This window comes from Aythya marila (genome assembly GCF_965140915.1).
Source record: "Aythya marila genome assembly, chromosome: 1".
Classification (NCBI taxonomy): domain Eukaryota; kingdom Metazoa; phylum Chordata; class Aves; order Anseriformes; family Anatidae; genus Aythya; species Aythya marila.
The window spans coordinates 128,648,763-128,937,120 of NC_139042.1; the positions used below are offsets into that span (position 1 = coordinate 128,648,763).

Below are 288,358 nucleotides of genomic sequence, written 5' to 3' on the forward strand. Positions count from 1 at the left end.
TTTTAGCTAATGCAACAGTTGAAGTTCTGGCATCTGGAATAAGGAGAGATGAGCTTTATCCTTAAGCTGGTCTGTAGAAGTGCCGTGGTAAATAGGTTAAAAGCTGTCTTTTAGCCCCATTTACAGATGCTGAGGTTTTGCATATTGTACACAACATGTCCTTAGCACACAATTTCTTTGCATTCAACTTAAGGAGAAAAATGTGTATGGATTGCAGAAATATTTGGTTGCTTGAGCCATAATCATTATTGTGTACCAAGAACTCTGACTGTAAAGTACCATATGCATTACAGGTATACAGCATGTAATTAAGGTCTGAAGTGGGGAATGAAAGTACAAAGTCTCTGAAGTCAGTTCTAACAGCTTTGGGACATGTTCTTTAAGTCGAAGCAACTGTTTCCGTTACCACGCCATTTTCTTTTATTGATGAAGATAACTTTCTATGGTGAAGATGAAAGAACAATGTAATCTCAAATCTCTCTTCTATAAACCATACCAATACTGCTCAATTGTGCTAGTAAATTTTATTGTTTGTTATGCTGATACAATTAGTTAGTCAGAATTCTACTAAATAAAACCATCTACAGAGAGGAAATGAGGCTTTCACTGTAAAGTTCTTTCATCATAAAGCTCAAGATTAAACCACTGGGCTCCTTCAAAATATTCACTCTGTACACTTCCGCAAATTGCATTCACACTGAGAGGCAGAAGGGATGTAATGTTGCACCACTGTGCCATTGGCACACCGGAGTGGGATCGTGACCGTTGTTGTTAGAGTGGCTGTACAGCAGCTGCACACATCTTCCCATTTCCCCATCTGAACAGAGTATCTTGTACTGCTTCTACACTTGCCCTAGACAGAAAAAGAGATACTAAGTTTGAATAGTGCCAGAAACACAGTGAAATCAAAATCTAGGTCTTCAAAACATCCATGGAATTCTTTGCCTGGAGTTCAGTGTTCTGCTGCAAAACATGAACTCAGAAACAGGTATCTTATTTCAGAGTGTGGGGTGCTAATCAAAGACTAATGTCTCGTGAACATAAGCATAGAAAAGAAGAGGTGAAGGAACTGGTCACACACAAAAAAATTAAAAAAAAATCTGTGCTTTAAAATACAATAGATGATATCCAGCATTATTGTGTTGGCTTCTGAGCACACAGAAAAATGGTAGTAAGAAACACTCTTATCACCTCAGCCATATGGGATGTGCATTCAGAAAGTGCGTTAGTCCAACTGCTGCAATCCCTTCAAATTTTCATTTTTTTCTGAGATGCATTTCTTGTTGCTCTGCATGCTAAACATGTACACTGTTGTCCGCCCGATTGATATTTCCGTTGTTCTTCCTGTCTGATCACTTTCTGAATTTAGAACTAGCTGTCCATTACTTTGACGTACGCTTTCATGATATAAAAACAAAGGACCTCACATCAAACTCTGTCAGAGTCATTTGTTTTTGTGTTTTTTTTCATTTTTATTTATGATATTAATACCAAATATATATATATATATATATATATCATTATCAGGAAGGAGTTTAGAAAAAAACATACTCAGTGCCAACCACAGCAGAATCATTTAGTTTACTCAACATATGGCCAGACTCACAAAATAAAATCTGTACTCATGCAGGAGAAACTTCAGTACATATGACTTGATGGCAAAGAACCTGACTACCACTGATTTTTGTGGACAGGACAAGAGGTTAAGCATATATCTTCTTTTTCTTTTAATCAAGGATAAGTATTGTTGTTCTTAAAGCTTCCATTCATATTAAGTCTTGTGTAGTAAATGGAGGCCCTGCATCAGTTACCGATAAGAAAAGCCTGGGCATGTGTACTTCTAATAACCCGTCCCCATTCTTTTTTTTTTTCACAGTAGTCACGATAAACTGGAAGATTCATTTTGCTTACAGCATCAGATAAATATAATACTCAAGTAGCTGGGTGCAACCTAACTTCTTTGTTTCCATCCATGTACATCATTGTTAGGACTGCATACAAGGGTTGCATACAGTCCTTGTATGAAGCATGGTTATCTCAGATTGAGCAGTTGTCTTGCTATGACCCAGTGAGGGAAGAGAATTTCCTTGTTGGTTCCCAGTCTCAGGGAGATGGAAAGATCCAGAAGGGATGCTATGTTCCTGTGTCAAATGAAAGTTGCTATACAAGTTGTAAGGAGTGCTGGGCAGGAAAATTCCATACCATTAAGCTTTTAATCCAATTATGGAAATGAATAAGATGTGCAGAACACAACAGCTTAATGTTCTGGCCAACAGAGGAGTTATAGAGCTTACAGAGCACAAAAGTCAAATCACAGCACTTGAATTTAAATGTCTGTTTAAAGCATCATGCATCTAAATACCTATTTACACTCATAAGCCAGCTTCAGAGCCTACAGAAGGATATATGTACCTAATTTTAGACTCAGATCTGAAAATCAGCTTTGGTTATACTAAGATGAAAATTCTCTTCTGTGTAGAAAGTCCTAATTAAACTATTTCAGAGACGTTCATTTCTGATGGAAGCAAAGGAGTATGAACTAAGCCTTTGCACCTTAGATTATGTGCCTTTTTGCATAGTTGCTTGAATACAGAAAATCCATCATCACCAAATTACTTTAGAAAGTAAGTGTCAATTAGATTTACACAGTTTGAGTGACTCAGTGAGGACAGAAACTGATGCTCTGTTTACTGAAGTGTAGCCATGGTGGAGCCAAAAGGTCCCCTTGTGAAAGAGAGAAAAAGGGCAAGGGAAGAAGTTGGGGTGGGTGTGTGGGAGTGCTTTTATTTTTTACCTCACAATGAGAAATAGGCACTTCCTTTTCAGCCACACATCCATTGATGTTCCGAAATTGCAGTCTGGTACTTACTGGTCGACATTCCACTTCCAAACCTACAAAAGAAAAAGAAAAAGAAAAAGAAAAAGAAAAAGAAAAAGAAAAAGAAAAAGAAAAAGAAAAAGAAAAAGAAAAAGAAAAAGAAAAAGAAAAAGAAAAAGAAAAAGAAAAAGAAGGGAAGTAGGAGGAGAGGAGAGGAGAGGAGAGGAGAGGAGAGGAGAGGAGAGGAGAGGAGAGGAGAGGAGAGGAGAGGAGAGGAGAGGAGAGGAGAGGAGAGGAGAGGAGAGGAGAGGAGAGGAGAGGAGAGGAGAGGAGAGGAGAGGAGAGGAGAGGAGAGGAGAGGAGAGGAGAGGAGAGGAGAGGAGCATTTGACAATGCTGGTAATTGCTTCTGTGTGAATGAATTGCTCTACATGGATAAAGCAGCTTCCTAAAATTCCACTGGAGAACAGCTTTTCGCTCATAGAATAATAAAAGTTGGAAAAGACTTCAGTCCAACTATCCACAGCCACCAATATTACCCACTAAACCATGTCCCTAAGCACCAGGTCCAACCTTTTCTTAAACACCCCCAGGACGGTGACTCCATCACTTGCCTCAGCAACATGTTCCAATGCCTGACTACTCTTCCTGAGAAGAAATGTTTTCTGATTTCCAACCTGAACGTCCCCTGGAGCAATTTGAGACCATTCCCTCTTATCACTCATTATCTGCGAGAAGAGGACAATCCCCATATTTCAGTTGACTGCTTTGTTTTAATGCTTCTTTGCAATCTAATGTCTGCCTTTTACTCCTTTTTGAAAGATTCTGCAATGCTACATTGGACAAGCCAAATCCAGAGGAAAACAATGAGGACACATGTAGGAACCCCAGTAACCTAATCAAAGAAACAGAGTATCTTGACCTGGCTACTCCTCAGACTGTCACAAGAGACAGATCTCATTCCATCAGAATGATGCCGTTCAAGATGAGTCAACGGGAGCAGCTCTCCAGATCACCTTATAGACTGAGGTGGATCACTGCCTACAGATGCGTAGGACTCATTATGGGATGTGAGGGAAGTACAGCTTGGGGTTTTATAAGACTCACTAGGGGATTTTTTTAGGGATGATAAAGGCATAAAGGTTGAGTGGTTGCATGTTAAACAGCTGCTTGTCCATATTTTTGTCTGACCTTGCCCTGCCCAACTTGGTCTCTGTAGTCTCTCCTGTCTTCTTATTAAACTCCATATCTAATTATGTCCTGGGTGATAGACTCTCTATTCTGTGTACATGTCTGTGTATGCAAGATATCCATATATATATATATATATGGATTTTATACATATATAAATCTGTATATTAAGTGCCAGCAACAGCACTTGGACCACGGGTCATGGGGCCCATGAGGATGGGACAACACAACAGTTAGAGAAATACTATTGCAAAAAATCTAAGTTTGGGTCAATGAAAATTTTGCCACTGTCCTCAGCAAGCCAGGAATTATTCTTATACTTATTTTCCAGTACTTTTTGATGTTTTGCTAGTAAGTTCCCCGTGTGATATTTTTGTTTGTTTGTTTTGTCTCTCCTGTCTAATGAGAAATTCACACAAGAAGCTGTAGGTCTGAATTTGTTATGTGTGGAGCAGCATACATAGCTTTCAATAATTTTTCTATGTGAATGTCATCTCCAAATTACCTGCGTGCCTTGCTAAAGCTTCACATTTTATACACACACACACATATACGTATAGACTACAAAAAAAAAAAAAAGCTTGAAAAGTGTTTCTGACTCCAGGGCTCTTGGAGCTGCCAATTCTCTTTTAATGATTTCATAACTTTATTTGATAAAACTTCTTCACATAGGAGGAATATGCAGTTTTGTCCGCAGAACTGAAAATCCCAAAGAAAATAATTGTTAGTCTCAACAACAGCTTTGCTGCCTTTTTGATCCTGACTTATTGACTTGCTCTCAAGTTACTTTACTTGTATCATTTACTTTTGTGTAGATTTTCTCCTTTGCAAAGTCATCTGCTTATAGATTAACAGGACGTATCCAGTTGAGATCAACTGAGAACAGACATAAGAAGCAGAGATGCAACTCATTTCTGAAGGGGGAAAATACGGAATATCCTTTAAAATTAATTAAGTCCTTTGCTAGTGCCACACCAAAAAACAAACAAACAAACAAACAAACAAACAAAAATGGAGAAAATAAGCCTGTTCAGTTACGTGCTCCTACTCAAAAGTATTTAAAGCCTGTAACAATGCATTTAGACACACTAATGAACTGCAATTGCCAAGGTATACTAAGAGAAACTGTTTTCTTAAACAACTTTTGCTCAAAGCCATGTAAGGACTCTACAGAGCCAAAGTCACCAGCCTAAACTGTGCTTTGAACTTGAGAGAAGAAATTAATTGCCGAATTGCTTATGGTACTAAGGTGTCTGCAAGACAAGCTCTTTCAAGACCTGGGAAGCTGATGTAGCCTACATCTAAGCATCTGTATCCATAAGAAAATGATTATTTTCTCATCTGAGCTTTAAGATTAAATAAATTACTCTGGTTTTGCAGTAGCTTTGCCAGATCTTGGCATTCCCTACAGAGTATGTAACAAACTGCATATTGGTACTGATTGTCCTGGTTGAATTCCAGGTCTGAGAAAGATGTAATTAATGGGGAGAAGTGAAGAATGTTTAGTGTCTAGAAGTGTCAGATTGATCCAAAACCACATGTTAATCACTGTTCTTTCTTTCATACACAAATCAACTGATAACTCACAATTAGTTGACTGCATGCAATATGTTGGCTTTTGCGTTGGATTCCTTTTTTTTTTTTTTTGTGAAGAAATCTGAATAGACAAGTGACCAGGAAAAGGACTGCACTATAACATGAGACTTCAGTTTTGAGCTATATCCAAGCAAATGTCAATGGGAATGAGGATTTGAAGGGCCATGCAATATGGACTCAGTTAGTAGTCCATTTATCCCCACATCTTTTAAATATTAAGATGTTTTTGAGAGTAGGTAATTTTCAGTATTCCTTCCTCAAAGACTAAATGTAGATTAATCCTCTCTTAACTAAATTACCTGTTTGAGTGGTTTGATGACAGTCTATCTCAATCGCTTTCTGACTTGCATTTCTAAAGCCAGAACTCACTGATTAGGTAGACAAGCAATGGCTACAAACTCTCTAAGAGTTAATTTCTTTCATCAGGGGTATTATTACATCAGCAACTGTGGCAGTGTGGTGATGGGCTGCTATACTGGGCATCTTTTATTTATTAGCACATGCATAGAGTAAAACAAGACATAGTGGAGGACAGGCAAGATGTTGATATTCTGACATTTTCTTTTGAAAATATCAATTTATTTTTTTTTTAAACAAGCTACAGGTTTAGTGTTTTGTTTGTTGTTCTGTATGCTTTCGTTTTTGTTTTTTTTTTTTTTTTTTTTTACTTAATAAGGAAAACCTGAGACATTGTCTGTTCAAAAAAGCTTCAGAGATTTGTTTTAGAAATGAGAGCCTATCCTTCCTCATGTAAGGAAACACCTTCTACACTCACAGACCAACTGACATTCAGATTATCTACACAGTGATGCATGAAATTAAGAGTTGCAGGACTTGCGCCTAAACTGCATAATTTAAGATGCAGGCAAGCTGTTCAACAGGCATGAACCATTGATAAGCATCTGCCCCACCAATTATTTTTGTTGTTGTTGTTATTACAATATCAAGAAACATTTATAATTACATTATTTTAACCATCTCTTTTTGCTAAATACATTTTAAATCCATTGTATATTCATGAAGTGGTTGCCTCACATATTTAGTATCAGGTTATGTGACTTGTCAACCTGCGTGTGATACTGTTCCCATTCTTTTCAGATGAACGATTAAATATAATATTCATAATTCAACATCTGCAAAACAGTATATACTAAAATGCATAGAGTATCTATTTCTTTCAAAGTGTTTGTGAAGACTGACAAAACACATGTTCTAGTGGAAAAAACATGATAGCAGTACCCATATCAGAGGGGGTGACTTGTCCAATGGTTTATTTTGACTACATTGCTTATCCCTGTTTTATCAAAGTACATATAATATTAAACTTTGCTCCTTGTCCACCAGCTTACACTTCCTTCAATTGCCAAACAAGTCTTTTTGCTTATTTACTTACATGTGTCACAGCAGGTATTGCCAAGTTTTGCAATTCTCCCCTAAAACAATAAAAAATACTTCTATTTTGGCACAAGCAATAAACACTTGGTCTGCTGAAAGCCTAAAAAAAGACGTTTGAAACACTGTATTTAGGTAAGAAAACTGCATTTCTATACTGTATACAAGTATAAGTCTACATTAGTAATCATAATTTCATTTTAATCCATTTTAAGTTGTTGAACTTGTAATTACATTTGTTGAAAACTAATTCAAAATATTTGATGATTTTAACAAGTTCAACACTTTAAAATACTGCTTTTACCACAGTTTATAATATCAGCTTTTTAAAGTAAACATGTTGAATACAATCAATTTGGTAATGAATACAAACCAGTTTTGGGGAAACAAAGTGATAAAACCCATTCATATTGAAAAATTCATAGTGAAAGGGAAAATGGAGAATTATAATATTTATGCTCTGTGTGATAACATTGTTTTAAACACCTGAATTTACACGCAAAATATAGGAGGATTTTTATGGTTAAACAAACAAACAAACAAACCCCACTAAACTTTTGCTGTGTAACTAGACCCAAAAAAAGAGCTAATTTTATATCTGAATTAAATTTTGGAATTTCTGAAAAAAATTTGTTTTGGAAGGGATTAAAAAAAATGCACTTTGGGAAATTTTGAATTGTAAGTAAGTTATTCTCCATTGTTTTACAATAGGGGCCTTCACAATGTGATAATAATCCTAAGGTTGTAATATAATCCAACATTATTATAACTTTTGTTTGTATAAAAACCTGTGTTCTGCAGTGATTTCACAAAGTAATAATAAAAAATAATTAAAAATAATAATACATTAGAAAAAAAATAGATAATGGAAGCTTTATTCTTCCTGTACTTAACACATCAAGACCTCCTCCATTTGCTTGAGGTGTGTGTTGATAGAGGCTTGCTCATGAGCTTTGTTAAATGTTTCCTATGTCCTGCCATACATCCTGTCGTGAAAATGGGACCAGGTGGATATAGTAGCTGTGTGATGCTTGATAAGCATCCAGGGCACCATGTGATACATCCCTTCCTGGAGTCCATAGCCTGCCCTCTGTTCCTCAAAGACAGGTGGACAAGTTTAGTAGGGCTTTTAATATGACATTATACTAAACCACTGCAAACGTGGAAGCTTGAGCTCTTCCCAGAATACAGGTAAAACTTCCTTTTTCTAATCTTGTAAGAGGGTAGCGAAAAAAATGCCTTAGTATTTCATACACATCACCATAGAAAAAAGGGGCCAATTTGACTGTTTTCTCAATATGCATAATTATTCATGCAGTTTTTCTCTGAATACTGAACTGAAAACACTGTGAGAACCATTTTCTTGGTTTTGCTGCTTCACGTGGAATAGAATTACTGCAATCTCAGCATCTCTCCTGCAGCATAGCCCCACATTAAACCAGCATATATTTTAAAATAATAATAATAAAAAAACAAAAAAAAAAAAAAAAAAAAAACAGTTTTCTGAATTTCAAAGAAAATTCAAATTCAGTTTATCCAAGGTGCTGGGAAAGGGCTGGAGTTTTCCATCCCTAATACATATACACATAAGGTACCTACATACTGAAGCATAAACATGACAGTCTACTAGGAAGCCTAGGGGCCATTTCATTACTTACACCTTCAGCCAAACATCTTCTGGAATCAAATGGAGGACAGCCAGTGATTCTCCTTTCCCAGATAAATTCCCCTTTCTCATTTATTTTACAGGAGTGATTATCACAGCCATCCTGAAGTGATGCATTTGGCTGTAAAGATTTAAGGGATGTTAGATTTACACAAAAGCACAGGTCAGTAAGTTTTCAGGATACTGTACAACCTGACTATTCCTTTATTGAATTAATTGAATAATTAATATAACATGGGGGGTGAAGTTTACAAAACATGGAAATCTTCAGTAAACAGAATTGCTCAACAGAAATCTTCTGAAAATAATTGTTTACTTTTATAACAGTACTGATTACAGTTCAGCAATGATTGCCAAAACCTGACCTTTTTCAGTTCTTACCAGGGAAGAAATTTCCTTTATCCACTTTCATTTAAAATTAGGTTTTGAATTTCCTGTAAGTAGCTGTTTGAGTTCCTATTCCAGTTAAACTTCTTGAATAATACTCATGCTTTCAGATATATCTAGATTGTCATTCTAGAATTTTGTGCTATGGTGTGAAGTCTCCTTTTTTCCTTTTACAAGCAACAAAAAAACGAACTTTCTTGAGAAAACATTCTGGGATATAAAAGATAAGGCATTAGTAATACCATGCTGCCTAACCAAAAAAGAGAAAAAAAAAATGCACTTTTCTTGGAGCCATCATAAGTCTGGGTTACATTTATATTAAATAAAATATTTAAATATTTTATAAGCTAATAAATAATTAACAATTGATAAATATTTATAAGTATTTAAAATAGTTCATTATAAATTAATAAACTTAAAATAAGATTAAACTATAAAAGAACTAGTTCTTAAAATTTACCTGAAGGTATTGAAGCCTTCCATCTCTCAGTCTGATGCTACATGAAGTTGGCACACATTTTCCACAGCAAGAGCCAGGGATTTCCTGCCTTCTGTAATTCTAGAATGTAAAGAATTTCACATGGAAAATTTTCTGGGTTGGTTTTGTCTTAAGCATGCTTATTTCTAGAAGGCTGTTCTGAGGGGACAGAAATTCAGTGAACAAAGTGATAGCCAGCAAAATATTGTGAGTTGTTTTGCTTTGTTTGTTTTTTGACAGTAGGCCTGGTTCAATCAAATTAATTAGGTACTTTTGTTTTATAAAAACTGGCATTAATCCTTATAATAAATAGGAAGATAAGTTTATTTCCAAATACGAAGCCTCCTCTGTCCAATAAATTCAATATTCTTTGACTATAAATGTTGCAAGACGGGGTCCACTAAACAAGGATTAAGAAGAGAAAAAAATGTTATTTAAATTTTTAGAGTGGCATACAGTTCTTTTGTGGTGGGTAGGAACTTCTCCATAAAATTGAAGACTGTACAGTGCAACTTGGAAAGTGGTTTTAGAAGCTTAAACTAAGAGAAGAACATTAAGCAGGGAGAGGGAAAGGGGAGAATGAAGCTGAGATGGAAAGTCTGAACTACGGATAGAAAGAGAAAATGGTCTGACAAAACACAACAACATCAGAGAGTGTATAAAATCATACAACGAAAAAGGGGAGAAGGAAAGAAGAAAGAAAGAATGGAGACTGACAAATGGTCAAAGGAAGGAAAAATGGTGACAGGGAAAGGAATATGAGAGAACAAGCAGCAATAGATGGAGAAGAAGAAAGGTACAGAATGGATAACAGGAAAAAAAAAAAAAAAAAGAAAAAAAAAAAAAAAAAACACAGAAACTGAGTTTACACTTGAAGTGTCCCACGATGTCCTTCCAGCTGCTACACATAACTAACAGCTGCTTATGATGAGCTGAACATATTAAATACAACAAACACTTTTTGTTTGAGTGAAGGTGTGCATGCTACCGCTATGGTTTTTTTAGAAAAAGAATTTGGGGAGGGTATGGGTTTACTATTAAATCATTGGAAGAGAGCCTAGTTCATTGTTATTTAGGTGAACTTCCTCTATTAGCCAAAATGTAAGCACCTAAAGCAGGTCATAAAATGACAGAAAACACATTGACCTTGATGAACAGAGAATGCTGCAATTGGCTGCTCTTCAACAGCCAGTGCATTTACTTTCATAGCTTCAGCATCCAGTAGAAAGCAGGTGCTCCTGAGAGAGTACATACCCTACTCCATGATTTTGTCCATTATGAAAGAATTTCTTTTAATCTGGGTATACCACAAAATCAGTGATTGAGACAGGAAAGATCCAAGTGTGTGTGAATCCTGCTGGCCTCAAGGGGATAAGATTTTACATATCTTATTTGATTTGTTTTTAACTCAAACTCCAGAGTTTCATTACAATGACTATTAAGGGATACATACACCTAGACCTGTAACCTCTCTTGAGTATCTGTGCTTAGTAAGCGCTTAATTTCATTGTGTTTAATAAGCCCATCTAGAAACAGATCTTTCTTCAGTTGTTGATTTGTTTTTTGTTTAGTCTGTACATTTGAGTCAAGTGAGGAGAAGGGGCCATTTGGGAATTTTGTGGGTGGTAGAAGAAGCAAGAGTGAAATGTTTCCCCATTTGTTTTTACAGTGTATTTAATTGATTCCTCTACCTTTAATATCCACAGCTGGCTTCCTGCACTGGAAAGCAAGAATTACTGTTTGTGCATGTTTGCATGGAAGCATATGTATGCACACAAATTTTTGGCCATTGATTCATTCTAGTGTATCTGAGTGCTTTTTTCATTGATCTGCAAGGTTATATTTTGTGAAAGTGAGAAAGATGTTCAGCACCATGCTTAGCCATTTATTTTCCTCTCAGGAATATGTGTCTAAAATCCTACCTTATAGGACAGTGATATTAGTGTCCATAACAACACCCAACTATTCCGATTCACCCTTTTGTCACAGGGTGCATCTATGCTAGCAAAGAAATTGGATCAAGACCTTTTTTCCCACCCCACAGACAAGTGGAACACATGTGCATGTCTAAATTGCCTTCTCCCCATAAAACAGACTGGCTTTTTCTATAGTTTCTTTATAGTCGGCTGAATATGAGCCAGAAGTGTGCTCAGGTGGCCAAGAAGGCCAACGGCATCCTGGCTTGTATCAGAAACAGTGTGACCAGCAGGGATAGGGTGGTGATCATCCCCCTGTACTCAGCTCTGGTGAGGCCGCACCTTGAGTACTGTGTTCAGTTTTGGGCCCCTCGCTACAAGAAGGACATTGAGGTGCTTGAGCGAGTCCAGAGAAGGGAGACGAAGCTGGTGAGGGGCCTGGAGAACAAGTCTTACGAGGAGCGGCTGAGGGAGCTGGGATTGTTCAGCCTGGAGAAAAGGAGGTTCAGGGGCGACCTTATTGCTCTCTACAGGTACCTCAAAGGAGGCTGTAGTGAGGTGGGGGTTGGTCTGTTCTCCCACGTGCCTGGTGACAGGACAAGGGGGAATGGGCTTAAGTTGCGCCAGGGGAGTTTTAGGTTGGATCTTAGGAAGAACTTCTTTACCGAAAGGGTTGTTAGACATTGGAACAGGCTGCCCAGGGAAGTGGTGGAGTCACCATCCCTGGAAGTCTTTAAAAGACGTTTAGATGTAGAGCTTAGGGATATGGTTTAGTGGGGACTGTTAGTGTTAGGTCAGAGGTTGGACTCGATGATCTTGAGGTCTCTTCCAACCTAGAAATTCTGTGATTCTGTGTGATTCTGTTGGAAACAGTCCTTCGATTATGCTAACCACTGACCTGTGGTTACCTAGGCATTGTTTGTAAGACATGCAAGCTGGGCCACTGCTAAAAATTCATCAGCATAAGTGGTTGCAGGCCATAACTTGAGCTTTCAGCCTTGCTCTGTTTGGTTTATTAGTGAATATGAAACCACAGAAACTTGACTTACTACATTGTCCTTTCAGTTCTACTTAGGGATTGAAAACCAGACTTCCCCAAAACTCTGCCTCCCTCTTTTGCAAGGACCCTGTCAATCTATTTTTCTCCCGGATATCAGCCAGGAATCCAATATGATCATGTTAGAGATGTGGCTCTTTGATGCAATGGCCACTGCTAGCAGAGCCCCTGCATTTGCTTGAGCACATTGGCATCCATTTATTATCCAGGTGAAGGCAGAAGAAGAACGTGCATTTTCAGTTTTTCAGTGAAAACTACTTGCTTGTCTACATTCTTTGGACAGGGGAAAACTAAGGCAGCCTCTGCAATTTGTTCAGCTCTCCCTCTTCTTTAGGTACTGGTGCTAAAACAAAAAATATGTGATTCAGCAAACTAGTTTGGCACTCCAGTCACACTGTTAGTCAGTGGAGTAAAAATGGGAGATATTTGCCCCTGGCTTTTCTAGACAAGATTATTCCTTGCACATGATGGAAGCAGCAGCAAAGACTTCAAAAAGACCAGTGGAACTGATGGGGACAATTACCTCAAATCACTTAAGGCATGGCTGGGGACCAGAAAGAAATATTACTGGGCTCAGCTGTTAGAAAATTTGGAAATAGTCATAGGAAAGCCCTGAAGCAGGGAAATCTGGCTCAGCTGCCAGTCCCAGGATGGACAGATAATATTGTAGTGGAAAGGATAGTTCCTGTTACTAATGATTTGCTAAAACTCATTTTGCCCCAAAGGTAAGTAGTCAGAAATGTACAAAAAAAATGTACCTCTGGACCTGAGTACTATGAAAACTTGCCTTTTTCTACACTGTGGATTCAGATCACATTTGATATTTTTGATCTAATTCATGGTAAGAAAAACAAAAGTCCATGATTTCTCAGAAAAAAAAAAAAATGAAGAAAGGCAACAGGTCCCAAAGTTGTACACTACATAAACTGGTATATACAATGAAGAACATGACCTTATCATCAAACACTGTTAATTAGAGCATCCAGACCACTTGTACTTACTGTTGGGCATGGTTCACAACTGAATTTTGTACACGTCAGGCTGTATCTCCGAGAAGGCATTGATTGCAGGGAGCAGAGACACGTTGTACATTGATCCACCATCAGGCGTTTCCATGGCTGAAACATTGGAAACAGTTTGTAGCCATCAGTGACTGTCTCCTGAGCAAAACTCAGACAAATGAGCAATTTCATCTAGGTTAAGTGTCTTTCATCAAATCTTGTGCTTTAATTCTTTGCAAGAGAAAACAGAAAAATGATGTGCATCCACTTTCCAGAGATCCAAATTTTGCATCCACAATCCCTCAACAAGCAACCCAACAGAAGGCTATTTTTCAAGTAAATAATTTAGAATTCCTTAATCTGCAAAATGGCATGGGTGTTTCTTACTTTCCTGTTTACAAAGCTAGCAAACAAGCAAAGAGTCCTTGAAAGTGGCAAGGAATGTTTTGTCACAAGATTTTGTCATGTGTTAGGTGGTTCCCACCAAGTTCATTTTTCCCAAATGTAGTGAATTGGTTTACTGACAAGATTTTTTTTTGTTGTTGTGATTTTTTTTTTTTTTTCTTGAGTGATCACAACCAACAGTTCATGGACAAAAATTACTTGTTATTGTTCTTACAAAACCACTGCTTAGAATCTATGGAGGCCTAAAAGCTTAAAATCAACAAAGATGGGAGGAAAAAGAAAAAAAAAAAAAAAAAGAGAGAGAGAGAGAGAGAAAAGGAAAAAGAAAAAAAAAAAAAAAAAACACAAAGTAACTGAATGGTAACTATGAAGTTCATAGTTACAAGAAAAGCAGTAGCTGAGCTGGCCCCCCAGCAATTTGTTTCCTTGAATCCACCACCTTTTCAAAGCAAGCAAAAATGGCATTTAAAACACAGTGGAAAATGCCACGATATTAGACGGGAAAGAACAGGATGTGAAGTTAACAGTAGGATTCCTAGTACTTAGAGGAATTCTAAATCCAAATTCTTTCTGCCTCACAAGTATACAGCCTTTCATTTGAACCAGTACGGTTGTATAGAGTGCATTTAACATTTTAATAAATAATAAATAATAATAAAAAACAGACACTGAATAGCATAAAATAATAAAAGCTTCAAGTAGTGCTTTGAATCCTAGTCAAAGGACTATCATTGCTGACTTCACTGAGAAAAGGAATTTCCTATGCTTACACTATGCATATCCTCAAATTCCTTTTTTCTTCCACACAAGTAAACATTCAAAATCAAGAAGCAGGCCAGAGTAACTGTGTAAAAGTATGAGTTTATGGGTAGTTCTGAGCCAATACTCCCACATATACACTGAAGAACAAATGTTCTTAATAAAAAATAACATTCTTAGATTGGACTCCAGCATAACAGATGCATTCAGAGCATAGTGGCTTTCAATAAAGCACCAAAAACAGAAATCGCTCTCTTCTTAGTTTATGGAGGTCTAGAAAAAAGATTCTCCACAAATAATATGACAGAGGTTGTAATAACAATGGGAAGGTCCTGATCTTTTAACAATTCAGCTCAAGACCTCAATACAGGGCTCTTCACCATTTTCAGTTTAAACTTTTATAGTGAATATTATGACATTAATCTGGAGAGTTAAAAGTGCTTGATGTACGGCATGAAGCCACACTTGTAACATTTTCCTATAGGTGAGGAATAGATAACAAATGTGATATGAAACATTAAACTCTTAGCATTGGAAAAAGTTCAGATATCAATATAATAGTTCTAGTACAGACTACATGGCCTCAGAAGGCCAACCAATCCACTAGTATTGTTCTAATGGTTGGTAAGTCTAAACACACACAAGTGCACACACATACACAAAAGCCTTGCAAATCAAGGAGATGTCCTCATCCTGGTGACATATTTCAAAATATATTCGAATTTGTTCTTCTTACTATCTTAAACATTTAACTCAGGCTCTCTAGAAGTAAATACTTATCACAGAATGCTTAGTAACACTAGACTTTCACATCATGAAGAAAGACTCAATAAAGCCACAACTGATATTACAGTTGATATCCTCTTTGTATCTTCTCCTAAGTTCTAAAATTTTGATTTTATAGAAAAAGGTAGCTGAAGTCAAGCTTATCACTGCTGTGGGAAGAAATGTAGGGCATGCTAGAAACATGTTGAAACAAAATCCTTACACACAAGTAAGTTCCTTGAACTTTTGGGGGAAGGTCTTTGATCCAAGGTTTACATCACAGCTTAGTTTTATTATATTTATTTAGTGTATTTAGTGATCAGCATGCAAATGGACTTTAACAAAGGATTTCTGTGAACAAACAGTTTAGCATGACAGAACTGAGTGAAATAGTTTTGATACAACTTTTTCCCTTTATATAATACACCTATCTTGTGTTTTCTTGGCTTACATAGTATAAAATGCCAACATCTGCTAACCCTGTGTTAGTCAGTGCAATCAAAATAACCTGCATAAAGCCAAAATCTACTCAGATCTCCTTCAAGACTGACACTCAGTAAAAGCCTGGGAAAACAGATGAGTGATGCAGATAATCCTTTTGGTAAATACAGCCACCTGCTTGGAAGTCTGCAGTTAATGCTCACAGCATTGTTAGGACAGTGGAGTGAATGCAATACACCAAATTAGTGGACTATAATATTGGTAACCAGATACAAGACAAAAATGTAAAGGGATTAAGGACACAGTCAGTTAACAGAACTGCAGTAAAAGACTCAAAACTTGGAACTATTCAATGAATGAGTTAATAAATAAAAGTTTTCCCTTGATATAAAACAAACTTGAAACCTAATCTTAAAGGACATAGAATAAGGTTTTGAAATCCAGGAAGTATAAACTTCTGTGGACACCACATCTTCTTTCCTCGCCAGAACTCTGCAACAGTCACTGAAGTAGAGAAAAACGTAAGACAAAGCTGTAGCAACTACAGCTGCTCAAAAAAAATTAGGCATACAGCTAATTAGCTTTAAAAAAATAATTAAAATAAACTATTTTAAGTTAAATGAAACTATTCATTAAGACAAGTTCTAATTTAAGATCCACTAAATATTTTTATCATTTTTTCCATCAAACTTTCCATTTTGTTTAGAAAGTTTCCAAGGTTTATATCTCCTCTCAAATTTCACATTTTCCATCCTGAGAAAATATTTTAGTAACTGTGTTGTTGAATGCTAACAGCCTGATACGGTGCAAAAGGAAAAGCACAGAAGTAATGCAACAGCTGGTGCCTACCTATGCCCTCAAAATCTTTCACAGACTGTGTTTGATAAAATGGCCAATTGTCAAGAAGACAAACAACACATTTTAAAAGCCGTAATAAAAGAAAAAGAAATTTATAGAGATCCAGATAGCAAACAAAAATTAATCAAATTGTAGTTTGGTGACACCTGAAACACTTCATAAGTTCAGGCCAATTTGGGAAAAATTATTAAAAAGGAATTTTTTTATTATTTGACAAACTAAATATTTTATTTTTTGATCTTCAAAATAGAAATACTCCTGGTTTTGCATTCAGCATAACATTTTTTTTCAAACATTGTTTATGTTTTACTTAAAGCATTTTAAAATATTCTAAAATACTTGACAATTGAGCAGACTTTCTCTGACAGGTCAGGTAAGCATTTTGTTGGAAGAGAAAAAAATTAGTAATTCACAAAATAAGAGCATGCAGCTGAAAATAAACCTTTTTGCAACACAGAATAATATATGTTTAACTCCTGTATGACAGAAGGTGGCAGGAGTTGGCAATTATACTACATGAAATTGTCTACAAGTATGGCTTTTATAAAATGACACAACTAGCTTTGACAACATATTATAGAGAGACAAATAGAGGAATCAAAGAGAAAGGAGATTATTTCAGATTTAAGCACTTTAAAACACTTCTCCCAATGTTTTGACAGAAAGGCAAAATTACTCCTTGGATTTAGTTCTACAGGGATATAATCCCTATACAGAATGATGGATGTTTGATGACAGGGCTTTAACTCTAATAAACCGATGAACTTTTGCCTATCAAATATGGAAAAAAAACGGAAGAAATAGATGGAGAGAGTTTCTGCTGTACCTCAAGAGCACAAAGAGATATGGGTAAACTTACTTCTTCAATAAAAGAAAAAAAATGCATTGTCAACACAAGAATACATAGGTTAAAAGTTAGGTTAAATGAATAAAGAGGACCTGTTTCCTTGGGGGATGTTGAGAATACTTAGAGTTCTTTGACACCAGAGGTGCTGCCAGAACATGGATTTAGGGAAACAATGGACAATTGACTGAGCTCTCCAAAGATAAATTCAGCATAAATGAGATCAGATGCTTAACTCCAGTCATTTCCACTGTCATGGACTGGGTTAAACATGTCTTAATCTATCCACTAAATATGCAATTGAGAAAAAACTTCCTCTGAGGGCATATCAGCAGGGATCTTGAAAGGGGACAGAGGTCAAAGAGTGAGGAAGCTCAGCTTTCCTGTTCCTGCTAATAGCCAAGAAGGGAGACCCCTTCTTCCACACAGGTGGAGCAAGAATTTCCATCCTTTTTTAATCCGCCTTATCCTCTAGGTAGAATATGGGAAGTTTTCCCTTCCCCAAGGTGGGCAAGGATCATCTCTGAGATTATCTCTTGCAGATAGTTTCCAGTGTGTTTGGTAGCCTGCAAGACATTACACAGTGCAGATTACCACAGTTATCTAAGCACTTTTTCCTCAAGCATCCTTCACTTTTTCCTTCAGTCATCCAAGATAAAGAAATATTACTGTCCCATTTTGAGGAGATCATAGAATCATAGAATCATAGAATGGTTTGGGTTGGAAGGGACCTTAAAGATCATCAAATTCCAACCCCACTGCCATGGGCAGGGACACCTCCCACCAGACCAGATTGCTCAAAAGCTCCATGCAGCCTGGTCCTGAACAACTCCATGCTCGTTGATGCTCATTGTCATACAGGAAAACCTGTGAAATGGTCATGAACTGGACCTAATAGCACAGAGCCCTTTGCCACTCTTTTTGATGCAACGTGTGGGGATTCTCGCTGAACAAAGCTACCCTGTACACTTATGTATGTTCTGATAAGTCTGTGTTTTTCAAAAGCTCATTCAAATATCTAAATATTTTACCAACATAGCAAATAAAAGCATCAAGTCTTACCCCAATAACAGTGCCATTCAAAGGACAGCCATTCACAGGTACTGAAAGAGAGGATAATATTCCATTTATCATTATGAATATCATATCATTATGTCGACTTAATAAACCACAAGTATGCATTTTTGACTCATTAGAGTTCCATCTGAGGACATTTAGATCCAGTTTCAGTGTAAGTAGGTGCAAACTAGCCCTCTTATATTTTCAAAGATAACAATTTGTCAATTATCCTCATATGCACCTCCAAACATTCCTTAATGAGTTGTTGTTTTCTTTATGAAGTACATGGTAAAATGTAGATTTTACCGTCTATTTCAAGCCACTTGCCCTCAGAGGATGCACTCATAGGCTTTCTGCAAGTTATAGCACCTATTTCTCCTCCTCCTCCCACTGCAATTCCTCACCCTGTGGTTGCTTATATACCTGTCAATTAAATACGAATGGGAGTCTTCCCAGACTGAGTCCAAACAGCCAAATATTTTGATTTGTATTTTTGATCCAGGACTGTGCTAATAAATGGACCCAGCCACAACACTCAGAAATGTCTAAAAGACAGCATGGCTGCATGGAAACTTCCTGTTCATAGCGGGTATTGATGATAACATCGGACTTTTCTAAGATAAAAGCACATCAAGACCTTGTTTAGCAGCTTAACAATGCAGGCTAGTGCTGTAATTTGCTGGTAGAGACATACCCTGTTATGTCTCCCTGAAACAATGCAAAGTAGTGACAATAATAATTAGTTCAAAAGGACACTGTCAACATCATTTGGAAAGTGAAAGTAATAGCAGCAGGAGCTACTATAGTCAATGCCTAAATTATACAGAGTATTTTAAAAGTGGTATTTTACTTGCATAGTATACACTTCTGAAACTGCTATTGAGAAATAGATCAACACTGAGATTAACTCTTCAGTGACTCCATTGGTCACCCACTAAGCCTTACCACATCTGCAAGAAGGACAGCAGTCTATTATTTGGTCACAGCGTAATTCAGTCCCCTCTGGACAGTCAGGCACATCCATCTGAGAGCAAGACAGATTTTTTTGCTGCACAAAAACCTCATCATTCACTCGGACACACTCATTGATAATGCAGTCATTGAAGGGGGATCTCCACTCTGTGCCAACCTGACAGGAAATGGTAAAAGGATTGAATTCAGACAACAGTATTTATGCCACCAGAGAAAAAGAAGAGCACCCCCAGACAATGTACTGACTTGCAAAAAGTACATTTACTTCTACAGAAACAGTCTGACACTCAACAGTTCTTCACAAACCCTTACTGTGACAATCAGTTTACAGAGTAGACTGCTGCTTGGTTTGCAGTGCATAAAAGTTACAGGAATATCCCTAAGATGAAAATGAAAGGGGCAGGTGAAATAACATGTGAAGAAGGAAATGCAAGCTTAACTAGATTTAAGTTTACATTTGTTCCCAGTAGTTGGCTGTACTGCACTGCACTGCAGCAGAGCTGGCCCTCTTTCTGCTGGGTCTTGCTGCAAATCATCTGTACTAGGCCCACAGGAGGCTTTGGCAATTAGCTCTTGAGAAGAAAAGACTTGCAAATGTAAGAGACCAGATCTTGTTGATGTCTCACACTGGCTGTTATCACGCATGGTTCAGACAAGGTGGGAACTTCAAATGGTACTTTGGAAAGAGACATCACCACAGGTGAGAAAGACACTGACACATTTCAGTGCCAGGAGGAGCTAGTCACTAATTTAAAGCAGGATGCCTCCACTTGTAATGGACTTTGAATATGCTTCAAGAACAGTGGAAGTGAGAATCAGACCCCTCCAAAGGGGTCAAACATCTTTCCTTAGAAAGTTAATGAAATATTTTCTCTTGTTTGTTAGTTCTTTGTTAATGACAGAGGAGCTGAAAGAGGACACAGCAAGAAAGAGACAGCGGAGTATAAGGATCTATTACTCCATCAGGACAACAGAAATCAGTGAGACATTGAAATAGACCTTCAGAAGGCTTGATTTATGAATCAGAATAATACTGTTCCACATTAAGAAATGTCCTTGTTGAAACCAGGGAAGAAGCAGGCTGCAAAATATAGCTTACTTTTTAAAACAGACAGCATCAGACTATCTTTCTAAAAAAAGCAATTAAGAAGTTATCAAATACGTGAAAGTGAGATATAGATGTAAGCACAGACACACTGTAATAACACTTACAGAAGAAAAGATGGGGAGGTCTATTATTTTAAATCTATTTAACTTATTGTTTCTGCCTTTCTTTGCTAAATCTAAACTTCTGCATAGGATTAAGCAATTTAATGCTTATGGGGCAGGCAAAGGCTTGCCAAGGCCAGTTGGATTAGGGACAGAACAAACTGAATAGCCTGAAGGAATTTAAAATGTAGGCAAAGAAAGAAAACAATATCAACCTAGTATTCCAGTGGCAGCACACTTTGAATGGCATGCATTTACTTCCCATTGTGCTCTTTGGAAGAGACATAAAGGAACCCAAAGGGAAGAGACACACTGCTGAAAATAAACTGTTATTTTGAGCTGACAACAAGTGTGGCCTAGACCACTGCAGCTTGATCTGATATGCAGCCTACATCTTTAGCAAACAGAGAGCAATTCATGTTTCTATGCTCATTCGGTTCCAGATATTTCACTGTGTATCAAATAGGATAGCCTATCTGGACCATGGAATTCAAGATATCAAATATTCAATCTTCCCACCACCCATAGAGTAATATAAATTAATTAGGATAATTTAAACAATTTGCCTACAGCAAGAGAAGTATAACTTCCCATTAACATTCTTTTGAGCTATGAATCGTGAAATTACTAATTTTACATACAAAGATTCCTTAGAGCCTGAAATGAGAGAGGAGGGTTTGCTCATTAACAGAATGAAGCAGATAAGTCACAGAACCAAAATCCATTCTTTCACAGTACTGCTTGCCTTATAATAGAAATAAATCTCAGGTTCTTTTTCTCCTTCTGTGGAACACAAAATAGTTCCAGGACATTTCTGCTAGAAAAGGAAGTGTCCACTACACTGTCACCTCACCTCGTGTAAACGAGGAACTGCATCACCCCGAGACCAGAACAGCTGTTCCTCACAGGCAGTCTTCTGGCATCTCCCACAGCACTCCCCATCTTGGACGATATATTTATATCCCTGTGGGAAAGAAAAGAAAAGAAAAGAAAAGAAAAGAAAAGAAAAGAAAAGAAAAGAAAAGAAAAGAAAAGAAAAGAAAAGAAAAGAAAAGAAAAGAAAAGAAAAGAAAAGAAAAGAAAAGAAAAGAAAAGAAAAGAAAAGAAAAGAAAAGAAAAGAAAAGAATTGATTGAGGAAGAGAAGACAAATGAGAAGGTTAATGCAAAAAGAAAACACTGGGATAAATGCTTAATGTCAGCAACTTTTTATGGAAAGAGTATTTTGAAAACATAACTGTAAGGCCACACACTGCAATTACAAACAAGTGGTCTACTCAGTTCATCATCCTGTTTAATGGTTAACATTACCTGTCAGAAAAAAAAAAATAACAATAATTTAATTAAAAAGCACACAACATTAGGAGTAAAAATCCAAAGATTTGCCACAAAACAGAAAACAATAATGACATAAACAAGCAGAAATGAAAAAGGAAAAGGTAAAAGAAAAATGCTTTTGGAGGACACCAGAGTATTTCAACAACATTAAATGCAGCAATAATTTACAAATGTTAGTTTACTGTGTGCAAGCAGTTTCTTTTACATATTAGCAAACTGTAAAAAGCAAGCTGCCAACACTGTGGCCCTACAGATGAGTGCAAAAAGAAAAAGAAGTAAACCCGCTTCTAAGGGTGACCGTCTCAATTGCCACACTATTTGGAGTTTCCCCCTCAAACTGCATTCATAGCATTTGCATATGGTTTTCTCTCAGAAAAAAAAAAATCTCTTTGAGAATCACTATGTGAAAACATCTGTTTTTACATAGGATTGATACCTAACTGTAAAAAAAATTTATATTTAAAACACTTTTTAAAAAAATATAATACTATTATACAAAAGAAAATAGAAGGTAAAAATTGCTTTGGTGGCATCTTGGATGTTAATTGACACCCAAAACTCTTTTTCCCATCCCTGAGACTTCAGTGTTAGGACTCAGTCTAAGTACACTCAGACATCTGATTGAGCTTGTGCTGAAGCAGAGGCAAGGGATTGGTCAGACACATAGCCTGGGGACTAGCTTTGACTGACTATTTCATCCTTTCATATCCTGAAGCAACTAGCCAAACATTCAAACACTGGAGTACCTAAGTGAAAGAAAGCAAGGAACTTTATTATGAATAGAAAAAAACACATGCTGTATTTAACAGTCTGCAAGGGGAAAAATATAACTCTGATTTCAATACAGAGTTAAAGGGAAGTTTTCTGTCAGAGAAAATACTGTTCACGTGAAAAATGCCAATGACAATAAGCATAATATCTGTTTTGATCTACATCTTCAAACTAAAATAGCTTAAGTATTCCCAATCAACCCTTCATGAACTGTCCTTGATTTGCAACATGGGGCACTTAAGCAAGCCTCTATAATCAGCAGACTTTCACATGAAAGAAAATTTTGTATAGGGCCATACAATGTAATACCAGAGTTTGACCTATCTTTGAAGATAAAGTTGTGCTGCATGATATATTTTGTTTGATATGAAATTTTACCTACTACATGTGCATGTGAAGTATCTGAAATATGGCATACAACATTTTGTTTGTGTGGCAAACTCAGAGAAGTAAAAATCCATGTGTTGTTTATGCTCAGAATAAACTCAGCATCCTGACTAAGCAAAACCCAACTGTGGGATTCAAATTTCATGACACCTGTGTGAAAAAAACAGAGCCCTCTAAAGAGTAAACAAAACAAGGTGCCATGCAGCAGACTCTAGGTGTGATCCATACCACAATGGCAACAACAAAGATGTGGGTTTTTCACAGTCCAACCTATCTAAGTGGCCCTTTTGGCATTCAGTGTACTCAAGATCTGAGTGCTCTGACTCCTCAGGTGAAGAAACAAAGGAGGTCACAGCTTTCAACCTCAGCATCTGCACAGGCATCTCCTAAGGCAGCCCCTGAACCACCACAGCATACAAACCCGTGTCAGAAGGCAAACCTGCAAACTGCAGCAATCCATGAGCTCCACAAAGAGCAGAGCAGCCACCTGTACACAAGGAGGAAAATGGACAGCGATTCCCTGCTGTCATACATCCTCCACAGCTTTAGAAATATTTTCCTATTAAAAAACCCTAACTTTTGCATTTAAACCATGAAAATTTGGGCACACAGGAGTAAAAATAGCTTTATTTTATGACTTGAAGTTTTAATATTTACTGTTAGATCTAAGAAAAGGAAAAAAAATCGTGTATTTTGAGGTGTTTGTTTTTATTGTTGTTTTTAATTAGATGACCCAAGTACAAAGACTACATGCTACCAGCATCATACCAGAGCATTTTCCATCTCTTCCTTTATTATCATTCATTTTCTAGCATATAGACACTGTAGAGATGCTCTGGTTTGTTCAAGAATCCGTTTTCTGCCATTAGCCAATATTCTGCTCATCCTCTGAGTTTTCTGGATCTGCTGCTTAACTTCACCTTCACATCTTGACTTTCCTTTATTTATTTATTTATTTTTTTAAACACAGAGTTCAAACTTCAAACAGGGTGTTAATACTCAGAAGAAGTCCTCAGTAAGTGTCTGGCCATCTGTCACAGTGACATGGAACTCCCTGTCTACAGGACTAAAAAATCCATGTGCCTTGGCAGGTAAGGGAACAAGGCAACACCAGCCACCCTTTGCATTTGAGCAAGTATCCTTAGTAGACTTGCCAGTGATAATAAGCAGCTGCTACAGAGAACCTGACAAGTGTTCAGCTCTGCCACCAGATCTGGCTGTTTTATCACATAAATGCAGAGATAAAATGGCTCTACCACATGGAAGATGAAATTACACAGATTAAGACATTATTCTACATGGTAGGTGGAATTACGCCTGCTGTTGATTTGGGGGTTGGCTTTGTGACAAATAGAAGAGGAACACAGATTAATTCTGCAGCAATTGGAGAATGCACATTTTGGTCTCATCTATCATGCAGGACTATTGGAGCAATCTGCACAGGCTATGACTTGGTGCATTTGTGCACTCCCCTGTTTCATTCCAATGTTGCTTAGGATGCATAGCTCCTCTTTTCATGGTTGCTAAGGTTTTGGCCAGAAAACTCTATCAGCTGCCTTCTGGCCAACAACATAGGAAAGAAATAATGGAAAGTATTACTCAACACCCAGTATTTTTAAAAAGGCTCCAAAATTTGCCTTTTATATATTGATATGATAGTCCCTAGAGAGCATTAGAGAAACCAAAGAGAATGAAAAGAACGAGGGACTGAGAAAAAAATAATAGGATAGATAAAAATGAATTTGGAATGCTAAAAGTAAAATCTTCAGTTGTGATAGATCAGCATAATTCTAGAGATTTCCCTGGAGCTAAGCTCATTTACACCAAGTGAGGACTTAATTCTCTATCTAGAAGTCTCTAGAATATTGAGGTATCATTTCCTTAATAAAGTAAGCTTGAAAATCCAAACAGGATGTTTGAAATTACTTCTCACCAAGACTTTCACGATTTTTAAATAGGATCTTGCATATCTAATCCTCAAACAATAGTCTTTGTTTAAAATTAATTTATTTGACCTCCTTAATATGCACTACTAAGCCATTTACTCCCATGCTTTACATGTAGAAGTCATATTCTGCTACTTCAAAGGAGAATATCAGTTTGAAATATTGGAGATTAAAGCTGTGGATTTCAGAGTCAGCATCAATTACAACTGTAATTTGCTATGCCTTTCCACATAGAGTACAAGTGTTCTTTACTTTAATTTTACACATTCATTAAAAGTCTTGAATATCTGCACTAATTAATTTACACACACTTAGCCAAATGGTTTTGTCTTAAACACTTATCCCAGAAAATTATGCCTCATTCTTCTCATAACCATGCAATGCTTTAAATTATCCAATACTTTAAATTGCACTCTTTTATAGCACTTATGTACCTAACTTCAAGAACATTTATAGAAATTAAGAAAGCATTTGCTCCTTTCACTTTGGTACACTAGGGATTTTAAGGTGTTTTGAAAGCTGTTATCCATTTAATCACCATGATTTTCTGAAGAGATAGATTTTAATGTACTCAGAGAAGTCGTTACTGAAGAAGCTTCAGAAGGGTAGGAAGGCACAGACACCACTCCTCCTTGTGGCAGACGCAATAATTACAATTATCTGCTTGCTTTCAAAATTTCGGTAAGATACAAGAAAACAGAAGTGAGAGGACTGTGACATGTAATGAGGAAAATCCACAACTGGTTTGCAAATGAGAAGTCTGTATTTGCTATTAATTTAAATATCTTCAAATAATTTGGGGATTGGTTCATTTTAATAAAACATCCATTCTTTTTCTATAGTGTTTTTGTTCTAAAATAACAGATCAGATTTGCATTGATTTTGTCAAGCACAGGAGAACAGTACCACCATCAGGGTGAAGGAGCTAGTTTAAGTGTTTAATTGTTGGGGATTTTGTTTGGTTTTGTTTGTTTCTCTTGTTTTGTTTTGTTTTATTTTGGAGTGGACATTTTTTGTATTTTGTGTATTTGTTTTTGTTGTTGTATCACTAAGTAGAAAACTGTAAACTGTTTTCACAGAATTCAGATGACATGGACAAAAATGATACTTCACAACTTTAAAACCTGGCAACCAAATTAGTAACAGTAAGAGTAGGGAGTTTAAACACCATCTTAGTAATAATCTACAATTAAACTGTCTTTAACACCACAATGTTCAGTGTCATCTAATCTGAATTGGACAATAAGCATTAGGGCCAATTCAAATTGGATTACAGAAATTCTGTTCTTGATACATAAATTTGCTGAATCAGTAACAAACTAAGGAAAAATAAAATCTGATCTCTACAGGTTGTCCAACAGCTACTGTTTTGGTACTGCAACTTTGATAGCCATTAAAGGAACAGAAGAAACGACGGAGTTCCAAAAAGAATAATTTCCTCTAAGCTTTTTTCTTTGTTTCCTTGTTTTTTTAAGTAAAAGCTTTTTGAGACTGCAGTGCTTAAGACTTATTTGTAAAGAAACTGTAGCTTTGTATTAATGATATTTTATTAGAATAACAGATTACTGATAAAATTGTGGCTATAAGCCAAAATAAAGCCAGATATTTTAGATCTAATATTTCATAATCATTTCCATACTCAAAATTAGTCTATTTTATGAACTGAACAGACATAAAAAGGATTCTCTTGCAAAAGCTGTAAACTACCCTCATGGTCAAAACCTTGAGGTTTTTCTGACCAAACACCACTCTTACACGAAGAGCAGTAGTTTGGATTTTTTTTTTTTTTGGGGGGGGGGTTGTTTTGTTTCCTTCTTTTTTTTTTTCTTATGGGTTGATTTTCTGCTCTGATCCTACACAATTGTATACTGTTCAAGTCACAGCACAGGGAAACATTAAAAAAAAACATTTATATTTAGTTCACACCTTCTTTTGTACACATATATATATATTCTGTCCAGCTTTGTTCTCATAAGGAGACTGAAAATTAAATTATATTTTAAAATACAATGATATCAAGGCAAAAATTTTTTGTAAGCCAAGGGACAATTAGCTTAATAGACTTGAGAAAAGAGAATTGCTTTTCATACATCAGCTTGCATAACTGAAATGTTCATAGTCAAATTTGCAATAAATGATTAACTGTTTTAAAATAAGTTTAATTCAAGTTTAAATTTAAAATAAATCAGTCAATACAGAGTTTCTACAGCATTGCTAACTCATCCATGAGGTGCTGCACATACATATTCTATGCACACCGACGGTCTTTGACTCCCAGACACATTGTCAATGTCTTTCTGAAAGCAAAAAGAATGCCTCTAACATTTCATAGGTATATTTGCAAATTTTTCTAATGAAGACTCGGAATGAACAGCGTATGACATATTTGTTTGGAAATTCACTGTATTTCTGAGGAAACAGAGCATGGTTTCTCCTGGAGCTGAAAAAAAATCAAGTGACTCTTGTCTCACAGTAAGCACTGGAAGATATTACAGAAGCATCCCAGCCAGCATAGTGAATCAAACACAGAAGCAGACTACATGGCCCTTTTTTAAAAGGTTTTGCAGCTACTACTGTAGCATGCTCTTCCCTTCACTTCCCACTGAGAAATCCCAGATGTGTCATTACAGAATGACACTGTTGAGTCACAGACCAACATGCAGACATATTGGCCACTGGACCACTGAAAGCACTGATGTTACAACACACACCTGGAACACATGTTGCTTGGCCTACTCATCAAATTTTCCTGTGCTAATACAATATAGAGCCCAATCTAAACATTTAAAAAGCAGCTAAGCAGCTTGAATATTTGCATACTAGCTCATCTTTGCCTCTGCACTGAGGGAAAAAGAAAAATAAGAAAGAGACCCTTCTTGGCTTCACTTCACAGATCATTGGAGAGACAACCTATGGGAAAAACCCGGGGTCAGTAAAAGATTTACAGAGAATATTCTGAATCTGAACTCACAGACTGTAAACACTGGAACACAGAGCAGGGAGGAACTTCATCAAGTCAGATATGCCTTTTCCTGAATTGAATTGGCTAGTACCATCAAAAACAGTAACAATTAATCTATATATACACTGAAAGTTTTAGAAAGAGACAAAATGTATTTGTGGTGGTCTCTAACATTTGCAGAATAACTTCTTTTCTAAAATAAAGTCAGTAATACTTAGGCCTTCTAGACTCTGTTCTCAAGATAATTCATTGCTACAACACATATTTTCTATTTTTCTCTAGTTTCTCTAAACATGCAGGTTTAAAAAGAATCATTTTATTTCCCTATCAAGACTCTGCTGGCTAATGCAGATGCTCATTGTGTGAGTAATGTTACTCACCCGAGAGCAGAAAGTGGTACATATTTTGTCACGACATTCCATCATCTGAAGTCCTGTAATGTCATCTCTTGTACTAGTGCAAGAACATTCTCTGCAACCATCTTCCCAGGTCTTCCCAATGGGGTAGACAATGTTGTTGTGCACACACACCTATGGAATACAACAATTTATACATGAAAGAATACTATGCTGCTCTAAGGACACGCTGCTGGCTTCAGAAGGCTGATTCTTAAGACATGAAACCCACCATAATTTTTATTAATGTTTCGAAGCCAGTAGAAACACAAGATCTTAAATTTGTGGCCACTCTTTTGAGGAAAGGAAAGTAAGCACAGCCGAAGCTGCTGTTTTATAAAGAATGAATTGGAGACTTTTATTTGTATTCAGTGGAATTACCCAGGCTCTGACTCAGTTTCACCGTAAGTATAATGCGATACAACATTTAGAGAAGATAAACAGAGAGTCTTGTAGAAGGAGCCACACACACAAAACTTCTGCCAATTGTATCTGCTAATCTGAAAGATACCACTTTGGACTACAAGCATTCACTCCTGTATCCTTAGGCCACCACATCTACCACAAAAGCAGTGCCATCTTTTATATTGCACTCTCTATTAGTAAATTTTACAACACGTTATTAAAGACATGAATGTCTGTTAATTTTATAGATGTAGAAATGATCATGGATCATGGAGAAATAAAATGACTTATGCAAGGTCATGAACTACTCAGGAGTAGAAAATAAAGCCTAGATCTCCTGAGCTGCAAAACAGAGTAACCCTATATTAAGCTGCTAGGTAAGGTTGCTTTAGTGAACAGGTTATACTGCCACGCAACTTTTCCTTAAGCAACCTTACCTTGAAAGTTAACATAATATAATGACTTAATAAAAAGTTGGCAAAATAGGAAAAATTCATCCTTGTGAAGCTTTAACAGAGTTAGGTACTAATGTGGAAAAAAAAAATAAAAATGGCCTTGTAGTTTATGCAAGATACAACACCTCATCAGGTAGACATAAATGTAATCAAGGCACACAAGGAGTATAGGTATAAGGTGTCCCAAAAATGTCAATAAAGTTAATATAGGACTGAAAGTATGCAATTCTAAAATACAGTAACTGTACTCATCCAAAAGCACATACATGTTATCAATAAATAAATAAATAAATAAATCAGAATGACCTCTGAAATTCCAAATGTCTGAATAGCCTCGAAGTTACAAAAGGTTACATATAGATATAATCATCTGAGTATCTCAAAGTCACAAAAATATGTGTTGGTAACATCAGAATAAAATGACTGTAATGAAACAAGCACAGTATGTTGCAAGGGTGCAATTTTCTCACAGACATGTAAATTAAAAATGTATCGTTTTCAGGTAGTCTGTTTGGTCTTTTGTTTATATCTATCTACACTCTTACTGTGATGTTGTCCCCCCGTATGCAAAAGATAATCTTATCTGTTCATCCTGCTTACCGTTCCCGGAACACAGGTAGTAGATATGCAGCCGCAGTCATTGGTGAGAGATCTGGATAAATATCCAGGAGGGCAGCTCACTGTTGAGTTAGTACAGCTGCAGGTACACTCATATTTATCACAGCACTCTGTCTTCTTAACAGTCAGCTCCCGATGTGGTGGACAGAAAGGTCTTTGAACTAGGCTGCATGCTTCTCTGTTACAAGCTAGCAGAAAAAGGTTAAGCACAGAGCATTTCAGAGCACTGCAAATGAACAGGACAGTTCTCTGTCAGCAAGGCTCTAATTGCTACTGCAAACTGTAATACATCTGCTTCATAAACTGAGAAGTAATGCAGATATAAAAGACCCAGATTGTACTGCAGGTTCAGAAGTTCCTATCCTGACAAACACATATTTGTATCTTCTCTCATATACAGAAAGATTTATAAAATAAACATAAGGGTCAGTGCACACATATCCAAGAGTACAGTGTTTGTCTTTTCCTTAATTCTACAGTGTACTCAGAAAGGGCCAACAATAACTTTCTTTCAAGTCTGTGAAATCATTTATGTCTACTAGCTCCCAAAGAAAATCTTTCAGAGGGAAAATGTAGTGCATAAAGGATGTTGTCCATGTTGTTCAAATGCAGTGCTCCAGTATCACCCAGGGCTAAATATAGATATACATATCTTACCACATGTATAATTTGGTCTGCATTCTCCAGGGTTGGTCAGTGCAAGCTGCAAGCCAAACTCACAGACAGGGACAGGAGGCAAATCACAGGAAACCAGATCACAGACTAAGAAGAGAAATTGAGGGAGTGGTCAAGACCATGCCTGACTAGTTAGCCTTCTAGAAAAGACATACACATGCAGGTACATCCCCATTTCATTTATTCCCTACACTCAATTGCTATCTTAAAATACAAAGTAAGTTAGATTTCAGCAGGTCAATGTTTGTTTTCAAAAATAGCTAAGGGAACAATTCAAGTTTAGGTTATGAATATTCTAGTTCTGATTTTGTACCTAATGTGCAAACACAGATCACACAAAAATAGGTAATTGGGAAAAAAAATACAGTTTTAGTGTGTCACTTTGGAAAAAAATAAAATACAATAAAATAAAATAAAAACAATTCTCTATTCCCTTCTTCATCTCTTAAAAAGGGGCAAAGTCAAGTTTGAGTTTCTTCTTTTTTTCTTTTTTTTTTTTTTTCCACAGAGATGATAACTCAGTCATTCAGTGAGTTATAAAATTTAAATATATATGTATGTGTTAAATAAAGATGCAGATTTTATACCTTTGAAACATCTGATAAAACCACATACCAAGAAGATTCCAACAGTTTATGAGAACCTACCACACTCATATTCAGGGCAGCACTGGCTGGGGTCCCTGCGCAGACGAGGAACTTCACAGGGACCACACTGAACAGCTGGAGAGAGAAGAAAACGTTCACAAAATAAGCTTGGATAAGAACTAAAATGCTAGGTAAAAAAAAAAAAAAAATCAATTCAAGTCTAGTCATACTCAGATCTAGACCAACTTACATTTGGTAGTAGTGCAAGGTCGGAGAGTGCAGTTTACTCTCCTATTGTCTAGACATGTGCAGATCTTGCAGGGCTCATTGGAGGGAATCCATGTTTCCATGTGCTGTGTGGAAAGAAAAAAAAATGTTAGAAAGAAATCTAATAATCTAATATCCTGATCACTGTTGTATTGGTGGTAGGAGTGGGTGAGAAAAATTACTGTGAAAAACAAGAAGACTACAAGAAAGATTAGTTGGCTGCTCTGTTAACTGTAAGAATCCAAGGAGATGCATAATTATGAAATGACTGTAGTGTACCAATTTAACAAAACATGTAAAGTATGCATGAATGCGATGAGGAATTACTATTGTTTTATGCACAAGAAATGCTCAGATGTTATAAATGCAATCACAAGCTATTGTGAGAGTAACAGTGGACTACATACCATGATGGATGTTCAGTGATAATAAGGGAACCAATGATATTTTAGGAAATACATAGAAGTGGCTTCCTTCCAAAATTAGTGGTACTTAAACACAGAGAAATAAACAATGAATATTTTTGATCAAAAATATGTTGGGTCTCACCATTTGATTTCCCAGTGGTTTGCTGGCTGGAAAAACTATAGAAAGCCCAAATCTGAAACAATCACTCCTGTACTGATTACCAAGAGGTAATAAGCATACTCAGAAATTGCCAGTAAAGTACATCATTATTCAACCACTGGTCTCTCTCATTAGAGAGAGGAAAAATCATTGATTTTAAAGATGTAGTTACCTAAAAAGTGCTATATACATTTAACATCCATTTGAATAGGTAGATAAGAGTGAAAAAATGCACTATGGAACAATAAAGTTAATTTGCACAGTCAGTCCAGGTTCTGGGTGAGAACACGTAAAGTAGGTTAGGACACTGCTAAGGGAAAATGTGTCAACCAGAAATCTCTGAAATGCATTTTATAAAAGCTTGCTGAGACCCTCAGTAATAAAGAAAGGAAACATATTGCCACCTGCACCTAGAGATATCTATGTACTTTAAGACATTACAGGAATCTGAAAGGACAATAAAAATGATATTTTACTTTCAAAGGTTAACACCATGGCAAGGATAAAACAGGAGGCATGCCAGAACAAGCCAACCAGAGATTTTACAAAGCTTAGAAACCATATCGCATAAGGTTGGTTAATCTGCAAGAAATCTATTTTAGTCAAGGAAAGCTTTCATTGATGTATTTCTAGTAAAGAACATTATCTCAGGGCTTGAGAAAGCCACTCAGAATCCTCTGCGAGAGCTTTCAATGGACTCAGGGTTAGGAAGTCCTGAGAAGGAAGCTGATAGGGAATGCTTACATTTGCAGGCAGTGATGTGAAAAGCATTTAGACATTTCAGAACACAAAGCAAGAATCACAACTTTTTACTCTTACTCTAACATTTACCAGCCTCGATTTTCTGACAGGTTTTCCTCAGCGTAAATAAGTCTCTTTCTAATATCAGATGACACGACAAAAGATAGAACAGTGTCAGTAGAGCTCTGTATAAGTATCAGTATTGACAATCCAATAAGCCCAAGCACTATCTTGGGTAGAATGGAACAGAGGAAAGAGCACCAGAGGGAAACACAGAGTTTAAGGAAATCATAACCCACTACAAATTGCGCTGCCTGATATATTGCTCACATGGCTAATCCTGCAGTGGAAGATAAACAAAACAGCTGTGTGAGCTGATCCTGCCCTGCCTGCCACTTCCCCATCCACACAGCAGCTGCATCTAAGCCTTGCTATTGGGGTACTAGACTAGAGGTTCTCAGAGTTAAGATCCCACTAAGGGGTGTGTGACAACTCGCATGAATTTCAGAACTTCTGCAAAAAGAAGCAGATATCACTGCAAACATTATTCTCAAGATGTACCCTGAGCTTTTCTTCATGACAGCTTGAAGCAATTATTTAAATGGAAAATGAATTACAATGCCCAAGGATTCAGGGATTAAAGGATACAGACCCTACACTTTAACCTACACTTTAATTCTAATAACCATTTTATATAAAATCATGATATAATAACAAGAGTTCTCAGGCTTTCTGGTAGTTGTGCACAGCTGATCTGTGTTTAGGATCGAAATTACATACATTGCATACTATTTTTTTTCTGTCAAGAGAAATAATATGATTTTTTTTTTTTTAATTCCTCTTATTACACAAAATTACCTTTTTATTTATTTATTTATTTATTTATTTATTTTTGACCGGCTTGATAAGCACTACAGAAAACCAACAATACTGTATTTAAAACAAAGATCCACAACAGAACACACAAAAACGAAGGCTACATGCATGGAGATACTGTAACCTTAAAACAAAAGCTAATACAAAATACAAGCCAAATGTGCTGAGTCGACCTCGCCTGAGCTATGCTGTGGCAGCACCAGCAGGTGGCGGGCGCAGTGAAAGTAAGCTGACTCGTGGTTCCTGCACTGGAACAGGAGTGCTCTTAGCACTTGCTTCATCTATCACCAAAAAAAAAAAAAAAAAAAAAAAAAAAACAACCCTTGATCTTATGCTAATCAATGCAAACTGTATTTAAGAAAGGTGTTTGGTCTCATGGCTCCACACCAACCACTGAAAATATTTTGGTTTGCTTTTCAAAGGTAATACTATACATTTTAAGCAAGTGTTCCAGATTAATGATTAAATTGTCATTACTGGTAAAAGCTTGCTGAATGGAAATGTTTATCTTGGTAAATGTTGACTTACACCATCCCTCCTCTTTTCCCCCTATCCCTCCCTCCACACAAATTTGTCATGCATTTCCGGGTGTGTATAGTCCCAGCTGTGAATTTTATATCCATCCCAGCCAATTTCACACTAGGTTCACACTAGGGGAGCTACATGGGGCCAACAGCCGGCTGATTATGAGGAACTGAGCTAAAAAAATAAAGCATCTAAAGGGAAAAGTAGTTAGACATACAGGACAGACTTACTTGCAAAAGTACAAACCCCAACCACTTACAAAGGTAACCTGCTAAATATATAGTTACCTGATGGTGCATGCCATCTTCACTGATGCATTGTGTGCAGACCTCTTCACCAACACAGCTGTCATTAAAAATCACCTGTCCAGCTGGACAGAAGCAGCCCTCTGTGGGATAATCCTTGCAGACACTGAGTTTGGTACTATTCTCACAGTGCTTTATGCAGGCTTTGTGACAGTGATCATATATCAAATATGTGGGACATTTCATTGCTGGGGAAGACAGAAAAAAAACTCTTTAGATGGAGATTTGAAATGGAGAGTGATGTTTCCACTCATAAATTCTCCAGAATTCTGCTGAGTTTTTTGAAAGCCATCATCTGATGAACATATTTTGTCCTCTGAAGCCATTTACATCTTTGAAAAAATATCTTTAAGAATAGCAAAATATGCAGTAGAAACTGATTGTCATTAAATGACTGTCCATGGAAATAATTGTCAAGCTACATTTTCAGGTCCCATGAATCAGCATAGAACAACTTACTCTAATAATGGTTTAAATGAGCTGAACATCACTGGATAATAGACAGAATCTGGAACCATCTTTACATGTCTTAAAGAAGCACTGATAACAGTACAAAGTTAGGACTACAGCATTGAATAAAGAGATTTTGACAACTCAAGGGGTAGTAGTGTTCCCAGGCAACTAAAGAAAACTAATAAACAGAATATGTTGTTACTCCAACACTGAATCTGTTGGATACCTGCACCATATTAATTGAATTGCCCTAAGTCAAAAAAAGTTGCACTTCCCCTAATCCAACTCATAAAATTTTTTGCTGATGAATTCACAACACTGAGGGTATTGTCTCTAAAAGCAATCATAAAACTAAGGCTATAGCTATTTAAGAAACCTATGGACACTGTTTCAGTACCGTGTACTCCCTTAGGTCTACTTTACTTTTCTCTGCAGCTTCAACTAGGAAAAGTGTTTCTTATTTCCCAGTTTGTTACTGCTGTGAGGTTTATAAAGCCTTTTTGTCAGTCCCCTAACAAAAAACACTGACAGAAAATTACTGAATGAAGAGATGAGTTCCCAAAAAGCAAACATTCATCAGATGAACTGTCTACACACACACACCTCTTAGCCAAAGGAAACAGAAAATAAAGGCTTTTAAACTTAACCCTTTTCTGTTTCAATAAATTCTAAATGCAATTATTTCTGGTTTGTTTGAGTCTATTGTGGTTGTACGTGTGGACACATATTATAGTCCAGCATGCACAGAGAATCTTGAAAAGCCACAAGAACTTGACAGAGTCCAATCCCCTTACGAAATGCTCTGTCTGGATTCTGAAAATACAAAAGGTCTACCCATGAAAAACAGGAAAAATTGCCTGCTTAAAAATCTGTACTAGTAGCTACCTAGACTATTTTCAGCTTTCCAGAAAAACTCATTCACCAAAAAAAATCTGCAAATAAGCCCGTAAGGACTGGTGCTTATTTTCTGTGATGGTCTCCATTCAGTTCTAAGAAATATGTATGAAAATACATCCACAGCAACTGTTAAGGTAGCGTTTCATCTACATTTTTATTCTAGAGTCAGCACAATGGCTTTCACCATGTTTATCTACCAATAGCCTTAAAGAAAATCTTGTAAACCTTCTCTGCACAAAATTAGATTAATTTATTTCAGAGTTTAATACTGATGCTCATTAGAACCTGGACAGCTCCTAAGTAGAATTTACGCATCTGTTGTACTGTATGGTAAATTCCTTACGACAGAATTCGGGTGTTCTCCAATCTACGCAGATCCCATTTTCCCTGCATAAGTGAGCATAAGAAGCTATCATCTCGCAGGCTTCATCCTCATAGCAGCTGTTCTCTTCACAGGACTCATAAAACACGTTGGGGGGGGTTATCTTGTGGCACTCTGCAAACTGATCGGAGAGCAGGAGGTGGCAATGTCTTGCAGCATGCTCAGAGCATCGATCTTCTCTCCGGACTTCACAGATCTTCCCTGGCTCTTTCAATGTCCAGTCCTGAATAAATACGCCACTGTCAGAAGTGACAGAGCCATTACGTAATGTGAAGTCATTGGCATGGTTCTGGTCACACACCCCTAGGAGGGTGAGTAAAATGAAAAGAAACAGTCTGAATACAGTCAGAAATAGAAAAAAAATAGAGAAAACATGCACAAGACAGAGATGGTTGGAGCTGCTCAGAGAACTCCATGGGGAGGATGAGTTGACATTTTTTATAGCAGTTACCAAAATAGGTATAAAGACCCTGAGTTTTGTTTCCTTGTTACAGGAGACACATATTATGCCATAGATGTCTAACCTATTATAAAAGGTGCCATAAAATTAACTCTCCTAAGCAGAGGTATCCCCCACAAACCCTTCATCTTCAGTCCAAGCATAGTATATGCCTCTCACATAAATGCACAAATATATGCAAGAACCTAAGGTTAAAGCCTCATTTAACAGAAAAAAAAATCTCCTTGAACAGATAACGTGAAATAAGTAAAACATGACAGATGCATAGCCTTGTTCTTTTTAAGATATTTTTGGGAATCAGTGAGCTGTTACACTGATAGGCATAGTAGGAAAACAACAAAGATTATCAGTGTGCAACACAGGATCTGCTCAAAGAGTTTACAAGGTTCAGGATCACACAAATTCCAACATAGTTCAAGCCCAAGTAGGAAGCTGTTAAAAAGACTAGTTTTCAAACTCACCACAAAGCCCTTGTGTTCCTGAAGAAAACCTCTTTGGATTAAGTTTAAGAATAAATTCATTGTTTCTTGGAGTAAATGTGAGATTATGGCCAAGATGGGAGAACTTGATTTCATGCATTATTGCTCCATAGACAGTGACTTCAAACAAATTGCTAGAATAGGGAATATGAACGCTTCTACCATCAACAGCCACCTGTTTTCACAAAGGCAAGATCATCACATCAGTTGTGACAAGCAGTTAAAAATCAATCCATTCTTACAGCTTAAACACATTTTGACTGAACCTGAATATAAGAATTAATTTTGCAAACTGTAACTTTTTATTGGTTCTTTTTATTGGTGTATTAGTTAAACAGCTTCTTCAGCATTTTTCCATACGAGGATATTCATACCACATCGTGTGTATACAGACCAGTAGACTAATTCCATGAAGCTAAAATGCTACCTCCAGACCCTGAGTATCATTAAACATCAGTGAAAGTCAAGGTTATCCACCCTGACTGGTCACCAGTGGTTTTGTCCATCCTATTTTACTGCATGAGTTACAAGAGATCACTGTTGTAGGCTAGCTGACTCCCTTAGGAATAGACTGCAAATTTGTCATTCACAATTTGGATACTTCTCTGTCTATAAAATATGCAAAAACATCTCTAAGATGGTGTTTCTTCTGAGGCTGGAGTCCACTATCACAAAAGTTAAGGAACTGATTCCCTAACTCTTCAGGTGGCCACAGTCTTGCATAGGTATGTGAAGAGTAGAGACTGCTCTCCCACATGCTAAATGATAACATTGTGTAAAGAACCTCTGCCAACAAACAAGAATCAGAGTGCAGTAGGTCCTGTCTGTAATCCCCGCCTTTCTGGCAGAAGTGTCTGGGAGACATTGCCACGTCCTTGACATTGTCAACCCAGCACAATCGGGAGAACCAGAAGAGAAACATGGCTGGGTTATTATTTGAATGTAGAACACATCATGAGATTTAAATGAGGTATTTTCTTAGATTACTAAGAATAGGCTGCAAGGGGAGTAGAAACCGGTTAAAAGAAACAAATCTGTCCTCCTAACCTAAAATTCTACAGCATAAGCAGAGAATGCACAGATCACTTTCTTGTGTTTAGCTTACTGTCATGTCACTGAAGAGCTGAACAGATACACCATGATGTTTCACTTCAACAGAGTCCATACAGTTCATTTTTAGTGTTGCTCTGCATGGTCCTTCATGGAGAAGAACTTCAACATCATGTTGCATATCTTGAAACAAGCTGTAGGAGCAATTGCCAGTCAGTTTAAAATTCAGCCCATCAAATGTGACAATATGCCGAGTTGAACTTCCCATACAGACACCTGCAAATCAATGAAAAAAAAAAAAAAAAAAGCCTTGTAAGCATTTGCTTTCCTTCAAATTAGACTATTTCTTCACAATCATTATGGGCACATGCAGTTAATTAATCGAGAAAGTGAAGAAGTTATTGAGTTGAAAATGCTGTAGTAAATCATTGACAAGAAACTTTCATTAACACAATCACAAAATCACTTAATTACTTTTAAAAGTTACATTTTTTAAAGTATCTTTGTCTGGAGCAATTAGTACTACAAAATACTTGGATAAACTTTAGGAAAATTGCTTACTGTGAAGCTCCCTCACATTGAACATGATCTATTAATAAATTTAATATGAAAAATAAAATCAAGGAAGCTGTATACCTTCTCTATTTGTAGAAAGGCTGTAACATACTTATCTTTAAATCTCACAGTATTTTTATTGTGACATTGCTTTTTATTCTGTGCCATATTACTTTGTTTCAAACAGTACTATTTCATTCTTATTTAAAATTTCAAAAGTGAATTCAAAGGGATTTTTTTTCAGATTTTTTATTCAGAAAAAGAGAAGAGAAAAAAATGTATGCAGGCTCAAGTAATAGCCAACTGACAGTTCAATATTCTTGTCATTACATTATAAACACTTCCATTTCTTTCTTCATGAACTGGAAAACAAATACCACAAGTACCTAAACAGAACCTGAACAAAAGGATTATTCAGATTCATACATTTTCAAATCTTTTGCTTAAAGACAATAAGGGCAATAAAAGAAGTGTCAGCTAAAAATGCAGGAAGAAAATTCTCATTAATAGCTCAGCAAGTTGGCTTCCACTGAGAGATAAGGATAATTTGTTTCCTGTTCCTTGACCTTCAAACTGCATTTCCCAGCTGAACCAGCTTGTAAAGTTTCTTGTGTAAACAACAGTGAAACAAGTAAACAAGTTAGCAATAAAACAAAGTTTTTCAACCCTTTTTTTTATTCATGGACATCTAAAAAGATTCAAAGGATAATGGGAATCTTTTTACATTTCTCATAGGTATTCTGTAACACAAAATGTATGAATGCATTCCATTTAAATATTGTCCATAAATACCCAAGAGCCATGAATCAGACAGCAAATCATATTGCTATAATATTTTTAACTAGTTCAGCAAACAAGCAGCTTTATGGCACAACTCCTGATCCTGATCCTCTGAACTCAGTTACATGACATAATAAAAACACTTCTTCAAGTACTTCCTGTTTGGAAAAGTATTTGCCAGTATTTCAGGGCTCAGATACATATACAGTAGATAGACATTTTTGCAAGAAACAATACATTTTCTTCCTAAATTTATGAAAATAATTCAATGAGATAAGAAGGGAAAAGTGAAAAACAAAAAATAAAATAAAACAAAACAAAACAAAAAAAGAGAAAAAGAATAGTGATTAAAAGAATGTGTCATATCAACTTTTTATGCTATTGTTTCTTCAGGTATAGAGTCTTTAAATCACTTTTGTTTATAAATGAAGAAAATTTTAGTTATAATTTTCAGTAGGGCTTTGATTTCAGTTTTGGACAAGCAGTGTTTCAAGATACTTTACAAGGAACCTGATGAGATGCATCTGACAGTCCTAAGAGAACTGTTGGATGAAGTTGCTAAGCAAGTACATCTGGGAAATCATGGCATTCCAGTGAAGTCTACAGTGACTAGAAAAGGAGAAGCATAATTCCCACTTTTAAAAAGGGGGAAAAGGAAGACTTGGGGAACTACAGGCCAGTCAGTCTTGCCTCAGTCTTGCTCCAGCAAGATCATGGAGCAGATCCTCCTGGAAACTGTGCTAAGGCACACAGAAAACAAAGAGGTGATTGGTGACGGTCAACATGCCTTCACTAAGGGCAGATTAGGCCTGACAAATCCAGTGGCCTTTTATGGTGGGGTTAAGGCATTGGTAGATAAGGGAAGAGCAACTGACATCATCTACTTGGACTTGTGCAAAACATTTGATGTTGTCCCACACAACATCCTTGTCTCTAAATTATAGATGGATTGGATAGATGGGCCAATCGGTGGATAAGGAATTGACTGGATGGTCACACTCAACTGACAACACAGAGTTGTGGTCAATGGCTCAACGTCCAGGTGGAGACCAGTGGCAAGTGGTATTTCTCAGGGATCAGTATTAGGACCGGTGTTATTTAACATCTTCGTTGTTGACATGGACAGTGGGACTGAGTACATCCTCAGCAAGTTTGCTGATGATGCCAAGCTGTGTTGTGTGGCTGACACACTGTAGGGAAAGGATGCCATCCAGAGGGACTTTGACAGGCTCGAGATGTGGGCTGGTGCAAACATCATGCAGTTCAAGAAGACCAAGTGCCAGGTCCTGCACCTGGGTTAGGGAAATCCCAAGCACAAATACAGGCTGGGTGGTGAATTGAGCAGTCCTGAGAAGGACTTGGAGGTGTGATGAAAAACTCAATGTGAGTTGGTAATGTACAACTGCAGCCCAGAAAGCCAATCATATCCAAGGCTGCATCAAAAGAAGTATAGACAGCAGGTCAAGGGAGGTGATTCTCTCCCTCTATTCTGCTCCCATGAGACCCCATCTGGAGTATCATGTTCAGCTCTGGGGTCCCAGCATAAGAAAGACCTATTACAGTGTGTCCAGAGGAGGGCGACAAAGATGATCAAGGGGCTGCAGCACCTCTTCTGTGAAGACAGCCTGAGAAAGTTGGGGTTATTTAGCCTGGAGAAGAGAAAGCTCCAGGGAGACTTTATAGCAGCTTTCCAGTACTTTAAAGGGGGCCTACAAGAAAGATGGGGAAAGATTCTTTATCTGGGAATGTAAAAATAGGACAAGGGATAATTTTTCAAAACGAAAAGAAGGTAGATTTAGATTAGACATTGGGAAGAAATTCTTTCCTATGAGGGAGCTGAGGCACTGGAACAGCTTGTCCAGAAAACTGCATGAAGTTTAACAAGGCCAAGTGCCAGGTCCTGCACCTGGGACGCAATAACCCCAAGCAGAACTACAGGCTGGGACATGAGTGGTTGGAGAGCTGCCAGGCAGAGAAGGACCTGGGAGTGATGGTTGATAGTCGGCTGAATGTGAGCCAGCAGTGTGCTCAGGTGGCCAAGAAGGCCAACGGCATCCTGGCTTGTATCAGAAACAGTGTGACCAGCAGGGCTAGGGAGGTGATTGTCCCCCTGTACTCGGCTCTGGTGAGGCCGCACCTCAAGTACTGTGTTCAGTTTTGGGCCCCTCGCTACAAGAAGGACATCGAGGTGCTTGAGCGGGTGCAGAGAAGGGCGACAAAGCTGGTGAGGGGCCTGGAGAACAAGTCCTATGAGGAGCGGCTGAGGGAGCTGGGCTTGTTCAGCCTGGAGAAAAGGAGGCTCGGGGGTGACCTTATCGCTCTCTACAGGTACCTCAAAAGAGGCTGTAGTGAGGTGGGGGTTGGTCTGTTCTCCCATGTGCCTGGTGACAGGACAAGGGGGAATGGGCTAAAGTTGCGCCAGGGGAGTTTTAGGTTGGATCTTAGGAAGAACTTCTTTACTGAAAGGGTTGTTGGACACTGGAACAGGCTGCCCAGGGAAGTGGTGGAGTCACCATCCCTGGAAGTCTTTAAAAGACGTTTAGACGTAGAGCTTAGGGATATGGTTTAGTGGGGATTGTTAGCATTAGGTAGAGGTTGGGCTCGATGATCTTGAGGTCTCTTCCAACCTAGAAATTCTGTGATTCTGTGAAAAGCTGTAGATACCCCATCCCTGGAAGTGTTTGAGGCTAGGCTGGATGGGGTTTTGGGCAACCTGGCCTAGTGGAAGGTGTCCCTGTGCACGGCAGGGGTGGTGGAACTAGATGGTCTTTGTTATATATGGAGTAGTAATTCGTGTCGAGAAAATGGTTGATATTAATAAACAAGGGGGAGATTTAGGAATGTGGCCATGGGGGTTGGAAAGCCCCATGCTTGAGATAACATTAGACTCTTAACGATGAGGCCATCAGGAATATAAAAGAGTCTAGTGGGAACAAAGAAGAGAGACTCCATGCAAGAGACTCCATGCAGTCTGGGGTTTCTTGTTCTCCAGATGGTTCTCTTGTTCTCCAGACCTTAAGGCATGGATGTTTCTGGGTGTATGCTGTTGTTGTTACATTCAAAGTTGTTTGACCAATTAAAAGTTGTTTTGAAAAGAACTGCTGCGGAGAGAAGGGTATAAGAGGGGAAACTGCCCTCAAGAGAAGAAAAAAAAAAAAAAAAAAAAAAAAAAAAAGGCAAAACGATGAAGTTACATCAATAAAGAAGCAGGAAAAAGAAGTGAAAAGGAACAGGCTGGAACAGGCAGAATGGAGACCAGGACGGGAACAGGCACTTTGATTGCCTCATGAAGATAGGTTCAGCCAGACTCAGCAAACCACTCAGAGAAGCTCCTACAGAAAGTCGCTGGAAACAGGCGCACTGGAGCTGGAGAGAAGCTCAAGCTGAGAGAAGTGGATCTGTGCACACAACTGCCTCTCGCTGGTAAGCAGTTGCGCATTATCGGGAATCATATGCCCTTAGGAACAAAGACTGTCCTGGTAACCTTACAGCTTATTCTCCTTATTAACAATTGGACAGTTTATGAGCCTGAAATATGGGACCAAACTGAGGTCAAGGTGTGGGACTCTGCAACTAAAAATGACAAGGTTGCAGTGGGATTGCTCGGCACCTGGTGAGCAGTCTCTGAGGCCTTAAAGAGCCCTGTGGGGCCACAATCACAAACGTGTGGTTTGCCAGACAGTGAGGGAGCTGTGGGCTCCTTTACTGATCCGACTGTTAACGCCATGGGCCCTTCTGCTGCTACAGCCATCGAACGCTTTTGCTGTTACGCCCCCTGTTGACCTGAACGTGCCTTTTGACCCAGGCCTCATTGGCTTTGAAAAGGAGATGGATATGTTTTATTTCAATCCGGGAAGAACGGGATACATAAGGCCTGAAGACCGAGTTTCTTGACAACTTAAAGCAAGACGTATTGTTCAAAAGGAATGGAAAATGGAGACTGTTAAGTCATGGAACTTAAAGGATTGTTTGTTACCTTTTCTGATTGTACAAATGTATAGGCAGACTTGGGTTTAGTATGTAAAAGCAATGTTCTGTACATTTAGAATGTTTGATGTTCGTGTGTGGGTGTTGGTGGAGTGTAGACTCCCCGCACACCCAGAGCTGTTTACTTGCCTTTTATACCTTTTATAAGTATAAATATTACTAAATTCAGATTGAGTTGAGACTTCAGTTATAACACCTTCAGTATGAGAGATGAAGTTAGGCCCTCAGTAAGAGAGAGATGAAGTTATATCATCAATAAAGAAGTAGCAGTTACTGATCCTAAAAGAACCCTGGTGTCTACGTGGTCGTTATGCCACATTCAGTGTGAGGTTTTGTGTCAGCAGGAGAGTTTTCTGTTGTTGTGTCTTCAGTATATGTGCTCGACTGATGTCAGGCCAAACCCTAAAGCCTAGGGATGGACCAAGAATACATAATTTGCTTATGGTTTGCTCAGAAAAATTTCTGCTTTCCCCCATGCATACTCATTTCTGGTACGAACAGCTTCGGAAATTGATTGTAAGATTCTCAAATAAAGCACTGTAGCTATCCTTATCTAAAAATGAATTTATAATGGCCCTGAACTTGCTAATACTACTACATGTTCCAGGCATCAGTGAGACCCTCATGCATGTAGCTCTCTAAATGATGTACACTGTCAGTTCCTCCCACTTCGGGCATCTTTGATTTATGCAATGGCTTAGCATCTCTTTATTGAATTCAGCATTACCTTTCTGATAAATACTTCAAGGGAGGGGGATGGGGTACATACATGCAAAGATAGATACTCACATGGACACATCCATCGGCAGCCACAAGTTTCTTCAACCTTAACAGCAGGAAGATTGCTGTGACATACAGGTTTTGGCATTCTCTCACAGTTAATTTGGTGGCTCTCCAGAACGGTGTAATCACCTGGAAAGCATGTCACGGTGTGGCACTGATCTGGTAATGTCCATTTGTCACCAGGCTGGATAAAGAGACATGAATATAAAGTAACTGAAGAGAACATCATTAGGGGTCTGAGGTGGGTTGAAGGGAGAAAAATGTAAAACTTGGCTTCTACCATACTCCATTCCATAACCTCCAGCTAGCATGTGAATTGACACTGACAACAGTGCTACTCAAATTAGCTTTGAATAACTAAATAATATAATGTAGTGTATTAAGAACTTCATGAGCATGAGAAAGTTAAATGTAGCACCATTGCAAGAAATAGACACTGAAATTCCAAGCAAAAGATAATAGTCTAGAATAGGAGACATTTGGTTACAATAGAATGAAGTATCTGGTACTCCATCTATTGTTAGCTTAGCCATCCTACAGCATGCATGGATAACATAGTCAATAAAGAATTCCCCTTGGCGTTTCTTTAAATGTCAAAGCCTTTAGTTTTCATAAGCTGTAAAATTATTTTAGAAAGAGCTCTGAGCACAGATGGTCATGGCACAGCAGGAATTAACAATATTCAGTCCAAGCTAGAAAGGCGTGCAATACTGTAGCTATTTTATCCACAGCTTCAAAACTTTATAACAATTCATCCCTGCCAACAGGGAAATTGTTCATTTACCTGATTAATGTTATAGGATATACACAGTATTACTGTAAAATTAAAAATAATATGTAAAATACATCCTCATCTTTAGAAGACTATTCTTTAGGATAAACAAAATTTTAAGGCAGTGGGATTGCATACTGCTAAATGACAAAGAAATAGATGTGGTCACAAATCTGGAATAGCTCAAGATTCATATCTGTAAAAAGCTGAGCTCTCTGGCCCCAATCCCACAGTCCTCTAAAACCCATAAATAGGCTCAATGAATTTCAAAACAGAGTGTTCATCCCTGTGGTCTGCACTCCCAAGAGGATTCCCAAGTGTGGGAAACAGCCCTTTCCAGACCTGTCTATATCTACAGAGGTGAGTTCAGAAGCCATAGTAAGACCAATGAGGCAGTGCTTCTTTGCATTGGATAACATTTTTTGATATTCACAAGCAGAAATATGAGGCAAAGAAAATATTATTGTTATTGGGTTAGATTATGTCCCACCCTCTCCTCTTTAGCTTATCTCTCACTCCCATGAAAAAGAACAAAGTGATAAAATATCTAGATAGATAACAGCATAATTCACATAATTCATAGCCTATTCTTCACTATTGTGCAGACCTAGAATAGTGATGTAAAAGTCATGCTTTGTAGCTCTGAGCTATGTGATACCATCAGGTCTAGAAGAGAACTGACAGATTTGCAGCCATAAAAATGTACATATTAAATATGACAATTTGCTGTGTATGCTTTGTATGTTTCAGGATTTCAGAAGGGAACTTGTCCTGAACGTGACTTAATACTTTTTTTATGTATATACTTTTCAGGCTTGTGAGCCGAGAGGAAAGTAATGTGAGGAGCTTTAAGTAGGGAAAAAATACTTAGATATGAAAAAATTGAATGTTTTTTAATTATAGTAGTCTCGCCTACAACTCATTGAAAGTGGAGCACCTGGAAGGGTACATACACAGCTGTGCAAGTCTGGCAAAAGACTCTCTGGCTTCCATACATATTTAATTGTTTTTATTTCACTCCTCTATAGGACATCTATTGGAAAATATCTAAGAGCTCAACAAGTAAAGCAAAGCACACCACACTAAACAGAAAATATCAATTGAAGGATCCAAACTAAGCCAAGAATTACAGTGCAGAGGAAAACTGAGGACTATGAAGAGAAAGAAATCCTAAATCCCAACTGATATGAAATTGTAGGAGTGAAAGTAGGATAGAAAGCAAAAGCAAAGATTTCTGAATAGTGAAGGACAACCATGCCACAACAGATGGGCCTGCCAGCACACCAGAGGAAAACTCAGACTTCCGCTCTAAGGGAGCTCTGAATCTACAGACCTAGACTTGAGCTCTCTTTCTATTACTGTGGATGCACAGGAAAGAGACATATGCCTAGACTGGATTCATCAGCTGGTAGCTTTTAATTTACTCTGGGTTTTGGTTTATTGGTTGTTGTTCTCTAAATCAAGTGATGAACAATACTAGAAAAGTTTGGTTATGGCAACCGCTAGTTTAGGAATGTGATTTCTACTGCCATACGCACAGCGGAAATGCAGAAGATAGCTATGCAGATTACTTCACCATGAAGTCCTAACACTCTAAGACAAGTATTTACACTTCTGTTATCACCTGTATGCCTGTTTAAAAGCATCAAAGCAAGACTACCAATGAGAATTAACTATATTAAAAAACCTCAATCTGTCATATTCATTCTCATGTTCTGTCATGTGGCAAGTTCAAACGATATTAAAATAGTGGCTCTTTACACAGTCTGTATTTAGAGCTATTTGAGCTCCTCAGCACAGGACACCACAAGTGCTGAAACTTAACTGGATTCAAACAGTGACTGAACAAATTAATGAAAGAGAAATCTTTTGAGCACTACTAAACACAAAAATGCACCACTTGCAGTTCAGGGTGTTCCTGAGTCAAAAATTGTTCAAGGCTAGGAAAGTTCTGGGAAGTATCATAAATACTTAACCTGCATTCCTCCCTGATTTCTAGTTTTGGTCACATAATACAGAGAGTTGGATGGATTTTTGCCCTGACCTAGCACATTTGATCTTCTGTCTTTGTGCTACTGACAGTGACCTTAATCATGAAATTTCTTTCAACAGTTATTTCCAGGGTAGAAGGTAATAAGAGAAATATGTAATGAATCATATCACTCATGATATTAGATTAGATTTAGGCTGAGATTTTTGATTCTGAGAACTTTGGTTTCCATTGAAAACCGCAAGAGGTCAGTTCCCACAATCTGAATGTGCTTGATGGATATCCCACTTGGGGAGCTGAGTCTCTTGCAGCAACTCTAAGTAATGTCTGAAGAATTGTGGATCCAGTGTTGGTGCCTGTGTTTTCTGCATTGGGAAAGAATTCATGATAGCGAAGATGAAGAATTCAATTCTTCATCCCAGTGGTTTTGTAGACTACTCTGGAAGAGGTAACAAGCCTACAATGGCACATAGCTACCCCTGAGTCAGAAGAGGAATTCAGACTGTGGTACTGAACATCAGAGAGAAAACAATTCTACTGTGTCCTGCAGGCACCATGTGATGATCAACTGCCTGCTCCAGAAGGTCCTGGCTACCATGCTGGCAGTGTCTTCTAAAACCCAGTTTTCTGGCTTACAGAATATGTAACATAAAGTCCCCCAAAAGGCTACCATTATAAAGTATGAATCTTTTTTTATATGGACTAGCCTGGCTTCTTTTCTTGCAAAAGCATTTTAACCATTACAGAAACGGTGATATAAGTTTATCACCAAAAAAAAAAAAAGGAAACCTGGCATGTTTGAAATTCAAGTTCAGGCTTCCCAGGACTTATACACATATACGTGTCTGCTGCTAGGAGCACAAAGGTCTGGGTACCTGTGGTTCAAATGAAAAAATAAAAGGAATTTTTTGTCTCTCCTCTCCTCTCCTCTCCTCTCCTCTCCTCTCCTCTCCTCTCCTCTCCTCTCCTCTCCTCTCCTCTCCTCTCCTCTCCTCTCCTCTCCTCTCCTCTCCTCTCTTTTCCCTTCCCTTCCCTTCCCTTCCCTTCCCTTCCCTTCCCTTCCCTTCCCTTCCCTTCCCTTCCCTTCCCTTCCCTTCCCTTCCCTTCCCTTCCCTTCCCTTCCCTTCCCTTCCCTTCCCTTCCCTTCCCTTCCCTTCCCTTCCCTTCCCTTCCCTTCCCTTCCCTTCCCTTCTTGATTAAATGAGTTGTTTTTTTTTTTGTTTGTTTTCTTTTTTCCTTAATTACGTGTCAAACCTTATGACAAACATCACAGCCACAATATCATACTTAGTGTCTAATCCAGCTGAAGCTTAACCATTCTGTTGTCTGACTAGCTGACTGAGGTCAACATTAAAAAGCAAATCTGATATAAATATATATATTCCCTGTGTCTAGACAATTCATAAGTATTTCCTTATTAGCCACATCCTTCCTTACACTCATGTCTTCACAAGGGAAAAATCAAAGTAAAAGGAGGGTGTCTGGGTAGTAATGTTGCCTTCTCCTAAACACATGCCTTTATTATGCCTACACAGCCTTCAATCACGTTCTACACACTGCAAGATCAGGTGTTGTTGGAGGAACTCTCTCGGGATGTAAAGTAATCCCATCACTTCAAACACCACAATTTTCCTCCTCAAAAGTCTTGAAAAGAATTACTTAATATTGCCCCACACTTCTTGTTTGAAGGTATGTATGCAAGTATTCGTGGTCCTGCATAAACATTGTAACTTGTAAACTGTTTGGAAGAACAGGCAATACACTTACTTTCTTTTTGTTTCCATCCTCATCTATACATTCTCTGACAGGGTCTGAAAGAGAAACAGGTATATTTTAACCATCTCACCCCCTTATCTAGGCTTTTATGTGGTGGTCACCAAAATACAGATTGTTTACTTAAAAATGTGAATTAGACCATAATAAGAATTCATTTGATCAACTGTGACTGTCCCTACCTGAAGAACACAATCATTGGCCCATAGGGTACTAGAGTAAGTCAAAGAATGCATAAACTTTGTTACTGCTATCATTACCTGACTTCTGCAGTGACACTGGACCCCAAAATACCCTGTGAACAGAAGGTATTGAACCAGTTAGGCTCCAATTCCATAGTACTCCTTGTATTGACATACATTGCTGTCCAGATGGTACTTAAAAGATCATGGATTTAGCTCTGAGCTGGTTCTAGCCTTACTTCTTGTGTTGAATCAAGAATATTTCTTCTAATTAACAGGTGATGAGAATTTCCGCACACACACCTTTACTAAATGCAGAAAGATAAATACAAGGGGTAACCCCACAGTAAGGTTTGTCAGTAATTGGTGTAAATATGAGAAAACCTGCACTAAGAATATTCAAATTCAGTGTCATTACATTTACACATTCTTATAATGGGCAATTTGTTATATAATGATTTAGATGGTCACAAGGTGTTCACTGAATTGCAGTTTCCATGCTTATGTGCTTTTACAATACAACTGAAGTTACGTGGTAGATAATTTCATATATGTAGTATAGTATAGCAATGAGCATGCATCTAGGAAATTAAAACACTGACTAGTAAAACTCTTTATACAGTACTACATTATGCTATCATATATACACTATATGCTCTGTCTTTTCCAGGATAAGTAATGTATTTTGAAAGCACTTAGGAAATCTTTTAAACCTTTATAATAGTATTATTCTTGGTACACTTGCATACATAAAACAAGACTCCCTCCATACAAGAAATTCAACTATATTAGTCTGGAGGGGAAAATAATACTTAACAGAATGTAAGAAACTTAAATAAATTTTTGTAAAGATATAAAGAGGAAAGAAAAAAAGAAGAGAGAGAGAAAAATAGGGGGAAAAAGGAAAAAGAAAGGAAAAAAGGAAAAAGAAAAGAGAAAAGAACAAAAAAAAAAAAAGAAAAAAATGAAAAAAAAAAAAAAAAGGAAGATCATTTCCCATTTTATAACAAAGGTTTTACCACCAACAAAAGGGAGAGCCAAATTTTTCAGATATGGTTGTCTCATAAAAGACATCTACTATTCAACTTTTTCATCACACACTTTGTCCTGTTGGAAAAGCTGAAATTGTTTTTTATAATAATATAAAACATCTAGTACCAATAGGTTAAAGCACAGATTGCAACAGTTACTGGTTTCAAATTCCTGCTCCCCATCCTATATCTTGGTTCAATGTAATTTAGGACAAGAAAATCACATTTTACAGTGTGAGGAGAGGAAATGCTTCTTTAAAAGCTTAGTTTAAAAGAAAAGAAAGAAAATGGCAGCTGTTTAAATCTAGAAAATGGCAGCTGCTTGATGCTCTGGAGAGGTTTTAATGCCAGAAGTTATCCCAGTGGAGACTGATCGGATATCTCTAAGCTGGACTGTGCACACTTTGCAACTTCCTCATGCTTAGTGGTACTTGGCTCTGAAAAAAATGTCCACTAATTTTAATAGAGACTTAACTAAGTACTTGTAAAGCTAGTAAACGTGCAATGTCTAACACAGTAAGACAGTGGTTTGTGAAGAGGACACGTAATTCCTATTGTAATAAAAATAACAAAAACAACAGGAGTAATAAATTCCTATACATACACAGACCAAGGAGGCAAAACAAGTAAAATATGTCCAGAGTTGAAGTGATCTTTTTTAACTGGTGGGCACTGATCTCTACAAATAAACTAATGTTTGTTTAAAACATTTTACGTCTTCCCCACCTCCCACAAAGCATTAATTTTTTCTCAGAAACAGTTTAGAGTTAAGTCTTTCTTATTCTTTATTTTCTTACACTTAATATAAATCATTTGCAGACACACATATACCAATGCTTAAGTCTGTGCAGAAAAATATGTAATTTGAAATGTTTAATCACAACTAGCTTTTAACATTTTGAAGCATGCCCCCACTCATTCATGACAAGTTGAGCTTTTCTGATGTCCCTCATGTAACGTCCAGCCCTGATTACTAAGATGGTATCTTGAAAGTTCAAGCCTAGGCACTTTAAAAGGCTCGCAAAAAGCTGATTAATCAGAATAAAATTTGGCTACATGCTAAAAGTGCTCAGATTCAGTTTTCCACCTAAGTGATGGAGGTGCTCTAAGTTAACATTTTTGATGATTGTCAGTGAAATAGTAACAAAGGAGAATTAGTCTGACTTCTAAGCCTAAAATAAATTATTGGATTCTTGTCTGAAATTAAGTGAAAGTTACGTTAATCAACACAGGAATAAACATCACAGCACGTTGCCGCTCGTTTTGCTGCTTTTTGCATTTTGATTTTTGTTTTTGCTCAAATTATGTGGCCACAACTATAGTGAACTTACCCAAGCACACTTTATTGATAAATTCACTATTCAGTGTGATCATAGTGGATAAGTCTTCAAAATTCTGGAGCCTCATGATTCTATTAACAGCTGATGGCCCAGTCAAAATCCTGAGTTGCTCTTCATCATATCTGTTCCCAACTCCAATAGGAAACAAGGACACTCCTAGGAAAAGAGAATAAATGGTCTTAAATGGGTAAGGCACAAGAGAAGATTGTTGCTGTTTTTTGCATTTCATTTGCTTCTTTAAAAAAAAAAAAAAAAAAAAAAAAAGAAAATTTTCTTTCAACAGTCAATTTTTTTACATATTACTTGCATCACATAGGTTAAAGGCAATTTGGGGAAGAAATGGTGATGTTCTAATCATAATGTCAGCTAAAATGAACTCTATTCACCCCAAACATTAATAATAAGATTATGTAAGGTCAACAAAATGCAGCTGCAGATTTAATGACAACATCTTCACTTTTTTTTCAAATGTAAAATAATCTCAGTGTGTCTTTTTCTTTCTTCAGTATCACAGCAACCGGATTATTTTCAAGCTGTTTTTTGTTGGTTTTGTTTTTTTTGTTTGTTTGTTTGTTTGTGTTTTTTTTTTTAATAGTTGTTATTTAGGCTTTGTCTTATTCAAGAGCTCCCAAAGCAATCAGCAAAGGAAGTCACTGTTCCTCAGGAACACACCTGAGGAAGCTGAGGTACAGAGGCAACAGCCAAAAAAAAATTTGAAAGAAAACATGCAGCACATATCAATACCAAAACCAAATTCCTGTAGAAGTCAATACAGAACCTGACCAAATCCTCCCTTTATTTATGAATATTCCAAGATACACTGTACTGCAACAGTGTTGAATTTATAACATTAAATCACATATCTGTCATCCTTGTCTATCCACAGGCACCAGGAAAATGAAGTACCACTAATTTAGAAATTGTATGGAAGCTGTTTGGCTTAAATTGGAGATTAATCCTGATTTTACCAGTAATTCAAAGGCATCTTCATTCTGAAGGTTTTCTTCAGGCCTGTTTCTTACCAGAACACTACAGACAGTAAGATTGTATCAAGGAACTTAAATCAACATACCAGTGCCTGAATTTTTTACCCTCTGTTCTAGTGCATTACTTAAGAACCAACAACTCTGCTTAAAAATAGTGACAGTGAAATGAGATTTACTGTTCATTCTTGCAGCAAGCGCAGCAGTCTCCACGGTGTCTTCTGATTTCCCTGACACGATGACTATTGCTATCTTCGATGCACCTGGTCTCCCTCCATGGGATTCTGACATTGTGTTCTGAACTACAAAGTCAATGGCTTTGCCTAAGAAGAAAAGATAAATTAAAGATATGATGAGGGAGGGGGGGGGAGGAGGAGGGGGTTAGTGATAGGACAAGGTATCACTGTTTTAAACTAAAAGAGGGTAGATTTAGGTTCAGTGTAAGGAATAAGTTCTTTCCTATGAGGAGGCGAGGCAGTGAAACAGGTTGCCCAAAGAAGTTGTGGATGTTCCAGCCATGGAAGTGTTCAAGACCATGCTGGATGGGGCTTTGAGCAATCTGGTCTAGTGGAAGGTGTCCCAGTTCATGGCAGAAAGGTTGTACTAGATGATCTTTAAAGTTCCCTTCAGCCCAAACCATTAGAGTTTTCATAGAATCATACAAAGGGCTATAAAATTAAACCTTATGTTGTTTTAGTAGGTTATATAGCACTGGAAAATTACAGGATTTCTTTTCAAAGGACTTTTAGTGTCTGCTTTACTGCTATCACATGAAAAATCTCAGCTATTAAGAACCTACCAGTATCACTAATACCTCCCAACATAGAAGAACCTTCCTTTGCTTTTCAATCTCTGATGTATTAGGAATTTTATTTAGTACCTTTCCTTAGCTTAAGAGGATAAAGTTACGCTTCTTGCTTTAGTAATTATGTTTTCCAGGAGTATTACCATTGCATTACTTAAAAAGAAAGATCACTAATCTTGAAAATGTACTTATTTCCCAGTAGCAGAACAACAGTGACATCCAGTGGTTATATGATCTGAACTACTACAGCTTCATGCCACATTACTGGTACAGTCAAGTTGTTCAGCTCCAAGAGATCTAGCCCTTCCCAAATGTCATCAATTTTTGCTGTGGGTATGAAAAGTCTACCTATTACCAGCAAATTATCTGAAATCTAGACTTGTCAGGCTAACCAATAATATTACCGTGCAACCCATATTAAAAACAAACAAACAAAACAAAACACATACCGTGGAAATCAACCTCAGCAAAAATCACAAATTGGCTTAAATGGGTACCTATTTTCCTTTCATTTAACATCTGTGAACACTCAGACAAATTTTTGTTCAAAATCATGATCTCACCAAGAGACCACTTTGTATTTAGATATGTATATGTGCAAATATTTATACTGGGAATGATCATATGCACCCTTCTTAAAAGCTCCTTTGGATTTGGAAATTATCAGGTCAGGAAGTAGAAATTATACTGTGTGACAGATGTGACATTCAGAGCAAACACTGAATGGTGAATAATAAATATGTGAAAGACTAATTCCACTAAGTAGTCTGCAAAGAACTGCTGAGCAGAAATGTGTTTGCCTAAGGAATTTGCTGACCAATTTTGAGTAATAGACGCATTTGTAAAATGTTTGAAGTTGGATCATAGTAAATAACCATCAATCCACCAGAATAGCTTTGCACACCTAAACACTTTGGACTTCATCTTGTCACCTACCCTTTTAATTTGCAGAAGCAAAGATCCTTTTCCTAAACTAATGTAAGCAAGGACAGCCTCTATGAAGCCCACTTGCGCATTTACAATTGATAACATGAGATCCCCAAATGGATATTCTATTATGCTTTAACTTATGAAATTAGGCTTTCAGGAGGATTTTAAGCCTTGGAAGAATCTAGCCTAGAACAGGTATCTAGAAAAAAACTAAATGTCTCCTTTGTCACAGTACTGTTTTGGAGGTGGTATTACCTTCTCAAATACTGTTGCCTTCCCCATCCTTTCCTGTTGCCTCCAATAGCCTACAGTCTGTGACTTGACAGCCTCATATTTCCTTCCAACCCTATCCAGACACCCCTATTAGTTCATTATCATGATTTCCTCCCTGCAGGCTAAGCCTCATTTTCATGTCTCATCTCTCCACACATGTAGATGCTCATAACTAGAAAGAAGAGCTGGGAGCCACCAGGAACTGCTATCCACATACCGCAGGAATATGATTCAAATTAAGGTTCTTGTCCGATAAAAGTCCATCTTTCTAGAGCATTTACCTCCATTAGCAATCTCCTGTCTAGGAAGGGTAACCTATTATTTCAAGCAATAGTTTTCAAGTAGAGAGGTGTATGGTGGTTTAATAAAAATGCTTTTTGGAAACGTGCATTATCAATTACCATTAAAAAAAAAAAAAAAAAAAAAAAAAAAAAAAACATCTAAGTTTAATTTCAGTCTTCCAACTGTGTAGATTCATTTTGTTTCTGTCATTTTGTTTTTATTTACGCCATAATTCCAATATTATATTTTATATAAGAAATTAAAACTTCAGAGTTTCCATTCAGTAAAAACTTCCTATGTGAAAATTTTGAACGTTTTTCTACTTGCAACAAAATATTTTGAAATATCGTCATTAATTGGATGGTGTTGATTTCGTTCTACAAGCTACTATTCCTGACCAGAAAAAAATAACTAGTCCCAGATACTAACTTATATAAAATAAAGCTGTCTCATAATCATTGCTACAAATGCTTTGCTTTCTGGTAGTTGCTGAATAGGTCTGTAAATGCTGACGCTAGATGCAGCATGGCATGTTAGTTATAAATAACTACAGGATACTACAAAATACAGAAAATAATAATATGAGTATATTCCAATCCCTGAGATTCCTCCAGTATGGTCCTTGTGCCAGAAGATTAACTCATTTCCCTTTTGTCCTATGAGAAATTGCTAAGAAAGTATTTCAGCTTCTAACTTTCAAGTACTTTAGGTTAGACCTCTGCAAAGTAAGAATTACAAATGATTTTTTCATTCATTTGTGAAAAGTACTACGAATTTCTTTTCTTTTCTTTTCTTTTCTTTTCTTTTCTTTTCTTTTCTTTTCTTTTCTTTTCTTTTCTTTTCTTTTCTTTTCTTTTCTTTTCTTTTCTTTTTATATATTTTTTTTATTGCCACTTTGACTTTTGTGTCATTTGTGTGGTCACCAGCTGCACCAGTTCTATTTTTCTTTCTCCCGTTAACTTTGAAAGTTTGAAGTCAGTCATACATACCTGTAAACTGGAAAAAAATATATTTTTTTTATAATTTGTAATAAAAAATCAAGTTCCATTGTAATATAACCAGGGACTATTTCAAAGTCCCCCCAAAAACAATTACTCAATTTAATGCATGGAAAAATTATTTTAGTTTTTTGTCTAAAAACCTCTTTGGATTTCTCCTCTTATTTTGGAGCCAGCTGTAGAGAAGAGAGCCAGGTTCCTGAAGATGTGATCAAGTGAAAACATTGAGAGATTCAGAAAGTTGCCATCCCAAGCAAGAAGATGCCACTTCTCAGCTCTTTGTTTCTACTTCTAGTAACAGTAAAATGGTAGAGGCTATTATAAAGAATATTGACTACTAGTATATCGGCCTGGTCCACTGATAGCGTTTGAACATTTTATTACTACTAGACTGCAACATAGCCGTAATCTGGCATTTTCATATCGATAAAGGAAATGCTTAAAGTGTTTACACCAAAACAAATATCACAAACCACAAGGCTATATTAGGATTGGAAAGAGAGATTGCAGCACCTTGGACATAACTGAGCTAGCTTTAAAAGGATCAGGTCTGAGCCACAGAGGCTTCAGCCTCTATGAGACCATCATGGTTCCTGTACACCCCTTTAGTGGCTAACATCATTGCTGCTGCTGCTGGCACCATGACTGTTTGCACTGGTGTCAGTATGCACACTTCAAATGCATCTGTCTGAAAACCGCCGGCAGAAGGAAGAATCTGCTCCTCCAGCTGCACCAGCTAGGCATTGTTTCTGGTTCCCTGTAGTCCTGCCCACCTGGCCAGGCAGCTGGCTACCTCGGGGAGCTCACCATGTCTGAAAAACAACAGTTCTAATGAAGTGCATAATTTTCAGCCATTTTAATCAGTTGCTTAAATCTGCTTAGTTTTACAGGACTACACCATCAGCTATTTATTTCAGTAATGGACCCTAGAGAAAATCCAATTAAAACAGAAAATATTTTAAATCATGCTCCATTAAAAATCAAATCAAATCAAATCAAATTTATTTTTTTCTTTAAAGAGTATCTGACAGTGTCCAAAACTTTGTTAGCATTAACAAGGGGTATTTTGTAAGTATCATTATTAGACATATAATAACTCTGTTACCAAAGGCAGGGGACATGAACACATTACACGTATTGTAATTCTGACAGGCATAATGGCCAAGATTAATTTCACACATGCATTCACACCCACACTCCTCAGATATGATCATCTAAACATTTATCTAAATAACTGAAAAAGAAATTGTAGCTTGCAGGTGCACTGAGCCGCCAGCAGCCTTTCAGGTCAGTCACGAGGACCTGGTTGTTAATCATTTGGCACACCCAGGAAAGAACTGAAATCAAGGCAAAACACAAAAACACAAAGCAAAAACAAAACAACAACAACAAAAGTTGATCTATATTGGCTACTCTAGAAAGAATAGGTCAGTCCTTCTAAAGGCTAGCACCACAGCATAGCACCTTCTTCCCTTCTTTCAGTGCTGATACATTCCTAACTATACTATAACAAAAGTCATGGATGGAATACCAATAAAGTGAAAACAATGGAAGACATCCTACAAAGACAGAAAACAAACAAACAAACAAACAAAAAACAGAGAAGGGATTCCATCACTTAGTTGTACTTTTCTGAATAAGTTTGATTTTTGTTTTATTTTATTTTATTTTACTTTTAGAAATCATCAGATGCAGTCAAGGCAGATGTATTCTGAAATAGTAATTCACAATGGGTCATGTCCAGGTTCTTGCAAGGACTAAAAGCTGATTAAATGGACATAAACAAGTTTTAAGGACAAAAGAAAATCTGTTGAGTAGGGTTGCAGGTATTTACTGGGATTCTAGAGTATTACATTAGATTCTCCCTTACTGAATAATTTCATTAATGATTTGGATAAAGGAAGAATAACGTGCAAAAAGGCATACTAATCTGAATCACAGATATTAAATTTCTAGCATTTATGAACATTTTGGACGGAATGAGAGAGTACAAAGTGCCCTAAAAATGTTGGAAATATATCCAAGAAATAATAAACAAGGTTGCTCCCAGCATAAGCCAATTGAGAAGAAAATAAATGAACACTGAGACGTTTAATGGTTCAGTGGGTACTTCAGGGTTAGCAGAAACTGCTTAAAGCAACTTAAAGCAATTATTTTCTTTTTTTTTTTGGTCTGAAATGAGGAATAAAATGTGAAGCCCTTCTGAAGGTCTGTGGAGTTGTGACAGGCAGGAGATTCCAGCTATGCAGAGGTTCCTGATGGGAATATATGAATCCATGTCCTAAGTGGCCTTAATGGTTTTGCTAACACTTTTGCAACATCTCAAAAAGAAAAAGTACTACAAGAAGTCTTAACCACCCACAAGCACTGAAAGCTTCTGGAGAAAGAAGCAAAAAAAGAAACGGCTTCTCAGCACTTGAAGAGTGCTGAGAAGTGCACTATGAAGCCTGTGGATAGTCCAGATGCCTCTCGTTAACCAAAGATCTTTTTAAATCAGGAACAACCCCCCATGACAACAAACCTGAAACTGGACTTTGTATCTTAATTTAGGGTTTTGACATGATGGATTTTTATTTTTTTTTTACTTATTTTTGCAGAAAATAGCAGATCATTTTAATTTTGAAACACAATAGCTATTGCAACCTGATCCCAAAGACAGATGCTTTAATTGGTCCGTTCTTATCACGTTGATATTCTAGCATTAATGTGTGCCTGTTAACAGAACGGCTGGACTCTATTCACAGATTCATTCAGCAGTCCCCCAGTACTGAACTAAGCAGGTTACTAGTTCCCAAAACCTCTCCTCTGTTTTTCTGAGTCTTCAGATCACAAATACTGCACTTCTCTCACCTTCAAGGGGTTCTGATGGCCCCAGACTCCACCAGCAACAAATTTAATTCACAAACGTTGTAAGAAAGGAACTAATATACAAGCAAGAGAGCAAAAAACATGTCAGGAGTGTGAATTAGAACACCTCAGAGAAGCTCTAGTAGGTGACCAAAGCTGGCTTCAGAAAACAGCTGGCACTACCAAATCAGAAAAAGTAGTGGGGCAACAAACAAGCAAGACCTTTCAAGCAAGATCTTTCAATGGATGAGAGCCCTTAGATTAGAGCAGCTGCTGCCAAAGCCTCTTATGGGTAACAGGGGACCAGGCTGTGAACATTCTGTATTGACTGAATCATCAGAGCAGAGGGCTGAGTCAAGAACAGTGCTATGGTGGGCTTTTACTTGCTGAAAAACGGGCTTTTTTTGAAAGGAAACATTTATACTGTCTTAATCAAGCATCAATGCTGAATGCTGCCATACAAACATGTTAATAGCTATGAAAGTCAGTAAAAACATTCAAGGTTTTTTTCCCAAATGTGAAAAAAAGAATAAGAAAAAAGACATATCTATCCCTAACAATGCTTTTAATACAGTTGACACATATAAATTACGCTTTCTCCAAATTTTGAGGCTGAGGCAGGCAGCCTTAAAAACATCAGTCTAAAATGAGCTATGTTTAGAAAGCAACCAAAATCATGGTTTTATAAAGTTTTAAGTGATACTTACCAGTTCCTATAACTCTTCTAAATACCCATGAATGCTGAAGAGAAGTTTTCTTATTTTCAGTTGTTTCTCAGGTGAAATTACACACTATTTCATTATGTCCTAATATCCACAGAACTTCTTTTTAATAGTTAATTTGAACCCAAATGTACACAGTGTTATCTTACTCCATAAGCATGGAAAAGCTGCTCTTTTTTGTTTTGATACCCTTAAATACTCTGTAGTTTTACACTATTTCTTACTAATAAAATCTCTCATGGAGTTTCCATGTTGTTAAAGAAAGCATAAAAAGAGAAAGCTCTCTGCAGTTAAACTTTTACAGCAATGGCAACAACTCACCTGAAACTTCTGTTCACACATAGTGAGGTCAGCATTTAAAGAGGTACATTTACCCCCACAGGGTATACTCGCTGCTATAATGGTGACAGTCCCATTATGAAAATAACTCCATACAGAACAGGGACAGACACTGTTATTTTAATCCAGCTATACCCTCCACATGAGCAGCTTTGGTCCCTATAAGTATGTCTGTGGCACACTTCAGGTTCTGGTGCTGTGCATCTCTAACTTGTCTCCACCTACCAGCTTTTGAAGCAGGAGTAATGATTTCCAAGCACATATTACATGTTAAGTATTACACATATATCAGGTCTTTCACACTGTGCATGTGAGAGCAAGCAAGCACCCTAGGAGAAAAGCCCTGTTAGTGCCACGGTTTTAAGGAGAGGAAGAGTCAGTCACACACCCCAAGTCCACAGTTATTTTCTGCATTCTTTGACTGAAACGGGATGATCTGGATCAGTAAATATTGCATAAGGATTACACAGAATCATGTTTCTACCATAGGGAAAACAGTGCAGATGAGAAGAAACAATTCAGGTTTGATGGCAACGATATTTTTTGAAAGGTAAATCTGGTCAAGTCCTCTATAAGCTAGAAAAGTTGCCTGGGAAACTGCAACATCCTAACTGAGCTATCTAAACTTTTTAAGCAGCCTCTGTGTTTGCAAAGGCCTGAGCACAGACAGAATGAAATGAACAACAATGCATTTCCCATGGATGTCGAATCTCCTACTCAGTCAGCCGAATTCACACACATTACAAGGTGCAGGACAGGACCACAGTGACTTATTTTCATTACTTCACTGGGAGGAACTACTTCTACTCTATTCCATTTTAGTTCATTATACCACATCCCTCATCATGGTCTCTGAGCACTTTCCAATGAGACATAAACAAATCACTAACGAGTATGTCATGTGGCTGCCTCTCCCCTTTCATTTCCCAAAGGCCATGTTTTCTCTGTTTATCCTGCAGGTCAGTGTGGCTTACTATACACATTACCATAGAAGACTTCGTGAAAACTTATCTATTTGTATGTAATAGTTTATCCCACAATGAGTCTATAGAAGTCTCATCAGCCATCTGGTATTTTTATTTCTCCAGGCTGAGAAAGCAATCATGGCTAATCCTCCTGCGAACTATGGAAGTCAGGTTTTATTTCCCACTTTTCTGTACCAATAACTCTTTACAGTCCAAAGTAGGCCAAAGACCCTAAAAATCTGTATATTCCTCAGCTCTTATAGGACCCTAATGCTAGGCTGCTGCCAGAGCAAATGTAGTTCTAGTCCAAAAGAACAAAATTCTCAGGGTGTCTAGTGAAAGATCAGATATGCTGTAGGAAAATCATTGCTTGCTGGGCCCTACAACCAATACACGTGTGTACTGAATTTCCACAGACCCAGTGGGAAATCTGTTACGTTTTAGTACATGAATATTAAAGTGGACGTGTTTTCAGGATGCAGTTTTCTGGAGCAGAAAATGATGTTTCACAAATAACTTCAGGTAGGGTGCCAACTTAGGTGATCATTGCTCCCTGGCACCATCCCCAGCCTTGTGCCAGCCTAAGTCTTTGTGGGCCCAGCATGGCAAACTGATGAGGGGACTAACCTATACAAAACACAACTACTGTTTGAGAAAAAGATCCTTTACACTGGCTCAGCACGAAGTAACAAACAGCTGGCGAGGGCAGCTATCAAAGTGAGTATAAGCAGCTCTGCTGCTAAATGTCTAATCAGTAATTGATGCTGAAATATTAATGATCAAAGTATTTTTGTTTACGTTCTGCTTTCTTGAAAAGTAATAAATTAATATCACTTCAGGGAAAGAAAAAAGAAACCGGCCTTCCTTTTTCCAAAATGCACTAAGATAAACCCTGATATGAGATACATAAGTTATATTTTAATAACGAAAATTAAACATTTACTAAGAAACTTACATATTGTAAAGACATAAGTGAACTAAAAATCCAACAGCCCTGGTGCAGAGCATGAAGAGAAATTGGTGATTGGGGCCAGATTATACTTAGCATGTGTTTTTTTTTTCCCCCCTCTTGTTTAAACATAAATATCCACATAATCACTCACCCAGTCTGGTAGGACCTTGTTCCCTTTGTTGAATTGAGCGCACCATCTCTACAAGATTTACAGTCTCTTGAGGCATGTTCCATGAAATTTCTAGATTATTTTCCCTGGCATACTGGAGAACTGACACATGAATTGAAGTATTGCCTGAAGTGAAAAGCAGAAAACAAACACTTTAAGCAGTGCATATGAATGTCTTAAGATTAAATCTAAAGGATACATTATGGTTGTGTTTTACATTAAACACAACTAGGCATGGATTTTTCCATTATAGTGTGAAAGCTGCATATTCAATCAGAAGATCAAAACTGAACTATTCTTAGGGGAAAAACTATGCACATATTTCTGGAAACAGTCGCTTTTCTGTTGAGAATCAGCATGTAGTATTTTGTCTCAGATTAATTTGACCATGGTCGGAGAATTTCACTACTGATCACCAAATGTTTTTCTTTTTTCCATGTTAAAACTGTCTAAACATCACTTTTTACATGCACATTGTTTGGCAAGTGTGGTAGTTTTATCCCCCAACCTTCCTGATGGCCCAGACTCACAGAAGACTATATTTCATTCAAATTTCTCTGTCATGTATTACTTGAGTGACATGCATCAGACTATGTGACATAGTTCTCCCAGGGAGCATGGCCTGCAAAGGGGAGTTAAGAGAAATTCCTAGTTTTGCCATTTTCTAACATCCTTATTCTGTTTATACATTATGTAGAAAGTATGAATAACACTACTAACAGAGAGTTGATATAAATAATCAGTGGCCAACTGTTGTAGAATTGAACAGGGCAATACATTGTTTATAATGATTGCCATAGTCTTAGAAGGACTTCTACTGCATATTGAAGGTACTTACAACACGTACATAATACATTACTATTTTTTATCAATGGCTCATAAAACATTTATGAATTAAGTTAATATTTATTGTGATTTCATGTACCAAATGTTGCAGCCCTACACAAATCCAGATATTGTTGATAGTTGGCCTTGATGATCTTGAAGGTCTTTTCCAACCTGGATGATTCTATGGTTCTACCTACTGCACTCAACAATTTGTCCATGGTCTTCTCAAAGATTTTAAAACTAAGGCTGTAGTGAGAACTCACTTCATATTTCCATTATTTCTGTTGTGTTGTTAATGATGTAACATTTACTATTACAGGCTAAAGCTAAGATAAGCAAAACAGGCTAAATTAAATTGTCTATTGTTTTATTGCTTATTTTCTTTGTTTACTTGGCTTGCTTCTCTGTATCTTCCTTGTATACAATTTTCAGAAAAAAAAAAAAAAAAAAAAAGTGTCTTCCAAGTATGATCTCTAACCAATATAAGTTATTCTAGACATACAGAAGTGCTATACTTTTCCTCTGTGTGCTCTCTAATTAGTATAACTGCTGGTAATCTTTTGAAAATATAGATATGATACAAACATGTCAACACACAGTGGCAAACACTAGCAGCTGACACACCATGAAAACCACAAAATGGTTTAATGCTGGATTGAATGCTGATTGGAGCAAGGGCACACAATTCCTAATTCACTGCTTGTGCTTCGTGATACTTTCATGTATACCAGGATATGTAGCATTCTGGAGGATGGCTGCACTGATAATATCTCGGCTAAATGACCAGACTAGTGGTATACTTCCCATCAGTACATAATCTGCATGATCTTTGAGTCGAGCACTCCCAAAAAGCACCTGTCATCCAACATGGGTGAGGAACTAAATCTTAAAAAGACATATAGTGTGCCTTAGGTTAGCCCCAAACAGCTGATCAAAAATAGAAATGCTCATTCCAAAGACAAAAACCTTGCAGTCTGACCAAACCTGAAGCAAAAGCCCTCTGAATTATTCATTTTTACTTGAACCAGAACCAAACCTGAATCATTATTTTCAAGACTTTTGGAACTAATTCAGAAATAAAACAAATAAACATATACTTCTGCTTTTCTGCCATTGAACAGTTCAGCTAAATCTGCACCCCTTGACAGAGACCTCTTCACCTATTTGGTGTACTCACTTCTTGTGTACATTACAATAAAAAGAGAAGTTCTCATCACAGATGCTGTTCTAGCTATTTTGCATCACACTACTCAGTGAACTACATATCAAACCTTTAGTTGCCTGAACCAGAGGAAAACTGAACTTCATCCGAACCAAAAGTTTTACAAGCTGAATTTCCTCAATATAAATGTTTTGTTTTGTTTTGTTTTGTTTTGAGGGATTAGAATGGTGAAAAGAAATTGAGAGTTTTTGTTTTGTCATGTATAAGCAAAATAATGCAGAAAGTCTTTGTGTGTATGAGTTAAAACAGATACATACTGATATCGGCACTTTCAATAAATGCCTGTACAAAGTTTTTCATTTCCTCAAATTCTGATGCTCCAATATTGGAACTTCCATCCAGAAGAAACATGATATCCATTGGTTTGTTGCACAACTCTGGGGGGGGGAAAGGAAGGAATAAATACATAAATAAATAGATAAATAAATAAATAAATATATAAAATGTGTTTGTAGGTGTTTGTGGGGTTTTATTAGTAATCAAATGATAACCAAAATGTCATCTACTAATCTATCAGTAGAAGCAGAAATGGCAGATACCTGCATTTTGGGTAAACAAAGCAGGATAGCAACCATTTGAAACAGTAAGCAATGCCTGCTTAATGAAGGCCTTGAGATTTATATTTCAATTCTTGCTTTTCTGCTAATGTTATTTTACTCTTAGGGGACTAAAAAGTAAAAATAAGCCAAACACAAAATGAAGAATTTACCTCAGATAAAAGGAACTTGCTTACTTTCTTGAGGCAAGCAGATGAGAATACTTACTTCTGTCACTCTTCATACTATCTGAAAGCTACTGTATATTACTGAAAAATACAGCTTAAGTCTTCTAAGCCTATAGAGGACTGACTGCAAGTCAGTGAACTGTACTAATGAACTGGGGCAGCATCCTCTCACTCTGAAGGATAAATGGTCCTTCCTTGGCATTTGGACAAAATACTAAATGAGAGACGAGAATGTTCATAGACATGGAGTGGGAACAAAGAAGATAGGAGAGAGGGAACAGAAAATTACACAAAAAAAGACCTCCAACTTCACCTGGAATTTCTGTCCAACGTTTATGAGAGCAGCATGACTGCAGCACTAATTCAGGTGCTTCTTCAATAAGTGTGCTATAACTATGCAAGATTATTGGACTATTAGGCTGACTAATCTTTCTGAGCTCTTGGACATTTGCATTGGGTGTTATGCCTATGGGAATAACATTTATACTTCTGGGATGTCGTGTGATAACATCAGTGGAAGGATTGGCTGACACCATATATACCAAGTGAGGTACATCCTGCCTGCCCCCATTTACTGTTGTAAATGTGTGTTTGGAAATATAATCAAGGGCATGCCCAGTGTTGGTAGCCTTCCCTCCTTGGTAGGGTATGCTTCTCACTTTCTCAATAATACTTTCCTTTGACTGTATTTCCCTAAAGGAATACTCCAGAGTGACAGTGTCTGAATACTGCATGACAGTAACATGAATATTTTCTTTCCCTATGTTCATTCCTGTGATCACCCTCTCAAGGAACTTCTTGATGATATTGAAATTTTCCTCCCCTACATTATCCGATCCTTCAACAACAAAAGCAATGTCCAGACTTTTTGGGGTGGGCTTTTCTGAAAGGGGTGGCGGTGCTGTGAGCATCCAAGGGGGATATCTGATGTTAGACATTGTTGGAGTGGACATAGCTTCTAACAGAGGATTTTCTTCAGGTCCAAGATCACATAGATAATCAATAAGGAGATCTCTGTTATCTGTTAGCTCCAACACATTGTTCATTAAGAAGGATCTACTATGTAACTGCTTTTCAATGAACCTGATTTGTTCCTCATTAACATATGGTCCAATCCCCACAGGTATTACAGTGATTTTTTTATTCTTCAAAGCTGGGATAATGGTGCGGACTTTTCCTGGAGACTTGCTTGCTATAAATAGTACAGCAATTTTGGCAGCATTGGTCCTTTCTGCTTTTCCAAACACGTGAAACACAATATATTTAAGGGCTTCTGCAGCAGACGCTACTTCATCACCTGTATATTTTATGTTTTGGACAATTTTTCTCATCTGGGACTGTTTTTTGACATCTTTAAGGCCAAGATAGATTGTGGTGCCAACCCTATAATATACCAGAACTGATACTCGGATTTTCTTTTGGGAGATGTGGAGTTTCTTCATCATGCCAGTTATGAAAGTCTTCAGTTGTTCAAAGTCCTCTTCTAACAGTTTATTGGAGCCATCCACTAGAAAGGCCAAGTCCATCATCTTGCTGCATGAGTATTCACTGGGTGGTAGTTCAATGTCCTCCTCTGGAGCAGGTGTTGTTGGTGTTAGGATTTCTTCCACTGGTTCACAGGATACACAGGATAAGTTCTTCCCTTGACACAGACTACAAAAATCACGAAGTTTAACAGTAAATAAATCAATGCTTATAATAACACATTACCCACATCTAACAAAAGGAAATCCACTGGCTATGTATCTCAGAAAAGGAAAAAAAATAGTGATGGGGGGAGGGGAGGGACGCCTTCCATTTCTCTATAAGGAATTGTACAAAATTTTAGCACTCACTCAGAGAAGGAATTGTTTGTGCATGTCTGTTTAGATGCAGGAAGCATATGAAAACATATGGTATGTTTGTCAGAGGATACTCTTCTTATTACAGCTTTTGGTAGAATATTTAAAATCTGTGTCTAGGAATTGTCTAGAAACCCACTGAGCTTGAGCAATATGGCTACCTACAGGCCACTGGTGGACTTAACTGGCAGACATGGTTTGCTTCACAAGGAAGAAAAACCGTGAGGCAAATTGGAGGTAGGTAATACAAAGTAAAATCCTAGAGTAGGCAAGAGAATTTTGACTCCGATAGGACCTAGCAAACTCTGTAAGAAGGCATTGTTTACCTAGGTTTTAACCTTACTAAAAACAATAAGCATCCTTTTTTTTTCCTATCTCTAAAGTGCACTAGTTTCCTTTTATTTTCCCTAATTTAATTTTGCTTTGAATGCAGCTTTGGCACATATCATCCTATATGGGTTTGGTTTTTATTGTTTTGTTTGTTTGTTTGTTTTTAAATGTCTCTTTTGTTATCTTTCCTCTTTTTTTTTTGTTTGTGTTTTTCTTTTAATGTCTCTTTTATGTTCCTCTTACTTACTATGTCCTGTTTTTGTGTCCCTACACACAAAAAGAATTATGTATTTTACTTATAGCTGTTTTCTCTTTTTCTTTCTATTTTTCTTCCCTCGCCATTTCTACTCACCTCTGTTAGTACATTTTCTCTTCCTCTTTCCATCTCAGTTCCTAGTTTCCTCTCCCCCTCTACCTTCTCCCCCCATCTCTGCCTTTTCCACTGTTCATACTTCCTTAATACCATGAGATTTTTCACCTCTGTCACTCTTCACCTTTTAGGAACTTATTTATAATTCCTTTATTTCTATCTTTAGCAAGGCTTTAACACTTCTTCCCTGCTAACTCTTGGTTGTATCATTCTCTTACTTTAGTTATCTGAGCAAAGATCATCACTGTACTCATGGACAGGGTAGTACAGATGCAGTCAATACACTTTCCTTGTACTACTGGACAGCCAAAGAAACAGTATAGGGAACATCTATGAAGGAGCAAGGACCAAAAAGTGCTCATTTTTACTGCCAGAGAAAACCATGGATGTACAAAATAAGCAAGTCAATACTAGAAGAAGGTACCATTTTCCAGGAAAATAAGTCACTTTACATGTGACATCTTAGTTTAAATTCTCCCAGGGCTATTTTCTTTCTGAGTTTATTTTAGTGTCTTTTTAATTGAAGAACGCACAGATACTTTTGGCATTAATGCACAGCAATGGAAGATTTATTATTTTAATCCTAATATGAACAAGACTCTTCTAGCTTCCAATTTTCTTTGGATATTTGCTATAAAATTCATTTTTGTGCAATATTTTCTATTGTTTGTACAGATGGTGTAGGCATCTAAATTAGGTGACAGCTATGCAAAAGGATGTTTCCCTAGTGAGGTAAGTTTTCGTAATGTTCTGAAATCTTTGTGACCGGTGGCCAATGTATCAACATTTAAGATAAATTATTATTAAGTATTACAAAAATTAGGGAACAGAGGTTCACGTTTGAAGACTCTTTCTTGACATTTTGATGCAATTCAAGGCTTTTCATATATAGTTATATATATAAATATATTTTATAAAATACATAATATATATACATATGTAATTTGATCAGTCTAATAGTCTAATGCCCTGAGTTTATAACACAGATGTATGCTAGCTCCAGCAAGACACCAGGAATTCAAAGTTCATACCCATTCAGAGTTTCTGTGAGATTCAAAGTGTTTGGAGCGAAGGTGTTCCCTTTTCCCCCAGGGCTCGGTGCTGGGGCCGGTCCTCTTTAATATCTTCATCGATGATCTGGACGATGATCTGGGCATTGAGTGCACCCTCGGTAAGTTCGCAGATGACACCAAGTTAGGTGCGTGTGTCGATCTGCTCGAGGGTAGGAAAGCTCTGCAGGAGGATCTGGATAGGCTGCACCGATGGGCTGAGGTCAACTGCATGAAGTTTAACAAGGCCAAGTGCCGGGTCCTGTACCTGGGGTGCAATACCCCAAGCAGAGCTACAGGCTGGGAGAGGAATGGTTGGAGAGCTGCCAGACAGAGAAGGACCTGGGAGTGATGGTGGATAGTTGGCTGAATATGAGCCAGAAGTGTGCTCAGGTGGCCAAGAAGGCCAACGGCATCCTGGCTTGTATCAGGAACAGTGTGACCAGCAGGGCTAGGGAAGTGATCGTCCCCCTGTACTCAGCTCTGGTGAGGCCGCACCTCAAGTACTGTGTTCAGTTTTGGGCCCCTCGCTACAAGAAGGACATCGAGGTGCTTGAGCGGGTGCAGAGAAGGGCGACAAAGCTGGTGAGGGGCCTGGAGAACAAGTCCTACGAGGAGCGGCTGAGGGAGCTGGGCTTGTTCAGCCTGGAGAAGAGGAGGCTCAGGGGCGACCTTATTGCTCTTTACAGATACCTTAAAGGAGGCTGTAGTGAGGTGGGGGTTGGCCTGTTCTCCCACATGCCTGGTGACAGGATGAGGGGGAATGGGCTAAAGTTGCACCAGGGGAGTTTTAGGTTGGATGTTAGGAAGAATTTCTTTACCGAAAGGGTTGTGAGGCATTGGAACAGGCTGCCCAGGGAAGTGGTGGAGTCACCATCCCTGGAAGTCTTTAAAAGATGTTTAGATGTAGAGCTTAGGGATATGGTTTAGTGGGGACTGCTAGCGTTAGGTCAGAGGTTGGACTCGATGATCTTGAGGTCTCTTCCAACCTAGAAATTCTGTGATTCTGTGATTCTGTGTTAGTCTAGGCTAATAGCTACTGCAGTTTTACAACTCGGTCTCTATTAAATATGGTCAAATTACATGATGGAAAACTCTTTTGTATTGACAGCATTATGAGTGACTAGTGAAAGTATCCATCAAGGGACTAGACCTCTGGAGAATGCCAAGCTTACAGGTAATACAAACCTTTGTGTAATATGCCACTGGGCAGTATACAGAATGAAAATCCGTCTCTGCCACTTTGCAACGGAAGACCCTAATCCCACATTATGGTGCATCCTTCTATTAATTTCATCATAGTTGGAAAAGCATTCATGCAGGATCAAGACACAAGATATCATCTTAAAATCTTGGGGAGATTATTTTTCCAATTATACTACAAACTTTCAACTGCTCATAATCTCAGAAAATTCTAGACTGAGTGCGCATTCAGATTTTGCACTATATATAGGATTTTTTTAGTACCAGCAAGAGGAAAGAGTTTTGATACCTTTACTGATGTTGGATCACACCTTTCACAGAAAGAAGACTGAAATGACTGAAGTTAATGGGGCCTTCTACACATGGGAAGAGGCATTTTTGAAAGGAATATTTGGATTTCACTTGCTTAAATTCAAATGACATCCAATAATCCCAACTATTAACAAAGAACCTCAGCTTCAGATTATATAAGGGGCATTGACATAAAAGAGGGTTTCCAAGCCTCATCTTCAGTAGTATATTTACAGTTAAGTCTTAACTTATTCATGGGGATTCACTCCATCTCTCTCCCATCATCCTACCCAATGGACATGCTATTTCACTGCATAAATCTTTCTGTCATACCAAGATTTACAGTGCTGTGGATCTTCTCTGTTCAAAACTATGCTCCTTCCATGTGGAATCTTGACATCTCCAACTGTACACACAGGACAGTCTTCTGGAGTGACACAATCCAGAGAGAGTTCATCGAGTATTTTCCCTGTTTTGAAATAGCACGGTAGTATAAAAATGCCAATATAAATTAATTGCAAACATAATTATTGCATTTAACCTGCTTAAATAAAAATAAAAAATAAAAATAAATATAAATATATAAAAAAAATATATATAAAAATAAAACAAGGTTTGTGAATTGGGTTTAAGAGTTCTAAATACTCTGCTTGTGTTAAGGTCACTCCAAGTTTGACACAGATAAATATGTCATTTCTTCATAACCACTTTTAGTGAGATACTGTAAATACACGTACTTAATGTATAACCTACAACAACCAGGACCATGCAGAAGGTGAACGTATCTTCAGAATGAAGTAATAAAGATACAAGGAGAAAATAGCTGTTTCCTTTTTATCTGTATATTATTGATTTTGCCCCATATTGCCTGCCTCCTAGCTCTGATCATACTGGAGTACAATTTAAACACCTAGTACTGAAAGCTCAAATATTATATTTAATACTTACATAAATTTATATCCAAGAAGGCTCTCCCCTCACTGTTCTGTAAATGTGTAAAAGAGAGATACCAAAGCCCAGACTAACTATTTCTGGTCTTAAAATACCTACTTTCTTTGCCTTCATGTCTTCTCACTCTGACCTTACAAGCTGTTTATTCATCTCAGTTGTCACTCTCCATTTGGATCTTGCTTGTCTTTCACACTTTCTCTTTCTGTCCATCTTTTCCTCTCCCCCAGGTATTTTTTCTAAGAGAGTTGATGGGAACATTTAGGCCAAAAGCTCATGCTCAGAGGAGGATAGCTGCTTGGCAGTCTCAAGGGCACTAGAGACCTGAAGGCAGTGAGAAGGTCAGTTCAGGTCAATGGGTTTCCCACACCACAGTAGGGTTGGGAAAAAAAGCTCTCTAAAGAAGAGCTTTTTTTGAGTGTTCAGCACAAATTCATACCCTACAAAGTCAACAGCCCCTGACTCTGCTCCTGTCTCCCTTTCTTATTACCCTGTTCTCATTCTCTCATTCTTGCTGGCAGCATTCTAATCTCCTCTTCAAGGCACCATTTTTTAGTATCCTTTACACACTGTGCTCATCTCACAAACTCAAATCAGGATACCTAACCACCTTCCAACTTGCACAGTTAAGAAAACACACTGAAAATGCATCAGTAAGACTTGATGAGTTAACTGCAGTTTCTAAATCTTATGCAATTTCCAGCCTTAGCAATCTGTGAATATTTGGACTGTAATATTTCTTGTCATGCAACAGCAACATTCAGTGTGGAGGAAAAAAAAAAAAATAATAACTGAACAATACCAAAAAGTAACAGGAGCAGAGCAGAAAAAGGTAAATAAATGACAAAATCAAAAGATGGACTTACCTGCAGGACAGTGCACATGGCATCCTTCTACACACTGTAGAGGGCACTTCAAAGGCTGTGGGTGCTGGCATGTTATAAGACAAGCGGGTCCACAGCTATTATATCGCCATTCACATTGATAATCTAATTCTTGTTTATTCAGGTGCTCACAGCTTTGTGCTATATAGTGAAAAAAATGTAGGCAGAAGATCAAACCAGACTATAGTCACTATGCCTCTCAAAACAAAGACAACAAACTGAGTACAAGGTGGGCCATATATGCATAGCAAAAGAAAAATGTACATCTTAAAATAACTTTTCTTTTTTCTCTACTACGTCCATGGCAGGCCACGTCTTCAAACTTCTTTTTTTATATATAATGAAATACTTGCTCTAGATGAGAGAGATTTGTTTTTGATAAAAACAATTGCAAAGAATTGACACTAATAAAAAAAAAATAATAATAATTTTAAAAAAAAGTTCAGAAAAGAATATTTCCCTGGATTTGGAAGGACAATGTCACTATGAGCTTCTAGCCCAGTTTAATTAAAGAGAACTTCTCTGGACATCAGCAGGAGCAGAGCTGGATAAGAACAGTCTAGCTGAGCCAATGGTTTATTGATTAAGATCTTGAACCTTTTCAGTTTATTTCCCAGACAAAATCATTCCCAATTCCTCTCCATCTACCCTGTACTTACGGCACAGATCTGCTGATCTCCAGTGAACAATAACACCTTTTTGTGCACAGATATGTGCATAGGCTGCTATAGCATCACAGAAGCAAGCACAATCCCCGGTAGATTCACAAGCACAAGTGTCATACATACAAATATCTATGTAGGGTTCAGGATTCACCTGAAAAAAGGATAAATTCAGGGTACAGTACACTCACTGATTCCCTTCATCCCCTTATTCTATACATATTTAATCTTCAGGTGGTTTGCCTGTTCCATTTGCCAAGAGTTGAGATGCCACAAAAAACAGCGGAAATCCTTCTGCTGACACCAGCAAGAACTCAAATCAGGCCACATTCTCAAAGTTATTATAGACATTGCAGTTTATTGTCCCCTAATACTCCAGATATGTAGCAACTTTATACATTTGGGGCCCTGTTACCAAATCCTCTTGTGCATTTGGGGTAGACTGCAGTATGAATGGCATTATATTAGCTCAGGGGTTTTTTTCCCTCACCCTGCCCTGCCTCCTTCCCCCATCCTCCAAAACAAAAACAAAAACTCAACCCCTGTGCTTGACTTCATGTGTCAGTCTGGGGTTTAGAGTAAAACTTCCCTCAAGCAGAAGTTTTTCTATAGCTTTCCACTAGGGGGATTCCTGCATTTTCCCACAAAGCGTCAGCTACAGGACAGGGTCACAGATGAGAACGCCAATTAGTCAGTCCCCTTCATGTCCTGTATGCTGTCAGCACAACTGTACTTTCTGCTCAGCTATAATCACTGACAGCACAGCTCATGAAGAATTGAAGGAAATGAAACACAAGAAACAATACTTACAAGCTTTTTGCATTCTTCAAAGAGACTCCCAGACAAAATGCTGCATGATGTTTCTACCATCACCTGCTTCAATACGTTGCCATTACACAATGGAAACACCAAGGCTTGTTCCTGGTTGTGCTTAATATTGTAAGAGACAATCACACACTGCATCAGTCTTGACTTCAGGATCTTAGGGACTCTTCAAACTGAAGTAAGAGACTCACTAGCACTAGACATTTTTCATAGAATCATAGAATCATTTAGGTTGGAAATGACATCATAAGATCTAGTCCAACCAACCTTTCCTGACAAAGTAAATTATTTCTTTGAATAAAGTTTCAGTGTGCTACATGGCAAGAACAAATTCTGCAGCAGAAGAACACAAAGTAGGGCAGGTCATCTCCCTCATTGTCTGCAGGTTTGTATACTGTAGTTTTAACACAAAAATTTTCATAATGTTAATCTCACTGTACCAAACATGCATCCCAAAAAACAGTTGTTCAGAGCTCTCCAGAAGGCCTGTGAGCTTCACAGATAAAGTCAGTCTTCAGCAGATAATAGTCAAGGCCACTGCTAAATAAAAAAGCCTCACTAGTCTCCCCCTCTTCATTTTAATTTAGCTAAGAACAAGGAGCACAAGTATCAACATGGTATTTATCACAGAGATATCCTGTAGGCTGTATCTTGTGCCAGATGAACTGAAATGTGGAGCTGCTCCCTCTCAGTCTTACCCAGAAGTCTCAGTCCCCATTATTACAACTTCTCCCGTGCTCCAGTCCAGTCATATTGAAAATGAATACATAAATAATTAAATAAACAAACAAACAAACAAACAAACAGGCATTCAGGAAGATAATTCTGTGGCTAAGTAACACAAAAGATTTCATGTGATCAAAAATAAATATTTTTATGACAACATAAACATTTTAAGGAAAGATTAAAGACGTATATATATTTGCAAAAGAGGAAGTACACTAGTTATGTTTAGCATAATTAGTGCCCTGTGAAATCACCTTATCTCCAGAATGAGGACTTAGGTAACACTCAGAATTCAAAAGCTGTGATAACATGGCAATAAGGTCTTACGCTCACTCCTGTATCTTGCCTTTTCTGCTCATTCCTCTCTAATCTGAATGTAATAACTGACTGCTATCTGAAAACATTAAGAACCATAAAGAAATAAATCAATCTGTGCATTGAGCTGTTCAAAAATGAATGGACTAAGACCTGGGGACTTGGGATACAGAGTTTCGATGGAGAAATATGAAATCTTTATCTGAACTCCTCCTGTCTGAAAATTACAGCTGTTTTTTTAGATTAAGCTCTAAAATGAGATTTCCAGTTATACCTGGATTTCTAGCATCTGGGTTGGCAAACTCTATGAATAGCCTCTACTACACAGATTGGCTGTTTTAACATTTGGCTGCCCAGAGGCATTAAATTGATCTTTTATCAGACTTCAAGAAAGAAAATTATTTGGCAAAAATATAGGAGAAGGAGTTCATTTCTATTTATTTTTATCTTTTCAAAGCTCTTTACCCACACAAAAGTGATACTGTAACCAGTATTAATTAGTTTTCACTGTTTATTCATAATCACCTTTTTGACATCAGCACAGTATGTATTAACTTTCCAAGAGTTCCCAAAGTCAACTGGATCTACTTCAACATGTTCATTGCTGCTGGTCAAATCATTGTTTTGGATTCCATCAAAATTTCCACACAGACCACACACTTGATCCTTGCAGGGAAAGAACACAAAATACATAAATCATACATCTGTAGGCTGTCTCAGAACTTTGTTAAGTCTTTTTAGCCTACTACTATAATGGCACAAGGCTTAAAAACTGAATTGTTCCTGGCCCTGCCAAGTTCACTAAAATACACATAGTCTGTCACAGAGAATGTTTAGCTCTTACTCCCATTCTGCTTAGCTGAAAGTAGGACCAGTCTGTTTCCAGGGTCTCCAGAATGCAAGAAGACAACTCTAACTAGTGGCACCTGTTGGCTCTATTTGGAGTGGCTCCAGGAAATTAACCTATAATACCATCTCATTCCTCAAGATGACCATCATGTCTATAAATCTGGCTCCTTATGTTCCTATTGTACATGGAAGAAATTACCTCAGTCCCTCAAAGCAAAGTTATTCTAAGGCACCATAGCATTCCTCTTTTCTATCATAGCTCATCTCCAAAGACCCGGAATTTTGCCATTACAGTTGAACCATAGACGAAAGTAAGCGACCCTTACATATTACAAAAAATCCCTTCATTTTCAAGTAAGCACTCCGTGGAAATCTATCTGCATGTCTGCATAAAATACAATAAAATAAAATAAATAAAATAAAATACTATCCCTCATGGAGAGTCTCACTAAAGTGCATTCTTTAGTGAGAGTAAGAATTAAAGCGAAAAACACTTACTTTGAAATTGGCTTTTAAGATAACTGAGACTCCCATGGCAAGATCCCAGGTCACACTGATGCTGTTGCCCAGTAAAATGACATAATAACGGCCAGATTTCATGACTTCTAAATCATTACTGTCCTTAGGAGGTACCTTGATGTTCACCTGAACAAGAAAAACACTCTGTTATCAAGTCTCTCTAATTCCTTTTACATGTGCGCCACTTTCCCAGTGGGACATGCACTCATAGATTAGTGGCTATTTTCAGACATGCTGTTCACCAGAGAACAGACAGATCCTAGACATCAAACAGATGATCCTGAGTGCTTGAAAAACTGCAAACAAAGTATAGGTACAGGACTGATTACAGACCTGTCTCTACTCTGAAAAGCTGCAGTGGATAAACTATTGTCTTAAAAGCAGCACTGCTGAATAGCAAATAGTACAGTATTTCAGTACACAAAAAAAAAAAAAAAAAAAAGTACAAAAAGTACAGTATTTCAACCTCATCACATTTCTACAACATTGAATGAGGTAATGTCTTATGACTCCTGAAATAAAACATACATTCACCATAAACACTGACACACAAAAAACAAGACTGATAAACTGAAGCAGGGTTGATAAGAGTACTGGGTGTACCAGTAAATACACAGTAATAGCTCGCTGAATAATTATATATTTTTTCATTTATTTATTAAAAGGAAACTAACAATTCTGTGTCCCTGAGGCAGATAGTGGCAAAAAGGCTTGCTTGGTAAAAGTGTAATGTAAACTGAGAGAAACATGTGCATGGGTGGTCTCTGAAGGGCCAAAGCCTGAATCTGAAGTCAGGAAGTTTTTTTGTGATTTTTTTTTTTTTTCCCAACCACCTACAGCAATAGGAAAAATCCTAAGAGGATCATTTTGGTCATTTATTTTCTTTTGTATTTTTCCATCACTTTCACTTCCCCTGTGTGCCTCTCCTCTCTCTTTCCATCTGACTGCCAATTCACAGCCTCCAGCTACTGAGAACTTGAGAAATTCATTTAAAATATTTTCTTTCACATTGTAATCCCCTTTCAATGGGAACCTTAATAGGATTATTAACCACGTTTCAGGAGAAAGTTCTGGAATGGCTGTTACTTTAAACACTACTAATGCATTAACTGCTAACTGTTGGCTTGTGGAAGAGGTAGACAAAACCTTTAGTCAGTATAAACAGTGATAAAGGGATGGGAGAAACTATTCATCTGCTCCCTAGTTTGAGGGAAAAATACCTCCTTATCCCACTACTCATTCTTGCTTAATTCAATAAAAATGCTGCAATGTAATTCAATTCTCTTCAGCTCTGCAGTGTGATCAAAAGCCTTTATCCCCAGAGAAAACAGCTTACATTCTTCAAGGATCTCCCAAAAAGGGCTTTCAATGTCTGTAGGGAAAAATATGCTAAAAGATAGACTATTCTAGGAACTGGAAGCATTTTCACCTTCCTCTATGGCTGTACATACTTATTCTATGGATATACTATCTAGACACATTTGGTCATGTGTCGTCTAAGTTTCTGTAGTATTCTCTATCTTTTCAAACACAGGAAAAAAAAAGAAAAAAAAAAAAAAAACCAGCAGCAAAAAAAGCAACAACAAAGGAGGACAAAGCTGAGCTGGCAGGTTAACCTAAATTACAGAATTTCTATGTTTAAGGAGGCTGTTTGACCAACTATGAACTTGTAAACTTTCGACCTTGCAAAGTAGCAAATATATTTGTTTCAGAAGAGCAAAAATTATTATTTATTTATTTTTAATGAGGCATGACTGTAATATATAGATACTTCAGTTAAGCCCTATTTAGCTTAAAACTAGAAACTGCTCTCAAAACATTAACAACTTAAAGCAATGTCATTTGGAAATATTTTGCCCCCCTCCACAAGTAAGTAAAATAAAATAAAATAAAATAAAATAAAATAAAATAAAATAAAATAAAATAAAATAAAATAAAATAAAATAAAATAAAATAAAATAAAAAGACTCAATTCTCTTGCTTGCTTCTAAGGACTGGCATAGAAAAAGAATATAGATAGTCATCCCTGTATAAGCATTTGCCAGTCTTCAGAAAGTTTTTCTTAATCCCTTCTCTGGTTGCTGCTGTTTCTAAGACAACCTTCCCTATTACACAGAATCCTGCACTCAATAGAAAGACAACTGAAAGTTCAGTAGACTGTCTTGTGGTCTTGTGATACAGACCTGGCTCCTGCAAGGACATTCTCAGAAAACAAACACCCTCTGATGCTCTCACTAGGACTTACCAGCTGCCTAATTTCCATCTCCTGTCTTTTCTGCCCCTTATTTAGGTGTCCAAGTAGAATCATACCTCTTCTGAAAAATGTCTCCTAAAGGAGCTCTCATACTACACCTGGTTTTGTGGGCCGATCCCTGCACTAGTATTCACCCTCATTCAGGTAGGAGACTTAAATCAGTAGAAACAAAGAGTTGCTTGTACAACCAAAACGTCCTGCGTTCATTCCTCCAGCAATCAAAAGCCTACATGGATCATCTGCTGTTAAGGTACACTGTACAGACACTATTAATAATGGTCATGCTTTACAAGTTCCTGTCAAGTATCAGTGGCAAGCAGCACTTTGCAGGCAAATTGCAGACTATGCAAAATCTGGTTCAGCTTTGATTGTTAACCCAAACAAGGCAAATGTAGAACAGTTTCACATTTCACTGGGAACATTTTTTGCAGATCTCTAGTCCAGATGCCAGTTTAGAGCCTAGTGCTTCTGAAAACTGAGCAATTGAAACCCTGTAATTCACTGTATGTAATGTTTGAGCACACAGACAGTCTTAATTGTTACAGAGCCAAGGAAAAGAGATGAACTCTTTCCCATGTCACTACATGACAGGAAAGAAACTTTCCTGTCATGGGAGGTAGAAGTGATTCTTTGTCAATTCTTCATTGTTTGTTGGTAGGAAAGGGGGGAAAAAAGGAATCCAGTAATCTGGATTTCCTATCTAACAATTTAAGAAGGAAAAGGATAGTTGATACTTGGTTCTGCAGTATCAATTTACAGGCACTTTTCCTGTGTGCTTTGTCCTTCAGACTGCTAATTTAGGGCTGAAGTTTTACTAGTCATAGGACAGTCACTTAGCTCTTTCTTATGTTTAATCTTGATTGAAATATTCTTAGACCTCTCACATTTAGAAAGGGCATTCCTCAAATGAGCTTGTATTAAATGGCATTTTTATCCAAGATAAACTTATTGACATCAAGCAGAAATACCAAAATGGCATTATATCTCTAATATGGCTAATTACAATATAATAAATACAATACAATATAATAAATACAATAAAATGGCTAATTACAATAATCCTTTATAATTGTAATTATTATTATCTTACTAATCTGTTCAATTTATGATTTGGTTTTCAAGAACCACTGAACATGAGATTATTCATCCCTCATGTTACCAAGCATCCTGAAATTTTAATAGTCTCGTCAAAAAGGGAAAGAAAGAGAACTGAAGTATACATACATTTCCACTAAACAACTCTATTTCTCCACTTTTATACAGAATTATAACCCTTTTCGAGCACTTTTCTCCAGTGAAGCCACATCCTTCATTTGAAATTAGTATCCGGAATGTCCCAGAGTCATCCTTGCAGAAATCCTATCAGACAAAAATAAATGAATGAGTCATTAATATGGATATTTGAGAAACCCATACAGATCTATGGAGAAAAACGAGTCCTCAAATAATACGCTACATAGCCAATAAGATATATGTTTGCATGTCTGTTATTCCCATATTGATTTATTTAGTTCTTAGCATTGGTCCACCTCTTCAAGAATAAGGTACACTCTGCCAGTGACATACACATATACTTGTCTGCGTATTTTGTAGGGTATTCTTTAGCAGGGACAATCCACACTATTACAGTGTGTGATGTTTCAAAGATTAGTCACTGTGTACATCTTAATACACAAACTGGTACAACAGTGAAAATGAGACTTGAGCTCCAATGATAAAATAAAGATATAACCCTATAAGGTTAGTTTAGAAAGAAGTGTTAGTAAGAAACTCACTGCACAGTCTTGAGCAAAACGTATGACACCTGTTTTTTTTCCCACGTTTACACAAATAATAACTACAGCAACATCAATCTCTTTCTTGGGGAGAAATTTCGTAGTTTACTGTACTGATTCTCTTTTAAGTAAAACATTTCTGAGATCCATGGAAAACTAGTATTACATTTATGTTATGACTTGTGACTATCAGATTTTTTTTTTTAAGTATACACCTTTTAAGAAAAAGACCCTATGTATAATTCTGTCTGTCATTTGAGGATCACATTTTCATTTTAAGTAGTACTGCAGCACTGCATGCTATTATTGTCCCTAAGGCTTTCATGCAGAGGTCTCCTAGCATCAGAGCTAGGTAGAACATATTTCAAAGATCCAGACAGGTTGATCATACCTTCCGGTCCAAGGAGAACTGCAAGGAGGAATGAAAAGGGTCTTTGGGGAAAATAGTAGCTCACCTAAGCAAAATAATGCTTTTTAATTGCAGAAAGCTATTGTTATCAATTAGCAGTGGATCCATCTTTTAGACCAAATGTTAAGAGAATTTCTTGTTTTGCACACACACTTATAAATACACAACAATTTGCATTTGTAGTTGAGCCTTATTCTCATTTAACTCCCTAAATTTCTAGCTGCTCCCACAAATCACAGGCTGATGTTATTGTACTGTGTTTTTATTCACCTCTCCTCTTTGCTATGAACAAAATAGATATTGTCAGTGTACTGCAAACAGTTTGGTGCATAGAACAAGACAGTGATGTTGTCAACCTGAATGAGTAGAATCTCTGCTCCGGAAGTATTTAAAGCAGGTTCACTGAACACTTCTTTTTTCACTTAGTCTGAAGGAGAAGTCTGACACAATAAGCCATCCTCACTAGAGGATGAATAGGCAGCTGGGAAGCAAGGAAAGAATAACGTACAGGCATCTAAACTCCATTGCTAGAGCTGAGATTTAAGGTTTCTCTATGCCATGCTGCTGTCACATGTTTTATGACAGCCAGCTAGACATACCACAACCTAATTCACTTCTCTATAACACAACGAAGTCTTCTAATTTCTTGGGATATCTGTCAAGCCATTAAAAAGCTCTGCTCACCTCTGCAATGAACATGACTTAGTGATCATTTTACTGTGACTTTTCCAGATGCTGGACTTCTCTCCTGGTGTAATAAAATTTATACACTATCAGACAGTTCAGGCATTTGACATACTCTTACCTGAACTAATACATACTGACAGTCTCCTGGAAACCTGTACTTCAATCCATCAAATGTCAAATAATGAGCTGTACCAATAACACTGCAGGTGCCATCACAAGAATTTTTGGTGCATTCCCACTTTCGACCACGACACACACTGCAACAGAGAAAAATCAGTGACAATTACCATTATTTCCAATGTATATAAAAAGTAAGAGAATGTAAGGTGCTTCAAGCAAAGAGAAACAGCAAAAGTTTTTGCCTCCATGAGCTCATGATCTGATGATTCTTCAAAGGACACACAACAAACAATGACAGTTATTATCTTGTAACTTTCACCATCTGCTTGACAAAGCTTTTACTTATACTTGTCTTTCACTGATTATGTATTCATACTCTGCAGTAAGTAGTAGGCACAGACATATTAAGGATGCAGATTCTTAGCTGAAAGTTGTTTAATTATAAATGCTAAAGGCTGATATTTCAGTTTGATTTTCTTTGTTATCAGCTTTCTTTAAATCTGAAATAAGGTTAGGTGTTCATGATTCGTCCACAAAAAGAAGCACACATACATATCTTTATGAATGGAATGACTTTGTCATCCTTTGCTTTCTTGCAAAGGAAGTAATAATGTCAAAACCTAACTCATCTGTGAAAGACCAGGCTCCCCTGCAAGAAATGGAGCTTTGGACAAAAGGTGCACTGAAATGTATAGGTAACTGCATATTATTAACAAATAATAAGAAAAGATAAGAGCAATTGCAACATACAGGAATTGTTTTTATATAACAGATTTTTTGTGTGTGTGGTGACTATTCCAAGTGCAGAGTTACTGTTTTGTTGTTGTTGTTTTGTTTTATTTGTTTGTTTGTTTGTTTGTTTGTTTACTTAAGATAAATCCAGGCATCATCTTAACTAAATAGACACTAAGAAATCATTTGCCTAGTACATAAAAGCAACACATTCTTTGATAAATAAATAAATAAATAAATAACATTCTCAATATGCTAAGCTGGAAATAAAAGAGTAAAAATTTTGATGTAAATATTTCTTGCTGGTCATTTTTGGGTTTGTTGGTTTTGGTTTGAGCGGGGGAAGTTGTATCAGCATTTGACTCGTCTTCTACAGGTAAATCATGTAATTCCCCAGAGTGAGATTTGACCTGTAGCTTGTTCTCTTCTTTTTCCTGTGCACAGGTCAGGGAGTAACCTACTGTAGACCAAATGGAAGCATTGTTCCCCTGCATGTCTTAAATCTGGCCATTAGCTGCAACTCTGAGAAACCTATGCATTTTTCTTTGCTGCTGTCCGTCCTCAGTTGTGTCTACAGCAGATCGTCTCTGGGCTACCCAGGTAGTTTTCATTACACCACCATGCACCAGATGACAACCTCACTCATCAGCATAAATTAACATGCAGTAACACTGGGTGCAAAAATCCAAATAGTGAATTTACATGTTCAATGCCTAAAGAATGTGTTTCTCCTTTTCTTACAAGCTACACACAGGAATATGTGCTTTTTGAACATCTGTATTACAAAGAGAGGTCTGAACAGAGCCTTCTGGATTATTTCATCATACTACTAGTACTTTATTTTGGATGTCCTGTTCTGCTCAGAGCATCCTTTTAGAAAAACAATTTGCCTTCCAAGGGCCATTACAGTTTAAATATAAAGTATAATATCAGCAACACTGTTTTTATCTGCAGTACTGTCCATTTTTCCTCATTGAAAGCCAAAATAGTAGCAAATTTAATATTCAGCTGATGCCAAAGGACTTGTTTTCTCTAGTGACCAGAACTGTAAAACTCAGTCTGTCCAGTGGCTTTTGTTCAGATTATATACTTAAGTATAATATCACCCTTCTCTTAATAGGTGTTTGTTCTTGAAGTTAATTCTTCAACATAGTTTATCTGACCTAGCAACTGAAGACATTACCTCATAGTCTGACAAGAACATACATATGAATAGAAACATTTCTTCTTCTGCACATAGGTACACATGTACATACACCCTCTGAGGAATGTCATACAGTGTGATAGTGTCCCCTGAAGTCTCCTGTGGTGGTCAAAACAGAATATCCGCTGTATAGGGGAATTCACATTTGGCTACATACATACAAATTTGACTCCAAGCTAAATATCAGTTTACTTGACAGAAGCTGTGACAAGAGCATGCCTGATCTTGAAATGAGGTGCACTAGCTGTTCCCTGCCTGCATAGCTTACAAGTAATGCTACACAGGATGCCTGCTAGACTTCCTCACAAGCACAGATTATGTAAGAAAAGGATGGTATAGCCTGACATGCAAAATAAGATACTGTTTTGTCTTTTCATAGAGAGGGTAATTCTGAAGCTAAATCAGGCATAGGGTTAAGTTCTTGATATTATAATAGCCATGTTGATGTAGCAGTTGAACTGCACTATCATTATCGTGCAAATGCAGTGATACCATGATGAAACAGACTGCATTCTTTTTTTTGGTATCTCTCTCTTCCCCACTACCTCCATCTTTTTTTTTTTTTTTTTTTTTTTTTTTTTTTTTTTTTGATTGAACTGATTTCAATGCAGTTATAACAGCATAACAGGCTGAATAAAAAATATCAGACCTCTTATTCTTCATGAGGATACCAAACTGGACATTTTCAACATCAAACATTATTAAATTTCTAAGAGTTGCCAAGAATCTTTCATCCTTTTGTTACTGTGATACATTACAATCTAAATCATACAAAGTACTCTTACAAATAAGGCTCAAGGAGGTAAATACCATTATCCTCATGTTAAAATAAGGCAAATTCAGAAACAAAGATAAGAGACTTCAGAGTATCCACCAAAGCCTATGTATCCTGGAGACTCACAGGCTTTACTACACAAGCTGCTAGTATGAAAGTGGATCTTTCACTTGGCATCCCCATGCTTTTGAACTGTGAAATAAATTGATATGTTAGCTAGCAAGAAACTGAGCAAACAAAATAAAAAGAAAGGTCAATGAAATTCAACGGAAATTCTGTTCACTCATTTGTTCTTAATTTGGGGGTTTAGAATAGCATCTAACACAATCTAATAATCTAATCTAATAATAATAATTTAATAATCTAATAAGTAATAGCTTGCATGAGGTGGGAGAAGCATTCATCTACAAAATGTATACGAATGCAGATGGAAAACTTTAGTGCCCTAGGGATTTTCTAATCAAACTCTGTAAGGGCAGGGAAAGGGGAATTTTATCCCTACTTTACAGATGTAAAAACTGAGGGATAAAATACCCAAAGTATTTTCCCAAGATCAAATTGCTAACCAAAGCAAAAACAGGTACTGCACTGAATTCTCTGTTGTCCCAGAGTAATGCCTTAACCTGAGAGTAATCATTGCTTAATCTTGATAATACTTCAAAGCATAATAAATTGTGTGATACTTCAAAGAATGAAGTTTCACTAACATGAAACCTATTACACCATCCTCTATTAAATAAAATATGTAGAGTAAGACCAAGATTTTGTGTGTATGTGCAAAGACAGATTATCAAGTATATGGTTTAGCAAAATTCAGATTAGCAAATTTATTCTGTGTCTGGCTTCATAAATGTTATTCCAAAATATTCACTGAGCTCTACAACAAATTCCCAATACATAGCATAACAAAAGTTTTGCCACTAGCTTAGACTTGGAGGCATTCCGTTGTTCATGAATTAGGGTCTCCCATATGTCAAGTCAAATGTAAATGCCAAATCTGACACCTCTGACTCATATATTGCGTTTGCAGGTGTTCACATCTGGCTAAGAACAAGTGAGAATGAGAACTCCTGCAACAGCAGTACAAAAAGCAAAAACAAAAGAAAAGGAAGATCTGAGCTCCAAAATGCAGACTCTCAATTCTTATTAATTCTCAAAGCAATAGTAATTTCCTATATCACTTTCTAAATGACATTTGACTTGGTATTTGCTGAGAACTATCATGAAGCTGTTCAGTTTCTTAGTTTAAACAGCCCTATTGCTACTTTTTGAAAGGAACTTGTTTTCCAACCTTATTTTCATACTAAAGAAAAATGTCTAAAATAAGATGAAGGCTTTCTTACCAATGAGCAAAAGCATTTTTTCCAACATTTTCTTGATGTTGATATTGAAGAAAATTCTGTGTTTAAGAGGAAATGTCCTTTACAATGTCATTGTCAAAAAAAAAAAAAGACCAGTTACAAGAACAAAGCAATATGGCTATAACAATTTCAAGACTGAAGATTTTAAGAATGATTAAAAGTAAAAGACTGTGCATGGTTATTGTGAAGAACATAGTGAATCTTGCAAATTTCACAACAATATGAAGGAGCTTTACACCTCACTATATGAATGAAATTATCATTGTGTCTATTTTTTTAACTGAGTCACTTTTACCCACTTGTAGTATAAGCACATTACAGCATAGGTATCTATAAAAAAAAAAAAAATCAGTTTCCCCTCCATCTTTCTCCCTTGAAAAATACTTTTCCCCAGCTTTAATCGTAATACATGATTCATAAAGTAATATATTGGAAGGGAACTATTTCCTTACAAAACCATAAAACCTCATATCCAAATCTAACTAGTTATGAGCAGTCTCACTAATTTCAAGGTGCTGATTCTCTGATCCAATTCCAATTAGTCACACAAAGAAGTTCAAAAAGAACACAGTTTCTGTACCAATGGTACAGAGCATGGAGAGCAAAACGCCTCTCCAAAACAGTGAGTGTGCTGTGCAGGCAAAAGTCAAGAGATATCCAGCAGGCAAATAACCTATACCTTTCCTGAGGCTCCTCTTTAGCATTTGCCTGAAGGGTTCCTGTCATACAGTTGGCATATCACAGCCCTTCTGCTGATGCATGCTCCTGCCTGAAAAGGATTGATTTGTAGGTTTCCATGGGAAGCAGGAAAGCAGAGGTTAGCAACAATATGCAGGCTCCCTTCCTCCCACTGCTCCTGCATTTTTTCTTGCGTTGCAAGACCAAGGAGCAACTCCCAGTGCCTACAGAGGACCTACACAGACATGAGGGTACTGAGTGAGCTGGTGGATGTGCTCACAAAGCTACTTTCCAAAATTTATCAGCAGTCCTGGCTATCAGGAAGGTCCAAGTCAACTCTCAGCTAGCAAATGTGACACCTATCTACAAGAAGGGCCAGAAGGAGGATTTGGGAAACTACAGGCCTGTCAGTCTGACCTCAGTTCCAGGGAAGCTCATAGAGCAGATTGTCTTGTGTGTCATCATGCAGCACTTATAGGACAATCAGTTGATCAGGCCCAGTCAGCATGGGTTTATCAAAGACAAGTCCTCTCTGACAAACTTGATTTCCTTCTATGACAAGGTGATGTACTCAGTGGACAAAGGAAAGGCTGTGGATGTGCTCTATCCAGACTTTGTTAAGGCTTTTGACACCATTTTCCATGGCATTCTCCTGCAGAAGCTGGCATCTCAAGGCTTGGATGGGTGTACACCTGTCGTACGAAGACAGGCTGAGAGAACTGAGCCTGTTTAGCCTAAAAAGTGAAGACTGAGGGGAGACCTCATCAATGTGTACAAATATCTGAGGGAAGGGTGTCAAGATGATGGAGCCAGTCTCTTTTCAGTTGTTCACAGTGACAGGACAAGAGACAACAGGCACAAAATGAAACACAACCTTAGCCATTCTGTGATTCTGTACACTATTTTGGGTTAAAAACTGTCCAGAAGGCCAGACGCAAAGAGTTAAATTGAGTTGGAGGTCAGTCGATAGTGGTGTCCCTCAGGGCTTAGTGTTGGGGCCAGTTCTCATCAGTATCTTTATCAACGGTCTGGACAAGGGGATTGAATGCACCCTCAGTGAGTTTGCACATGACACTGAGTTAGATGGGAATGTTGATCTGACCGAGTGCAGGAAGGCTCTACAAAAGGATCTCGATAGGCTGGACTGATGGACCGAGGCCAACTGTATGAAGTTCAACAAGGCCAAGTGCTGGGACCTGCACTTAGGACACAACAATCCCATGCAGTGCTATGGGTTGAGGGAAGAATGCCTGGAAGGTTGCTCATTGGAAAGGGACCTGGGAGTATTGATCAATAGCTGGCTGAATATGAGCCAGATCAAGTGGTCAAGAAGGCCAACAGCATCCTGGCTTGTATCAGAAATAGTTCGGCCTGCAGGACTAGGGAAGTGATTGTCCATCTGTGCTTGGCTCTGGTGAGGCTGCACCTCAAATACCATGTTCAGTTTTGGGCCCCTCACTACAAGAAGGACATTGAGGTGCTGGAGCATGTCCAGAGAAGGGCAACAAAGGTGGTAAAGGCTCTAGAAAACAATTGTTATTATGAGCAGCTGAGGGAGATGGGGTTCTTCAGTCTAGAGAAAAGAAGGCTCAGGAGAGACCTTATCACTCTTTCGAATTACTTTAAAGGAGGCTATAGCAAGGTGGGATCAGCCTCTTCTCCCAAGCACCAAGTGATAAGACAAGGGTAAATGGCCTCATAAATACACCAGGGGAGGTTTAAGTTGGATATTAGGAGAAATTTCTTTACTGAAAGGGTTGTGACACATTGGAACAGGCTACCCAGGGAAGTAGTTGAGTCACCATCCCTGGAAATCTTCAAGAAATGTGTAGATGTAGAACTTAGTAACATGGTTTAGTGGTGAACTTCAGTACTAATTTAGAGGTTGAACTAGATGATCTTAGAGGTCTTTTCCAACCTGAATGATTCTATGATTCTACATGGGCTACCTATTTGTGAAGCACCAAGTACAGGTTGCCAGACATTTCACTGGTCTTTATGCCACATGCAAAGGGAAGATGTTGGTCTGTGTAATAGGTTTGTTATTGCACTAAAAAGCCTGACTTAATATAAAAAAGATCCATTAAGCAAACTATTTTATATATGTTTTAGAAATATGTTAACTGTTCCATAGAAAAATGCAGTTCCAGTGGCTCACCAGGTATTGCAGTCGTTAGTCACTGTTTCTCCCTTGGCATATTCTCTTCCGTTGTGAAAACATGGGCACCTCTCAGGAGCAACACACTTGTTTTCATGCCGCACCTAAGCAAAACACACAGTTCATCATCATGCAGTCCTCATGGTATATGCCAGAACTCATGAGAATAAACACAAGAAAAGATGGATAAAGGAAAGGATCAACATCAACAAAATGGTTCAAGACTATCTGAGTTAAGAAATATACGGTATTGCTAATATTTTTTTTTGCCATTAACAAAAGTAGAGCTATGGATACATAAATCACAGGCTTGTTTCAAGAGCCTAACACCAGCTGAGGAAATAGATTATGATCATGATGAAAAAGACCAATTTGACCAAAACCATGATTTAGTGAAGGTAAAATAGGCTAACCTGAATACAGAGACCAAGTAAATACCACATGTTTCTCACACAAAACAAACTGAAGGGTGGCCTACCAGAAAAGCAGTCAGATGCATGGCTCAGCTGAGAGAGAAACAGAGAGGAGAAGATGACAAGCAGTGGTGCCAAAAAGTTCTAAATTCAAGTAAAAATTCTGTTACCACAGACATTCTGAAAAAAAGAAAAAAAGAAAAAAAAGAAAAAAGAAAAAAGAAAAAAAAAGCTCTGTCAATTTGCCTACTTCCTATCCAAAAGACCAGAAAGACCACATAAGTAGCAGCCCATTATAGACATTATTTCACCTTCATAGGCTCTGTCGCTGAGAAAGAGCTATAAAACTCTTTTTTCAGTTTTGCCCTACTAAGCTTATTTTCTTTTTGTATAAAAACAATTTGTCCCACTTACAACAAACAAAACATAATAGTTTTATACCTCTCTCTCTCTCTCTCAACTCCCTTTCTATTTTGAAGCTACTCAGTTTTAGAGAACATAACAAAATTAAGGCTGGCTATACTGTTTTTCACTTGAGCATGGTTCTGCAAAGCCAGTGATAGGTTTGGCTCTTGCTTCATGGAACAGTGAAATGGAGAGCACTTCCCCTCCTCATTCAAAAGTCACAAAATATCACCTTCCCGTTTTAAATTCTTTCTGTAAAATCACTAAAATTGTTCCTTTTTTACCATTAAATACAGGCCAATGAGATCAATGTAGTCAGAATGCCAGGTTAATAAAGTAGAATTGCTCTGTCTTTTCCTATTGGGGGCTAGAAGCGCCAAAGGGAACTACTAACAAAAGGATTTCACAACCCAGAGACCCTTCATTCATATGCAGTTCTGTCGTTTATGGGGAGCTATATTATGCCAAATTAACTCATGTCAGTAGAATGAAGATGGAAACAAATACATGATTTTTTAGATGTAGAGCTGGAGCTCTACCATGGACTTTATCTCCACAAAGGACAGGCAGAAAAAAGGCCAGAGAAGACCATTTGTTTCATAGGGCATTTAATCCTGCCTTCCCGGTGGCATTCAGGAAAATGTAATGTATGACTTCACTCATGGCTACATTTCTGAATTTTTCCACAGTGTTCAGCAGCACTGTTCACAATAGACTTGAGCGCTAGCCTCTGGAAACAGAACCTGGGGTTATACTTGCAGTTAGTAAAAGGAGGATTAGGACCTCTCCTACTTGCTCCCTCACATATCTACATGAAGCTCATCACAGCCTATCCTAAACTGATAAACTGAACAGAATGATTTCACTTTTCCATCACAAACATATGGCCACCACTGAAGTTACAGCACAAAAACTGTTAATTTGTTCACAAAGAGGTAAGACTACCTTGTCTAAACAGTGCAGAGTGAGTAGGTAGGATTTAAAAAGCCAAACATCAATACTCAGAGTGGAATTTGACCATTTATGTTTGCTGCAAAACTTAATGAATGAAGATTTTGTTAATGACAAAACACAACCTACTGGTCATGTTGACATAATATCCATATCTGGCAACTCAGTGCCATGTTGGATTACATACATGTTAAGCACAGTACCATGCAGTCAGTACTTACTAGGCCAGTTGTGTTATTCACAAACAGCTGGATTTTCTGTGTAGTTATCTCAATTCATTAATAGATAGCATTTAATACAGGAGATCAAACATGTCTGAGTGCTGGAGGTGATAGGGAACACAAGTAGCAAACACAAGAAAAAACATGGGATTGTAATTAGTAGAGTTACTGTTCACACCACCTGACAATGATGCGCCTGACAGTGCATCCATGGGATTTCAAATGGTTGACTAGCTGATGAACAAACCCACTCAGTTGGAGACCCAACAGAAATGTCCACCATTTCCTTGCCCTAACTGTCTTCCTAATTGTTAAACCTTGAGAAATCTTGAAAAAGAAAGATAATATTACAGGTTGCTCAATCTTTAAAATTCTTCTTCCCTAAACTCTGCCTTACTGAGGCTGAATCTGAATCTCTTTTAGACAATACAATTTCAATGAGTATTTTCACTCTGTTCCTCCTAATAAGCCTGATAACTTCAGCAGAAAGTCATCCAAAGGTACGAAGGAGTAAAGGGTTACGTAAAGGTAGGAGGCCAGATTAGAACCAAATAGCTGATAGATTTTAACTGAAAGAGCTTGTCACCATCCCTGTGCAGACAAAAACAAGTCAAAAATATGTTAGGATAGACCACTCAAAACATGGGGTTTGGTATTTGAATTTTCTTTCTTGTTTCCTGTCTGCTTCTCATGTTTGTTTTATGAAGCATTATCCTTGGGCAGATGCACATACAAGAAGGCTGCTACCACCTCCCCTTGAAGATAGCAATGTCATTATACAGCACAAGCCTAAGTAAAAAAATATATAAGACAGCAAGTAGGAAAATCAAAATAACATTCTAGTAAGTTTCTGTAAAAACAGTTTGGAAGAAAAACAAAACAAAACAAAACAAAAAACTTCGAAGTTTGCTTATTCTTTTTTTTCTTTCAACTAACATATCATAGTTAGAAATACTGTTATTTCAGCAATCAGAATACAATAGATTTTTTCATTTCAATTTTAAACATTAATTTTGCTTTAGTTGTTGGAAATTGAAAATTTTTCATTTTCCAGTTTTGGAGTGTCTAGATTTCGTGCTTTCAAAATGATCTGTGCCTCGTTTTTCCCAGAAAGGTGGTTAACACTCCATTTCTATATTTATTAATATTTTCCAATGGGAAAAACCCAGAGTGCAGTAAACTAATCTGTGAAAGCATATTTTTCCTCACACTTCTGCACATATGTTATGATTTATCTTTTCTGCTCTGCAAAAGACTGACAAGTATGGAGAAATTCTCACCCTCCAGACAATCAAAGACAGAAAAAAAGAATCACTTTTCATGACATATTGAACATTTTTATTTTCAAGAAATCAAAACAATGTAAAAGTTCCAGTCAGGATGAACTGGAAAACTTTTTTTTTCAACTGGAATAAAAATCAGTTGAAAAAAGTTAATTTTCTTCTGCATTTTCCAATTGGAGAAATAATTGTTTGGCAATTTCTAACCCAGCAAATTTTTCATTTAAAATCTAGCCAACTCAAGCATCACATTCATGAATAATCCTTGATTATATTTTTTAAATTATTTTTCAGATATGTAATTCAAAATTTAAAGCCAATTTCTGCATAAAGATTTTAGACTATAGATTGCTTTAAGACAGATAACTAACAGATCTGTAAATACCTCTATATATGTAGGGATAACATTACATTCAATTACGTATTAGCAGCTACGTATACATGTATTTGCAAATCATACTGGAAAATTATTTATGTAAACTAAATAGTTTTGATTGTGTTTCCTGTTTTATAGAAGGAAGAAGACTGATTCTTTGGCTAATGAATTACTGAAGATCATTCATGATATTCATATACTATTGTACAGCAGGAAAAAAAAAAAAAAAAAGTATTTTGTAAAATGGCACAGGTATTTCCAGGGTGATAATGTATGCAAATATTCATTCCCATAAACGTTCACTAGTCTGGTATTGCTCACAGACATTCCTATAAACGTACTTCACCTTTGTGAGTGCTTGTAAATTAAACAGGCTTACAAAATACCTACAAGGGAGACTGACTGGTAAATAGTAATAGTAAATTACTAAAATAGTAAATAGTAAATAGTAATACCTTTTCCTGGTCCCTTTTTTTCTCAGGTCTACTGGTACAAGTCTGGAAAACACAGACTTCATGACTTTGCAGTGCTTTTCCTCAGTACAGGAAAGTACAGTACAGAGAGGGACTGTACAATAGCAAGGGAAAGGTGGTCAGCTCGTTACCACCCTAAGTCCTATCATCTTTGGCAACAGATAACAGGGAGCACAACGGCTCCCTGCAGAATGAAAAGAAATAGAGAGAAGAAAAAAAAAAAAAAAAAAAAAAGGCAGGAAAATGCACTAAACCATTAGGTACCCATTGGTGATGAAGAGGAAACAAACCGGCATGTCCCATACAAGCACCCTTCAAGAGTCTAAGGCATGGCAAAGTACAACCACATTTCAATAGAAAGCACCAACTTTGATTTCTTTGATTTTACCTTTGCATTGCTATGGTTACAGTAAAGTACTCTATATGCTAGTAACTTTTTTTATTTTTATTTCCTGCCAGACAGGAAGCAAGTGAGAAGCAATTACAGACTGAGTTTATTGGAAGATTGAACCATACTGTCATCTAGCGGACAAAAGAGCTTATTTTACTAGTTGGGTGTTTTTTTAAAAATCTTGTTTTGTTTTGTTTTGTTTGTTTGTTTTTTAAATTGGCACAACTCTTCCATCAAAAGCCTGACAAACTACCACATTGAATTCAGTGGCATGTCACACCACTCCAGAAGTGACTGGAGTTTCTCTTTCCAAAATATCAGGGACTGTTTTGCCTGGCAAGAATTTTTTGTAACAATAGTTTGAATAATAGTTCTAACCTAATGAAAAGGTATATGAAATAATATAATAATAAAGAGATTAATTACTAGGAAGTTGGTTTCTTTTTTCTATTGAGAAGTTACCATAATTTATTTTACATGAATATTTCTAAAGTGTGCTATTACCAAATCCTGGAACTGAAACCAAACCACGAAATAAAAGAGGTCCAGGTAATCCTGACTTTTATGTGCAGAGAAAGACCCATTTATACTGGAACTTATTCCCAAACTTGTGAAAATTTACTTATTACACCTTTTTGAGTTATCTTCTATATTTTCTAGTTCAGATCTACAAGACACTTTATAAGTTTGAGTTTTTGTCTGAAACTGACATCTTATTCTATTTACATAAATATGTGTTTATCAGCAAAAAAAATGTTAGGAATATTCAAAAAATACATGAACATTAATGCTAGAAATTATGAGAATTGTGGGGGCTTGTTTCTAGTAAGACAGTGGAAGGAATTCTGAGGGAGAAAAACACCATTTACAGAAGAAGAATAAAGGCAAACCTTTATAAAAATATACTGTCACTTAAGGTTAAAATTCCACTTAAAAAAAAAAAAAAAAAAAAAAATTAACTATTGCATAAAGTCATTTCATTAGACTTGAAGCCTAAATATAAACATGCATCTCAGCTCTAGAACCCATGCCTTCATTTGCAAACAGTAATATTCAGTACATATTAATCTGAACCTGAACTCGGAGCAGGTATAAGAGAGCAGAAAATAAATGAATGAATGAATAAATAAATAAATAAATAAAACAATTTCCAGACTGTCTGGGTTGCAGCATTTGAAAACCTCTTGCTTCACTGCATACACCTCTGAGTCAAAAAACTGTACCAGCATGTCTCCAAGTACCACAAGTAGCAAATAACTGTAGAATATTTTAGCCCTCAAACAAAATAAAGTTGGAACCTCAATTCTCTTTTTCCAGTATCTACCAGGTATTTTCATCTGCATTTCATGCATCAAGCATCACAAACTTCTTCCCAATAGTTTTCCTGGGCAGATGACTCAAAATTGCTATTTACTTAAAGAGTGTACGATATGTTCCACCTCTATCCTATTTCATGTTACTCTCAGGACTGCACCCAATTCCCAACCCAAAGCAACATCCTACACACAACTCTTTGCTTGTCCAGACAGTGTAGTACAGCACTGAACACTGATTATTTTTCCGTTGCTCAGAGAAAACAGCAGCAATCTGCTTTCTATTCTACTCTGTCTGCTTTCTATCAGGGTTCTATATTGATATTGAGTTTGCTGTCACTGGCTTAGCAAATAACTGTTTGCTCAATTTGAAGATGACTAAAACAATGATTAAATTTAAGGGTTACAGTGGGACATAGCCCTGGATTCCAGAAAGCATCTTTCCAGTGGAAAGAGCATGTTCAACACACTACCTGCAATTCCAAGACACCTTCTGGCATCACCCTAGCAAGTTCCATGTCTGTAGTGGGTTTATGTGGCAAGGTTTTCGTAGCAGGGGGGCCATAGGGGTGGCTTGCGTGAGAAGAATCTAGAAGCTGCCCCATGTTAGGTAAGGGCCCCACTGCTGACCAGAACTGAGCCAATTATTGATGTTGTTTTGCACCTCTGTGAGAGCATATTTAAGGCAGGGAAAAAAAAAAAAAAAAAAAAAAAAAAAAAAAACACTGCACCACACAGCAGTTGGAAGAGTGGGAGGAGTGAGAAACAGCCTTGCATATGCCAAGGTCAGTGAAGAAGGAGGGGGATAGGTGCTCCAGGCGCCGGAGCAGAAATCCCCTGCGGCCTGTGGTGAGGACCATGGTGAAGCAGGATGTCCCCCTGCAGCCCATGGAGCACCACGGTGGAGCAGGGTTCCACGCTTTGGCCTGTGGAGGAGACCACGGTGGAGCAGGTAGACCTGCACTGATGGAGGCTGAGGCCTGTGGAGGACCCCTGCCAGAGCAGATCCCAGGCAAGACCTGTAGCCCGTGGAGAGGAGACCATGCAGGAGTAGGTGACCTGACATTAGCTGCTGCCCGTGAGGGATCCAGGTTGGAGCAGTTTGCTCCTGATAGATGGATCCCATGGTACAGACCCATATCTGGAGCAGCTCTTGAAGAGATGCTGCCTGTGCGCAGCCCATGCCGGATCAGTTCAGCAAGGACTGCATCCCGTGGGAGGGACCCCACATCACAGGGGACCAGAGTGACTGAGAAGGAGCAGTGGAGAAGAAGCACATAACCCCTGTTTCCCCATTTCCCTGCGCCACTTGGGGGGAGGAAGTGAAAGAGGGTGGATGGGGGGGAAGGCGCTTTTGGTTTCTTGCCTTTGTTTCTCACTTCTCTAGCTTGTTAGTAAAAGGTAATAAATCTTACTGTCTCCCTATACTGAGTCTATTTTACCCGTCACGATAATGACTGTGCAATTTTCTCATCCTTACCTCAACCCTTGAGCCCTTTTCATCGTATTTTCTCCCTGTTCCTCTTTAAGGAGGGGGAATGAGAGAGCAGTTTTGGTGGAGCTCGGCCGCCCACCTGAGCAAAACCACCACAATGTCTTACCTCCCCTCTCATGGGGAGCTCTCAGTTTGATACAATGCAAAGGAAGGCAGCAGAACAGGCAGAGACTTGACAAGAAGACACTGAGAAGGGTTTGGCTGGATGTGGAGTGGGTAATTCGAGGTTGGATTTCTATGTATTTCTCTCTCTCTGACTAGGGATGTTCAGCAAGACTGAGGAAACATTTGGGAGGACAGATGAAGGAAGAATATATTTGTCTTAAAGAAAAAAAAATGTGTTTTTTGTCTATTTCATTATCAATTATTACAAGCTTCATCTTCTATGCAGATATACTAGTTAGAAGGAGTGAGCACCTGTCCTAATATATCATAGAATCATAGAATATCCTGAGTTGGAAGGGACCCTTAAGGATCATCAAGTCCAACTCTTGACACCGCACGGGTCTACCCAAAAGTTCAGACCATGTGCCTAAGTTCACAGTCCAATCTCTTCTTAAATTCAGACAGGCTCGGTGCAGTGACCACTTCCCTGGGGAGCCTGTTCCAGTGTGCAACCACCCTCTCTGTGAAGAACCCCCTCCTGACGTCCAGCCTAAATTTCCCCTGCCTCAGCTTAACCCCGTTCCCGCGGGTCCTGTCACTAGTGTTAATGGAGAAAAGGTCTCCTGCCTCTTGACAACCCCTTACGAGGAAGTTGTAGACTGCGATGAGGTCTCCCCTCAGCCTCCTCTTCTCCAGGCTGAACAGGCCCAGTGACCTCAGCCGTTCCTCGTACGTCTTCCCCTCAAGGCCTTTCACCATCTTCGTAGCCCTCCTCTGGACACTTTCCAACAGTTTCATGTCCTTTTTATACTGTGGTGCCCAGAACTGCACACAGTACTCGAGGTGAGGCCGCACCAGCGCAGAGTAGAGCGGGACAATCACCTCCCTTGACCTACTAGCGATGCCGTTCTTGATGCACCCCAGGATACGATTGGCCCTCCTGGCTGCCAGGGCACACTGCTGGCTCATATTCAACTTGCTGTCTATCACGACCCCCAGATCCCTCTCTTCTAGGCTGCTCTCCAGCGTCTCATCGCCCAGTCTGTACATGCAGCCAGGGTTTCCCCGTCCCAGGTGCAGGACCCGGCACTTGCTCTTATTGAACTTCATGCGGTTGGTGATCGCCCAGCTCTCCAACCTGTCCAGATCCCTCTGCAAGGCCTTTACGCCCTCATTTGAGTCCACAACTCCTCCAAGTTTGGTGTCATCAGCAAACTTGCTCAAAATACCCTCTATTCCTACATCCAGATCATTTATAAAAATATTGAAAAGTACCGGTCCTAAAATAGAGCCTTGAGGGACCCCACTGGTGACCGCCATATATATTTATGATATAAATATATAAATATATATATTTTTATATATAAAATATATATATTTTAAGCCAGCCATAAACCACAGAGTCACTGTGGAATGCTTCATAACCACATATTTCCAATCTGCAAGAAGACTGTCAATAGGAAATAATGAAGGCAATAAAAAGAAGGTCTGCTTCCCTGTGGCGCAGTTAAGCCTGCTTACCATGCCTTTTGGACATAGGCATCCAGATATGCAGCCATGGCTGATGCACTCCAAGTCATAGTTCTGGCAAGTCTTGGCACACTCCAGCCCTTCAGCTCTTGGGTTGTTTGCAGGACAGATAAATGTTTCCATAGGTGATCTGCATGTCAAGCTCCTTTTTACTTTTAGAAATAAATTTACAAAAATCGCTATTAGAACTCAAGTATTACTAGCAAGTATTCTTCTAAAGGATGGATAAACACTGGTGCTGGAAAACAAAGTTTGAGTATACAATAGGGCAATACCACTACACTAATATTCATGACAATGTAAAGGTAACAGACCCCTTTTCTGGAGTGACCTCAGTTAGGCTAGCACAAAAGTATGTATTCTAACATAGAAGCAAAAGGATCTGCATTAGGGTAAATACCATTTTATTGAAATAAACAGTTGGACTCCAGATTGCACTAGAGCTGCAAGCACACTTTAATTTGAAGCATATTTCAACCTGTAGACAGTGTGCACATATCAGCATAAAAACGATGCTCTGAGAAACACCAGCAACATATATTGTTGCATTTACACCCACCTCCAAAACTGAGTGTAACTGCATTGGTGACTGTTAATAACAATGCTCTTAGATTAAATACTAAGTTTTCAAACTCCAAAACTTCAGTTTCTGATAGAAAATTAGAATTTCCCAAGGAATTCTTTTTCAAGTGATGCTAGCAATATGCCTCTCAGAAGTTAAGTGTTAATGTACCCTATTCAATAAAATTATTTCTTCACAGTATTAAAGCATGCGTTTGGTAAGAGGTCAACATGATATACACCTAATAAGACTACCTGAAGGGGGGCAGACAGCAACACTGTTATGGGTGATCTACCAAGAAATGTTAAGCATGACACTGTGCTGTATCAACCAGACAGATTTTCAGTGCTTTTCACTGCACTAAGGATGCTTTTCACATCCTTACTTGGCAGTAAGGATGCCTGGTAGTTTATCAGAAGAAGCAAAGGCAAACAAACTTTTGTCTCAAAGTCATGAGTCAAAAATTTTCTACAAACACCCTGAGCAAGTGCATTTGGCAACATGCCGTGGAAGACGCTGTATTTGTGATTACTCTTGGTGACTGTAGGGACATTTCCAGGCCTCACCCAATCCCCACTATCCCTGTTCTCTCTGAGAGATATCCAGTCTCAGACCCTGCTCTCTCATCACAATCCCATAAACTCTATCCAGGTAGCAGTGATGAACCAGAGAAAATCACAGACCAACACAATGCCTAGCTCAGCAAGGCAGTTTTCAGTCTCTGGGAGGTTTTACGGTGAGATGCCTCATGGCCAGAAGGCACACTTGGTGCATGGTAACAGTCTAACCTTCAGGCCACAAAAAACCTTTGCACTGGAAAGAAGACCTTGCTAGTCAGAAGCAAGAGGTATAAAGCCGGCTAGCTAGTGACGTCATACAATCCTCAAGCAGCAACTGGGGGCCTCAGATCACCAAAGAACCCCTTAACCTCTACAACTGCTAAGAAATGGTGGTTGGCTAAATATAATTTTGAGAAGTGGGACAAAATGAGCCCTGCATAATCCCATATAAACATTTTATTTCTATCTGTAACAACAACAAAGTAATAAGAAGACTCACAACAGCACCAGCACTCCAATCTCCGATACTTCTTCCCTACCCTGAATTACCATGAGACCAAAGAGGAAAAAGAAATGCAATAATAAATAATAACAAAAATTAATGCATACTAACTTCTGGCAGATGGCCTCTCATCAGCGAAAATATCTGGCAGGAAGGCACCAGGAGCTTTGTTTGTACTGCAGTGCATTAAGCCATTTTCACAATAGCTAAGAAAAGCAAACAGATTTATGTTTAACAAATTGACATATAGCTTTCACTCATGCTGTTGTTTTCAGACAGGCCTGCAATGAACCAGTGAGAGCACCAAAATTACACCTGTCATTTGAACTGATCTGTTGCTTTCCATCCACTGTGTTTACCAGTGTTAAAGGCTGGATTATCCTTAAGATAATCACAGTGAAGTACTAGTATGGTAGCCGAGCTTTATGCTAGTTCCCATCCCACTGAATCTCATGCATCTGCACAGGCATGAAGCTGAGCAAGACAGTAGTCAGGCCCACTGCAGAGAGAGGTAAGGGACCACTCAGAGCCTGCAACATATGACTTCTGTGGTAGAAGAGAAAAGGAGAAGACACTGTTCCCAAACCTGGGCTTATTGAGATCCACCCAATTGCTGTGAGCCACCCAGCAATTACATTACTACTCTCAGTGTACCGCTACTCAATTAAACAATTAGAAATGCTTTTTAATATTTATCTCTTTGGTAGAGGTAATTAGGTTTTAACATTTAAGAAATATATTGTAGTACATTAAAGTGTCATTTTAAAAGCTTACAAAGTAGCTATGGTCAGTAACTGAACTTCATTTTGAACTGTCGGGAACTGTTCATGGAACAGGGCTTAATATCCTGTTTTCTGACTAAGGTGGCTTTTGAAATAATATGGATAAAGATGAAACTGCAAAACTTATTTAGGTTAGAGGCAAAATCTTGTTCACTTTTAATGTAGTTTCAGCAGCGGTAAAGGAACTAAGGAACAAAATCAGTTAGTCAGACTATCCAAAAATTTCTGAGTCACAGCATATAGGGATAAATTATGAACACTGCACTTACCACATGATGTAATGATCTGAAAAGACATCCTCTGGTTGGAAGATCTCACCATCATAGTAACAAGAACACTGGAACTTTGGTACACACTCCTTGCTCTCATCCAGGTAGTGCCCAGGGGGACAGTAGCAGCCTTCCATGCAGAATTCATTGCAGTCCTCATCTGGGTAGGACAGAGATCTGCAGGTCTGGTTGCACGGTGTTCCACATTGCCGGTAAATTTGGCCTTCAGGACAGGTCATTGCTGTTGAGATATGTGCACATGAAGTAAATTGGAATTTGATCTAAAGCCAACAAAAGCTGACTAACCCAGACTGTAAAGCTGTGGATTTAAAATGTATTTACTCAATTTATTCACCAATTGATGCCTGTATTACAGTGGCTTTCTTTTAACTCTGTAATAATATTGAAGCCTAGGGCATTGCTTATATGAACAAGCAAAACTTTACAAAGTGCAGTTTCCAATAAATGTTGAGACTTAACTGCAACCCCTGTGATGGAATTCCAACCACAAAATTTCATCCAGAATGAAAAACACAGACTCTGTCCAATTTTTGTCATTATTTGCATCTACAAGTCAGGAGCATGACAAGAATGTCATGGGCACATACACACTTCTCTTCCTTTTCGATATAGTCAGAAACAGTTTGGTCAAAATAATTAGAAACGTATGTCTCTGCCTTTGTACTACAACAGTACAAAGCCTCACAACCCAGCTCTCAGGGGTTTGTGGAAACAGGTGCAAATAACAAAGTCACTTAGTGATTGCGGAGCCAAACCTTGGAAACTAATGGTTTTTGATGATGAATTCATTTTTATGGAGACCTCATTATGGCTTTGGAGGCATACTGGATTCTTTGTTTATAAAGGTTTAACTCAATTCTACAGCACTAATTTTGAGGGAAGCTCCTCTGCCTACACCAGCATCAGCACTAGGTGGCAGTTGTGACAACACATTTCAAAAGATGAGAAAACAGGTTAGTATTACCATGGGCTTTTCACAGGCCTCCTATTAACCAGGATTTACAAAACCTATCGTGTTTGTAGTAACCTTCCAGAGCAAATGGCCAGGGTCATAAGATTATGAAGTAGGATGTTCAGTGGAGTGAGGAAAGCAGCTGCAAACAAAAGTAGGCACATTTGTATTGTGCAAAAACCAACATGAAGGTTTCAAACCAAGGCAGCTCTTTCTCCTGTCATCCCTGCAGAACGATACAATAATTCCTGCCCCCCTGTTCTGTGATCACAAATCCCCAGGAAATGTAGCAGCAATGGCAGTAAAAGAAAAAAATATAGCAAGGCTAAAACCCTGCAACCTTACACAGCTGAAGGCAGAGCAGAAGTAACACTGAAGATCACAAAGCAAGATTAACATGCTATCAAATGCCTAATGTTTACATTCACAAAATTCTTCTGAAATGAAGAATTACTGTAGAGAGGTGTGGTTGCACCAATATCCCCTCCCAACTTTATTGAGGTACCTGTAATCCAGACATGGGAGTGTAAACTGTAAACCCCTAATTTGAGGATCCAGGCAACAGGCATCAAAGGTGACTTGAAGCCTTCTTCAGAAAAGAGATCTCCCTGATTTGGGACTTGTGTCCAAACTATTTAACCTTCCTTTCACAACACAAAACCTAGAAATGCATATGTGCTTATCGACACAGTAGGCAGAGTAAGTACCTTCTAACTCAGAAACAAATAGATGACTCTAGGTTCACTCACAGTTATAGAAGTCTTTGGCAGCTATTCACTGAACAGCGCTTCTCACTTACATGAACACAGTCTCTGCGGCAAACCAAATACTGAATAGGCACAGGTCAGGGCTGAAGACCATTTTAAAGGCATGTGCAAGTTAGTGGTAACACTCCCTGCCTACAAGGACATGTTTACAGTGGATCCCTTTTTTAGCTAAAGCTTTGTAACTCATCTTACCTGCCCATGCACTTCCTAACACTTAAAACATCCTCCGGTTTTCTGGTTCAATTACATAAGGCTACATTCACATTCCAAGTCCCACCACACTACTGCATCACCTCTCAGCAGCATCTGTTTTTAACAGCAAAAGGGCAAGACAACTGACCTGGGAGGGGACTGCTGTCAGTACACTTTGTAATAACACCATCACTGGAAAAAAAAAAAAAAAAAAAAAAAAAATCCCCTTATTGCCAGGAAAATTAGAGGAAAAGGCGAGGTGCATCTAGTCATTCTACTGATGCCTGCTATAAAACTCAATAGTTCAATGCTGTGCTCTAAAGCTCAGCCTATCCTGGGGATAAGATGCAAATAGTGGGAAATCATTGGAAAATTTCTGTTTGTGAGGTTGTTCATACAGCTTCTTGTGGACAGGCTTTCAACCCAGAGTGAAAGAGACATAAGTCCTTACCAGTTTCTTGGGTAGTACAAGATGAAAACAGTCACATCTAGGTCAGAGGCTCTGCAAAAAGACTCACCGTGGCAGACTTAACACAGTTGCTCCATCAGCACCAGCTGGTATGCTGAGCCCCACAATGCAATGCAATCATTCTCAAATGCTGCTCAGATCCAGCACTCCTGGATCTACCATACAAATCCTCTCACAGAAGCCATGCAAACAAAATAAGCAACCAGCCTACCCCCACCAGATATGGGAAAATATTGGGATGATCAATAGGTCCCTAAAACCTGAAGAAAGATCTAGGGAATTGTTTATTGCTTCTCCTTTGCCACCAAACACTATACACATACATACATATGTAGACACACACATGTATACATACATGTATACACACACACAAGAGGCATGCTGTGCATCGGTGACACAGACCTTGACTTTATTGCCTATCTGCTCCTTCCACACACCACAAAAAACTGGCTCGACTGGTTATTCACAGTAGGCTGCAAGGGCAGGAGTCAGCTCTTAATCAAACAAAAATCATTTCAGAGACATGGGAGATGAATGTGTTTGTTAGCTTGATAGGAAGCAGAAATACTGTGCCATGCTAATGACTTACTTCCCTGCCACTTCAAATCAAGCAAACGATTTCTGTCAAGTCATTCCCAAAAAACTGAATCTCAGTTGACCAATGTAGAAATGGAGCACTTGTTTAGTGCACTCCCATCAGCACAAATTACGCAACTTGCATGTTCACATCTCCAGCCCATTAAAAGAGGGTATGTTCTCCTTCATGTGACAGGAGATTTCTGGAGCATCGGGATTATTTAATGGGGACTGATGGATCTGCAATCAGGGAAATTGTCACTTTATGAGAGCATAAAGCGCTCTGTAATGCACAGAGAAGAGGAAGCAGCACTGCACTATTAAAGATTAATTGTGAAAATTGACTTGTTCAATTACAGAAAGAACGATGGTGCATTATCGCTGCACTTTCTTTCAACCTCCAGACCTGCTCATTTTTAAAAGCATTTTTATTACATTATTGTTCCACTATCTGAACATTTACATAAATTAGGTAAAATATTATGAAACCATGCAGCAGTTTAATATAAACTGGTTTCATTCTCATTCGCAGTAAATACTATCCAGCTTGCAGAAGCTATAGCCACTGTCCCTACAGGTACAGATCCTATCAAATGGAACACCAGTGACCTTTCTCTCTATCTACCCCTCCCTCTCCCTCCTAATTTCTACACACTGTGTTTATAAATGTTTTTTCCAGCCTCAGTTTGGGAAGAAGTATGAAACAGATCTGGAAGGCTTGCAAGCCTACATGCTTTTCATCAAAATTCTCAATTGTCTTCTTTCCTTAATAGAAAAGTTGTTTGGGAAAATGGAAAAATATCAATTTCACAAATATTTATGGGGAAAAGTGTGCATGTGTCCATCAAAATTCCATTGCAATGGATTTTTTTCCTACCATACTGACGTAACAGAAAGGCAAGCAATAAATAAAAAGTGTGTGCGCCTTCTGTTCCAGCTTCTTAGCAGTTTGGCTATTAATCTTGCACTGGACTGATCTATGCAAAAACATTTTGTTACTCCATTTCCTCAAATCTGCAGTCTGAATTTTTTTTTATGCTCCTGCAACATCTCATCTTTTAAACTGCCAGCCTTTGAACCAGGGTTGCCACTTACTACAGGTGGGGTAATATATAAAAAATACATATATATTCCCCATGTATAAAATACAGGGGAATTCAAAACTCAACTCTTGTTGATTCTCATAGGAATTAAATGTCTACACAAAATGCCACAGCCAAAGCTGTTTGTTGTGCTCAGTGATACAATTCACAGGCAGATAATCAAGTTTCAGGCTGTCATCTTGAACCAGCTTCCAAATCATATCAGAATTTACAAGGTGAAGAAGTAAAGGAGCTCAAGTGTGGTCAGCAAAATGATGTTCACCCACTAGCTGAATGATGTACATGAAAATAAGATTTGACATAGATCTCAGACCTCTGAGAGGGTGACAGGGTGGTAATCAAACTCCCAGGGAGTTCTTCAAACACTGGGACAGGTGCCAAAAAGGTTGCAGGATCTCTGTTCTTGGAGATATTCAAAAACAGCCTAGGCAAGGCCCTAGGAAATCTGCTGTAAATTAGCCCTGTTGTAAGCAGAAGACTGATAGAGGTCCCTTCTGACAAAAAATGAATCTATAATTTCACAGTTATGTTCTATGACACCACCTGACTGAGTACCTGCCTTTTTGCTTTCTCCATACCCTCAACTTCTGCTATGGTCAGGAGCTGGGGAAGCCTGGGCATCAAAGGTAGCAGAAAAGCTACATTACTACAAATCTCTTGGAGATTCCCACCCTGGGACATGCAAAAAGTTTTCAGATGAGTAGCTGAAACTTAAATGCAGCAGAAAATGGAAATCCAGTCAAAATTTTGAGGCTTCTCAGATGACTGTTTCTCCCTCACTGCTGAACAGTTTTTGCGAACAGTTCTTGCATCGTTATTGGACCGGAGGAAAGATGTATTCTCTCAACATTTCTAAATGAAATATTTGGCAAAGTGCAGAAATCATCTCATTCTAGATACATCATTCAGCATCTGCAAGAAATTCCTCCAAGAAAAGGAAAGCAAGTAATTTTTAGGAGCATTTCACTTACGGCACAAGTTGGGTTCTCTCCACTGGACCAGAACATTTTTCCTAGCACATGCTGTTGCATAATTAGCAATCGCAGAGCACAAACAATCCTTGCCATTGGAGCAAGAGCAAACATCAAAGCGGCAGTTCTTCATGTAGGGAATGGGACTGACTTCACGGTGACAGGGTTCAAACACAGAAGACATCAGAACTGAGCAGGATTCCTCAGCATATTTGGCTAAATTGAAAAGAGAAAAATGATGTGCATGCATCAAATCAATCGGTGGTTTTCAACAAAACATAGAAGAGACACAGTAAGCATTTTCTTTTGCTTTTGTGGAAAAAAAAAAAAAACCACAAACACAAACAAACAAACAAACAAAACAAACCACAAACAAACAAACAAACAAACAAAAAAGAACAGAAGAATAAAATAGGATCAAATAGGCATAGATAGCATCATAGCTCATAAGTCATGAGCTCCACTAAATGAATAATGTTTCACTAGTAAACCAAATCAAGGAAAAGCAATACTTTTATATTTTGTTACCACTATTTCTGGTGCTGTTCTTCCTTTTATAGGGCCCCTGCTTTCTGCTGCTTTTTATATTTGTAAAATTAAACCTCCTAGGCTGCACTCCACTCACAAATCAACAGTGCCTGATCTGGTCTATGGCCACAAAATTTGCTGTGTGCTTGCTTTTCCCAGAAATTGGAGCCTGTTGTAACACCTGGCACAAGAAGATTGCTCTGAGAATTGCTTCCAGTGTCCCAGCAGGACAGCCAAGCAGCACAGAGAAGAGGGAAGCTGACTGTTGGGATGCAGTAAGATCAGGAAGACAAGGGATTGAGAAAAGTGTCTAAGGTGCAAGGACACCTTAGGAATGAAAAGGACGGGTGTTCTGTCCACCCAGAGGGTGGAGAATGTATTGCTATCAGTGGCACACATTTGTGGAGTGGTTGTAATGGTCTAACTGGGACTGTCATTCAAACTGAATGGTAGCATGATCTCACATTACCGACTTTTGTTTTAAATTTTCACAAAACATTACATTTTCCACAGTAAGAATGCATTAATTGGAGTTTATTTTGTTTTCCCCCTTTTTCTTTTTTTATTATTTTTTTCCTCTATTACATACAATAGAAGATCACAGGTTGTTGCACAACAGGACATGTTAATTTTGGATGGAGTTCAGTACCTAAATGAGGATTGAGATTGCAGGGGTCATTGTCTTGCTTTAACAAGTCTTGGCAGTCTGCATTCAGCTTCCAGGAGTTTCCAAAGTCTTCCAGAAGAGTTTCCACCATGCCAGAAGGAGTAAGAAAATCATCCCCTTGATTTCCATTGTAGTTTCCACATAGCCCGCACATTCTTTCGGTATACACTGGAGACAACTAAGGTACACAATGTTAGCCTGGTCATCTTCCAGAACAGATCACTACTGTAGAGCAAAATTTTCTAAAGAATGAACCATACACAGTTTAACAATCAAAGAATTTCTAAAATATACTCTAAAGCACTCTAGATGCAATTTCATTGTATTACGTCTTTAAACTACTCACAAAAATGCTATTATTAGTAGCTGCAGGAAAATTTTTGCATGCTACAGTGATAACTTCAGATGGTAACTGAGGGTGAATAGGAGAAATAATGGCTTGCTTTTGTGCCTTAATGAGCAGTCTAGTGTAATCTTTCCCTCTTTTTCTCTTTTCATTCATATAAATGAACAGGATGATGGCAGGGGAGTATGTGTGGCATTTTTGAATATAGTGAGATCACTGAATCATAGAATGGCTTGGGTTGGAAGGGATGTTAAAGATAATCTAGTTGCAACCCCTCATCTGGGGCACCCACAACTTCTCTGGGAACATGCTCCAGTGCCTTACCACCCTCTGAGTAAAGAATTTCCTCCTAATATCTAGTCTAAATCTCACTTCTTTTACTTCAAAACCATTCCCACATGAGATGATTATATTACTAATGGAATAGTAGTTTGGGAAAAGATACAGCACCTGAAACTATTTCACATTTTAAAATAAAATTTTAAGATGAAGAATATTTAAACAGATTGTTTTGTGACAAAACAGAAACAATGTTGGAGTTGTTTCCCTTAATGTAAAGAAATGTTATTAAAATAAAGAAGAGAGCACTATCCCAAAGCTACATTACCTCACATTAGAACTTCCTCCCACCTAGAGAAATTTATCACACACTAAAAGAAACATTGCAAGAAACCCATAGAGCAATGTACTTTTTACCCTGCCTTATTCTTTGTGCAAACCAAGAGACATTTGAAATGGGACCCTAAACTTAGAAACACACAGGAGGAAATCTCCCAAACAATCTTATTAATAGGAATGTGTCAATATCTTTTATTTCAGTAAGAATTGTCAGTTTATAGTAGATGTAGAGATCTGATACATCACAAATATTGCCAACTTTCCTTGGAAGCTAACTCAGTGCTTTAATGCTCCAGTAGCTCTGCATGCATTTTCTAGAGTGCTCTTAATCACGCTGGCAAGGGTAAATAGTGAAACAGAAACCAAAAAAGCTAGAACAAAACATTTTTGAAGAAAATTCTTGTTCTGTATGATTAAAAAATAAATATTAAAACATTCTCCAATATATAACCTAATACTAACCTCCCTTAAAACACAGAGGTCAGAGAATAAATACAAAGCATCAAAAAGAACAATCATGAATTCTTGGAGTATATGTACTCTTATTGCTCCGATGTCCAAGGACAGTATTTCCATTGTAGTTCATAGACACATAATGTCTATGTACTTCATAGACATGTACTTCATGTACATGTACTTCATAGACACATAATGCTACAAACAAATCCGAATTCTGACAAATTTTCAAAACACTGATACTTGAATGGAAGCTTGAATCACAAGTATCAAGTGGTCACAGAAAGGAGGGGGGGTGCTTCTTGAGGAATACACAATAGGTTTTTTTTTGTTGTTGTTTTGTTTTTTGTTTGCTTGTTTGTTGTTGTTTTGTTTTTTGTTTGCTTGTTTGTTTGATGTTTTTTTTTTTTTTTTTTTTTTTTTTTTTTGCCACAAGACTGGCTGATGTAATGGAAGTGTATCACTTCCATGAATTGTCAGAAACATTTGGCAACAGTCAGCCTACAAATGCAGCACAATTTAACTCTCTAAAAGCAATTAAAAAGATGCTTCAGATACGTAATAAAGGAGGGAACTCAGAGAAGAACTGAATAAGTGCAGACAGTTGGAGAAACTTCCGCTGCTTTCAAAGTAAAAGGATCTGGAGCAGAAAATAAGATTTGTTTTATCTCTAAGGAGGAATTTGCTAGACTATATGGGTCTCTGACCAGATCAATACAACAATAAAACCTACACATGTGCTTTCCAAACTTATTCCTGGTCTTTCTTCCCTGTTGTCCTTTCAACTCTTGTGCACACTCCTGAATGAGCTTTGATGAACATTATGCTTGTGCCAGATATAACATTTCAGACCGATTTCAGGGCAGGCAAGGAGAAGGTAAAAGCCATACCATGGTTCTGAAATGGCAAATCTCATTGCTTGGTAAAAACATCATCTCTGGGAAAACAGTTTTCTTCATTAAACATTGAGCAAAACTGCCCCACACAGGGTTCAGCTGCAGAGCTCCATTTACAAGCAGGGCTCAGATACATAGGGCTTGTGGTTAAGCACTCCTCCACACAAGAACAGCACGAGGATACGGGTCCACAGCCACCCTACAACACGTGGGAGCATGCCTTGGCTGGCTTAGTGCCGGTAGCCTGCAGGTCTGCACACCAGGAAGCAATGCTAAGAGCAGACTCACACTTCTGAAGGAGCAAGTACGCCCTCAGAGATAACATTTGCAGTCCCCAGGGCCTACCAATCTAAAGAAACACTGTTTCTTGTACAAGCAGGAGGGTGATGGATGACTTAGTCTAAGTTGTTGTTTATCTTCTTGGCAGATGCAAAGACCACTGCAGCTCATTGTGGCTATGTAACCTGACCTTTCACACAACTCAGCCAGGACCTCGTTCTCATTTATTTGAGCTACAGTATCTCTTGGTATGGGGTTTCACAATTTAAGCATTCCAGAGATTCCAGAAGCCATTGGATCAGGGTCAGGTGTGTGTGTTGGCTTATTAGCTATCAGGAGAATATTCCACAGTAAACACCCTTATTCCCCTCCCTCACAGGATTTTCTGATCTGCAACTTACTCTGCAGCTTACAACAGACAAATATATATACTTGTATATAATTGTGTATATATATATACATAAAAGATTGCTGCATGAAACTTTCTGTTACTGCAGCTAAACTGCTTCCTTTACAGTTCATTTATTTTAAAACTGGTTTGAGCATTCTACTGCTGTCTGCAGCACAGGCAAATCCTAATTGATAATCAAGACTGACATTAAACATTCCTCAGAGTAGAAGAGGCATGCAACATATATTGTACCAGTTAATTGATCTTTCCTGGAAATTATAAATAACTGTGTCCCTGGAGCCACATTCTTCCCTTATTTTAAGCCATATGAATCCATTGCTATAGAAAGGACAGTCAAAGCTAATGAAAACAAAAAATTCAGTTTGGAGGATATCTGCTGAACAAAACATAAAACTATTCATGGTTAATAATGGCTGTCATTGCACAAAAATGAGGGGAAAAAAAAAAAGAAAAAAAAAAAAGAGAGCTACCACGCTGCTGTAGGATGAAAATATTTGTTTCTGGAATACAAAAGGACATGTATATTGCTCTGGGGGTAGCAAAGGAGAATGGAATTTCTACCATGCAACAGAAAACAATTTCTCACTTCAGACAAGAAAATTTCTGTACATGTTTGGGTGGGACAAGAGGTAGTGAAAAGACAGAAATAAAGCAGACAGAAAGAACGTGAGAAAGATAACCTTCACAAGGAGTTCACCATGGCCATCCCAGTCAATCTGCAAATCTTCCCCATAGGTAAGGCGAACCGAAGTCCTCATCATGTGTTGGATCCGAAGGGCACCTTAAGGCAACCACAGTGTCAGCCAAGTCTAGATGCATGATTTCATTCTCTGGGACTGCTGCAGCCCTCTGAACAGAACAACAGGGTAGCTGCCACAAAGCAGGGCAACAGGGGCACACAGGTCTGCCAAAGCAAGGAGCACAAACTATCCCCCTTCAGGCTTCCCAAACTTTGTGCCTGCTCATCAGATTACAATTGTGTTAACTTGTCCATAGGCTCTGCTTTACAGTACTTAGGAGCCCTACAATGTGCATTCTGAAAAAAAGAATATTAAGTATTAATTTTGACATTTTGCTAGATAACTGGTGGGATTTTAAGCTTCTGTATATATACATACTATTTAGAAAATAATAATAATATTAATAATTAATATACCAATAGCAGTTTTCAACATCACCCAAATCCAGACCAACTTAATTCTGCTGACTTTTAGAAGTGCTGACCCAAAATGTGTCAGCTGGAGAAGCTGGAATGACAGAACTTCTAGAACACGGAAATACAGAGGCAGCAAGTGATAATTTGGTATGGAAAACACATTTTGATAGAACTGACCCAGAAAAGACTAACAAAGGGGACACTTTTAGTGGCTAGCCAGTTATCCCACACAAACACACCTTGTAGCAAAGGAATCTGTATGTCTTGTCCATTCAGTGAAATTCCTCCTCCATGTTTCATTTTAATCAGGCTGTTGTCCATATCTTGGATTCGGACAGAAGCTGAGCGAGTGCATACAGCATCAGGATCATCTGCACACTACAGAGAAGTGAAAATGTGCCATGAACCTCAGTATTTCACTTTACTGGTGACTTAGCCCCAGGCTCACAAAAGGCATTTCAACATCTAATTCAGGAGGTGTTAAGCGCCTCGATGGTTTTACAGACCTAGCCTCTGAAGCCCACAAACACCAGGCTGGCAGTCTTTGCTCCATTATGCTGTTAACCACACACCAGGGAGCTTTCTGCACCTCCTGGCCTGGAAAGCAGTCTGCAGAAACTACACTGCAGCAGTGTCAGCAGGACACTAGGGCAGCTGGTCTCACTGCTGTAGGGGCAAGCAATCCACCTCAGAGCCCATCACCCTGGGAAAGAGCCCTGAAGTTCACACTACCCAGTTCACACCCAGGACTGATAGGGTGTTTATTTTACCAGTTGTGGGTTATGCAGATGAGGAACAAAGCCCCAGTTTTCCTCCCTGGTTTCGAAAGCAGTTTCAATGGAAACATGTTTTGCAAATTTCCAAACACAGATGACTCAGAGATGCATTATCAGAGCTTTCTGATGTAGGCTACAGACGTAGATGGTGTGTATATCCGTCACACCCCCATTCCTCTGAAGCCTGCAGCTCCTCTGTTGCTTGTGCCCTGTGCCTCTTTCCTCTCCTCCTGCAAGGCAGACCGATACTTCTCCTCGCTCCTATAAATCTCCTGACTCAGCCGCACCTCTCCCTGTCTGTAGGTCCCACCCCTGTTCCTGATTCAGAACCCTTCCAGTCTCCAAGCTCATTCACCTCTTCCCACACGCAACCAGTCAATCAGCTTAAAGACAGGCTTCACCTCTCCGTGACACCCCCTACAGTGTTTCCTTCCCTCCCCATTTTGGTCCAGCTTCCTTTCCAACCTGTCTCCATTCTCTGACCATTCAGTTGCCTTTCTCACTTTCTTCAGGGGAAGCAGTGGAGAATGCCAGGAGGTGCTGAGAGGCCAGAGAGCAATAGCAATGATCCAGCTACTTAACCAAATGAAAAGTAACCCACGATGTTACTCTGCCACTGCACCCCACTCAGTGTCTGAGGAAATGCATTTTCCGTAGGTGCTGGTGAGCCACTAGCCTTCAGGGAGCTTAGTAAGGGGTGCACCTTCTCCTGTGTGCATTTGCTCGGCTGCCAGAGACACAGCAGAAGCTCATTCTCCAAATCACATTATAAATTTGAATCTCCAGGTAGGCTCCTGAGAATGGCAGCCTATTAACCAAGGAGAAAGACTGCATCTGTTATTTAAACTGATTATTTCATAGGAAAATTACTTCTGTTTGTCTGTGCATCTGCAACTCGTATCATACTTCCACAGCCCTTCCCGCTCTCTCAAGGGCATGCACATGCACAGGCCAAAACTGCTGTTACCTGGACAGTCTCGATGATAACAGAAAAGGAATTTTCCACACAGTCTTTGGCAAATAAGTACTGGCAAATCCCACTGAAGGTGAAATACTTGTTGTCAAAGGTTTTGAAATGGGATTGGCCGGTGACAGAGCACTCCCCTGGAAAACATGTAGAGCAGTTAATCACCCCGGTGCAAGCTTTGAGTAAAATCCTGTCCTACCATGCCATGGAAGGGGAACAGCAGTCGGGTGGCTGCACAGACACCATGTCCCCTGCAGGCTGGAGAGCACGGACAAGATGCTTATCTCACTGTTTATTCCTGTAAGTCATTACCAGTAGCAACAGCGGCGCCAAGAAAAGCTGGGAAACATGGTATAAATCACTTTCAAGAACTGAAATTCATGTCCACAGAAAAGCCTATCCAATGCTTCAAAAGGAAGCTTACGAGGACATCAGAGAAGGCCTTAGTTCCCTGCACTGAAGTGAATTTGATTCTTCTGTGGTATATACCTGCGTGGCCCTGAGAAATCAGAACAGCTTCTCAATGTTTCTTCTGGCTGGCTTATACACAAATCACACCAGTTTAAGTAAACTAGTTTATTGAACTTTGAACTGAAGGTTTTAGTCTAATTAAAATTTACCTTAAGGTATTTTAATGTGAACCTAACTAATGGATGCTGATGGCACTAGCCAATTTTAAACAACATTCCCTACTCCCTTTTATGTAGCAACCAAGTTTCCTGCTTTATAAAATGAGGAAACTGATGCACAGAGGGTGGAAGTGCTAATGTCCAAGATCGCTACAGCCCATTTGTGGCAGAGCTGAGAAAGGTCCTCAGGATTCCCCAGCTGCACTGACAGTGTTGTGCTCTGGGTCACAGAGCCCCTTTACGCCTATGCAAGGGCTTGCAACATCTTGGCTTAGTACACTTGAAAAACACTTTTTCTTAGACCAGAGTCACATATCTGCACCCACAGACCTGATCGCAGAATGCAGGAGTTTTTACAGAGCTAAAGATCAAAATTTGTAGCAATACTTTTTGAACTCTCAATGCTCTTCTTCTGCAGAGGTACTTCATTTTCTATATATGTTACACAGTTTTGTCCTGGCAGACTGACAGCCATGTCTTTGTCAATCTGCTTGTGCTTTTATAGCATTACAGTATGGTTTTATAAAGGCGACAGTGTCTCAAAGCTTCCTTCACAATGGCCTTCTTTAACACAGACCCAAAATAAGTGTTGATTCCCTTGTTGGGCTGCCTTGAATACCAGTAACTTCTTCTAACATTAAAGTAAGAATACATGTACTTTATCAGAATGAAGAGCTGGAAGACAATCACAGATGGAGTTCTTCCAAGGGCAGAATTTATGCAGATAATTATTCTCAACCACTATCTTAATTAACAAACTAAATAGAGTAAAATACATAAAGCTAAAAATAAATCTATAGTTATAATAGCTAAATCTAAAGTCCTTACAGAATAATACAAAAGTCTGTCTTGCCCACACTTCTACAAAAAGAAGCTATTGAAACATTTCAACATCTTAACATATTTTTGTACGTTGTGGCTTTCCATTTTCAGGACTGCAGTATTCAGGACACACAGCTGGGATATAGCCCCCTGCTATGCTACAGCCTCTGCAAATACATTAGGAAGGTTCCAACTTCAAACTTTGTCCTACAAACAAAGTCTTTCATATGAGCTTTACACATAGAGATGTTCCTACTGCAAACAAGGGGTTTCTCCTTGCCTAGAACAAAGTTCAGGTGCTGGGCCTGCATTGACAGTGCTGACAAAGGATGGAGAAAGTTTAATGTTACAGTTTGGCAGGTTAAGCCCATGACTTTCTCTCCACTGCCTTTGAGTCCCGTGGAAGTTCTGCCTAATGAATGCCAAAAGGAAATTTTGCTCTTCTCCATAATATTCAGCGTTAACTTCCTGAGAAGCCCCAGTGTTTCACTGCTCTGATTCACCCTAAGAAAAATCTAGTACTCACTGAACGTTTGTCATCCCCCATCTGTTTGGAGGGTAGCTTGGTAAATACAAAAATAAAAATAAATTTTAAAACCACACTTTCTGTTAGAATAAGTTTAGACAAAGGTAAAACAAGTGTTACTCTAATCAACTATACAGTCAGTTAGCTACTAGACATGGAGACCTAAAGAAAACAATAATGCACCACATTATGTGCAGGTTGATTTTCAGGGTGTTCTCTGCAACCAAGAACCCAAAAAACAGGTTTGAGCCTGAAGAGCTATAGCCCGCTCCCCGAGACAAGTCCCAGCCCTTTGGCATTGGTCCTGGAACTGAAATTTCTTTCCTGAGGCAAAGTCTCTTCTTATGGGTCCCTCTATCTATTCCATTTGGTTTAATGCAACCCACGAGATTTCCTGAAACCCACAGCCCTCATAATTAATTTAATTATGATATCAGCTTGAGAGCTTCTTGCTAGTGCTATCCTGCTATTGGTAGTTGGCTGACACAAGACTGTCTTCTGAAACACCGCCTCCAGCTGGGTACCCAGCTCTATCAACTAATTTACAGCTAGGCAATTCATTCATACAATATACAGGAGCCCTTTCCTGACAATTGTTAGTAAAAAAGAATGAAATTACCTTGAGTTTTTGGGAGTCTAAATGTATGAATTATCTGTGGTGATTTCAGACAGACATGATTTCAGAAATAGTTGTTACAAAAATACTCAATCAGTAATAAAAATATGCTGTAATATTGCTTCAAATTTAGACAGAACAGGATAGGGTACAACAATAACATGGCTACTGTTGCTATCAAAGACTGCTACTTCAGAAAGTTTTGCTGCCTAGCCATAGAAGAGTTTGTAGATGTCAGTGGGTACCTGTATAACAGCTGCACTTCTGGGACCTTCTGGGCCTTATACAAGCCTAGCTGAAAATGATTTGGATATGTTGGCTGACGGCACAAAAATAAGTTAGTTTTGCTTTTGACTTCTGATTCTGCAGAGCTTCCCAACTCGGAAAAAGGTAGCGATTTCCCCTTGCACAAAGCTGTATATTGATACCTGATCACAGACCTCAATTTCAGGCTTACCTTCATTTCTATAATCTATGGAGAAAAAATGGCTGGGGTTAAGAATAAGAGTTTGGCCCACGTATTATTCATAGTAGCCCAGAAAGCAAGGAGATTAAAATCTATACTCTAGTTCAAAAGCAAAGTTCAAAAAGACCTATTCCTCATTTGTAAACATGTTACTGCCCATTATCTAGAAGACATAAATATCCTGGATCTATGTCCTTGATTTTGTGTTGTACTGAGGCTCCCTGTACCTGGAGAGATATCTACTGAAAACCTCAAGCACAGGGTTTCTCACAGTCCTGCTTGGCATAGCACAGTAAAAATGTCATTTCTATTTTGAACATTTTCGTACCCATTCTTTCACTACTTTTTTTTTTCCTTTTTTTTTTTTTTCCTGATGACATTTTGGGGCAAGTGCTCTTTTAGTCCAAAGCAGGAGGAAATGCTGCATTAATGGGTCAGGCAAACTTACTGCTAAGAGAAAGACAGACTTTGATAAACATTTCTAATTCTCCTAATTTGTGAGGATTGCACAGTTGCATGTCACAATAAATAAACAATTAAATGAATAAATAGCCTATCTGCTCTCCTTTTTCCAACCCTGGTCTCCTTCTCAGTCCTTCAACTCTCAGGTCACAAAAGCAATGAGGAAGAGCAAGATAAAGATCTGTGCTCTCTCGCTGCAGACTCCAACACACAACACAAGCAGAGACAGATGTTGTTTCAGGTCAAGCAGGCCTTTCTGTGGCTGAGCATAGTACAGGAACTGAGTCAGAGGACTGGCCACAGACCTGCCAGGAGGAAATAAGGAAGGAGACACTTTGCTGGACAATGCACAGAACAAAAAGTCACATTGACCATGGAGGCAAAAGCTGAGACAGTAGCCACATGTACTGGTGAGTTTGGGAGGCGGTGAACAAGAACTTTGGGAGCAACAATATCTACAGATTTGCCCCTCCTGTCTGACACCACCTGTGGAAGGAAGGTCATCCACCTTCTCCTAGAGGCTAGAGATCCTTCACCTGTAAGGTGACCTTTGGGGCCAAAATCCAAGGGGAATCAGGAGTTACCCAATCTACTCCCAGTACTTCAAGTTATAACATCAGTAAAAACATACTGGTTTAGAAAGTTGGCTACCTGCACAAAGCAGCCCAACAGTGTTCCTCTACCTGAAATCTGTTCCTCTGATCATACAGACCCTTATATTTTGGTAAAGTAATCAAAAGAGGAACCAATTTTGTTACTAAACAGGAATTTTAATTGCTAAACATACAGTACAACATCTGTTTTGTCTCACAGGGAGAACATCTGAAATATAATACCACGTGGCTTGCACTGGAGTATGCAGGTAAGAATAAAGACAAATTCACTGTTTGTGTGGAAAAAAAAATGTACGTTGGGTGTAAATGGGAGGGATGTAGACAATATTTACTTACATGTCAAAACCTAAAAACAATAGGTCCAACATACCTGGGCATTCCCCATTGCTGCAGATCCAGATGCCACGTCGACAAATGCTAGGAAACATAATTATAAGTTATGCAAGAATATGTGAATTCATATCTTCTGTTGCAAGCTTTTCCCAAATAAATGAAATATGGCCCCTGTTTTAGGGAAATTAGACCAGCCCCCAGCATACTTTCAATCTCCCATAATCTTGTTTCTTAATATATCCATCCTCCTGATCTCTTCTACCATCATTTGACAGCAACTGCTGACAATATGAGCTGGAATGGTTGAAAAATTAAAGAACTTATTTTTTTCCAAAAACATTTAATAGTTTACAACTATATTCCACTGATGTGGAATTAGTTTTAAATGCAAATCTCAAGATATGTCTATTACTATGATGGAATTTTAGAGGGGAAAAAAAAAAAAGAAAAAAGAAAAAAAAAAAAAAAAAAAGAACCTGTGGAAATAATACCTACAACCCCCAGTTCAAGGAAGGAAACTTCAAAGGTAAATGAGGTGGCTTAGGACCTTGCCCATTTGATTTCAGAAATATCCAGAATGGCTCTTCTGGGCAGCTGTCTCAGTGCTACACCGTCCCAAGGGAATATTTATTTCTAATGTCTAAATGGAATTTCCATTGTCTCAACTCATGTCCATCACTTTTTGCTCCTTTTCTGTTTGCCTCTGAGAAGATTTTGTCTCTGTCTTCCTTACAACCCCCCTTTAGGTAGTGAAAGTTTCCCCCATTAGCCTTTAAACAAATCTAGATCCCTTTGCTTCTCCTCATGCTTCTCTTCCCCAGTCATTTCCAGAGTCCTCCACTAGACTATCTCCCGTTTGTCAACCTTCCTCTTGCAGTGGCCATTACACCAGTACTGACCAGCACTGGCCACACTACTCCAGGCATGGCCTCATCAGTTTGACCCAAAAGGCAATAAGCCTTGTCCTTTGCCAGCTGGCTAGACTTCTGCTCATGCAGACCTTTATCACTGTAACTGTACACTGCTGACTTAAGCTTCTCTTGCTCAGTTTCCCTTTCTCTGCAAAGAGTTTTTTCTGGTTTAATGTCTTTGAGTGGTGGATTTAGTGCCATCCCCAGAGGTGCTACCAGTAACCAGTAACAGGCACTGACAGTCATCGAGATTGCTGTCATTCTTGGATCTGTGATGTCAAGCTGGTCAATCCTAGAATCTCCAGCTGAAATAATTTTTCAAGAGATGCTAGACTTCTTTTATTTCTTTAATTATTCCAGCCCTTGAAAACCACTTGTGGGTAGTCAGTTTACTCAGGATGGTGAATGCTGAATTGATGGAACAACATTCATAGAATCACGGAATCACTGAGGTTGGAAAAGACCTCTAAGATCATCAGGTCCAAACAATTCTCCACAGCATTATCAAATCTGAATAACAGGAAATATTTTCTAACAATGCAGTCTATCAGGCAGCATTAACCTCTCAAAAACACTATGGTTGAACAATGTGGCCAAGCTCAGAGTTGCAAACAGTTCCAGAAAAAAAGATAAAATGCTAATGTCATGATTATGGTTCATATTCTGTGATACATGGCGCCAGTAATGAAAAACTTCTGGTTAATAGTGATGACACATACACCATTTTTCTTCTGCATATGGTGGCTCTGACTTAGTCCCTCTTCTTTGGTCTAATTGGAAACATCTGTGCTCGGTGTTGTCTGAACTCCTTACATAAATACATTCACACTTACATATACCAGATCAAGAATACATTACTCATTCCCCTTCCTTTCTTTAGGCAGCTAGCCTTCCCCTTCAGAATGGCATTTGTGAGTGAAAGAAAAATTGTGAGCCATGCAGCTGGGAAGATCCATTAGCTTTGTGAGAAGTTTCAAGGACGTGCCTGAGCTAACTCTTCTTGGAAAGAAACCGGTTTTAGAGGTCAAATACATGTAGGAAGTTGAAACAAAGACACCACTGCTGACACCAACCAGACATGGGAACCTGCCAGTCTGTCTTATCCACAGGAAACAGGTAGTTCTCTACTGTTTGAGGGAGTATGACCCTCACATTGTTCTGTCAGGCCAAATATCCCTTTAAAGGCGAAGCTGATTTTGTATTTGTGAACAGCTCACTTCTTGGAAGGGGATGGTGTTTCCAATAAGAGATCAGGTCCTTTGCCAATGTAAATAAGTATTTTTAAGAAGAGACAGAGAGAGAGATCTAGATAGATCATCTAAAACAGCCACCAAAAATGTGTGCAGTACCCTAGAACAACAGCAACCATACCACAGCAACACTGATTTTACCATGAGTTGCAGTCCCGGGAGATGGTGAACCCAGGAGGATAATGTCTTCCAGAGTGGATGCAGGAGCAGTCAGAGCTTTCAATGCAGTGTTCACCGTCAAGGAGCTTTCCCTCTGGATAGATCAGGTAACAACAGCACATGCACATACAACACACACACATGGACAGAAACATAAATATGATTACATTTTCTGGTTCTTCATATACTTTGGCAAGACCTCATATACATTATTATACATAGCTGCACAGAGAGCAATTACAAAGGTAACTGCTGGTGTCTACTTTTCTTCCAGTGCTGCCTCTCCTTCAGATGTGCTGAATGGCACATTTCTGGTGCTCCCAGAAAAGCCCTTTGCTTAGTCAGTCCCTGAGTCAGTATATATATATAGGACTCCTGTATATTGCAACATATAGGAGTCAAATCTGGGGAGCACAATCAAGCTTGATCTGTGCTAATCTAGAAACTTGTTCAAAAAATATATGTACTTAGAAATAGTGCAGATCATAAACCCTAGAGCTAACAAGAACTGACTGAAGTAAAGAGTGCCTAGACAGGTTTTGCATTTGTTATATGAGGACAGAAAAGAAGAAAAACAAAGTAGGGAATGAAGGAGCAAAGTTGAGCAACAAGAATCCAGCAGACAGCGACTAAGCAATAGAAGAAACCTATGCAGGCAGTGTGCTTTCAGCTGTCTTGAACAACAAATACTGGGAAGGCACCGTGCCACAAGTCAGGGTCAGAGAGAAAGCAGCATTATGATGTGGAGATCTGGTTTCTCTTTTCAACTTCTGCAGAAGCAAAGTGAGAAGGCTAATTTCCTAACTTGGATCCAGTTTCTGAGGTTTCCATATTACACAACTATAATTACCTATTCTATATATAGTCTATCTTACAAAGATAATTGGAAGCACATATCAGTTATAAAGACTTGCCTGAGATTGCATCATAAGCTAGCAGTAGCAAGTAGTTTCTTTCTCTCAGATTCACATGTTGATAGGTAGTTGATACTCCTCTGTTCAAAAAAGAGCTACTATAACAAAACATTTTGACTGCTAAAAACTCCTTTTCCTTCTCTTTGAGGGAATCCTTCCAAACACCTGTAGAAATTTTGGCCCTTTTCCCTAGCAGCAGCATTTACCACTGACAGTGACACACAGGTAAGTCCCTTTTCTCCCATTCTTGCTGTAGTGTTTCCTGGAAGGATATTTACTGTAGAGAAAATCCTTCCACTGAGAAATATTTAAACAAGATCTGAGCATTTAAGGCTCTCCAGAGAGCAAAAGAAAACAGACTGTCCATGTTTTTTCCTGGCAATAGTAATTCTATTTACTGCTATTAAAATAACTGTGTGCTGCGGTAAGTAAAAAAGACACATACATGGAACAGATCATTTTTACTCTTGGAGAACTGGAAAGAAGCTAAGAGAAGGTATAATAATCATCCTATATCCCAATTTTCTCTATTGATCTGTGAGATCCTCCTCACTTTCTATTAAACTCAAACATAATTTATTTCTTGTAGACTGTGCACCAAGTAACAGTAAAAATATTGAACTGCTGATTCTTATTTCTTATCAGGTTTCTCATGTAATACCCATTCTGTTGAGCTCCTGTCTCTGTGCCTCTCAGTTTCTGTCCCTTTATACCTTTCCTGTGCTGAACTGACCAGAGCAGACACCAAAGAAAGAATAGCCAGGGACCTTATGCAGCTGGTGGATTCAACACCTTCAGCTTTTCCCAACAGTCCCAGGACTGTACAGATCTAATAGCTAGCTGCTACACAACAAAATAAGCTCCTGTGCCTAATTCTATCACCTGCCAGCTTCCCTGTACACATACTCAAGTTCTTCCACAGAAGGACAGCTTTAAACATCCAATGCACAAGAGACCATCAGCTAAATGGGCAACTGCCAAGCTTTGAATGACTGGAAATGTTTTAGAATGCATTAATGACTCCTAAAACAAGGTTTACATCATCATCACTGCCTTGTTTTGGAAATCAAACTACATGCTCAGTAAACCTCAGTTACATTTAGTATCTTAGTGCAGAGGGACAGTAAATACCTCTGTACATTCACATAAAGTCCAGATTTGAAGTGTGAAATGTAGAGAAATTCCTATTCAAAAAAATAATAAAAGCTAGAAAAAGGACCATAAGGATCTTTTCAGACAGGAATCAAACCCTCTGCCTGCACTCATGTTAAGTACACTAAGCAGAGGAGGAAGACCATAAAAAAAAAAAAAAAAAAAAAAGTTGCGGTTGGGCTGCTTCCTTTAAGCCACTCAGATCTCCTCTGATCAGGATCCTCTGAAAGGATTCAATAACAAGCAAAATCATTCATATAAAATCCTGAAGATCTTTGGAAATATAGCACAAATTCTACATGTTTTGTTTTTCTATAAGAAATGTCTTCGGTATATTCTCCATTCTTTTTTCCTCTAGCTTCTAGAGGAAGACAGCTTCTAGCCAAAAGCAACTGAGAAGGAATCTAGACATGTCAGTGGTAAGTAGTCCCTCAGCAAGAAAGAAAAGTAGTCCTAGAATACTAGATGGTGCTGATGTTCACAGAAACATTTACTTTTTAGTTGGCTCTAAAAAATGGCCTTTTCATAGAGTGAGCATACAGGCAGTATAGAAACTGGTTTATTCTAGGGCATGGTCCCAGAAAAGAGAAGTGTTTCTGATTTTGGGAAAATTTAAGAGAAGACACTGCTTTCCTTCTTCTAATAAAATAGGTAACACCACTGCCAAATGTTTCTCTGTAAACAGCTCTGTAAATAAATTACCAGGGCAGCTGCAGCCATCAACACATTGTCCGTGACACACTTCATTGATATTCAGACTCTGGCAGGTTTTGGCACAAGGAGATACACATTCCTTATACTCCATGCCAACTGGACATCTTGGCCCTGAAACAATTACAAGAAATTAGAAATGCAAATTCCTCAATAACTTTTAAATAAATAAATTCCCTTAATTATCAAAGCCTGGGCCACAGAGACACCAAAAAGGTCATATCCCCTCTAATCAATGATTTCTTTTTCAGAAGCAAAAAGATTTAAGGAACACTAGATTTTCAGCTTGATTTTTCAGTTAGGTTGCCTAGTAAATACTTAGGGGTTACAGCCAATTTATTATCTAACAAATCAAGTCTAAATAACTAGAACCAAGTGTGTTAAGAACAATCACACATGGTGAACAATTTTGCAATAATATCTGGGTAGCTGGGATAAACAACCATGTTCTGTATTTTTAAGGTACACGGTTACTACATTCATTTGGGAAACTACACTGATGTTTCATGTTCCCAGAGAGAACAGGGAGACAGTTAAGACTCCGAAATCCCACCCTTCTTCCTGCGAACTGCTAGCACAGGCTAACACCCATGCTGCAGTATCTTTACTGCTGACGTTATCTAGGCGAGGCTGTTATGCAAGCACAAACTATAGCCATTCCTTCATTTTGATGTAAGACATATCCCACAAGACTGCATGGGCATGCAGTGGGCAGAAAAGATTAGAGCCTGCCCTTTCTCAGAAAATCCTGTAATGAAGGAGGTGGGAGGGTAACAAAGGAGTAGTCTTGCCCTTTGTGGCTCACTAGTGCCCAGCACTACAGTCCTTGCAACACAGCAACATCTCATGCCTCCAATACAATTACTGTCATCATTTATTGAGACAGCATGATAGTGAAAGGTGATGAAGGATGATAGAAAATTAAGATCCTGCCATGGCAGCATACATGGGTAGTACCTCCCTTTCCTGGCTTGGAAAAAGTGTGGTTTGTGAAGTCAAGGGTTAAAAATGAGTTCTGGGAATAGAGATGCATTCTCTCCTGGATTTAGCCAGACTTACAGAAAGCTGTAGCTAAAATGTGTCCTCTGGTTTGTACCTTGAGCAAAGAAACAAGTTAGATCTTTTTATATCCCAACATAAAGGTAACAAATTACTTCAAGAAAGAGTCTTCTTTGGTTTACAATCCCTTGAATAAGTGGTTGGCAATATCTTGCTGCCCTAACTGTAATCTGAAGATAGTGTTTTCTTCGGTGGTAGCTATTAACAGAGTAACTTTACCAGAGAAGAAATTTGGCTTGTAAGTGCTGTCATTACAAATCTGTCATGTTAGCCCAGGAAATCAATTTACAAACATTTTGAGAAAACTGTCCTTCCTGTCTGATATAGAAAGCATGAGAAAAATCATTGAGAATATGATATTAAAGGATTTTTATTAATTCATTTGTGTATTTAACCGGGGTTCTCCTGTGGAGGCATACAGGTATATGAACTCCTGCACGTTGGGTGCAAATGTGATCTTTACTCTATAGAGGCATCCCAGTCAATCTACATCCTTCTCTGTTTGCAAAATCTTTGCGGAGATGCAATCAAGACCTCTGACCTTGGCAAAATTAGGTTAATAAAGATAACATTTCAAGATGCAATCAGGATCTCTGACTTAGAAAAAAAAAAAGGCTAAACTATGAATCATCCCAATTCCAATGTAATTGTTTCAAGCAAATAAAAGATTAAATAATTCTCTTTACCCAGGAGCATTAAGGAGAGCCTTTCATGAAGATGCTGTCTTACAAGTATAGGCTGGATAAAGTCACACATCTGAACCGAGTGTGAAATAATTCCTGAACATCATAATTGGTAGCTTTGTGTGATCACATAAATATGTAGCAGCTCAGAATGTTCTTCATGGGGATTTTCTTACTTAGGGACATGGTTTAGTGAGTAATATTGGTGGTAAAGGGGATGGTTGGGCCAAATGATCTTGGAGGTCTTTTCCAGCCTTAATGATTCTATGATTCTATAATACATATGTGGTTTAAACAATCCTCACTTAAGGACAACAACTTCTAGCAAAGAGGTAAATGACAGGGATCTGAAAGTGGGAGTGAGCAAAGGCACTTCAGATAAATGGTGGTGATGGGAACATTAAAATTTATCTTGCCTGCTCAAATCAACCTGCAACAACATCCTAAAAAAAATCAACTGTTGCTCTTACCTGCAGCACATAAATCTGCAAGACAGTCATGATCTCATTTGAGGTAAGTAGCTCAGGAATAATTCTATCAACTTACTGCACAAGCTCTCTTCAGGCCACCCATCCAAAATCACTCCTTCATGAGCACAGTTTCTTGCATAATCAAGGAACACCAAGCAGTGACAGTTTGTGCTATGGGTACAAGCACAAATGTCTTCTTCACAGAGATGGATGTATGGCTCTGGATCCACTAGATGGTGGCACCGGGAAAAGGTCAAAGATGTTCTTAGCAGCTGGCAGATTTCCATGACACCCTGCATGACCAGTGCAAGGAGGGATAGGGGACAAAATATTTTAGTTACTATAAACTTTGGAAGAAAAAGCTTTTCCAAACACACTGTCACCACTGTTAAATAACATCATGGTTATTAGTCACACATAAACACTGCAGTCGATAGCTAAAAGTGGACTACATCCATTTATTCACTACATCTGTATATAAACAGAAGTACATTAATACACTGATTAACATAAAACATAGTGTCATATAAGAGAGGCTTCACACAGAAACATGTTGGTCAATCAGTTATCAAATGCAGGAAAGCAAAGAACTGCTTGCTGTCCAGTGAAGAACCAAATGGTGTCTGGAGGACCAGGAACACATGCACAGCAAGAGAGAGGAACTTACAATTAAGGTACTTCAGAAGAAAAATGACCAGACAGACCATCTTTCAGATAATGAGGGAACAGAGCAAGTTTCACGCTGAAAGACCAAGTCTGACTGGGATCCAAGGAATCAAATTTGTTTTCTACTTCTGACCTCATATTCCTGTCACTCCTGCTGGCTTGTCCAATGCATGATAGGTCAGTTTAACTCGGATAAATGGCAAAAAAAAATAACCCAGAGAAAAAAAGCAAAATTTTCTGCTTTTCTAGTAAGTTAAACCAGCATGGTGACAGCTAGTACAAGGATGGGACTGTACAGTGAGATGGCGAGGAAGGTACCAAAACTTACCTTTTCAGGTGGCAACAAGCTATGTATGAATTAACTGTAAATGGAACACAACCTAATGAGAGTTCACTTTATTTTGTGAAGCAGATTCCCAAGTCGATTTTCTCTTATGGTTACATTATGTCACAGTTCAATAAGTCTGAGGTCCTCACAATAAGTCTGAGGTCCTCAATGCAACTTTCTGAAAGGATGACAATATGCTTAGATAAGTGGGAAAACAATGTCTGATACAACCCTAACATAAACAGTTGAAGTGGAACTTTATTCTACTTATCCATCAATGTTTTATATAAATATTTGTAACCATGCTGTATATTTCAGGCCTATCATTACATAGAGACATGACATGACAGGTTCTTAAGTTGGTTCCTTCACAGTAAGGACAAGTACCTGAGATGACAGCACACAGAAGTTATAGATTTATAGCTGTGCTTAAAAAAAGTCTGGTTGTCTTGTTTCCAGTGTTGGGTGAGGTGAGGTGGAAGGTGAAAAATGGAGAGCAAAAAAAACCCACAGACTTTAGCAGATGCCTAGATACCTTCTCTAAATGGCACATGGTATACCTGCATAATAGGGGTACTAAGGTTTCTACCGCTGAGTAGGAAAGACTTTACTTGCTGGAGGGTGTTTTGTCTGGATGATCAACTTCAATACCTGAACTGAGACAGAACTTCTGACTTATGAAAACAAAGCAAACAGAATGTCTGATCTATTGAAAATTGAAAATATATTCAGAGTTTAACAAAGTGCTCAGTGAATAATTGCATATATAAGGAGGTCTTGAGCCTTCTGAGAAAGGTCTCTGGGAATGTAAAAGCAACGCTGATTGTCTTCCAGAAAAACAGATCCAGCCTGAAATATTTCTGATGCCCAAACAGCAGACAACATACTGAGAGAGCTGGAATGATAACTACAAAGTGGGGAGCAGGAAGTGCATAAATAGTGTTGGTAATACTCTTAGACTACATGAAATATGAGAAAATTGACAAAGTGCCACAGGGCTGGAAGTGATAAAAATACAAACAGCCAAAAGAGCTATTAAAGCAGAGTTTCAAGATGAAACTGATGTAATCAGAAGTGAGCTGAGAGCTGCTCAGAGGATGAGCAGTACAGCAGCTCCTGGACCAAAGCCCTGATACAGATACTGTCAAATGCAATAGAAAGATGACATATGCAATAAGCCTACTCACAGGCTGTGTTAATAAGTTAATAACCTTGCTAAAAAGGTAATACACCTCAACTGTTACGCTGCAATAGAATTTAGACTGTATAGTCTGCAAAACATGGTGACAACAAAGCTAGTCAAAACAACCTTTTTGGACCATGTTCACTACATATCACTAAATGAGACTAAAAACAACAACAAAAACTTTTAAAACTATTTTTCCCCATGGTGTTCATTTCTATTGTTCAACAGCAACATACCTAATGACTGACCTTTTAACTGCTTGTCAAGAAAACAAGTCATATATGCCAGAAATCACCATGCAGTTCATTTTCTCTGATTAAAGGCTTTCTTGCCATTCAAATTGCTTCAAATTTTCAACTGACTTTATACAAGAAATTGTAGATCTTATTTTCCTGTATTTTAGATATATCTCAGCTATGTATTATGACAAACTAATGGACAGCTGAAATACAGGAAAATCCCACTATATAAAAGATAAAAAATATTTTCATTATGATGGTGGTCAAACACTGGAACAGGTGCTCATGGGGGCTGTGAAACCTTCAACCTTGGAAATAATAAAAATGTGACTGGAGAAAGATCTGAGCAACCTGACCTAAGGCAGCCTTGTTTCAACTAGGGGTTTGGAGCAGATGGCCTCCAGAGGTCCCTTCCAGGTTAATTAATTCTACAAATTATTTTTATTTTCTCTCCTTTCTTTAAAACTGAATGGTCAAGCTGAACTAACAGAGTTCTTTAGTCAGGGGACAGTACACCTGTGTGGAGAGACCAGAGCCATCTCACCCATGGCTATAGTGTTCCTGCTTACAGAATAACAGTCCTGGAAGCTGCTTCACCAGAAAAGGAACTGCCCAAAACCAACAGACTAGGGAGTAAAGCTTCAGCCTGAAACAGTGCTTAGAATGCAGAGGGCTGTAAGATTAAAACCACCAGAACTGACTGCAGTATTTGAAATACAGTTGAAGGTCTTGACATTACTTCATTTACTTCTGCATGAGTTCTATTTTAAGTATTTCTTTAAATGCCTTGGCAGTGTCCTTGTACTGGCAAGTCCTACTGACCACAAGCCTACTGACTTTCTTTATTCCCCAGTCCCACCACACAGAGTTGTAGGTGGAATTTTATACATTCTTCCAATTTCTATGGCATTGTATTATGCTGCTGCATGAATTGCATTTGTCTATTCTTTAGTGATTGCCAGTAAAGAACTAAAAACTAAAAAGTAACAAAAGAAAGCAGAGATACCCTATCATTCTGTTGAATTTTAATTTTATAGTACATGGTTTCTTTATATCATCCAAGAAGGATATATTTTGGTGCCATAGCTGGGTATGATCTTTCAGACTATCTTATTTTATTTCACCTATCAAAGGAGAATAGTTTAGCCTCTCATCTTTCCAAGAAAAGAGCATCTGAATCCAGTATGTTTAGTACATCAAATGGTAGTTATATCTTTGAACAAACATATTAACAACCGACAGAAGACCCTTAAATTCTGGTTCAGCTAATATAGAATCACAGAGTTTTTCAGGTTGGAAGGAACCTTAAGAAATATCTATTTCCAACACACACACACGCCGTGGGCAGGGATGCCACTCACTAGATCATGTTGTTCAAAGCCCCATCCAACCTGGCCTTGAACACTTCCAGGGATGGAGCATTCACAGGGCAACCTGTTCCAGTGCCTCAGTATACTCCAAGTAAAGAATTTCTTCCTAATGTCTAACCTAAACCTACCCTATTTTGGTTTAAAGACATTACCCCTTGTCCTATCATTAAACTCCACGCTAAAGAATCCCATCCCATCTTTCTTGTAGGCCCTTTTAAAGCACTGTAAGGCCACTAGAAGGTGTCCCCAGAGCCTTCTCTGCTTCAGGATGAACTACCCCAACTCTCCCAGTCTGTCTTCACAGGATATATAGATTTCAGGAGCAGACAAATGAGATTCTGGACAAAGTGGGCTTCATTTTCAGTCCTGAAGTATATTGCAGTAATTTATGTCCATGTATTTGCTGACCTGCTTGTGAGATCTATCATTATCATAATCCAAAAGTCTCAGACCTCTCTCACTTGCTTTCAGCTTTGAGGATAAATGTTGTTTCTTTATTGCACATGGAAGTACTCCATGGAATATGGGTGTATTTTCTATCAATTACAGCAAGAGTAGCAAAAGTATACATTAGTTGAATTATAATTTCACCTTTGAACTACAGTCACTTTCACAACTAACATGCTATAGATACAGTATTCTAACAAAAACAAGTAAACAAATAAATAAATAAAGGAAAAATACAGTGAACTGTGGCCTTCATACATCATTTCCATTAGGGATGAAATCTAGAAAATTAAGGCAACAACTAAGAATGCATAAAAGAATACTGATTCTTTAAAACATGTTTATGTTTTCAACACTGACTCATTACAACAGTTACACACTTTTCACTCAGTTTAATACTTTGAGATCCTTGTTGCCTATGCTGTTGGACATCTGAGAGGTTAGTAGATTGCAGTACTTCATGGAATAGATGGCCTAAATCATCACAGCTATGTGGTGGAAAAATGGATCAGAGAAAACTGAGAAGCTCATTTGTGGTAGGGAGGCAGTAGCTCCCTCCCTCCAACACTGCCCAGTTTGACATGTTCTCTAGATCACAAGACAAGGTAGATAGCAGGCATCTCCACCATGTAGATGGCAAACTAAATACAGCCCTAGGAAGGGAATATGTATATCTGGAAACAAACCATATCTATGGGCAGAACAGTAGTCAAACACGTAAGTGTGTATGTGCTTTGGAGGTGGAGAACAGGGAGGGACACAGAGCAGCAGTGGGGTCAAAATGTGAGCTGGTTCCAGACCCTCAGCTGATACACAGCAGCTTTAAACAAAATAAGAGCACTTTCTTAATAAAGAACATTAAATTGCCCACCTTTTCTGTGATTCTGCATTGTGCAGAATGCAAGTGCAAAGAAGCTCCAAGGAAAGAAGAGACAAGTAGGCATCAGGAGATTGCCCTGTCTCTCCAGTGGACTGGAACAAAATAAAACAGGAAGGACAAACCTTGTAAAGGATAGGAAGCATACCCAGTTAAAGAGCCGGGACCACCAGCAGCTCTATCTGGCTTCCACACAGAAAAGAACAACCAGTATTTCCACAAGACACCCAGCTGAGAGCTGGTTCTGATGTGGCACAAGGTTCTCCTAGTCACCATGAGCACCCACCCATGGGACCAGGCAGCACAGAGATTAACAAATCTGCTCCTTGACAAAGTTCCACCTGGTCAGCCACCAACTCTGTGCAGCTTTCAAGTAGATTCAGAAAATGAAACTGAATTAGACACAGCACAAAGCTCACCATCTCCAAACTCTTCTAAGCTTGATTATAAAACATTGCAAATGTTTGGGCTCCGGATAGGAGTAATGTGGCTTTCCAGTTTCACCGTTTTTCTCAAGGGAAGCAGAAGCCACCTCCCTAAGGATGCTGGTTTAGTGGCTGCTGTGCAGGGGAAGAGAGGGCAAAGAAAAGGCCTGATCTGCAATGAGTGGGGGGCCAGGGAAGGAGGAACAGACTGAAGCAGAGCTATTGTTTCCCTTACCTAACAGCTGACTGCCTGGCCTAGAGGGAGGCTGGGAGATGGGGGAGATTTGCATTCCAAAAGCTGAAGCAAGCAAACAAAGCAAGCTATTAGAAAGCTCCACATTCTTTAGCAGCACTTGTTTGGTTGGACTGCTATTAATAGCTCTGTGTTTATTCTTGTACAGTGAATAAATTAAGCCAATGTTAAATGCTGTGAGCTCATGAACTCACACAAGACAGGAGATAATTTCATCAAGTTAATTTATTTTTTTTTGTGTGCGAAAGCAAACTTTGTCCAAAAAAGCATCAATATTTAATGTGGTCTGTACAAAATTCACATCAATTGCAGTCTACTCTCCAGGCAGGACTTCATCCTGCATTTCATCCCACATGCCACTCCATGGCCTCCCTTGGATTTTCTACAAGTTAAACTTGTCCAAATAGATAAAATTCCAGCAGCCACAACCAGTCACAAGAGCCAACTCTGCTCTTGAGCTGTGGCCAGCTTTAAAACTCAGTTCTGTCTGTCTGAAGACATCTCAGCCATGTTGAAACCCATCACTGAAGTTATGACCTTTGAGTATCAAACAGGTGTAGCTAAAGAGGTGCCAGGCATCATACACCATTACTCACCTCAGGTGTTTAATCAGTCCAGAACCTGACAGAAACTCTGCACATACAGGCACAGTTCCAGCAAGAAGCATGCACTGAAGATCTCGACCCTGCAATCATTGCTCTAGTTCCTCAGACAGTTTTGCAGACCACAAAGCTATTGTGCTTAGGGGTATGAGCATGCTTTGCTGAATTTCAGAACATGTCTACCATAAATATCCCCTCTCAAAAGCTTAGTGGAAGTAGTCAGAAGTTTACAAGCTTATCCCAGCCTTCATTAGCTTATTCCAAGTAGTAGAAAACCAATATTAGAAGTAAATGTAGAACAAATATGTTCCAAGAAGCACTACTACTCCTGAGAAATTATTTGAGCCTAGTTTAAAAAGTATCAGTCTATGGGACTTGCATAGCAAGATAGTAAAAGCTAAATTTTGATCCAGTTACTCTGGTATAACTCTAATTGTAGCACCCACAGAGTCATTCTGATTTACACAGTGTACCTGAGATCAGATGCAAACCCTCAATGAATGAAAGTTCAGTTTACCATGACTGTCATAACCTGTAATATCACATGCAGTCAGTACATACTCAAAGACATTTTCCTCCCTGAGCTGGTGGCCATATCTGTGTGTCTGCCCTGTGTCTAAAGTAAACAAGGAACACGTTTATACTTTTAAATAAGAAAATAAATAGGTTGATGTAGATTGATGCTGTCCTGTGTTTCTTTAACAAATCTGAGCTACTATCTATATGCATATCTGAAGAAACCTACTCCTCCTGGCAGGAGAAATAGCCTGGTGGCACACAGCCAGCACAACAGCTACAGAGAATATCTCTGTCAAAAACAGCCTGGCTGAAGCATCTGCCTTGTGTGTTGCCATCCCTGTATATGAGCTTTAACACATGCACAAATACTATTTGTGGTGGTGGTGCCTAAAGAGATGTCAGAGGCTATGCTTTCCTGCTCCCAGGATAACAGGGCTTGTTACTTGCCTAAATTCAAAGGCACCACTTAAATACTCCTTTCCCAAGTAATGTTGGAGTTTCTTTGGCAGGAACTCATGCTTCAGGCTCTAATGAGCTGTTTGTTTCTTTGCTTATCTGTTTGGGGTTTGTGTGTTAGATTGGGGACTTTTTCTCAGCAGGTTTGGGGAGCAATATGTACTACTACTTTAGAAAGAATACTCACAGGCAAGATGCAGTAGAAGAGTTAAAACTGCATTCACTAACTAGTGAGTAAACTGTTCCTTTTGCAACACTGCATGTAAATAAGACATGGGTCACAACATGCAACCTCTCGGGTCAGCTATTCACAGCACTTGGAAGCCTAGTCTGCAGGGTGGTCACACACTTCCTAGCTGAACAACAACACATGCAGCTACATCCTGTACCCAGCATTATGGAGAGCACCCAGCATGGGATGCACCACCCCTGACACCTCTTGCTGCACCACATGCTTCCCAAGCGTGTTCCTGCCAGGCTAAGCGGGGAGCTGCGCACTGATCCCTGCATTTTGCAGCACCTGTTTGCAGTGTGGGGGCAAAAGTAGTGCTCTGTATAGCTAATGTAGACCACTTTACTTCTCAGGAACCCAAACCAGGCATCTCCTGCACCTTGCATCCCAACCATTTGCTGAGGGAGGATCGTGTCAGGTGCAGGACTCGGGGAACAATTGTGTTCCTCTACCAAAGAGTAGACAAGCTACCTTCAGGTAGTGAGGGACTGAAACTGGAATGGGGTCTTGTGGCACCAACCTTCTCTGCAATATCAGATGAAATGTTGCACATGCTGCTTGGAGTCTGGACCCTCTTGCACCACTTATTTTCACTGCGCAAAGCCCAGGAGTTTGCAAAATCATAGCTGTTTCCCGCAAGGGTCCCTGTGAATCAAGAAGAGGAGAAGCACATAGCTGTTTAGGGTTTTGAGAAACAAGCGGTCATTAGTGGATATGATCAATATGAGGGGCTGGTGAAGGATGTTTTTAAAACCAGAACTGTATCATTGAAAGAATTTCTACTCCAAATAGATTGACTGTAGAAAAGCCACCTTCACTGATCTGGATCGACTCCTGCATGGTATGTTTCTAAATTCCCTCCCTGAGCAGGACAGAACAAAGCTTGCAGAAGGCAGCTCCCAGCAGCTCCCACATTTCTATGAACACACTAGATGATATTCATTGGTTAGACATATTTGGCAGAAACTTAGACGTGCCTAGACATTTTCCTACTATTTAAAAGTTGTCAACAAGACAGTAGAGATTAGAGAGGAAAAGCATACACACAATAAAAAGAAGAGAAGAGAAGAGAAGAGAAGAGAAGAGAAGAGAAGAGAAGAGAAGAGAAGAGAAGAGAAGAGAAGAGAAGAGAAGAGAAGAGAAGAGAAGAGAAGAGAAGAGAAGAGAAGAGAAGAGAAGAGAAGAGAAGAGAAGAGAAGAGAAGAGAAGAGAAGAGAAGAGAAGAGAAGAGAAGAGAAGAGAAGAGAAGAGAAGAGAAGAAAGGAAAGAAAAGAAAGGAAAGGAAAGGAAAGGAAAGGAAAGGAAAGGAAAGGAAAGGAAAGGAAAGGAAAGGAAAGGAAAGGAAAGGAAAAGAAAAGAAAAGAAAAGAAAAGAAAAGAAAAGAAAAGAAAAGAAAAGAAAAGAAAAGAAAAGAAAAGAAAAGAAAAGAAAAGAAAAGAAAAGAAAAGAAAAAAGAAAAGAAAAGAAAAGAAAAAAAAAACACCACAAATGCTGTTCACCTGTTTAATTTTTCTGTGGTGCTTGGATTTACACCTCTTACGTACTTCTTTTAGGCAGCAATTGTATTACACCATTTTAATCATTTTGCTGTACTCTGATTAATACTTTAAAGTAAAATTGTTTAAAAATAATAAATCATTTAAAACCTTTTTTTTTCCCCCTTTGGACCCTGCTGTTCAAACCTCTTGTTGCCAGTGCCTTTCTGTATAATAGCAGAGTAGTCCACTGGAGTAAGGGACTTGCCAACAACTTGCCAGAGCAGTTTTTCTTCCTTGTAAAGTACTTGGGCCCTCAAATTAAGCTACAAGCTGTTCTAGGACAGGCAATTCATGATGGATTTGGGTGTGCTCAACAGCTCAAGGTCTTGCCCCAGGTAAGCCTCCTCAACATATGATAGTAAAAAACTGATCTGATTCAACAGTGCATTTTTCTTGTAATTGGCCCAGTCTAGCATTAAGTGATTTATGGCAATGGATATCCCACATGATATCCTTGTCTCTAAATTGGAGGGTCATGGATTTGACAGATGGGCCACTCATTGGGTAATGAAGTAGCTGGATGGTCATACTCAAAGAGTTGTGGTCAATAGCTCAATGCTCAAGTGGAAATCAATATCAAGTGATGTTCCTCAGGGGTCAGTACTGGGACCAGCACTATTTAACATCTTTGCCTGTGAGATAGACAGTGAAATTGATTGCACCCTCAGCAACTCTGCCGATGACACCAACCTGTGTGGTGGGGCCAACATGCCATCCAGAGGGACCTGGACAGGCTTGAGAGGTAGGCCTGTGAGAATCTCATGAGGTTCAACAAGGCCAAGGGCAAGGTCCTGCACCTGGGACAGGGTAATCCCAAGCACAAATATAGGCTGGGCAAAGAATGGATTAAGAGCAGCCCTAAGAAGAAGAACTTGTAGGTTTGGGTTGATGAAACGCTCAATGTGAGATGGCAACGTGCACTTGCAGCCCAGAAAGCCAGCTTATCCTGGGCTGCATCAAATGAAGAGTGGCCAGCAGGTAGAGGGAGGTGATTCTCACCTCTACTCAGCTCTTGTTAGACCCCACCTGGTGTACTGCGTTCAGCTCTGGGGCCTCCAACATAAGAAGGACATGGACCTATGAGAACGAGTCCAGAAGAGGACTATGAATATGATCAAGGGGCTGGAGCACCTCTCCTGTTAAGACAGGCTGAGGGAGTTGGGGTTGTTCATCCTGGAGAAAAGAAGGCTCTGGGGACACCTTCTAGCAGCCTTACAGTACCTACAGGAGAACAGGTGACGGACTCTTTGTCAGGGATTGTAGTGAAAGAACAAGGAGTACTGGTTTTAAACTACAGAAGGATAGATTTAGATTAGACATTAGCAAGAAATTCTTTACTCAGAGGGTGGTGAGGCACTGGCACATGTTGCCCAGAGAAGTTGTGGATGCTCCATCCCTGGAAGTGTTCAAGGCCAGGTTGCATAGGGCTTTGATCAACCTGGTCTAGTGGAAGGGGTCCCTGCCCAAGGCAGCTGGGCTGGAATTAGATGATCCTTAAGGTCCTTTCCAGCACACCAAGCCATTCTATGGTTCTATGATAAAGGGCTATATAGTCATTCAACTTTAAAACAAGAGTGTTACATGCATGTTTGCCAGCCTGCTTTTCCCCGGAAACTTTGTACTCAACTATAAGTAACACAGTCACTAAAGATACTAAATATCACTACTTATTACTTACACTAATATGAGATAGGTAGAACCTGTATTTGAAGAGTACTTGCATTTTCATTGAACTAGCAGTTTTACAAATACACAGTAAGATGTAATCCTAGAAAGGTGAAAAGAAAGCAGGAAGGAAAATGGAATAAAGGAGAGAGACTCATGAAAAGTAAGTACTGCTCAACCTAGTTTGCTAAGCACGTAGTGACAGGCTTCCTACTAACAAGGTTTGCTTCCCAACCTCAAATCTATTAGTCTCAGTTCTTACTGGAAGAAGGATGAAGGACACTGTGTGGAATCCCATCAGCAGATATTTACAGCAGACCATGCCCACTCTGTTAATAACTAACTTCATAACTGTATCAGAAAATATAAATAAATTTTATATTTACATTTTACAATATTCTTAGAAATTCTAAGAAATTCTTACTAGAATACCCACTGAGCCACCAGCACTCCAATCTTCTCACCAGCCTGAGAGAGCTACTCTCTTTAAGAGGATCTTTCATTCAAAAATTGTTGTCCAGTCCCCAGGGAGAAGCAGAGTGCAAGCTATAAGATGCTTTCCAAATACAAAAAAAGGTATTGCCTTGCTCCCCAAAATTATAATCTAACTGGGTAAGCAATGTCTGATTAACCACAAGAACGGAGCTCTAAGTATATCTATTCATATAAATGCAATTTTATCCATATATAACACATGGAGGAAAATGTATACCCATTTTTCTCAGAGTAGCAACTAGACATGGAAGTTTCACTGACCATCACAAGAGCTTTAAGCTGAAGCTATGAAGTGACTCTGTGACCACTGACCTACCGAACAAATTTGGGTCATGGAATTAAACTATTTCAGCAGAAGGTTTCTTTGGAAAGGACTCTTCAAACCATACATGTTATATGCCCTATTAATGAGTGTGGTAATTCTTTATATTATGAGGCTTCAGGAAGAAAAGTGGGGAGGGCGAACTGTCCCCAGAGTGTCTGAGTGCAACGGGCAGAGGGAATAGCAGTTGCCCACCACTGCTGATGCCTTTCTTCTGAAACCTATGCTTTGTTCTGCTGAAGGGCATGAGGGTGTAGGAGAGGAAAGACAGTGAAGGGGACAACACAAGAACAGCCTAAAACCCCTGTTAATTTCCTAAGTGCACAAGTGATACTATTAACAGAGCAGCCAGGCAGTTCAGCTGCCTGTTCTGTCACTACGCAACCATCATACAGAACAGCTACCATACTCTCTGCAGAGGCTGCCTTTCCCTTTTTGATGATGAACGAAGTGACTTTTTATTTTAAAAGGCCTTTTAGCTTAGTTGTGTAGTCTTCCCCTCAGCTAACAAGAGGCTCATAGTTTGATTTCAGCCTGTCCTGATTCTTGATTGATTCCTGACACAGTATCTGGGATGCAAACTTTTTGCATGTCTCTCTCTGCCCTGCTCCCGTTGCTTATTCCCATCCCCCCTCTGAGCATTTATGATGCACATTCTCTTCATCTGGTAGGCTCAGAGTTTTGTTTTGCTTCTGTTCCTTTCATGTTCAATTTTCCTTCTTTCTGTAAATAGACAAGTTTGTGAAAAAAACAAAGCCTAACTAGGAGTCATCAGAGCCCTACACCCAGAAATCCTCTATATAGCCCGGGTACGGTTTTTCTAAGGCATTTGTTTTGTGTACATTTTGAAAGAAGTTTGTTTAAGGAAAAAAAAAAAGAGAGAGAGAATAAAATGATAGTGTCACAAAATGTAATGAAAACAAAGTTGGATCAAAACCCAAGTACTTCAATAACTAGTGCCTGGTGTGAGGTCTGATACCAGCATGAGAACTTGTGGCTCACCAGCTGAGAACCCAAGGCAGCTAGTTAGTGCGCAGTCTTTTTGGAGGATACAAAATGGGTTCAGGTAGTAGCTGTTAAAGTACAACCCAGATCTCACCTTCTTTGCATGTCCCAGAAGTGTCCCACACTTTGATAACTCTACTAACATGACCCAGGAGAGAGACATGTGCCAACCATCACAGCAGCAGTCAGGGCAACCAGAGGCTGGTCACAGATGCTCAATTTATTGGATTAGCAATCTAATTGCTGCCCTCGTGTCTCTGTCTCTTTGGAGGAGAAAGACGAGCAAACAAACAAACAAAAACACACACACACAAACCCTACAACAAGGGTTTATATATTAAATCAGGATTATGAACTGGAACAGTTTTAGCACAAGAGTAAAAAAGCCAGTTCCAAAACCCAGTGATTAAGACACACTCTTCACAACAAAAACACCTAACTTTGAATCACAACTCTAAATAAAGCAGAGGGGGTTATGAATACCAGTTTCTGTTACCTCAGATAAATGCCATATAATAAACAATGTTACCGTGCAAGCATTCTGTACAAAAGAAAACTGAGAGGGGATCTTATCAATGTTTATAAATACCTTAAGTATGGGAGACAGAGGGATTTGGCCAACCTCTTTTCAGTGGTTTGTGGGGACAGGACAAGGGGCAATGGCCACAAAATGGATCACAGGAAGCTCTGCACAAACATGCGAAAGAATTTCTTCATGGTAAGGGTGGACTGGAACAGGCATGGTAAGGGTGGAGCACTGGAACAGGCTGCCCAGGGAGGTTGTGCAGTCTCCTTCTCTGGAGTTATTCAAGACCCATCTGGATGCCTACCTGGGCAACCTGCTCTAGGGAACCTGCTTTGACAGGGGGGTTGGACCTGATGATCTCTTGAGGTCCCTTCCAACACCTACAATTCTGTGATTCTGTGATTCTTCCTTCACCAGTTCTGCTTGCAAATGGCAGCTTAATTCCTTTGTGAATCTATCCATTTTGCTTTCAAATTAAAATGCAAGAAATAAAATGAAATTATTTGCTTAGGTCAAATAAAAACTTTAAACTTGCCTAAAATCAATTTACCTCTATCTTTTAAAATGTCAAGATCCCAAACTTTACTTTTTTTACTCAAAGTTTTACTTATATTTACCTGTATATATATATAAAATTATAAAATTTGTAGCAACATCACTACAGGTTTGGAATATGCTTTATAAGCTGAGGTACTACGAATATACAATGTACTGCACACAGGGAAGTTGTATATTCATTCATGTGTGTTTATTCTACTGCAGGACAGAAAACTACCTGAAAGATCAGATTTTTCCTGTACTACACTGTCTGCTTCAAACTATGTAACCTATATTTACTCTCTAGTGGCATCATATATTCTGTATTTCAGCAGCAGAAAAGTCTGGAATGTCTTGCCTGACAGTTTCAGACTCAGTTGGAGCAAGCTCGGAATATCAAACCTGCATCTAGCATTAGCCATGGATGTTGTTTTATCATTAATGTCTTTGTGATTTGGAGATATATTTCCAGAAACATGCTTCCTGCCAGTGCCTAAAGAAGTATAATAGATTGATTTGGTTCTGTTATTGTTTTCTTTGCTTTTTTGTTTTTTCATAATACTAAGAGTGTGTTACATGCACAAATGATGAAATGATAGATCCCACTGTCGGTCTCAAATGAGGTGCTATGCACAAATAAACTATAATCATGACCTATCATGCTATCACAACAATAACACTTTAAGACTCTTATCTCAATGATAAGAGTACTTGGCAAAGACTGAGGCCACAGGCACACACACACAAAAAAAAACTCTGTGAGTTTGAACTACAGCTTCTCTCTTCTTCTTTCTTCTTTCTAGGAAGAAATTCCCTTACATTTGTTGCAAGGTAAGAGCGTGCCCACAAATTTATGACTACAAATATACTGCAAGGTCTCTTTTGGTCATTTTTTCATGTGAACATGACCTGATGAGATTTCAGGATCGACTTTTGTCTATGTTGTGTCAAATTTCCTCAGTAGTATTAAGTTATCTCTTCTAGTCGTTGTTTTGGATCCCTAATTGTAAAATGCTCCTGTCAGTGATCTTGTGACACTCAAATGCCATGGCTTGAAGGCTTCCAAACATCTGAGCATCTAAAATGGACTCAACTTCATAATTATGATATAAGCAAAACTGGCAACTGGCAACCACATAGAAGTACACAATCACATCGGAAAAATTGAGCTTGTTTAATTTAACCAAGTCTTGGAAGCATTCACAGGATGTTTATAAACGAACAGAGGTTAGCTGGCAGGAAGAAAGTAGAGGAGAAATTATTTCCTTCATTAGGATATAGAGATAAAAAAATAATGAATGAATGAATGAAAGAAGGAAAACAAAGAGAGAAAGAAAGGGAGAAAAAAAGACTGGAAACCTCACAAGAGTTTTCCTTTTATATTTTAGTTATGCTTGAAGTGTGAGAACAAATTCCCAAGGGGCAGATGGCTTTTTTCTACTTCCATGCCCAATAGACAAGCAACCACATATAATACAACCTTATTTGTAAGTCTCAACAGGACATGAGTACTTCTCCACAGGATGAATTAGTTTAGTAACTACCAAAATCAATGTAAACAACTCAGCAGTGCATCCTCTGTCTGAATGAGAGTCTGTGTCTACAGTTATGAAACATGATGCATACGCTTTTTTCTTAAGCTTCAACAGTTACTGCGAAAAGCCACTACCTTCATAGCTGGGTCTTACCAATACAATGTTAACTTGTTAAAGTATCATAGCTTGAGTCACATCACTCAGACCTCCAGGAGCTCATTAAGAGAGCATCAAAACTATACAGAAAAGTGATATGTGTTATTCTCTAATCAGACTACCAGTTCTCGGCTTCCATACCAAAACACTGAGGAGTCATGAAAGTGCCAAGACAACAGCACATAATTAGCGAGATTATATAACATGAGTATAAATATATCAACAAAACAAAAATAATCACACACTCATCACTAAGTTTAAATGGACTTTCCTTCATGCCACCTTTCTTTACTTTCAGTATATGGTAATGTCCAAAAATACAATTTCCCTCTTATTTCACAACCACTTCAACATAATCCAAATATAAATTAACAAAATTCTACATCATAATCCACTTTGACGAGAGCAAGCCATGTAAAACCAAACTAATTATTTTCCTGAGCAAAAGTGGCCAGTGTAGTTAAATTAGAGGGTCTACTTGTATCTAAAATATTGTAAATCTGTGTTCTCATTTGTTTTCAACATAAGCATTGCCATTCTGTTTAAACTGTGACAAAAACTGACACTGCAGAAAGAACAGAGCTTATGGTGTAGATTCTGTCCGTGATTCTGACTTCTGAGCACAAATTTGGGATGTGGTTGTCTGATGCCACAAACAATCCCTAGGAATGGGTCATCAAACCACACAAGTTCCCTCCTGTGCTGGCAAATGCAGAAATTATATGAAACTACTGCATTAGCTTTTAAACTGCGTGATCTACAATCTGTGAGAGACAGAAAAAAACATTTCAGTTTCAGTTCTCTTTCCACCAGCAGCTCTTTCCAAATCAGCAGGTTTTTCCAATCAGCAGCTATTACAAGCTCCCCTTCTACCAGGAAAGAACTATTAGCCAGTAGCTAGCTTTCATTTAAGCTGGAATGGTAATCAGTTTGAAGGCTAGGATATCTTGAATTGCTTGCCCAGCTAAAAAACCTTGAGGATGGTTTTTAATACACCTCAGCTATCCAGCAAGCTCCTTGGCTGTAGCCTAAATACCCAATCCATAATATCTACCATCATCTCTCTTCCTTTATTTCTGACATACAGACCTGCATAGTGCTCCCCAATGGTTTCCCAGATAACATCCTATAATCTTCACGTTAGTCTTTCCTTTGTGCATTGTACTTACAATACATTTTATTCTGGGGCTCACAGATATTATTGTATTTATTGTCAATACAAATCCCATGCAGAAATACATTTAATGTATTGGAATTGAGGGCCCAATCTGATAGGCTAGATATGCCCAGATTTTAACAGGAAGCTATGGACACATTGAAATGGCCAGGCTCAGTCTGCAGACAACCTTAAGATAACCCTTCTGTGCCCTCAGTTCATTAAGTCATTATATCAAGTTCACATCCTGGGTTGGGTTGACCTTTATGAGAACTAATCAAGCTAAAAGGAGAGCAAATATAAAATGTAGTGGGAAAAAAAAAAAAAAAAAAAAAAAGAAGTAAACTGTTATATATGTTACCAATATTCTTTCTTGATCCTTCTCTAAAGAGTTTACCTCTCCCAGCTGTTTGGGTTGCCCCTCATCTGGAAGTTAGTTTCAGCAGCTTAAAAAATGACTGAATTAATAAAAAGCTGATTTTACTTGGAGCCTATTAAGAGGAGCTCATATCAGACACCCTGCCAGCAGAGCTGCCAAGGGAATAAACAATGCGTGGGAGTGGTGATGTCTCTCACTGATACAACAAATTCAACCATAATCAATTTTAATTCCTTCTAGATCAGCTAAAATGAAAGGTCTATTGTATCAGAGTGGAAAACTTTCAGATTTGCTGAGATATGGGTCTATTCTTTAGGCTAAAAGCACAGATTTGTGTGTCCACACATTACAGAAGTCAGGATCTTCATGCAATAACTATTCAATAGCTATAACTATGCAATAGCTATTCATGTTCTTATTGTCTTCTCTGTTTTTCAGCTCTTCCAACAAGTAACCCTGCCATGGACTTCATTATGTTCAGAAATCTGCAGTTGGGAAAGCACTGTTTTTATAAAAGGGAGGATAAATCTTCAGGCATGTTAAATAAATACAGCAAGAAACATTTAAACATGAGCAGCAGTCTGGAGTATCATATATTTGAACAGTCCAAGGCAATACAGTCTCCTTTGCTGCTTTTATTGTTTATAGTAGTCTTGCCCCCTTTATGCTGTCCCAAGAAAAAGATGTGAACTTCATATATCAACACATTCAGACATTGAAGTTTTCAAGTCCTGACAAGCAATTCTGTAAGATGAGTTTTTTTCTTATTATTTACGGTGCTGAAGGGCTGATCAATAATTTTAAGATACTTTGAAATCAGTTCTTTTTGTATGTTGAATCCATGCTTATGAACCCCAAGTGTCAGGAATGCACACCCCCGGAGCAGTGCCAGGTTATTCTCCAAGTTACTTTGTCTTTCTCTATTTTCTATATCTTTAATTTTTAATAAATACTTTACATTATCAATTTAACATGTTAATGAATTAAGTTATTTTACTCTAAACCTTTTCTCTTCAAGTGAATGCTAAGAATTGAAAGACACTATGAAATAGTATGAATCACAATTGGTCCCTCAAAGTTACATTCAGGGCTTTTCCAAAACCCTTAGTGTTTACTCGCAATAACAGGCTTTGCACAAATGTGCAGAAACCAGCAGAAGCAATCTTGTCTCTCCCTCTTGCTAGGAGTTGCTGTGGTATAAGGTGCACCTCCAACACAACAACCTATCTGAGCAGAGAAATGTCATCAAAGCACAACCGCTTTATAGAACAGCATCCTGTGCCAAATCCATTTGTAAATTTGCCAGCAGCTATCCCCTTTCATATTTCATATTCGGCTATTGAAACAATCTCTATTCTTTCTCTCATTTGCTTAACTCACTAATAAATTAGAAGTTGAATCAATAAGTATTGTTTATATCTTTTTATTTTCTGGGTCTTTTCCTAGTTGGTTCACCACGACCACCAAATTACACATAACTTAGCCCATAGCTTCATATTTGTAAAAACCTTGAAAGTTGAAATACGAGGGTTACATTCATAGCTCTGAGTTTTGCTCAGCCATGAGATGACAACAATTCTCTTTAAGAGGAAGGGAAGATGAAACAACTTGGACAGCTTTTCAGCTCATCAAGATGAGGTACCTGACAGGTTTTGTGGAAATATTTTGCTGGATCAGCAAAATTATCATTGAATGACCCATGAAGTTAGGTGCACAGAGAGTAAGTACATCACAATACAAGCAGTTAGTCTTAGTCTTACCTTCCTGAGTTCTGAAGTCATCTTCAGCAAATTTATTAAAGTTGCCACACAGCCCACAGGTTTTATTATAGTACTTTTCTTGAAGGAATATCTGAATATTCCCACTGATATCAATCTTCACAACAAAGCCATGCTCATCACTGGACATTTTATAATAACCTGCCTCCTTCTCTATAAATAAACCATTGGAGGCAAAAGGTATGGAAACCCTGTGAAGAAAAATGATAATTTCTCAGAATATGACATGCAAAGGACATTGTTTGTTTTGTTTTGTTTTGTTTTGTTTGTTTGTTTTGTTTTTCCTGCTGGAATACTTGCTGTTCCAACAGTACCTTTTGTCTTCCTGTGTCACGCTTCCATTTAAAGAGAAGTGAACGTTGAAATATTCTCCAAGATACACAGAAAAACCAATTTTCTCCCCATCCTGGTAGTCACCTAAAGGGATCGGAAATAAGCAAATATTGTTAGCTCTGGGACTGAGGAGGATAACTTGTAAGAACACATTGCAGAGCTGGGAGCGTATCTTCTAACATTTTCAACATTTTCAAGGGCCATCTAAGCAGCTATAGGACAAAATAGATGATGTAAAACACAGAGTCCCAGGATGAGGGCTGGTATTGTCCACTATCAGCTGCATGACCTGGGAACCAGCGGGGGACTTAGCTTTTCCCATTATTGTCTCTAGTCCATGAATTCTTCATCCTACCTTGCACACTGGAAGAGTTCCCAAGAAGATGTACCAACAACCTGCCCTGCTTCCTACTCTTTCTCTCCCTAGTTTTCTCCCCAAAACAACCCCATAGCTCAGCAGCAAGAGAAGAGGGTAGAATCCACTGAACTGTAGGAAGAACTGAGTCTGCATATCTTTCTTCTTGATAAGCCCTGTAACCAACTCAGCTAGTCTTTAAAGGGTGTATGTCAATATTGGCTATCCAACAGTGGGGATGGGGCAAGGGGCAAATCCTCAGTTTTTCAAAAGGAGAAGCACAGATGATATGTAGACAATGCTCTTATACTCCAAGAGAGAAAAAAAAAAAAAAAAAAAAATGTGTGTATGTGGGGGGGGGGGGGTTGGAACGACATATAACTACACATAATCCTTTCCCTGCTTTTTTTCATTGTCTAGCTTTGACTTTACATTGGTTGCTTGCACAATGCAGCACCTGTTCTGGAGTTCCTGCTCAGAGGTAGACAGCTCTGCCCAGACCGAAATGTTTTACTCAGCAACATGCATTGTACTTCACAGCCCAGTATCCAAAACCAAAACAAACCCATGTACATATGCTGAGATAGGAATCAAAAATAGACTATACTGTACTTAGGTACCTAATATAGATATAATGCCTCTGCTCATGATTTTTAAGATTTAATTGTCCAAATAAAATACTGCAATGAATTCATACTTCACATATACTGGTCGGTTCTTCCACATTTAAAATAAATAAATAAATAAATAAATAAATAAAATGTGCTAAATCATTTAAGTTTAGGAACAAAATTATTTAAATTTAATTTAATTTTCCTTTTCAGAGTGATGGGATGAGTTTACTTCAATTTACTTACAGTTAGCACAAAATCAGCTTAAACTAAAATTAGTACAGAACACTTCTTAGTGAATTTAAGAATACCTACCAAAAGAGTTTGGTGTTTATGAAACATAGGGTTTTGGTTATCTTATCATCTGTCATGTCCCTAAGAATAACATTGCTAATTCAAATACTTTTTGTCTTGCAAGATGGGATTTAATTTTTTTTTATATATGGGGATTTAGCACATGGTTAAAATCAGTTTTACAGGGTCATGTGGCTCCTATTCCTGTACTCAGCTTTAACAATCACTCCCATCTATCAAATTCAAAAATTAAAAAGGTCTCACTTCCCCTCAATAAGAAAATCTCTGTTTCTTTACAGCTTAGGTAGCATGAGCTATATTACTAAACAATAAGTATTACTAAAGAATAAGCCAAAGTGACGGAATATCCTTAGAAGCAATCCTACTCTCAGAAGAAAATCTAAGATCCTTTTATGCAATGGTTTATCCTATCACAAAGGGCAACAATATTTTCCCCAGCATAAGGCCATGTCACATACCTACAACATTTTTCATTTGAAACTATTTTTAAGTAGTAGCTCAAACTCACCTAAGAGTGTGAAGGAGCGCTTATGACAGTCCCCAGCGAGGAGGTAGCTGCAGTCCCCAGCAAAATTGTAGAAAGAATCATCAAAAGTTTTGATATGATCATTCCCAAAAAGGCTGCAACGTGAAACTGATGACTCATGAAGCAAAGAACCTGATGATCCTGAATATTGAAACACAATGTAACTTGCAATGTAAAACATTCATTTTGTAGTTTAGGAATTTATCTGCTGGATTTTTTTTACCACTGAACATCACCTGTCCTGGGCCTTTAGCTCTATTTTCTAAGTACACTGTATATCTGGCATGACAGTCCATAGGATCAAGTAAATTTTTTTGTATTGTACAAATTACTGAAAAGGTTTTTTTTTGTCTTTATTTCTACTGACCTAAACCCTACAAGGCTAATTTCAGTGCTTTAAGGGATGCCATACATTCATATATTTATGCCTGCTTGCAATCCCATCATAAACAATAGGGTAGTAGTACTTCAGGCATACTTTTGGCAGACAAACATCACTGGCTTCAGGGAGTCTTTGTGACTTAACATAGTGCTTGTTGAAAGTTAAAGAAAGGAACAACCTTACTGATGTCTCCAGTATGAGGAGAATGCTGCCTACTCCAGGACTGCAGGATAAGGCGGGTAAAAAGAGGGGGGAAAACAATCTCACAGAAGAAACAATGAAAATACATTTCTGTTTCAAGGCATTAGGAAACAAACATGTTTTCCTACCTGTTATTACAGCGCCCAGCAGTAGATTTGTTAGCAGAACTTCCAAGAGAAGCATCTGTCAAAAATGAAGAGAGATATTAGAATATTCTTAGTTTAGGGTGTTTAGTCTGTTTCACAACATCTCAGCATTTTCTTTCCTTTTTTATAAAGTTACTTTTTAGGTTCTACACCATTTCAGAAAGCTGTAATCCATACAGACTTTCACAGTAATTCAGTTATCCAGCCATGCCTTGAAAAGTAAGTAGTATAATTCTTTGGTCCCATTTTCGTTTCTTACTGCAAGGAAACATGGGCTACCTTCACAGGAAATGCAACCCAGCATACACATGTATTCTGATTTACCCAAGTTAGTACACTGCACACACAAAGCTTTTGATACACTGTGTTGTTTATCAGACAACCCAACACAAAGAAGTAAGCCATTCAAACCGGATCTGCCAACCAGGAGAAGTCACCTCTGCTGCATAAGATTTGCATCTTGCCCAACACCATCAAAAGGAAAGAATATAACGGTTCTACACCAACTAACAGGCCTGGCTGGCAGACCATTATAACCACGTGGTACTCTATTGATTTCAGGGCGATAATATACTTGAGATAAGGGGTGAGAAGTAAAGGGAGGAAATGGTGCAAAGATTAGAAACACAGGGTAGAAACTTCCATTCACCAAAATCAGTTTTACTGTTGCCTCGTACTTTCTACAATTACAATGTTGACTTTTGTTGCCCATATGTCTATAAACGATATCCTGTAATGTCAGGCCTCTAAAAATAATAATATGAGTGCTATGCAGATGGTGAACTACAGATGTGTTCTGTGGACAGACATTTAGTAATTAATGGATGAAAGCTTCACAGAGCTCTATCTAGGTGAGTTAATTTCAGTGATCATGTTTAAGCCACCAGAGAGGCTTAAATATACCATACTTAACATATCAATACCAGGAGATCAGACACACCTTTTCTTAAAAGAGCCCTCCAATTAAATACTTAAATACATTACACAGAACCAAATCCTGATTTCACCTTACAGGCACACACTTACTGATGTCAGTTATGTAGGTCCAACTAACAGCCACATAAATAAAATTTTTACCTTATTTGCAAAAGTAAGGAAAGCATCTATTATAAAAGCTGGTCATATAATGCTGCAAATGCCAATCTGACATAAGGCTGTTAATTCTGCAAGATAGCGAAGAACTGGCAACTGCATGGGAATGTGACTACAAAACAGTGGTAAACAATAGGCATTATTCTCAGAACACTTGCTGGTGTATTTTTAGTGCATGTACTGTTTTTTTGTGGCCAAATCTGATACTGCTTTTGTTAATCTCTTGATTTTATTAAGCATGCAAAGATAAAATACAAGATCTAAAAACCCTCTCTTCAGCCTATTTCAATCTTTCAGTCTGTTTTAAGCTGTCCACTTGAAGTTTCCCCCAATTTGAATAGAGCAGGTGCCACTAACAAATCAGGAGAAAATCAGTAATATCTTCCCTCTGTAATTTTTATCACCAACTTAATTAGAAAGTAATGTACCTTCTTCTGCGTGAGACTCCTCTTGCACATGAAAAAGAAGCTCCTCCAGTTTCCACCTTTATTCTACACCACCATTGTTCCCTCAAGAGAAGGGACTGGAATGGCTTTGGTCTGAAATTTCTTGTTTTTATACAAGCCAGGAACTCTTGCTCATTTAAAAGGAAAGATAAAGACCAAACGTCACATCCTCCTGATTCTCAAAACAATAGTTTAAATTGCTGTGGTGTAAATCAATGGCCTTAATTGCCAGAAAGTTACAATGAGGGGAAGTAGTATTAAAAACTTACATGACAGATAAGGCTTTGAAATAAATTTTGCATGTGTATGTGTGACAAATCTCACTGGCTGAGCCAATAGCACACTTGCTTGAAGACAACTATTAAAGAGGAATAGTAGAATACTCCACGTCTCAAAGACTAGAGCACATGCAATATTTTTTCATGTGTACAACTTCTTTAAAGGTGAAAGGAAAAAGAAACAGAGCTAGTAATGCTTTTGTTCTACCCTTAACACCACATATGAAACACGCACAAATTTTGTCATATTCTTTTAGATCAACGCGTCCAGTCCTTGAATTTGTACTTATAGAGATACCCTCTAGAACAATATGTTAATCATGCACATATTGTTACAGAGGTGGGCACAAGTTTTGCGGGCATATGTACAGCACTAAGCAAAAAATGCAGAGCAGATGACACCAAATTTTACTCTCGATGTTCCACACTTCGTATTTTCAGTAGCTAATAGTAATACCAAAGGGATTAGAAGGCAACACATTTCCCTGTAAATCATATCCTGCCACTAGTTCACAGAATCAGGTCCTTACTTTAACCCCAGAAAAACAATGCAAAACAATAAAAACATGCCTCCTGAGAGCTCCTAGTACACAGGCAGTTCTGAGAATGGTAGTTCCTGCACACACTTCTTAGAAAACCAATAGTGCAACACTTAAAATATGTAAATAAATAAATAGAAAAAAATATATTATAATAATTTCTTCCTCCAGGCAATTTTCCTTATGGTTTCTACAAGTAACTAGGCTGATCCTTGCATAATGGCAATGGATTATTTTCAAGGCAGTTTAGGTGATGTGTCTGCTTAGGTTGAAGAGTTACAGATCTTGTTAGCCATACTTATTTTCTCTTGTGTGAATTCATGACATTTGCATGTCAAAGTGTCATAAAACTGTGCTACAGAAACACAAGAAAGAAAGAAAGAAAGAAAGAAAGAAAGAAAGAAAGAAAGAAAGAAAGAAAGAAAGAAAGAAAGAAAGAAAAAGGAAGGAAGGAAGGAAGGAAGGAAGGAAGGAAGGAAGGAAGGAAGGAAGGAAGGAAGGAAGGAAGGAAGGAAGAAAAGCTAAATTTTCACTTTCCATGTAAAAAAAAAAAAAAAAAAAAAAAAAAAGAGAGAGAGAAAAAGGTTTTTAAATGAATATTTCCTGTCAGGATCTTTTGCAGTCAGATGCTCCTGCCTTTTCTCCAATAGCAATAAGGTTTGTCCCAATTGCATTCATGGCAATGCAAGGCCAACACCTGACAGCATCAGGGGAGATCCTTGGGACCACCCAAGAAAATCTCCTATGGATACAGAAACTTGGCATCCATTGCAGTCATGGCCCTCACTGTGCTTCCAGAGATATCCCTTGATTGTGGGTTCCTAGCAATTCCTACTGTTTCAATAAAGTACCAGGAAAGAACAATAAATATTCCCCTGACTTCTGCCCAAAAGGTTCCTCTACACTTCCACAGGAGAAAAATCTATGGGAAAAAAATATGCAAGCTGAGGCTTTAAAAAAAATAAAATACATCTTTGATATCTTTGTCAAATAAATGTGCAGAAGCATTAGTGGGCACAACAGCAAAATGCAGGAACCTCTTAATAGAAGAACCAGTAAGTACAGAGCCTCTGACCCTGCTGAAACTTGCAGGGACTTTACCCAGTCTAAACCTGCTATGACTCCATGGAGAGAGCTAGCACCTCTTCATGAGAAACAGCATTCAGGGCTGAAGTTATAGCTGAACAACAGGCAGAAATGGTGTGAAAGTGAGCAGAGAGAACAGGCAAGATGCCTCTTATTCTTCTCATCTTGCTTCTCTTTCTGGTTTTGGATGAAGACAGAGAAATAATATTGACTGGGAATCATTCTTGGGTCCAGTTGCCAAGTCTCAGCAGGTCCTGGATACTTTTGAGATCATTAGGGCATTAGTAATTTCAGAGATATGTTCCTAAAACCTTTCACCAAGGGAGATGATTTCCAAGTCCTGGTATTATTCCTGGTATGGGGAACAAGGTCTCCTGTCACTATAGTCTTCTGTCTTCTTCTCAGGCTTAATCCTTTTAGTGTCTGAGCTCTGAATAAATCCCTTCATTTGTTAACTTTCTATGCAAATTTAACAGGTATCTTTAAGTTTTTGAAAAAGTTTTCAAAAACTTTTTTGAAAACTTTTTTGTTTGTTTAGCACATGCATGATAGTTAGACTCCCTTAAAATACCCCTTAAAAAAGGGACATCACTGTTTTTGTTGTGTAGTGATTTCTTTACCATTGTTATAAAAAGGGGTCATCTCTTCAACAATACAGGATTACTTAATCTGTAACTGTGATGGATGGCCGAGGTCTTCCTTTACTAGCTTTTGTGTGACTGCCTTCATATGCTGACAAGCATTACCTGAAACACCAGCGAGAGAGTAAACCCCGAGTCTGAGATTACCAAAGGTTGCCTTGAAGAGAAGCAGACTACATGCAGGCAGATTTCTGAACTTGAATGGAGCCTCAAAAATCTGAATGCCTTTTTCTGTGTGTTTGGAGTCTTTTTCTACAGCAGGGGGACATCTTCCAACTCCCACTGCCAACATTTAATAGATGGCTGAGATAAGCTAGACATCACAACACCTCTTAAGTGCCTTAGAGACCTTAGAGGACATAAGGAAGAAAATTAATTGGGCTACACCCAAAGAACAAATTTCCTTTTTTTCCCCTCCTGGCTCAGTTTTCTCCCACCTCCCCCCTAAAAAAAAGGAAATGGTAAAAAGCACATTTATTGTCTGACATTGTACATTGCTCTGTTATGAGATTTAGTAATGTGTGTGCAATTCCGACATGTAATTTTACAAATAATACACCTGAGACACAGGAGGAAATATATAAAGTACAGTACACGGTTGCTGGAAAGTCCCTTATAAATAGTTTCTTTAAAGGAATAGGACTTCTGAGAGAAAATATAGATAACACTTGTTTTGTTACACATGACCTAGTATTTGAACAAGTCCAATATTTACTTGGAATTACATAATACACACCAAGTCATTAAACAGAATGCCACAGTTGCCACCAAGTTCTTGACACAGGCAAATATGGAGGCAAAGTGTCTGTATTATGAGATCTGCAACAGAATGTAGGAACAGTGATGAAACATACAGGGCCTGAACAGAAACAATACCTTGATGTAGGCAAAATGGAAAACTAAAGTCTAGCAATAATGAATTTAGATTTTGCACTTAGGAACTAGCAAATTAGATTAGCTATGGAAGACAACACAGACAACACAGGATGTCATTTTAAGACTATCTAAAAGATACAAGCATCTGCTGTAAGAGGAATTCATCTTATTCAAGGAAAATACAAAAGAAATTCCAACTAGCTCCAGTAACAAAATTTTATTTGAAACTGTGTTTTTAGAGAGAAACAATCCAATCTGGGATGTCAACACATAGGTCAAACAGAGCCATCCAATCTGAAGATTTCAGGCTGATTCTAGCTCTGCTGTGAGCATGTTGAGTTGAAGTGCTCTATTCTGGACAAAGTTTTTTTCCATAAACATCACTTCATCTGTGCAGACAAAGTCATAAATTGATTTTCTGAGGTCTAGAATGTTCTTAGCATTTTGAATAGACTCAAATCCCAAATGCTACACAAAAATCAAATGAAAGACAGTTTACATTAAAATGTAGTAGAATATAAGACATGACTTGTCAGCAGAAAATTCTTAAGCAGAGACTCATGGGAAAGGAAGCCATGTTGCTTCATTGCTCAGTAGTACTCAAAAAGGTGAAAGAATTACAGGAAAAAGGTAAGGAAAAAAAGTATTATGCGATCCAATAAATACAAAGCATATTTTCATCTTGAATATTGCCTGTGCTCTTGGTCTATCTATCTCAGAAACAGTAGAATTTTTAAGTACTTATTACTGTGAGCATATCTGATATTTCTTTTTTTTTTTTCTTTATTTTTTTTTTTAAATTAAACTGTCACTTTAATAAATCAGACAAAGATAAAATACAAGAGAGAAAATGCATCTCTTCAGCTCCCTTCTACCTCCCAGTCTTCTCTAAGTATGGACAAAGAAAAGATAAAATGACAATTAGAGATAGGGAGAGTTTGGTAGCAAGGGGTGAAATTTTCCAGTCTCAGAAATCAGACGGAAAATGAGAAGTATGACGAATATCTGCCATATCACAAAGGGAACAGAGAAGGTAAGCAAGAAATAAGTATTCATCATTTCTGCCAGTACACAGGCTTGGTGTAGCCATTGGAATTCTCAAGGAGTTGCTTTCAAACAGGCAAAAGGATGTACTTCTTTCAGACAGCACAGTCACTGTGTCAAAAGCCAGTTAGACAAATTGATGAAGGGCAGGTCCACAGGCTAGTAAAAGGACGAATCAGATGCAGCTCTTGGCTTACCCTGTTGAGTGGTGGAAGCAGAAATTCCATACTTTAATGTTATGTTTCACTCTCATAACTACTCCTAAGCAACAGCTGTTAGCCACCAAAATCCTAGCTTTTGGTCCAAAAAAACAAGATAGCTGTCCTCACCCCAAAATGAGGGAAGGAATGTCTCTGTGTTTTCTACAAAAGAGATTCACATTGGCTTTTCTGTTAATGACCCAACAGTGAAACTCAGCATAAGTAACAATGAATAAGCTAAAATAAGAAAACAGTTCCAAAAATATGAGCCTCCTGTGACAGATCCTGGAAGTCCAGAGCAGAAGGCCAGAAATAACACAGGGTACATGCTTAGAAAAGTTCTTCTGCATCACCTCCTACCCTCCCCCTGTTCAAGGCAAAAGACAAAAAAAAACAAACAAATAAAAAACACAAACCAGGATATGAGAAGATCATCTGGAAAAGTCATAACCCTGTATTTGAACCCTCCCCTTTGTCTAGGCTACTGCTCTCCTAGGAAAATTCTGAGCTAGATGAACAAAGTGCTCTAGTAATGAAAAAGAGTATTGATTTGGGGGTGACCATCACTAAAGTCAGTATTAGAGGTAAAACCTTCCCCATGCAGAAGAGCACTGTATGAGATTTATACTGCATAATTACTCAGCACATTTTAAGGGCATAAGCAAATGTAGGGAAAATAAACCAGCTATAGATATTCAAGAGAAAGGAGGACATGCAGACATCTGTAACAGCTCAAACAACAAATGAACCATACCTTAGCAGCACAGTACAATACCAAAAGTAAGGGATTCTCATCAGGGGTGGCTAGAAGAGTGCCCAATACCCCTGAGCAGGGCAGTAGTGGTATATGCTTGCCCCTGGGGCAACCAGAGCAAGAGGCTGCACATTGCCTCTCTGCTGGCTCTGTGCCATGCAGGAACTCAGAATGGTAAAACAGACATCTAAGATGCTCCTCAACACCAGAGCACTACAAAAAGGATGGAACTATGATCTGTCCCCATGGCAGTTGCCCTAGCAGGGCTGTATTTGTAGCACACAGCAGCGTAAATCAAATTGCAGGAAGAACTAGCAGAATACATTTATTTGAAAAGACCAGAAAGTTTGTTTGGAAAACAAAACATTGCCATCTATTCTGGTCTAGTATGAACTACTGGGGCTTCAGTGCATTTTTTTGGTCGTCAATGCCCAGTTCCTTTGCCTGGCACTGTTGGTACACGATTTAAAGAAAGACACTGCTCTAACAGAGGAAGGGAGAACACCCAGGTGGAAATCACATTTTGTACTTGTAAGCCCTCAGCCTCTGGACATCCTTCCACATGTTGAGAAATTCACAAGAAAAAACAAATGCTCTGGTACTCTCCCTCGTAACTATGCATTATTAAAGAGAATCCTTTTTACTACTCCTTCCATGGTGGTAAGTTCATAGGATTTCCAAGACCAGGAGGCAATGGAGCACCCTTGCAGATCTCAGCTAAAGCCACTGCATTGACGGGGGTTACGCTTTGAGTCACCTGAGCCTGAAGGACCTTTGGTGTTACCATAAAGCTCTTTGGCATAGCTCCAGACCACAAGCCTGCTATGTGGCAGTCCAATCAGTGCTTTGCTTGGCTTCAGCCCCTTTCGTCCTATCCAAAATGGGGATTTCCAAGCCAAGCCGCATCCTGTAAGCCCAGGGATCTCCAGCCAATTGTCAAAGCAAAAGATCTACCTCCTGTACAGTGACCTTATAAAGCCTCTAGGAAGTAATAATATTATAGACTGATGTCTTCAGCTGGTGTCATCTAGTAGTGCTTGTCTGAAATCAGTGGTGCTGCTCTAGTCTGTGCTGAATGAAGAGCCAAAAACCTCATAAATTTGCATACATCGCAAAGAGTCACCAGAAACTGAACAAAGAGTCAGGGGAGAGATTATTTTTCTCTTGGTCTATGGACAATTTGTCTCTCATGTGAATTAAGTATCACCTTGAGGATGTATGCTTGATTCTACTTCTCAGACACCAATCCAGGCTTTAGCATTCCTGGGAAGGTGGTGTTCCTAAAGCAGAGCAGCACAACCTGGGAGGGGATCTCTTGTAAACAGCTGCTTCCTTCTCTTTTACTTGTTAATGCTTTAAACCTCTACCCCTGGGTTGAAATTCCCTGCGTATAGGAAGTCAATCTGAAGCCAATTCAACAGTTTTCTCCCCAGCTCCTCTGGAACTGGGGTTTCATATTCCTTCCTTTTTTCTCCCAATTAATCAAAAAATCTAACCTTCCTGATTTACACAGTCTATTTGCATGCATGGGATTTTCTAAGCAAGGTACTCAATACTTGCATGCTATTAACTTTACCAACTCCCCAGTTACCCTGTTGGATGTTTTCTATTCATCTGGCCTGTTCTAGACAGAGTGAACATTCAATGCATGCATATACAAATCATTCAATGCATGCATATACAAATATACATACACATTAATTCTTCTACATCTACCAATTACATCTGTTCTGATAGGAAAACATTAATGTGCTGAGAAAGGTGCAAAAGTAAACAGAAATGTCCAAAAGATGGGAAAAAAAAAAAAAAAAAAACTTATGGTGGGTAGATAGTTACAAACACAGCTCAAGAAGGACCAGGGAAGTAGCAACATGAATGCAAGCACGCAAATAACCTTGGAATTTCTTGTTCTTTTATTTAAAAAGTTTCCACTAATATAGTGCAGAAGGGTAGCTGTACTGGGTCTGGCTGGAATGTTAACTTTCCCAGCAGCAGCCCATACAGTGCCGTACTCTGTACTTGTAGCTGGAACAGCAGTGTTTTCACACCAGTGTTGTGTCTACTGCTGAGCAGCAGTGGCACAGCATTGGGCCTTTCTCTAACCCTCCTAGGGGGTGGGCAAAAAGTGAGGAGAGAAACATCACTAGGGCAGCTGACCTAAACCAATCAAAGCGATATTCCATACCATGTGGTGTCACACTCAGCAATAAAAGGTGGAAACAGGAAGAAGAGGGGAGGGGTGGGCTCTCGTTGAGAAGATGTCGGTCCTCCTCTCGAACACCGGCTGTGTGCGTTGAGGCCTTGCTTCAAGGACGTGGTCAATCATCGCTCATTTGTGGGAAGTAGAGAGTAATTTCTTTCCTCTGCACTTCCATATAGCTTTCATTTATTTTGTTTGTTTGTTTTCCTCCCTTTTTCCCCTTTTCCCTTTTACTTCCCCTTAGTTAAATTGTTTAGTTCATGGTAGTCTTTATTTAATTATTATAATTATTTCCCTTTAATTAAATTACCCTTATCTCAACCCGTGAGTTGTTCTTTGCTTTACTTCTCCCCCTCCTCATCTAAAGGAGGGGGAGTGAGAGAGCGGTTGTGGGGTTTAGCTGCCCAGCACGGTAAAACCACCACAGTCCTTTTTGGCGCCCAACGTGGGGCTCGAAGGGTTGAGATAACAATAGAATTGATTAAACGCATACAACTAACACACTTGCTTGCTAGTAACCATGTACATTGTCCTGTTAATAATAGCTTTGTTCATATGTCATGCAATCCGTGTCATATTCTCCTTTCTCCTATATATCCGATCCGACAAAGTGCTACAATCTGTGTTCACTTTTTTTAATTCGCTGTGCTGCCAAGCACTGACCTTGGGTTTAATCTGGAATTCAGGCTCTGCGCTGTTATCATTTGGGTCCCATGGAAACTATCTTTCAGAGAATATTCAGAACTACACTGCCTTCCTTTTCTCATCTGGACACCAGTTTATTAATAATATCAGGAATGGTACCTTTCCCATTCTTTCACAGTGGGCTAATTACAACAGTTTGGGAGTATTTTGAAGATCCATCTGTAACCCATGTATTGCTATTTCTAATTCTGAATAACAGGTTTCATTTTCTCTCTAAGATTAGTCGATTGTTTAGAAAACTTATTTGGGAATCTGTCCCGAAACAGTCTTGTGGTGAGTGGCACGGTGTGTGGGATGATGTTAGCAGATACCTGTCACGAGTGTCTCCTCCAATAGTTTTGAACTTCACCCCTGAGCAAGTGCTAAATCCTGAAAACTTGGTAGAATGTTTGAGAGTTGTATGTCCTGACCCTGATAATGCTGGAGAACAACAGCTTGCAGCATTGTGCTGGGTCGTGGCTTATTCCTATCAAACACTGTTTAACATCATCCAGCAATTTGAATAGCGGGAGGAAGTCTCTGAATCTGATGACCAAGTAACACACGCTGTGGCTGACCCAGAGGATCAACCAACTATGGTATCAGTCGCCCCCATAGTCAAGTCAAAACAATGGAAATGGAGGTCAGCTCGTTTAGTAAGGGAAGAAGGCTCTCCTACGAAGGAGGGAGAAGGGGAATTGGCAGGCACCTCTAAAGCAGAGCCATCACAAAAACAGCAGGAAGACGAGATGGAAATCATAAAGGAATCAGAAATCACTCGATCCTTATCCCTGAGTGAGATGCGAGAAATACGAAAGGATTATGGTCGACGCCCAGGTGAACACATCCTCACTTGGCTGCTCCGATGCTGGGATGCTGGGGCCAGTAGCCTACAATTAGAAGGCAATGAAGCCAAGCAGCTGGGATCCCTCTCTAGAGAAAGGGTAATCGACAAAGTCATCGGGAGAGGAGCACAGGCCCTCAGCCTCTGGAGATGACTCCTGGCAGCTATCAAAGAAAGATATCCCCATAAGGAAGATATTGTATATCACATAGGCAAGTGGACCACTGTGGATAAAGATCTCCAACATCTGCGGGAATTAGCTGTGCGGGAGATGATTTATAGTGATTTGGACAATGCCCAGACACCTCAAGACCCCGATGAAGTCCAGTGCACAACATCCATGTGGCGTAAATTTGTGCGGAGTGCACCATCGGCACATGCCAGTACCCTGGCAGCAATTCACTGGGATGAGGGGATGGGACCAACAATGTATGATGTCTCCTGCCAGCTTCAACAATATGAAGACAATCTCTCTGCTCCGCTACAGTCCTGTGTCTCAGCTGTGGAGAAACTGTCTAAAGGACTTGACAAGCTCGTGGAACAAGTATATTCCCCCCCATTTAGACAGAGTGATACTTCAGCCACTAAGAATCAGCATTCGCCTGCTCAAGAGAGAGAGTACCCAAGACGTACACCACGTGGCACCTTGTGGTTTTATCTGCGTGACCATGGGGAAGATATGAGGAAATGAGATGGTGTACCTACTTCAACCCTAGCTGCTCGGGTACGTGAACTGAAAGGAAATACAGCAGCAAGAAGAGGGGCTCCTAAGAGAAATGCTGCTCCGGTTTCTATTGGGCAGTACCCCAGAGGCAGTAGAAGAGCTGATGTTATTCTTGACCATGATGAAGGGACCTCTACCTCTCATTTGCAAGAATTAAGTGGCAGACACTCCAGCCAGGACTAGAGGGGCCCTGCCTCTGGCCAGGTAGAGGAGAGGGATAACCGGATTTATTGGACTGTGTGGATCTGATGGCCTGGCACATCAGAACCACAAGAATACAAAGCTTTAGTGGACACTGGCGCACAATGCACCTTAATGCCATCAGGCTACCAAGGGACAGAACTCACCTGTATCTCTGGAGTGACAGGGGGATCCCAACAACTATCTGTACTGGAAGCTGAAGTGAGTCTAACTGGGAATGAGTGGCAAAAGCATCCCATCGTGACTGGCCCAGAGGCTCCGTGTATCCTTGGCTTAGACTATCTCAAGAGAGGGTACTTCAAGGATCCAAAAGGATACCGGTGGGCTTTTGGCATAGCTGCTTTGAGCACAGAGAAGATTAGGCAGCTGTCTACCCTGCCTGGCCTTTCAGAAGACCCTTCTGTTGTAGGATTGCTGAAGGTTGAAGAACAACAGGTACCAATTGCTACTACAACGGTGCACCGACGGCAATATCGCACCAACCGAGACTCCCTGATTCCCATCCATGAGTTGGTTCACCGACTGGAGAGTCAGGGAGTAATCAGCAAGACTCGCTCACCCTTTAATAGTCCTATATGGCCAGTACGAAAGTCTAATGGTGAGTGGAGGCTAACAGTGGACTATCGAGGCCTGAATGAAGTCACGCCACCACTGAGTGCTGCAGTGCCGGACATGCTAGAACTTCAGTACGAACTAGAGTCAAAGGCAGCCAAGTGGTACGCCACAATTGATATTGCTAATGCATTTTTCTCCATCCCTTTGGCAGCAGCATGCAGGCCGCAGTTTGCCTTCACTTGGAGGGGCATCCAATACACCTGGAATCGGCTGCCCCAGGGGTGGAAACACAGCCCTACCATTTGCCATGGACTGATCCAGTCTGCACTGGAGCAAGGGGGAGCTCCTGAGCACCTTCAGTACATTGATGACATCCTCGTGTGGGGCAACACAGCAGAAGAAGTTTTTGAGAAAGGGAAGAAAATAATCCAAATTCTCCTGAAAGCTGGTTTTGCCATTAAAAAGAGCAAGGTCAAGGGGACTACACAGGAAATCCAGTTCTTGGGGGTAAAATGGCAGGATGGACGTCGCCATATTCCAATGGATCTGATCAATAAAATAACAGCAATGTCTCCGCCAACTAGCAAAAAGGAAACGCAAGCTTTCCTAGGCCTCGTGGGATTCTGGAGAATGCATGTGCCAGGCTATAGTCAGCTTGTGAGTCCTCTATATCGAGTGACTCGAAAGAGAAACTATTTTGAGTGGGGCCCTGAGCAACAACAGGCATTTGAACAAATCAAACAAGAAATAGCTCGTGCAGTAGCCCTTGGGCCTGTCCGTACTGGACCAGCTGTGCAAAATATACTGTACACTGCAGCTGGGGAGCATGGGCTCACCTGGAGCCTTTGGCAGAAAACCCCAGAAGAAACTCGAGGTCGACTTCTGGGCTTCTGGAGTCGGGGCTATCGAGGATCAGAAGCCAACTGAACACCCCAACTGAAAAAGAAATACTCACAGCATATGAGGGTGTTCGAGCTGCTTCAGAAGTTGTGGGTACAGAGGCACAGCTCCTCTTGGCACCGCGGCTACCTGTGTTACATTGGATGTTCAAAGAGAAAATTCCCACTACACACCATGCAACTGATGCTACATGGAGTAAGTGGATAGCGTTAATTACACAGCGGGCTTGAATGGGAAAACCCAATCGCCCAGGAATCCTGGAAGTGATTATGGACTGGCCGGAAGGCAGAGATTTCGGAGTGCCAACAGAAGAGGTAACCCATGCTGAAGAGGCACCACCATACAATGAGTTGACAGAAGACAGAAAGCAGTATGCATTGTTTACTGACAGATCCTGTCGTGTGATAGGGAGCCATCGGAAATGGAAAGCTGCTGTGTGGAATCCCATACGACGAGTTGTGGAAGCCATGGAAGGGGAAGGTGAGTCGAGTCAGTATGCAGAAGTAAAAGCCATACAACTAGCCCTAGATATCGCCGAAAGAGAAAATTGGCCAGTATTGTATCTTTATACTGACTCATGAATGGTGGCAAATGCTCTGTGGGGGTGGCTGCAGCAATGGAAAGAGAGCAACTGGCAGCGCAGAGGTAAACCTATCTGGGCTGCTACCCTGTGGCAAGATATTGCTGCCCGGGTAGAAAACCTGGATGTTAAAGTACGTCATGTAGATGCCCACATGCCCAAGAGTCGCACTACTGAAGAACATCAGAACAACAAAGAAGTGGATTGAGCTTCGAAAATTGAAGTGGCTCAGGTGGACCTAGACTGGGAACGTAAGGGTGAGCTGTTTGTAGCTCGATGGGCCCATGAAACATCAGGACATCTAGGGAGGGATGCCACTTACAGATGGGCTCGTGATCGAGGGGTGGACTTGACCATTGAGGCCATCACACAGGTTACCCATGAGTATGAGACCTGTGCTGCAATCAAGAAAGCCATGAAGGTAAAATCTCCCTGGAACAGGGGGAGATGGCTAGGGTTTCAATATGGTGAGGCCTGGCAAATTGACTATATCGGACCACTCCCAAAAACTCGCCAAGGCAAACGGTACATACTCACCATGGTAGAAGCAACTACTGGGTGGCTGGAAACATACCCTGTAAACCATGCCATGGCCCGAAACACTATCTTGGGCCTGGAAAGACAAGTATTGTGGCGTCATGGTACACCAGAGAGAATTGAGTCTGACAATGGGAGTCATTTCCGAAACAATCTTGTTACCTCCTGGGCAAAGAGGCATGGTATTGAGTGGGTGTACCACATCCCTTATCACCCACAAGCCTCTGGGAAGGTTGAGAGGTACAATGGACTGTTAAAGACTATGTTACGAGCATTAGGTGCTGTGACGTGGAAACAATGGGACACAAATCTACCAGAGGCCACTTGGCTAGTTAACAATAGGGGGTCTGACAGCTGTGCTGGTCCTGCCGAAACAAAACCCCTACACACTGTAAAAGGAGCTAAAGTTCCCGTAATGCATATAGGAAGGTGGATGGGGAAGGCAGTGTGGGTTGCTCCTGCCTCGGGAAAAGGCAAACCCACTCATGGGATTGTCTTCGCCCAAGGACCAGGGTATACCTGGTGGGTCATGCAAAAGAATGGGGATATCAAGTGTGTGCCTCAAGGAGATTTGACATTGAGAGAACACTAATCTATAATCTAAGTTATATGTTGTAGGAAGATGCTGTAGGATCAACAACAGGTCAACTTTGCAAGGAGCCGGGCAGTGCAACAAGGACTTGAGCTAAGCTGGTGCTGGTGTCCAGACATCCAACTCCGCCTGCCTTGAGTGGCCGCTTTGGCAGATGAAGACCTAATCATCAACAGTTCTTATGAACATTTTCCAAGAAAGACCTATGGAATGAAAAGATACACCTGCCTATTAATCCTGTCCTGTTAAATCGTTGTCCTGTTAAAGGACAAGGGATAATGCTGAGAATGCTTGTATGCCAAAGTATGGGGATCTGAGTGTGACACAAATGTTATGGAATAAGGGGTGGAGGTTGTACTGGGTCTGGCTGGAATGTTAACTTTCCCGGCAGCAGCCCATACAGTGCCGTACTCTGTACTTGTAGCTGGAACAGCAGTGTTATCACACCAGTGTTGTGTCTACTGCTGAGCAGCAGTGGCACAGCATTGGGCCTTTCTCTAACCCTCCTAGGGGGTGGGCAAAAAGTGAGGAGAGAAACATCACTAGGGCAGCTGACCTAAACCAATCAAAGCGATATTCCATACCATGTGGTGTCACACTCAGCAATAAAAGGTGGAAACAGGAAGAAGAGGGGAGGGGTGGGCTCTCGTTGAGAAGACGTCGGTCCTCCTCTCGAACACCGGCTGTGTGCGTTGAGGCCTTGCTTCAAGGACGTGGTCAATCATCGCTCATTTGTGGGAAGTAGAGAGTAATTTCTTTCCTCTGCACTTCCATATAGCTTTCATTTATTTTGTTTGTTTGTTTTCCTCCCTTTTTCCCCTTTTCCCTTTTACTTCCCCTTAGTTAAATTGTTTAGTTCATGGTAGTCTTTATTTAATTATTATAATTATTTCCCTTTAATTAAATTATCCTTATCTCAAAGTTGTTCTTTGCTTTACTTCTCCCCCTCCTCATCTAAAGGAGGGGGAGTGAGAGAGCGGTTGTGGGGTTTAGCTGCCCAGCACGGTAAAACCACCACAGTAGCACATCCCTGCTGATGAGTAGATCTGTTTTGAAGAGATCTGCACCCTTCATACACTTCTAGTGAGGGTGGTGAGCACATGCCACAGATCAGCACTGGGAAAGCCACTGGGTGAAACTCCACTGCAAGTTAAATAAACCATTCTGAAGCAAATACAGTAGCTTAATATATACAGCCTGTAAAGCAGCCTCTAATCTAAATATCATAGACACCCTTCTCAACTTATTTTGCAGAAAAATAAAAAATAAAAAAGAGAAATAAGGATATCTTTGTGTGTGTGTGTGTGTGTGTGTGTGTGTGTGTATGCAGTCTCTTGACAGGATGGCCAATGCTAGAATGCTTTGAGGTTAATTCAGTGACTTTTTAAAGAAGCATATGAAAAATTACAAGTTTAAAGGTATTTGTAAATTTACAGAAGCTTGTTACAACTAATGCTTTGATTTTGAAACACCTATCATGTAAGCAGCTGTGCATTTGTTCCTAAAACCAAAAGCCTGTCAGTATAAATCTGCTTATTTCAGCAAATATGACAACAGAAACAACAGCTTACAAAACATAGATTGCAAGATGAGATTTAAATAGCATAAGTGGTTATTTTGCAGAATGAGGTGTTTCTTTCCCAGGAGAGAGACAAAACAGACATCATGCTGCTGCTTTTCAGTTTGAGAAGCAATTTCATCCCTATCCCCTTCCGTAGTAAGACAAGAACAATACTTTCTGTATTTGCATCACAAGTGTGCAAACAGAGATATATTTATTAACATCTTCTACTCTGTGTATGAAGTTGGTGTAAGGTCCAGGGAGGTTTACTAATGATGGAATTTACTAATGACAGACTTCCTGAGGTGCATTTAGTTTACATTTAGGGCTGCAACTGTTAAATGTCTCCCGCTGCTCAACTGAGCCAGAGTCCAGAGGCAGTAGGAGCTGCTGTGTTCAAGGCTGACCCCTGTAGGACTGTCCTAAATTAATTCTTACTTCAACTAGAATACTATCAGTGTTCATTCAATGTCTAAACCTGATCTAACTATTGCCAAACTCTTACAGCAATTAACATCCCACCTGGTTAAAAACACACTGTAACTCTGGTTTCAGGTAGCCCAGATACAGTTTTCAGACACTGGATTATATAAAAAGTAAAGGAATATCTATTACCATGTATTCTCCACCTTCCTGCCTGTACAGTGAGTTCAGGCCAGTTCTTCACTATCCATTTATCAAGTTATTCACTGAACTCCTAGATTCCCTCCCTAAAGGACATTCCCGCCCCCTCTCCATCTCCTTCCATCCCCCCCTCCCCATCTCAAATGGTTTTCATGACTCATCTAACTCTCTACATGTAGAGACCAGAACGAGAGCCATGTTTAATTATCTGACACTAGTACTATCCCTATGAGCATAAACACTGCCTTTCTAGTTCATACCCCTTACTTCCCTCACTAGCATTTTCCACCAGCTCACTGATTGGTAATGTTAAATAGCATAGAGCAGAGAGAGATGCTATCAAGACTACTAGAAACATACTGTCTCAGAAGGGTGATTATCATTTAACTAGCTATAATCAATGTGATGAGCATTCAGTTGGTGGGTTTTGTTTTTGTGTATCACTCTAGGTTTTCTGGTGACCCAAATGATGTTACCACAAATCCTAAAGGCAGGTGAATTAATGTTGCATTAATACTATTTGTCAAAGTTGTGATCTCACTGAAGATTTATAAGGTTTGTTTCATAAAGCTACCAAATTTGATAAAAAGCACAAGTAGCATAACATAACTACTAACCTACCACATCCTGCAAAACTTTTATATACATACACATGAATAATTTATACAAGTATAAAAATATTTCTATATAAAAGTATACATTTCTAGCCAAACTAGTTTAAAATATCTAACTTGAATTTTTAATGACATTTAGCAAGAGAATGCTAGATATCGACTGCTGTTGTAACTAGTGGCAAAAAAAAAAAAAAAAAAAAAAAAACAATTCCCTGAAAAATGTTGTCAATGCTGCCAAAGTACAGGAGAAGAAAGATACCAGTTGACAAGAAAGATCCTGTCCATTAGAGTATTTTTTCCAGTGATTTCAACTTTTCTGGGATTTCAACTTTCATACCTTCACCAGAGATTTAATTACAGTATTCACATTGGCCTCCTCTAATAAAATATTTATACATGCTCTCAGACTCATTGACTTTGTCATATGAATATGAGCTACAAAAAGAAAATTTATCTAAATGCTACTATAGTGTTAGGAAGCTTTTGCACACGAACAAAACAGCTGTAGAAGATTAGGAAGAGTGTTATGATTTACAGCAAATTGCATATAGATGCCAGTTCCCCTTTTCTTCAAAGGGAGTTTCTAAAGGTCTCCACTACAAAGAGTAATTTCCAAGACTGAAGTCTTGGCCTGTGGAGGTCTCTTACATCAGATCAAGGGAAGCTAGAATTTCACCTGAAACATTTATTCCATTTTCTTAATCACTTTTTAGAAAGTAGTCACATCCATGCACACCCTTCATGTTTAACTCATTTTTCTAGTGCTGAGCAAGAAACAACATAGTCTAATGATAAGCAGATTGTTAAGACAAAGTCACGTGTTTCTCTTTCTGAAACACTGATTTATCCTAGTGCAAGACAGAGCATGTTACTCATTGTGGAGGACAATTAAGTCGCAGAAACATTCACTGCTCACAGAGAACAATTGACACCATTATGTGATCAACAAATCTGTGTCTTATGCACATTCCCCACCACCACCCTTTCTTTCCTGCAGTCATCTACTGTAAGCATAGGAGGAGATGCAAATTTTTTTTGTTGTTTCTAGCTTCTGTTTTCTCTTCAGATACTGGGCTACAGTACACATCCTAATATCACAAGACTGATAAAACAACAATTAAATTCTAGAATAATTGTTGTTTTTTTTTCCTCTTTTGCCTTTTGTTTTTTTTTCCTAGCATGCAAGGTAAGCATTTACAAGATCTTCTTTACTAGCATGATAGCTACAAATATACTTTAAGATGAAAAGCAAAGATGAGATATTCACAAAAACTCCCAAATCCCTTATCTGGCATTTAAATAAAAGCTAAAACCCTCCAGATATCATAAGATTCCAAAATAGCATAAGGTAAATCAACAGTGCAAATGCAGGAATTAGGGAACTGGAGCACGGGGCTTGTCTCTCACTGAAGAGTTGCAAAAGTTATAGAATTTTAAATGAATTGCATTACAAATTAAGAAAACCTTCTAAGTTTAACTTGAACACTCTGTTTTTAACAGAAATACATGGGTCAAGCAGTCCAATTTTTCTCCATGTGAAGTGGCATGAAAACTGTATAAAATTTACATTCTGGTAAGGGTTTGGTATTTGAACAGCCTTAATGTTAGCCTCAATGTTGCCTAGGGACTGCTTTGTTATTCAAGCCCTTCTCCAAAGATTTTATCTTTAGAATTAAGAAAGGAAGAAGAAAAAAAAAAAAAAGAAGGAAAAAAAAAAGAGAGAAAAAAAAAAAAAAAAAAAAAGACTGTGCCTTGCTTATCAATGTTTGATAACTTAACATAATAATAGTCCTGAATTGTTCTGAAAACAAGAAACTTAAATGTCATTCTGGCTTTCTGTATCAAACAAAAGCTGAATATTTTATTTTTTCCTTTCCTTGCTTCACAGAAAAATGCCATTTATAAGGAAGCCTGAGGATTTATGTAAGCATGGATATATATATATTTTTTGTTTATTTACTGTTTAGTTTTGTTCACATCTTTCTTCTGCCTCGTTTTTCCCCTGCTGACAGCACAGGTTCAGCATCACCTGTACTGCATTTGAAAATATGCATAGAAACAATTCTGGAAATGCTCAGGGCCCTACAAACATACAAAACTGATCTCTTGATCTCACATTAGATTTCCAGAGGTTTGTTTTTCTTTCTGGAAGGTGAGATTTGAGTATGGATATTCAAGTATGTAGATCTTCAGAAGGCTAGAGAAGATTTTATGTTTTTTATGAAACAGGCAAAATATGTCATGTACCAAGTTTGATTTGAATGTAGTGGGCTGTCAGAAGATGACAAGCACCTTTCTCTCTTGTTACTCACATTAACTGGCAAGGTATTTCCCATTTCACCTTTCAAGACAGTCTGAAAACATCTCTCAACTCTAATGGGAAAATGAAAGGTTTCCAAGAGTTAACACACCTTCATCCATTTTACTTTAGTATAAATTATTTCATTAACATGCTGTGACATACTTTCTCTTCTAGAGCAGTACAACACTTCACTGCTTCGGCAGCCATTCACAGTCTACAAAAAACAACCCTGGCTAATATGTCCATAAAAATACAGATGCATTTCAATAGAAAACCTGTCTCCCCTCCCATCAACTTACTTCATCCACAGAACATGCCAGAGAGCTGCCATACATTCATGCTCACTTTCCCTCATGTCCCCTGCTCATTGGTCTGGACTGGGGGCTATGTTCACTGTCATTCACTACTCTTTTTTTATTTGTTCTTTCTTTCTCCCTCTAATTTCATAAATACATCCCAGGACATAGTACCACTCTTGGGAGAACGGGAAGGCAGAGATATGCAGTAGATATTATTCTATATAACAACAGGTGTCATTACTAGTTGCTTAGAGATAATTTTATAGCAATTACAATCTTGGCAGAAGCTCATAATACTGACAAAACTGATTTCATGGAGCTTTTTTCTCATTTATTGTAAGTAAACATCCACTACATTAATTAACACTGTAAGCTAAATAAATTCATTGATTCTTTAACATACAGAACCAACAATTACTCTGTACAAGATAGTGTAAAAAATGGAATAACTACTTTGTTAAGTAAAAAAAAAAAAAAAAAAAGTATGTTATATAAAGCATGATATTATTATTATAGCATTGGGATTTCTTCGGGGAAGCAAAGAAAAAAAAAAAAAACAACAACAAAAAAAAACATTAAATTATCTAAAGAACTTCATTATAAATGTGGAGCACAGCCATATCTCATTCACTGAAAGACAACGAAAAACATTTATTATAAGCACATGCTCATTTTCTTCCAGACTCAAAAATGTTGGGCTGATTACATATAACTAGAAGTAGAAACACATCCCACAACTAGTGTTTTATTTATAAAGAGGAAAGAAAAAGATGTCAATTACAGACCTCCTAGGAGTACCTATAGGACCACTCACAGACCAATATCCAATTATGTACAGTGCTATACAAACACAGGACAAAAAACACTGTTCCAAACCCAAGCAGGAAGAAAACAGAAAGAAAGCTTGAGTGAGGTAGGTAGAAAAAAATTTATGGATCATTTAGCAGGCCCTAGAGCATTTGGGGAATACAAGCTTTCTAAGTAAATTAAGCTTTACATATTTTAACATTAATTTTAACTATTTGTAACATAGTCTAAAATCTGTAACTCAAGTTAGAGCAAAAAGACCAGTTAACAGAAGACAAAACAAAGAAAGTGATCCTCAAAGCAAAGCTGTAAAGCACTCAAGCCTTAATTTCCAATAACTAGTAAGAACCAGACTAGCATCAGTAACCACAAAATAACAAATATGGGCTAAGATTCAGACTCCGTCCCGCCAGAGACCCTGTGACAAATTAAATACTTCAAGCTGCCATATCTGTTGAACAAGATAAAGCAACTTATATGCCATATTCACATACGTGATTAAACTATAAGAGGGCTCTGTCCTGAAGGGGTGGTTCATGGGCACTGACCTGAAGTTCATGCTGAGGTCCCATCCACAAGATGGGACCTAGATGCCTTGGCATCTAGCTCATAGCTGGGGATTGAAACCACTAGAAATAAATTTCAAAATTTCCTAAAGGATGTACTTTAAGGCTGATTTCAGGAAAATGAGATTTTTAAGCACATAGTTCATCAGTTCCACACACCATTTGTTTAATCTTTTTAATTCTTTGGCCAGTTTTAACCAAATGATTTTCTTATGTATATAATCAATAGCAGCAAGCTCATATAAAGGAGGGGAGAAAAAAAAAAAAATTGAACCTAGCAAAGGAAAAACTGAAGCATCCACTCAGCTACAAACTAAATGTTGTCTTCCACTCTGACTGTAATTTGTGAACACAGGAGGGAGCAGGAAGTCCCTGTTCTATGGGGTGGCTATGGTGACAGCAGGAGAGATGAAACATGCAGGTCATGTGGAGGTCTGAGAGGATAGTCGGAGGAAGAGAAATTGTGTCATTACAGTAGGAATGAGTTGCAGGGGTACAGGTACAGACAGACCTGTAGGAAACTCAACTCTGCTACTCCCGCTGTTTACAAAATTACTTAACATATGTGTATTTTTTAATGTTCCACCTGGAAAATCTGACATGTAATTAAAAAAATTCCTGCCCTGCTTCCTCATCCAAAGGGCTGCGCAGAAGGTCAAAGCCTGGAAATTCCTGTTAGTCCTGAATCTAATGATAACTGGACTTAGCTGAGGAAAAAAAATAATATCTATCTATCTATATATAGATATTTTAAAAAAGCCATTTAGAAAATTCTTAATTTCCAAAAAGTTTTCATCCCAGCTTTGGAGTTTTCCTAGATGCCTCAGATTCCCCCTTCTCCACAACAGCCTAATCAAGCAGTATACTGAAAAACAAGGAAATCAGGCAAGGTGATAAACCAAAGGTACCAAAGGCACAACATATTTTGGGATGAAACAGCATTTTCCAATGACAACGCTGCAAAGTCTCTGAAGAGCTGTACTGAAAAATCAGGAACCATAGTTCCTGTTAAACAGTACAGCACTGCCTCTCTTCATACAAGAATTTGCTTAATGGGTATAACACCAGAAGAACAAGGAGGCTGTTTGAAGGATTCTCAGTGGACACAAAGGAAGGCTTGTGAATTTACCCCAAAATGCCAATCAGCTATGCAGGAAGATAAATCTAACCAGGATGTTCTGAGTAGAATAATGCCCAAAGGACATTAGAGTGTGGTTTTAGCTGGTCATTGCACAGTACAGTACACAAGCTGAGCAGTTCAGTGGAATAAAAGAATGTATATACGACTGACACTGTTTATACTGTTAAAGATTAAAAAGCAGGATTATAGGCTGACCTGCTCCAGACCACCACCTTTACCAGGGTGTCCTTAAGGAGCAGAATGGGACCTTGATGGTGACTCGTCTTCAGGGCTGTCAAGACTGTGGCCAATGTTGCTGACCACTGTTGGTTCACTGTTTCTTGTGCTTCTTCTATCAACAGGTAACTTTTGTCTCCTGTATTCTGCATACAGTGTACATGTTTTAGAACTGGCACCTTGTTGATATTTTCAATTTGTATAGCATTTAAAGTAGGGACGAGGTCCACCACTCAGACTGCTAATTGCTACTGCATTACAAATAGCATCAGCACCACCCCAGAAAAAAACACTGATCTCTACCACATGCACTGAACTCATCAACCTTAATCCTATGGAATGGAGGGAAGGGAAAGCTTTTCCAAGTGAAGAAAGACACATTCATGTCTAGGCTAGAGTTTACAGCCATCAAGGAGCTAATCACGCAACTGACACAAATCCTAGTCTAGATAAAGCTTTGTGCACTGAAAGGGATAAAAAATACAGGGTAATAGCATGGGCAGTAGCAAAGGAAGACAGCCTTACACCCTTCTACAATGGAGGCTGAGAGCCTTTCACCTAAGGCTAGAGAAGATTTTAATCACCCAAAATTCACACTGACTTAGATTGTCTACAAAATTTACTATGCCTTATAAGCATGCAGTCTAAATTACTAGATCAAAGACTGTCAAATATCGACCTACTGAAAACATACCAGTTACTTACAAAGGATTTCTTGCCTATTTGGGTCCCAGCTGATGCCATTGTTTCTGTTAGCTACTGAATAACAGTGAGAACATGATGGCCCTCAGCCATGTTCTCTAGAAGTCCCTCACAACCTCATGCACCTGGTCAACCAGTCCCTTCATTGGTTAAAATGGTTGGATAGAGGAACAATCTGCACATCTTATGATGCCTCATGTGGAAAATAACAAAAAAGGGGTCCGTACCAGGAGGGAACTGGGTGGGAGCAGGGAGAGGAGATTAAGAACCAGAGAAGAACAACCACACAGATAAGGCACTGCATACACCACACAATTACTGCGAAAAAGTCAAGGACTCTGAAATCTTCAGCCAGGATTAAATAAGAGTCCTGAGAAAAATACTCCAAACTGTCATAGAGAACAGCAATAGGAAGCTGACCTGGTATTATGGTGAGGGGGAACAAATAGATGTGCATCTTCCAAAAAGCAAATACATTACAATGGGAAGTTGTATACTGAAGCCTTTCCTCTGTCACATGCCAATCACTTTTCTCTCTGTCTCCCTGGCTTTCCTGCTCCTCAACATGTATATTACTCTTGTGTACTTCTGCTGACACAGAACCAGTCTTGCTCTGATAAGTAACTTGGCAGATCTTCAGATACTAGGAAAACATCCTTTCTGGCAAGCACAAGCCCCTGCAGACCATGAGATCAGGCATGACAAGGAACAGATTAAATCTGAGCTTTATAACAGATTTTGGGCAAAGCCTAAACCCGATATACAATGGTGATCACCATGGTAAAAATCAAGATACATTATTCTAACTGTGCAAATACAATTCAATCTATTTGTCTCTGGGATAATTGTTTTTATGTGCCTTTAAGCATGGCAACTCAAACTGACAGAATGACACCAGGATTTGCATTCAGCAGGAAAGCACCTACTGGGTAGCTGCTATCTGTACTGAGGGTCCCTTGAAGTAAAAACAGACCAACTACAAATCTCACTAATAGGAAGGCTGTCGCTTTTGGATTTGACCACAGAAGTGACATATAATAGAGAAAAATAAATATTGGCTTTATTCCCAGACACAAAAAGTAAATAATCTGTGGAGAGAATGACATTCTTCTCCTCCCTTTCATCCCAAACCAAATATCAGGTCAATGGAAATGAGCATACAAGTGCTGTGTAAGTAAGAGTATAAGGGAATAAGTCTTGTCTCCCAAATGCAGTTTTTTGTCCCATCTGCCTGACAGTGAAACTGTCAAAAGGGCCAAAGCCAGCAACTTTTTAAAAGAGAAACCTGAGATGTGACAGAAGAGCAATAAGCAGCTCCTCTCCCCCTGGCGCTAGCAGGACAAAGAACAACACAAGTGCTGTCTCCCAGGTTCACGCTCAGCCCAGCTCTGAGGCATCCTGGGCTGGAGCAGATGCTACTATGTCATCTATGATCCCTGGAAAAGCCTCTCCACCTTCTCCTCCACTGAAGTCCTAGCTCCCCGTTCTCCTCAGTCATTTCCCAGGCTCCACAAGCTTGTTTTCTAGGTCTCTCACCCTGGGCGCAGCAGCTCCTTGGTTAGCACAGTTCTCCATCCCCCTGACTGAACCAGGAGGCAGCATCCAAGGCAAGGCAGAGCTTCTCCCTTTTAGATGCATGACCATGGACTTTTAAAGGATGAGAATATACTAAATGGCAAATGACAGTAATAGCATCCATCACAAATATCACTTTTATTTGTTTCTGCATTGTCTAATTTCAAGATTGAAACCATGTTCTATAAAGCCTAGGTAGAATCCAGCCCTTGAGTTTTGCAAGTGTCAGCTCCTCTTTAGTTACCAAAATGAATGACCTCATACAGAAGCAGAGGCTTTTTTTAAATACCCATGTCTAATCTAGGTACTCAAATGGGGGTGGGAGACTTTTCTAAAAGCTTTGCTGCCAAGTGGCAGCTGAGAATTGGAGGGAAAAGAAAAAAAAGAGAGAGAGATCTCCATGTTACCTCTCCAGTCAGAAAAGAATAGCTGTGTACTCAACTCTTACAGCCTTCTGAAAAATATATTCCAGTCCTCCAGAGCTGGCAAATTTTCAGTACTGCATACTTGCTGATTATCCTGGTGTGCTCCAGGATAATGCTGAAGTATGAACCCAGCTCTTTGCACAATGTGTTACATATTCTTTTGAAAAGGCTTCTGTCCTCCACCCAGAAAGTTAAAGAAGTGATTCAAGCCCCTCTGTGGCACCACCAAGTTTGTGTTGTGGCTAAAAAGCAGCGCAAAGCAGGGAGAACAAAGATTTACAGAAAAACCTGAGATGTGCAAGAGGAGAACAAAAATTGGAGGAAACAAAAGAACTCAGTGAGCATGTGTGCAACAACAAGGTAACACATCAAATGGATCAGAAATCAGATGGACATTTATCACAGTGTTTCCTCTTACAGGCTAAGGGATACTTGCTTATGCCCTGAAATGCAATCTCAGGATGCTAACAGTTTGGGATTAACACAGAGTATCTCAAAAAATACCTGGTAGCCACCTGTTAGGAGGGCCGGTGCATTCTTCTCTGGCATCCATGTGTTTTTACTGCAGAAGATAACCACTCATCACATACTTGAAATTAAGTCAAGAGCCATCTTGGAACAGAGATGGGGGCAGTGGCCACTCATACAGGGTAAAGGGGTGCCATTCTGCAGAGTAAACACTTATAGATGCTTTCTTCAGTTCAAAGTTGAACCATGTGAATTCCAATGTTACTGCTCACACCATGCTCTATTTATTAGCAATTAGTTTCCATTCCTATCTACTTAGCAGCCTTTGTCACATTTGACAGCACAAATGTAATTTTAAAGGAAATCAAGCAGACCTGCTTGATATTTTCTATGACTTACTTCAGAATAAATATAGTGATCAATATCTTCAGCTTAGAAATTTAAATTAATCATTTAATTTGAAGATATTAGAGACTTGAGTACAGGTATTTGGATGCTTGACTCACAGGTAAGCATTTATAAAATAACTTTATTTTTAATGAGAATAAGTTCCTATGATTTAAGGACACTCATAACACTGAGAATTACAGCTTAAGTCAATATTAAACTTGGAGACTGAACAAAATCCACCCATTCTTGCTTTATATATAACTGACTGGTTAGTAATTCAAGCCAAACATTTTCTCAACTTTCCATGATGAGTCATAACAAACACTGGTTAGCTTCATGGCAACAAGTTTGTACACGAGTAATGGAAGGTTAAAAAAAAAAAAAAAAAAAAAAAAAAAAAAGCAAAGCTGCAGTATTTATATTACGTCTGTATCCACATTTAATATCTTAATATTAACTAGAAATAGTGGATCCACAGACTTTATAACACTTCAGAGAGCATACATGGACAAGCAGAACTTAGGCTTGCTTCATATATAGTTCTGTTCAGGTTCAGATATGTAATAGGTTATTAACAATTTTTAGGTACAGTGGACTTGGTAAAAATCTAATTTTAATATAAATTCAGCAGGCAAGGATCAATACAAAGCATATATGTAAGCAAGACTGTCATATTCTATTAGGAAGGTGATTAATTGCTTGGCATTTCTTGAAGTTTTGAGGTCACTGGTAGACCAGAGTCATGTGCAAATTTTGAGACACACCTCACAATTTACCTCAGCCTACTGGCATTTAAAGACTGGTTTTTTAAAATGCTACTACTCTTTCCAAGATGCTCTAGGAAATTTATTGCATCTATTTTTTCTCCTTGCCATACATTATCCAGGTTTGCATCAATCTTATTTCAATCCCCTGCCCTATAGATTACCTTGAGATATTACCCCTCCTTCCTCCAAGAAAAGTCTTCAGAGATTTTATTAAGCAACTGTAATATTTGGAGGAAAATAAAAATACTTAGTCCAGTCCTGAAAGAGAATGCCTTCAGGTATCTCAGAAGATTTCTGAAGAGCAAATAACTTTTCCTTAGTTTAACAGTGCTGATTACTAGCATTTTTTTCCTTTTCAGTTTGGAATCAAAATGTATTGCCTTCTAAAGAGACTCCTCCAGAGTCAGATGTTCCCTATACAGTTTGGCTTTACAGCACTCAACTTGGAACACCAAAAAAATGTTACAACTTCCTTGGAAATGTTCATTGCTTACTATGAAAGCCAGATTTGCTCACAGTGATTTGGAGATGAACTCATCCACCCCTTCACATCTCCATGCCATGAGATTCACTCTAAAGTGAGCTTTGACAGTGTTTCAAAGCCTGAAAGCCAACATGAGGTTGCTTGATCAACTACAAAACTGAAGTCACTTGCTCATCAAGATGATGATTTACTCACACAATGGAAACAAATGGATATTATTTGTTGTCTCAGAAGTGGAAAAGAAAGCTACAGATCCAAGATATCTTTTAGGTGGCAATATGTGATATTATATTGTTATGTATAGTACAATTATTATTTTAAATTTAGAAGTGTACTAAGATAACATCCTATCCTAAATCAAAACCAAAGGATTTTAATAATCTGTCAGTGTAGAAAAGAATAAAAAATAATACAATGCTTATTTGCCACCTCTTTAACTCTTTAACTTCTCAGATGGAGATTTATCTCAGGCACTATTACATTAAAAAAAAAAAAGAATTAAAAGTTAAAGACTCTAACTCCACCCCCTTGAGAAGTATGGAGGATATTCAGCAATGTGCATACCAAACCCTGCATTTCTATTGAGGCTTTGAATTCTTTTTTCATGGTTTGATAGGCACAGAAGGGATGATTATCAATCATGCTGTATCTTGATCTTTGTTTTCATACACCAGTTTCATCTGTGGTTTAATCAAAGAATATTGTGGCACTGGCTATGAGAAACTACAGTTTGAGTAAAAGGTGAGTGGCTAGCAAAGTTAAGTTAATTTTTAGGCTAATCACACAATTAAAAAACCTAGGGCTTTTTTGCCCAACTCATTTGGAACAGGAATATGCTTTTTCCTTCAAAAGCTACATGTATGTCAACATAATTAAAATAATAGCTATTCCTTATTCCAGAATAAGAAAAGATTTCCAGTTAAACATGACACAAGCTAAAACACGAGAAACTAAAATGCTGTGGCTTTAGAACACCTTATTCTTTGAAAACCTAGTCTTCCTGTGGAAACAAGCCTTCCTGAGAAAGCCACAGGGCATGTGTTAGCCCAGATTTCTTCAGGACGGTTTAATTACTCATCATGTAATTAACAATGATTTGAGGAGCCATTGGAGAAATGTGTGTCCATTACTTCAAGGTAGTGTGATTCAGAGGACGAAACACAGAAGAACAGTTGTGAGATATAAAAAATAATGCTGCTTTGCTTTACCCATCGCGTCTTTTCTTTGATGAGAGGACATTCTCTAGCCCCTAATGGTATTGTATGGAAAGGGGAAGACATGTTCAACAACCTGTTCACACTGATAAATCTTGCTGTGCTTCTGCACTTATTGTCAACACAACCACCTTTGAGCCCTTTTCACTGGAAGAAGATGAGGCTATCAGCTCAAATTTGACTTGGCCTTCCTCTTGTAGACTGAATCACAACAACCAGTGATTTCCCATCTTCAATTTTGCATCTCTTTTTCCTTTTCTAAAGAGCAGGCCCCACTATATGATGGAATCTTACATAAAAAGACAATCTGTGACCTAATATCACATTGGTAATTAAAGTCCTATTAGGAGTTTTCCTACAAATAATAATAATAGGCCTCCTGTAACACTGGCTGAGATGACATATACAATGTTATAAAGCAGCAGCTGCTATATGACCTTGAATGTTTTTCCAAGTCTGCAGGAAGGATTTTGTGAAATAAACAAAAATATGCTGATGAAAAGAGGAAGTGATTTTTACCAGGCTTTTCAAGCTATGAAGCAATCTGCAGAGAGATCAGAAGGAAATGACTGCAGACCTCATGTCAACACTAAGATTCTGTAACCAGAAATATTTGGGAAATCCTATTCTTATTCTTTTGATTAGCTCACAGAAACTATTAAAGGCATTGACATCACCAAAATGGAAAAAATAAATAAAGGTTTTTTTGTGTATGTGTGTGCGTGTGTGTGTTTTCCTTAAATACAGTTCAATAAAACTTTTTCTGACACCTCTTGTGACTTGTTCATGGCTGACAGATTTGAGGGAGCAATACCAACTGCATCTGCAACTTCGCTTCAGCACTCTCTCCTCCTCTTATCCTTGATTCTCAAGACAAAGAGAAGAAACTGAAGGGAGAAAAAGAAAAGAACCGACAAAATACACAAAGTAATTGGGAATGGAATTGGAAGGGATGATGATTAAGATAGAAGAGAAATTAATAGAAAACACGAATCTCAGTCCTATAAACAGCATTTATTGATCTGTGATCAGGTCAATCACATCAGCATTTTTTTATACTCCGAAGTTTGAGTAGTTGCCTTAATTACCTGTTAATTAAGCTGTTTGTAAGCTTAAACTCAAATCCACATGTCTGACAAATAAAGTTGAAGAGATTGGTGCTAGAAAACAAAGTCAGCCTTATCTAGTCCTTTATTAATTAAACCTATGCTGGAATATCTCTTAGGTCATCTCCCTCAGATGAGTGCTATTTCAGAATTAAAACAGAGGATTTAACTTCACCAGCAATGGCTATGCTGTTAAACAGAAACGAAACCTTCTCCCTTTCAAATACAGTGTTTAAATATGAAGTTACTCTGCAATAGCCAGTCTCAAATAGCCAATTGCAAATCAAGTTGTGTTAATTGTCTATGAAAACAGAGCTTATGGAGCATCTTGTTTGTTAGGAACAATACCATTTCCTAATACTAAACCTCTGTCACTAAAAATGAAAGGCACTATTTGCTATTTTTTTATCTTCATGTCTATCATTTGTTTGTTTGTTTGTTTTGGCTTTTTCTGTTCTTGGCACTTGTATAAAAAAAAAAAAAAAAAAAAAAAAAAAAGCTTATTTTCAGTCTATAGTGGGAATAATCTTCTGGAACAATTCCACATACCTGAAAAAATAGGGAAAATAACCCCACTTTCTCCCTTGTAAAATATTACCTTTCCTGCTTTCTTAAATTGAATGAAAGTTAAAAATAATAATGTTCAGTCATGTAACTCTAATGTTACTAATCAAGTGTGAAAAATACACTTATACAGTAAAGAGTATTTAGAAATATGTTTAATTGAAATAGTACCAGTGTAGTCAGATTGCTTGCTTCAGAAATTTAAATTGTAAAACTAATAATGTAACCATGAATCTCAGATTTAAAATAACATCATGACAGTTTCCCAGTCAGCCAGATCTAGCAGCACCAAGAAGAAAACTACGAGTGTCTCCCTAAACTGTGCTGTCTGGCTCTTCATGAGTTGGATCATGTGACAGAGGGACACTGGGACTACCTGGGGAATTGGGGGAAATCACCTGGAAATCTATGTCTGGCTGTGCCAGCAGAGCACAGCACAGTACATGCAGTCCTGGCATCTATCTCATGCAGCACATGCAGGCAAAACCAAGGAGAATTTCTGCCATAGTGCAAGATGTCAATACCTAGTATATTGCAATGGATGCAATGGAAGAAAAGAGAGATAAGATGGAAAAATAGAAGGAAAGGGAGAAAGCAAGAAGCAGAGGGAGAATGAGCAGATCCCAAAAGAGTACAAGGGTTGAAAGGCACAAGAGCATTAGGGGTGCTACGTGACAGAATGCTAACAAAACACTCTCTTCTCAGTGTTGCCACTGCCTCTGAAACCACATCCACTGAACTTTTTCCCCCTGGCTTGGTCAAACAAACAGCAGCAGCCAACACACACAGCTCAAGCCAAGCAGGTACAGATGAATGAGATTCATAGGGCTAGACCTATATCTGGAGATAGTTGCTCCCCCTCCCCCCCCCCCCCCAGTTAATGCTGACTACCATAATAAATCTGTGAAAGATTATGGAGCTACCTGTGGGAATGGAGCAAAGACCAGAAATATTTTCAGAATTGGGGCGTTACCTAGTCATCATTTATTTTAAAGGGGGAAAAAAGCCTCCAGAAAGCCTGTTAAATACAGGCACTTGTTATCTATTGGAAAAGCACTACTTTGAGTCGCCATGCTGTCTGGGCCACACAGGACTGTGTACACCATTTTCTGATCTGTTCTGCTAATAGTCTGTGCCTGAGATATACAACAGCATGCCCGATGCACGCAGCAGTGTTCACATTTTAATGGAAATACTATTAAACATATACAGGTAGTTCCTTGTAATTCCAGTAGCATAAAAGTGCTAGAGACTAGCCCTGGGGGAGCAGTACTTGGAAAAAGTACTGGATGTTTTAAGAGAGGCATGTGTATGACTTATTTCTTCCACTGGACATACAGATGAAAACCAGGGACAGCTTAGCATGAAGTGCCAAATAAAAATGAAAGAGAGCATACATGAGAGCTTATGCCAGCCACTCACATCAGGGGAAGCATTTCTGTTGAGAGCAGCAAGTTAATTTAAGCTAACCCACCACTTATCAAAATTCCAGTCAAGGAATAAGGTTTACAGTTAGTCACCTCTGGTGAACATTGGCACCTACCCATTAGAATGATGAGAAAACACGGTGACCTCTTTTCTTGGCTGTTGAGACACAGATCATGTGCCATTTCTCTGTTTCCTGATGCTACCTGTGTCTTTCTCTCATGTGTTTGCAAAGCCAGGACCTTTCTCCCACTCCTTCCACAAAAATACTACATGATCCCATGATGGCCTGATTTTTTAATCTGACATCTGGAAGGGCTTGTCACACGTCACCACACATGCTCCAGTGCTGCAATACAGCAAGGGAGATGTGGCATATGGTGGGTCCTCGTGCTCAAGAACCCCCCTACCTGTACACACCTCAATGACAGCCTCAGCCTGTGGCCCCACTTAATTGTGTTCTCTGATCTCAAAATAACCTCACCTACACAAAGAGGTCTGACACACACAGGCATCAAAACAGCGGTAGTCAGATTAATCACGTTACAGCTGCATACTTGTTGCAGTCATGGTTTCCGAAAAGGGATTTTGCAACTCTTTACGGTCACAGAATCTGTCACTACAAAAAGCATCCTGTTTTTAAAACATTTGGGCCTTGATCCTACAAACACAAGCCTGCTCACATACTGAAAATGAGTTATGAATATTACTATCTGCAGTAGGAGACTTTTAATAAACTGTAATTTCACTTGAAAAATAAACAGTAGGGTATATATTCAATAGTGTCAAATTGTTTCAATGAAAAAATAAGCGGTTATTTTTGTATTCTGTGTCAATTAAAAAAAGCATGTGTGATTTCTTTTCCCTTAGTAAAACTATGACACTTTCCATATCCTTCCTTCCTGACACAATGCACTTTTATCATTGGTAGTAGTGAGAGTCTGATTTATTTGGAACAGAAGCTTAGACTTATTTTAAACAACTAAGAGAAAAATCTTTCTGCTTTTTGTCCCATGAATTTTATCTCAGAACTTGAAAATGGCAACTGATTATGACACAATTTTAAAAGAATTCCTAAGTACACATAGAAATTTTCCAGTCACACACCTGATATTATCACTGATGTATTATACACAAATACAATATTATTTGTATTATACACAAATATAATCACTAATGTATTATACACATATACGTATAATGTATTATACACAAAAGTCTGATGCCAAATATTTGCAAGGATGTGCCTAAATCTCTTCTAATCTTCATCAAATTTTGTTTTTAAAAAGTGAGTTAAAAATGTGGAAAACAAAGAGGTCTGATTTCAGGTCTTTACTTCCACCTACTCCTCCAGTAGTGGAGGAAGACCCAATTTCTAATGAAATCCCATGGGGCTTTGTGAATTCAAAACCTTTCTCCTATGGAAGAAGGCAGACAAATTTCCAGAATGGATGGATTTCCTAACAGCATGAGGTCATCCAGAATTTAACTGTTATGTTACCAAACACTAAACATTTCTCCTCTAGCAGTGGAAAAAGCAAATGCTATTGCCCTATTCTTATCAGAATGACAGATCCTATGAGTCATCTTTGCAATGACATGAAAATCTTGACTCTCCAGCTCTAGGACCCATCTCTCCCTCACAGCCCCAGTGCAAAAGCCAGCAGGAGCCACTTACACATCATGACTCATTTATCACACCATTTCAAACTATTGCTGTATTTAAAATAAATGAAATAAGGATCTTTAAAATTTGCTTGAAAATGTTAAACCGGAAGAACTAAGATACTTGTCCTGAAGTTTTGTGGATGAACTCAGGGATGGATTTTGAAAGGTAGGAGGAAATAGAAGGCCAGAGGGCCTACACTGTGTCACCTGGGTCATCATCAACTCTCAATTCTGTGACAGCAGAGAAGCTGGCTGGTTCTACAGCCCCCTCCCGCACCTGACAGCTGCATCAAGCCCAGTACATAGTATACCTGAGCATCCACTTACAAATAAAAAAATATCACTGAAGTTAAAAAGCAAGCAAAACAAATTGTGGGTGTGTGAGTGTGTGTGTGTATTTGACTGGCTTGTACAGTACTGTTTTTCTACAGGGAAGAAAATCGTTATTGTTTTCCTACTGTAATCTGCGCTTCTTGGGAAACTTACTCCCTACACTTCACCAGGGAAAGCTTTGTATTTAATCTCTCTGTGTTTTGAACTGTTTATCCCTGGATGCTTAAGGGAACTGAAAGAAAAAAATTAAAAGACCTGAAATCATTTATACAAAGAGGAGAGAAGGACAGTAGTCCTTCCATATGTATGTAGAGATAAGGGTAAAATGCATCAAGGAGACTGTAAACATCAGAATTTCTGCAGTACTTACCACTGGTTCCCACCACTCCTTAATAGAGTTGGGAAAGGAACCCTTTCTCCCCCTTACCTTGCTAATCAATGGATCCTATCTTTTGGATAGTGTGGTCTAAGGGGAAAACATTTCTCCATGACAAAAAAACACTTCTTCCATACTGGCATGAACAAGACATTTCAAAGTAAAATGGGAGAAAATAATTCAGGTCTGTATATGAAAACTAAATCAGGGTCCTGCCAAGATTATTAGAAAGGTAATTTTAAGAGGCTTCTGGTAAACCCAAGATTTCTTCTTCTCAGCAGTATTCTGAGTTTGTTCATCTCTGTTGCAGTAGGAGAAAAATAACACTTTAATCATCAAGTATGATTTTAAGTGCAGATAATAAATACTTGGTGCAAAATATTATGGCCTACTATCTCATGTAAATGCAAGGTTTTAAAATAGTAATTGTTCTCATGTAATTCTACAAGACTCGTTAATTTCCGGTAGTGTTTTCTATTCTGCAGAAATTCAATTGATTACTGTCTCATTCCAATAGTCAGAGAAGCTCAGATTATGTTAAGAGACACATCTACCAGATCATCTGACTCTCAAAGACTGCAAGATGAATACCGTCTCCTTATCCTTCATATGAAATGAAAGAAAGAAAGAAAGAAAGAAAGAAAGAAAGAAAGAAAGAAAGAAAGAAAGAAAGAAAGAAAGAAAGAAAGAAAGCAAGCCACATAAACACGAATTTTAACTATTTTCACTCCATATTCTTGAGAATACTAAAAATGCTTACTTCAGTTTCACACGTTGATAAATAAATGCCCTGGATGAATGGGGAGAGTTTAGCTTTAAATCAATACAAACTCACAGGAGGCTTTGATCCATCAGGTCAATTTCTGCCTTTGATCAAAAGGCTACCACCCGTGAATTTTAATGGAAGCAGTTTTAATACAGTGTAAGCCTGAAAAGCTTCGTACTATCATGGTTTTTCTTAACCCATTTTTTTTATATATATATAATATGTTTCTTTGTTTGCTTTAAATCTATTTTTTATCCTTAATGTTAGAAAGGTAAGGGAAGTCATATTACTGACATTGACATAGATTCTTCTGGCAAAGTTAAAAATAAAAATAAAAATAAAATAAAGCCATCAAGAAAATCAATCAAAGCTCAAGAAGGCGACAATACTTTCACTCAGTCCTCTGCCCAGCTGACAGTTACCCCAAGAGTCACATGCACACATTTATTACTTCCAGCCTTGCTGGATCTGTACTGCTGTGGCTAGCCTCCATCCCTCTGGTTCCCTTTGCCAACTGAAATAACAGAGCAATACACTTTGGGCAGAGTTTGCATGGAGGTAAGCACCATTCACCCTGCTCCCAAGAGTCCAGCCCATGAGCTGCTACTGGCCCATTGCATCAGAGGCCCCAAATCAAAAGCAGCAGAATGGTCTCTTTCTGCTCCTACAAGCAGTTCAGCACTGACAGAGGCCTCTTGGTTTGGCTCTGCTTGTGCTCTCACGATCATCTTTGAATTTTTCCTAGCTGTACTTTTCTATCTTGCTTTCTAGTGGAAACATATCAATATTTTGCAGCCTGCTCTGGGAAGCAGCTGCCCGATTCAATGTCTCCTCTAGCACATCAGCTCTGGAATGTACTCTATCCTATCATTTATTTTGGCAACAACTCCAACATGTTTTTATTTGCATTTCAGTAACTCTTTTCTGTGCTTTCTGTTCTGCCTGGGTTTTCTTTTGACTCTCAGTAACTGCTGAATTTCTAATCACGTCCTATTAAGGATAAATAAAGGTATGAAACCTCAGTTTTAATTCCTAAAAGATTCAGAAGCTGTGTTGAACATCCTTTTAAAATTGACAGGAACATCCTCACCGAGATGCAAGTTACAAGCTTTGTTTAACAACTGGGGTGAACTGAGGGTAGGCGCACAACCAGGCACCACGCTCAGCTGCCGGTTAGCAACACCCCACCTGGTTTTTCCAAACCGTGCTCTTGCAGCTCTGCACAGCCGCCAGGAAACCGATTCAACTGCCGTGAGCTCACACCGCCACCCACCTAAACCAGGCTGAGGCACCGAGGGCAAACCAAACCCACATCGGAGCCGGCAGAGCACCGTCCTGGACGCCCCCACCCCTTTTTTCGCTCGCAGCATGCCAGCAGGGACTACCCAGGGACTACGGGGGCAGCCGGGAGGGGCCCGCAGCTGGGCGACAGCCCCCCGGTGACACCGCCAGCCCTCCGAGCATCACCGACGGGCGCCCCGAGGCGGGGGGACGGGGCAGGTGCGGAGGGAGGGCACCGGCACAAGTCATTGTGCAGGGGGAGGAGAAAGGGCCGGGCTGCCGGGGGAGGAGAGCCCCGGGGGGAGGCGAGGAGAGGCGGATTTAAGGAGTGGCGCTGGGAGAAGGTGGCCTTGCTGCTCCCCGACTGGCGTCCATACGCACTCTGTCCCCTCGTCCGCCCGCAGGATGCCCGTCAAAGGAGGCACCAAGTGCATCAAGTACTTGCTCTTCGGCTTCAACTTCATTTTCTGGGTAAGGGAGCCGCAGGGGGACGGGGCGGAGGGGCTGCCCGGGATCCTCTGCCTGCTTCTTCGGGAGCTGGGAGGCTGAGGGACCTGCTGCAGCCTTAACGCGCCATGCAGTCGGCAAGAGAGCCTGGATAGGGTTCGTAGTTATCTCGTTGCCTTTTTTTTTATATACGATTGATACGATTTTTTTCTTGGTTTATTTTTTGTTCGTTTAGTTTTTCTGGAACCATTGCGTACCCTGCCTGTTAATGCGTGTGTGTGTGGGGGGGGGGGTGCTCGATGTAAAGGCAGTTTTTCTGTTTGTTTGTTTTTTATTACCACGCTTGTGTGGAAACTTTTACTGCCAGTTGCGCTTCTGGAGACTGTTTTGGTGTGCGGGCTGTTACAGGGTGTGGAACTAATTCCTTGCAAACTAGCGTTTGGAGTCCTTGTTGTTTTGTGCATGAACCTGTCTTAGGGGAACCCTCAGCTAAATCTGGGTCGTCTGCATCATGTCTTATCGGCAACGCTTCTTTGAGAAAATCCTGAGACTCTTAAACCTGTAGGAGCACACCACCACGAGTGGAATTCATGTCTTCAGTGCAGTTTCTGGAGCAACTGTTTCTTGTCTGCCAGGTGTGATCAGGAAGTGTGGCATAACTCAGAAGTTAGGACTGCTTCTCAAGAAGTTGAAGTATGGATGTCTGAATTTAATGTTGTTTGCCTTTAATGTTCTTTCTCCTCGTAAGAGAGTAGTTAATGGAGACTAATGCTGCTGCTTCTCCAAGTGGCTGCTTGCATCAGTAGGCAGTAAATGTAAACAGCTGGTGCCTGCTGTGGATATGGCTGCTTGTAAGCCAGCTGTAGTAGTCCTTGGCTCTTAGGGCTCACTATAGGTATTTGTACCCCACTAAAACAGCCCGTGGGGGGGTGTTCAAATACAATATTAATATGGATGTTATTGTCTAAGAGGTACTTGGCAGTGGTGACAATGATATAGTTAGAGCCAGTGTCCCTCCTGGACCAGCAGAAAATAAAAGGTTGCATGAAGCTGTGATCAAGTTTATATATTTATTTTTAAAATAATTTGCCTCAAAAGCAGAAGTGAGGAATATAAATAGTCTGCAACAAATATACAGGTATTTACAGTAGTCATATTAGGTGATGTATCTGCCTTCATAAGAGACTTGAAAGAGGGTAAGAAGAAGCAGGAAGAGCAAATTAGCTGGGTATGGGAGGTTATTAAAACCAAAAAAAAGGGAAAGTCAGTTGAAGCTATGTCCAAAGAAAGACAGTAAGTTCATAAATGCTGGCAGTTCAAATAAAAAAAAAAAAAAATGTAATAAGATAACTTAAAAGTAAGATTTAGTAATAACTTACCAAAGCAAACTCAACTAATATACCCTACTTCTACACACTAGGACTAGGAGGCGTACCAGAGTCCTTAAATACCATAGTTGGTCTGGGTATGAAAGTGTGCTATGAGTGAAGTTCTGCAAGTTTTTATTTTGCTAAGTGTGTTTAGGGAAGACTTAGGAATGTTCTATGTAACAACCTGTCTGTGACTCCAAATCCCTCACAAATTTGAACTGACCTCTTGATGAAAAGCTTGTGAAACAACAACAAGAAAAAATGCTGGTTTAGAAACTAGCATTTTCTAAACCAGCATAGGGGTCACACTTCAGTTACTTCAGAACTATCAATGCACTGTGCTTAAATAAAAACATCTTGTTTGCCACCCATCTCTGGGCCAGGGAGCTGGGTGCAGCAAACTTGATGCTCTTGGTTTTTATTTTATTTTTTCTGGAGGATGTTGAGTGGCATATGTGATGCCTCTGGAACAGGCAGAGGAGAAGATTCTATTAAAACAAAGTTGTTGTACAGATGGAGATAACATGACACTGGAAGAAAGAGAATGTCTACTGTAAGGGGAATGAAGAATCAAGGTAGCTTTGAAGCCTTCAAAAGCCTGAACCTATGTAGGAGGAGGAGTGAGTGCTCATTAGTGTTAGTTTACTTTGTCTCCTAGAAGAATAAGGGTTCTTGGGGGAGCTAAGCAGTCCTGGACTAAGGTCCCGGCAGGTATAAAGCCCCTCCCTGAGCAGAGGCAGGGATGAGATGAGGGCAGGTGCAAAGAGGTCTCTTGCAGTGGAGAGAACTGGCAAAGTTCCCATGCACGAACTACATGGTAGTCAATACGTTCTTATCTAAACTGGATAGTATGTGAGGTAACACTTTAGTGCTAGGCTAGCATTCAGGATGATAAAGATGAGCGCATGCTGGCATAGCAGGAGGACTTGAAGAGGCAATGTGACGAAGCAGTATGTGACATTCACTGCAGGCAGATATCAAGTAATGTGTACAGGATCAGGAAACAGCCCAGGATTATAAATTGGTGGGCTGAGAGGCAACCACTGTCACAGGGGTGAAGTGCTGGAAGAAAAGGGTTTCCAGTAGTTTCATGAAAAGCTACTGTGTGCTGCTCTGGTCTTCTGCCTACCTTGGAAGGAACATAGTGGAAGGTTGGTAATACTCGGGAAAGGAAAAGGAGGGTTTCTGCTGTCAGAAAGCATTAAGTGAATTAAGGTTCTTCAACCTGAAAAGAGTGGGGGGAGGTGGGATAAATGACACATGCTAGAGACTTGTAGGTTCACAACTGGCTGAGCACTGAGTAGGGCATAGCTGTATTGAAAGACAGCGAGCAAGAGCTAAGGGGTTCAGACTCTGAAAAGAGGAAGCTTCAGGGGAAGAGATGTGCCTGTCTGCACAGTAGATGCTACTTTCTATGTAGCAGATGTTGTGGGCTAGTGGTTCAAGCCTTCAGTTCATTTTTCATCTCCAAAGTTACTGTCTGCATTTTTGCATAGCCTGTATATATTTGACACATAAATTGGGAGGTTAGTCCTGGAAAATTCCACTGCCTGCTCTGCCCTGTTCTGATACCCTTCCCAAAGAGGCTATCCACAGGATGCTGAGCTAGGTTATAAGCATAATAAGACTGTTAGCTTTTCTTTTTACTTCCCTTGCTTTTGTTATGGCCAGTGTGCTTGCATGCTGTTATTCTGTCATAATATTATGTGTGCTGGCTGTGTCATCTTTGGTCCTATGTGTAATCAAAGCCACACTAGTTCAAGTCTTCTGAAAGTTTGGTGTTTGAGTTGGGGTGGGGAAGGGAGGTGTGTGGTCTCATAAAGGTTTTGTAAAGACCCAATGTAAAGATTTTCTGCCATCACAGCTTGAGTTGGGCAAGAAAACAATGGAAATATCCCATGATGTTCCTTAAATTGAATGGTGCATTTTTCTCACTGAAGCTGTTTTTGAATAACCTTGGTGTGAGCATGTGCTTGATTACCTTGAATTGTGTAATGAGTTAGCACTTCCAGCTGAGCTCACTGGGTTTACTCAGGCTTGGTGACAAAGTCTCTTCCTAACAAAACTGGAGGCTGTTCCAAGCAGCTTTGTGTTGTGTGAGCTCCTGACATGGCTGCGTATACCAACCATGTGCCTCTGTCTCCTTCTGCTAACTTGCTTCTGATGATTAAAATTCAGGACTTGCATCATTAAACTTAATGCCAGTTTTCCCTAGTAAATTTTCTGGAATACAAAGAAGTCTGCTGTTAATGTTTACAACTTAATGTATTATAACCAAGGAAGTGCTGTAGTGTATGGTCAGATTTCATGCTGAGTCTTTGCAAGGAATTACCTTCTTGCTCCTTCATGTTATCAGGCAAAGATCCTGTCCAGACTCTACAATCTGAGACCTTCAGAGTGTGTTTTGTCTTTTCTAAACAAGTGTATCTGTCTATGGGAGTTCCTGCTAAAGCAAGAGTAGTTAGATCAGGCCTAGAGGTCTCTTCTTTTAACTTGAAGATGTGTGACTTTGCTCTGGTATATAATCTTGGCTATTTATATTGCACCTGGAACAGCCAGTTCGATGCTCTGATTTCCTCGGAGGATATTTTCTCTTCAAGTAGAGAAGGCAACTTGCTGGCTAGACAGAAATATACACATACACATGTTTGTGTGCATATATAGACATACAAAAGCAATAGAAGTTTGTTTTGCTTTCTGTAATCAACTGATTAGCTGCTGACTGCAGTGCATGAACCAAATGCTGCTTTGGTTCAGCTTAAAGGATTTTAACTCAGGCAAAATTCTTGTGAAGTCAGGAATGGAGCTACAGGATGTTGGGTTCAGAAGTCAGCCACTTGTATTTGTAGTTCTAGCAGTCCCAGCTCGTATTTGCAATTTAAATCGTGAGTACAGTAGACTTCCTTCTGAATAGGAACTTGTATGAAATGGGCCTTGGTCTTGGCTGTGGCTCAGGAATTCTGTAATGCTGCTCCTACTGTACTGGAACACCATTTTATTGCAGTAATGTTGTGACATCAACTTAGCCCACAGCATTCTTGAGACCAGCTTAAGCAGAAAGAAAATACTTCCTTTCCAACCTATTCCCTCCCCTGTCAAAGTTTTGAAATAGCTGCAGCATCTTATATAACCGTTAGCACTCATTGCATGTCTGTTGGGAAAGTTTGGGTGTTTTTCAGAAATTTGAAAGTATTTTCTTGTGGATAACACCAATGTTGTAATTACGGATTTAGAGTAACGTTGTACCTAATCTGTTTTTACCATTTATGGGTCTTCATTTAGACAGCACCAGCAGGTAACAGGACAGAAACAAGCACTTCATTACTCCTTGTAGTGCCCTCTAATGCTCTCAATTTCTTTGCATATATGTTCTGCAAAAGTTATGCTCCTGGTCCTGTTCATATGCTCTCTTCCACGTTGAGGTTCTTTCCTCATGGAAACCTAAGGTTTCCTCGTGGTGAGGTTGTCTTTTATGCAGAGGAAGATCTGAATTAATTTTTAGCTGTAAGGTATTCTCTGATGTAAAGAGAAGATGATGGCTTTTTCAGTGTACTCCTAGCATACTCTGGGTAAAACCTACATAAAGAACAGTCATGTAGAGGCCTGACATACCTTTTTATGTCAATAAAACGTTTAGTCTTCTGTGATATGCCATGCTGAGCTGACAACACTGAGAACAACCTTGATTTTTAAATGTTATATTTCCACATGCAGATTTACCTTCTGCTAGAGGTCGTGCCATGAACTTGATGCAAGTTGTCTATAGGCTTGGCCTTTGTGCTAACATAGAAGAAACTAGAGTTTTCTGTACAAAATTGTCTTTTTTTTTTTTTTATGGGCTTCAATCCATACTTCAAGATTTCCTGGAGAATTTCATTTCTTTCCTGTCCCTGCCTCTGTGCTGTGGATGTAGAGGAAGAGGTGATAGTAACCTGGGGAGTACTTCCTATGGGGTCTCAAGTCTAGGCTTTAATAGCCAGCTGTCAGGACTTGCTAACTGCTTGGGCTTGGACCTTTAGCCCCTTGAGAGCAGGTTCTATGTGTAGAAAGGTGATCTGCTGTGAGGTGTCTGCAGCATGTGGGTGACTGAGGGGATCATGCTTTTTCAAGGTGACAAGTTCAGAAGGGACTGAACAAAATTGCCCTTGCAAAAGAGTGGGTAAATCTAAAACAAGCTTGCCAGGTTCCCAAAGTAGCATCATTGTGTGCTGACACTGCTATATTGTGGGATATGTTGTTAAAAGTAGAAATTGGTAGCCTGAACAGCTCATGTGGTAACTTTTAATGTGTTTTTACACCAATATCATGAAACCTAATGACTCCCTGCGAAAGCTAGGAGACTATCTGTGAAACCTCAGGTAGTTTTGCAAAAAAGTTCTGACAGAAATTGCTTGATAGTTTCCCCAGTGACTTGGCACTACAAATTGATGCTGAAGCTAACTAAAGTATGGTGGAAAGAAGAAGGCAGAAAATCCTGTATAGCCAATCTATTCTGGAGGCAGCAGCTTTTCTCATCTCAATTATAGAGTAACTGTCTTCTGCTGTGGTACAGATCCTTTGTCAGCTATCTTTTGGAAGCCTAGTGTTGAAGATAAATGCCATGATGTACTCTTAAATAAGCAGGCCCTTAGCAGTGGGAAGGGTTGACTTGGAAGGCGCTTCTAAGTTTAAGACTGGATGGGTGGGAGAAATACTGCACACAGATCTGCTAGAAGAGGTGTAGGGCTGTATTTGAAAAGATTGAAAAGGCCACTTTTTTCCTGTAGCAGCAGCCAAAGGGATGCATTCAGGAGCAGAGCATTTGAAGCAATGGAGATGTGTTTGTATGTGATTCCAAAAATGACAAGATGCCTCCATAGGACTAGAGGAGGAATAACCAGGGATTTTTATCCTTGTTTAGCATATGTCCTTTGTGGCTGTAAAACAGACATGGGTCAAGGAGAAATGAGCTGTGAGCTCTAAGATGCTTAGTAGTGGTTATGGAAAAACAAGGGGAGCATAGCTAGCTTGAGGAGGGATGTCTGTATTATACCTGTGCCAGAAATGCTATTACGGGAGTACTGCTGCCACAAACTTTTTTCCAATACAGTAAGTGAATAGTATCCATTCAACTACAAATTTTGGTCAGACTGGTAAAAGTTGTCTCCTGAGTTCCCTTGCCACTACTTGTTACTACAAAATTTTTCCAATATATTTCATAAGCACAGAAAAACAGTTGGTTTTAGTTTTGTAGGTCTTATGCATATATAGAGTGGCTAGCTTCAGGAAGAGACAGTTTTATTCTTTGTTAAATTTGTTTCAGTACAAGATATTTCTACTTAGAAATATCCGGTATTACTCAACTCCTATGACAATGCAGAACGCTGGTCTGTTAAATTGGGAAAACACTTGGAATGAAAAAACCTCTGGAGCAGATCTGCTGCTGCCACCAGTGGCTCTGCTTCCAAGCAAGCTGGGCAGGGAGCTTGAACCCCTTTACCAGGGAGGAAAAACACAGCTACTAAAACTATCACACCACTGCTATTGGAAGCTGCCGAAGTAGCATCAGGGAACAGAAAAGCTGTACATTTGCATGCTAGTGAGCTGGAGCAGCCTGAGCTGCTGCTTCTGCCAGCAAGGTGTGCAAATGGGGCTGTTCTTGTCTCTTCCTCTGAGACTCAGTTAGTTCCCAAATCTCTCCTTACTCTAGTATTTTGTTGAAAATGTGAAGTCTTGAAGGAAAGAAAGTAATTCAGCTTTAAAATTTCTATTTTTAGTTCACTGGTCATCATGGGTAGTAAGAACACAAGCATTAAACACAAGTCTGCTTTCCTCAAGAAACTAGCAAAAAGTCACTTTTCTTTTTTGCAAGAGGGAGCTGAATTTTTAGGGTACTGTGAAAAGGAGTGTGTTTTTTTTAAACATAGGAGTTTTAGTGCTATGGAGTAGTTTGCTAACATCAAGCATTATTACTATTCAGTTGTCCAATTGTAAATCCCTTGCTTCTCTGTGATCACACTGTTTTCTTTCACTGGATGGCCACATTCCAAAGGAGAAAACACCACAATGAACTTTATGGTGGTTGTGTGGGTGTGTGCATATTAAGGTTGTACTTTAAAAGGAGCCATATCAAGTATGCTAGGTCTTCCTAATGTTAACCAACCAGTTTGTTTATCTGAAAGATCATTAACACAACCTTCTGCTTTGCTTGGACTTGTAAGATTATCTACATAGTGTACTGTTTCATAGTTTTACCACAGTCCGCATAGTCTGGCCTCTAAAGATCTGCTGGGGTACAAACTCTGGCTTTAGTTGTACAAAATCTTGCTGTGCTCTGTACCATTTGCAGCACAGCTCTTCATCTCCCTGATTGAACACTGAGGCTTGTCAAACAGCAGAAATATCTAGATGCATGCAACCAAGCATGCTTAGGCTCTTGGCTCTGAAATTCAGGGGTTCTTAAAGCAAGAAGCTGCTCCAGATCCAGATGCCTATAAAAGCTGAAGGCTTTTAAATGACCACAGAGAGTAGGGCTTTAGCAGAGTATTAAATACTGTGTGGTTTGATGGTAAGTTAGAAGTGCATTATAAGTGTTTTCCAACACCAAGCCCTCCTGGTGTTTGAAGTAAAGTAGTGAAGTGAGATGAGATTGTAAAGGCTTTTTTCCAGGTAATGCTGGAGCAGCAACTCCTCTCCCTGCCAGTCCCCTTCTTGTACCTCTCCTTTCCCATGAGGCGGTGCTACAGCATGATAAATTGAGATAGTACACTGTTACAACATACTGGGTACTACATCAAGATTCTTCAGCATAATTCAAATTATTTTGTCAGCATATTTCTAACAAGGGAGGCTTTGGAGTTGTGCAGGCTTTGTTCTTGCCGTGTGCTTTGTGAGTAAGCCTGTGCCTACGCATACAGGACAGTAACAGTGTCCTTTGCATAGGTCTGGAAACCTCTGTTTGGGTTTGGCTACTTATGCATTATGTATCACTTCATCTCTTTCCCAGCTTCAACCCTGCAGCTCCTCTCTGGGGCTGGCTTGGCACGCAGGTGCCTGCTGTACAAGTAGTGCTCGTTTTTCCAGCAGGGTTGGCTTCCTCTGTGAGTTGACCCTCTCACTTTTCCTTGCTAATACCTGAGCCCTTGAAGACTTTAGTTAGGGTACTTCCTGCTGAGAAGCTACAAGGGGGGCATCTTCCCTTAAACCCTTGCTTAACTTGATCCTTTGTCCTGTATTGATCTTCCAAGACTTTTGGAGGTTTAGGAGGTTAGAAAAGATAGCTATAGGCAACAAAGGTGTGCCTGCCTTCAGTAAATACAAATATTCCTGCAGTATGCAGAAAGGGGTCTTGCTCTCCCTTAGGGGAGAGCACAGGGCCAGGGGTTAGATGTGGTGTTTAAGCCTTCTGTGGGAATTCTTTGCATATTCTTGCTGAAAACTGGCATTTTAAAGTAAACACTTCCCAATTTCTTGGAGATAAATAATGTTGTTGACTTCTAGAAGGGACTTCTTAAAGATGAGGCTTTTCATGCATTTTTAGTCCAACAGAAGTTCTGGACTTCCTAAGCTTCAAGTTTACTGCTTCTTGTAAAATTATATTTCTTGCTATATGCATGATAGTTGTCTTGAACTTTTGTTCTGTTAGTTAAATGGTGTTCAAATGAAAGAAGCAAGAGGTGGAAAACAGTCTAATTTCCTAGTTTGTCCTGTTCTGGTAGTTTTTTTTGTGTGTGTTTTTTTTTTTCCACAGAAGAAAACCTCAGCTTGCTTTCTTAGAGCATGTAAGGTCAGGCTTCTTGGTCTTTTCAAAACAAACTGGCAGCATTTGCCACATGAGTGCAATTCCCTATTTCTTGCAACACTTCTGTGATGCCTTCAGCCAGATGTTTCATCCAGAAGTTACTTTATAAATAAACTTGCCACAAACACGAGCACCTATGTCAAAAGGAACCTGGAGGCATACAGGCGAAGACAATATATTAAAACCTAAATATTATCTAAAACTTAATTGTATTGTTCTGGATCAGCACACAGCAATGTTACTATTGTAGCAGCCTTTATTTTCTGCTTCTTGTCAGTGTGGTTATTTAGCATATTAGGTTGCTCCTGCTTTGCAAGCGAGAATGTTCTTTCTAAACTCAGGACTGCAGTATACTGTACTCTCTCATAAGGCTGTTTAATGTGCTAAAACTTTTAGCTGACCTTAAAAATCACAAGGTGCTTTTCCTTGCATTATACCTGTCCTTCATAGTGAGGATATAAGATCACTAAGCCACAGTGTTGTTACAGTCACCCAGAACAAAACCATGGGTGGAGACAGCAGTGGAAAATCTGACACTTGGCAGTTCTGTAAACCTAGAGGACTTTCAGTTAAAAACAAGCATGGCATTGTTCTCCTGTGTTAGAGTTCTAATATGTAAGCAGATATGTCAACAAGATGCCTCATGTCAGGAATTTATTTTATTCTTGTTCTGGTATACCTATCGTCAATCTGGTGACAGAAAACCAGCATATTAAATAAGAGCTGCATCCTGTGATTACTTCTGATGCTGCTGGTAATGCAGGGGTGAATATATTAATTGGTATTATTTAACAAGGTTTTATTTGTTCTTACAGCTTGCAGGAACAGCAGTTCTTGCAATTGGACTATGGCTTCGGTTTGATTCTCAGACCAAAAGCATCTTTGAACTGGAATCCAACAACACAACATTTTATACAGGTAAGGTGTGAGATGAGAACTCAGTGGGATAGATTACTCTTTTGTTCCTGGAGTCCCTAGTTACTTATAAGCCTTTATTCAAAGCTACAGGAAAAAATAGTCCTTCTCAGCCTCAGTCAGGCTGAGAACAGCTCCCCTTGGCTGGTGCTCTGAGCTCTAATGCTAAGAGCGGTAGTGTCTCTTGGGCTGGCTGCCTCTGTAAGTGTTGTTAGTGGGCACCAGGGACTCCTGGTAAACAAGGCAAATGTATCTTCCTGATGCTTTGTGCAGATGTGAGTCAGCAAAATTTCACTCTAAAATAAAATTAGTGACATGAATAACTATTTTTTTTTCTCTGAATTGACTAACTTAAGCTACCCAAAACCACAGCTGTATCCCTTCATTTCTCAAAAGGAACATACTATTGTCAAACTCTTACAGTACTATGTATACTAATTTATATTCAAAAGGATGTCCAATATCTTAGTCTATATGAACAACAGTTACAGTCAACCTAGATCACTGTTTTACATAGGCCAGGTAGAAGTTACTCCTCAATATTTTCAGGTCTTAAAAGATCTTAGTCAAGGTTTTTTTGCAAGCTAGGATGGCTTGATTGCTATCTAGGTGATAGAGATGCATGGTTTTAGTTTATTAATTCTAATGTCTTAAAATCTGACTTGCTTAGGAACTCTTAACTGAAAGATTTTGATCTCTACTCCCACTGTTGGGCTTGAACAGAGGAACACGTTCCTTTGGTAATCATCTGTGGAGGGCTCAAACTCCTTTGAAACAATAGCTGAGCTTGAAGACTTCCAACATTTGGGAACAGAGAAATAAAATATTTACCTTTCTCACACACATCTGCCACCTTAGACTTGGGTGTTCATTATACATATTTCATATCACTGTAGCATGTGGACTTGCTATGTCCTGTGCTGCGTCATTAAGTAGCCATCCCCAGCATGGTTAAGGTCAGTCTTTCTGTTGCCAAGTAATTTTTTTTTTGTGGTGAGTTACTTGAGCTGTTCCAGCATCCAAATGTCTAAGGGGTCAGTAAAAACAGTGTAAGTCGTCCTGATAGGTACAATTCATACTGTCCTTTTTGGATACCTGAGTAGCCTGTGCCTACTAAGTATACTGTTTGGAATCAGAGTAAAGGCTTTTTTAGGGGCCATAGTTGGGAATATCAAGATACTTTTACATGAAGTCTCTGCAGTCCCCAGGCATGCAGATTCTTCATCTATAAGAAAGCTTGTATTTAGCTGTTAATATGCTGACATGGTTGTAAGCTGGGTTGTTCTTGCAGCTGCCAAGGAGGTTTCCAGATGCTTTTAGTGGGACCTTGGGAAAGGAACAAATCTAAACTTAGCAGTTGAACAAAATATTTAACCAGTCTAATTTTGGGTAGTCTAAAACAACTCATTTACCTCATAAAATGTGTAAAAGTTTTATGATGTGATATTTAAGCCACTGGCTGCGTGCAGCAAAATAGCGAAACAAAACTACTTAAACTCTAAGTTAAATTGAGTTCTTAAAAAGTTTAATAGGAATTATTTGTTTGACATCTTACGGGACTAATTATGAGCTGCTGTTTTCAATGGTATGTTAAAAGAATCTGTCAATTACCTCTAAAGTGATCTATACTACTGAAAATAAACTTTTAAATAAGAGGTTCTGGTGGACTTTTTTCTTCCCATGATGGAAAAAGCTTCAATTGGGGTAAAGAAATGAATGTCGGAATTTCCTGCTGATAAGGAATGTCAGGAATATTCAGCTATATATGCTTAATTAAGTAGATGTTTATTTTGGCAGTTAATATTTGTCAGTGTGCATCTAGAAAATAGAACTTGCAAATGCTTAAGTATAACTTTCTTTAAGTAACATTGGTTAGGTCTCTAGAGACCAGAACTTTTTATCTGTGTTGATAAAAATGTCAAGCTACGCAAAACCACAGCTGTATCCCTTCATCTCTCAAAAGGAACGTATGTGCTATTGTCAAACTCTTACAGTATTATGTATACTAATTTATATTCAAAAGGAATGCTTTGTGCTGATACTCTTTTTCATATCATGTTTCACCACTCCAATGATACTTATCTGCCATCCTTTGTAACTTATGATTTCCTAGCTACCTCTTGCTGCATTTAGTGGCTGAGCATCTATAATTCATTCCTTAGCTGGTAGTTCCCAAGATTAGGGGGAGATGTTTTGGCATAAGGGAGTCCTTTAGCCCAGAAGCGTTTGCCCTCTGTGCTCCATCACATTTGTTATATGAATTCTGGTCAAAGTGGTCTTCAAACTTAACCACTTGGTTTAAAGAAGTATATGCTTTCTTAAAGGCAGAAGATGCTGAATTACTTGTAGTTAGAGGTTGTTGGATTAGGTAGTTGAAGCATAGGTTTTCACCACTGTGGCTGACAAAATAAGTCAGTGTTTTTGATGGAAAAGCAGGGTAGGAAAGCATTTAAAGTCTTACGGCAGATCATTGTGATGCCTTGTGATACCTGTCCTCCTGGAGCTGGTAGATATCAAGCATTCTCAAATACTGATAAAATCACTAGTTCCAACTAACTGCAGCACACGCTTCATCTGAAAATAAGTGTATAATTCTGTTTCTGGGTCAGTTTTTAAATGTGTATTTATGGTTTGGCTCAGGTAGCATTATTTTGCCCATTTTCTAAGACTTACGAAACTAACTGTGGTGCACATCAACTGTCATAAGCTGAAGCTTTTATTTATCAATAGTTTCCCCACAAGTTTTGAGATGCTTGCTTTTACAATTAAGCACAGCTGTCTTTTGCTTGGAACACCTCAGTAAAGAAACTTAGCTCTAGTTTTTGCCAAGGTTTATTTGTGGAGCAACTAATCTTATCCCTTGCTGCTGAGGACTCAACTAGCTTTTATACCCATTTCTTTTTTTTTTCTCCTTCTAGGAGTTTACATCTTAATTGGAGCCGGTGCACTGATGATGCTGGTTGGCTTCTTGGGATGCTGTGGTGCATTGCAGGAATCACAGTGTATGCTTGGCCTGGTAAGTGCAAGTGTTTAAACAATAGTGTTAAATTTTAAGCATGAAAAGAAAAGAGCAGCCAACATCACAGTTGGCTGCATAGTTAAAGGGAGCAGATGCTGGTTGGTTGGGTTCCGTAATGGTTTAACTCATGGTCACCTACATAATGCTAAAATATGAAATAAAGACACTTGGTTTCCATTTCTGGTACTGAATCCAAATATGTATGTTACATTTGAAAGCATGATGACTTTAGCGTCTAAATCTCACTTACTCAAAGTATGAAGACTGGGAATACGTGTGAATGCAGAATAAAAGTATTGGTAAGACTAGTGCTATTTATTAACAGTTTGTACTGAATTCTGAACACTGTCTTTAAATCTCTGAGAGAAGAACTGGGGTATTGGATCCCTGAAACAACAAGCCTCTACTGTTTGTAATCACTGCATGGGCTTTTCTAATTGACAAGTGCTCTTCAAGTCAGTTGTTGGAAAGCAACCCTATTGTTTTTGGTCTGGAGGGGCCAGTGGCTTATTGGGTTCGGGCACATCTGTACCTCTGGTGGAGCTACTCATCCAAATAACCAGAAGACTTTGTTAATAAAAGGCTACTATAGCTGATGAAAGAACAATTCCCTTTATGTGTCATGCAAGAAGCTTTATATTTCTTGCAAAATGATGCCTCTAGCCCTTTGTTTTAGTTCTGAACCTCTCTTCAAAGTGCCTTTGAATGGTTGGGGTGTTTTGGACCTGGTAGTCAATTAAACACAGAGATGATGCTTTTATTTCTGTTTTTATAGGAGACAACAGAAGTGACCATTAGTTCTCAGGGAGTTGGTGGCATGCTGGGTATTAAGTAATGAGTACTAAAGCAATAAGGGTGACAAACTGGAGAAAAGAATTAGTGTTAACTGTTGATGTGTCTGGGTGACCTGTGCAACTTCAAAGTCTGAGCTAACAGATGATTGGTTTTAATTAACACTGATCAAAAAGCAGGATTTCTGCTTGGGAAACATTGCCAGGCTTTCTGACGCTGCCAGGAGGAAGTACTGACTGATCACAATATTCCCTGTTTTTACCAGTGTTTCAAACCATCAACTGAAAACTGGTTGAGTGACAGTTCCCACAAGGCTTACACACTTGCAAACTTGTCTGGTCCCTAGTGTTATGTCTGCTGTTTTGTGGTATGATGGCCTTGACTAATTACACGGTCTTTCTTTTCTAGTTCTTTGTCTTCCTGTTTGTGATTTTTGCCCTTGAAATTGCTGCTGCCATCTGGGGTTTTGCAAATAAAGAAAAGGTAGGTTGCTCTTAAACAACCAAAAAAAAAACCATCTCTTGTCTGAGACCTCAAAATGGGTGTTCATTATTTGAAAGAACACACCTGATAGTTTGACTCTTTCAGTGACATGATTTTTTAAATACAAATGTGTTGGTTTCTTTTCCTGAAGCTGCAGTTCTCAAACTAGTGTAATTTTCTCGATGCTTATTCTGGCCTTTGTCTTGGCTTTAAAGTTGATGGGCATGTGTGCCTGTAGAAGTCTACTGAAAAGTGTACAAGTCCTAGTGAAATCTCCTACAAATCACTTGGATAATGGAGATGAGAGACTCATTCCAGCCAAATAATATGAGAAACTAAGTAAATGCTAAGACTTAAAAAGGAGGCTGTAGTGAAGCCAGAATCCAAGGTGCTGTTGCTTTTTAAAGGTGTCTTCAAGCAGTACTTGTCTAAGCTGTGAAGTGAAGTAGGCCATCAGTGAAGCTTTCTTTTTTATAGAGAAAAGCTGGCTAATGCAGTTAAAAGCTGAATATTTCTGCATCTGAGCAGTGACTGATTTGTGTTATTGCCTCGCAAGTCTATGTGCTTCTCAGGTTTGAGTCCATAGTATCTCATTTTCTTTTGTGCATGTTGACATGCTCTGAATACTGCATTGCTGTGCTGGTCTACCTGACTGCATGGCAGTAAGCTGTGGGTGGTTCTTGGTACAGACCCTGTGGATGAGGCCATTTTTACCCTTCAGTAAGGCTGAGAGTCCAACAGATTATTGCTGGTCTAGCTGTTCCTCAGGAGTAGGAGTGGTTTTATCCCTCCTCAGCCAGCTGTGTAAGCAAAACTGGCTGATGTGGATGGAGGAGGTGCTGTTGGCTACTAGAGAGGAAAGCTTTGTAGGTATAGAAGAACTGGCCTGCTATGCCCAGGAAGCTCTGGTAATGTAGATGTGGCTCTAGGCTTCTTTTTGTTGGTAACAGTCTTAAACATCAGAAACAACTGAAACTTTGTCTGCAGATATGCTGTGTGGAATAAACTGAATTCTGTTTTTGAAACAAGCTAGAAGCCTAAATGCTAAATATGGGGGTACTTGTTGATCAGGTTCAGGGTTGTTTTGTTGCTTGTATTATGCAACAGGAATATAGTGACTTCTGGGTTACAGAAATAAGTAGGAAACAAATACTTCTGCGTAACCAATGGGTGAAGACAGTTTTCTCACTCTTCTTAGGAGCTCATAGCTTGGAAGAGAAAGCAGAATTTAACTGTTCAGGTCTGGTTTTTAAGGTGATCTTAGGTTCACTTGTTCCAGGTGCAAAATGGACTATTTCCACTCTTTCTATATGTCAAAAGGATGTGTATTGTAGGTTGTAGAAGTACTAATGACTGCTTTATCTGAAACAAGTTTTCTATAACTATTAATCAAGGTAAAACAGTAACAGTATACAACTCTTATCTTGTAGGTTATTGAAGAGTTAAAGGACTTCTACAAGGAAACCTATGAAAAGAGATCTCAACCAGCTGCCAGGGAAACCTTGAAAGCATTTCATTTTGCTGTAAGTACATAGTTAAACTAGGAATTAATGCAATTTAACACTGTTCTCTATCACATCCAGTGTCCTGCACAAAACTAGTACCTTACTGGCTCGAAGAGACCAAAGAAGCATTAGTAACAAATTGTGGACAATATTTTTGTATACTACTAGTGAATTCAGTATACCTTTTTGTCCCTTTGAACCTTTGAAATATATAGGACTAGTTCTGGTTTTCCTAAATGAACTTAAAAGCAAGCTGGGAAACTCTAATCTGTGGCCTTGATCTAAAGACACCATAGTATGGATAGCTGCATATGTTTAAGAATTCCACCTTTGCATCTGTAAGTACAAGCCATCACCAACACTAATATGTGTGCTTGCATATATTTAATGATATTTAGCTCTTACTTTCAGAATCTTGTCCTTTAATGCAATAAAGCCTTTTAAAAATAGGTTTATAGCAGTCAAACTGGCAGCACTTCTAAGCAGACTTGCTTAAGGTCTGTAATAAAATCTAATGTAATCTACTTTTTCCTTTTACCAAGTACAGAACAAAAATAAGGATTATTTAACCTGGTTCTTATCCTGTTTTCTATTGTAGTTGAATTGTTGTGGTATTGCAGGAAGTCTTGAGCAGCAGTTCATGGATACCTGTCCAAAGAAGTCCTTGGCTGAGTCATTTACTGTAACGGTAATGCAATTCTTTAGTAGCTCTGCTAGATGAGTAGAATGAGAAATGTCTGTGAATAAAATCTTTCAGTCCACAGTGAATTGTTGTGTCACACTTGACAGGCAGCTATCAGGATGGATCTACATGATACATCCACCTGTGGGAAAACAACATAATCTTATAGTAGACAGGATCAGCAGGAAATCAGTGTGAATCTGCACATAGAATGAGCAGCCCTTGTCAATAAATTCAGGGGCATGATGGACGAAGTAAGATCAAAACTTCCCATAAAATGCTGGAGAACTCCATTCTCTAGGCTGTTCCTATCCTGGTACTATACTGGAGCTTTTCTCTTTCTCTTGGAGACAAGGAGAACATGAAGAGGGAACAAATCTGAAATTTTATTAAGAAGGTTCCCTTTTGGAAATGGGAGGTGGGTAATGCATTGGTAGCCTGCTTGTGTGGATATGTTGCTCTGAAACAGAATCTCTGAATCAGATTTTATGGTTGAAATACTGCTGCAAAGGTGCCTGTATGCCACATACACTGGAGGCATTTTTAATGGTTCTTACTACCTTCTTTCTGTGGTTCTTAAAAATAGTTTGGTGCTCTTGCCTTATGTTCCAAGGCAGCCTGTATCAGTTCTTCCACAGAAACAGAGGTGGTTAAGATGCAGAGTTGTCAGTTAGTGTCTTGACTTTTTTTTTTCACATCACTTCTGCTGTCTTCCTCCCTGCAGATGTCCTTTTTTGACCTCAAATGTCTGACCAAGTGAAACATGTCAGTCTGTGTTTAGACTGCATCTTTGATCTCATCTGTACAGCCTGTCTGGTTTGAGCTGGACTATATGGGTATAACTGAGGCAGTACACAGGTTTTGCTGTTACTCTGTGTGTCTCAGCTCTATCTATTGAATTCATCTTGTAATGTGTTTTGGGCCTAGTCCCACCTGTAGAAGAAACAGTAGACAGACTCTAAGATTGAAAGGATGTAATAGCATGGCTGATCTGCATGACTTCTTAGGTAGTAGTACTGTATTGATGCTCTGGTTTAAGTGATTCATTCTTGCTAGCATATCCCCTCAATACTCAAATCAGTCTTTCTTCCAAGAAAGATATGGAACAAATAAGTGGTTTGCAGCAGCTCACTGTGGTCTGTTAGTGGAATAAACTAACTGTCTGTAGTTACAATATCTGGAAGTATCAAGACCATCCTCAAATTTCTTTTGAGAAGAGCTGAGCAATTTAGCAGCTTAAATGCTGACAGCCATTAGTAAAAAGCCAGCTCTGGGACAACCATTATTGATCCTGAACTACCTGATAAACTGTAGCTGATGACAAGGGACATTTAGGGGGTTTCAGTTCTAAAAGAAGGTTACTATTTCTCTAGTAACTCTGTTTTGGAAGCATCCCTGGCTCTCTATAAAGATGTGGAAAATACAGGCCAGTTCAAAACTACTTTTGGAAGATGAGTCTTCATCTCTAATGCAGATAGACTTGGTCAGAGGTGTAGCATCAGTCTGCAGACTTGAACTCAAACAAGCAAACAAATGCATCTTTCATACATATAAAACTAATGAACTCTGTTTCTTTTCAGTCGTGTCCTAAAGCCATCGATGATGTCTTTCAATCAAAACTGAATGTGATTGGAGCAGTTGGCCTTGGTATTGCTGTTATAATGGTGAGTTCCGAGATTAAATGGTAGTTGCATGGCCAAGGGTACTTAATACACAAGTCTATTGAACAATGTCTGACGATGCAGTCTAAGCCCATTCCACTAATGACAAGTACTGGCAAGATAAGGGTGTGTGTCTCATGGCTTTGAGGCAGCTCAGCAGGTGGGGCATGTCTGGGACTTCCCTACTTCTGCTTTGGATTTGGATCTTCCTCCTTGTAGCTTTAGCAGTGGCAAAGTTGTATTAAGTGGGGGTGGTGTATGGAAGGTGAAGTTATATTTGTCATGTTACCAGACAAATCTTAATCCTGGTTGTCTCTCAGGGATTTTTTGTTTCCTTTCTAACTGGAGACTCTGCTAGAGGTGTGAAATAACTGTGCTGTAAGAAAACTTGCACTTGTTTGACTTCTCTGGAGGAAATACGGTATAGATGCAGGAAAGTATGTTGAAGATTTCTAAAGAGACTACAACAGTACTTAGCTTTATTCTATTTTGAAGCCCTTAGGTAGAAGGGGATTGGTGAGAATGGACTGAAACTTTGGGATGTAAGGGAAAGGAGGGGCAGGGACATGAACTGCAGAATAAAATTTTAACTTGCTCTTTAAACAGGGAAGACAGGCTATGCAGCTATGCTTGTCTACATTTTGATTAAAATGTTCCCCCACAATTCTTAATGAATTTGTTTTCTTTACAGATTTTCGGCATGATATTCAGTATGGTTCTTTGCTGTGCTATCCGCAGAAACAGAGAAATGGTCTAAGAGCTAGAAATCCAAGACACCTGCACTATAAAATCTTTGTCATTAACTCTAGCGTTCTCAAAGCATTTCTAAAAAGTTATATATTTGTTACCTTTTTAATGCTTTATTTGGTACTGATGTAGGTTTGCTTTTTATGCTATAGGTTAAAATGATAAAGGTATATCTGACTCAAGACAAATATTGTACATAAAATATCTTACTTTCTTGAAACTTATGTAATTTGGATGTAATTTATGTTGGAGACAATTTGATACTTAATAAAGAGTAAGATGTATTGTATGTTTGTGGGGGAGAGCTGTTGATGCCCCACTCCTGCAAGTGTACAAGTCCAGGTTGGATGGGGCTATGAGTAACCTGAGTGGAATGTGTCCCTGTTTATGACAGGGGGGTGCTGGGACTAAATGACTTCTGAAATCCCTTCCAACCCAAACCAGTCTGTGATTCTATGTCTATTAATCATACTGTTTGATGTGTAGGATGAATTTGAGCTTGCATAACATGTGTGTTCAATCACTGGGGTTTTAGCATAACACAGGAAATAATTCTGATATCAATGCCTTATTTAAAGAAGATTCCAAAGAATGCGAAGATAACTATTCATAGTCTATCACTGCATAGGATTCCTCCTTTCTATTATGTGTGTGTGTGTGTATATATATATTTATATATATATATATATATATATATATATATAACAAACACACACTATATTACTGATGTAACTTTTTTACTCTCGTCTTCACACAGGATGGTAAAGGATGACTGTCACACTGGTGATATGCAGGCAGTGGTACCCTGATGCAAACAGGCTGGGCTTTCCCCTGGAGTCAGGTGGGCTTTCTTATATCAGCCTGTGTGCTGATATGACTCGGGCATCTGATGTGGCCTCAGTCTCTTGACAAGGCAGATTCCTGTAATGTGTGCTCATAGGATTTTTCTTTGTAGCTGGCTTTGTGCTTTGTCTCTCTAAAGCCTGCAAAGTACAGTCTCAAGGGCTTACAGAATGTGCGCCAAATCTTAAACTTCCAAGTGGGGAGGGAGGGAGCAAAAGTTGTATTAGAAGTCAGTGTACTGCTCTGCAGTCACTGCTCACAGCAGCAACTACAACTGTGGCTATCCTGTTTCAGTCTAAAAGTAGATGTGGGAGGGAGCAGATGTTATTTTGGAAACCCTAGCTAAAGAATTGCATTTTTTTCCCTGTAATTCCAATCCTAAATGGCCTTTAAAAATGTTTTCTTTAAAACATCTCCTGATGGGGACTGCCTACAAACCTCAGCACAACTTGCTGGTAAGGTCTATACCTGAATTCTATGTTCCTGTCATGTAAAACTTCAGCTACATTCCTAGGAGTTTATGATCTTTGTCCTTCATAAAATTCCTGGTAGTTCCCACCTTTCACTGGTAAGGAAACTCATTTACTGTGAGATGTCAGGACTGTGGAGGGTTGCGGTCTGACTGTAGCTATAGACTAATGCTTGGATGTCTTACCTTTGTGTTGCAGTTGCCTAAGGACTTAGGTGGCATGTCATACAGCTTTCCTCTGTAATGTTTTGTACTATTCTATTTAATATACTTTCTTTAAAAAAAAAAAAAAATCAATTTAAAAAAGTGTCCTGGTTTCAGTTAGAACAGAATTAATTTTCCAGGACAAAAAGTCAAGCTGGAAAGCATGCATTTCTTTATCTTAAAGACTTGAATGAACTCAGCTGCAGGCTTAGCACCTCAGCTCATGAGGTGGGTTTGTGTAACAGCATGAGTACAGCTGGTTGGCATCAGCTATAGTGGAAGCTCTCAAACTGGCATAGAAGTCGATTGAATAGCCAGAAGACTAAGCTTACACCTCCCACTGTTGCCTTTTTCTACAGGAGCTGAATTTGAATTTCCTGTGTGCATTAATCTCTACTTCACCACATTGCCTTCTTAACTACAGTGTTTCCGGTATCATTTCACACTTGTGATGCCAACCCCATCCTTTTTTTTTTTTTTTTTTTTTTGAAGTACTATAGCACAGTCTTTAGCCTTTCTTATATGTTCTGTATGTGTAGATGATGCTTTCAGAGTAATGAACAAATAGCTAAATCTTTTATCAGAGAAGAGAGCTACTGATGACTACTTGAATAATACTTTCCTTTTAGCAATAATATGAGCTATAGGTGCAAAACCTGGTTGCAGTCCTCAGACCTGCAGACTGGTCTGGAATTAATATTTCTCAGAAACAAATGCTTCTGAGGAAGTTGACTTTAAGTAGCAACTGGGTCCATTTTCCTAAGAACTTGGTTTTAAGTGATGACAATGATTTAAAAAAAAAAAAAAAAAAAAACACACACAAACAAACAAAACAATGCACAGTTTGTAGCATTGACTCTCTGAGTAGTGGTATTATCTTGAACCTGGAGCAGAATATTGTGTGAAATAGTAATATGTAGAGTCTTAAGAGTACAAAAGGGATAACAGATTTTCTGTTAAGGGATAATGGGGACTTACACTACTGAAGGGAAAACACTGCATTTGAGGCAATACTAGAGTGATTTTTTTTTTTTCCATGCAGGTGCCATGTCAGAAGTGACTAATGTTGTGAAGGAAGTGTGAAATGAGTCAGGACACTTGAGCCCACTGTTAGAGAAAGGTCTGTTCTGGGTGGCTGGCTCAGAAGAGCAGCAAGTACTGTTTCATAAGGACTGCAGGAAGATGCTGGAGGTGGAATGTGGTGTCTATTGTGAAGTCTATAACATAAGGGAAAATGTGCAAGAGTTAAAGTACTTTGCGTCTTTTTCACTATCCAAATTTCCCCATCAGCAACTAGAAGAAAGGAAAAAGCCATAAGTAGCTTTGTCTACAGAAATAAACTGATTTTTTTAATTAAGTACATGTGGTGCTAATCCTTTGCACTGAATTTGCTTGACATGGAGTAATATTGTGGCCAGATGTGTCACTTTTTTTAACATATTTACATATGGGAAATCTTTGTGGATAGCAAAGAGCTGTGGGGTAACAGCAGCCCTGGTCTAAATACTTGCTTGGACTGGGATACCACAAGAGGTGTTAATTGATCATGGGAGTAAGTCTTATGTCATGCAGTAACATAAAGCACTGCCTGTAGTGCTGTCAAATGGATGATGCGTGGAGATTGCACAATGCCAAAATGCACGTGGCAAAGTGGCAGAGCACAGCTTGCTGCTGGTTTCTGTTTTGTGTGTATGGAGGCATTGGTGGGTTTTGCACTGTATTACTCTGAGGTTGCTGTCAGCTTTGCCTGTTTTCCATTGCTGTGAGGAAAACAAGGGAAGATAAAGCCAAACTGCTAAAGTTTAATTTCTTGTAAGTTAGCTGTTATTAGCTAGCTTATTATTATTATTATTAATATAGCTATTAATTTCTTGTAAGCTAGCCAAGGACAGTGGGGAAGAATAAATGTACAAAATATGGAAATTTATACCAGGAAACAGCATATGCTGCTCCAAGCTCAGATGTTTGGCCAAGCGGCAAGGACTTTATGAAGTTCTTGGGAAGACTGGATCCAGGAATCTGAGGTATTTACCAGAAGAAAGATACTTTAAAATCAGACCTAGCCTGCATCAGAAACAGCCTCAAGCTTGCTGTGTGGCCAGCAATGTTGGAAGAAGGTAGGGCGAACCTGGTTTTCCACAGGAACAGGATTTATCGCTGGGAAAAGAGCTTTTCTTTTTAAAGTAGAGCTGGGAAAGTCTGCTGTATTACAGCACACTGTCATTTTAAAGGAGTCCTAGCACACCAGAAATAGAATCAAGTATAATGAAAATGGGTCCCTGAAATGTAGAAATGGGATGTGGGAAGAAGCTGACAGTAGTGGAAAGAAAGGTGCAAGCCAACAGATTGGGAGGGAGAATATATCTAACCAGACATTTTTAAAAAACTTGAAACCATTGGTTCATGTTCTGACTTTCAGCAATTAATGGACTTGTAAAGGGTGGAGAGAAGCTGTAGTTATCTATGACTCAGGAAAGGAATTCTTCAGTAGCAAAAACATGGATTTATGTTGACAGGTTATCTGGATCAGGACTATCCTATGTCCCCTCTACCCATCAGGACAAAAGACTATGAAATGTTTGCAGACAGTTTTTAGGAACTGCTCATATATCTCTACTACTCCAGTGTTTTCTGGCTAAATCTGTGGTCCAAGCACATGTCACAGAGGTGGGCTAGGAACAACTGGGCAGGGGAAAAAAAGTGATGAGGACTAAGATGCTGGTCACAAAGGTGAGTCAGATTGCTATTTCTGGGGGATGTCTCATGGGCTCCTGGGACGGCTTGGTGAGGGGGTTGCTGTCCCTCAGGGACAGCTGCTTGTCCAGCTGAGGAGAACATGCACAAGCACAAACTTAGCACAGTCCAGGCTGGGTTTCATTGTGCTTCTATGTTTAGAGGGTGGTTTATGCCTACAGCCACTGTATAATTAAGATGATTATAAGATAGCCACCTCTTCAGTTTCTGCCTGTTGGCAGCTCTGAGGAAATGACCTAATTTGAACTGTCAGCATTGAGGACCTTGAACCCTATCAAAAGTCACTTTTAAATGAACCTAGAACATCTAGACAGCTGCCAGACTTTGCTGGCAATGATAAAAATAGATTAGTGAGATTTTCCACTGCTGGACACAGGCTTCCACATGCATGGCTTCTACAAAATGAATCCACAAGGCAGCTATTCATGGCACTTGAATGCTTCTCTTTTCTAACTGCCTATTTAATGTTGAATAGATATTCAGGCTGAGAAGTGACCTTTTATGCCTTGTTCTCAACACTGACATTTAATCCGAACTTGCCACACACTGGATGGCTGTGTTTCTGCTGCTCTGTCCTACTGAAGAAATGGCTCCTGCTGCATCAACATTAGCATGGCAGGTCCTGCTGATAACAAGGAGTTTGTCTTGAGATGCTGCTCTGGGGCTTGGAACAAGGAAGGAATATGGGTGGAGGAGAGCCAGGGAAGTTTTGCTGCTTGACAGGTTTTTCAGCTTGAAAAATGGGTGAAGCATGATGCAAACTGCACCTTCAGCTTATGCATATACTGCCTCTGCTTGTGGAAAGCTGAGGCAGCACTCAACAGCTTTTTCCAAAGCCACAGTCTCACCTCAGTGCTGGAAATGTTTGAGAGCTGTAATTAAAAGAATCTGTCTAATTGCTATCCTTGACATTCCTCTGCTGCTGGGGTTTGTCAGTCTCTGTGATCGCTACCTCACCCTGTGCTCCAGCATGGTTCCACTTGCAGAATGAGGGGCCAGCAGGGAGGCTGGCACCTCAGAATGTCAGGTTACATCCCACCATCAGCCATGCCATAGGGGAAGAGGGGAGATAGGGCTGGCTCTCAGCAAGTTGTGCATGCTCTGTGGAGGCTGTTCAGGGCACAGTGTGCAGTCAGATGTTAAAAGTGGCAGTGGGTGCTCAATAGAAGTTACTGTTTTGCCCCTTCTTGTATGGGACTCATTCATCCTTTGCGATTCACTGTGACTTTATTACCAGTGAGACTGAAGACAGAAAAATCATTATTGTTTGGACATGCCAGTGAAGTCTGTCTCCTCTTTTGGGTAGAGGCCAGTCCTGTAGCCTGCATAGCTGTGTTGTGCTACATAACAGGTTGGTTGGTCCTCATCTTCCATGGCACTAAGGCTGCCTGTGCTGGGTTGGGTGTATGGGGCAGAGAGAAGAGAGAGGGCAAAGCCCAAATTAACCACTGCCATGTGTCTGTCTTCAGTTTTTGTTAGTATACTGACTGGGTAAAAATTCTCACATCACAAGGGTGAGCAGAGACCTACTTTGTGTTTCATGACCTAGGGTGAAAAACCCAGCTGCCCTTCTGTATCCAGTCCAACTCTGGCCTCAGTCATCATAGTGTCCGTAATAAATGAGAAACTACTTCTTAAGCAGTGTCTCTTCTAGGGGAAGCTGCTCTGTCCCTGGTATCAGGAAACTACAGCCCCCAGGAACCTCTGCTCTTATAAAGCTTTTGTTTTGTTCTATGGGATTAGTATGAGTTGTAGACCCTCAAACATTAGAATCACCCTAGCCACTATCCAAAGAAAATTATTTTCACTGAATTTGTATTTTTCTGTATTTTAATTTGCTTGGAGGCTGTGCAAGCATTCAGATTGTGTTTGTGGGACAGAAAGGGATTTTCTTCCCACTCCCATCTTTCTCACACAATATGTGGTTCTGCTGCTCTTCCTCCACACATGGGTGAAGGTTCTTGCATGGTGTGCACATTTTAAAAAAAAAAAAAAAAAAAAAAAAAAGGAAGGTGGCAAATATAATGTAAATATATTGAAGAGAGAGGACAGACGAAATGGCTTTCTATTTTTGCTAACTTCCTCACACATATTGGAAGGCTGCTATTAGGTGAGTGTGTGTCTCCACACCCCACCCCAGTCTCCTCCAGTATGGACAAACACTACAACCTCAGCATCTTCTCACAGTGCATATGCTCCAGCAAGCTGACCATCTCAGTTGTCCTCCACTGAGCTCGCTCCAGTTTGTCAATGGCTGATATTAAGGGAGCCTAAAACTGGACACTGTATTTTGGATGTAGTCTACTCAGTGCTGACAAGTTAAGTATTATGATTTTCTTTAATCCACTATGTATATAGCCTGCAGATGTAGCCTGGGATGCTGTTGGTGTTCTTTGCCAGGACACGCCCCTGGCTTATGTTCAGCTTGCTGTCTACACCGACCTCCCCCCATATGAAGGGCCTTCTCAGCAGAGCTGCCCACCTCCTCACCTGGCAGTCCTCAACCTGTAGTACTACTTCTTCCCAAGTGCAGGGCTTTGCAATTACTGTTGTTGAATTTCATAGGGTCCCAGTTGGCCCATTCCTCCAGCATGTCTATTTCTCTGGATGACAGCCCTGCCCTTAAGCATGTTGACTGGTCCACCCAGTTTGCTGTAACCTGCAAGCACAGGGAGAGTGCAGTCCATTATCTCTATTATCTCTATAAGCTTATTGATACAGATGTTAAGCATAAACAGGACAGTTTCCTGTAGGCACCTGCAGTGCCCCACTTGTTATTGACCTCACTGAGAATGAATTTCTTTTATACATCTGGAAACATGTACCACTTGTGGGCTAACTAAGAATTTGTTCCTGACAGAAGCAAGTGCACTAAGTATAGGGAAAATACTTCATCACCTGTCTGGCAAGATAATTAACAATTGTCTTTTACATAGGGCAGTTGTCTGGGAAAAGTTATCACAGACACAGCTGTTGTTCAGCTGCTTTCTTAGAAGAGAAGCTGTAGATTTTGTCCTCTGGCTCTCTCTTGTGATGCTCTGGTCAGTTAGCAACCAAGGTTAGATCAACCACACCCATCTTTTATGGGTTTTTGAAGGATGGAGTGCTCATGATCAAGAACGTTACCATGGAAAAAGAAACAAAACTGAAGGTGGAAATGAGGCAGGAAGCTGAACCACCAATAAAGGCACCGCTTGCCAAACTGTTCACATCAAGGTCCCTTTGTCTTTGGATTAGCAGCCCCAATAATATGCCAAGGTCCACTAGAAAGAAAAAATTTCTCTTAGCAAGGACGAGTTTAGATCCACCCTTGGCTTAGCACCGCAGTTATTAAAAGCAGATTTTGCTGCTATCAGTTCCCCTTCCTGATCCTGTCAGCATATCTTGAAAGCTGTTTCCTGTGTTTTCCCTGCTGTGCAAATGTGAGCCAAATAGGGAGCCACTCACTTCCAACAACATTTTGTTAGGCTGTGAGCAAACCTTCCCTCCCTCTGGGTTTCTGCAAAGACCCTCTCTGCTCCTAGGGTAAATTTCTATTAAAAAGCTTGGAAGTTTTTCCTTCTAGAAGTATTCTGCTTTACAAGGTGTGTCATATTTGCCTGTAAAATAAGCCCTGCAGCTACTACTATCCATTCATATTCTTCCATCCTTTTTCTGATCAGAGCCTGGTGCCAGCTACATATTATTGTCAGAGTTCAAGTGTCTGGGATGGAACTCTTGATGCTGCTTGCCTGAAGTTGATTTTATTGTTATTTTTTTTTTGTATGAACTGAAGTTTCAGCAAATTTCAAATAAGTTAAACGAGGAGGTTGGGGAGGAGGTCTAGCAACCATTTAATTATTGTACACCCTTTGTTTTGCAGGCAATGGGGTTGTGAAGGGCTTTTGCTTTTTGTTAGAGATGTGCCTGTTGCTTTTTAGAAAGGAAATGAGTATGGTTTCTGGGAAATACCTTCATCTGTATCTTCCTGCTGGACCTCCATCAAATATCTCTGGCATCGAAGCACGTCCCTAGCTCCAGAAGTGCACGGTTCAAAATCTTCACCTACACTTAGCCCAATACACACCTAACATCTGTAAATAACCATCAGGCTTTTCCTGGGAACATCAGTAGTGCTTTAATGCCAAACAAATATTCTCAGCCTGGTCGGAGCTGGGTAGGGCGTCTCTTGCCTTGGGCTCCCCCTGGAGGAGATGGCCTCACCTGCCCTCCTGGGAAGGTTGCTGCTGTGTGCTTGCTTATGGACATCTGTGGTGTGCCCAGAGGACAGGACATAATGCCAAACTCCAGAGGCCAATGATGCATTTTCCAAGGACATGACAGGAGGGAGGTGCCCCAAGAGCCCTCTGTTAGCCAAGGGACTTAACATCTCCATCCCTCACACGTATACAACTCCCCAGATAGATGCACCAGTTCTGGTCTGTGTGCTATTGGCCATGCGCTGCATGGAGGAGAGAAGGCTCTCCACCCTCCTTAGAGAAACTCCCTGTGAGCTAAAATCTGAAAGCATCAGGCCTGGCACACCCATTTCAGGCTGCCACAAGGCTCCTGAAACATGTCCTGAGGTGTAAGTCTTTCAGGAATGCCTGCAAATATCCCTCTGCTCCCATTTGCTGCCACCAGTGCGACAACACGCTGGAAATTTACTGGTTTCATTCGTAGTTATCTAGTCTTTTCCCTGCCCACCCCTAGGCTTGGCAATAAAACACAAGCAAAATACATCTAGCAAGACTTAAAGCAAGGCTTGTCCTTAGGAAGAGTGTGGGAACACAAGGTTGCAAGGGAAAAACATAAAAGCAGTCCTAGTTTGTGGTTAACCTGCTCATACCTCACCCAGCACGTACCCAGCCTCCCCGGCAGTGAATGTTGCTGTTGCCCAGACATTTTTGAAAGCCAGAGTGCCTTGCTCTGGAGTAATTTGGAGTTAAGGCCATCAAGGGAGACAGGCATTTTGTATGCTTACTGGTGGTTTCCCATCCCAAGTGCCCTGTTGTTTATCTTAGGAAGGGAGGTATCCACTGTATAGAAGCTACTGATTTGGCTTTGGGAAATTTTTCTCCATCTCTAGTCAGCCGTTCTGGTTAACCAGTTCATATTAATTCCCTCACCTTTACACTAAATACCTCATGGTCACATTGTAAAACTCACTATCTTGGGTGTGTTGCTAAGTTCCTATAGAGACTGCACAAGACACAACAGAGCAACGTGCCAGATGCAGAAACAGCTTGCTGTGCTGCAACCCGGAGAGCAGGTCTTCTCATGCCCACACCTTCGTCAGTGTTCTGGTGTTGCAATATGCAGAACAATTTGACATTCAGAGAGAGGCATAACTTCGCAGCTCAGTGGTTGTAGCGCTTCCTGGAGCTGGGAGAAGGGAGATACCAGTTCCAAGAGCATTCATGCATTTTATACAATGATCTCTTTTATAAGGAAATATGTAGAACAGCCAGGTCTCTGCATTGCCAAGATGGTTCAGTGAGCATGGGGGTTATGCTCTTTGCTTTGGGACAATTTTGGTTTTTATTGTTTTGTTTCAGCAGAAAAATGAAGAACCGTGGAGTAGCCAGTGAACTTTCTTTGTGCCGATCCTCAAATCTCCCATGCAGAAGCTAAAGGCATTTCTTCAAAATATGCTAACCACTATAACCCTAAGTGAATAAGTAGGGGGTTAGTGTCACCACACAGTTCTTACACCCCACTTTCCTTTCTGGCATCAAAGTAAGGGAATGGAGAAAAACTATGGATGGAAGAAAGGGTCAGTTGGAAACAGAGTGAGGAGGACAAATACAGAGCTCAAGTATGGGATAAACTTGTACAGGATTTGTAGTTCAGACAAATCTTTAAGTTGACAAGGCAAAGATGAGTGTGGGGAATGACAGGTACAAGTAACACCTGGGAGAAAATGTAACAGCCTTATTATGCAAACAATCAGAATAAAAGACAGAAAGGCATTTTTTGCCTTGAAACACTAGTGCTATGAAAAGCTCCACCAGCAAACTCCTTAGCTCAGATGATGATATCAAAGTCTCCAAACTTCTAATAATCGTTATGTGTGCCAATATGACCCTACATCATGAAATGTAGATTTTGCCATTTATTTAACAACAACAATAGTGAAAACACCTGAGGAGCAGAGAATAAATTACATTAAGATTACAATCTCATGTGATGCTAACATGAAAAACATGGAAGAAAACTGATTCATGTATTCATGCACTGTGATGCAGGTCTGCAAGACCTCTGCTTCCCTTTTGGCAGCACACTGAAGGTGCTAATATCAAGGAACTCAATGAAGAGAAGGAATGACCTTGTGATGAAGACAAAGTGATGTCCTCAAAACCAGACAGAGTCCCAGCTTTAGGCCCAGAGTGATGTAGGGCAAATCACACACCTGGCCTCTTACTGTATTCCTCATTTTCTATGTGTTTCAGGTAAAGTACTTAACTTTTCTGCAGTGCTGGGCACACATGACAGCAATTGAAGTCTCTAAGAGCAATGCACAACAAAACATTGCACCTCCTGGAGAATTATGGCTTTATTGTCTTAGTTCAATGCCAAGTACTTATATGTGAACTTAACTGTTTTTGTGCCTGAGCTCCCAAGCTTTAAAGGAAAGATACAGAAGAGAATTGCAGTAATGGTGCCTATTCCTGCAGGGTATTATGTGAATATTTTCACGTCTGTGGGACGCTCACCAACAATGCTATGTGCGTCATCAAAATATCAAAATGCCACATGGAAATTATTAACTACTCAGTGAGGAAGTAAGATTACATGGAGTAAATATGGCCTCCGTCACACTCTGGCTGAAAAGACACAAAAAATCCAAATTACTGGCTACTCACTGGCTGAGGCAGAGGTTATGAGCCTTTAATTACAGTTTCATAGAGGTTATGAGTCTTTAAGTACAAGATCACTCACTATTATAATGCATAGGCACTAAAGAGGCTGAATACAGGTTGCACCTCCACAGCAACATTTCCTAATTTTTGAATGCTCAGCTCTATTATCTTAAATTGTTTTCTACTGTATTTTGACATGCAATACCAATGCTCTTCAAAACATTGTTCTTCCCTCTCAGAAGTGGCTACGTGAGGCCCCTTTACCAGTGTGTTCCAGTGGTTGCACATCAGATGTGATCTGTGTATTGTCTCTAAGCTGAGTGTTGGTTTTCTGTCTGCCACCTCTTCTGCAAGCAGAATACTTCCCATTTGGTTTGCAGGCACCAGTAAAAATGTCCTACAGAGTTCCAGACTTGCCTCTGAACCCTCTCCAGATAACTTCTTGCTATCAAAACCATGTTGTGGTTACTTTTGTGCAAATACCTTTGACAGCAAAAAGTGCTCCTGGATCAGAAACCTAATTATCTGATTATCATAGAATTACAGAATGGCTTGGGTTGGAAGAGACCTTAAACATCATCTAGTTCCAACCCCCCTGCCATGGGCAGAGACACCTCCCACCAGACCAGGTTGCTCAAAGCCCCATCCAGCCTGGCCTTGAACACCTACAAGGATGCAGCATCCACAGCTTCTCTGGTCAACCTCTTCCAGTGCTTCACCATGTTCATAGGGAAGAATTTCTTCTTAATACGTAATCTGATTTTATCCTCTTTCAGTTTAAAGCCATTACTCCGTGTTCTATTACTATACCCCTGACAAAGAGCCCCTCCTCATCTCTCACGTAGGCCCCCTTTAAGTACTGGAAAGTCACTATAAGGTGTCCCTGGATCCTTCTTTTCTCAAGGATGTGTGGACTCAGAGCACCTATAACATTCTCCCTGACAGCATCACACTTATACGGTCAGTTTTCAAAGCGGAAAAGGGAGTTCCCTCTCCTCAATCTCTCCCCCCCCCCCCCCCCCCCCCCCCTTCTTTTTCCTGTGCTTATGGTTACTCAGCCTGGGAGGGACAGACAGCAAGGACTCACAGATAGGCTCACCATTGCCCACACACTTATTTACCAAGAGCTAAACTCACAGGAGGAGCCTTCACCACCAGACTGGAGCCTGCTCAGGCTCCAGATAAAATGCTCCTAAAAACAGGATTCACAAAAGCCAGGGCTGCTAACCATGTAGTCATGAAAATCAGCCAAAAGGAAGCATCAGAGTGTTTTAAGTCCCTGTAGGACTTAGCTACCATCCTCCAGGCTAGAGGGAGGCACTTTCTCCTCTGGGTTTCACATTTGCCATCACCTCCCTTCCATAATGCCAGCAGTACTGCTGGGAGACCTTTTAAGTTAAAATAGCCAAGCATTTTCTGGTAGAGGGATGATGTTGCTTTATCACCGAAGGAATTCACACCCACTCCTCCAGGTTGTGTGCCCTGTCCACTGAACCAGGCTAGCTCACACTTGGGGTAGAAAGAGCTGCTGAGCGTAACCCTGAGCACAAAGTAAGTTTGGGTACATACTGGTGTAAGGTTCTTTCCTCTCATCCCATGACTAATTGAGTGGTTACCCCAGGATGCTGGGAGAGGTGTAAGACCACACTGCACTCCTCATCATACTCCTAATTACTAGCCACCACCATTATTCAGCAAGTCCCTTGAAAGGACAGCTATGGACGTGCACAGCTGGCACTGGCAGTCTGATGCAACCCCTGGAGTTTCCAAAAGCTCCCTTTTCAGATAAAAGGCTCAACTTAGGGGGGCTACTTGCCCCACTGCTGTTAGCTTTCTCTTCCGCCAGCATCTGCAGAGGGTCTGGGACAATCACCTCTGTTACAGCCTTCTGAGACTGCCTATTTTCAGTCACTTTGTAACCACAGCTAATATAGATGATAGTCCCCCCCAGTGATTCACCCACTTGTCACCAGTGCAGAGTCTTTCCCATGGGAGCAGCACAGGGCAAGCCCCTTCCATGCTGAGGCAGGGAGATGGGGATTCCCTCTCCATTTCCTCCCTTTGTGTAGACAAGGTTTAAAAACAGTATTATAAGTCAGAGGAATAACTCAGTATAGCAGCTTGGAGAGGGTGAGAAGCCTGTTTTTTTGTGTTTTTTTTTTTTTTAAAAAAAAAAAAAAAACACACACACAAAAAAAAAAAAAGGAAAGACAAGAAAAAAAAAAGCAAAGATTTTTGCTTTATGATGCACTGGCTGCTATTTATCATCCATACACAAAGGGCTTTTCTTCCTGAGCCATTAACTAAATGAATCAGCAGAGAACATGCTTCCAGATGCATTGTGCAGTGTTTCTGCAGAGCACAGTCACATCTTGCCTCTCCTCCAGTGCTCAAAGGGCACGTATCACTCTGTTACTGGAGGAACGCTGCACAAACAGGAAGGTGCTTTCCAAACTGGAAGATTGTTGCAAAAATAAACCTTGCCTGCTCTGCAGACAACAGCAAACAGAAATTATGGGAAGTATTTTCAGCCTTTGTTGTCTCAAATGGAGCAAGGGTAAACAACCTCACAGGCAAAACAGCCTGCATCTGTGTGTGGGATAGAGGGTATCAGCAGCACACAGCTCACACACCAACTCAAAATTCATGCCAACCCCAAGCCGTGGCAGTGGCTGTGTGAGGTGTCAGCTTTCACAGAAAGTTTCTGCTCCTCCAAGCACCTCTGACCAGTCCCAGTAGGTGAAGCTGGCACGAGAGCAGATACATCTCTTTCTGACAGCCTCATGAGATACGCTGAAGCCACTGCGCCATGGACATTTTGCAGCTCAGGACCTGGACTAGGGGTGGGACCCCAAACTAAGGATCTTGGGTTAACTTTTATGCTGGTTCCTTCTTCCCTGACAGCCACTCAAGTTGAGTCATTGCCCAGAAGCCATTCATTTACAATAAAGGCTATTAAGGCATTGCTAAGGCTTCAGACAGACCCAAATGCTCCCCAGCAAAGTGAGAAGACAAGCTGAGAGGACTGGTATGTAATGCTTAAGCATACCAATCCCAGCATAAAAATCCAGATTGCAAACAGTGCCCCAGTACTGTGGCTGGTCCCCCTCACCCTTGCAACCCAATCCACGATTCACCCCTTGGAGGGGAGCTGCAGGGAGCCAGCAGGAGGGGATGCAAAGCAGAAGCTGCAAGAGAAGAGCTGTCACGTAGGCACAGAGACATTTGTAACTAGCACTGGAGCAGGTCACAGGCTGGGGATGCTCATCACCGTGTAGAGGGGATCACATAACATACCTTTTTATATCTGTTCTGCCTCTCCTTCTGATTATCCTCTCTCCTTGGCACTCTTTCTCTGGCCTTCTCCCACTGGTGTTTATGCACTCCTCTCAGAGCCAAAATTACAGTAGTTCAAAGAGACTCTCGCCACCTCTCATCACCACATATCATGGCATTTTAATTTTTGGACACCTCCTGGAGCTGTACATGGTGCAAGGAAGACTGGCCATAAATAAGGGAAGCGGAGCCTTTTGCCCAGGCTCCTGGGCAGGCAGGTGTGACCCCACGCATGAGCACACATGGTTGTCCAGCACACAAGAGGTGTGTCAGGGCATAACCTAACACAACTTCTCTTCTGCACCTCTTGCTGTAGCATGCCCAGAAGAAAAGGGGGAAAATATAAAAGTAAAAAAAAAAAAAAAAAAGGTAAAAAATCAGCTTCTCTACAAGGCTGTGTTGGAGAGGCAGTGGTGTTAAAGGTAGGAAGAAAAGTAGGGAGGAAAACATTTTCCCACAGATAAAGAAAGAGAGACCAGTTCTTAGCCCCAGAAAACACACAGAGGCTTCACTAACGCAGCAATGATCTCTGGAAGAGCTGTGCTCCCTCTTCACCCCCAGGACCAGTAGGCAAGGTGGACCTAAAATGTACACTTTGCAGGTAAAACAGTGTTTGGCTTTCTCTATTGTTCACATTTTGCTCATAATTCCTGAAAAGAAACCAAAAAAAAGGACCTTAAATCCTCTTTTTTTAGATACTGTAAAAATATATAGTAAGCATAGAGGAGACAAGAAGCATCCTATGATGGTGGCCCATATGCCTGTATATAACCGGAAGTTTTAAGATCCTGGGTACTTACAGATGCTTTGCCATAAAATCAAATATTTTATTTTGCAGTTCATTTCTCCAGCAACAAAACTTTTGGGCTATTTATTGGAAGCCTGGTCTCTGTGAAGCTGCTGGTGTAAAATTGAAGATGTACCAACTCTGGTCTGATGAGATCGTGCAGACATTGGCACATGGGACACATAAGAAGATTAAGCAATGCGTCTAGGAGTCCCTCTGTGCTAGTTTTAATGACTTATGCCATGCATCTTATGCTCTGCATACTCGTCTGGCAGATTTATTATCAGTTCTGAAGATATGATTATCATTAAGCTAAATGAGGTATCACAGGTGTGTTTCCATACTTGCCAGCATTCATCCATGAAGATACATGGCACTGTCAGATAATGGATTTGATTACTCTTGTGCTTAGCAAAGCAATATCAAGAAAAATCAATATTTATCATTCAACAGATTATTTTCTCATGCTATTTATAGCAATCTTGATAATAAGTGATACAAATGGGAATTTCAACTGCTAAGCTGAATAAATGTAGTTACTTTCTAATACATCCCACTTCATAGGAACTATGATTACAGAATTCATAGGAACTATGAAGTCTGTAAGAATATATTTTTCTTGTCTAAAACAAGTTACTTAAAAACAAAACCAAAAACCATTATGTACTCTTGAGCTTTCTTGAAAAAATACAGCACAGAAAAGAAAGTACATAAAAAACAAACACCTCTCTCTCCCTTCTCCTCCCCCCCCAAAAAAAAACAAACAACAACAAAAACAGCATTTGTAAAATGTACCCAGTTCTAGTAGAAGTTGCAGCAGAGGGAACAGCACAAGGAGACTAAGTAATAAGATTTCAAGATACTAGTGCAACTTCTGTTGCAGATGTAACAGACAAGCTTATGGCATTACACAAGCCTCTTCACATCAGTATGTGGCCTGGCACAGAGCCACAGGCTGTCCCTGTTTTCACCAGTGGCAGTGCCACTGGTAAAAAAAAAAAAAAAAAAAAAAAAAAAAAAAAAAAGTTGCCTGTGTACCCGTAAACTCTGTTTAGCTCCAGTGAAGTCAGCAGAACTGCAAAAGGGATGAATCTGGCAATTCATGTACAGTTGTGTACCTACTCTTTCTTCCAGCTGTTAATGTAAAAATATCTATACAAAACTTCAAATTAGACTTGACAAATACAAGCATGGAAATGAATCAAGCCATTTCACTCAAACCTACATTTTAACCAAAAGTTTGCATGCAAAAGATTTTCCATTTCAATAATTTGACTACGCTCATTCAGTCCTAATTCTTCATGAGATTATATCATACAGCGCTTAAGTGGTCCTAAAATTCCTTATTACGTTTTTATGGGGAGTGGCATGGGCAGAATGTACAAGTTCATCTCATAACTGTACCACCAAACAACATCCAAAAGGCATATTTTTGAAATTATTATTTTTTTAAATGAAAAACATATTTTAGGGTAAGAGGCAGGTAGGAGCAGATGGCTGGCATTCTGTTGTTGTTCTTGTCCTTTTCGTCTTCTGGAAGGGTTGGTTTTGGACCCAGGCAAGATACATAACCAGCCCTAGCTAAAGAGAATTCTGCAGTCATCACCTCTAACAGTTTTCAGAGCACACTTGTCATTGCAATGAAAACTCCTATTCACATCTCTTGGAAATATTGGTTTAGGCTGTTCAGCTATGGATAAGTGAAACAAATGTGAACTAATGCACATTCCCCACCATGTTCTCAGCCTGCTACAGACAATCACAAACTTTTGCTTCAGAAAATGAAAATTCCTGAATCTCTGCTCAAATCTGTAGATTCATGGTATAAATCTGTTCCTCTCTATACTGCTTAATCTTCAGCCAGTGTACAAACAGTGTTGTACAATACAATGAGATTAAAAAAAAAAAGAAAAAAGTGAACCATCAACACTCAACTCCTGCCGAGGATCCTTTGCAACAGATTATAGAGAAGTTGAAACAGAAGGCCTGACAATGCTTAATTTCAGAGAGTAGAATACGGGCATGTAGATCACTAATGTAAAAATTACTCAGGCCATGCCTGTGTCCAAAAGACAATAAAAAGACTTGGAGTTAAACACAAAGTAGGAAAATAAATGCACCTCTAGCTTCCTATCAGACAAGGGTCTGCCCTCACAAGGGCACAGTGAGAACCCGACACATGTTTTAGCCACTCATCATATATCCCATATATTCAGCTAGATAGAGCTCATTTGGAAACCACAGCTCCGAGGGCTTGTAGCAATTTGTTTATGGGTAAAAAACCTCTTCACTTGACTCCTCTGCTACTACCACTGATGACTGACTTCAGAGACTATTTTATCTGTTTCATAGGATGAGAGTCCCAGGTAAAGCAGCAAACAAGACTATCCAACCAAGATCGCTTACTCTACTAAACTATTCTTGCTAACACTGCAGCTTGATATTCCCACAGTAAGATTTGCAGGAACGTGAGAGAAAAGCCACAGATATGAAACATCCCATCAGATTAAACTGCAACACATCCTAACAGGATACAGATGTAAATGCAATGCATGCCCACATGAACTGTCTGCCGTTCCTGTTAACTGAAAGAGACAGTAAAATGTTTAACCCCTTTTGCAATAACTGAGCCACTTCAGAAGCAAGCTGTCAGGACAGACCCAGAGATGATGGCCAAGGATCTCATGAAAGTGGTACCCACCAAATACTTATCGACCAAGCCCTGGGTAATTTTAAACAACACAATCCTCACACATTTAAAGCCATCTGTAGTTCAAACAGGATGCAAAACAATTAATAACTGATGCAGAACTGGTTATAGCATTGGCATTTATATTTTTTTATGGTTTTATATAGAAAATTAAGAAGTTAATCATTGATCTGTTATTACATTAGTTAAATTAGTAATTCAAGGCTAGCAAACAACCCAATAGTGCAATTCCCACAATATTTCTTGCATTGTCTGGAGTCCCTAAAATTAGAGGTACTTGCTTGAATTCCTCCCCCTTTTGTATGTGTCTTGCTCTTTCTGGTCTCTCTCCACACGTATTCCATGATACTAGCCATACTTTAACACTTGCGTGATTGGAAATTTCCACCTACCCAAGGGACGCTGATGACTGTATCAGTTATTTTCTTTCTGCATGCCCCTCAAGATTTTAATTCACTATGAAAAATAAAGTACATACATAGACCAGAAGTTTTTATTGAGTGAAATTTCTGCTTCTTTCCTCAGCAGGAAAATCATCATGGCAACAAGAAGGGGAAAAAAAAAGACAATCCCCCAAAAAAGAAAAAAAAGTGCTTCTGTTGCAAGTTATATTCTTATCTCGATTCTTATTTTGCAGTTTAAAATAGCAGTGTCTCCTCTTCTTTTATTTGTTTCTCAGAGTGTAGCATCAGTCATTAGTTTCTTCTTTAATATCTGAAGAAAAAACAGATTCCTAAGAATGTGATCTCAGTTTACTCAGTATTGCCTGAAATTTTTTAAATGTTTTACGTTGTGAAATTAAATAAATACCCTCCCTCCCCCCCCCCCATTTGAACTTTTAAGGCACAGGACACCTTCCAGCAAACCTTTTTGTTTCTAAAATATAAGTCTGTAAATGGAAATCAAACCAAGAATCTATCACTCCCCCTTCCCCTCTTCCTTCTCAAGAAGTTCTGCCTTGAAGAAACATGTATTTACCTCTGGAAATCTTAAAAATAATCAGACCTGTTTATTCAGCTTACGGCAAAAGATGTCTGACAAAACAGAACTTAGCCACCTACTTTACTGACCACATTTAGTCACCATTTCTAAGAGATGAGTCTGAGAACTAGCTATTGGATAGTTGAGCCTGTCTTCAAAAAAAGTTTCATTCCCATTCATGCCACAGTTTTGATCCCATAATTGCATTCAAAGGAGCTACCGCTGTCTTGGAACACTTTCCTTATTCCAGCCACACTTCTCAAAAAAAAAAAAAAAGTCAGCTGGCCTTTCAATTACCAACAATACTCTCTCCCTTCTTGCTGCTGCTCTCTACTTCCTCTCTTTCAGCAAGTGGTGTCAACTCTGGCTCTCTTTGGTGGCTCTGGTATGAACTCTGGCCTGGTGTTGTTATTTCCTTCTGTTTTCCAGTATGTGGCATGGATCCTAGTGTTGTTCCATTGGGCACTTGAATAAAATACGGAGAGGAGGGCAGGCAAGGTGGCTGAGTGTAGGAACTTTGCTCTGAGAAATATTGTTCTCCTGCTATGCTAGAAGATGGCATTTGTGAGTGCAACTGATTCGAAAATGGAGCTCCCTGCATATAGAAATCATTCCAGGGGACAGCCTGATAGGTAGTGATGCCTGCTGAGGAAAAGGCAACAAAGAATAGTCAGAAACATGAAAACAAGGAAATTAGGATTAAAGCCATGTATATGTAAAAACACATTCTCCTTCTGACCAGGTACTCAGTGCAAAACAGTACTAGTTATTCCTTAATGCTTCCTGCAACAGGGCTGACATCACAGTTATGAATATTAATTCTGTTGTTTACATTGCAGTATATTTATCCAGAATATTGCTATTAGGAGGGAAAAAAAAAAATCAAGTCATGGCATTATAATAACCTAAAGAACATGATACCACTTTAACACAGATCCCACGTGCATATAATGACATTAGCGAACACCCCAAATTGTCCCGTTCCCCACCCCATTATTTTCCATATCAGTTCTGCAAAGCCTGAGCTGGTTGCTTAATCACTGCTTTCATTTATTAAAGCTGCAATCCAGGAGTCAGAAATGGTGGTTTTTTGTTACTGTTTTTTTGTTTTTGTTTTCAAATTTGTATATACTAATTCAACTACATTGCTCACATGCTTAAGTAAGAATTTAAGGTGTATCTACACCGGCAGGTTTTTTCCCCTGCATTGCACTACTGATCCCTGACCCCAGTTGTCCACATTGCATAAGAGTTACAGGATCTCCTTGGACAGAAGAGCTGTGCACTACTATTTATTACCCATTGTGCTCCAGAAAGAAGCATGGAAGAACAGAGTATCAACTCAGAGATGCTATTCCTTCAGCAATCTTCCTTCTTCAGTCCTAGCAAGGCTTGCACCCAAAGGCACACAACACACATTTCTGGCATCACACTGTAAAAACTTTAATTTGGTGTGCTGGAATACAGCCCTCTCATTACATCTGACATTTCAAATTGAAAAAAAACACAGAAAATAATCATTACGCCTTACAACCAGAGAGAAGAACTAGTCCAAGTGCTAGATAGCAGAGGTGCTGCCAACCTGTTCTAGAGAATATTAGCCATGAACAACAGTGTGAATATGAGGCAGCTTACACCAAATCAGCCTGCAAGTCAGACTCCTTTCCCTGAAGGACCCACAAAAACAGTACGAAAACAGGAGCAGCATTTGCAATCTAAAGCATTTTGTCCTCTTATGTGAAGAGACATACTTTTTGGACCGCGACCTTAATTTAAGGAACATGATGGTCCAAGCAAATAAACTGATATAGTTTGTGATCTTTTGATTGTACTTGGGCTTGAACAAATTTAAAATACAAATCATTGACACAAAACAAGAAGACTGATAATGCCTAGTCACTTTTTAAGATTAAAGTACTTCAACATAGTTTCCTAAGTAATATTGCAAATTCACGGTAGAGGAAGAGAAGGAAGCTATATCCATATTCTCTCGGCCCCCAGATCTCTAACTCTTCTTTTGCACTACTGTAGGACACATAACATTATTTCAAAATCGTTGAAGTTCAAAGTTCAAAAACAGAAGTCTGTTTTTCTTGCTGTCTCCAAGTACTTCATTTGCTGTGGCACCTTTTCACTTTCCACCCTTGACTACTACCTACATACATCACAGGCACATTAGTTTGTTCAACATTGCACTCCTGAAAGAGAGAAGTTGCTCTCCATTCCTGAGAAAACCACTGCATACTCACACGTAATGTTCTCTCTGATGCACAGACTAAGTAACTTTTGATTCAAATTAATGGATCACCCAACACTTAGAGAACAGAGGAGAAAAAAAAGAAACAACAAAACATGGGCAGCATATGCATGTATATTTATGCATATATGTATTTATATATATATATATATGCATATATATTTATGCAAACCACTGATCATCCTGAACCTTTCAAGTACATTTAGTTACTCCAGAAGAGTAAGATGGAAAAGGATTTCAGAAATTTACCTGAGTTTCCACTTGGCTGCTGTAACAGAAGCTGTCCCCCCATGTGGTTCTGTACATAGCCCTGTGTGGCTCCTGCTGTCCCGTAGGTGACAGCCCCACTGTTGCCAGGTAAGGGAAGGAAGGATGTACTGGACTCAGTAGGCGTTGTAGGAGTGAGGCGGACACTGGAGAGCGCATTGCTGGCCAGGTGACCTGGCAGATGGTGGAATAGGGAGTGCTGGTGCTGCTGAGGATACTGGGGCAGTTGGTAAGTTCCACCCTGGCTGCTGTACTGACAGTATGGGGTCTCTATGCTGCCTGCAGACTCCAGCTGCTCAGGGTAATCACAGGAAACCGGTGAACACAAGCTGCAGCAAGCAAGGAAAAAAGCAGTTCAAAGATCAGAACAGGGTCAAGAGCTACAGCAACTTACATAATAAATTGCTTTATCTTCCCCTTGACAACAACTGAAACCCTGATCTGACTGCAACCCCTTCTACCAAATCCTAGGCACAGGACAAGAGCAACAGAAACTACCTGAGCCAAAAGCTTTCTCACATAGTTCTTTAACATTTCATATTGTTAGGGACAACCTTTCCTTCAGTTCTTCCCAGTCTCAAAGGCACACTGCAGTGCATAATGCAACCTCTCAATATTTCCTGTTCACTGTGCTTCCAAATCCCACTTTCACTTGACACACATGAATTTATTAAAAGGCACCACTTTACTGAAAGCAGGTGTCTTGTCCTACCATGCATGTTATACATTCTTTTCATACTCCATTTAAAGGAGTTTGCTTTCTTTTGTTCTCCATTCCCAGTCCCATGTCTAAATTCTCACATATGCTCCCATTTATTTCCTTATCCCATGTCCCAGCTTTGCCCCCGCTCCCTCGCCCCCAAGACTTCTCCCTCACAGAAGATCTCACAATCTCATCTGTTCCTACCCTTGATTGCTGTAAGTGAAGGCCTCCCTGGAGCCATTTTCCTGACTGGACAAGCTGCATTCACTGTCAGGAGTTTCCAGCATCAAGGGAACAATGTAGTTGCGGGGGTTGAAGGACAGGCTGAGAGGGAGGCTGGCCCTGCGAATGGGTGGAGGGCTGGGAAGGCTAGGGAAGCACTCCATTCTGCTGGAACTGAAGTTGAACTGCAGTAATGCCTTTGCCTGAACTGCTCCACAAGCTGCCACCATTCCTGCTGCTGAAGAGACTGTGAATAAAAAGGAGACACTGTCATACTAAAAACTGAAGAGAGCAAGCACAGGGTCTAGCAAGAGCAGCAGAACAGAAAGGCCAGACGTCAATGAAAGAGTGGAGGTTTGACTTTTATTTATACCAGTTAACAAGCAGCAGCACTGCTGCTGGAAAGCAAAAGGGAGTAGTAGCAAGCTCTCCGGAACACAGGATTATGTTTATTGGTTAAATAAAATTACCTTCATTATTTCAGTCTCTGCATACTGGATTTATTCAGCTCTCAAGAAGGCAGCCAAATGAAGCAAAATACTTCCTGGAAAAATGCCAGGAAAAATCCCCCAGCCACCTTCCATCTCCATTGTCCTCTGGGAAGATCGTGCTGCACAGCTTATCCTTTTGAAAAATATAACTGGTTTCAAAGAAACCACGTGCCTTTGGAGATCCGCTGTCTAGGCCACTTTTTAAACCAAAATTTCTCTCCTGGTTTGGCATCTGATGAATCATGCCAAAAACAAACAAAAACACAAAGATGGCAGCTGAAGGGCCTTGGGAAAAAGCTGAGAGATGGAAAAGAACACCAACACCTTTTGGTTCCTAGAGTCTTGTTTCATGACCTGTCTCCTCAGTTACTGCTGGAAAAGGAGAGGGTAACAGTTTCCTACAGAGCAGCCTCTGTGGAAAGAGGACAATATAGGAAATGGAAAGGTCAGAAGCATATATGCTGGTGATCCAGAATAACAAGTATACACAGATGTTCAAGAAATTTGCATGTGGTGCAAGACAACAAGATGCTTTTCTGTTAAGAAAACACCAAATTCTCTCTTTAGAGAAATGTAACTGTCTTAAGGTGTGCAGGACAATTGAAGTGATTTTTCATATCTAGCTAGGCTGAACCAGCTTAAGAATGAGGCAGATAAGAAAAGTAACACTGACATTATTGTTCAGATACAATTAGTCTACTCCCACACACGGTAAAGCATTCAGGGAATGCTAGTAATATGAATAGTTTACAGCCGTACTTCACCCTTGCAGGCATACAGAGTAACATCAGATGTACTCCAGGTGTAAGCCAAAGGCCTTAAGCATAAAACCTAAGCATAATACTGCCATAGCCAGCACAAGCAACCTTTAGATAATTTCAGAATGCATGCCCAGAGAGCTGACAGTGAGATTCCTCTTCAAACATTTGCAGCTCCATTTCTTGGACTCTGCAGAGAACTGTACAACTCTGCTTATCTTACTGCAAAATCCTACATTTTTTTTCCCCCCAAACTCACACGAACTATGGAAAGAAGCATTTATGACATTTCAGTGAAAACTTTTCAGACTCCTGATTTTGAGCTCACTTAGAAGAGTAGATCAAGACTGCTTCTATAAAGCACTCACATTCCTAGACAATTCTCAGTGTTTTAGTTTTCAATTCAAACATATTCCTTCTCCATTTCGGGCAACCTTTATGATGTTTTTATCACATTCCTTTTTTTTTTTTTTGACATAGCACAAATTAAGTCCTGTACAACAAAGCAAGTAGTCAAGACAATATTTAGTTTCCTAACAAGCCAAACTAGCTTATCCAAAAACGAAGCTGAAGATCTCTTAATTATGAAAACATTCATTTGCACTGTTCCTCCTGACCCTTCTGGCCTGAAACAAAGTAGTTCACAAGGCTTTATGAAAGAGCAGCCATTTGGGCACAACCTGTCTGAGAAACTGTCTATGATGTCTATGAAGTTTCAGTTCAATGACAGTAGGATTAGCTATTCTGCATATGGCCTTAGTCTTGCTCAGGATGAATGCAAGCAGTGGTAATGACATAGCCCAGGAAAACACTTCTAAAATCACTTTCACACACACTGAGGAGTTCTATTTAAATATATATATTTTTTTTTTTTATTATTTTTTTTTTTTTCCAACACTTAGTGCAGATAATCTTTGTGGATCACACTAATAGGATCATGGACAACGATGCTTTGAAGACAGCACAATTGACTTCCAAAAAGCTGGTTCATCCTTTTCTACAATTTCTTCCACTTTTCAGTCCTTCAAAAAGGCACTAAATCTGTATTTTCTGAATAAAGTAGGAAATGCAATCTGAATAAATAGTTTATAGAGAAGTATTATCTGCTAAAATCTGACACTGTATTTACAAAATATTCCAGCACTCCGTTCAGTGTTGAATTCTGATCACTGGCTTGAGATCATAATTACATTCTACAATTCTGTTACCATTCTAGACCTTGATGCAAAGACATATCTTCAGGAGGCTTTCCAGGGAACAGGTGAATGTAACAATACAATATTTTGTTCATTGCTTCCATTATTTCTGAGTTTTCACTCCATGAGTCAATCTGGGGAATTTTTGAAGAGCAATTTAATAATTTGCAGCTTCAGATCTCACTTCAATCAGTCTGTGAACAAGTTCTGGCATTATACTTACCTTAACTTGAGAACACCTACATAGCTGCTTACTTGTGCTATAGCTGCTTTCTCAGCATCCTGGTAGAGTTAAGAGACACATTCTTCATAGGGTTTCATAATTTTCAGTGAATTGGATAGAGTCTTAAATGAAGAAAAAAGTATATACTTCTCTCCAGGTGACTGATTTCAGTCTTTCACCAAACTTTAGAGGACTGAGACCTATGTTAGAGAGGTGTCTATGAATTTAAAAATGAGCATGGTTTCAACTGTGATGGTATATTCTAGGAAGCTGTTTTCTCTGTTGTTAACAGACCAGATCACGTGCACAACGTTTGCTATTTGAATAACACCTATCTGCTTTGGAGCCCATCCTCTTGACATCTGTGATACATGACTTTCTTAATCAAAACACATTACGCTGACTCCAGAACGCCTTGGCATGAGACACCTGCCATAATTCTGGCAGATAACTGAACAGATGCTTGCAGACTGTTTGGGAGGCCTGGGGACCAAGATTAACTGCTTACCAAGCCCAGTGTTAGGTACAATACAGGTGCTGTTGAGCAACCAATCTAACTTCAGGTGGTCTGCTTACTAGGACTGATTTCTCCAGCATAAAGAGTTCATCAAAAGCCTCTGCTACTATGGGTCCATCACACACCATCCAATCCAGTTTCTTCTAAAACTGCCTGTGTAATCACAGCATTTACTAGAACATTAAGGGCCAGAATAAATCTCTTTGTAGATGCATCCTCTTCCTTACATATTATAAATTATGAGAAAAAATGCATACTGACTTCTTGAAAGTTAATCAATCTTAGGAGCAAAAGCATTCTTCAGTTATTGGAGTAAAGATCAGTAAGCTAACTTCAACCTTTAATTGTGCTGCTCAGATAAGTGTCAGTCTAATCTTCTGGATTTTCAGTAGGTTGGAACCTACCACTTCTTTAAAAAGGTACGACTCTTGGTTGCCATATCAACTCCACATCATCAGCTTTAAAGTAATTTGTTCAAAGGCTAGAGTCCTGCATTACAGTGAAGTTGTTAGGGCTTGTGGAATTTATTTACTGTTCTTTGACAGATCATGTCAAACCTCATACAATTGCTCCCAAGATTTCTATTCCATTCCCATCTCTGCTACTGGGTAATCATAGGCTGGGCTCCCAACATGTGTCCTCAGCAAAATAGCCACAGGAAACAAAATACTACCCACAAAAGTATTGGGGGGGCAAGAAAACCTCCTCAAACAAACCAGAGGCATAGAAAGTAACTTTTCTTTCCTAATGGGCAAGGAGACATATTTCTTCTGCCCACAAACAGCTTCAGCAAAGTAGGCATCATCAGTTAAATCCTCAGATATTTCTTAAAATATGCAAAATTATCCAAGAACATGCAGAACTGCCTGACTAATTTGGACTGAAGAACTGCTATAATTGGTAGTTTATGTACACACAGGGTCAGTGCTTACCTGCACAAACTTGATCTTGTTTTGCACATAAAAGGCATTTCACTGTATGTGCATCCAAACTTCCCATAACACTAAGGGAGTTCAGCCAGAAGAAGAGTAAGAGACATTGGGGTTTCATCTCTGAGCAACTATATATGATTTAAGTCAGTAAATCAAAGAAATGTATCTGTAAGAAGTCTCAGACAAAAAAGAGAAACTTCAAACAACTAGAAATATCAAATATAAACACACACACTACTTTGTTTAAAGTAAGCTACCTGTCTAGCAAAAGTAGTATGGAAACAATTTTAAGATCAAGGCAATCTCAAATAACAATTTCTGAAGCACAATCGACTATAGTGTAGCTAACACCAAAACCAGAAACCCTAATTGCCAGAAAGAAACAATGTATCTCAACTACAACTTGCTGACATTTTTAATCAACTTGTTTGGAGAACTGACCAAACAGTGAGACAACAACAAGGACAAAAAAGAAAAACAGATAATCAGGACTACTGTCTAGAGAACAAGGAAAAACAAAGGAAAAGAAAGCACTAAGCACTCTCCAAAAGGTGTCAGCTAACAGATCATGCTGTTCTCATACATGTAATTCATTTGCTTGTCCATCTGAAAGTGGTTAAACACTGCTATCAAGGAAAGCATCTGAATAATCACCCCATTGGGCCACAATCTCTGGGTGCAACTACAGCATTGCTCAGGTTGCAGCTTACTTTCCTGGAACATGCCATCAGCTGTTTCCAGAGGCCACTTTTACTAGCTTTTGCCTTGCCTGATAAGCTTTTTATTCATTTGTTCACTCTTATTTTGCCTCTTTTTACTTTGGATTTTATCCCATCCATATTTTGTTGCCTTTATTTTCTGAAGATTTCTAATAAAGAAAAGAGGTGAGCCCTGAACAGCCCTATTTATTAGCAAACTTTTTTTCTGAACAAGGCTGAATGAGTCTGCTTATATGCAATGCCAGATTGAGGTGCTGAGTGGAGGGAAGAAGGCTTAATTCCTCGTGGTTGTGCTACCCCACACTTAGTAAAGCAATGTTGTGACAGAAGCTTTTCCTGTGATCGGTCTACAAAGCTCCCTCTCCTATGCAGACTCTACATAGTTAGTAGCATAACATTTCCTTCAGAAAGAGTAGTAACTTACATCTCTACTGTACCTAGACAACAATTTTCCCGTAACTTGTAGAAATGTAGTTTTATTACTTTCACCTTCAGTCGCATTTGACTGAGTCAAACAAATATGGAAGGAAGGGTGGGTTTCATAAACAGAGTAAGGCACATTACACACACCACACACCTCCCTGCCCTCAGGAAACCAGGAAAAAAAAAAAACAATCATTGAACCTCACAGTTGGTGTGCAAATGCCTCTTTTCTGCAAAGTGATTTAGAAATGGTATTTTTTTTCCAAACAGATCTGTATCTAGAAAGCATTTACCAGCCTCAGATGACAAATAGATTTAATTACTTCTTTCCCAGCATAAGGAGAACAAGGAAAATTTTGTTCTCTTACATAAACCTAGAAGAATGAGGTATATTCTCACCTTACCATGTCCTTAATATGGAAGATACTGGGGTTTCATACACGTGAAGAAAGCATGTATTTCATAAAAGCTAGAATTACACACAGTAAAAGAAATACTTCAGGGAGAAAAAAAAAAAAAAAAGATACCTTTATCACTTACTTTCTCACATACCCAATCCAGTCTCAGGGACATTCACATTGCACAAAGAATTCAGATGGGACGTTTCTTTCCCCACAGAAAAACTGTTTGTGTTTTCCACATCAGGAACTGCATCCAAGTGTGCAGATTCTCCGGAAAAAAAAATGCTCAATACAGACAGATGACAAGACCACATCCCTGAATGAAAATTTATTTCTCTAACAGACATATTCTTTCCTGACTAAATAGCACGACTGCAGATGTACTTTAGGAACCAGGAGAGTTCTGCAGACAAGTATAGAAACATGAGGATGTTTGCTGTGTTTTCTTTAAGTGAATTATTTGCAAAATCTCAGTCTTTATCTAATTAAATACAGGGCTCAATGACTGCACTACTTCATCATTCTGGAAAGCAGTGAATTATTTAAACACTTTGACCATGTTTACTCTGTTGCAAGAGGAAAAACTGAATTACAGTCATATTGGTTAAACAGCTCAGAGTTACGGTAGTCCTTGACTTGAGATTGAAGATTGACAAGTATATTTAAGTGATAGAAGTGCTGAATTACAGTATATCAAGAATAATACTAATACTAATAAGTATCTCTTAATAAGTAAGAGACACTAGTAAGTATCTCTCTTTTAACATATATTTATTAGCATTCTAAACTTATTGATAGGTTCTTACATTTGCTTTCTACAATGTCAAAGTATTTTGTCAGGTATCAGTACTATTAAGATAAATTACAGTCTCTGGGTCATATTAGAAAGTGACCTGCACAGAATTGCTCTTAATACTGATAAACTTATACATTTGTAAATACAACATGGGGTCAGAAAAATTGGCATGAATTTCAAAAGAATAAATTACACTAAAGAGCAGAAAAATACTGTACCACCTGTTTGCACATCTATTGTCTGGGATATCCCTCCCAAGGGATGTGGTGAAGTTGACATTACTTTAAAAATATTTTCAAGTTGTGCCAACTTGGAAAAAGTAAACATATACATGAAGTGCTTTAGGGAACATTCCTGACTCCGAGGAATAGTACAATGTTCCACATGTGAAAACACAATTCAACAAATCATCTCTTCTTTGCTTGCCATCAATCTTAAAATTCTAAATGCAGCTCAGATAGAAAACTGATCCAACAGCACACCCCATTGACTTTAAACAACATTGCAACAGCAATTAAATGTGGATATATGCTTGGGAACTCACCTAGTCTCATTCCGTCAAAGTCTTACAAAGACTGGAAATTTGCACTATTCATACATGTCTGGGGAAGTCAAAAAACCTCTTCTGGAGATAGAAAGGTATGAAGTACCTGAGGAAAGGCTCTACACCCTAATGGCTTATACTATGCACCTCCCTCACAAGGCTCACTGCATTACAGGTTGCAGCCAGAACACTTCAGTCTAAAGCAGAACAAGGGATGTATATATCCACCCCAAACAGGTATATAATAGCCAGTGCAGTACTTTCTTCACTGTTTAGAAAAGCACCTCCAGCAGTACCAGTATCATAGAGCTATAACAAAAGAATGCCTCAGTCATGTATCCTTATGAAGTCACACTCAAAATTCCTTGCTTAGTGATAGTACGTGAATGAGTAAGAACAGCAAATCTGGCTCTAGTGTTAGTATGGAGGCACCACTTAATATAGCCATTAACTTGATTAGGAGGAAGCTGTTAAACTTGCTATCACTTCTCAGTCTGATGGGGTTGGGCTCCCCAGTGACCTTAAGACCAGTGTCTGTGAACCTACCAGCACCACCAAAAATAATTGCAAGAATACTTACAGTGATATTGGTCTCACCTGAGGAGGACGCAAGCGGTGCAGAATACCCACTAAGCAGGCTGGAGCAGTTCCCAGCTGTAGTGTCTACATTCAACACAGCAGACTGGTCATGAACAAAGTCAGGCAATGGAGGCATAGGCAGAAGAGGGACCCTGGAATTATGCATAAAAGATATAAGCACAGACCAGATGACAAGACATTACCACAAAGCACAAACCCCAACTATCCTACAACAGGCAAATGCTAGATCATTAGCAGGTGGAAAGGGAAATATTAGCTGACTTAGGAGTGCAATGAGATACAGGACAATTGACGTTGTACATGTATCAAGCAGTATTTGGGGAAGTGGTTCTGGGCTACCAGTGTAGAAAGTACAGATAGCAGGGACAGTGCAATGAAGTCAGTCAACTGGTCTCCAATCTCTCACTTAACTATTCTGTTTTTGTCTTATCTCAAGATTCTCACTCCAAATTGCCATAAATGCCTCCCCCTGGAGACGAACTTCTGCCCACACACTTGAAAGACCACCCATCCTCTAATATATTCCCTTTTCTCTCCAACATAAGTATTCCAAGATCAACCCTGAAAGGTGCTAGCTTGTATTTCTTCAGATAAGCCCATCTCTTTGCAAGACTAATCTGAGCAAGCAGCATGTCCATTACCAAGTTTAAAAAATAAAAATAAAAAAAATGGAAAGTGATGGTGGAAGGTCTGGGATAAAAGATTTCTCAAGTTCCCACAAAGGGCTTGGCCAGCACATATACAGAAACTGAAGATGTTGGAGTGACTCCACAGATCCCTTTATCTCATTCTCTGCTCTCTATGTAACCTCAACAAGCAGGTTTTCAACAGTTATTTCAAAACAGTACTACAGGGTAGCCAAAAGTTCTCTTAAGAGGTCCCACTACAATTTGCCCACAAGTCTGTCAGGCTGGAAAATACAGAAGGGCTACAAAGGTCTAACTCAATGGTCAGTTCAGCATGGCTTAAATGCAAAAAGCACAGAAAAAAAAATTGTTAGGTATCTATTGTGGAGAAATGAGGAAAAGAGATTTAAGTCCCTCACCCAGAACTGCTTGGCCCTGTAGGGACTGACAGAGCTGATGTTGAGTATTTTTTCTTGCCTTTTACATTCAGCTTCTCTGTTTTTCGCCACTTTGCCCTGCGATTTTGAAACCAGACCTGATAAACAGAAAGAAAGGATACATTCAGGGAGGAAGTGATCTATATACAGGAACACAGGCAAAGAAGCAGCAATAACTGCCTCCATGCGTCACTAGGTGAATCCAGAACTCTCAAGGAACCTTTCTTCCACAGAACATCTGGAAGATTCACTGCAGAGAGGAATAACAGCAGAAAGATACCCCAACCAGCTTCCTGTGTTGCCCATAACAGAGGTCAATCTCTGTAGTCTTTTACCTACTCACTTGTCTCTTCACAGAGAACAGGAAGAGATACAGTACATAACAGCAAGCTCCACTGTCATTTTGGTATTTTTGGAGGTGAGTGAGGACTGGTGATTGTTCATACACTGTCCATCCACAGGAGCCATGCTCTCATCACTGCAGTCTCTATCCTATTACTCACGAGCTCCTCTTCCTACTCAAGAGCCTCCTTCCTGCCCCAGTCCCTCTCCCTGGGGTTTTCTGGCACAGATCCCACAGTCACCACTGTTACCCACACAGCCGTTACCATGATACGCTGTGGTGTCACCCCAACCACAGTTGCAATCTCCCTCCTCTTTTCATTATCAGGGTAGTGGTCTTCCTGGAACATCTTCTCCAGCTCTTCTAGTTGCTCTAGAAATGATGCATTATTCAAAGAGAGAGACAGGGAATATGTGATAAGGAAACAAACCAATAAAAACAAGAGAAAAGAGAGAGAAAATACAAAATTTAACTTTTTTACTATTTTTAGAAATACAAGAACATAAGAGATTTTCTTAAAAGCAAGCACAACAATAAACAAGTGTCTTCTTCCACAGTAAAACAAAGAGCATTGCTAGCAATACTTAAAAAGCAAGGCACTCAGCAACCTTTATTTGAATAAGTTCTCACACATTAATACTGCAAAATGCATTGCAAATACCATTTAGAGCAGTTCAGCACCTCTGTGTTGTGCCTTCAGTATGGTGCAAGAAACACTGGCACTGTTGGCAATACAAGTGTCACTGTCTACCATCAGGTTCCCCATTATCTACCTGCACTATAGGAGGTACGTGACTTCTTCTTGACAGGCTGCAGAATTTCTGGGTTGTCACATAGCTCTTTTTTTTCCTTGGTTTCACCATGGCTACTTCCAGATTCCAGGAATGAAGACACCTTGTAGGACTGCTGAGCTGCAACACTGGCTGAAGGGCATTTCAATGACCTGCAAGTAGTTGGGACACATGCATCCTGTAATGATGCTAGCCTGCAGAGATCTCCAGAGATGGTACTAGTGGCTTTCTCAGCACACATTCCACTTCTGTCATTATTATTTTTCTTTGTCCCCTTTTCAGTCTCATCCGAATAATAAACCTCACACTGTTCATGTGACTCTGACTTATCTGTGGGTTCCTGTGCAAGCTCAACCACAGGAAGCAGAGGCACTGAATTCATGTCACTGAGGAAATTTGTCAGCTGTCCAGAGGCTGAGGCAAAGTTGATTGGGCAGTCAAGGGCTGCAGAATCTTGAGAAGTCGACCCATCTGCCTGCAGCATGCAGTAACTGCCATCTTCCTCCTCTTCCTTCACAAGGCTGGTCCTATCTTCTCTTCCCAAGCTATTCTTAACTTCCTCTTTTATAGCTGCACTTTGGAACACAGATGGCACGTTGCCTCCTGTACCATGCCCACCAACAGGATCAGCATCTATCACAAAGTGCACAGTGTTCAATAAGCATGTCCTCTTCCTTGTCCTCGCACTCTGCAAGGAAAAAATGAAAAACAACACCCCCCACACCAACCCAAATGCACACTACGCCACATGTGCCTAGATTTCAGTTACAGAAGAGGGCCTGAAACACAACAGTGGGGAAAAACAAACAAACAAAAAAAAAACAAAACAAATAAACAAAAAAAAACAGCTAGGGAACTCAGAATGAAAACTGACCAGGATAGAGTGCTACTAGAAGAGCAACAGAAAAGAATGCAATATGGCTAACATGGAGATATTCAAACATCTGAGACTAGAAAAGCCTCATCTTGAGAATGAAGATGCCTGCAAAAAAATAAAATAAAATAATTTCAAACCACAGCAAGAATTAATATCAGATATAGAGAATAAAGATAAGGTTGTGTATTACAAATACAGTAGTATTTGCAAGGAAAAGAGCACTAGGAATAACAAAGGTTTTTCAAATAATAAGAATCAGATGACATGTCAAGTCCCTAAGTGACCCTTACTAAAATAAGCAAAAGACAAATGCAAGCTAAATTCTAGTCTACTCTGTCAGCAGTTATTATCTGACAAACGATGCTGCTTCTTGATTATAGAGGTTTCTGTTTCTGTCATACTGAAGTTTATCAAGGAAAAAAATAATGAATTATTTTATAGTGAATATAATAATGAATAAGCTTCTAATAACTTTCTTACATTAGCTTTCCCCAGCTTCAGGCACAACAGTAATGAATAACAGACCTACAGAATGGGTAATGAAATAGCTGGCTGAGGACAAAAAATAGGCAAAATCTGGCCAAGTTTAACAAAAAGCATAAACTGCATCGTACTAATAGATATCAAAAAGTAGAAGATAAGTCAGAAATAAGACAGCAAGAGAAATAAAGTAGGCAACTACTACCATAACAGAATAAAATGTTTTTTTCCGTAAACAATTGTTAAATCAAGTAAGAACCTCACAAAACCAGTCAGCTGTGTGAATGTTGATGGAAGTATGAAGGGACAACAGGCTGTTTCCAAGACCTTCCTATTTTCCTTTTTACAGAATTTAGACAACTGAATTAGTTGTATAGGAAAGAAACAGGAAACTACATACCCGTAATAATTTGATCTTGTTAAGCAGCACGTTAAATGAGATGAAATATACAAATGGGGAGGGTCAAGAACTGAGCAAGGCAAAAGCTGGCTGTTTTACACAATTCCTTTTCCCACTGTCCTCCCTGCTGTATTTGAACTTGTTTCAGTCCTGCTCTTGCTCATTATGCAAGAAAGCTAGTATTTTCACATCATCCATTCTGTCAAACCCTGCCTTGAAACAAAAATAGTATTTTCAGCTTCATGTTCTGATTTAAGAAGGCTTTTTACTTGTATGTGCTTACATCACAGAACACATTTCAAAGTCATGTGTGTGTCCCTTACATCTGCAGTAGACAGACCAACAGCAGGGATTTTGCGTCACCCGCAGAAGTAATCCTTCACGAAATAGAAATTGCTACCTCTATTTCTAAAAGAGAAAGCCTGACAACATATAACTTAGTGTTGCCAAGAAAAGATCTGAAATGAAAATAAAGTTTATAAATACAGAGCCTTCATGGCAACAACTCGGGAGTTACCAATACAACCCTTTCTTTCATCATTGTTATTGCAAGAGACTAGACTGAACAACAGTCATCCCATTTTCAGATAAATAATCTTAAACAGAAGGGATTTTAACTGGCTGGAAAAATCATACTAACAGAGTTTGGAATGCCTGAAGGTGCAGAAGCAGGAAGCAAAGTCATCTTTTTCTCCTCACAGCTACTCTCTCAGAAGTTACTAAAACGAGGTAGCCATTTGCACAGTGACAGGAAGACTTTGAAGGTTGGTTTGAATGTTTGGTACAAAGCAACCTGAACACACACAGGGAGAAACGTGAACTTCATAGAGCCATGCAAGCTCAGAAATGAAAATCAGTGGGTGAGGGATGTGCTACCAGTCTAGAAATCCTGCAGTAGTGGAGCCCCACTATGGATATGAAGCAAGTATACATAGTGATACTAAGGGAAGACCACCTGCCCCAGCCTTCTCGCTTTTACAATCCCAGAGACAAGGGCCACACAGATGCCCATCTGGCAGCAGCTCACTGACCCCGAAACACCGGGGGCACCCCAGCCAAAATGGCATCACTCTCGGGGCACAGAAAGTGGCCCGGGGGAGGTGGCAGGGTTGTTATCCTCCGCCGGGGCTGCTCATTAGGCTCGTTATCGGGTGCCTCCCCCCCCAAAAAAAATTGAGGAGAGCCAGTGCCCCATTACTGCGGCCCGACCCTTACCCAGCTTTTGGGGCACCCGCTCTTCCTTCACTCCCGCCCCGTCCATGCCGGCTCGGCGGCGGCCGGCCCGGCTCGGCTCAGCCTGGTAAATGGCGGCGAGCCCCAGCGGGCTCATCAAGGCCACCTGTGGCACCAGCCGCCCCTGGGCACAGCGTGGTCCAGGCTGCCGGACCGACCTACCTCAGCCGCATGGGGGGCGGCAAAGGCGAGCTCCCCCCGCGGAGGAGTGGGGCGATAGCGCCCAGCGGCACCGCAGCTAAAGGGGAGGCAGCCTGGAGAGCCCTGCCGTGGCTGGCAGCGAGCCGCTGGTGGCCCGTGGTGGCGGCTGGGGCTGGCGCCTGCTTGCCCTCTGAGGCGCCATCTCCCGAGGGGAGGCAGTGGATTGAAGACGCTCGTCAAAGGCCGCCTGAAAAACTGTGCTCCCGAAGTTTGCGTGAGGAAACGGTTTAAATATCGCTAATGGCATGCATTTGGAACCCAGATGTTACAAAATTGGTTTGTGTAACTGATCACGCTGAATCAGATAAACCTCATTATCTTCCCTTGTGGGCTGACAGCAAGATAGCTTTGTTTTTCATGTGCTCTGGTTGTAGCTGTTTTGAAATACTTCTAATTCTCCATAAACTGGTGCTTACAAGAAATAAGTGGCGCTTCTTGACTTTTTTGGTGCTGTCATCTTGCATCGTTTTCATACTTAAAAGTCTTTTAATAAAAATAAAAATCAAGGCTCCTAAGTCAGTGATACCAGGCAATTAGTACTCTCATGTTACTACAAGTGTTGTCATCAGCTCCAATAAAATTCAAAACAGCTTTGCATACTTGCAGGTGAGAACACAAGTCATAAGGGAGGAGTGAACCAAGTCTGTCTTATTTGACTTCTCTCCTGCCTTGTGCAGCTGATGGAGAGACCTGTAGTGTAACTTGCATGGATGACAGTGGTTCCAAAACTCAACCCTTCTTCTCTTGCATCTTCCATGTTCAGCTTTTCTAACCACTGAGTGAAGTGGGGCTGGCTCTAAACACAATTTGTATGTCTGCAAATAAGACAGACAGTCCTTGCTTAATGAATGTGATTTGCTTAATTGTGTTCTGCTCCACCATGATGAAACATCCTTCATCCTCATCTTGGTTATAGGCTCAGTATCTTAATGCTGTCATTCTCCTACTGTGTGTTTTCTCATGCATCCTGTTTTTGTTACAAGGTTCACTCTGCATCCAGGGACATGCATCTGCAGATGCTTTCACTTGAGTGTTGTTACATTGTGTTAAATGAGTGTAAGATGAAGCAGGTGAACCAGCATTCTGAAGATAGCACAATTAGTATGACAGTGCACCTGGTTCCGCCATGAAATACAAGACATGCTGGCTGGAATGTTATTGCAGCTAAAATGACATTTAATTTCTTAGAGGCATTCAGCTGACCAGACACAACTCTGATTTTGGAGTGGATGGGATTAGTTTTATCATATTTTTTTGATAAAAGCACAAAGATAAAAATTAAAAAACGCTTTGGAAGTTCCTTTCTCTGAGCAATGTTATGTTTGTTTACTGAATTCTGCTTATAATGTCAGCATTTTCTAGCATTCTGAAGAAGAATGAGAACTGTAGAGAATGTTTTCATTTATTTCTTTCAGAAGGGATCAACACTTTTTTTTTTTTTTTTTTTTTTTTTTGTAATGGAAAAAAATAGCACAAATAACATTCCCTTTTGAGACATAAACCAAGAATTTTCCAGGTTATCAACAATACTTTTTAAATGTAGCTTGTGCCAGTATTTCATTCATGTTCTTACCACAAAAATAAATGAGTCCAACTGCCCCCCTCTACAGGTTGTCTTTAATGTTTCTATGCCTCAGCAGTATGGAAATACTGATTTTTTTTTTCCCAGTTATGCTATATATGTCCCCAAATGTTTCTGTGGAAGACATAGGTGCCATCAGAGAAACACGGTGGGATGACTCACGCAATAGAGTGCTGGAATGGAAAATATAAACTCTACAGAAAGAATAGGCTAGGAAGGAGAGGCAGTGGGGTAGGCCTGTATTTTAGGGAGTCTTTGATGGTCTTGAGCTTAATGGTGGTGATGATAAGGTTGAGTATTTACGGGTAAGAATCAGAAGGAAGGAAAACAAGGCAGATGTCATGGTGTGAGTCTGTTAGGGACTGCCCAACCAGGCTGAAGAGGCAGATGAAAAATTCTCTAAGCAGCTGGGAGAAGTCTCACAATCGCTAAGTCTTGTTTTGATGGGAGACTTCAACTTACCAGATGTCTGCTGGAAATACAGCTGAGAGGAAACAATTTAGGAGGTTTCTGGAGTGTGTGGAAGTTCAGTTCCTGACATAGCTGTTGAGTGAGCCAACTCAAGGCACCCTGCTGGATCTTTTGCTTATGAACAGAGAAGGACTTGTGGGTTATGTGAAGGTTGAAGGATATCCTGGGCATAGTGGTCATGAATTAATAGTTTTTGATTCTTGGAAAAGTCAGGAGGATGATTAGCAGAACAGCCACCTTGGAATTCTAGAGGGCAGACCTTGGTCTGTTTAGGAGATTGGCTAAGAAATTCTCTTGGGAAGCTGTCCTGAAGGGCAAAGGAGTCCAGGAAGGCTGGACACTCTTCAGGGAGGAAATCTTAAAGTTACTGGAGCAGGCCATCCCCATGTGCTGAAAGACAAGCTGGTGGGGAAGAAGACTAGCCTTGCTGAATAGAGAACTTTGGTTGGAACTCAGGAAGGAAAAAAAAAAAAAAAAAGTTTATGATCTTTGGAAGAAGGGATAGGCCACTAAGGAGAACTACAAAGATGTTGTGGAGCTATGTAGGCAGAAAATTAGAAGGGCCAAAGCCCAACTGCCCAACTGGAGCTTAATCTGGCTACTGTCATTAAAGACAATTAAAAACGTTTATATAAATACATTAGCAACAAAAGGTAGACTAAGGAGAATCTCCATCCTTTTTTGGGTGTAAGGGGAAAACATAGTGACAAAGGATGAGGAAAAGGCTGAGATACTTACTCTCTTCTTTGCCTCACTCTTTACTAGTAAGACCAGTTGCTGCCTAGGTACCCAGCTCTCTAAGCTGAAAGATAGGGGTGGGGAGCAGATCTCCGGGGAGATCCCAGTTGACTGGAGGCTAGCAAATGTGATGCTAATCTACAAGAAAGGTCAGAAGGAAGACCCAAGGAACTACAGACCTGTCAGTCTGACATTAATGCCACAGAAGGTTATGGAGCAGATCATCTTGAACACCATCATGCAGCACGCACAAGACAACCAGGCACAGTCAGCATGGATTTATGAAAGGCACATCCTGCTTGACTAACCTGATCTCCTTCTGTGACAAGGTGACCTGCTTAGTGGATGTGGGAAAGGCTGTGGATGTCTACCTAGACTTTGGTAAAGCTTCAGACACTGTTTTCTACAGTATTCTTCTGGATAAACTGTCTACTCATGGCTTGGACAGGTGTATACTTTGCTGGGTAAAGATCTGGCTGGGTTGCCAGACCCAAAGAGTTGTGGAAAATTGAGTTAAATCCAGTTGGAGGCTAGTCAAAAATGGCGTTCCCCAGGGCTCAGTATCAGGTTCTCTTTCATATTTTTATCAGTGATCTGAACAAGGGGATCAAGTGTACCCTCAGTAAGTTTGTAGATGGTACCAAGTTAGGCAGGAGTGTTGATCTGCCTGAGGGTAGGAAGGCTCTGCAGAGGAAACTAGATAAGCTGGACTGATGGTCCGAGGCCAACTGTATGAGGTTCAACAAGGTCAAGTGCTGGATCCTGCAGTTGGGGCAAAGCAATCCCACATAGTGCAACAGGCTGGGGGAAGAGTGGCTGGAAAGCTGCTTATTGGAAAGGGACCTGGGGGAATTGGTTGATAAATGGCTGAACATGACCCAGCAGTGTACTCAAGTGGTCATGAAGGCCAACAGCATCCTGGATTGTATCAGGAATACTGTGGCCAGCAGAACTAGGTAATTATCCCTTTCTACTCAGCTCTGGTGAGGTCACACCTCAAATACTGTGTTCAGTTTTGGGCCTCTCACTACAGGGACACTGAGGTGCTGGAGCATGTCCAAAGAAGGGCAACAAAGCTAGCAAAGGGTCTAGAGAACAAGTCTTAAGAGAAGCAGCTGAGGGAACTGGGGTTTCTTTAACCTAGAGTAAAGGAGGCCCAGGGGAGATCTTGTTGCTCTCAACTACCTTAAAGGAAGTTGTTACAAGGTGGGCGGTTGGTCTCTTCTCTCAAGCAAGAAGTGATAGGGACAAGACAAAACAGCCTCAAGTTGTGCCAGGGGCGGTTTAGGTTAGATATTAGGAAAAATTTCTTCAGCAAAAGGGTTATGAAGCATTGGAACAGCCAATGCTGTTCAGTGCTTGAATCACCATCCGTAGAGGTACGTAAAAGACACGTAGATGTGGTGCTTAGGGACATGGTTTAGTGGTACACTTGGCAGTGTTAGGTTAACAGTTGAACTTTAGGATCATGGAGGTCTTTTCCAACCTAAGTGATTCTATGATGTCCTGAAAATATTCAGAATATAGCAAGTTACTCATATTTGAGATGAAAACCTAAAATAAGGAAAGCAGAAAGTTGTTTATTTGAACTGGAGAAGTGCATGAGTTTATTAGGACTAAAAGCAACTTTTTAAAAATAATTGACATAAATAGGCTGGAAAAAGCCACACCAGATACAGTGTAAATGAGAAGTATAGGTAGAGTGTTACAGAAAAAGAAAGTTCGAAATATGAAGATAACTAATTCTTCAAATATATTAAATGCAAGAAGGCTACACACTGTTTTCTTTGGTGTATTGGTTCTTATACTTGATCTCGCATTGATGTAAATAAATGCAAACACTTTCCTTTAACACAAACAATATTTTACAAGTTGTCCTCAGACAGGTTCTGCACAAAAGCAGGACTGTGTGTAAACTGATTTAAAACCAGAGAGTTCTACAAAAGAACTGAGGCCCTGGTACATATTTTGAGTTTATCTACAGTGGCTAAATATCTCAGTGTTTTCTATAAGTGTGCAAAATGGTGCATGCAATACCACATCAGCTATCAGATTAAGAGCAGCAGGAAACTGCCACTTCATTGCATATGCCTAGTCATAGTTATTTTGTACAGGGCATGTACTAACATGCCATAGTGACATGTCAAAGGTAACTGTTCTACTTTGAGTGGGAAGCAGTGTGAAAAAATGGTCATTTCTCATTGCTTACTGGGACACATGTTCAGGAGAGAGGTGACCTTTGTGAAACAGATTCTTCAGCTTGATACCTCTTAAGGTGCAGGAAATCATCACAGTGACTTCCAAGAATTTTCTGAAACTCAAGTGTTTTTTCTACTGCTGTCAAGGACTCTCAACAGTATGTTGCGACTGAGTTAAATTCAGGTACAATGAAACACACTGTGCCTATTTAAAAACAATCAGTAGACTTGCACAATCAAATAGATAAATTGTTCTAAATAGAAGTTATACTATGGAGATTAATACCATCAAGATATCAAGAAGATATTTCAAATGGAAAACTCTCCTCAACTACACTGTGCTTTGCACTTAGCACCTTCTTTCTCAGGAACTCAAAGCTCTTAGTATGCTAATACTAACAAATTTAGCCTCACAACATCCAGTGAGGTAGGTAAATATACCCCCATTTCACAGATGGGAAAACTGAGGCAGAATTCTGAAGTGACTTGCCCAAGGTCCGGCAATCTGTGAGTAGCAAAACCAGAATATATTTTCAGAAGTCCAGATCCTAGACTTCTGTATGATTAAAGTCCCTCCTCCCTACTACCACAAAGCAAGCAATACATACAACATTTTTTCCCCCTACTGCTGCTGTAATTCTGGTGCCAGAAAGGAAGTAAATGACTTTTCCTGATTGAATTCCCACTTTCTTTGGCAAAAAGCACCTGGTTCCGTCAAAGTGCTGCATTACACTCTTTGCAGAGGTGCTTCTTCTGAGGCACATTAGGAAAAGGTGGTTTCCCTATGCCAGGGAGGCTGTACAGGTCCAAACAAGGTAGAGTTATTTTTTGCAGAAGACGTGCTGCTTGGCATTTTTCACGCGTTGCTCTTCCTTCAGGTTCTTCTGCCGCGCTTGTTTGCTGGAGATATATTCCACATGTTCTGAGGGGAACCAGCCTCTCTCCCTGTCTGAAAGTTTCACTCCTTCCATCCATCCTGTGGGAGTGGGGACAAAACACAACATGAGGTAAAATAGTCGAGCACTTTTTTTCATTCCTCTTCCCCAAAAGCCCCCTCCAAAAAGGCCCTAGGATCAAATATAAAAATCCCATTCAGCTTCCAAATAAAGTAGCTTAATGAAGATGAAAATAAGAGTCTCTTCATCCTCTTAATGCAATCATCAGGAGTGAGAAGCTCCTTTTGAACCCTGATAGCATTGTGAAAGCCTAACACTACTAAAGCAGATTTCTGCCCATAATTTAAGAAACCCATTGTTTATTCTGCTCACCATCATTGCTGAGCTGCATAACCATAATGATATCTGCTTTCTCCAAAGCTAGCTCATCATTTTCCCGAGCTTTGTATGTCCTTATGCATTGAACCTGTGGTGCATCTAAAAGAAGAGGAAAGATCAGAATGGTATACAAGAAAGTAACAATAAACCTGTGTACACCAGACCCAGAGGTGGAAGGGGATAAAAGACTGCCCAAATACTGATGAGTAGAGCAGTGGAAGGGAGACTACAGGTCTTCTACATAACCAGGAGTAAAGATAGGTAAAACAACTGACAGAACGTGTCACTGAGGGAAAGCCCATGAATAACTTTATTTACAAAAAGGCAAATATTCTGCCTTAAAGTCATTCTGGTTTGTTCTACCTTGCAGTGACTCCCAACTCCTCCAAATGGCCCACCCTAATTGCTGTAATAGCAGATCAGTCTCACCAGGGCATTCCAGGAGATCCAGTTCCCCTCGCGGAGGAGCCAAAGCAGAGATCCACCTCAGCTTCTCACTGCTGGAAAACATCACCAGATAGGTGTCAGATGTCATTGTGAGGGATAGCAGTCTGATGACAGGAGTGTGTACACACATGTGCGTGCATGCTTGCTTACAGGACGGGGCAGAGAGGGGGGTTGTTAGAGAAGTTTACAGGACGGGGCGGAGAGGGGGGTTGTTAGAGAAGTAGGGAAAGAAGAAGTGGAGAAAAGGGATGGGACAAGGCAAAACCTCCCATTTTTGGAGGCTGATAGTATAAAATGATGTGGTAGTATCGTATAAACAGCTATGATGAAAGAAGAAAAGTGGTTCACTAGGGACTTAAGACAAAAGGATGATTTTTGAGTCCTCTGCTCAGCAGCTGCGTTTGATGCTTTAGCATATTGTTGAGGAACAACTGCCAGGCTTCTAGGAGGTATCTGGCTATGGTACTAGGATATATTAAGAGTAACCTTGAGCTCACTTACTGTGTCTCCGTTCGAAACAGAAACTCCACTCTCTTTCCCTGGTAATTTTGAAGTAGAAAGAGACGGAAAACGTTTTTGTTTGTTCCATGCAGTTTCACCTCGCACTTCTCCCCACGCACATCTGAGAAAGCGGCATGATCAAACACAACAAAACGTCCACCCCTGAAGGTAAAGAGAAGGAACAAAAGTTGTGAGTTTTAAGGTAGTAAGAGTTAAGTGAGTCCATGTAGCTCCCTGATGTCAGGAAAGCAAGAAGCTTTTAATGAGTCTTCATCTGCTTCAGGCACCTTAAGCTTTGTTTTTGCTGGAAGTCTGAAAAGGCCAGAGAAGAGAGAGAGGGGATTTAACAAAAAGAGTAGGAACACTAAGTTCTGTCCTATCAAGGTTTTACTTGATAGCTTCCAACATAACAGAATCAGAACATACACACACACACACACACCCTCCCTCCCATAAACCAGCCAACCACTTTTTCCAGTTTCAGTGATTTGCACATTCAGCAGCCTTCATACTGTCCTTTAGGAAGAAATTATTTTTGAGTAAAACTACAATAAATTGTTATTATTAAAGTGCTTCATATTATAGAAATGGAGAGACAATGGAAGTGTTGCACTAGGGACCACAACATATCTAGTTATATTAGTGTATGTTCTAATTAAGAGCTGGGAATATCAGATTCTACATACTTACATGATACTCATGTAATGTAGGGTTAGGAGAGTGACTTGACAAATGCTGCCACTTGCTGGCAGGCAGAGGGAAAGGACTCTCACCAAAGCACAGACCCAGAAAGAGACAGGCGTTTTGGAAGGGACAGCAAGAACTGTGGTTGAAGCACTCACTCCTTCGGCCGAGACAGGAGCAGACAGTCATTGAAGAGATGTAAGTAGATGGGACGGGTGGTGACTTTCCATTTTGGACTTGGGGTGTTGAAGTCCAGTGCTGTCAACTCACCACACTTCACAAGTCGCCTTGACTGTGAAATGAGTGGGAATATCTACAAGACAGAAATAAACATTTACATCAGGTGTATGCAAGGAATCCAAGAGTTTTTGATTTGCATTTGTGCCAACCTGTGGTAGGGACCATCAGCTGAAGTCTGACACAAATGACTGGGCAAGGGAAGTATTGATGAAGAGCTGGCCTGTGTATGATATTCTGATTCAACAATTTTGTGTACATTGCAGAACAAAAGTAAGCACAATCGACTTTGCAAGGAAAGACATAAAAGAGATTAGGCTAGAGCAAGGCTTAAGGCATGGACAAGCTCACCTTGCACTCAAATTCAATCTTCTGACTAAGGTAGATCAGCTCTTCAGTGCTCTTCATGCGCTGGACGTTTTCGTTGCAGTCCTTGATGAGCTGCAGAGGAAATCAGGTGATAGTGAGATAGCAAGGACCAGAAATGCCTAGTGGGATCAGTACTACTCCCAGGAGCCCATGACGAATTAGTGTAAGTGAAAATTTCTTGGGCATCTTCCTGGGAGAGGAAAAAAAAAGAAAAGTTTTCCAGGTAAGCATACTAAGCTTCTCCATAGCTACAAAGATCGTCCTTCTTTCTTAAGAAATTTGTTAGATGAAGTCTCTGTGATAAATATTGTTCTAACTTTGAAATACTAGGAGGGATACTAGAGTCTTCTTTTTGTTCAGGTGACAGAAGTTGAATTGCTGGTCATTTGGAAACAGCTTTTTTTAGATGCTCCACTGTAAACAAAGGAGGCTGATTAGATAAACACCAGGCACGGATTTTCCACAAGAGCTTGTTGCAGTATCTGTGAGCACCTGATACAATGAAACAGAGGTATTTCAGTCTTGAAGTTGTCTACATAACTGTCTAAGGTGATAGAGGGCAGCTGCATAACAGCGTCATAGAGATGACTCCGGCTTGAACACAGATGAATCCCAGGTTTCAGCATATGACATTTTACCTACCTGCCTCAAGACTGCAGTGTTCTAGTAACTATGCAGCAGGCGGGTGTCTTCCAAAGAGCTTTAAGGAGGCATGCATCATGTTGAACTAGTCCTTACGTTTGTTGTGGAGAGTAGGGGAGTGATTACAAGAAAGTGAGTGACACTTCAAGAAGGTCAAATGATGACTAGACAGAACAGGAGCTAGCTAGGAAGAAGTCTACCTTATTCTGCTGTACAAATTGCAGGTAACAAATAGCAGGTACCAGAAGACTTTAAATCTTGTCTCTAAAAAAATAGGATGTAAGAATGGATGTAACAGGGTAAACATCTTGCCATGCTTTTTACGTTAGTTTGTTTTAAAGCAAGATTTTATTGGAGAAGCAGGGGAGAAATTGGTAGCTAACTAGAGGGAAAGGTAATGAACACAAAGAAGACCACAAACAGCAAGTCCTGAAAAAAGTAGTTCAGTATCATTGGCAAAGGTTCAGCTGCATCCCAGTGGGGTCTTTTCTCAGTGTTGTCTGCTCACAGCTACATGTGCATGTGCAGAAGAGTCACACAAACACACTTATCTGTCAAAATGACAAGGGTCCTTGGCAAAGGTGAGGGCCAATGAAAAGTACAGGGCCACTTTGGTGCCCTGTAATTGTGTGATAGAGTGTAGCTGTGGAGACTGGGTTGATGGCCTTACCTTTTCAAGTGCATCATAGGCCTGTGTTGCTTGCACTTCTTCCTCAGACCCAGGCCGAGTTCTCTTCAGGATATTCTGCATGAGAGAAGATGCTTTTTGTAATGCAGACAGGCAAAGCAGACTATGGGAGGGGTAGAAGAATCAAGGAGATATCAAGATAACAGCCTCAAGGGAGTCTAAAACAGTGGTATGAAATGAAATGTGGAAATCAGGCTAGAAATTTGAGGTGCAGAATGTAGCTGACAAGATGCATTGAATAGGGCATCACTGAAAATCTAAATGGAATTCACTGTCCTGTGCAAGTTACATGGCATAGCAGGCAATCACTAATACAAGCACAGCCTTAATTGCAGAATAGTTCTTTGCCCATCATTCCTTTTTCTCCCCTTCAAAAAAGGCTCAAATAATCAAAAAGAAAAAATTTAATTGAAAGAGCTCAAAACAGATCCATTAGGGACTTTCAGATTGACAAATAGACAGATAATGTTGCAGGCAAAGAGCAGGGACAGACTGCCTTCCAGAGGGCAGACAGAGAATACTTGGCTTGTTTTCCTAGCAGGAAAACAAAAAAAGTTAAATAAAATTTAAATCAACATGTTCTGAGACAACTCTATACACTATTTATTGGAACAAAATTGTAATTTTACAACAAAGTCCTAACAGGTATACATACTGCATTGCCTCATAGAGGCTATCATCTCCAATTCGTGGTACTGGTCTGATGTACAACCACATTTGTATGATGACAAATGGATCTGTTATTGCAAAAGCATATTTGCAATATATGCAACAGAGTCACTCTAGAGCATTCAGCCAAACATCAAAGATACAGCATGAAGGAGGACTGCATGCAGTCCCTCCTCCCAGTGCTTGGTGCTAGCTTGTATTATATGACTTTCAGTCTTGAAGAAGGATCAGCTTGAGAGAAAATGTAGGAGAGCAGAGAATCAATACAGTTACCTGTAGGAGGAGTTTGAGTCGAGTGATGCGCTGGAAAGGGAGGATGAGGAAGGATTTAAGTGAGAGACGTTGGCATACTGGATCACTTTCTAGTCTCTCCAGAACTTGCTGGAATCCTGCATTTCCATTTCTGTGGGAGTGGGAAAGAGAGAAGACATCCAGATATTAGAGGAAATAAATCACTTTCAAATGAAGGGAAAAAAAGTACGAGATATCACCAAATACCGGAGTACTCCAATCCCTGTAGTCACATTTTGTCAAGAAACTGGGACACTCTGCTGAAGAAGAGTATGGGTTTCTAACAGCTATAGGAGGACAGCAGTACAACTTTTATGTCTTTCCTCTTTGTGCCACAGTCCTCTGGAATAAAAACCAGAAGTGACATCTATGTTTCAATGCCCCCCTATGAAAAGGGCACCTTTCACAAGACAGAGGTGGTTTGTATTCTTTCCTCACACCAAATGGGCTTTATCCAGAGGCTGGAAAAGTTGCCTCTCCTCTCCTGCTACTCCTGGGAGAAGCAGTCTTTGCACATAACCACGGACTGAAAATGACTATCCAAAACAGCTTTTTTTTTTTTTTTTCCACTTTTCAGTAGTGACTAAATAGACACAATAGTCTGCAATAGAATCACATGTATGTCCATGATTTTTTCTCTTTTCAGTGCTATGAAAGAGATCCTTACAGCAGTTCACTCCTGCTGTCCCAAATGCCATTGAATTGAAGAAGATTCCAGCCTGTTCTTCCAGGGTGTGTAGCATGAGTGCCAGCAAACAGACAATACCTATTGCCCATCACTTGAAAGAATGCACATCAGAAGTGCAGCAAGCAAGCAGGGAGAAGGGTGCAACAAATGAAAAACTTACAGTAACCGCTGGAAGGTTTGCTCCTGATATGTCTGGTTTGTTACATATGGTAGATATACCCTGCGGAACTCAGGGGCATGTTTCAGAGCCACATCACATACATGGAAGGTGAACATGTCCTCCTCAAACTTCTCTTCCAAGTCAAAAAGGAAACTGCAGCATGTAGTTGCAGTGCCATAAAAGGAGAGGGAAATACAGAGCACAGTGATCAGTGTCATTTAGTTGCGGTAGCATCCTCATTTCTTTAAAGTCAGGACAGCCCACATAGGTGCAAGATACCCCTTTACTTCTAGAGTGTAGTACCCATACAATGACAATCTGGAGCTAGGTATCAAGGAAGAGTCAGAGGCAAAATGGATTACTGTTCATCATAGAATAACCTGAGTTGAAAAGGACCCAAAAGGATCATCAGGTCCAACTCCTGGCTCCACACTGGGCCACTCAAAAATCAGACCCAACTAACATCCAACTCAAACCCTCCCCTGTTGCAGCTTCATGCCATTCCCTCGAGTCCTGTTGCTGTTCAGCAGAGAGCACCTGACCCTCCACTCCCCGTCATGAGGAAGCTGTAGGCCATGATGAGGTTTCTTCTCAGTCCCTCCTTCTCTAGGCTGAACAATCCAAGTGACCTCAGCCACTCCTCATACATCTTGCCCTCTAGACCCTTCACCATCTTCATAGCCCTCCTTTGGACCCTAATAGTTTTATGTCTTTCTTATATTGTGGTGCCCAAAACTGCACACAGTACTCAAGGTAAGGCCACACCCCACCAGTGCATAGGACAATGGAACAGTCACTTCTCTCAATGGGCTAATAATACTGTGCTTGATACATCTTAGGGTATGGTAGTCCCTCTTTCAGCTGCCAGGGCACACTTAGCTCATAGTCAACTTGTTGTCAACCAACACACCCTAGATTCCTTTCTGCAGGGCTGCTCCCCAGCCTCTCAGCCCCAGTCTGTATGCATAGCCAGGGTTTCCCCATCCCAGGTGCAGCATCTGGCACTTGCAACTTTCATGCGTTTGTTGACACCTCAGCCCTCTAATTCATTCCTGAGAAGTCGTATTTGCTACTTATAAGGCATGGACAGGAAACAATAGCAAATTAGGACATCACCAAACTAATCCCAATAGTAGAAATCAAAAACACAGTAGAAAACCATAGTAGCTTAGTGATATATGTAGCTAAGCCTTGAAGGAGGAAAACAGAATCCTACAATGTACAGGATTCCTTGCATGTGGGATCATGTATACATTTTATGACTTAAGCTCTATTGATCCACATTAGATTGTCACATGATGGCTTTTTAATTTTTGTTTTCTGCTTCTTTTTTTTTTTTTTTTTTGATGACAGACTGTGCAGCTCTTTCAGCTGTCTTGCATTTGGCAGGAGCTACATTTGGTTTGGGCTTAAATCTAGTTACTCAAGTAACATTGTAGTTAAGGCCAATATAGCATAACTACAATAGCATTTTGAATGTTTTAACCCTGCAAGGATCTCTGTGCACAATTGCATCACCGCTTCTGGGACTTAACAACAAGATTTGCATTGCCCTGTCACCTAAAATGGTAAAGGTTTCTTCGAGGGCAGCACTGGTGTGCAATCACAGAGTGCTATAGGTTTGTATATCTAACTCAAAGGTCAGTGAATGTTCAGAACATGAGTGAGATAAGTTACTGCTGGAAACCGGTAGTTTCTAGACTGTATCTGTGCTTCATGGAGGGTGTTAGTCACAGAAGCAAAGGGCCATATCTCACCTGGCACTGACATCACGTACGTCCGTGATGCGGGAGAAAAGCCACTGACGCTCCTGATTGGTGAGCATTGCCTGGAGCTCTGCTGATCGCTGGAAGTGATCTACTGCCACATTTAAACTGCGCAGGTATGAAGCCTCAGACATTATCAACTCAAATTTGGCCTTGAGAGAAGAAAGGAGGGAGCACAAGATCAGTAAACCAGGCAAGTCTGCAAGGAGTCTTACTGACAGGAGTCAGGAATGAAGCAGGAAGATTTCCTAGTACATGATGTAAGTAGTGTGTAATTAGAAAAGAGGCTTTGGGAATGAAAAACAGGCTTGTGGTATGACTTAAAAAGACTAATAGCTACCTGCTTTAATTTTATTTTTTATTTCCCCTTGACTCCACTTTCACTAGATCCCCTATTTTATGTGATCCCATAAATTTTCCAGCAACTGCATTGCCACCGTTCTTTTCCTCCTTCATCATGTTTCACACACTGTTGTTTTCTTCTCTCTCTCTGGGTTCTCGCATTCACTTTTGGTTCCTCCTATTTTCCTTACCCAGTTTCTCTGTGTACCATTTTGCTGAACACATACATCTTCCCATTTCCTCTGAGCCATGCAGCTCAAATGGGTCAATTTTGTAAATGCACACTCTACCATCAGAATGACAATTCCCTGTGGTTTTATTAGCATTTCTCATAAGCTTAAGTGTGGGAGAACGCTGGATGGTATTCTACTCTAATATTCTCTTTTGCATCAAATGAGCTTAAAATTCCATGTTTTATCTTGCCCCAATTTCCCTATGTCTGTTTTCATGAAATTACAGATGTTCCTATCTCCTTACTTCAGTGCTCCTTTCCTCTGCAATGCTCAACTTCAGCACTGTACTACATAACCACTGGTACCACATCCCCATACTGCTTACATGAGTAGGTGACCTCTGCGTTCAGCCACTGCACTCCCACATCAGACATTTCCGTTCTCCACTTTAACCTCCCTTTACAGGCCTCCTTCTCGACTACAAACCACGCATATTCCTTATGACATCTATCTATTACCTCTTGCAGCTTCTGCTCATCACGGGACATATTGAGCAGCATTCTGCTGCCCCGTATCATGGGGATGTCCTGCCACAGGGATGCAGTAGATGAGACTGATAGACGTTGCAAATATGAGTCCTGTTGAGGTATCCCTTTCCTCCGTAACCTTGGGGAGCTTGGGAAACTTGACTCCATATCCTCTGAGAATGAATCCACTCTCTTCTGGCTTTGAATGGCCTTGTTCAGAACCACATCACTGTACTCCTGATACAGCAACCTTGCTGTGAAGAAAGGCATATATTTTTTTATATTTTCTATACCAGCTTTCTTCAGTCTGGAGAAAAGTCTATTACTGTCTCAGTTTAGGATAACCAAATACATTAGACCATATGTACCTGCTATGAGCAAAGCTCACCAGCTCTCTGTGTGGTGACTTTGACTCTGGCTTCACTGCCTCCACTAAACACCCCTCTCTAATGATTTAATGCTGCTGCGTAGCAAAAGCCACACTCCATTATGTTCACTGCAAGGGTGGGAGATGGAGGACAGGGATCTGCCACAGCACTTAAGGCAGAAGGTACTTACAGGAGTTGATGAGTTTGGAGTGCCGACGTTTGAAGTTCTCCATTGTGTCTGCAGGTTTCTTCTCCCTGTCAGGGAGCAAGGATTTGGAAACAAAGAGCAAATGAAGAGTAGAGTGGCTTATCCAAATCTTAGTAACAGACCTGCTACAGCAAGGACCCCCCTTTCCAACAAGCTCAAGCTCCATATGCTTTACTTTACAAAGTTTGGCTTGATGGAAACGCTGTCCTAAAGGGACAGAAATACTTCTATTGCAGTTTCTCTCCCAGTGGGCATAGAATGAAACACAGCCACATCTAATCATAGTTTTCTATTAATTAGCTTCATCTTTAGTCCCTCAGGAACAATGGAGAGTATCAGGTATCTGTACAACACACACACGAGACCAAAGCAAAGGGGCCTTTGAGAGACTTACCGCAATATTACTGTTTCTGAACTGACTGGTGGTTCCTTGTGCACTTTCTGTGCTTCTTCCTCTGAAGGAATGGGAGAGACTTCTGCATATAATACAATTAGAAAGTAAACACAAGTCCTAATTTAGAGTCAAGCTACAATCCCAAAAGACACAGATACCACTTACTATACCCCTGCCTAAGTGGTCATCTTGGGCTAGAGTACAGATGACCTACTGACATTTATTTATGGGTCAGACACTTTCTGGTTTCAGTAATCTTTGGCATTACTTAAACTTTACATCTGTTACTTAGTCACATTTGCTTTTCATATCAACAAAAAGGCTGACACTTTCAGAATTGACAGTAACTCGAAGAGCTTCCATCTCCAGTTGCCCAAGTGAAGATACCTCCTGTGGGCCCTACTTCGTAAACTGCCTTTCCCCTTTCAGAAGCTTGGGCCAAGCATCTGAGGATCAATGGACCCAAAGTCACTAGTTGTGTCTGGAAATCTTAGACTTCCTTTTACAGATGTTGAGCTCCAAATACTCTCAGTGACATCTAAGGCAGAAATACTGAACATCTAATAAAATCACATGTCCAGAGTCTTAGAAGGGATGAGGCCTGGTGGATTCAACATAAGAATGAATGTAATCAATTAAAAACTGCTGATTGAGTCAGCTTCTGTTTATGTGATATAGGGAATTATGTTGTTTTTGTTTTGTTTGTGAGGGGCTTAATTAAATAAGGAGCGGAGACTTTACGTATAAAGTTCATTGGAAGCAAAAGGAGAAAGAGACATCAGAGACTGAGCTGCAAGTATGCGTCAGCATAAATAATTGTTGTGTTGAATGTTTTAAAAAGTTGAACATGAAATTTACAGGTCAAACACATGAATAAATTTTGATTCAAGTGTGCTGCCAAACTCTTTGCACCTCTCAACCATTCCCTCCTTTTCCTCTGTGCCAAAACTTCGGCAAGTTGTGGAACATGGAAAATAAACTAAGTAATTACTGAGAAGAAGCAAGTATGTTGAGTGTTATTCGTGTAGGATATAATAAAGAACAGATATGCATCCTGACAGTAAGTACTGTCTGAACGAGCTGCATTACAGAAGATGTAAGTTTTACATTCATGACATCTGTGATTTGGCTTTGTGCAAATTGGGATTTTAGATCTGACAAATTTGCGTTTCATTTTCATCTGTAATCTCAAAGCCTATGTTCGCAGGAAGATCATCATATTTAGAAGGTCAGATTGGTACCTAAAGGTGTCAGTTGCAAAATAAAGGGAAGTACCAAAGAAACAAGGAGCTAAAAAATGCCATAACACATGGGCTACTGAGGGTGCGTGCATACATTTTCCTTATTAGTTGGAAAAGTGCCGTTACTGAAGTGCAGCAAAATGTAATGGCCATATGATGGCAGCAGAGATGATGAGCAGAACCAAAGAGCCACATAAAGAAACCAACTCCAGCAAGCAGCCCAAAATAGCTCATGTTACCGAGTAAGGGCAGCAGAACAGTAAACATGGAGAAGGGACAGGAAGAGAAACTGGATGTGATGTCAAGGAGTGAGGAATCAAAGAAGAAAGATAAGGTCTCTGTTAGTGAAAGTAATGGGGGCTGAGCCCCTGCATGAAGCAGGATGCACTTGTCACATGGTAGCAGAGTGGAGCCAGGGATGAACTGTGAGGGGGCAGCCTGGAGCAGGATAAGGAAGATACAGGCATGCAATGATGAGTACCATGAGAAATGCACAAAAGCAACGCCACAATCTCAACACTCAAGACTCCATAACACATTACCTATTTAACTACAGGTTTTTGGTATCTGCAATACCAAAAGGAAGGGAGTACAGGTGGAAAACAGAGGAAAGGACTCACCCTGCAAGATATCTGGTGGTACTGACGTCCTCTTCAGGCCCTGCCGGTGCCAGTCCTTGCTTTTTACTCGACGTTTAATTGGGCTTTCTTGATTGGCTGCTGGTTCTTGTGCAACTATCCTGACAGTTTTTTTGTCTGGCCAGCTCGATGATTTTTCCAAGGGTAAATGTCTAGGCACTTCTTCCTTTGACTGCGCCACCAAATGGTGTTCTTCTGCTTGTCCTCCCAGCCTTTGCTTGATCCTTCTCTCACCTTCTGTTTTCTCTGTAATTGCTGTTGGAGCTTGAATGTTCTTTGTATCCACGCCAAAGAGGTCAGCCTGCTGCTCCCATTGCAGCTCTCCCAAGACCTCGTCTTCTTGGCAGGTTGTTCTGGTGGTTGGTGGTGATGGAGGGCTCAGCTGGAGGAAGTGAATTGGATTGGTGAACGCTAGCATTGGAAGGGCCTGTACAGAGTCCTTGCTCTTGCAGTCTGTGGATGTTCTCAGGTCTTCCAGTGAGGGCCAAGGGTGGTCAGGCAAGGATCTTCCACACTGTATACCCACATGCTGAACTGTTGTTTCAGGGCTGGTGTCGGAGCAGCCGGCCAATGCCTCATTTCCAACAGCAGAAAAGTTTTTGGCCAACAAACCAACCCCTGAATCATCAGAAGTTTCTGTATCCTGGCTACCCAATTCACAGAGATACCATTCTCTAGTTGGTGGAACAAGAACAACTTTCTCTGCTACATCTCTACCAGAAGAGGGCACAATATTAGCATCAGGTACAGTGGAGGCAGTTCGTAGAGGATGGTTTAAAGTAAGGGGAATGGCTTGTAACTCATTATCATCCATACCACAGTTTAGATGTGGCCTGGAGTGGGGCACAGGAATGAGTGGCTGGTAACTATCAAGGGCTGGAGGTTGGGCAAGGTGATTTGCATTAAGTGCAGGGGTCTGAGCTTGACTAGGGCTGGGGACATGTTTGGCATCAGGCTCAGACACCAGAGGTAGGCTTGAGTTGGGCACAGGGGACAGAGGTTGTTCTTGCTGGTTCGTGGTAAAGACCGTATCTTCTTCAGGGGGCCAAGTTAGGGTGCTCAGGATGCTGGAGATTCTGGATCCATGCTCTTGTTGGTTTAAAGTCCAGTCAGACTGATCAAGTAAGGGCGTTTGTTGCGTTTCATGAACCATAGTTGCTCCAGTTTCTTCTCCTCGTGTAAAAGAACTTTTTTCTGAGGGGGGGTGGTACTGCTGAATTGTCTCTGGGTGGTTCAGGGGAGTGGAAGTCCTGCCTGGTGTTTCAGGTGGTTCCAGAGGCCCTGCAATGAAAGCCACAGTCCCTCTGTCCTCAAGAGGGCTCTCCTCTGAAGGAAGAGGGCTCGTGTATATTACAGAGAAAGATGGGCCACTAAGGCCTTCATGAAAGTCTTCCTCAGAAGTAAGCAGTTCATGGAGAGCACTAGCTTCCCCTGGGCCAGGGATTACAATAGCAGTTTCTCCTGATGCTGGGTCCTGCACGCACACAGAAGCAGCTTGGTTAGCTGACTTCTCTAAGGAATCCAGCGATTTGTTCAGGTTGGCACCAGCACAGTCCTTGGGACTCACAGCGACTTTTCCACCAGCATCCTCTTGCTGTGGGCCAGATACTGAAGCCACGGAGGTGAGCTCTGAGGGTAAATCTTGAATAAAGTCATGAAGCTCAGCTTTTCCTAAATTTTCTGCAGAGGGGTGAGGATCCGTGAGATTAGCTGGCTCCACGTTCTTAGTATCAGAGTAGGGGCATGCTGCAACACAAGCCTCTGGGCTCTCTGTGGTAGAAGGTGCTGCCACATCTCCAGGGTGCATGGCTTCTCTTTCATCAAATGTCTGGGCGGCCTTTTCAGGTCCACCACTGTGTTTATCCTCCCTTCCCTGCCTTACCCTGTCATCCCAGTCAACTCCGCTATCCTGACCGCTGGTGGAAAAGCGGCCAGAGTCTTCCAGTTCTTCTGCCCGGTCAGAGACATGACATGCATGTGGAAGCACCACTGAAGTTTCACTCACTGGGTTCAGGTTGTCTAATGACAAAGGGCTGACAGCAAGTGGCTGACATCCAGAACTTGATGATGTGACACGAGCTTTCAGCAGCACACTCTCACCGAGATGTTTACCCATATAGATAGATTCCCCAGGAAGAAATGCTGGTCCCATTTTCTCAGCCAAAACAACATCCTCCAAACCACAGAAGTCTACGTTATGCCTGGGAACACAAGTCATCTCTGAACTGAAAGCTGATGAGAGCCACTTCAGTCTTAGCTCTTCCCTCTGCAGTTCTTGTTCCTGTTCATTGTGTTCCTTGTTTCTCTGATCTCTGGGTTCCAAAGATTTTCCTTCTTTCTGCTGATTCTGTTCTTCACACTCTTTCTTCTCCTGTTCCTGCTGAAGTTCAGACACTGCTTCTTCCTGTTCTGGTTCCTTATGCTGTAAAGTATTCACTTGCTCATTTTTTTTTGCAGCATCCTTTACTTGGAAGGCACTTACTACTGGAGAAGCAGGCCTGATCTCTGTTTTCCTGTGATCATCTTCAACATGAAGGCATTCAGAAGTGGATGAATTTTCTTTGGGAATCATTACTGTTCCCTGTTTTTTGACCAGGCTGCTATTCCGTGTTTCACCAGCTGAGATATTCCCTTCTGCTTGCTGTGAGCTGATTTGGCTGTCATCTGTTAAGTTGGAAGACAATTGATAGGAAGACTCTACATTCTCCTCCCAACTTTGCAGCACCCTTCTGCTTTCCTTAGCATCTTCAGAAGTGTATGGTTTAGCCATGTCCTCTACTGGTTCCTCTGAGGTAGGCTGCTCATCATTTGCAAGTGCTACTTTATTGCTGCTTTGATTCTGCTCTACATTAGCATCAATCTCCTGCAAAGACTCCATCTTATCCAGAGATGGCTCAGCCTTATAGTGCCCCTCTGAAATGGTTTTACACACCAAGAAGCACTTAGGTGCCTCTCTCTGAGAGGAAATGGCATTGGCCAAAGGAGATTTTTGATGCTGCACCTGTGGTTCTGTGCCATGAAAAGCCAGTTCTGTCTGGGACTGAGAACATTCAGTGCCAAGGTCCACAGCCTGCAGGACAGCATTGCTAGTGGCTAGCCCATCCTGGACTGTGCTGAGAGAGAAGTCCTGATTGCTTTCCAGATCAGCCAGCTCTACTTCCTTATGTTGCAGAGAACAATCCTGTCCACCCTCCTCTAAAATCATTTCTCCCTCCCATTCTGAGAGCCTCTTTTGAGGCTCTGTATCACCTTGCTCTTGTTCCAGTCCTGCTGGCACTTTTTGTACAAGGTTAGAGGGTCTACCTGGCATGTCTTCTCCTTCCCTTTGAGTACAAAGGCAGTCGTCAGGAGCGCTGAGCTCTGCTCCTTTTCTGGAATCAGGCAGGCTGGTGCTCATTTTATCTGATGCATGAGGGGCATGATGCTCTCTTTCAGCTGCTGCAGAATTCCAGGCTTCCCCAGTGGTGCTGCTGGATTCCAGAGGAGTGGTACCTCCCTCATTGGTTTCTTCAGATTCCATCAGTGACACATTCTGTTGAAGAAAAAAATATTTTTTCTGTTACTACTGCAGAATGATTTAGTAGATCTAATTGGCTTAAGAGACTTAAAAAAATGCTACTAATGCAGCTGAGGGGAAAAGAAAGCAAAATATATACTTAATGAGGTGATAAGGGTTGAGAAAAACACTAAGATGGAGGGTAAGAAACACCTAATGTAAGCTTGCGGTAGGATAGTAACTCCAAAATTGCACTAAATTGTGCCTTTTTAGTTTTAAATGAAGATCCAGAAAGTGACTTTGGTCAAGAGTAGAGATGCTGATCTCTGTACACAGGTGCAGCGCAATTTATGAAATGTATTGGCTATGGCTAGTCATCTGAAACCCAAAAGGGGATATCAGAAAGTATTCACAGGATGAGAAAACGATCAAGATCTCCACTAATTTTTATTGGGCATGGTGGATGAATATCCACTGCCTCTTGTAGAGGCTAGCTGAGACTTAAAGATCTCTTTGATTTCAACATCTGTATAATGGATTTTCATATCTCTACATATGCATGTGCAACAGAGGGCCTTATTGCAACTGATCACAGGAATTGATTAACCAGTAGGAAGAATGTAAGAATTTGATTAATGCATAGCTAGTACATGACATAAGACAAAAGATATTTGAAGGCTGTATAAACTACATGGGCAGAGAGTAGTACCCCTGGTTTACATGGACGTAGCTACAGATTACAAAGAGAAACAAGATAATCATTTAGACTACCCTTTTAGGGAAAAATATCTCAGGATTCTTGGACAGTTTCCCAAAGGATATAGTGGAATTTCCCATTCATTATTGCATTTGAAGTTCAGACATGACAAAGCACTGGGGAATGTACATTTGGGAAATGTCTGTTAAAAGTATTGTAGAATCTGATTCACTACCTTACTTTTTCTGGATTCTGCCTATACCATGATCCACAATCCCTACCTTAGAAGGCTGAAGAAAGAAACAAACCTTAGCGGCTCCCCTCCTTCCTTTCGTCTGCTTCTGGGACATGCGCCCTCATGTTCCAGCCTTTCTTCCCTGTTCCCTAGCCCCTGCTTCTCAGAAATTGCTAATAAATTGCTGCTTCATATACACCGTGTACCATCACAGTCACACTGAAGTTTGCAATTTAGCCTTCAAGGATCTGCTGCAATATGCAGCCACAGCTAATTTTTTCCTGAACAGAGCTTCAATGTTCTCCTCCTTCATCCTGTCATGCTTTCCAGACATGAATGTATAATCCTGCATCTTTTGGTCAAAGAAACCATCTCACATTTCTCCAGGTAAAAGCCCACTAGCTGTGCCTAGCAGCTGAGTAGCTCTAAAGCCTGGCTCTGGAGAGTTTGCAGAGTTCATGAAATATTTATTTATTTATTTTTTCTTACTCAAAATAGACAACCAAATCTATACACTTTTTCTTTCCCTGATATTCTTACTTTCCCTACAATTTTAAGATTAGTTTTATTTATTTATTTTCCAGAATTTCAACTGCTGGTGGGCAGGGAGGGGGGGGACAATAATTTAAACAAGGGAGACTCATAAACAGAGAAAGGAACATCACTACATTGAAGCAGCAACCTTTGAGATCAACATAATTTCATTGTGCTAATCCCACACAGAAAGTAAAAGCCACATGGGCATGACTATGTCTTGATTATTTGTCCCATCCAGTCCTATGGTCAAGGCATGCCTGACCTGAAAGGTAGTTTAGCGGAAATTTTCCCCTATGTCAGGTGAAACAGAACTTGCTCTGAAATCAATGAATCCACACTCTGACATTAGAACTGAAACATTATATATACCTTAATCATAGAATATCCCAAGTTGGAAGGGACCCACAAGGATCACAGAATGGCCGAGGTTAGAAGCGACCTCTGAAGATCATCTAGTCTAACCCCGCCACCGAGCAGGATCATCACGTTGCGCAGGATGTCATCCAGGTGGGTTTTGAATATCTCCAGAGAAGGAGACTCCACAACCTCTCTGTGCAGCCTGTCCCAGTGCTGTCACCCTCACAGTAAGGAAGTGCCCTTCCATATTCAGCTGGAACCTCCTGTGCTTCAGTTTGTGCCCGTTGCCTCTCATCCTGTCTGTGGCCACAACTGAACAGAGACCAGCTCCATCCTCTTGACAACCTCCCCTAAGACACTTATACATATTGATGAGGTCTCCCTTCAGTATTCTCTTTTCCAGGCAAAACAGGCCCAATTCTCTCAGCCTGTCCTCCTACAACAAGTGCTCCAGTCCTCTAATCATCTTTGTAGCCCTCCTCTGGGCTCACTGCAGCAGCCCCACGTCCCTCTTTTACTGGGGAGCCCAGAACTGGACACAATACTCCAGTGAGGCCTCACCAGGACTCTGCAGAGGGGCAGGATCACCTCCCTTGACCTGCTGGCAACATTTTTCCAAATGCACCCCAGGATACCGTTGACCTTCTTGACCACAAGGGCACATTGCTGACTCAAGTCCAACTCCTGGTTCCACAAAGAGCCACCCAAAAATCAGACCATATGTCCGAGAGTGTTGTACAAATGCTTCTTGAACTCCATCAAGCTTTGTGCTATGACCAATTGCTTGGGGAGCCTGTTCCAGTACCCAATCACCCTCTTGGTGAAGAACCTTTTCCTAATGTTCAGCCTGAACCTCTCCTGAGGCAGTTGCATGGGGATGTTCATCATCTTAAAGCTTAGAAAAATGGACAAATAATTGAGTTCGCTAGTTATTTCTCCCCTCTCCCCCCAAAACCAGGCCAAAACAGGATTATTCAGCATTTTGGATTTTTTAAAACTGAGAGTAGGTGTAAATATTTACAATTTCAACAAACAGTATGTTTCAAAGGGATATGTCATTTCAGAAAGTTCCCAGAGGACTTCTGCCATATCTTACTGCTCTCAGTGCTGATAAATCATTTTTTAATACTATTGCACATGAATACTGTAAGGAAGACATTCCAGCAAATAAATGTACAGCTCAGGAAAGCAGCAAGGTCATAAACTTGTAAGAGGTCACCTTGTCCCAGGCAGGATCAATTTTACCTAAGTCACCCCCAAGAGATATGCGTACGTCCCCTCCTTAAAAAAAAAAGGCTAGATGGTCATGGCAGATTATTCATGCTACACTGTTCTTAGCCCTTCCTGCTATGTAACTCAAGTGTCACTTACCATACTATGTAACTCAAGTGTCACTGCTTACCATACCTAATACAGACTGTTATAAAAAATGGGCTTCCCAGGAGCAGACAGACTGTTTAGGGAGATTGGTGGTCCTAGACACAGGCTGATGGCTAAGGAAAGTTTACTACTAATAAACCTTTATGGGATGGTCTAGAAAGGTCTGAATAGCAAGATCCTCAAACTCAAGCCCACACTTTTTTTTTAAGAGGAAGAACAACTGTTGCTCAGTCATCTATTACAGTTATAAACACTACATTTCCTTGTATCATGCTCAAAGACCCAGCTTCCACTTCTCTGGCTCTGTTGGCAAGGGATCTGGACAGGTGAAAGGATGAGTTTAAAGTTGTACCTGGCACAGTTCCATGATGATACTGGGAGACAGCTGGGTAGAGGGAGATGCAGAGCATATCAACACTGGAAGCTGCCAAGTGAGATCTGTTTCATCATATTACTGCCAGGTGTTTTGCACACCTCAGGGAAAAGAAGAGAGACACTTTGGGAAGTGACTTAGAAGGGACAGGCAAACTTTCTAGTTACACAGTGGAGGGGGCCCTGTGCATCTGGTGAGGGAAACAGTTAAGCTTCTGCTTGAAGGCTGGTGCGCTGTAGTGAAAGACATGTCTCTGCAATAAGGATTTCATAGAGATGGAGAGAAAATAATACAAGCCTGTACAACCCGTACCCCAGTACAATGCTGACCATACCTGTAGCAGTCACACAGAGCAAAGCTACATACCAGTAGTTACTTCAGAAATGCCTATGGAGCACTGACAACTTATGCTCCAACTACAAGCCAGCTTGGTTCTCTACCAGAGATGGCCCAGGCGACTCCCAGGAGCTGGGCTGGCTAACATAAACTTTCAATTAATTTATGCAAACAGTGCAAAGCAATACAGGTGATGCTGGGTGCAAACTGGAATGTGGAGAGGGTGCAAGAAACTGCACACCAGTGTGAAAACAAAGGGCTAGTACTTGGTTGTACTGCAGCAGGGAGCACACAATTTGAGAGGGGAAGGGTGAAGAAGGTGTCCAACTAAACAAAATGGGAGAGCAGTGAAAGCACTAGTGAACAAAGCAAATCCAACAGATTTCCCAGACTAAAGAAAACCCTGTTAGTATCACACTTCCTTTTAGCATGGGTCAATTCACCTGGACAGGGATGACAAACTCTTCTGGTTTTAAATAGAAAGTACCTCATCCTCCTTCCCCGCCTCCTCCACCAAACAAAAAAAGGAGAAATGACAAGTGCTATCAAGCACAGACAAGCCCTTCAGTTAGCCAGGAAACAAGGTGCAATACCTCCACAGAAATAAGTAGAGCGCTAATCCCAAGAAAACCCAGAGTTAGACAAGCCCAGAGACCCTCCTCCTGCCAAACCAGGGACGAGCCCAGCCTTCCATACCCTCCTTGCCTTCCCCTGGTGGAGGAGCTGGGTGCGCTCCCCTGCTGGCTCCCCCCACCATGGGCCCCAGCGGCTGCGCTAGGGCAGAGCAGTGGGAGCACAAGGCGTACACACCCATGCTGTTGTAAACACCCTCCCGGCTGAGAAAGCCCTGCCCTGCAATTACAGGCCTCTCGACTGGAGCTGCACCAACACGCGCTGCCAGTTGGGTTGTGTGCTAGGCCCATCGGAGGCCCCAAGCCCTGCTGTGTCTCCTTTAGGGTGGCTGGAGATCCTGAAGGGTGGTGGCCGGGTGCTTGGGCTGTCACACAGTTCAGATACATTTCCAAAGGAGTCAGGATGACAGAGTGATGAGCAGAGATGACTGCTCAGAGTCTGCCTTCTTCCACATAAAATCCAGAGCTACCTGCGTTGGAAAACTGCCACCAGAGCTGCCACCTCTACCTGGAGGCCACACCATCCTTCCATTTGGTCAGGCGCTCAGGAGAGGACTCACTACAGCACCCAGGGCTGGGCTAGCACAAAGCCTGCCCCACCACAAGGCTCTACTTTTATTGTGCCCAGGAAGGCACCCATATAGCCACTCCATGTCATGCACTGATGAGTTTTCTCCGCTCAATTCCCCCATCGTGTATGAGAGGCCCTACTGCACGTGTGCCTTGGGGTGGGGGAAGCATGCCAGGCCACCACTCTCAGTTCTATCACTGAACAGCCTGTTAAGAGAGGTGAAGTAGTGGGGTCAAAACTCCTGAGCTCAGGAGAAGATTACACAGGGTGCACTAGAGATAAGAATGAAGGAGGAAAATAACATTACTTAGAGATGGTTTTAAGGGTATGAAGAGCTGGCTTGGAGCTTGCCAGAGGAAGGAACATAAAGAATAAGAGAGGTAATACAATAAGCATGAAGCAAAATAATGTACAGTTTACTGCTGTGCTAAAAAAGCCTACATGCTATTAGTACCCTGGAAAATAGCTGCCACCTCTATGTTTTGGGCAGAGGGTTAAAAAATGAACCTGTCAATGGTATCTGATCTCCTGGAAAATACATCTGAGCTGCTGCTGAACTTCAGTGAAGTGAATAAGACTTCCCTGGCACACAGATGCAAAGAGGTTGCTGACTTTTAACACTCCCAGTAGCATCCCACAATTTTCCACTACTAGTAATCACACTCAAGATACACTGAGCATATTAATTATCAAATGATTCACTAACTGACAGAAGAAGGATACTCATCATACATTTCTTGCCACTTAAATTAATTATAATACTTAGTGTTAAATCAAAAAAAATACCAAAGAAATAAAATTAGTAGTACAAAATTTCACCTCAGAAATAGCTGCTGAACATTTGCCAAACAGTGAATGAAGCCCACAGCTTGGATTAAACACTGTATTTCTCAGGGAGGCAACAAAAATGGTTCAGTCTTAAGATAAATGGGGCCACCTGTATATCAGGAAAATTGGTTCATTTTAAGCAGAGCTTAAGTTTTATATTCATAAAAGCAATGGATAAGCTTTGATGTTTTGCAGTCTTCTAGTACAGGAACAGCATGCAATGCTCACTGCTGTAGCTTAGAATGACAGTTGATACTACTGGACTGATAGAGGAAGAATTCCCCCAGTGAAAGGAATGTACAGAGTCACTGCTGGCTGCTCTATGCAGGACTCTACAAACTTCGGGGATAGACAGACAACTGACATAAACATCTGGAGCCAAAAGGAAGCACAGACATCTGAGATGTATGCTATGATATACAGTCTTGTCTGCTAGAGGCACGCTACATCCACTCCTGGACATAAGGTTTGCTACAAGCTAGAGTAGTTCCCAGTTTCTCTTTAAACTAAGTAATTCAGGATGTAGATGGTAGAGATTCTCCAGCTAGCTGCAGAAATTTCAGTCTTTTACTGTGCTACAGAAACATGAGCCAGAATCCCACGCTGCTGTTTTTGAGTCTCAGATTAAAGAATGCTAATGTTTGCACCAAACCATTTTGACAGATGCAAATGCCATTAAAATATCAAAGGATCTGGAAACACACTTGAAAGCTTGGCCTTGCCCAGACTGCTCAGTGGAACCATTGCTGAGCACAGCTGTTGTCATGTTACCTGTATGAGTCCTGAGCACAGTTAAGCTATACGGACAGATAAGGATGAACAATATTCAGCAGACTGAACTGAACAAACTGTCCTCCCCTGCAGAAAGGTCCTCCTAAGTTATCCCATCTGATGTTCTTGGCTAACACTTGATATACCCTCTTTAACAGCTGGATCAAGTTCCATCTAGAAAACAGTACGATTTCTTCTTTCTAGTAGCAATAGCTGTCAGATCCCTACAGAATGGAAAATACAAAGTTGAAACATTTTAGCAGTACAGGAGGACTGTAATCTATACAGCAAAACACACCCTGCCATGAAGGTACTGGTTAAATATTTTTGTCTCAATATAAGTGAAGCATATCCCATGCAACGGAAACAGTTCCTAGTAATAGCAACAAAACTGCACTGGTACCTCAGACCACACTGACAACTACCAGCACAAATTCATCACCCACGGCTGGCACACCTACAGTAAAAACCTGTGCAGGTATCTGGCTTCAACACTGGTAGTACCATCAACTGACAATATGAATAAAATATTGTGGTACCAACATATCACGAGATAGCAACTAAAAGAATTAAAAAAAATAATAATCTTGAACTCATTTGCCCTCATTTTGTGCCTTCAGAATGCATGCTTCCAGATGTTTCCAGCCTTAGTTCACCACAGCATTTTTAGTTATCTTACGAGTCCAGTAATGAGATTGGTGAAAAAAATGTGGAAAAAAAATCTTATGAGGCTTGAATCATAATCAAAAATATTTTGTAATATTGCAATAATGGCATGGCTTTGTACTGAAAGCTGCAGCTAAAGAGAAAAGAAGTCCATCCAAAGGGGATATAGAGATGTGTGTGGGGAAAACAGGTTTTCATAAACCCCTCCCCTAAGCTTGCTTTTCAGGGAATGAACTATTGTTTCCTGGAAATTAAATTGGTGAACTTAGATCGAAGAAGCACAGTGAGACGTGTTTGCTATTGAGAGCAAAAACTATTAGATATAAATAAAAAGCTATAAGCAATGTAAATGTGGGAAAGCACCAGTGAGGACCCCTTCGCTCTCCCAGTGGAAAAATAGCTTCACACACCCAAAGCCACAGGAATTGTGTGGGTGCTGAATAGGAAGGTACTAATGCAAACACATGGAAAACTTCTTACTCACAGCGTAATGCCTGCATGTCCAACTGGCAAAGGTTTATTGTGTGTATCACAATATTTTCTGTTTTTCATATGGTCCCACTTCCTAGAATCATGTGGTTATGTGAGAATTTTGGCTTACAATTAAGAAAAATATATGTCTGGCCTTTATGGGTGTGGAAAGACCTGAAAAAAAAAACACACATATGGCTTAAAAAATTAGATCTTGCTGTATGGGTTTATCTCAGTCTTTTAAACCAACATGTTAAACCTTAATTCCTGACTAATCAGAGCAAGAACAAGTCCCCCCTTCCCCTCTAAACTGATTACTGTTTTTCAGCAGTTCACACCAAAGACAGTGAACTCATTTGCAAAGTACTTCAATCTGATCCAGTAAACTATGTATACCAGACTGGCAGTAAAATATGCTGTGGTATACCTGGGTTAACAGAGATGAATAATTAAATTCATCAGACCAAATTTAGGTATTTGCAGATTTTCTGTAGCATTCTTGTATTTACAGTCCAGTCCTAAGGTGCTGTAGAGCTCCTTTAATTCCTTCTGCTGTTGCTAACTGTACAGACTAGTCAACACCAGCTGGAATCAGGTCCTAATAAATTTAGATTAGGACTTGACGTGACACCCTGAAATACAGAACAGATTAAGAAGTAAGAGGAGGGAAAAGGTAAAAATACCTAGTTCCCAGTCAGATCGACCCCCTGAAGTAGCTGTACATGCAGATATACAAGCCTCAGCAGCAACTGTGAGGCATGGATAGGAACAAGTGGCTAGGTGAGGGCCTGGAGAGTTGGAAAGCAGAAACCTGGACCCCAAAACTCAAGTTATAGTGAAACCAGGATCTACAAGCAAGTCCCAAATGCTCCATCATAGCCGTCTTGCTGAACATGACTGCTAAGTGCTCAAAACTAAGGAACAGGTGTACAATAGGGAGTGGACAAAAATTAAAAGTATGGGAGCATGGAAGTTTTACATTTCCACTGTTCTCCCTCTGCTAGCAATGTTTTTTTTTTTGCTAGTTTCATGTTTGAAGCATGCAACATATGAAGCCAGACAGATCTAATCAGATTTACAACCATTTTCAAAGGAGCAGTTATTTTAGACTTCAACATTTCTTTATCTTCTTGTTGCTGCATATTGTACCCCCTGGACCCAAACATAGCTCTTTCTCTCCTCAATAAAGGACTACATCTAAATGAATATTGTGTGGAAGGTAGATCAACTCAAAGGAGCCCCCTGCGAGCACTGTGAAAAACAAGGAACAGCAACAACAACAAAAAAAGATGCTAGGAAAAGTCCTGCAAACTTCCTCAAACCTCTGCGAAGTCTAGCATGGAAACCTTCCATTTGGAAAGAGAGAGGGAAGGCAATTTTTGTGGAGTTTTCTTTCAGAATGAACAGGAAAAAGTTATATTAAGCAGCGTTTTAAATGGTATAAGTGATATACATCAGTGTTATGAAATGCTTTTTATAACTATTTTCACCAATTACCATTACCTTACTTCAAAATTTATAGTAGTAATTACAGCTCACAATGCTTTGGTTAAAATTTAGCATTAGCTTCTAGTATTTTAATTAATGCAGCATGGTATAAAAAACAAAAACTGTAGAGCCTCACAGGTACAACTTTAAAAATGAGGAATACCGTGACCAGATCGACAATGCTGATGATCTGTTTCAGCAATATTTCCCCTTGTTTGTCAATTAACAAAAAATACCCCCACACGCTTTCACATGCAGCACAACTCCAACTCTATATTATTTTACAGCACAGAATTTATACAAGCTTAGAAATATCACTAGCTTCTCTATCATGTACTAATTACAGTATTTTTCCTCCTTTAATAATTAAGAGTTTCAACAAATAAGAACAATTGCAGATTCTTCCCTCATTTACATTTTTCTGCATAAGAATGAGGGGGCAGGGTCTGTTTTACATCATCACCTTTCAAGATCTCCTATAATAGTACGCTTTTACAACTCCATGGCTCTTCAGGTATTATCGGAACAACTAAAATCCTCAGGTGGCCTTTTGGCAAACTTTTCGACTCTTGACTGGCCTCCAGTCTCTTTCCTTAGCCTCGTGGCACATAGAACTGCCTCTTTCTCCTCCCAGGCCACACCCAATCAAAAGGAGATACAGAGGAGTAAAATGAGTACTGTGCCTTAAATTCACCCCAAGCTCATGACTTCAGTATGCCAGCGAGAAATTAGAACATAAGACAATTCACTTCCTAACAGTCATCATGACTAATGGTGTAATAGTCTTGATATGATTTCCTCTAGCTCTTTTATGACACGATCACACAATAATGTCAAACTAAGGAATGCAAACTCCTTGATATGCTTGCATACACCAACCTACGCAAGCGTGCATACTATATTCTAATTGGGGTACTGCATACTTTAGTATGAATGAGGAACTTCCCCTGGGAAGTTACAGGCAGCAGTTAAATGAAATCAAAGATTCAGCTCACTGCCTTTCCCATTACCTGCAACACGCTTTGATCAGCAGGGCATAAATAAACACATAAACATCCCATTTCTCCCAAGTTCAATTAGATACAGCAGAGTTCAGCTTCACAGGCAGCTTTCAGTCATGACTCCTGACAATGCCCACCAGACTCACCTACACAAGTTTATCAAACTTGGCACATGGCAAACTGCTTTGCTGCACGTAAGAGTCACTCAAGGCAATAGCAAAGTGTGCAGTTAGGTATGATTATTCGAGTTTGGGAAAGCTAAGAACTACAGGGGTGCTTGATGGGGGAAGGATTGGGAGGGTACAAGAAAAGAGGGTGGGGGAGTCCATGAACTGTGCTGATGAGGGAGGGAGGAGTCAGAGCTCTCTTCCCAAAGGCACTCCCATACTGAAAAAGGGTCTTCCATCTTTCCTCTGCCAGACTTGGTGAACCTGGCTTTAAGCACGAATCTTTGATAACTGTTACTGAACCCAACACCTGCCCTCTCCCATACGTCACAGCAGACTGGCCAGGCAGGGGCACAAGGCAAGCAATTTTTGCAAGGTCCCCTCCCAGCAGGGCACAATGAAGACAACCGAAGACAAGACAAGGGAGGTTTGCCCTTGCAGTGGGCTTAGCAAGAGGCCAAGGCAGCAGTCCTTGCCTAGGAGGGGCTGCAAAGCAGGACAGGGGGGTTTAACAACCCCAGTCCTACGGGTGTTTCACAGGTAATGGCTTTGTCTTTGCTTGGTGTCAGATTCAGCAGAGCTAACAATTGTATCTGGCTATGACTCCCTGCCACGGGGCTGAAGAACAGTGACACGTCATGATGTGGCAAATCAATCCTGTCACTCTTATACACAAGAGGTATGACAGGTCATTGTAGGTCTGCGCTCAAGAAACAATCATGGTAGAGAAGGTGTGATCACAGCTGTACCTACAGCAGGAATTATCAGCATTACTATTTTTGTCTGAAATAAGGGAACACCCTGCACTCCAAACGTTTGTATACTCCTACTCTGCTAGCATTTACCCTAACAGAAGGTGATAAAGATGCACCTATAAGACTGCTGTTTCAAGTTGGGCCTCTGCTAACAGTCACAGCTCGTGAATGATTGTGGTCACGCAGAAATTTCAAGCTAATGGGTCCACAAAGAATGACTGTGAACACCAGTAACATAATACAGGCTGAAACAAAAATGTGTACATTAGGATAGCAAGACCTCTCCCTCCTGCAGTTCCCCACTGCTGCCATTCATTAAAGAAAGGATCTACAAATGGCTTAAATGATAAGCAATTTTTTCAAGGCAAGGAAGCACCTTTACTCCTGGACCTCCTCCTGCATGAATCCGAATTCTGGCTCTTTGGCTAGCAGTTTCTGCTTGTCTGAGGGTCATCTCTGTAGCCAAGGTAACAGTAACCCCTCCTACCTCAAGACATACTCTGAGGGTTAGTCAGTGAACATCTGCTCAGAGCACCCAACATGCAAAGCCCTGTTAGAAACTATGGATCTGACTGCAACTATAAGAAAAGTCTTACTCAAACAATCCCTTCACGAATAAAAGTGCACTAACTGTCCATACTGTTCCTTCACTGTGTCTTTTGCCTCCGAGTTCTTCAAGATACAAGACATGTTCCTAAAATATTTTCCTTTTGTGCTGCAGAAATGCTTAGTACACACAACAGATACAATTTTCACACATGGTGTACCAAATTAGTTGTTTCAGCTCATTCTTCTGGATCACTGTTAGCTTTGTATCACACCTGTGCTATACCCATCTCACAGCCCAGTCAATGAAAGAACCTGCTCCACAACCTTACATATGTCAGGTATCCACAGTTGCCTATTTCTCAGCATGTCCACATTCACATGAGTCCTTTTCTATAATTCCGACAATTTTATGAACTTAGGACACATGGCATCAGACATTTCTTCCTATATAAGCCCAAAGCAAGTATCTCCACCAAACTGTTCTTGAAAACCAAATCTTTACAACAAGTGATTGAAATTAGGTGCATAGGTCAGGCCTCACCTATCCACACACTAATTTATTTATTTTTAAAATCTCTTGTTCAAGACAAAGGAAGTTTGGGTGGTTGTTTTTTTTAGCCTTCTGCTTTAGGAACTTTCAGGTTACTCTTACGTCCCATTTCAAGCCTTCCCCTACAATCAAGACAGCTAGAGGATTTCTTGGATGAAAAAATAAAACAAAACACCACCAAAATCCAACGCTTCCCCTTCCACTGTTACTCTCACAGTCTGTTAATTCTGAAGCTGTGGTTTTAAGAAGCCCACAGACAGAATTACTTGCGATAAAAAGAACAAAAAAAAAAGTTGGCAACATTGAAATTGTTCAATCAGGCTATGCTTATCTAACTGTTTCTGAATGGATCCAGGTGCTTAATTTTAGGAACCTGTTCTTAAACTCTTGACTCAGGATTACTGCTTACCTTCAGCACAAAATTGCAATTCTACCAGGTACTCTGACAACTATTCCAAGACAGCATATTACTGAAATAATAATATATATTGGAGAGTTCTTCTGTGTCATAACACTGTTTACAAACTGGAGAAATTCAGCTTTATTTTCAGTATTACATGGGATAACAAAGTAAAAACAAGCAAACAGAACACAGCTGATACTTTTGCACATGCTTGCCTCAACACTTCTGTATTTGGCTCCTACATCCGTTAGTACCACTTCCCCACCCAAAAAATGCACTTTGTTCACTCTTTTCCATTGTCATAATCAAACTTTGAGTAATGCTGCCTTTTAAATCAACTTATAAAATGAAACATACTAGTAAAACATATTTTTCAGGGCAGAATTGCCTTGCTGAACTTGAGATTTCTATTAATGACAGTTTTCAGTGCACATGCGATCCATTAAATCTACCACTTTCTTGTTAAGCTTTTTTCCTTAAAGCTATTTTGCTATGACTATTAAAGAGCTAGATTTGTTCCATTTTCCCACTTTTACACTCCAATGTGTATTCTCATGCCTTTGATATCACTATTATTATACACTTAGCACCCAAACAGGAAAACATGATGCTGCATATAGAACTAAGGGAAAGGCCTCTAATATGTCAGATAATGCCCACTGGGCAACTCAGCTGCCGTTTTTCCACACACGCAGCCACAATTTTAGGCAGCTTTTTATGGACGGACTCTCCCTTGTGACTTGTCACAGCACACACTATGGTGACATAATTGGCATGCCTAGCCTTGCTCTTCCAGCAAAAGACACAGTCACTGCTCCAACTTACATGTATGTTCAAGTTGCTCATGCTCTTTTCCCTGCACCTCTCAAGAAGGAAACAGCTTGTTTTACTCACTGTGCAGAACAATAAGGTGGATGACACAAGGAATGCCAGAGGAAGGCCGCCTTCCCTGATGGCACATGACAGACAGATGGATACGAGCCCCGTAGCAAGACAGCAGAAGTACCCACAGTTGAGGAAGAGAGTGACAGTGCAGTAATGTATTCCCTGCCATTCAACACAGGGCCAGATAGACAGTGTTAAAAAGGCACTGGGTGGCTTGGGGAGGCCATGTACCAGTCTCTCTAGATCACTTGTGCTTTTACGGAAATACAGAAACCCACAATTTACTATCAAAATAGTACTCCCACTTTTCACCTGTCTTCCCACAACATCCTCTCTCTGTCCCCCACGTGTTTTTCACAACATAGGATCCTAAAAGGGCTGTGCACTGTACTGCAGCCTTCTCAGTGCTACCCCCCTCTCCCCAGTCCACTGCCCATCCTGAGCCTCTTCTTACATACTTTTTCAAGAGAAAACACCTTTCCTTGGGGAGATGCAGAAAGGGAGAGAGAAATGTATCGCTAAAAAGACCCATCAGATCCATCAGCTAGAGTGTACTTAGGCTTAAGCCTGAAATACTTCCATGTGCAAAGCAAGTTACAGAAAAATAGATGCAGAGAGGCAGCAGACAACAGGAAGATTTACTTGAGCCATGTACAATACCAACAATCAGGACCTAACCCTTGTTGTTCTGAATATTGTGCAGTGAGACACCTTCCCTCTCCTGCAGGGCTGGAACATCTGTTCTTCTGTAAATCCAGAGGCGAAACAGACACACGCCACACCTTCTCAACTTTGCTGCTATGCAATCTGACAGTCCTCACCTGTAAACAGATAGTGATCTCTGAGCGCTTTAGAAAGGAAGCTGGTTCAAATGTTGCAGCTAGATTACATTTCACAGGGTTAGAGTTACCCTCAGACACCTGCACTATGGAATATCTACAGTACAATTTGTGTGTACAAACAGCAGCCTAGGCTTAACCCATGCCAGAAGGATTTTGCTTACAGCCCAGTCCCACTAAAGACATAGCTGTGGCATCAGAGCTTTGCTAGACACCAGCATGACTGGAACATCCTTCCTTCTCCTGTGAAATGAAACATACCAGAAGAAGTGTACTCTTACTAGTGTACCCTTACAAAGTTTCCACTAGCACCTCCTGGCAGGGCAGGAAAATGTAACAAAGATGTAAGGGTCTAGTTAAAAAATATGCTATTCAAAGAACATTTGCGGGCACTTTTGATCATCAGACCTGTCATTTTTTTGTGAATATAAAAGGTATATACAATAAAACTTACATACACTGATTTTTTGTAGCTTCTCAGCAATGCTGAGGGCAAGGCACCCCTGCTCCCATTAGTCTGTATGTGTTAGCTTAAGGCTGGTTTGTGGATCTATCATTACGTGCATATGCAAGCATACCCATTACACCACCTTGTGGCAGCTGCGAACGGCCGTGTCCAAGAGGTTACAGGTCTGCTCCCAGCCCACCTCAGGCCTTGCGCCACACGTCAGCTGATAATCTCAGGGCTTCTGCGACCTAAAACAATCCTACCTGACATCCTGACATGACCACGATCTTCTGCTCCCTCAGGCAGAGACACTTCCTGCTTTGGACTGAGGAGAATTTCACATATCCTTTAACAGTCTTCTGTAAACAGGTCCAGTGGTCATTTCCTTTCTGCCTCCCATATACTCAGTATTTTGAGACTTTTTTATTTTTTTTGGGGGGGGGGTGGGGAGGAAGCACCGTTTGTGAAGAGTATGCTCTTCAATCTTGTGTACCAATTTTTCCACTGATATGTCAGTGCACCAATAAGGCCAGTTCCCACACACTGGGAATTTACAAGCACCTAAATGTTTGATTTGAGACTACAAAAAGTTAGTGCAACATCTGAATATTTTCGTGGCTCTAGTCATCACATACTTCTACATGACTTACTGCAAAGAGGATACAGTCTCGGGAAGTTAACTTATGGCCAACTCTGCTTTAATGCAGTATTTTCTGAGCAGCAGGTTCACGTGTTTCCTCCCACTCCAGTTCACTTTTTGTATACTATCCAATTACAGTTTCTATAGCCACTCCACCTCAACCTCTTCTCACATCAAAACACCCTCTATTTTGTATATATCTACATATGCCTGTCTATTTACATACACATGTCAGGGTAAGCACCTTTCCCCTTTCTACATTTTTCCCACTATCAAAACCAATATTTTTCCCATTGACTTAGCACTGAACTCTCACTAAAGCCATAGGGACTTCTTCTTTATCATCATCTAGCTGTAATCCAACCCCTGAACTGTGAGCTCAAACCCAGTCTTCGCTACAGGCTCTGCTCTACATCCCCTGCAATATGCAGCACTGCATTTGATGGAACAGTGTTTAAAACAGTTTCCTGGGACAAAACCCATTCCCCATCTCTTATTTCCACCAGAAGATCAAGAAATCTGGAATCATTAAGAAATCTTCAATAGAAGAGATCAAGATAATGAAGCTTTCCCAAAACAGGTACCTTACCCGCTTAGGCATTGGAAACCACTGAAAACTTCACATCTAGAATAAACAATGCATTAGCAACCAACTTTTTTGCACTCTTTAAGCTTTCACAGGTATCAATACATCACAGCCAAGGCACAGACCTTCTTTGCATGTTACATGCTCTTTCCCACACATGCTTCTTGACTATAGACCTGAAATGAGCTGACCTAAACACAGGCTTGACGACACCCAGAGTTCTTCCAAGTCAAGTAACTGAGTTAACCTGGTGTAATGAGTAAATCTGGGCAGCCGTTCCCACACACCTGCTTTAAAAGGAATATTTTTTAAAAATTAGCTTCTATGAAGGTTTAAGGTAAGGTGTGTTTGTGACAATTACTGTACCTCAAGTCTTAGTTTCATCTGTCATAGATGAAACTACTTTAAGCCTGTCATAAGCTGACATGGTCCCATCACCTGCCCTCCTTATTCCCACCCCCACGCTGCCCTTTCTCTTCTGACATATATCCACACATGTGGCCTCACAACAGGCCAGGCTGGGAAACTGACATGGATGACAAAGGGTAGGCACAACAGCTTCTTTCAATGGCAGTGCCAGCTGAGAGGATTTGTGCAACCACAGCCTGTTTACCTCAGCACAGAAATATAAGGACTAAATGTATGATTCCCTCTTGCATCTAATCCAGCACAGGGATGGGCTGTTATCTCCATGTCTCTCATGTCCAGCTGCAAGCTGTCCTTCTGCATCAGACCTAGCACTACCTGGCCACTAAGACATTTTTTTTTGTTTGGGGAAGGAGGTTAATTTTCAGTTGGAGAAATGATTGAACTGATTCATTCCTGCTCAATCACTAGATCTGATACAAAGGAAGCACCAGGAGCTCATAGGCAGGACTGGATGAGAGGAACTGGATCAGTCTTTCAGAAGTAGCCTGTAGTTAAACTGGACTAAACACCAAATGAAGCCACAATCCAAACAATTAAAGTTATTCAATCCCACTTCTCTGAAATCCCCATCTCAGCACAGTCTCCACAGCCATAAGCACTTAGCTGTCACTCTAAATCACACCAGGCATTCCATGACTACAGTTCCACGATTGTCTATTGCCAGAAGTAAGAGGTTATCACGGATAACAGCTGTAAACTTGCAATACAATAGGCCAGCTTTTGCTGGAATGTGTCATCCTGGCAGCAGCAGGCTCTTTAACCTGGCACAAAGATTTGTAGCAAGACTTTGTGGTTAGAAACCAGGCTGGACAGATTCAGATAAGAAATTAGTGAGGGTAATCAGCCATTGGAATAATTTACCTGGAGAACCAGTGTAGACAAGATATCACTTGATATCTTGAAATCAAGACTGGGTACTTTTCTAATACAAGTTTGAATCTGATGCAGTGATAACCAGCTGCGAATGTAAATACCTGACAGGGGTCAGAGTACAGTATCTGCCCCCTAATGCTGATAGTATGAACATCCACCGTCCAATCACCTTGCAGAAGAGGGAGACAATTTCTCTCTGTATGGCCCAAGTGCTGGAACAGTGGAGCACAGCTATACTTGCACTGAAGTCACTTCTAAGTACTTCATTAAATGATACAACAGGAGTTCAGTGAGGAGCTGCAGAGTTGAAAAGAATTAAAAATTTATCAGGTACAACTATTAAAATAAACTATCTATAATGTAGCTGAACAGTACCCAGTAAGCAAACATCAAGTTGGCGAGATACCAGATGACAGAAAGGATAATACTCTTAGAATCAAATATTCATGGGGTATCCAATTATGAATTTGAATTCCCTTACCAACAATTCCTGAAATTTTGCCTGGAATAGCCGTGGAGACCGAACATAATTTACATGAATACAAACTGAATAAATCAGCCCATTTTAAACCAGACTTCAGTCTATTAAAACAAAGGCCATAGCAAACTGTGGCTCTTTACCTCTAGAAGGCATTTGAAAAAAACAATCTGTAAGAAAGGAGAGGACTCAAGGAACAAAACCAAGAATATCCATCTAAATTTAGCAGGATGAAGTAAAACAAGACCCAGGGAATGGCTCCTACCAGCAAAGTCTTTCAGGATGTAGGAGAGATCTCCAGAGGAAGCACCCAAGTCCCACTGTTTCAGACAGCGGGAACGGGAGGGCTTCAGCAGGAGCACCAAGCTCAGGCCTAGTCCATTACTGCCATTAGCAATTACAGCATATAACTTCACTGACAAATTTATCAAGACCTCTGAGCTGCTGTGCAGATAGCACTACAAATACTACCCTAAGCTGTGAACTGGCAAAATGAGGTTCTACATGGCCAGTTGAACTGTTCCAAGCATTAACAATAATTGAGAATTAAGACTAATTCAGATTTGGAACAACTTCAAACCTGGTTTACAGATGCCTCCTCCTCACCCAATTCAGTTGCACTTCTGAAATCTGGGTCATCCATACATTATTCCTCCAAACCAAGACACCTCCCTTCCATGCAACTCTTTAAAAGGACTCTGCCCTTATCCAAGCCATCTCTAACAAGCCATGTAGGTTGTGAGAAACTCCAAAACACAAGAGCATCACGTCACAAAATTCTTGGCAGCATGTTACAGATGTGGCTTGGTCAGCGAGGAATGGGCAAGCGGTTCAAGGACAAGGCAACAGCACCTGTATCCAGCAACGCCTTGGCAAGCCTTTCTTCCCACAGATGAGTGGGGCTCAGATCTCCTCCCCTGCCCCTGCACACCCTGCTAGGCTTGATCCAGGGTCTCATCCAACTTCTGTAGATAGATGAAAGCATCAAGCACATGGATAGAACAGGTGGTGGGTCAAGCCACAGCCCCGGGAGCTGGAAAGCCCCCCGACAGGTTGTTTGGGGCACCGAAGTTGCCGTCAGAGCTGCTGCGGCAGCCGGGGGCCGCGGGGCCGAGAAGGGGAGCGTGCAGCAGACAGGTATCTCGCCTTCCCCTCCTCGGTGACAGGCCATAAAAGTCACGAGACGCCAGCGAGCCAAGCGGGGAGGAAAACAACGAGGCGTCCAGAGTTCAAACGTAGCCCTGAGCCGCCGAGGCCTCTGCCCTTGGCCGGGGCCGGAGCCCAGCCAGCAGCGCGGCGCTGCGGGGAGCCGAGCCCGGGCCGGGCCCACGCTGCGGGCCCTACCTGCGAGGGGCAGGAGCGGGACCGAGGGGCGCTGCGGCTCCCCGGGGCTCCCCCCGACGGCGGCGGCGGCCCCTCACCCACCCTCCTTCTCTCCCTCCCTGCCTCCCGCACCTGCGGGCCGAGCCCCGCGGGAGGAGGACGAGCTCCTTCCTTCCCCCTCCGCCCCGTCGGCTCCTAAAATGGTGGGCCGCCCTCTTCCCTCCTTCCCCTCCCCGCCGCGCTGGCTCCGGGGGCAGCCGCCCCTCCGGACCCACCCGGGCCCGCCCGGGAGCCGCCGCCAGGCCCCGGGACGAGCCGAGCCGAGCCGGGCCGGGCCGAGCCCCGCGGCTTCCCGGGGGCCGCCCGCAGCGCCCTTACCTGCGCCGGCCTCACATGGCCGGACCGGGGCCAGCAGCACCGCGCCCCCCCCGGCGCCGCCGGTGTCGCTGCCCCCCGCTGCCCGGGCCGAGGCGTCGCTGCTCGCCCCGGGCCCGCAGGTATGTGGCGGCCCGCAGGTGAGCCGGGCACACCTACAGGAAGGCAGGCGGGCCGCCCTGATTGGCGTGCGGGGCCGGGCCGGCCGCGGGCAGAGCCGCCGGAGCCAGCTCGGCGGCGGGGCTGCGCTCGGGCTGCGCTCCGCGACGGGCTCCGGGGGGAGAAGGCGCCTCACGCCCTCCCGGGCGGCGGCACAGCGGGTAGACCTGGCCCCGGGATCCGTCTCCCCGACCGGCTCCAGAAATAGGGACTAGTTGTTTGTGCCTTTTTTTTTTTTTTTTTTTTTTTTTTTTTTCTCTCCCCAGACACATCTTCATTACCCGCGTCTCTTCTCTTCTCTCTTCCAGTCTTTATTTTTGCACGCCTGAACCCTTCCGCTCCCTCCTCCCCCCACCAGGCAGCCAGGGTTTTAAGGACAGCACCGGGTACCAGAAGAGGTGTCCTCGCAGCGTGGGGCAGGGTTCAGACCTCAGAGATCCCGACATCGTGTCCTGGATTGTCAGATTAAGGTAAGTGACTTAAACCGCGGAATTCAGAAGAAAATGTGCAGAATTTGTGTGGAAAAACTCTCAGAGTGCTACCAGAAGTCAGAAGCAGCCATTCTCAGGCATCCTGTCCTCCCAGGTACACAGGTAAATATCCCGAGAAACCCCGGCTGTGTAAAGACTTTCTCTGGTTGTTGTGCTCAGCTGTGTACTGGAAGGGGACAGCATATCAGTTCCCAGTAAAAGAAGTTCTTTCCCTGTCTGCCAGCTTGACTGTAGCCATAGGGACAGACAGTCTGTAGGGAGGTTTCCCTGACTTGGCAGAGTAGGACAGAGGCCAGCAGAGAAAAGATATAAATAAAAGCAGAAGAAAAGGGGAGGACAACTAGGTACAAAACATTGTGAGTTTGGGAGTAGCAGGACAAAGTGAAACAGCACTAATTTCAGCCTTTCTTTACTCAGTGCCCTGAAACAGCTGATTGTTGTGATCATAAAAGAAGGGGCAAATTTGGAAAACGTGGGTTTTTCATTTCATGACAAAATAGGTTGCTTGATTCTCCACTGCCCTGGTTTTATTACTTGCTGCACAGATACCTGGATTTGCTTAAAGGGGTACAGGATTTAGTGAGAATTCTCTTAAACGCAGTTTAGATCTTTTTTTGCAATGGATGCAGAGGGAGCAAAGAATTATGCTAGACAAGTGAGTGAGGAAGGAATTACCTATATTACGTTTTCTGTCTCCTTCTGTAGATATCCAGTGCCATCTCCTACCTGAATCTTTTTTCCTAATAATTTCATGAGGCTGCTGATGTGTACCCACCTGGACACTGGAGCAAAAGAGGAGGAGCTTGACGTGGAATTGGAGAAACCCTGTAGCCCACACTTGGGCATTCCTCAACTCTCCCTTGCCTATGTGGGATCTCCCAGGCAGGAAAACTGCCCCCACAAGTGGCATGCTCGAAGCCCTACTCAGCCAGCTACAAAATTGTATTTGTGCTAGCTACTGCTTTCTGATTCAGCTAATGCTTTTCTTTGCTTGTATGGATGAATAATTTTATCATAGTGGAACAGCTTCTGCAGTTAATACACCTATTCCATACCACTGCATTTGAAGTCAGCTGGGAGGAAATGGATGCTTTAAATTCCCAGAAGTCAAGAGACTGGGGAAATCAGCTCTGCATCAGGTGTTTCGTGGGTTGGTGTGCAAAACTCTGGGCCATTACATACACAGGTGATGCTTCTTCCCACTGCATTTATAAGCTCCTAGCAGCTGGCAGTGAGCTGGAACTAGGAATGCTGGATGGGAAATGGCACCTCTGTCTTCTAGAAAAGGATGATGTATTGTTTAGGAATGGCTTAACCTTTACCCTTCTTCTTGGCACCTCCAGCAGCTCCAGAGGCACTTTTCTTATTTGCTTTTGTGAATCATATCCTGAGGTACCTTGCTTTCCCTGCCCATTGCACTGGAAATTTGAGTGTCTAAGTTTTGGATTACCTAGTGGGGAGAAGTGCCTAAAAGTCATAACATGCAGCTCTCAGTATCACAGTATCTATGTCCTTCTATGGGCCAGCTTTCCTTCCCTGACTCCATGGGAACTGGGCTCCTAACTTCCATGTGGACCCATGAAAATTCCTGAAATGCCATTAAGGTACTTCTTCCCTTAGTGGTATGGAGGAAAGGTCAGTGGGTGATAGGTATGCTGCAGACTCACAGAGTCACTGGGATTGGAAGACACCTCTGGAGATCATCTACCCCACTCAGAGCAGGGTCAACTGGAATAGGCTGCTGTGCCACAGTAGCCACAACTGTGTCCAGTAGGGTTTTAAATATCTCCAGGGGTGGAGACTCCACAACTTCTCTGGGAAACCTGTGCCAGTTTAACCGCTTTCATGGTAAAAGAAAGGGGTTTTGTTTGTTTAGAATATCTGCACATCTGGAACACCACACAGTGTGAGCAGGAGAGGTCCTGCCGCATGCTGGGAACAATCCTTCATCTGTAGGAGGATGAGATACAGTGATTCAACATTTTTGGCAAGTAGAGCCATAGCTGATGAGCTCTGTGGTGAAAGTTGAGAGCCAGCATTAGTGGGAAACAGGACAGAGAGTATAAAAGAGAAACGTGCCGGGTGGATTGAGAAGCATCATGTCCCATTTCAGTCCTCCAAATGCTGGACTGCACCACCTGAGTACCCAGCACATTCATTTTACTCCAGGAAGAAAAAAAGAGCCACATATCCTCCTGCTCCTTATTTGTTGTTTGCTTTCTGGTTAGCAGAGTCCTAGCATCCATCCTGTGCAGTTTATTTCCGTAGACCCCTCTCCAGCACACTGTGAGAAATGCAGTCTTCCAGACCTCAGCTCAGCTTTGGTGCCACAGGTCCCATGCTCTTACTATTTCTGTAGGTGCTAGCACATTACTGAGCTAGAGCAAATGCTGGAGTAAAAGGGAATAAAATGTTCAGATTTGTACAGTTCATTCAGCTTTTTTATCTCGAATACAGCCTTAGTTATATTGACAGGGATTACATCTAGATTTCTGTAGCTATTCTTTTGGATTCACTCAGCAGAAAGGATGCAATGGAATATTAAGCTGTTTCTGTATGTAAATCATCTCTCAGAAATACAGGTTTGAGCCTCCCCAGTTCAGATTTAGGTGTGTATCATACTCTGATTTCCCTTTGTGACAGCAGATAGGAAGGAACAGTATTTTGAGCTTTGATTTTGTCACTTACTTTTATAGTAGCATTTATAGCATTATAATATTTGTGTCTGATGTGCAAACTATTGCCCTAAATGGATTACTTGCTAAAACCCACTTTCTTACAGGTGCTGCCAAGAAACTTTAAACAGATAGACAAATCTTCAGATTCACCATCAGAGACAAAGTCTGCTATTAGAGGCATGAGGGTAAGGGCTCAGCTGGAGTCTCCATGTGTGTCAGCCACATAAACTGGCAAAAATGTATTTTTATTTAGGTACATCCATTTAGCCCTGATGTTGCCCAGCAATTCCCTTGATTATAAGCTACTGCCTGCTTTAAAAGGCAAAAAGGTGGTTTTTGCTTTTTGCAAATGGACTGGGGCCTGGTGGAGGTTGAGGAGCTTTCCTGATTACAATGATAGCTGCAGCTCTTGCAGCTGCAATCCAGATGAGTGTCAAGGAAAATGACTTCTCATGTCAGGGCTCATGCTTGTGTGTTGGCTTCATATGTACAAATGCTGGTTTCCTTGACTTTTCCTGATTTTGTTTGAATTGGAGCTAGGAATGGCCAGCCTCTAGTAGCAAAACCAAGCAAATTAGCATCAGTGGTCACTATGCAAATATTGTCAGTTGAGCAGAGAACATGCCAAGCCACTGTGAAGTTCATAACAGTATGTTTAAAAAAAATAATCCCTGCAACATATCTCCTACATAAGATTTCCTATGATTAGCTACAGCAAAGTGTAGCCTAAAACTTTGCATTTCTTTTCTTATGTAACATTTTAAAAGACAGAAAGGAATAGCTTAAAGTTTAGTTTAATTCAGGTAAACATCTTTTTATTCCAGATAAATAAAATATGGACTTGAATACCCAAGAATATCTTTAAGTAAATATTGGGGAAATAAAAAGGGAACTATACTTATATGTTCTCTGAAGCAATTACACAGCCTTTGATGATATATACTGTCATCAAAGCCAACTGTTTCCTGTTTTCCAGTAATGTTTGGCAACTTAGTGACTTCATTTCCAGTGAAATAGTAGTGAGCTTTTAAATTTTTAGGAAGATTTTCCTCAGCTAACATTACAAAAATTACACATGATGTACCTAGTTCAATATTGCATCACACTGCTTTCCATAGAGTATTGCTTTTCAAGCCATGTTCCTACCTGACTAATATATGGAGATCTATATGGAAGTATTCCCATAGGTAACTAACAAGTATTTGATACATGTGTATATATATATATATTTTTTTTTCCAGAATGTAAACCTGCAACCAGTGCAAGGAAAAGATGGTTTATGACCAAGAACAGCAAAGAGGGCAGGGCATTCTCTGGCACTTCACACTAAATATCAGTATAGGTGTCTTCCATTAAGTAAGATTATTGCAGTCATTTCTGTTGTCCACGCACATCAGGATGTCCATGGGCTACCTGAAAAGCTCATGGTAAGCCCATGGTCCACAAAAGGTAACTAAGAAATACAAGGCAGTATCTGTAAACAAGGATCCCAAAAGCAAAAACAGGTTAAAAACAGTGCCACATATTACTAAGAGGCCTCTAAAAGGACAGAAATGCATTATGGAGGCAAAATTTCTCTGTTGGGTAACAGGGAGTCAGACAAGGAGAAAGATAGGAAAGCATTTTATAGGATTACCTCTACTCCATCGTCAAAAGTGTGAATTCCTGGGAATTTAGAGTGCACAGCATTGGTCTTACTGTCCACGAAGAGCATAAACAAATTTTGAAAAGCTTAACAAAAGCTAGTTATGCAAACATTTTCAAACAACTGTTCCTTTATGCCAAATGACATAGGCAATTTCTAGCTCAGTTACAGTTTTGAGGAAATCTTTCTCCTCACTGGCTCACTACAAGCAAAGGATACTCTGATTATTGCTTGTCCCTGTCAGGCATCTGAAATACTACAGTGCAGTTCCCAGGGAGGTTTGGGTAGGCCAAAGGTGCAGCCCTGGGTTTCCTGCTGCGCTCTTCATTTCTTCTTCATTTGTGATTCTGAAATGCAGGAGGAATGCAAAAAGCTGTCTTTTACCCCCAGATCCTTAGCTGATCTTAGATACCGCCTTCAGAGATCTATAGCAGTGTTGCTGTTAGTGGTGTGAGGCTGCAGCAGAGATGCAGGAATGAGATATGTGGGGAAAAGTCCTAAGGATATCATAAAGCCTGGCCAAGGCAGTGAGGCTGTGGTGATGTCCCTGTAGGAGTCTGAATGGAATCCAGCCCCATCCTGAGTGTTGCTTCTCCTCAACTGGAGACTAATTTCCTGATAGCTTTGCTTTTATGTGCTCATTTTCTTCTGGAGCTTCATCCATCAGACTATCTGGCTGTAATTCGTAGACTCAATACTTTATAGCACTTGATGCTTCTCATTGCTTCTGCAGGGCTCTTGATCCTTGATTTAAGAATTATATCCTACTGCAGACTGTCTGGATGAAGGACCTTTAAACTTGGCCTCTTGGAATGGAGAGGGTCTGCAGAAATTTTTGCTAGCAGGCCCATCAGCAAACGAGCAAACTGGAATTTACCATGTCATGTCCAGCCACCCTGCCTGTGTGGTGGCAGGACAGGGACAGGGAGGACAGCTGTACAGGTGACTGCTTGAATTGGACCCAGCTGCATCCCTGTACAGACATGAATCAGAGTCCTACTGCTATGTCTTGGAGAAGTAAATTGCTTCCCAGCCCACGATACACACCTCTCTCTCTCTCACCTACATATGTAGGTTTAAGTGCTGGATCACATCCTCTAATGGCCTTGACCTTTACCTGGACCTCACACACTAGTGTTTTCCTTATTTCCTGAGAAGTTAAAAAAAAAAAAAAAAAAAAAAAAAAAAAAGCCTAATCAGAGAGGATCCACAATCACAGCCATTTTTTTTCCTTTCCTTCCCTTAGGATCCTTTCAGAAGCCCAGCAGAATACTGCTGGGTCTCTTGAGAACTTTCTCTCTGCTGCCAACACAAAAACTTTCTCAGAGTCTTTGTCCGTACTTTTCTTATATAAATGGGTGTTTGAGGCAGTAACTTATTAGATGCATGTCTATAACACTCCAGGTCCTCTGTAAAATGGATGCTAACAAATAATTCATTTGCTGCCAGAACAACTAGGAAACTTCTCCCTCCTGCTATCTTTGTTTTTAGGTAGGCCAGATATCCTGAGGTTGGCTGTGAGCCCTAGAAATAAATTATTGTAAGTGAGAGGTGAGATACAGACAATGTCACACCACTGCAGGTCATTTTGTGTTAGCCAAAGCTGCTCAAACAGTGCACTGTATAGTTAGAACCTCAGCAGAATCCAGCGTGGAATGTGAAAATGAAAGGAAAAGCAAGTCGTGGAGGGGCTTGCCAAATAGCTTGATTGGTTTAACGTGAAAGGGAACATGCTGCCTTGGAGCTGGATACAGGAAACATTGCACGGGTATGCATACAGGATTTTACCCAGGCGGGTGGCTCTAGTGCCTTATCATGCACAGCAAAGGGAGGATGGCATTCAAAAGCCTTCCCCTGTGGTTGAAACGGCATCACTGCCTCTGCCTCAACTCCATCCTGCCCATTCTTGTTCACTCAGAAACCACAGTGCTAAGAAGATGCTTCTTCCCAGCTTGTATCCTCATGCAATAATGCCCATCTAAGTGTTGTTGCTTGTGGTGTAAGTCAGTGCTGCTCGCTGCTCAGACCAGTCCTTTGCTTTCTTTCCTGCCACTGGCTAGACAAAAAATCCAGCCCACAAACAAATTAACCTGTCCCATGCATCTATAAAGATGATTACCAGTTAAAGAATTGCACACAGAAGTCCCTGACTTGGATTAAGAGAATCTTGAATGGCTGTAAAAACAAGCACTTAAAATTATAGAAATTCAGAATTCAGAAATGGATGAAGGGCTTGAAGCTTTTGGTTTGGCTTTTTTTGGGTGCATATAATTATGCACAATAGTGTAGTTTTTAATGATGTAAACACGTGAATTTTCACAAGCTTAGCTTTTACGAAAGAGGACAAACAAAGCTGAAATATGCCTTCCTCCCCACTCAGTGTCTTTGCATGAGAGGCAGTCCTAGAGTGACCTCTCAGCTTCTATATGTAATGACATAGTGCCCTCTGTTGGGAAGCTGTTCCTGATGCTGTCTTCTCCCTGCAGTCAGGTGAGGTAGCATTAACACAAATAATCATACTTTCAGACATGCTCCCATATACTGATGAAGCAGGTTTAAATTTTTTTCCTCCTTAGCCACTGCAGATGTTTTGTGTTAGGTTTGAGCAAGCAGTTGCACTACATTACTATTAAGGCTTTCTGTGAAAGTGTCAAGAAAGACCTACCATTTTATTATAGTTTCAGCTTTTTAAAAATAAAGCCTCCATGATTTTAGCCACAGAAGAAACTGAGAACCCCTTGTTCAGCTGGGTGCACGAGTCATGCTGCTTCACATCAGCAGCAAGATGTGTGGGGCTACAGACTGGCTGCTTGCTCTGTGTGTGTGGACAGGATGATTAGGTTTAGCCTAAATAAACTGTCTTTAAGAGAGGTTGTTGGGCAGAGGAAGCAAATCCTACTGCCTGGAATACCCTCTCCTGTAGCACAATGGTTTATCTCTATTCCTGACAAGAAGAAAAGAAAACATTCTCCCCTGGGCTTTGCTTGATCCCTCTTCCTCACTTACCCTACCAAAGTAGGGCCAAGGTTGGCCATTTGTCTCCCACCCTGTCCTGCCATCCTCAGCATCCAATCCTCATCATACATTGATGAATCCTCGCCCTGCTCCAAACACTGGAATGAGATTAATGCTATACTTACCAAAACATGTGCACTGTGTTGGCCCAGCCTAATATAACTTGGTGGGATCTACGTTGAGAGCACAGTGCTGGTCACAGACACCTTCTGTGGGACCAAACCCTTGCTCTAACCCAGCTCTCACACAGCGTTTGATCCTTAATATCAGTGGCCTTGTTAGGCCTTAAAAATATATATTTTCTTCTGGCTCATGGTAGCACAAGACCAAAACCCAGCTATGCCACCCATGCTGGCTTTCCTGAAGGCCCCAGATTTAATATTAATCCTTTAATAGCCCGCATGTTTAGTGATAGAAAAGTCCGGGCATTTTACTGAAATCACTCCACAATGTTGGCCCAACATACTATCATCCTTAAAGTTGCCAGGGACAATTTTTTAGAAGCCAGTTCAGGCAACACATCATCTCCTATTTTATCAGCTTCTAGCCTAGTCTACAGATTTCATCCAACTCAAGCTCCTACTGACAGTCAGTCCCTTATAGAGAGTAAGATGTACTTCTCCACAGTATTACCAGTTCTAAATCTCCCAGGACCAGTGTATTGACAATTAGTTTTAAGAGAAGGATGGGGGAAGTCCTTTAGTTCTGCTAGATAAATACATTATTTTGAGCCATGACTGTTCCAGCATTAGAGCAATCAAAGGTGATGCTTGATAAGGATATAGTACATTAATTCCTTTATGTTCCTTCTTCTAGCCTTATCTCTAGCCTAGCATTTTATACCACCCGAGGATTCCCAGTGCCTCTCACCCGAATACCTCAGTATGGAAAACGAAACCTTTCCCATATGATGGGTGTTACAGAATAGTAGTTGGTGAGTTGTCAAAGTAGAGCTCTCAAAGTAGACCTCTCAAAGTGAGCTTTCAGAGAAATACAACCATCCACACAGTGGTGGGTAAGTATCATTTGTGTGGAGCTATGATGCTATTGATGGGAAGGCAGACTGAAGTGGGATTGTTTTATATAAGCAAAGGCACAGTTTTCATGAAGCAAGCTTTTGTCCTTAACTCACAAAAAGGGCCTTTATGTGATTCTCACTGTGTGATATTTTTAGTTTTCTTTGCATTTAATTAAGAATGGCACAAGAATAATACTGCAAATAAAACATAAAAGCCGAATGAACTTATAAAAAAAAAAAGTGTTTTTTCTACCTTAGGTGGAAAAAAACAACAAACAAACAAAAAAAACTTGGTACATTACATTCAAAGCTTAAATTGTAAACTGGTAGAGACCACATCTGTGTCCTGTGCTTGTCATGCATTTATCTCAGTGAAGAGTCTCTTCTGAAGTTATAACATCACCTGGGATGGATGAATTGCAGTTCCCAAACCATCACAGAGCAAAAAGAAATTAAGACAAAAGTTATTCAAAGGTTAGCTTGTTACAATGGTTAGTTGGTGAATAAGAGGTCTAAATACTTTATTTCTGTGAAGGGACAAAAGGTGAGGTAAACAAACTGTGTATGGTCTTGCATGGTCTTGGATTTGAAGTATTTCACAGCTACAGCTTACAATGACTAATATAGTGCAAACAATGATTTATAATAATTCCAGAATATGTCATGCTTCCTCAGAACAGAACAAGGATAAAGTTGCCTTCTTTCTGTTTTGGACAGGTGCTCCAGACAACCAAGTTAAATGTCAATCCACTGCCCAGATACTCTCTTAATACCCAGAGATCTCAATATGGCTGATACCCTGCTTTGTGGTTCTGACTCCACACAACTATCTGCTTTTTTACCTCTTTTTCTCTCTCAATACATAAAGGTTCTCCATTTCTTGAATCTCCTCCTCTGTCATTAGTGATTCTCACAAAACCAAAATGATCTCTCAAAGCCCATCATCTTAGTAAGGCACTCAACCTCCAGCCATTGTTACCCCACTATAGTGAAGCAATACTAGATTGTCGTCAGTAGTGTTTGGGGTTGTGCCTCATATTCCCTGCAAGATCCCCCGGAGCTGCTTGGATATCTTTCCCTTTATCCCATCTCTGGTGCAGTCAAGGCCTGCCCTGCAGGACTTGCAGTGACCATGCTCTGTTCAACTGTTGATTTCTTGCTGAAGTGTGTTAGGTGATGCTGAGTGAGTGATGAATCCTGGCTCCAGCTCTTCCCACAGGGAGCACAGAAGTAGGGCTTCTCTCCAGCTTGAACCAGCTGATGTTAAGTCAGGTCAGAATTCCCACCAAAAAAGGCACAGCTTCTAAGGGTTTTTTGTCCCATCTGGTTTCCCTGTTGGTGAATGTAAAGGTTAAAATGTGTTAATTTTCATACAAATTCTTAGATGATAGTTCTCATTATAGTCATTTGAGGTAACTTCATCATCAGCTGGAACAGAGGCCAAAAACCCACCACTACCAAAAAACATTAGATATAATTCCTTCCCCAAACAGACAAACACCACATGGAGAACAGCATTTATAAGCGTGAAAGCCATGAATCAGTCCTTCAGCTGAGGGGTTCTGGGCTCAAAGACTGACAGAAGCAAGCAGAGAGCTTGCAGGCTGGCATTCATGGGTTCTCCTCTTCCATCTGCCACCATCTCCCACGTTTGATAGCCTTCATCATAATTTTTTGTTTTATAGAGTGCTTCTTAGTAGCAGATGCATGCCGCAGTGGGGAAAACTGAGATGGGGAAGAAGGTGGTGAATGAAGAGACTTGCACAAAGTAGCCTATCAGGCCTGGAAAGCAAAGCTAAGAACTGGCCCCACACCTACAGAATGGTAGATGAGTGTGCTTCCCCTTCTCTAGGCATGTATTTTCATCATAAATCAAAATAATAAATCTTACTTCCCAGTCTCTTTTGCAAAAGTATGATGTCCTCATTAGATATTATCTGTATGTGGCTTTGCACATTCAAAGTTCTCTTTCAGTGCTTGATATGGTCAATCCTTTAATGCCTCTAAGTAGCTTATCCAGTCTGTGGATGCTCTGTCCCTGATGTGCAGAGGTACCAGAGCTGACTCTGAGAAGGCCCATCTTGTCCTGATAGGGATTATGAGCAGGAATATATCTAGACTATTTCAGAGTCATCCTGAGTCTGGAAGAGCCCAAGCTGATGCGCCCTGGTGGAGCCAGAAGTTTTTGGTATGGCTGGAGATGCACCAGAATGGTTGCCCACAGAGTTATCTCAGACTCAGAAAGGCTTATAAGCTGTGGTTAAGCATGGACAGTGCTGGTTCTGTGGATGGAGCCTTGTAGTGCAATCCATACCACACTCCCCAGAATTCTCATGTCCCACAGGACTTTTTATGCTGTGTGCCAACAGACATGTACAAAGCCTATTTCCCATCAGAAGTAATGATTTGGCAGTGTAGGGGTAGCTTATATTTGTATAAGATAGACAAAGAAACACCTCCTAGCATCATCAGCCAGGGACTGCCAGCAGCCTCCCCAGTCAGCATATAGCCCTAACCAATTGTATCATCAGTATTAGCAAGTTGGCTGGCCAAGCTTATTGGAGTTATTGGGAACATTTGGTGGTGAAAGGCCAGACTGAACTCAGCATCTGGTTAGATGTTTCAAGATAGATACTGAGGTAGCAGCTCAAGAAAACCTCCTTAACACCTCTCTGTGTATTTTATTTATTTGTATTGCTATTAAGATGTCCTGTGTAATAAATGGAGGTGAAAAATCTTGCCAGCATTTACATGCTCAAGAACTGCAAGGCATTTCTTGCTCTCTTTCTTTCTTTCTTTTTTTTTTTTATTCTTAACAATATTTTGAATTTAAATGTTTTTATTCATACTACTGAAATTACTGAAATTAAGCTTTGTAAAACTAGTATTTTACCTAAATGCTAAACTTTTTTTTTTATTACCCAGATATTTAATGATCCTAATGATAGGTATGGATGCTGGGTTTTTTTGGTTTGTTTGTTTTTTTGTTTGTTTGTTTGTTTTTGTTTTTGTTTTCTGTTTGTTTGTTCTGGGGGCTAG

At 40.0% G+C, this 288,358-nt stretch overlaps 4 protein-coding genes across 11 annotated transcripts; 1 reads left to right on the plus strand and 3 right to left on the minus strand.

Annotated features, from left to right (window-relative positions):
* Positions 1 to 509: 509 nt before the first annotated feature.
* On the minus strand, positions 510 to 146,281 carry VWF (von Willebrand factor). Its single transcript, XM_082774180.1, has 52 exons — positions 146,188 to 146,281; positions 144,650 to 144,704; positions 143,921 to 144,079; positions 142,113 to 142,215; positions 141,781 to 141,989; positions 131,227 to 131,351; positions 123,183 to 123,399; positions 120,886 to 121,008; positions 118,100 to 118,211; positions 115,835 to 115,881; positions 111,330 to 111,466; positions 109,826 to 109,964; positions 109,111 to 109,211; positions 105,406 to 105,601; positions 104,229 to 104,444; positions 99,178 to 99,418; positions 98,238 to 98,332; positions 96,494 to 96,654; positions 87,550 to 87,653; positions 80,640 to 80,778; positions 78,875 to 79,009; positions 75,376 to 75,522; positions 74,554 to 74,694; positions 72,973 to 73,092; positions 72,160 to 72,316; positions 71,483 to 71,641; positions 70,002 to 70,137; positions 64,898 to 66,237; positions 64,118 to 64,237; positions 61,793 to 61,936; positions 52,708 to 52,851; positions 51,537 to 51,701; positions 48,987 to 49,030; positions 44,464 to 44,641; positions 38,408 to 38,628; positions 37,285 to 37,477; positions 36,325 to 36,666; positions 34,614 to 34,819; positions 31,601 to 31,703; positions 31,411 to 31,485; positions 30,746 to 30,850; positions 30,071 to 30,276; positions 28,596 to 28,745; positions 21,667 to 21,777; positions 19,578 to 19,761; positions 18,636 to 18,676; positions 13,502 to 13,618; positions 9,510 to 9,608; positions 8,655 to 8,783; positions 6,998 to 7,037; positions 2,795 to 2,892; positions 510 to 853 (listed from the first exon to the last, which is right to left on the minus strand). Exons 1-52 carry the CDS (start codon positions 146,215 to 146,217, stop codon positions 665 to 667), a joined length of 8,448 nt encoding a protein of 2,815 aa, XP_082630306.1. The 5' UTR covers positions 146,218 to 146,281; the 3' UTR covers positions 510 to 664.
* Positions 146,282 to 181,414: 35,133 nt separating this feature from the next.
* Positions 181,415 to 203,417, plus strand: CD9 (CD9 molecule). 2 transcript variants are annotated; one of them, XR_014318763.1, is made up of 9 exons: positions 181,415 to 181,585; positions 191,527 to 191,629; positions 194,545 to 194,642; positions 195,846 to 195,920; positions 197,351 to 197,443; positions 198,024 to 198,113; positions 199,688 to 199,771; positions 200,460 to 201,356; positions 203,074 to 203,417. XR_014318763.1 is itself a non-coding variant. In XM_082774980.1 (8 exons), exons 1-8 carry the CDS (start codon positions 181,520 to 181,522, stop codon positions 200,523 to 200,525), a joined length of 675 nt encoding a protein of 224 aa, XP_082631106.1. In that variant the 5' UTR covers positions 181,415 to 181,519; the 3' UTR covers positions 200,526 to 202,478. The 2 variants fall into 2 exon arrangements, 1 of the variants encoding a protein (XP_082631106.1); XM_082774980.1 differs by lacking the exon at positions 203,074 to 203,417 and having other exon boundaries at positions 200,460 to 202,478.
* A 15,576-nt stretch (positions 203,418 to 218,993) lies between these two features.
* On the minus strand, positions 218,994 to 235,774 carry NOBOX (NOBOX oogenesis homeobox; the record flags this gene model as incomplete). The annotated part of the gene is made up of 9 exons (XM_082751690.1): positions 218,994 to 219,174; positions 219,739 to 220,086; positions 221,948 to 222,294; positions 222,873 to 223,137; positions 230,488 to 230,621; positions 231,536 to 231,651; positions 232,162 to 232,268; positions 232,670 to 233,320; positions 235,660 to 235,774. The coding sequence occupies 9 exons, from the start codon at positions 235,772 to 235,774 to the stop codon at positions 219,149 to 219,151; spliced, it is 2,109 nt and encodes a 702-aa protein (XP_082607816.1). The 3' UTR covers positions 218,994 to 219,148.
* Positions 235,775 to 240,257: 4,483 nt separating this feature from the next.
* ARHGEF5 (Rho guanine nucleotide exchange factor 5) lies at positions 240,258 to 276,405 on the minus strand. Of its 7 annotated transcripts, none has more exons than XM_082779542.1 (16): positions 276,317 to 276,405; positions 274,307 to 274,434; positions 253,157 to 256,706; positions 251,296 to 251,377; positions 250,884 to 250,948; positions 250,317 to 250,579; positions 249,275 to 249,435; positions 247,518 to 247,670; positions 246,652 to 246,781; positions 245,692 to 245,766; positions 244,362 to 244,451; positions 243,932 to 244,086; positions 243,090 to 243,251; positions 242,571 to 242,641; positions 242,136 to 242,240; positions 240,258 to 241,843 (listed from the first exon to the last, which is right to left on the minus strand). In XM_082779542.1, the coding sequence occupies exons 3-16, from the start codon at positions 256,692 to 256,694 to the stop codon at positions 241,689 to 241,691; spliced, it is 5,205 nt and encodes a 1,734-aa protein (XP_082635668.1). In that variant the 5' UTR covers positions 256,695 to 256,706; positions 274,307 to 274,434; positions 276,317 to 276,405; the 3' UTR covers positions 240,258 to 241,688. The 7 variants fall into 7 exon arrangements, with proteins under 7 accessions (XP_082635668.1, XP_082635667.1, XP_082635670.1 ...); XM_082779541.1 differs by lacking the exon at positions 276,317 to 276,405 and adding an exon at positions 275,468 to 275,581; XM_082779544.1 differs by lacking the exons at positions 274,307 to 274,434; positions 276,317 to 276,405 and adding an exon at positions 271,001 to 271,065 and having other exon boundaries at positions 253,157 to 255,838; positions 256,478 to 256,706.
* Positions 276,406 to 288,358: the final 11,953 nt, after the last annotated feature.

Coding starts and splice junctions, on each gene's coding strand:
- VWF (XM_082774180.1), bottom strand. CDS start 146,217: ATGTGCAAGAGGAGTCTCACGCAGAAGAAG. Junction 144,080..144,649: donor GCTGGGCGCTGTAATAACAG/GTAGGAAAACAT, acceptor TTCAATATTCAG/GATCATCAGGTTCTTTGCTT. Junction 104,445..105,405: donor CAATCTCAATCCTCATTTAG/GTACTGAACTCC, acceptor TTTTCAATTTAG/CCAAATATGCTGAGGAATCC.
- ARHGEF5 (XM_082779538.1), bottom strand. CDS start 271,060: ATGTTCCAGCCCTGCAGGAGAGGGAAGGTGTCTCACTGCACAATATTC. Junction 247,671..249,274: donor GTACGTGATGTCAGTGCCAG/GTGAGATATGGC, acceptor TACATGCTGCAG/TTTCCTTTTTGACTTGGAAG. Junction 246,782..247,517: donor CAAACCTTCCAGCGGTTACT/GTAAGTTTTTCA, acceptor CCACTCCCACAG/AAATGGAAATGCAGGATTCC.
- CD9 (XM_082774980.1), top strand. CDS start 181,520: ATGCCCGTCAAAGGAGGCACCAAGTGCATCAAGTACTTGCTCTTCGGC. Junction 195,921..197,350: donor GTTTTGCAAATAAAGAAAAG/GTAGGTTGCTCT, acceptor CTTATCTTGTAG/GTTATTGAAGAGTTAAAGGA. Junction 197,444..198,023: donor TGAAAGCATTTCATTTTGCT/GTAAGTACATAG, acceptor TTTCTATTGTAG/TTGAATTGTTGTGGTATTGC.